At 40.4% G+C, this 282,593-nt stretch overlaps 21 protein-coding genes, 3 long non-coding RNA genes and 1 other non-coding gene across 31 annotated transcripts in view; 11 read left to right on the top strand and 14 right to left on the bottom strand.

Moving 5' to 3' along the window:
• alms1 (ALMS1 centrosome and basal body associated protein) overlaps positions 1-36,615 on the top strand; it is a 49,900-nt gene extending 13,285 nt beyond the window's left edge. The window contains exons 2-7 of the mRNA XM_018666222.2: positions 18,868-18,932; positions 33,181-33,358; positions 33,605-33,725; positions 33,822-35,709; positions 35,881-36,040; positions 36,295-36,615. Of these exons, the coding sequence (XP_018521738.1) occupies positions 33,841-35,709; positions 35,881-36,040; positions 36,295-36,455 (2,190 nt within the window). The 5' untranslated portion in view covers positions 18,868-18,932; positions 33,181-33,358; positions 33,605-33,725; positions 33,822-33,840 and the 3' untranslated portion in view covers positions 36,456-36,615. The remainder of the gene's footprint in view (positions 1-18,867; positions 18,933-33,180; positions 33,359-33,604; positions 33,726-33,821; positions 35,710-35,880; positions 36,041-36,294) is intronic.
• On the bottom strand, positions 21,214-27,138 carry si:dkey-33c12.4 (uncharacterized protein LOC560112 homolog). Its single transcript, XM_018666224.2, has 14 exons — positions 27,055-27,138; positions 26,915-26,971; positions 26,609-26,810; positions 26,057-26,257; positions 25,780-25,834; positions 25,580-25,670; positions 25,366-25,507; positions 25,131-25,235; positions 24,227-24,335; positions 23,934-24,120; positions 23,725-23,799; positions 23,032-23,134; positions 22,416-22,483; positions 21,214-22,031 (listed from the first exon to the last, which is right to left on the bottom strand). The coding sequence occupies exons 3-14, from the start codon at positions 26,744-26,746 to the stop codon at positions 21,896-21,898; spliced, it is 1,410 nt and encodes a 469-aa protein (XP_018521740.1). The 5' UTR covers positions 26,747-26,810; positions 26,915-26,971; positions 27,055-27,138; the 3' UTR covers positions 21,214-21,895.
• An 8,592-nt stretch (positions 36,616-45,207) lies between the features above and the next one.
• On the top strand, positions 45,208-46,808 carry LOC108876596 (ALMS1 centrosome and basal body associated protein). Its single transcript, XR_007815131.1, has 4 exons — positions 45,208-45,266; positions 45,509-45,566; positions 46,295-46,394; positions 46,508-46,808. It is a non-coding gene; the product is annotated as an ALMS1 centrosome and basal body associated protein (transcript).
• Positions 46,809-46,851: 43 nt separating this feature from the next.
• dctn1b (dynactin 1b) lies at positions 46,852-85,440 on the bottom strand. The gene is given in 31 exon segments (XM_051077975.1): positions 46,852-48,707; positions 49,577-49,666; positions 49,778-49,851; positions 49,968-50,154; positions 52,102-52,229; positions 53,405-53,571; positions 53,661-53,803; positions 53,893-54,021; positions 54,110-54,241; positions 54,341-54,502; positions 54,606-54,818; positions 54,945-55,013; positions 55,703-55,871; positions 56,072-56,232; positions 56,325-56,477; positions 56,576-56,692; positions 56,777-56,968; positions 57,937-58,020; positions 58,022-58,042; positions 58,204-58,363; positions 58,463-58,541; positions 59,444-59,648; positions 60,241-60,438; positions 62,678-62,851; positions 64,187-64,207; positions 66,476-66,493; positions 72,618-72,638; positions 75,430-75,461; positions 78,138-78,216; positions 79,956-80,207; positions 84,984-85,440. Coding segments are annotated over 31 exon segments (3,801 nt in total). The 5' UTR covers positions 85,017-85,440; the 3' UTR covers positions 46,852-48,569.
• LOC127143576 (uncharacterized) lies at positions 49,734-52,367 on the top strand. The gene is made up of 3 exons (XR_007815132.1): positions 49,734-49,871; positions 49,961-50,161; positions 52,129-52,367. It is a non-coding gene; the product is annotated as an uncharacterized LOC127143576 (long non-coding RNA).
• Positions 85,441-90,185: 4,745 nt separating the features above from the next.
• LOC108876605 (N-acetyltransferase 8) lies at positions 90,186-92,683 on the bottom strand. Of its 2 annotated transcripts, none has more exons than XM_018666229.2 (2): positions 92,534-92,683; positions 90,186-91,153 (listed from the first exon to the last, which is right to left on the bottom strand). In XM_018666229.2, the coding sequence occupies exon 2, from the start codon at positions 91,142-91,144 to the stop codon at positions 90,470-90,472; it is 675 nt and encodes a 224-aa protein (XP_018521745.1). In that variant the 5' UTR covers positions 91,145-91,153; positions 92,534-92,683; the 3' UTR covers positions 90,186-90,469. The 2 variants fall into 2 exon arrangements, with proteins under 2 accessions (XP_018521745.1, XP_018521746.1); XM_018666230.2 differs by having other exon boundaries at positions 90,186-91,156; positions 92,534-92,674.
• Positions 92,684-93,005: 322 nt separating this feature from the next.
• On the bottom strand, positions 93,006-103,389 carry slc39a8 (solute carrier family 39 member 8). The gene is made up of 8 exons (XM_018666273.2): positions 102,650-103,389; positions 101,764-101,926; positions 99,520-99,689; positions 99,277-99,399; positions 98,303-98,473; positions 96,568-96,775; positions 95,600-95,784; positions 93,006-94,252 (listed from the first exon to the last, which is right to left on the bottom strand). The coding sequence occupies exons 1-8, from the start codon at positions 102,872-102,874 to the stop codon at positions 94,106-94,108; spliced, it is 1,392 nt and encodes a 463-aa protein (XP_018521789.1). The 5' UTR covers positions 102,875-103,389; the 3' UTR covers positions 93,006-94,105.
• Positions 103,390-104,104: 715 nt separating this feature from the next.
• Positions 104,105-111,930, bottom strand: manba (mannosidase, beta A, lysosomal). Its single transcript, XM_018666271.2, is given in 19 exon segments — positions 104,105-105,184; positions 105,484-105,741; positions 106,009-106,053; positions 106,055-106,152; positions 106,276-106,420; positions 106,526-106,690; positions 106,788-106,982; positions 106,984-107,007; positions 107,142-107,309; positions 107,471-107,557; positions 108,465-108,582; positions 108,813-108,964; positions 109,248-109,358; positions 109,475-109,644; positions 110,329-110,452; positions 110,636-110,809; positions 110,911-111,016; positions 111,099-111,193; positions 111,631-111,930. Coding segments are annotated over 19 exon segments (2,661 nt in total). The 5' UTR covers positions 111,832-111,930; the 3' UTR covers positions 104,105-104,959.
• Positions 111,931-112,735: 805 nt separating this feature from the next.
• Positions 112,736-120,337, bottom strand: LOC108876623 (ubiquitin-conjugating enzyme E2 D2). 2 transcript variants are annotated; one of them, XM_051078044.1, is made up of 8 exons: positions 119,870-120,337; positions 118,634-118,697; positions 117,941-117,972; positions 117,628-117,705; positions 117,074-117,179; positions 116,357-116,450; positions 116,097-116,146; positions 112,736-113,821 (listed from the first exon to the last, which is right to left on the bottom strand). In XM_051078044.1, exons 1-7 carry the CDS (start codon positions 119,891-119,893, stop codon positions 116,098-116,100), a joined length of 447 nt encoding a protein of 148 aa, XP_050934001.1. In that variant the 5' UTR covers positions 119,894-120,337; the 3' UTR covers positions 112,736-113,821; position 116,097. The 2 variants fall into 2 exon arrangements, with proteins under 2 accessions (XP_050934001.1, XP_018521777.1); XM_018666261.2 differs by lacking the exon at positions 116,097-116,146 and having other exon boundaries at positions 119,870-120,336.
• Positions 120,338-121,403: 1,066 nt separating this feature from the next.
• On the bottom strand, positions 121,404-130,558 carry zmp:0000000662 (RING finger protein 145). The gene is made up of 11 exons (XM_018666250.2): positions 130,295-130,558; positions 129,784-130,070; positions 128,376-128,484; positions 127,692-127,783; positions 127,126-127,367; positions 126,681-126,859; positions 126,432-126,572; positions 125,163-125,345; positions 124,908-125,055; positions 124,171-124,527; positions 121,404-122,980 (listed from the first exon to the last, which is right to left on the bottom strand). Exons 2-11 carry the CDS (start codon positions 129,950-129,952, stop codon positions 122,081-122,083), a joined length of 2,520 nt encoding a protein of 839 aa, XP_018521766.1. The 5' UTR covers positions 129,953-130,070; positions 130,295-130,558; the 3' UTR covers positions 121,404-122,080.
• Positions 130,559-136,596: 6,038 nt separating this feature from the next.
• Positions 136,597-143,602, top strand: cpxm1a (carboxypeptidase X (M14 family), member 1a). Its single transcript, XM_051078325.1, has 11 exons — positions 136,597-136,740; positions 137,019-137,103; positions 137,773-137,923; positions 138,110-138,192; positions 138,361-138,484; positions 139,384-139,580; positions 139,820-139,999; positions 140,773-141,067; positions 141,744-141,883; positions 141,999-142,101; positions 142,605-143,602. The coding sequence occupies exons 2-11, from the start codon at positions 137,083-137,085 to the stop codon at positions 142,949-142,951; spliced, it is 1,641 nt and encodes a 546-aa protein (XP_050934282.1). The 5' UTR covers positions 136,597-136,740; positions 137,019-137,082; the 3' UTR covers positions 142,952-143,602.
• A 444-nt stretch (positions 143,603-144,046) lies between these two features.
• Positions 144,047-153,403, bottom strand: wdr32 (WD repeat domain 32). The gene is given in 8 exon segments (XM_018666249.2): positions 144,047-148,164; positions 149,366-149,511; positions 149,598-149,678; positions 150,096-150,298; positions 150,948-151,145; positions 151,425-151,538; positions 152,258-152,496; positions 152,498-153,403. Coding segments are annotated over 8 exon segments (1,581 nt in total). The 5' UTR covers positions 152,726-153,403; the 3' UTR covers positions 144,047-147,792.
• Positions 153,404-154,336: 933 nt separating this feature from the next.
• Positions 154,337-164,862, top strand: hhipl2 (HHIP-like 2). The gene is made up of 9 exons (XM_018666203.2): positions 154,337-154,819; positions 155,370-156,022; positions 156,784-156,927; positions 157,297-157,628; positions 157,803-157,929; positions 158,409-158,554; positions 158,654-158,735; positions 159,051-159,133; positions 159,718-164,862. Exons 1-9 carry the CDS (start codon positions 154,460-154,462, stop codon positions 160,341-160,343), a joined length of 2,553 nt encoding a protein of 850 aa, XP_018521719.1. The 5' UTR covers positions 154,337-154,459; the 3' UTR covers positions 160,344-164,862.
• Positions 164,863-165,004: 142 nt separating this feature from the next.
• Positions 165,005-168,721, bottom strand: marc1 (mitochondrial amidoxime reducing component 1). Of its 2 annotated transcripts, none has more exons than XM_018666285.2 (7): positions 168,368-168,721; positions 167,281-167,451; positions 166,617-166,779; positions 166,314-166,454; positions 165,901-165,962; positions 165,636-165,707; positions 165,005-165,462 (listed from the first exon to the last, which is right to left on the bottom strand). In XM_018666285.2, exons 1-7 carry the CDS (start codon positions 168,616-168,618, stop codon positions 165,336-165,338), a joined length of 987 nt encoding a protein of 328 aa, XP_018521801.1. In that variant the 5' UTR covers positions 168,619-168,721; the 3' UTR covers positions 165,005-165,335. The 2 variants fall into 2 exon arrangements, with proteins under 2 accessions (XP_018521801.1, XP_018521800.1); XM_018666284.2 differs by having other exon boundaries at positions 166,314-166,457; positions 168,368-168,720.
• Positions 168,722-171,433: 2,712 nt separating this feature from the next.
• Positions 171,434-177,997, bottom strand: kcnk3b (potassium channel, subfamily K, member 3b). The gene is made up of 2 exons (XM_018666248.2): positions 177,127-177,997; positions 171,434-175,690 (listed from the first exon to the last, which is right to left on the bottom strand). The coding sequence occupies exons 1-2, from the start codon at positions 177,407-177,409 to the stop codon at positions 174,798-174,800; spliced, it is 1,176 nt and encodes a 391-aa protein (XP_018521764.1). The 5' UTR covers positions 177,410-177,997; the 3' UTR covers positions 171,434-174,797.
• Positions 177,998-179,278: 1,281 nt separating this feature from the next.
• On the bottom strand, positions 179,279-189,787 carry ezra (ezrin a). Its single transcript, XM_018666247.2, has 13 exons — positions 189,621-189,787; positions 187,923-188,006; positions 186,840-186,935; positions 186,198-186,472; positions 185,539-185,622; positions 184,816-184,962; positions 184,300-184,396; positions 183,852-184,015; positions 183,616-183,746; positions 182,295-182,455; positions 181,701-181,793; positions 180,263-180,517; positions 179,279-179,697 (listed from the first exon to the last, which is right to left on the bottom strand). The coding sequence occupies exons 1-13, from the start codon at positions 189,630-189,632 to the stop codon at positions 179,533-179,535; spliced, it is 1,764 nt and encodes a 587-aa protein (XP_018521763.1). The 5' UTR covers positions 189,633-189,787; the 3' UTR covers positions 179,279-179,532.
• Positions 189,788-190,088: 301 nt separating this feature from the next.
• nenf (neudesin neurotrophic factor) lies at positions 190,089-192,279 on the bottom strand. Its single transcript, XM_018666246.2, has 4 exons — positions 191,852-192,279; positions 191,683-191,743; positions 191,066-191,169; positions 190,089-190,726 (listed from the first exon to the last, which is right to left on the bottom strand). Exons 1-4 carry the CDS (start codon positions 192,068-192,070, stop codon positions 190,550-190,552), a joined length of 561 nt encoding a protein of 186 aa, XP_018521762.1. The 5' UTR covers positions 192,071-192,279; the 3' UTR covers positions 190,089-190,549.
• Positions 192,280-192,288: 9 nt separating this feature from the next.
• Positions 192,289-197,473, top strand: pacc1 (proton activated chloride channel 1). 2 transcript variants are annotated; one of them, XM_018666245.2, is made up of 8 exons: positions 192,289-192,581; positions 193,329-193,449; positions 193,797-194,006; positions 195,399-195,553; positions 195,691-195,833; positions 196,104-196,245; positions 196,326-196,433; positions 196,516-197,473. In XM_018666245.2, the coding sequence occupies exons 1-8, from the start codon at positions 192,546-192,548 to the stop codon at positions 196,675-196,677; spliced, it is 1,077 nt and encodes a 358-aa protein (XP_018521761.1). In that variant the 5' UTR covers positions 192,289-192,545; the 3' UTR covers positions 196,678-197,473. The 2 variants fall into 2 exon arrangements, with proteins under 2 accessions (XP_018521761.1, XP_018521760.1); XM_018666244.2 differs by having other exon boundaries at positions 193,794-194,006.
• Positions 197,474-197,699: 226 nt separating this feature from the next.
• Positions 197,700-213,538, top strand: znf106a (zinc finger protein 106a). Its single transcript, XM_018666262.2, has 22 exons — positions 197,700-197,808; positions 199,607-199,689; positions 200,101-200,162; positions 201,690-201,884; positions 202,906-204,825; positions 204,933-205,398; positions 205,667-205,736; positions 205,933-206,087; positions 206,481-206,541; positions 206,841-207,176; positions 207,314-208,142; positions 208,278-208,327; positions 209,282-209,427; positions 209,535-209,669; positions 209,845-209,961; positions 210,306-210,497; positions 210,684-210,746; positions 210,886-211,005; positions 211,117-211,188; positions 211,414-211,485; positions 211,633-211,779; positions 211,890-213,538. Exons 2-22 carry the CDS (start codon positions 199,636-199,638, stop codon positions 211,944-211,946), a joined length of 5,319 nt encoding a protein of 1,772 aa, XP_018521778.1. The 5' UTR covers positions 197,700-197,808; positions 199,607-199,635; the 3' UTR covers positions 211,947-213,538.
• capn3a (calpain 3a, (p94)) lies at positions 212,966-226,848 on the bottom strand. Of its 2 annotated transcripts, XM_051078367.1 has the most exons (20): positions 225,494-226,848; positions 224,926-224,995; positions 223,905-224,023; positions 223,344-223,477; positions 222,841-223,009; positions 222,482-222,565; positions 222,187-222,281; positions 221,994-222,071; positions 221,685-221,845; positions 221,256-221,437; positions 220,556-220,764; positions 218,709-218,745; positions 218,400-218,477; positions 218,066-218,123; positions 217,529-217,593; positions 217,127-217,195; positions 216,880-216,958; positions 216,244-216,360; positions 214,989-215,047; positions 212,966-214,775 (listed from the first exon to the last, which is right to left on the bottom strand). In XM_051078367.1, exons 1-20 carry the CDS (start codon positions 225,743-225,745, stop codon positions 214,749-214,751), a joined length of 2,142 nt encoding a protein of 713 aa, XP_050934324.1. In that variant the 5' UTR covers positions 225,746-226,848; the 3' UTR covers positions 212,966-214,748. The 2 variants fall into 2 exon arrangements, with proteins under 2 accessions (XP_050934324.1, XP_050934323.1); XM_051078366.1 differs by lacking the exons at positions 221,256-221,437; positions 221,685-221,845; positions 221,994-222,071; ... (5 more) ...; positions 224,926-224,995; positions 225,494-226,848 and having other exon boundaries at positions 212,966-213,997; positions 214,729-214,775; positions 220,556-221,186.
• LOC108876636 (uncharacterized) lies at positions 215,553-219,814 on the top strand. Its single transcript, XR_007815212.1, has 3 exons — positions 215,553-215,771; positions 216,222-216,411; positions 217,154-219,814. It is a non-coding gene; the product is annotated as an uncharacterized LOC108876636 (long non-coding RNA).
• On the top strand, positions 221,343-228,145 carry LOC127143646 (uncharacterized). Its single transcript, XR_007815213.1, has 6 exons — positions 221,343-221,451; positions 221,677-221,788; positions 222,199-222,283; positions 223,335-223,603; positions 223,816-224,513; positions 228,056-228,145. It is a non-coding gene; the product is annotated as an uncharacterized LOC127143646 (long non-coding RNA).
• Positions 227,250-235,456, bottom strand: ganc (glucosidase, alpha; neutral C). The gene is made up of 25 exons (XM_018666268.2): positions 235,260-235,456; positions 234,828-234,890; positions 234,555-234,657; positions 234,078-234,205; positions 233,555-233,731; positions 233,445-233,466; positions 233,277-233,346; positions 232,633-232,729; positions 232,366-232,549; positions 231,973-232,117; positions 231,615-231,850; positions 231,408-231,534; positions 231,178-231,257; positions 230,901-231,044; positions 230,612-230,708; positions 230,409-230,510; positions 230,052-230,226; positions 229,658-229,726; positions 229,429-229,493; positions 229,253-229,329; positions 229,098-229,172; positions 228,841-228,954; positions 228,079-228,191; positions 227,756-227,859; positions 227,250-227,664 (listed from the first exon to the last, which is right to left on the bottom strand). The coding sequence occupies exons 1-25, from the start codon at positions 235,283-235,285 to the stop codon at positions 227,555-227,557; spliced, it is 2,703 nt and encodes a 900-aa protein (XP_018521784.1). The 5' UTR covers positions 235,286-235,456; the 3' UTR covers positions 227,250-227,554.
• Positions 235,457-236,057: 601 nt separating this feature from the next.
• Positions 236,058-248,027, top strand: LOC108876627 (transmembrane protein 87A). Its single transcript, XM_051078209.1, has 20 exons — positions 236,058-236,237; positions 237,556-237,613; positions 238,675-238,772; positions 240,141-240,257; positions 240,407-240,454; positions 240,609-240,650; positions 240,869-240,995; positions 241,160-241,221; positions 241,338-241,521; positions 241,632-241,731; positions 241,939-242,032; positions 243,509-243,582; positions 243,697-243,803; positions 244,271-244,329; positions 244,485-244,588; positions 244,696-244,772; positions 245,273-245,337; positions 245,440-245,492; positions 245,798-245,828; positions 245,993-248,027. Exons 1-20 carry the CDS (start codon positions 236,133-236,135, stop codon positions 246,032-246,034), a joined length of 1,647 nt encoding a protein of 548 aa, XP_050934166.1. The 5' UTR covers positions 236,058-236,132; the 3' UTR covers positions 246,035-248,027.
• A 659-nt stretch (positions 248,028-248,686) lies between these two features.
• Positions 248,687-273,223, top strand: vps39 (VPS39 subunit of HOPS complex). 2 transcript variants are annotated; one of them, XM_018666265.2, is made up of 24 exons: positions 248,687-249,295; positions 249,552-249,617; positions 250,139-250,203; positions 250,686-250,728; positions 250,922-251,016; positions 251,590-251,688; positions 251,804-251,896; positions 252,705-252,888; positions 255,306-255,426; positions 256,777-256,897; positions 257,222-257,351; positions 257,991-258,133; positions 258,245-258,385; positions 259,649-259,790; positions 262,046-262,132; positions 263,322-263,395; positions 263,596-263,812; positions 264,962-265,090; positions 265,461-265,563; positions 265,908-265,953; positions 266,776-266,925; positions 269,686-269,820; positions 270,447-270,538; positions 270,954-273,223. In XM_018666265.2, the coding sequence occupies exons 1-24, from the start codon at positions 249,223-249,225 to the stop codon at positions 271,033-271,035; spliced, it is 2,631 nt and encodes an 876-aa protein (XP_018521781.1). In that variant the 5' UTR covers positions 248,687-249,222; the 3' UTR covers positions 271,036-273,223. The 2 variants fall into 2 exon arrangements, with proteins under 2 accessions (XP_018521781.1, XP_018521782.1); XM_018666266.2 differs by having other exon boundaries at positions 248,688-249,295; positions 257,225-257,351.
• Positions 273,224-282,593: the final 9,370 nt, after the last annotated feature.

Below are 282,593 nucleotides of genomic sequence, written 5' to 3'. Positions count from 1 at the left end.
TACTAACTGCTCCCCAAAGATATGAGGAACCTACTAGATTTATATTCTTAGAGCATATCAGAAATGTTTTTTGGCCCTAAGCAGTTAAGTGATTTATAATCCAGCAGCAGCACTTTAAAATCTATTCTATGACTAATTGGAAGTCAGTGGGAAAGTTAAAAAAGAGGAGGAGTGAGCTCAGTCTTGCAGGCTCATTCTGTGCTGCAGTTGTCAAATGGTCATTTTACTGTTACACAAACTAATACATCCATTTTTAAAATTAGATTTTACTTCACTGACAGATTTCCCTGAAATTCATCTTGCATCAAAAGGTGAAGACCTGTGAAACAAAACATAAAAAATACCCTCTAAACATCCATTGTATTTGCATATGTGCAGGCTTTGCTGAATCCTACATAGTTTTAGGTTTAGACAACAGAGAGACTTTGGTTTTTCCATTCTTAAACAAGACAACAGTCTTTTTCTAACCTTTACCAAGTATGAATGAAAACATAAATTATGTTTTAGCTGCTACTGTAAGGAAAACAAATGGATTAATTTGGCTGTGAAAGTTTTGCAAACATGTTCTGTGTAGATATTTTGCAACTTGGCGGATGCACTCCTTAACTTTTCTTAATTATACTGATAAAAAATATAATTCAGGTGACAGTGACACTATGTTTCTGTCAGTAGCTTATGTCGTTGCAAACTAGTAGGAAACAGGATTGGTATTAAATAATGTAGAATTCTTTTTTCAAATTGTAACACAAAGAAATGAAACTTATTATTGACATTTTAGGCATTAGAGGCACTTAAAAAGAGTCTGTGATAAGCTTTAACTTGCAAGTGCTGAGATAACAGTAAGAGTTACTTCCATTGTGGCCAAATAGCAGCTGCAAATCTTTCTTTGTTCACATAATGTGTGGCCATTGTTTCACTCTGTTTACTTCTCAGTTTCTCTCTGGCCTCCTCACAGGCTGCTACAGAGCGGGAGCCGCATCTCATGGGGCTTTTATTTTTTCAGCTCCATTAAATACAGTGTCTCTAGCTTTCAAAGGGTTAAAAATCTTCATGTGTAAATACGGTTTCAGAGCTCGGTGATCGCACCCAGAGGCCTCCCAGGCAGCTCTGTCTGCCGAGCAGGCGAGGCTGAGATGGGCAGGCGCTGCTCCCCCATTCATCACTGTCAAGTTGAATAGAAAATTAACAAATCCCTTAATTAAAAGACCTTTCTAGACTCTGGTGTGTGTGTGTGTGTGTGTGTGTGTGTGTGTGTGTGTTTACCACGTGCCAGCTGCACTGCTACATTGTGCAAGCTACAACGGCCTGGCACAAGAGGCACACACACAACACTCACTTCCATGCAAACATACACACTCACACACACACACACACACACACACACACACACACAGACCCCTGCCATTCCTGCTGCTGCATTAATTGCATAAACTGCATAATGTGGCCCAGCCTGAGCAGAGCTTCACTCTGGATCTCTATGCCTCCCCAGACACAGAGCTGGGTGGGGAGTCAGTTGGGGCTTTGATCCCTGACCTCTGCCTTCTCTCCTGGGAATATAAGACTGCATCTCTAACGGTCCGTCCATCTGCACACACACAAACACACTCTCTGCCACCACCTCCCCTCCCCTCTCAGACCCCCAGCTCCTAGACTCAACCCAACCCCAGACACGTGTCAGTGTCACCAGCAGCAATAGAGAATGCTAAACAAGCCAAGGTCAACCCTGAAATTAGGGGGTGGCTTTCGGCCTGTCAAGTGCTTTGTCATGACCACCACGTCTCTGAATGCGACCTGCTATTACTTAGCCCACATTTCCACCCCCTCAGCCCGGTGGTGGGGCATTCATGTATTCACACACATACAGACAATATCCCCTTGACATGATGGAAGTGGGGACTGACTGAAAGGAATGTGGATCAATATCCACAGAGCTAGAGACGTAGAAAACCTACATCAATTAGCCACAATATTAACACCAGTAACTGGTTTAATGTTGTGGCTGATTGGTTTAAATGTGTGCTTGAATATTAATATTATGTATGTGTAATACTAAATATTTTCACATTTTTAACTCTTGATTTGGGTCAGATCCATGTCAGACACCATTTTAAAAATCTTTGGTTCTTGCAAATTAAAGCTCAAGCAATTACTTGATTAATCAATTTGTCAGCTGTCAAAAAATTAAACAGCAGCTTCTCCAATGTGAGGATTTGCCCTTTTAGTCTGTTTTATGTAATTTTAAACTGAGAAAAGATACCATCTACCATCACATTAGGTGAAGAAAAGCAGCAAATCTTCACATTGGAAAATGTATGTTTGCTTGTATTTTTGCTTATAAAAAGACTTAAAATGATAAACTAGCTGCAGATATGCTGTATTTTCTGTTGACTGACTAATTGATTATTCAACTAATCATTTCAACTCTAGGTTAAATAATTTTATGACTGCTTGCACAGTGTAATACTGTTAAATAAAGGACTAAAAACTCTTTGCTGAGACCAGTTGCTGTAACCAAACTTGTCACTGGGGCAGGGAGAGCAGACAAGGAGCAGGAACAGGAGGAGGAGGACGAGGGAAGTTGTGGGCCCATGGATCAGAAACTTGTTAACTCACCCAAATCTGCAGAGATTAGAGCGGGAAGTGGTCAAAGGGCTTAGGGTGTATCGGTACAATGGGGCAGAGAGGATTAAAAGTGGATTCGCTGAGCCCCTGCGATGCCCTTCATCTCTGGGGGTCCACAGCCAGAGCACCTTTGTTGGGTTAACTAACGGCACTTCCCATGAACGCAGAGGACAGACCAATCCCTTTTTAATGATGCAGGGAAAATTCCATTGGCCCTGATTACCACAATGCTTTCGAGAGCCGCCATTGTCCCACACACCATGTCGAGCTTTTAAACTGTGCAGCCAGGCGAGTGGACTGCGAGGCGTTTGAAGTCTACTTGTAGTATTTTAGCCCTGTAGAAATAACCTTTGCTGAAACAATGCTGATATGTGCATCTAGTTTATGGTTGGAGCATAAATGCTAACACTAGCACTGCCAGGGCTTTAATTGCCACTGTGACCACCCATGCCTGAAATATACAGAGTAGTATGGAGCTTAATGGGTTGTAACATAGTGCTATAAAGTGGTGAATGTTTATATGAAAGGTAAAAGGTTTGATAGCAACTATTTAAATTATCTTACATTGTCCCCTTGTGATGTCCCGTTGTTCTACTCCTGTACATTAGGTGGGCTGCAGATTGAATAAGTGAAATGTTCCTAAGTTGCAGAGCTGACCTGCAGAAATATTCTTACTGGCTGACCAAAGAATCATGAAACCTCAATAAAACTTTCTTAGCAATTACTGAATGATAGTAGAATTAGTCACAGGGAATTGGCTTCCAAACGCATTGCAACCTGAGTAGCTGCAAACCCAAGCCTCATTTATGTTTTCTTTTCCCTTTTTGCATTTGTCCTTACAGAGATGGCAACACTTTGGTTGAGACTGAAAAATCTTGGCTGTATCGCCATGAAATTTGGTGTAGTTGTTTGGTGGTTGTGTGACATGGTGATTCCCTGACTTTCCCTTTAGTGCCACCATGAGGTTTACATTCTTGGGTTTTAGCTGAAAATATATTGACAACTCCTGGATGGATTGCCAAGATATTTGGCACAGATATTCATGTTCCCCTCAGAATTAATTGCAGTTATTTTGGTGATCCTGTAACCTTTCATCTAGTGCCACCATCAGGTCAAAGTTTTGATTTATTAATTTGTGTTTGTTCAGTGCTAACTAGCAAATGTTAGCATGTTAAAAAGCTAACATTATATTTGATAAACATCAGCATATTAGTCTTGTTGTTAGTGTTATATTAGCATGGTGATATTAGTCTCTAGATCAAAGCACTGCTGTGTCTAAGCACAGCCTAAATATTAGCAAATGTTAGCATGGTAGCACCTGTTAGACAGCTAATAATAAGAAGGACTTTGGTGATTACACTGTAAGTGATGTCTTGTGCATGATGCACGGATGTGTTCTTTGCAGTGTTCGTGGTATGTTGATAGTAACAATAAAGCTGCTGTTTAACTTGAAACCTGCTAACCACTGATGTTGTCTTATCTGTAAACCCCAGCTCACCACAGTATTTCTTGATTAAAACTGACTGACTCTGATGTTCTCCGTACTAAAATCCTCTCCTCACTCATTACAGTCAGGCTTGTGGTCCACTGCTAATATGCAGTAAACTCCACAGTCCTCTACCACGCTGACTATCAGCTCTCAGAGGCAGATGTGTCTCGTCTCATATTAGCTCATGCACGGCTGTCCCTTGTGATCTTTCAGCTATGCAGCCGCTGTCATGTCCACAATCTCTCATCTCGCATTCAGTTTCCTGAAACTGAATTACAAAGAAACAGAACACGTTGGGGAAACAGATAAAACACATTTGGGTTCATTGCCTACATGGCTGAATGCCAATCCCATTCTCAGTTTGTACAATATGTTCACCATCAAAATCCAACGCTGTATCTGTACCAGCTGTTTTTGTTTGGTGTCAGAGTGCTGAGATAGAGGTTTTGGACCTGATAGAGCTGACGGTGAGGGTGATGGTGTCTAGCTTTGAGGATGAAAAAAGGAAGAGAGAGAGATGTTTTTGTCCAGTCATGCCATGTTTTTGTTAAAATAATAAGCAATGATGTATCACAGGAAAAGGGTAATTATCACAGGTGAATATCATGAGCAAGCGTGATTGTCTGGATCAGAATTTACCCTCAGGTGTAGTAATTATAATACAGCAATTCACAAGAAGTTAAAGGAACAATTTCTAGTTTTATTGGCCTTTGTCATTTGATGAAGTGTTGTAATTTCTCATTTTGGTCTTCCTGCCCTTTTTTAAATTGAATATGGAGTAGAAAGGGTTGATTAAAAAGATTTTAATTCTTAGGGAGTGACACAAAGATATTTGTCAGACAATTGTAGTTGCAGGAAATATCACAAGGTTAGTGGAAAAGACTGTGCTTATTTACTGTAATACAGAAGTTCAGACCACTCATTTGTCCTTTAAGATATTATTCACTGCCTGATTTTAGGTCGAGAGGAGCAGCTAACATGTTGAGTAATGCTTCCTACTGATGATATCTAACAGGTCAAGCGGGTAAATAAACATATGAACAAGAAATATTTGAGGAGCAGAGGAAACTGTTTTACTGAGCAGAAGCTGCAGTGTGTGATTCTGCAGGTGCCTGCAGGATAAGTCATTACATCGAAACAGCAATCAGAGGATTTGTCCATTCATCCACTTTTATTTGTTGTGTGCTAAATTTAATGTAATACGTTTCATCATAGTTCTTGTTTTCAATGGTTTTTATTCAGTTTTTAGTCTTGTTTTGGTCATAAAAAGGTTATTTTCCATACTTTTTATTGATGTTAGCATGAAGACTGGAAAAAATCTGCCTACCAGCATCTCCACATAAGCCGAAGAAAAAGAATAACCAGTCTAGAGAGTGAATTTAACCAGTTTTACCAGATTGTTGTGGTTCTTGCATCAGACAATTTACCTGACGCTGTCTGACTGAAACATCTTGCTGCTGTAAACCCTGCCTGTCTGTACACCTCGGGTGGGTTAAAACATTCAGTAAGAGTGATTTGCTGCTATTAGTTGACCCACTATCCCATCTGCAGAACACACACAGACCGGTGGACCCATATGCAGACTGGGACAGGCCTGGCAGCGTAATGGTCGATACCACACAGGACCACAGATGGGTCCCCGCACTGTGGAGCCGGTGGCTGGCGCCACAACCTGGGCGCTGGCCAGATGGGCCACCCTGAGAGAGGCTCAGCCTGTCAGGCCCAAACAGGCTGATCTTATTACTGTGGGCCAAGACTGGAGTCTGGTTCCACACATATACAAACACACATCATCAGGGGAATCCACATTATCATGCCTGACTGTCACAGGCTGGATTCACCCTGTTGTGTTTTCACCTGTGCGGTTTGTCAGATGTTTTCATTGCTGCTCAAACCGGAAAAATCAGGTTCTGTGTGGGTTCTCATGTTTAGATAACAAAAAAACTGAATCTTTGTCCCTGGAAAATGGCATCTTCTCAGGTTTCTTGCGATAGGAGAATGTTGGATGTGCAACCAGGTGCACAGTAGTAGCCTGCATGTCATTTTTCCAACAAGGTCTTTGAAGGATAAAACAGAGTGTTTTTGTTCCATGTTGTTGTTTTGAGTGTTTGCACTGCTTTTCCCCTGCATGTTTTCAGTGAGGGAACCTGCATCTTGTTAGCTGTGGAAAATATCCAGCGGATATTTAATATTTAATAAATATCATAACATTATATCTGGAAACTCATTGTCAGTCTAACCCTTATTCCATCTTTCCTGTTTTTAATCTTGTCACAAAAATGCAAATACTTCAACGTATAGCCAGAATGTCAGCTGCCTTTCTTAAAATCAGACCCTAAAATGGTAATAAACAAAGCTCTGAAAATTAATTCGCTCCTGGAGCTTCTCATATCGAGGGTGCCGTCTCGAGAAATTGAGATTCCCAAATATGGATGAGCGCTGCTGAATGTGAAGCAGAGTGTTAGTGAGAACATGCTCTGAAAAATGATTCCCAGGATAAATAAAAGTTTAAAAAGCTGATTTTTTTTTTTAGATCAAAGGTCTGACAGGAGTGCTACATTCCTGTTAAAGTGGAGTGTCGGGGGTAACAAGAACGTGGTTGTCCATATGGAGTCCTATCTGCTTTCAGCTAATGGCTGAACTCCATGTGCAGGTCACATGTAGTTATTTTCTGTTGTCTGTGTCATCTGGTGTAGAGTTTTCAGCCATGCTAGCAAGATAGTTATATGGCATGCCAATGTTGGTTGGTCTGTTGGTTCACTGCTTCAGTCCAGATGGAAATATTTCAGCAACTATCGACTGGATTGCCATGAAATTTTGTACAGACATTTGTGGTTCCCGGAGGATGGATCCTACTGACTTTAAAGATCCATTGACCTTCCTCTAGCACCACTATGAGGTTCTCATTAGAGGCTTTGAGTGAAATGTCCCAAAAACAATTGAATTAAATTTGGCACCAATATCCACAAGAGGATAATTCTTAATGACTTGAATCTAGGCATGGGTTGGTACGAGATTCTGACAGTATGATAACCTTAAACAAAGATGACACGGTTTTGTATTATCACAGTATTGCGATTATAGCTTTAGTACTAAAATAAAAGTATTCATTTTACAGAAAATGTGTCCTTCTCTGCTCTAATTAATTCTTATCTGCCACTGTAGCAAGCCCATAGTATTTATTTCACTGACACTGTACATGCTAACTATTGTAGCTGTTGCATATGTTCATTTCAAGACAGCGTTATCTTGAATTTGGTATAGAGAGATGGGTGGTGCTCCCGTAGATGCAAAATCAGGTTTGAAGTTTTGCCTCCTCTTGCAGCCACTCTCTGCAAGCACGTTCTGCAAGTCAGCTGACCTTCCTCCTCCAAATCACAACTGTAAAATTTTACACATACATTCATGTTCTGATCAGGATTAATTGATCCTGTAACTTTCCATCATCATCATGTCAGAATGTAAATTTGTTGTTTATGACCAAATACCCTGTCAAACTACAGACATTCCCATCAGCTTGACCTTTATTTTGTGTTTATTGCTAATTAGCAACTGTTAGCATGTTACCATGCTAATCTAAGATGAACATGGCAAATATTCGCGCTAGGAAACATTAGCATGTCAGCTTTGTCATTGCAAGCACGTTTCTCTGTTAGCATTAGCCTAAGTAGAGCTTCACAGAGCCACTGGCATGTTTGTTTGGCATCTAGAAACAGTCGTAAAAAGAGGAGTGTTTAAAAAGAAAGGATGGAAAAAATAAAGTGAACAAATAAGTGCAATTTACTAAAAACGGAAAATGAAAGAAAACAGGAAGCATTTTTTCCTCCACATCTGTTCAGTTGTCATCAGTAGAAAAATATTCAATCACTTGGGTAGTATGACAAGATGGCATAAAATATGTGTTTTAATCAGTTGAATTAAATGACACAGTTGTGACTTGACTTGTAATTACAGCGTAAGGAAGCTTGACTGGCCAATTTAGAATGAAAAATGTGAGCAGCTGTAATCAATGTTACATTTTGCAAATGCCAAATCAGCTGTATTGAGTTGTCATTCACTCTAACCCTTAATTTTCCAGCTCCAAATGATATTTCAACATTAACAATGATAGACTCATAGCTGAGGAACAGGGCTTAATGTTGCATGCTGCCAAAAAGAAATGGATTTCCATTGCCTTAGTGTCATCCACAGTAATATAACCCGTCCTGGTTTTTGTCCTCAATCTGACAGCTCTGAAACAGGATGAATGAGAACCATCTCCCAAGGTCAAGGTCATGGTTTGGGGCTGATTTAGGCTCTGAGGCCTTATTGTCAGGAAGCATCTTCATTTGAAATTCACACAACATAAAGTCAGGTTTGACTGGCAGCATGAGTGGGGGGTATGTGGGGGTTGTAATATTCTCAGGAGCGAGGCGCAAGATGGATGGATAGGTTTTCTTACCGCACACTGATTTCCACATTTGGATGATTAGGTTTATTATTTGGCCCGCTGCTACATTAGCATGTGATTATCCTTGGTATCCTACAGAGAGAGGCATATTTAACTTTTGAGAACAAAGGAGGATCACGGTGGTCACCTGAGTCTCTCTCTTTTTTTTTTTTTGGCTGCGGAAAGAAAAACAACATGGAGGCGTTCGGCCTGGTTGCTTTGGCCTGGGACCGTGTTTAGTTCTGCAGCTCCTCTCAGTCTGCCTCCTTCCCCTCTTTTCTCTAGTTCCCCTTTTCTTTCCATCCCCTAGCAAACATTTCTCCCCGACTCTTTTGTTTGCCAAGATCCAGGTTACCATGGCTACCAACTGGCGCTTTATGAGCACCTCATCCCTCATCTAAATATTCCTAGTTATCTATGGTAATGAAATGCACACACCATTATCTGGCTTAATGAAATACACTCTATTGTCTATGATTAGAACGAGAAAGCTTTATTTCTCTCGTCGTCTTGTGTTGCAGTGTTCCCTGGCTGCGATAACAACTGCACCACCATTGGAGCTGTGGGTTCTTTCAGGCTCTAGTTCTGTTGTGAGCTTTGGACAATAAAGAAACAATGTCCAGTTGCTGTGAGCAGCCCTGCTATGCTGCTTATGTGGCTGTTTGATTGCACTAATTGGCCCGTCTGCGCTGTCTTTTCCTCGTGATGGACTCACCACTGCTGCTGTGAATTCTGCTTCCAAACTAATGCAGCCTATTAAAAAAAAAAAAAAAAAAAAGATTATGGCAATAAAATCTTTATATATTCTCTATTTTGACAAGGCTACAACATAACAGGCTGCAGAGGAGCCACATTGAGAAAAGCAAGCACAAGCAGAAATAGCACATCATTATCTAACAGTGTCTGAATTCACAATCTTTGCCTCTTGTGTGAGGAAGAAAAAGGCAGATCAACTCCTACCCGTATAGCACTATTCATCTGTGCTGTAGTTTTCCATGGTCTTTGAAAACCTTTGAAATATCAAGAGCATCATAAAACAGATATACCGTAAAAATGTGCATCTGATATCTCTTGTTCTCCTGCAGTGATAAAAAAGAAAAGTGAAAATAACAGCGAGTGTGTACTTTTGTAAAGAGCACATCTGTGTGAGTGCGCCGGTGTCTATTTCCAATTCAGGCTGGGGTAATATCTGCAGATTGGGTGGTTAAGTCACTCTGCATTTCATGAGCCAGTCCTGTCACTAACAGTTATCTCCTCACTGCCCTCTGAGGAGTTGTCTAGGTGAAATGATTCTCTGAAGCTCTGAATAATGCATGAAATTACGTAATGCAAATGGAGGCTTTATTTCCCCTGCCTCTCGCAGACGCCGGGGCCGGAGCCACTGTATTAGAACAGCAAAGGAGAAACAGTGGGAGTCCCCAGAGTAAAGGAACTACAGCGCGGAGCGAAAAGGTCAACGATAAAACCTGGAGCTTCTCCTCACATGCAGCTTTATCAAGTATGAGTTGGAGTTATTGCACGCTGCACAGGCAGAATTGCAGAGCAGAGCAGGACGTTATTCACAGGGCTATCATGGGAGGCTTATTGTGTGAAGGCAGTGAAATATTCATTAAGCAACAGCCTGGCTGGTTTCCACACTGCCTGCCTGTAAACAGAAGCCCAATCAAATATAAATAATACCAGGAGAGAGAGAGAGCAGCGCTGAATTTTATCCAGATCAAGAAATGTCACTTGCCTTATATGCACCAAATTAGGCTACACTAAACTGTTGTCAAGTCCCTGTTTCAACAAGTAGATGAGCCTTCCCACCATCCCCCCCCCTCTGTAGAGGGTAGACCTGAATGGCATTAATTGCCCCCTAAGATGACGGGCAGATGAAAGTGAGGTGCTGGTTTGCTCTGGGACATGGAGGCCGGTTACAAAGAGAGGCTGAGGACGGCTGGCAGGTCTCACCAACTTCAAAAGCAGATAAAGGACCTTTTTATACAAAAGAACTTGTTTTTTTTTTTCTTCCTTTTCCCTCTTTTTTTTTTTTTTTTTTTGCTTAATCTTCAGATTCAGGGGTTTATTCGTGCCAGCCTCCTCGCCTTTGTCCACTTTGTGTCAGGTTTTAACGCCAGAGGATTAAATTGCTGTTGCGGAAATCATTGTTTGTGTTTTCTTCCAACCCGCTGCCTCCCATTGTCCTGTGACATAATCGACCGCTCTCTAACAATATGAGAGGTTCATCTCTTTCCTTTGGTTAGAAATGAACAGCGGATGGATCTGGTCACCTTGTTTGTCTGACGAAACAGTGGCACAATATGTTGTTTTGTTTAAGCAGAGTGCTCTTAACTCTTTAAGTAGCTTTTTTTTTTTTTGAAAATGAGGACAAGGAGGTCTTACTTTGAGGAGCCACAGACTGGTGAGAGAAAACACTGGTGAGCTGCCACTGACTATAACAAATGTGAGGTTGTTTTTCTTTTCTCAGCAAACAAAGGGAGGTCTAACCAGAGAAAATCAGAGCAGGAACACATTGGTCCAGAGGAATATATTAAACATATTTAGGACGGGACAAGGGGCTCTCACACAGAAGGAAAATAACAATGTGAGGAGGAAATAAAAAGCAAATAAACGATTCAGCTTCCTCTCGTTTATTCTTCCTCTGTCAGGTCCTATAAAGTCCTGCCTGGTCCCTCCACCCGGACCTTCACCTACAGCCCAGATTCCTGTCATTCTCCAGTGAAGGTATTGGTCTCCAGCCGCACAGCCAGCCCTCCATCTGCCCATGAATAGGACCAGTCACATTTCTGATAGCATTTAATGAAAAATCCACCCGGGCTTTGGAGAGGAGGGGAGGAGGGGGATGAAGGGTGGATATGGAGGGAGGAGTGGTGGTGGTGGGGGTGGGGGGGGTTTGACACAGGAGTGCTCAACAAAGAGTGCCTTTCACTGGAGTGAAAAGCGTAGATTGCTCCCTCTCTCCCTCCCCGCTCCCTCCTCGCTCTCTCATTTTGTCTTTTTTGATTCAACATCAAAAATGTGCCAAATGACTGGGCAGAAAACCCCAGAGGTTTTCAATGGGTGTGTGTGTGTGTGTGTGTGGAAAGTGTCACACAAAGGGACAGGTGTCTTGCGGTTTAAGGTGGCAGTGGTGTGGAGGACACAAAGGTAAAAGCAAACAGTCGGTGAGACCTCATTGAGGAAGGTGTTCTTCTGAAATCAGGGGAAGAATCTGGAATTTGTTTCTGAGTAATCACAATCAAATTAATGTTGATAAAGATGATTTAATATCCCTATATCCCTATCACTTTTAAGGACTAGGCTGGGGTTGCTCTTTATCTTTTTTATTGAGAAGAAACCCGATGAATAGACCAAAACAACAATGAGTCAGTCTGTTTCTCCATATTTCCTACTCTCCCTTCCCTGTCTGCGGCTCCCAGCCCCAAGGCCATTGGTTCTTAGTGAAGATAACACAGGTCACAGATGGACTGTTACATTTCTTAAAATCATTTCCCAAAGCAGCTGAGCACTCTAGTATTTAGCAAACTACTCAAAATGGATATATTATGGAAATAAATGGAATATTTGTTTGACCACTGTTTTCATCTCCAGTGAGTATTTACAGCAGCAGGACTCTGTATGTGGAATTGACTGGAGATAAACTACAGTGTTTGTGTTCGTGGTAATGAAGGAAGATGTCACCCAGTGCAACGGCGTGACTCATAATATTTGCTGGACAACAATGGAGCTCTATGGCACAGAGGAACAAGATATACCAAGCTTTGGTTACACAGACAATAGCTGTTAGTAGGATTAACTCATTGTTAGTTGTTGTCCTCGCATCAGCTTTGTTGACAGTAATTTGTGATTTCCAAGGGCTTGCAATACTGTTGAATTTTCTATTTTGTGACAAACTTGACATGTTGATGGGATTTTGAAAAAAAATTTAAATATGCCCAATTGAAGTCAACAACAATGATAAAAATCTATCAGATTGTGCTGTTTGTTGATGCTGCTGTACGGCTCTCGCGGGTAGACGGCTACAATAACAAGAGCGTTATCCCTCAATAGATTGTGTGGTTGGCAGTTTTTGGGCAGAACCACAGCATTTGCTTGTGGATATAAACATGCAGTCCGCATACCTGCTGCTGCTGCTGCTGGGGTCTGGTACAACATTTTGAGACCAGGCTGACTCTCCACATTGAGGTACAGGGATTTGTCTGTGCATAACGAAGAGCCAATTTTCCAAGTTTTCATAGTAATTAAGTGGAAATTTGAGGTAATTTATACAAACTGTATCCTATGCAAACCAGACATCCGTGCAAACTAATACAGATTTTAAAAATTACATTTTTGACTTTGACTTATTTGTGAGTTGAACTTTAACTGATTCTTTGATTGAACAACAACAACAAAACATGAATGTTGAATTAATTAAGCATATTTCTTATGACCTAAAAATTGAATTTGCATTAAATCTGGTTGTTGTAACCAAGATTATCCAGTTAAGTTCACTGTTACAAGGCTAACCTGCAGTTTTGCAAATTTCAACTTTATTCCCGTTAATTTTCCATGGAAAGTTTCCAACTTTTTTCAACAGAATTTTGCAGCCCCACTCAGAACATTGTACTTTTTTCTCGTGATGATGATGAGTGTAAAATACAGACTTATCCTTCATCTCACTGACCCAAATGAGAGTAGGTGTCACTTTATTTAATGTCCAAACAAGTGGGTGACATGGACAGAAATATACGTGCTCCACACTAGCTTCCAGCAAGACCAGAAAAATTTTCTCCTTTCCCTTTTTGGTGTTATTTTTCTGTGCATGCAGCACTGGATGACGGCGCTGTCAGCACCTCTTCTGGCTTCTTTCCTCTTTGTATACAACACACAGCCCAACAGGTGGAAAACAACCCTGAGAAAAGCTTTCTTCCCTCCTCTGACATCAGATAACAGGCTGTTGCCCTCATTCATTTCTTATTTCCGACAGACGGGACCCAAATGTCTTCAGCGTACTTTGGCATTACTACAATCTCGGGCTTTTGTTTTTTTATCAAGCAGAGCAAACAACAGCACCATCGTCTTGTTTGAGTTTGCGTTTGTTCTCCTTGGAGGAGGTCAACTAGACTAAAAACTATCTCATTCGCTGCTGCAGCCTTTAAGCACTGGGTTTATCTTCATTCAAATTACAAACAACAAACCGCTGAGGGCACATTTTGCTAATAAAACAGCCCACATTGATTCTCTTTGCTCATATCTAAAATGTTAATCAATACCCCAAGAGCTTGTGGCCGGTCTTTAGAGGGATGTGCAACAATGAATTGATCGAGAGTCTTCAGTGTTTCCCTAGATGCTGGTTTGTTTTTTTAATCTGCTGAATGGATGACTGACGCAGTGTTTCTTTTGGGGAACTACACAGCTGTAGGATTTTGTTATAAAAACATCTCTAACAAGTGACACTTACTCTTACAAAGGTGACTCATTGCATAAACAGAAATTAACATGGTTTTCAAGATAGGGTTTGCTTCAAAAGGAAAAATACTGCCTCAAGAAATCTATGATACCAGCTGTAAATGTCTGTCATTTAGTCGAAGAAGAAAAGGCTTCTGCTCTGATTTCCATCAACATTTAACTGTCAAAATGAGAGCTGTGACCCTTAGTGTGTTAAGGATCACAACTCTCATTCTGACGGTTAAATGTTCTGGTACATTTCCTGTTACTGTGGGTGCGCAAATTGGTTTCTCTGCCTTTTCTACAATGAATTACTCCCAGTTTCTCTTGTTGATAACTAACTTTAGCAATAAAACATCAACACGTACACTGATGACCCATTAGCTACAGTATCTACCAGCTGAATCTTCTCTTTATGCCCATTTTTGAAAATCATAAGAATCATAAGCTGAATATTTTAGAGGTGTTGAATTATATACTTAAAGTAGTGCTTTATTCTTTTCAGAATGGAATCTTTGACTTTTTCCCATGGAATTATATAATAATGCAATTTGGGTTATTATTACACTTTCAACTATATCAGCACCAGCAGCCAAGGTTGTATTGTTCTCCATTGCTTTGCTGGAATTTGAATCTAAAAATAGGTGCAATTAACAGTTGTTTTCAGTCATTAAAATTGTTTGGTCCATGAAACATCTGAAAATAGCGACAGTTGAAAACCTGAAGATATAAAGATATAAACATGTTAAGACAAAGATAAGCAAATATTCACACGTGAGAAGCTGGCACGGGCACATTTTTGGGCATTATTATTTAAAAGACAACTTTAAGGGCTAGCATCAGCATGCTAACATGCTAATGACGTGACAACTGCTAAATGGTAACATTTACTGGGTTTAATGTACAGCAAATTACAGCTGAGGCTGTGTGTACCAAAGTTCATGTTCGTAACTGCTGAGATATTTCACTCAAAACCACAAATATCAACTTCATGGTGGTACTAGAGGAAAATGTAATTGTGCAGTTTAAGTCAGTGGGATTCATCATCTGAAAACCATGAATATTTGTACAAAATTTCATTGCAGTCCAGGGTTGTTGAGATATTTCAGTCTGGACCAAAGTGGTGGAACTAGCCACAGCGCAACAGTTAATCAAAATATTAAAATTGTTGCCAGATAATGTTTGGCGAATTTGCTTCAGCTCTAAACACAGTATATATTTAGCCCTCCATGTTTCCACAGACAGTAGGAACCGTTGGGTGATGAAGTTATCCATCTCTCTGTGCTCCTCTGCTGCGGGACGCCGAAGATACAGATGGCCTCTTTCTGCTTGTTACTCCTGAAAATCATCCTTCTTATAATCTGTCCATTAATCACAATCATAATCGGCAGGTGAACAGTAGGCTCCAGTAACTGTGCAACAGTGACAGCTGGATAGTGTAAATGTTCGGTGTGTGTGTGTGGGGGGGGGGGGGCTGGGATGTTTACTTGTTTGTGCAGGGGCTGGGAGAGGCTTCTGCACAACTGGAGCCAAATCTTACTGGACTCAATTACCAAAACTCTCGCGGTCTGGTTACCAAGACAAAAAAGGAAAAAAAAGAAAGAAATGAGGCTTCTTTATGGTGCAACTGGGACGCAGAGTTGCAGTTAGAGGGGGGTAAACAACAGTGTAGGAGGGTAGGTTTGCCCCTGCATAGAAACCACTGAGGAACCCGCAGTCCATGTGCACGTCTGAATGATGATTAACTGTAATTACCTAAGCAGTACCTGGCCTGCATGCCAGGAGGCAACCCAAGATTAATGGGGCTCTGCTGAAAACGGAACAAAAGCTCACATTTCCGAGGTAATGAATCGCTCTGGTACTAAGGCGTCTTCACATGGTGCGCCCGGGCCCCCAGGGAGGTTCATTACAACGGGAGGAATAGATGGATCCTCTGCAGCATTTTCAAACCGGGAAAGCAAAGCAGGCGAGCAGGAGGAAGTCTTAAATCGTCCCAGACATCCTGGTTGCTACACAGCCTCTATAACCAGAAGAGAGATAAACAGCCTCCTCAGTGCTTCTTAAATGGGTGGTAAACATTACACAGCAAACCGCCTTGTTCTCCTTGTCTCAGTCATGCACAAGGTGTTTAAACAATAAAGCTTCGCCTGCGTGCTGCAAACCAGTCAAGTAACAGGAATAAATTCAACTAGATTGGCGCCTGTAAGGAGTGAGTGACAAAAATCTGCAGTGAATCATTGTCCCTTGCCCATTCATAAACACCAATCCTGTTTAATAGAAGACTTTAACGGAGCTGACGCGCCACTCAGCATTATCTGCATTAAAGGAAGCAGGTTTCATTTGTACAGGAAGTTTGGTGAAGCCTACAGGGCAAAGTTTTATTACAGGTGTCTCCTGCTATAAATCACTGTCACAAGGAATAACCCACAGATTAATGGCGACATTATTTTCCTCAAGTGTTGCAGAGGTTAATCTACGATTCTTGAAAAAAAAAAAGAGTGACACAAAACAGAAGAAAGGCCACTGGACTATGTGTGAAAGAGCAGCCTCAGTGTTAAGAGCGGTGGAGGAATGAGGCCTGGTGATGTATGGAAATGGGCATCAATTATTGGAAGTCAAACTCCTCGAGGCAACAATGAGAGGATTTACAGGCCGGAACATTTTTCATGCCCTTGAACATGTTACCTCCAGATATGTAGGTCGATAGCAGGATGAAATACAACCTGACTGGAGGTTTTAATGATTACAACGCACACAGGCCACATATTTGCCTCCCTCCTCACCCCCCATTAAGTCACGTAAATACTTGAAGGAAACACAAGTTGAGGCATGCCCAGCTTTACATCACGTTGTGTGTGCAGTGGTGCCTTGAAAACCCAAAGGTCCCTTTTTGTTTACAAGCCTCTAATCATGTTAATGACACCGTGCTCCTCGTACAGGCCATTTCTCAATCGATCACGGGCGACAAAGACCAAAATAAAGTGACGATGCTGAGAATTTGTGCCTCTGCACGTCTGAAGGAGATGAAAGAGATGTGAGATTCAACCTTTAAACTGCCATTCATCAGGGACGACAACAAAGGCAGTCATGCCATTATCCTCCCTGTCTGTGTCTGTGTGTGTATGTGTGTGAACATAAACGTGCACATATACACACAAAAACCTGCACACTTGAATAATTTATTCAGATAAAAAAGAAACACAGGGATGTACATTATGGATGCAGTCCGACAGTTTTATTGAACATACAGTGCAGAAACATAAAGACATGGATGTGATGGTGTGGCACCACAGGTTTTTTTTAATGTGTTAACCCATTTAACTTTATTATAATCTTCATATTACTGCTGACCACTGTTTAAAACATTCTGTAGCTTTATAGTTTATAGTTTTTCTTTCTTTTAGGGATAAAACTACAATTTTAAAGGATAAGTCTGGTGATATTCTATATTTTGTGTCCTCTAATCTGCTAGAATTGTTACTGCTCTAAGACACATTTGTTGTCTTCTTACTACAACAGCCCTGTGGCAGTTTCCTCTTTATTGTATGATCTTCCTCTAGACATTAAGAACAGACTCTTATAATAGAAATGTGACACAGACAATAGGAAGTGATTCACATTGAAGGGCTACTTAGATGTAAAATTAGAGGTTCTGTCTACATGAATACTCATAATGGATTTCTCAGTTAATAAAAAACAGAAAACTTTTTTTTCTTGTTTGTGAGCCATAGTTTTTCCTTTGTGCCTCTTAATTTTTCCTGAGTATGGTCATTACTAAATAAAGACGTCTTCAGTGATGAAAATTAATTTCCACTTTGAGTGAGTGCTACTGCCCAAACACTTTCCAGAGCTCCTTGCAGGATTTGATTGACAGTTTATCGGACCAATAGAAGAACAGCAGGGAGAAAAAGTGAGAAGTGTAAAGGAAAAACTATGACCTGCAAACCAAAAGAGAGACTACAAGCTTCACATTGTAACTCTGTCATATTTGTGAATGATTTTTTGTGAGTCATTTTTGGGTCGCATTTTGTTGTTAGCTGGTGTACCTCGCTGTTGCACTGGGCGACTATATTCCTTATTGCGATAAACACAGCCACTACAGTTTATTTTTACTCGGTCTGACATAGACACTACTTTTTTCTATTTTAGTAGCATTTCCTAAAAACTACAGTCCCCTGGGATGTTACTCAGCCTTTTTAAAAAAACTTATGTATGTCTGAGCTGTGTTTAAAGATTTACGTGTTAAGTTGGACCCAGTGGGTTTAGGGCTGAGAGCTGAAAGCCACAGACAATAGGCAGGATGCACTAATGCATCGTTGGTTTTGGTCTTTTTGTGGGATTTGGTGGCGGTAACAAATATCTCAAATGTCACCAGCCTTATCCTCCTCATCTAAGTCTCCACAAGTTGAGTAGTGAAAAACAAGCCTTTAAATATGGCTGCCAGTTAAGTATATCTCTGCTGAATGGTTGTGAATTAGCAAAAGCATGCATAAACACTAATTTATCCTTTGAACAATCCCTCAAATTATCTCATTAACATAAAAAACTTCTGTATTTGTGCAGCAGTGTGAAAAAGTGAGGACTTTTTAATCTTCTTTAGGTCTCTGTTTAACAGCAGATTATCAGCGATGAGTTTGTCAAGGGTAGACAAAAGACTTTGCTCCTGCTCATTTCTTAGCAGTAGATCCTCTGCGAGGAGGAAATGACAGTGTGGACAAAAGACTAGACATTAATTTATCTTCTCTATATGACCCTGATGCAAATGAGGAAAATGAAAGCAAGCAATCAATTCCCTAATTGGGTTTGTGCTATTTTAACTTGTTAAGGGGGCCTCTGTCTAGATTAAAGGGAAGGTCAATTTCTCATTGTGACAATTACTGTATTCATTTCACAGTGCAACAAAGGAATCCAGCCAGGGTTGGGAAGAGGCTGCAGAGAACCAGATGCCTCCCCTATTGTGTGAGTCTACCATCACAACATCTTGTTGATCTCAGTTTATCAGGATCATTACAATCTGCAGACACAACCGTTTTAAATGATTGGTCATCTTGGCATTTTGATAAGACAGGAACAAACTAGAATCCCAAACATGTTTTATTTTATCAGAGTAAAAGGGAGGATAACTCTGATGAAAAATGGGCAAAAGAGTGTTTTTGTATGTGTTATATAGCCTTAGATTACTCTGGTGTACACACAGACTCCAGGCTAACTCTTGGCAATATAAATAAGTCTTCAATCCCCTGAAAACTTGGGTTCAAATCTGGAGCATTTCTCTTTTGTTTTTGAAAAAAAAAATAATTAAGATTTGAACACTTGAAAACCAAGCTAATCTTCTTCAGGACTATGTGGGTGTGTTCTAATCACATTTGACTGACAGCATTAGGTAACAACTCTACAGCTGCCATCAGATTTAGACTTAAATATTGCCTAAATCTTGATTGTTGCACAGAGAAACCCTGTTTCCTTTAAAGCAGTGAGAAAAGCACAGAGAGAAATATTCAGCTCCCAGCTGAAATCATGCTGGGTCACATCTATAGTAAGAAGCTGATTGAGAAAATAAGTTTTCAGGGACTTTAAACTGCAAAGACAATGTCTCTACAAGAATTTGTGGGCGAGCAACTCCAAAATCCACACACTGACATGTTTGAGGTGTCGCTCCTTTTAAAGAGGACAAGCAAACAGCAGCAGCCCTGCTGGGAAGGTTATGGGGTTCGGGCGGAGGCCTGAAAAGCCGAGCAGCTGCAAAAAGCTGCAGTGGAGCATTTATTTTGGCTTCCTGAGAAGCAAATCAAACTGTTGATATACAGCGTGACTCAGCTACTCCCTCTTGTCACATCAATAGTTTATTTACCAGCAGAGAGAAACCACAGAATTAGAATAAAAATTAGATTATGTATCCCCCTGCGCTGCTGCTAAAAGAAATGCATTCAATTACTCCGACTGAAAACTTCTCCTGAGGGGGAGTGAGGAGGATTTTTTTGCTGCATAGCCATATATCACAAAGCAAAGAGTGGGAGAGCAACATGTCACATCTGCTGGTTAATTTCTGTTTCTATGTGCTCTCTTGTTTCCTTTTCCTCCTGTTGGTAGGGAGAAAAGAAGAGAGAGAAATCTGTTAAAAGCTCTGCGGCCTTTTAACAAGATGCACTTAATCTTCCGGGTGTTTGCTTTAGTTAAGTAAGGGATTGGCTTTGTCCGGGCCTCAGAGTGGCGGGATGTTGATTCCAGCCAGTTTGTGAACCTGAGGCTCTTATCGGTTTTATCTCCATTTGAACAGGTTTCTAGTGGGCCAAAGCCAAGCGGACCAATAAGATTAAATATGGACCCATTTTGCAAGTTAGTAATACATCAACCGCCTGTCCCATTGCCACCAATGGGTTCAACCAGAGTTCATGTTATTAGAATTACAGGCCTTTCATGGTCTCAGATCTCACATAGATCAAAAGGGCTTTGTGAGGTATGCCACCATCAGCCAATTAATGCCCACGAGTACAGCTGCTCTGCCTGGAAGGTTGGAGACTAAGCACTTTTCTCCGCTCCAGCCTCGTTTTTAGGTAATTATTCAGCTCTTTGGGAAGGTTTTGTAATTCACACCCCAAACATTGCGTAACAGGAGTCACAAAAGTGACCTTGGGCTGCTTGAGTCAAATAACAAACCTGCTGGGCTTCAGCAGAGAGGGATCTACACAAATCCCACCCACATTAACAGCGAGGAGACACAGCCAGGGAGGCTGAAATGAGGCATTTTAGGCTTAGAGGAATCTCGCTTTAGATAAAATCTCAGGAACAGTACTTAATTTCCAGGCATTTAACTGGCACTCTAAAACTCAGGCTAACTTAAGAAGACTGTGGAGGGCTTCTTGCTCAAGGACACTAGAACAGGATGCACAGCTGCTGCCGGGATTAATCTGGTGATGTGTTTTTGGTGGTGGGACAGAGAAAAACCAGTCTCTCTCTCGCTCTCAAGTTGTGGCTTCCTCTGACCTCGCAGTGATATCCCTAATTACACTGAGAAGCACGCTGAGGCTTGAATAATCCTGCTCAGGAATCGTGCTTTAGCCTTGAAACCGAATATTATTCTATGTAGTGAGTCATATCCAGGCCTACCTATACTGTTCCTCCTACACCCAGTCTTTGGTCTTGTACTGTAAATACTAATGTGTACGGTGCAACATTAACACACTCAGAGTTGAGGCTTTAATTCCCTCCGGGCTGACCCATGACAAAACTGCAGCCATAGTGCTACTAAAAGGCATTTACTGTATGACAATTTGCATCCAAACATCACCCGAGTTAAACAGATCCTCCAACAGACAGAAATTTATATACTATGTACACAACTACGGTGTTGAATCATTTGTTACACCACACATATTACATACTCAATGCCCCAGGCACCAATCTGATTACAGAGCACATATTCAAAATCAAAATGCAGCACATTAAATGTGCCTGTAGCATCAATCACAGCCTTTAAAATGAAAGCAGAACAGTTTGTTGCCCTAAAGTTCAGGGATAAAAGTACTGCTGCCACCTAGTGGTGACAGAGTCAACAGAAAAATGTTTCATCTGCTTTAAAACAAATCAAATGAAAGAAAGAAGTAAAAATCAAGTGTTTTAACACAATCTTTAAACAGATTAGATCAGAAATAATCCCTGACAAAACTGCAAAGGAATGCTCATAGCTAAGTATCTATAAAAGGCACATGAATTCTTACTATGATACAGTAGTAGAATATAGTTTGGTGCATTCTTTGTATTCATGCAACAGTGGTGGGCCATCACGGTGCGAACATGTTCATAACTGCAACAGAATGTTAAATCCAAACACAATTTCTCCTATTTACAATTGAACCAAAGCTGAGACCAGAACAGAGGTGACTATGAACAGGCCCGAGGTCAGCACCAACACAGTTGATTTCCTACATGTTAACATGTGCCAGTCTGCTGGTGAATTTGTCCTTGTCGATGTTCTTGTGCTCTGGGACATGTCTGTAGGTGCAGTCCTGCCTTGTGCAGCCTGTGGTCCTCCAGAAAAAACACTCCTTCTTGTACGGGCTACAACAGGAAAAACAACTCGTCACTTCAGGATTATATTCTAGAAATGTCAAAGTTTAGAGGGGGTTAAATGCTTTAAAGCAAAAATGTATTTATACTGTTAAGACCAGGAGCAGGAGGCCTGAAATGACAGCCCGAGTAACATCAATTTTACAAATGCAAAGTATAACAGGAGTCTGTTTTTAGAACAGGTGTTTAAAAATATCTTGGCCAGGACTGACAACTTCTACTCCAGAGTGTGAATGCTACTTCCATCCACTGTGTTTCAAAGTTGTAAAACAATATATATATTTAAAAAACAAAACAAAAACAAAGTTTGGAGGAATATAAAGCATGACATTGTGCTTTTATCATTATGAAGCAGAATGACGATCACGTTCTTACCCATGGCCGAAACCAGCGCCTTTGCTAGGGTATCGCACAGACAGTGGAGCTCCCTCTACCACCATTCCCTGAAGAGGAAACAGACAGTTTAATACCTGCCCTAGTAAGTGATTTTAATCCAAAGCACCTATGTGGGTTGTTTCACCACAGCCAGAATTAACTACTGCAAACTCACTGGTCCTCCTGTAATTTAAATCTCATCCAGAGCAATGTTTTTTTTCCCCTTCCTTCTGAGAAAAAGACTTTTTTTTTCTCTTTAAATAAATCAGCTTCGTGTGAAATGTGGCTCATATCAAAGTCAAAAAATGTTACAGGTAATCTGACAGATGGAAACATGGTAACACCAACATATAGGCCTATTTGAAAACCAGTTAATTTGCAGAACAGAATATTAAATTGACCTTTGACCTTTTGAATATAAAAAGGTCATCACTTCATCCTTTTATCCCATTACGCTGAATGTCTATTACAGATTATATTCTGTAATTTCCCAGTGGTTTAAATTCCGGCCGGAACAATGACTTAAATTATCGAGGAGCGCTGTGAATATTTAATTCCCCTCTGTAATGTTAATCCCACCCCAATGAGGCTTCAATGAGGCTTCACAAACACTTACATTAAAAGCCTGGATGGCTCTCTCACAGTCCTCCTTCCTCGTGTAGTTCACAAAGGCACATTGGTGTTCCAGCAGCATCTTGATGCTGTAGACTGCCCCAACTCTGAGAGGGAGAGAGGGGACAGAGTGTAAGAACACGAGCTGAACAAACTGAAGTAAATCTTTAATATCCCTGCAGGGCAGTTTGCTTTGCAGCTCCGAGTCAGCAAGGGCAAATACACACAACAGAAATAATGAATGACATGTTCAGAGTCAACACACTCTTCTGGTGGCAAGTAAGGGTATTTTCATCCATCTGTCTGTAGGTGTTTGTTTTCAATTTGCATATTTCAATGTAAGTATTTGTTACCTAAATTAATACACGAGAAACAGAGATGCCATATTTCCATCATGTTTTTGCTCATTTGAGGTTTGACTGATGCTCTTAATTAAATTATTTTGTTTGTCTCAATGTGCTGCATTACAGTAGTGGATGGAAACATGGATGTTTTGGTTGAAATTTACACTACATTTGGATGATAATCTGGCTAATATGAGCATGTTTTTTCACCTCTAAAATATTTAAATCTAAATCAAAGGCATAACAGACTCAACAGTCCAGGACAGCATCTGATTCTGACAAAGTGCTGAATGAGATCCTCAAATGACAACATGCTCAGGAGGTGTGAAGAGGCTCAGACTGTGGTACTTCACCTGCTGAAGAGCTCGTGGAGTATTGCGTAGGTGACAGCAGGAGCCAAGGATCCAACCCAGATGGAGAAAAGCTCCCTTCATGCAAAACAGAAGAGATAACAATTTAAAGTGATATTACATACTGTGTACAAGGTTACTACAGAGTTTGAACATTATTTGAAGACCTTTCTTTACCAAAAAAAAAAAAAAAAAAAAAAAAAAAAACTTACGGTTTCACAGAATTCCTTGAATGAGGGGTTGGCGACTGAGATTTTGATCTGCTTTGGGCCTGAGCATCAGACTCTCTGACCTGCTGCATTCTAGGACGGCTCGTTTGTAGGACAATCCACTCTCCATCATCATCGTCTTCTTCCTGTACCACTGGTTGGTCTATGTTGTCCTTTTTGGCCCCGGCATCTGAAGAGAGCGAAGAGTTAAAGTTCAAGCACCAGGACCATCATTGGAGTGGACTGTCATCTTCACAGCTTTTCATCTTTGAGAGACATTTTGTGATGTAGTTTACCTCCACAACCCCGGTTACAGTCGCCACCAAACAGAGCTTCAACGGCCTCCTCTAATGTGGCGTGAGTTTTCAAGGCCTCGGTGCTCTGTGCCCAGTTGAAACCCATTTCCTAAAATGGAAGACAATCTCTTAAACTTATGATACCAGCATGCAGACATTTAAAGGATAACTATTTTGAACCTGGGCCTTATGTTCCCACAAACAGCTGCTGCAGTGTAATCCAATGGGCAATAGTGCTTGTTTTTTGACAGGCTCAACACTATGGATAGGACATCTACAGAGACAGACCTTTTTATAAAAGACTAAGATCCTTTTTGTTTAACCAGAAACACAGCTATATAACCAGAAACCACTGACAAAAACAGTAATTTTACCAAGCAGAATACAGCAGCTGATGGAATACCATAGTTCAGTTAGTTTCTTTGTGTTATAAAGGATGTCACACTTTAATAACAGGATGTTACGCTTTCTTGTGCTTTAATAAAAGCTGATACTCTGACTTATTTATTACCATCTAAAACTGAACTAAAAAAAAAAAAAAAAAAACCAAAACCCTGTACATTTATATAAACTATCTTTGATAAAAACGACACAGAAAAAACAAGAACTGAAACTACTGAGTGACATATGAACTGAGCAGAGGCAACACATGAAATCAAACCACTCAAGCATCGCTCTGCCTAAAGAAAACTCCAACAGTAGAGTTTCTGTCCATTTTGGCATCTGCTTTGTATTCGGCTCTGACGTGCAACATGCAAATCTTTCATTCAAGCTTTGGGAGTTTTCTGTAGCTGTGAAGGTTTTCAGCTCTGTCACTATGGTGAGTAACAATTTCCCGTCCTCTCTTGTCTCAAGAACCAAATACATTTTGCCTTGTAAATATGCTGCACATGAATTTTCCTACCATGAGGTGCAGCGTCTGCGCTCGTTTCAGCTCTTGCGTGGCTTCGGCGCTCGAACTGTCCACCTTCAACACCTCCCTGTAGATCAGCGAGGCCTCGTAGTATCTCTGCAGAGGAAGTAATGGAGGAATCACAGGCATTAAGATTCAAACATCTTAGACCAAGTTTAAGCACTTAAAATTGAATGGAAGCATTGGTAATAAGCAGTGTTAACTGGATACAGGTGCAGTGATTTACCTTGAGCCCGCACAGAGCTTTTCCTTTCCTAAATAAACCTTTTATCCAGTTTGGTTCCATGGAGAGAGCTAGATCAGCGTCCCGGAGAGCGTTTTCATACTGCTGCATTCTTTCATAACAGAGGGACCGATTTCCAAACAATCTAAAACATGATTCATAATTAGTCACTGCTTCTGGGTTCTTTAATAAAGGCTCTTTAAGTCCATGCCCTTACCTAAATTCCTTTGGGTTAAATTTTATGGCATCAGTAAAGCATTTCACTGCCATCTCATACTGTCCAGAGGCCGCCAAACGATTTCCTGTACCTGGAAGGAAAAAAGGAGGACAGCTAGAGCACTATAGCAGTAGTGTCACGTTTTTGTATTATGCCATAGTCTCTGAGAAAAAAAAAAGTTGATGGAAAATACAACTTACTGGCCAGCTCTCGGCTTCTTTTTGCATATTCTTCTGCAGTTGAAGCCACAGTTTTCTGTTAAAATTAGTGCAGTAGTTTGTGGAGCATGTTGACAAGAAACAGTGAATTTAGTGAACTAGTAATGATGACTTTGAGGCCCACTTAGCTGACTCTGGCCTATTTTACTCCTGTTATTGCTAAAAATGCCAGAAAACATAATCCAAGTAGGTGTCTGAATTTCAGCGCTTTAACGCATAATTCTATCCAAACAAAAATATAAATGTTTTGTGTTCCCACCTCTTTATTAGGTTCAGGTTTCTCTTCCTTTTTCTTCTGAGCTTCAGGTTTGTCCACAATTTTTGGCTTTTCCTCCTTGAGCGGCTGAACTTCCTTTAATTTACTTTTGTCCTTTTTTCTTTCTTTTGAAGACTTCTGGTTACACGTCTCCTCAGGCACCGATTTAGCTTGAGAAGCATATGAATTATTTAAATCCAAATCCTGCGGACAATAAAAAACAAGGTGACTGTTTTTTTTTTTTGTTTTTTTTTGGGTTAATCCTCTGCGAAGTTCTCTCATGAAAAAGTCATGTCTAAAATCATGGATTAAGAATAAAAACAAGTAAGAGCAGAGGAAAGCCTGAAGTTATTAGCTGCTACTTCCTGCATCCTTTAGTGAAGCAAGATTCAGACTATTGAACACACTCGGTTTAGTGTTACCTACTGTATTAAATCTCTGATTCTGCACACAATTTCACCTATGCTCTAATCAATTGAGGTGTCTCTATCCTCCCAATTTACATTAATCATAATATCAACACTCAAATAATACGACTGCCAACTCTCCACAAACCTTTTGGTCCTCATCTTCTTTCTTATTTTTCGTGATAAGATTTTCTTCTTTATTATTACCGCCGCTGTCATCACATCCAGCAGCCTCGGGTTGCATTCTGAGTTTTAGCACATTCAGGAGATTCATTTGCTTCCGCATTATTCTCAATTATAGGTTTTTCTTCCTGACTTTCTGAGGAGTCTGACTTTGCTTGTTCTTCCTCCTGGAATAACAAAACAAAAATGACTTTACAAGTAACCAGAACGGCTTTGAAAAGGCTTTGCTGTCTGGATTTTATTTCCAGTCTACATGTAAAACAAGACTTACAGGTAAAATGTCTTTAACTGCATTCTCCTTTTCTAACCGTTTCTTTTCTTTTTTACGCTAGAACAGAAAGAAGAAAATCCATTGAGAGGCACGGTCATAAGAAAATATTCATTTAAAATCAGAATTATTTCAACACTGACCATTTTTTTACGTTTGTTCCGCTCTGTTTTCTCCTTACGTCGCTCTTCCTCTGCTATCAGTTCCTTCGCATGTTTCTCAGCCTCCTGAAAACAATGAGCCAATGTTCAAATTCACAAAATTTATTAAAAACCAGCAACAATAAATAATGTGAATTTCTTATTTCACTTTGAGGCGTGCTTTACCTCATCTGTGAGTTGTCTAATTCGTGGATGTGGTTCTAAAGCCTTGTGAGAAGCACTGGATGGATAAAAACGATCGTCATCATCGTCATCGTCATATTCATCGTCGTCATCGTCAGAGGAAAATATGAGGTCTCTGTGCAGGTCATAAGGCTTAAAATCTAAACCTGTTACACATGACAGACAAAGACAGACAGGGACAGTCATTTAATCTGGTGCTCCCTCCACCCTCCACGCTCCACCCCGTTTCATCTCATATCTCCATCTGATCTTGATGGGGCATTCAGTACAGTCATGACTGCTTGGTCACTAACTCTTCTCAGTCTGAAAGACCTTGGTGGATAACAGATAACAGCACCAGTTTACTTCATCAAAACTGTTCATCAGGTGGTCAAAACGTTGGAAACTTCTTCCACCCACACCTATCCAATGTCGGATTAGGTGGAGGCTGTGTTTAACTACTGCTGTAATTTTCCAGAGGCGTCAGTCTGATGTTGACACCCACCTTCGCACTGTTGCTGTCGTCTGTGCAACACTATGAATGCCTCCCAGCAGAGACTGTCTGCAAACCTGCACCTTTATATCTGCGGTTAAACAATAATGCCTCTCTTGTCTCTATGACTGCATGCTCCTCACTCCACCTTCAAGTAACTATGAACACTCTGCTCTTCCAGTGAGCTCAGTCATGTGGTACAAACTAGGTCTTTGTGAGCATAACCTGACCTAAAGGCTACATCCCAATCCTTCCCTTTGCCTCGTTCTTCCAACAATCGTTTTCCAAATTCAACAGGGTCCCACAATCACAAGTTAAGCCGCCTGTCTTCTTCCGTCTTAACTAGGCCTTTCTCAATCTGTGTTATCATCTGTACTCGTGCTCCTGTGAAACAGTCACAGTCAAAGTACTGCTTCAGTTCAAAGTCCACATCCTACACAGGTACAGATCAAATAACCGGAGGTGCTCTTGCTCCACCTCTTTTATAAAAGGATAATTTAGGAGCTCACCCTTTGCACTTTATTAATTTTTTTTTTCCCCCCAGGCAAGAAAAGTTTAAGATAAAGTTTGGTCACAGAGCTTAAATATATAACATATATATAGTGTATAATATATGAAATATAGAATTTGTTGCTGCTACATTAATGCATCTGAGGGCAAAGTTATGGTTCATGTTTTTATTGAACAGTTTAACAGCACTGCCTTTGGGCATTGTACATGTACAGTTAAGTTCAAAGAATCCAAACTTAAAGTCTGCCCATAATTCAATGCAAACAGCTAAAGAAAAAAAAGGAGAAAAAAAAAGAGGAACAGTAGGAAAAAGTAAGACAACATTAAACATGATGTAATCTGTGGTTGAGCACTAGCCTTTGTAATCCAACTACTGGGATAAAACCTAATCACTAACCAGCATTTTTATCTTATCCTCACTGTTATATCTTTCTTCTCCACTGTCGCTTTGAAATCAACATTAATAGTCAGCTCAGGAAAAGAAAAGGTCTTACCAAATAAGCCAGAGGATATTACACTCAGGAGGGACTGCGAGGGAGTACGTCCATTTATATAATCTACTATAGATTCCTGAAACAGAGAGAGATCATCCATCAATGTACAGATGAAACAAGTGGTGTAAGCGCAAAGAGTGCTGGAATAAATTAGAGCTGCAATGAGTATTTGATTAGTGAACCAACATAAAAATAGCAATCAATTATTTAGCAAATCAGTTAATAATTAAAGTAATTTCTCAAGCAATAAAGCCACAATAATTGCCATCTATGGCCCCTTAAAATGGGAAAATGTCCCTTTCCCTAGTTTATATTACTGTACAGTCATCTGAAGATCGTCATCTTGGGCTGATACTGAGACCGATTTCATTTTATAAACAAAATAATAAAACGACAAAATAATTGGCAGTTTAGTCGACAGTGGAAATAATTGTGCTGGACAAACAAGTGGCAAAACCTGTACACATGATGCAATACAGCTCAACAGCGCCACAATCTACATCTCCTCCAAAATGATCATGAATGTACTGAATCTACTGCTTTAATACGGTTTCAAACAAAAACTGAACATTATAACCTTCTTGAAGTGAGGGTTTACTGCAGGAGTGTTGTATTAGTCTTAGCCAGGTGTACCTAATAAGCTGATAACTGAGTGTATTCATTGAGGTTATTTTCTTATATACCATCAGTTTAATGTTTTCCCTCTCACATGACTGTTCTTAAAATAAGTTGTCATACCTGACAACTGTGGTGACTTGTATTCAAATGACAGGTTGTGCTACAATATGTTGACCTGTTGGCATGATACCAGCAGCATACTCACAACCTGAAAGACCTGTTATACCACAACAATAATAACAACAAACACTGTATAAGTTTTCAGGTGCTTGAATCATACTCACGTGCGTGCGCATTAGTCTCGAGTTTTCTCGAATTCTGTGTCTAGGAGCACCACCTGCCAGGTAGAGACAAGGTGTAGTTACAGTACATAAAGGACGTGGTTTTATTACACATATGACCGTAACGTTACAAAGTTACAATTCACATAAAGACCGATCTGGTGCCGTGACGTTAGCTAGCTAGCTGCAGAGCTAAACAGCGACACATTTGCAAAAACAGGTCAAGTTATCAGTAAATGAAACTCGGCGATGACAAAGCTGTGAGGGCCAACAAATAACACCCACTGCTTTGTACTTACTTTTAATGATTTCCCTCCTTTTTGACATGGTTGTAACTTATTTCTTGGCTGTCTGGACGATCAATTCGGCTACCTTGTTGGCAGATATTACAGTACTGCGATGACTGGTTTTCTTCTCCTTTCCGCGTTTGTACTGTGGAGATGTTTTTTGCCCCGGATTTTAACCTTACAGGTTGTTACCCGCCTACCAGGAAGCGCCACCAATGACCGGGCTTTTGTTCCGGTTCTGCGCTCTGATTTGATAACGTGCCTGTCAATTATATTGAAGTAGGCGGGATTTGAAGGCAGCGTGCTGCCTGAGTCCAAGACAGAGGGCACAAAAAACGAGGCGATTATATATTTATTTTAGGATTTTTGAGCGGATATATCCAGTAAAAAAAACATTGCAGAAGCCATCTGTATTTTATTTACACCCTAAAGATTTTAGAAGAGTAAGACTGAGTAAACAATGTAATTACAAGATACGAGGCTGAAGTAGCAACTGGCTTTAGACTCCAAGGGCCTCCGGGTTTCCTCTGTTTCTGGTTTTGCCTGGCTTTACAAAGTTTAAGATACCAAAGTTTTATCGACATTATTGGAAATTTGTTATTTCAATTATATGTTCAATACCAAGGCTGTAGTTAAAGGTCGTGTTGTGCTGGAAAATTATAATTTTAATGTCTTGAACAAACAGTGGACCCAGTATCTGTGTTTGATTGGAGAGCAAACCATGCAGCCTCTGTCACTAGTATCCTGCCCTCTATTGGGTTTCAGTTTCTTTTTATTTGCTAGTAGACACAGCATTTCCAGAGAAATTAAAATATTCCATAGCAGCAGAATAACACCAGAGACTTCAGAACTGGCAAAAACTGAAAGATCTCTGTGTTAAGTGTAACATGACCCATCACAATCAGTTATGAAACTTGTAATAATCTTTTTGTTTAACTTTTTGGTTATTTTTGAGCCCCAGTTTGTTGCTCACCCACATTTTTCATTGTCCTATGGACCATTTTTATACACCTTCATATCAAACAACACCACAAACCACTTCCTCAAGCAGAGAATCAACACACACTTCCAACATGCACTAAATAACTTCCTTGATGACAGGATTTATTATGGTCTGTTGTATTGAATTGCATCAGAATTTACTGGGCTTTGCATTTTTTCTGGGCAGTCAGGATATTTAGCCATCAGCCATTGTACTATGAAAGTCAGTGCAGCCCATAGGGTTAAAAAAAAAACCCCAAAACAAACAAACAAACATCTCCGGTGTCAACACCACAATCCGAAAAGCTTTCACCAAGGAATTATATCCTTATTCTTCAAACAAAAGCTCAGTTTCACAGTATTTCTCCAGGGATGCATCTGAAAAATAAAAATATAAATTCCTAAGTTTTCAAATTGCATCAGAAGAAAAGAAGGTTCACTTTAAAATAATTGATGGTGTTTATCACTCTGGAGAATTAATAAGGCAGCAATTCGCAGTAGATCAGAATAATTTCTCATTTTATGATGAAAATATTAAAACAACAGATCATTTCTTTATGAGTGTAAGTGTGCTTGTACTTTTGGGAAGATTTCCACTCACACTGTTTATCTGTTTATTTCCTAAAATCCTAAATTATCCAAAAAAAAAAAAAAAAGTGATCTTAATGGATTAACCTCACCCCCCCCACCCCCGGGGTTTCTCATCGTCAATTCAAATCATGGTTCTCGTCCCTTCTCGCGAGAGTTACTATTACATTTCCTAGCAACGCTCCTTGGCTACGAGCTGAAGGAAGCGCGCTCACAGTGGCGCGGACTGACAACAGCAACAACAACATCAACATGGAGGCTCCAGAGGTGATTTGTGCAACTTTAACTCAATTCCCGGTGTGAAAATTATGCATTTTTATGTCGTCTCTTGGCACGCTCTCACGGAAGTCGGGCTAACGTTTACCCAGTGTCGGTGGTTGTCAGCGTTCAGCTAGCTGCTAACCGCTTTGCTAGCTTGTTAGCTAATTCATCAGCCGACAGACAAACGGTTAAACGCTCAACCGGAATGTCATCGTCGGACAAAATATGAAGTTTCCATCGTTAGCAGTGGTGGTAGCACGAATGTCTGGACGCTACTCGTTGCAAGTTAACATTAACAGTATGTATGTAGTTTATACAGAGCGTAGTCATGTGTCTCACCAAGTTAACTGACAATAACCTGTTGCTCCTATCTGACTTCTCCTAAGCTTGTTAGCGAGTTGATCCGTAATTTATAGAATAATGTAGTTACAGTCGTGGAAAGGTATTTTATCCACAACTGCAACAATTGCCGCAAAGGGCAATCATGTGAAACAGGGTGTCCACAGGTCCTGGAAAGTCTTAGAAGTTATTAAAAAGTGTTAAATTTCATTCACAAAAGTATTTCCTCGTATTATAAGTGTTGACTGGTTACACCCATTAATTATCCCATTGTCACGTGGTGAATATGAGATTTGTGCAAGTAATTAGCGCTCTTAATTAGCTTTAGTAGCGACATTTAGGTTTGCGGGATTTAATTTTTTGGCCTTAGACACACTTGCAAAGCCATTCTGTAAAATAAAGGAGATTGTAGCTGGGCCCCTACTGATTTAAGGGATTTTTGAAACGGAATGGAGTAAGAGGTTGTTCAGTCCTTCCTTTGTGGAGTTTCAGTCAGGACCATCAGGCCTGCAGGAAACACTGTTAGTGTTGCTTATACATAAAGCTTCATGCAGCAAGCTTCAGGCTTGTTCTATAGTATTTAAAACAGATTTTACTGTAAACTGAATATTTTCTCAGTTGCCAGTTTATTAGATGTGAAGTCCTGCCTTTGTTTTTGTTCACTGTTTTGGAGAGGTGCTGATTAAACCTTATGATTATTTTGGAGGCTGTAGTTGTTGTTTTTTATCTGTACTGTGTTATACATACAGATGTTCCAGTTATTTTGCCTATTTTATGATCAAATAATCCTGTATCTGAGGCTTTTCTGACAGAACAGCACCCTCCTCCTGCTCAGGGGAGAATCGTTAAGTAAATTGACTGCAGCTGGCAGCTATGACATCCTGGAGTCACAGAGTGTCTTACTGAAAGTGCTGTGCTGTTTAACCAGCAGGTTGTGGAGAGGGTGTGACACTTTTTTCAGGACGAATAACGGATTGTCCAACAGTTAACGGCAGTTGTTGTTTTATTTCTCGTGTTTAAGGTTACACAGTTATATTAAATGGCACAAGAGGACAGTAACAGTGAGTTAGTCTGTTTGGTGATTTGGTTTACAGAGGGTGGAGGTGTCTCCTCAGTTGCCAGCAGAGGAAGATGTGGGTCAGTCTTTTGGTCAGTCGTCCATAAACCAACTGGGATCTCAAAGTCACCTCAGTGCCAATCAGGACCAGAGGCAGCCTAGGCTGAAAACAGATAACTGGGAGCTTCATCAGCCGGGGAGACACTCAGAGCTCGGTATGTACATTGAATAAAACAATGAATTGTACTCTTCCTTCTGCTTTCCTCCTTTGTCTCTTCCTTTTGTGGTATGTTAAAATCACATTTCAAGTTGTTTAGTTAATAACTCATCGCATTTAATCTCACAATAAATTTGGCTCATTGTTGGTTTGCATAGATTTAGTCTGAAAGATCTATATTTAAGGCAAGTTGTATCTGTTTATAGTGCTTGTGGATAATATACAGTATTTTCTGTATCATCAGAATTTCAGGACAGTAACTTGTCTCCAGCCCTTTCCCTTTTACCTGTAAACTCTGGAGTGGGACACAGCTTCACTGAATATTCTTTATTCCAACAAAGTGACAATGAATTTGCACCTTTAAGGTAAAAAATAAAATAAACAATTAAAAGTCAATTATTGGTGTTATCTGATTGATAAAAGGCTTTTAAGAATTTTAATTTATTCATTTACTTTTTAAGGGCATACCCCGACATTTCCATGGCATCAGACAGGTTTCACTTTCCACCCCAGGATTGCACCACTCAGGTCTCTGAGCGTGGCTCGCTGTCCCAGCATCCTTTGGCCCAGGCAACCGTCCTCTCTGAGGAAGGAGCAAGCAGCTGCTGCTCTCTGTCCCAACACAGTTTGTCACCAGGGGACGACAGCAGACGAGAGGAAACACTTCCCTCTGGGCAGACTGCCACCACTGACAGACAGGGAGTACCATCCAGACATGATGCAGGTAGCAGAGAGAAGGACTCTGTGTCACTAACTAAGGCTCTAGACAAGCTTGTAGGAGAGTCTGTAGAGGATGAAACCTTCTTTTTGAGTAAGGATATTCCAGCCCAGCATCTTCTGGAGCTCCTTCAGAAAGATGTTGGCATGCCTACCAGCAGTAGTAGTGCTGTTTCCTCTGCTTCTGAGACATCTGTGAAGAGCACTGCATCTTTTGCTGAGGAATCTAAAAGCTCTAAAGTCTATAAACCAGGCATTGACCAAAGCACTGTTAGACGAGAAGGTCCTCCAGGTGAAGCTTCTCTTCCCCAGCAGCAGACACAACAACCTGACAGAGTCTTGAACCCTGACCAGTCACAAACTCTGTCATCTGAGGTCTGTAACATCACCATGGGCTCCCGCAGCACTCAGCCTGATAACAGTAGTGAAGTGTTGCACAGGGAGCTGCTGTCTGAGGTCCACAGGCGCAGCAGCTGTGAAGCTGAATCTAAAAACCAACCGCGAAAAAGCCCTTTACCACCTGGTGAGTGTGTCACTCCATATCCTACAGAGACATCTGAGGGCAAGCCAAGTGTGACCCAAACAAATCTGGGTGGTGTGCCTTGGACGGGGCTGTTTTCAGCAGGTTTGGAACGGGTTCAGAGAGAGCAAGATCTCTGGTCCTCAGGGAACCAAACAGGGATTGATGGGTCCTACCTGGGTTTCCTTCCTCAGTCTCAGTCCACTCCAGGGGTTTTTAAGGCCCCATCCAAATCCAGTGCCAAGGCTACATTAGGGCAACTGTCTGCCATAGAATCCAATAAAGAGAACTCATATCAATCAGGTGCAGGGATCTCTCCACAGCCAGCTGTTCCTGAGCCTGATATCAGTCGCCAAGAGTCAGCAAATCAGTGCCAAGAGGAACATACCTCTGCAAAAGTCCAGTCTCTTCCAAGTCTCAACTATATCCAGAAAGTAGACGCTTGGAGGGCAAATCAGAGTTCTGGCAAAACATCACTGTTTGATAGCCTTGCGTTACAAGGTTTTTCTGGCATCTCTCCCAAAAAGAAAGCTTACGATGCAGTTTCTGACACACTGAATCGCATCCTGAGTCAGCAGATAAGGAGTTTACAACAGCCTCCTGTGTCAAGTGCTGTCAGCCAGAGTGTCACACAGAGCTCCTCCACAGTTCCCTCTGGCTCTTCTTCTCCAAGAAGAGGGGAGGCAGTGGGCAGCGCGCCCAGTGACAAAGATAACACCGGGTCTGTAGCCTCACCCTTTGGCAGGTCACAGTCCCACTCCTCTATTAGCACAGTTGTCATGTCGGTCCAGAAAAATCTTCAGACGTTGAGACCTGCGGAGGAGGAAAAGGGTCAGACTCTGGACAATGTTCATCATCAGCCGAGTGCCACAGCTCAACCATCATCTCTCATGAGCCTCGGTCGCTTCAGTGATGTGTCAGTTGATAAAGACTTGACACTTTCAAGTTCCCAAGATAGTTACAACAGTGGGATTAAATTAGGAGCATCCATTGGAGCTTCTTCTGTCACCAGCCTAGAGGTTGATAATTATGCCCCATACTGGACTTCAAAACTGTCAACGCCACCACCTATGCCCAGGCCTCCAGAGCTCAACATTGAAGAACGAATTCCGGTAATTGAAAATCTGTTTTTGCATATTAAAGTTTCAGCAGATAATAATAAAAAAGAATTTAGCAGTTAATTCTATGCAGTATATACCATGCTGTTCAGGGAAAAACATCATGTACGTATAGACCGTATGTATGCCTGATTCTGATATGGCTTTCATTTCTTTTTCTTGCAGTTGTATCTCCATAACTTGGGTATTGACCAGTCTCCCGCAACAATCTTAACTCCATTTGCACCCAGAGGACCAATCAGAGAGCCCGAATTCTCTCCCACTGATCTCTGTACAATTAAAGGATCTATTGGCACCTCAACCAAGAGCAGCCAACCTTCTGAAGGTACCTAAAGATTAAAACTGACATTTTTAAGTAGTTTGCACAGCGCCAATAAATCTGTCCTGATCCTATTTCAGCCAACATATGTCATGTTGTTCCCTCCACACCAGACCAGTTGGACTGAAAAGTCAAGATCTAAGTATCCTGTAACCTGTAGTTAGTCATTACTGTATTTCTCCATTTAATGATGCAAATGTACCTTCTTAACACCCATAATGAATCTTACTGGTTAATAAAAAATACTCTCATATTTTCAGGTGGCAGTCCACAGAAAGGAGAGTTTTCCAGGTCCAGTGTTCTGTCAGTGGACTCGAGTATATCCATACCGTTTAGCCTGGACAGTCTCGGGCCAGCTGTATCCGCCCCAGAGTGGACCAGGCAAGCTTCTCCCATCGGATACAGGAGCTATCCAGAGTAAACACAGACCGGCACCCTCCTCTCAGCCTGATGAAAACTCCCACTCCCACCAGCAGCAACAGAGGGACAGCATTTTAAGCAGCAGCCAGAATGCTTTTAAGCTGGGAGAGAGGTTTGACTGTGATCTCTCACTAGCTAGTAAGGTGAGGTGTGGGGAAAGAGACATGGAGTCACCACTGCAAACGAGCCGTAGTTTGGACCAAGGTGCAGAAGATTCTTTTGTTAGCTCCAAAGCGTTATTAGAGATCCGTAAACTTCTCTCTCAGGTGGATAAAGTGGTGTCTGCTGGGTCTTCTGCAGCTTCCTCAGCCTCTCCTGCAGTGCTCCGTCAGCTGTCTGACGATAACATTTTCCTTTCACTGAGGAAGAAAACCAGCAAACTCCAGGACTCCTCATTCTCTGCAGACCCCAGAACTCACTGCTCTTTGCCATGGGGCAGGTCCTCATCTGATTCCATGCTAACCTCAGAGAAACCAAGGCAGAGCTCTATAGGTCGCGAGAGTATGACTTCATCATGGCAGCCTGGTTACCCATCCACGCAGTCCCTTATTACAGTGCCTGCTGTAGGTGCATTCAGAAGGCCACAAGATAGTGCTGTTAGCAGAGGTGCAGGGTCATCCCTTGTCCTCTCCAAATCAGCACGGCGGGCAGAGCCTGAGGGCTGCAGCGCTGCACCTCCTGACAACAAAGTCCCAACACAGCCACCAGTCGTCGAGCCTCTGCCAGCTGTGAGTACACAACAGCTCACCTCTACGCCTACAGAGACAGCGGGTGTCCCAGAGGAGGAGGAAAACACTGCACTTGGAGGACCTGCACAAAGCAGCAGCTCCCCGTCACCGATCCTCGAGGACACTGATCAGGGAATGGTGAGTGATGGGAGCAGTGAGAGCTCACTGGCAGTCAGAGTGGCCAAGTTACTGCAGAGTGAATCTCCAGCCACCATGGTGTCCAGTACACCCAGCGTCAACGACCAAGAGGAGAGCAAAGCCAGAGGTATGAGAATTCAGATGATGTCAGGGTCTGATATTAACGCCTCAGCATCAAATTACAGTTAAACTAAGCATGTCAATGCCTCGACACCAACATTTCATCCAGAATCTTCGTACACAATATTCATCTCATCTGGAAATATAATAGAATAGCAACTCTTGTCAGCTTATAGTCATGTTGCCTACAGTAAAATTTTATGTTTTCACAGCAAAAAGTCACATGCTCAGCATCCTCCAATTAATTGTGTTTTTTACAAAAAGACTGGTAACTACACAGCTTCTGTCTTAGTCCTCATACACAACCAGAGAGAGCGTACAACACACTAGTAGACTATTTTCAGCTGTTCTACATCAGGTTAAAGCATGCTTTGATTTTGCAGAGTGGATTAAGTTGAAGATATCAGGACAGCAGTGTGAGCCTCTGGAGCTGGACAAAGAAGACAGAAAGCGGATTGAAGAGATTAAGAGAGAACTGCTGTTAAAATACCCTATGAAGGTAAACCAAGCTTTATTTGTTTAAAAAAACACTGGGTGCACCATTTGTACAAAGAACTAATTAATTTAAATAATGTTTTTCTTTGTCATTTTGATATCGCTCCCTCAATGTCTGGACAGTACAGGTCTCACTGTTAAGGTAACTGATGCGTGTCAGTGGGTGTTTCAAAGTCCTTTATACAAAACAGAGTGCTGTGAAGGTTAACACATTAACTTTGAGGTTTGATGATTGTCTTGTTGCTTTATCCTTGAGTGTCAGCACTTTTGGACTGTTCGCAGTTCTGGTTCCAGGATCGATTGCAGCGCTGAAATGTTTTGATGTGATGTGGCGAATGAATTAATTCACAGAATGAGGTAAAGAAAGACCCTGCCTGGTCTCACATTTTGTTTTTTATTTCTGTTTCTAGAGCCAGTTGAGCACAGATACAGAGAGCAGTATAGCGTCCAGTGTTAGAGTCCCAAGAGGGCAGGATCCACCTTGGTCTGCAGAGGCTTTCACTGCCCCCAGTGATGTGAACAACCAGCTGTTCCAGCCCACGAATCTTTCAGACTCCAGCATGCAGCCTCAAAACTCTCTGGAAGCCCAAGTATTGGAGATTGCTGCCAGAGAAGGAGTTACCCTCCCTAGAACAAAGCCTCTGGCCCTCACGTCCATCACCATCGCCACCCGCAGGCGCTCTACCTCCCCCTCTCCCTCCACATCACCTGCACCTCCTGTCAGCCCAGCCCCAGAGCCACTCCACCTGACCGAGCTCTCCACAGGAGCAGTCGAACAACCTCAAACAAACAGGCTCCTGACTCAGGATGAAGGAGATAAGACAACCAGAGAGCCAGCTTCAGTGTTTGAACCAAGCAGTAGTCTCTGCACTAGAGGAAATCGCAAGAGGCTAGATGCTGTAGGAGGCCAGTTTGAAGAACCTCATCTACCCTCACAGGGCTTAAATAGAGAGCATGTGGATGTGGATGAGTTAACCATCCAGGATGGTTCTGTTTCTGGTGCTCATGGAGCTGATCAAACCACAGTCTCCCCCACCTCTGAATCCCCCACCAGAACAGGTCACATCTCCCATATCCACCTCACCCTGTCCCCCAAAACCACTGATCACAGCCTGGCTACTGTTCTCCACTCCAGTCATGCTGATGTTGTTACAGGGCTGCCACATGGAGATTTTGTTCCCCTCAGACACTCTTCATCTGCCATCCAGCAGTCCGGACGAAGGTGTTGGTCTGTCCAGTCCACCTGAGTGGTATGAGACCAGAGAGCCAAGCAGACAGCGTGGGCATGAGAGAGCAGACACCTCCGCCCTGTTTAAAGCCGGTGCACTTCATGGAAGAATCGCCTCCACATCCAAACAGTCCTTTACACCACGACACAGACCTGAAGATTCACAAAGACCCTTAACTACTGAATCACCAGGTAGGCCTGTCATGAAAAGAACCTGCGTATAATGAGTTAACTACAATATAAAGACTTTTCTCCTCGTTTACTTTGTCTTGTAACAAGGTTATAGCCTTCATTTTTCTCAGGATATATGAATCTGTAGATGTAGATTTTTATGGTTTATCAGTTCAATATTTGGTCTGTAAAATTAAAGCAAATATTGGAAAAATGCCAAACAGGAGTTCCCACAGCCCAAAGTGATGTCTTCAAAACCAAAAGCTTCTCAGTTTACACTGATTTTTAAAACAGAAGAGCTAAAAACAAGTAGTTTAAAGTGTAATTCAAAGTATCCATGGCAGATGGATGTTTACGTTCCCTCTGTCTCTTCCTCCTCTATCAGTGCCTGTTCTGTTGCCTTATAAACCCCGCGGCAGTGAGGAGCTCTTCTACGTCCCTCAAACAGAAGCTGACCTCTCCTCTGTAGGCCCCTCTGACACCACCACCACCATGGAGAGCTCACACACAGGTACATGAAATTTATACTGAGCTGCTTTGTTCACATATAGATGACAACTTGTGCACTGGAGTTTCATGGGCTTAAGACTCAAACGGCAACACAACAGTCCACATTCTCCTCCAGCTGTTGACCTGTGTCTGACCCTATACTGTATACTGCTAAAGGCAACTGACTCAGGTGTTGCTCAGTTTCACACAGTTAATAAAGTTAATTTAGTTTTTAGACAGGGGTTAACACACAGGTCACAGGAATTCTTTGAAGATCAACAATCAATAGTTAAGGATAAAAACACAATATAAAACACACTTTGAAAACAATAAAAAAGGCAAAGATAGAAGTGTGACTCTTGTACATTAAAAAGGTACAAAGTAAGATTAAGACTGCAGAAATTTAGAACCAGATGAAGTGCAGATGTTTTAATGTCTATTCTGTGAAGACTTTCAATCGGTCTTTCAGTGAATACAGGAGTAACAGAGTCTAAAGCAGCATGTCTTCATTTTGAGCATCATTTAGCAGGAGCCTGAAGGAAGGAAGGTCAGACTCCTTATCAAGTGTTTGATCAGAACAGTTACTAGCTACTTGTGACTTGTGTTAAGAGCAGAATCAGACTAAATTCCTGATAACTTCACAAGTAGCCAAATACAATACAATGTAAAATCTGTATGAACTGTGTGTGTAGAAAAAATTATAGTGGTAAATATGTGAACCCTTTGGACTTTGTTGGTTTCTGCATCAACTGGTTATAAAATGTGATCTGACCTTCTTTTAAGTAACAAGTATGGACAAACACAATGTGTTTCAAGCTGATAAAACTGGACAAACCTGTGTTGGCAATTTCAGGTCATCAGGAAGACGCTTCTTGTTAATAGCAAACTGAAAATGTTGTATGTCTAATTCACACCTGCAGTTTTGTTTCACTGATTGAACTCCTGACTCCAGTTAGCTTTTGTTAATGTCATTCACTAACTTTCCAACCTACATGAATGTTTTATTGACATATTCAGCACAGAACAATACAATGACTTGTGTATTATTAGTTAAAATGGATTGTGTTTGTTCATCGTTTATATTTTAAGACAAATTTAAACATAAATGCAGGTTATTCCAGGGTTCACTCTCTTTTCCCTGCCCCTGTATGTAAATTTGGTCTTGGAAAATAACTTAATTAACTCAAACACAGCAAATAGAGGAAAAAAATCAGCACATTACAAACTAAGAAATTTATTAGTCCAGAGAATTGAATTGTCAGTTGAATCTGTGATGAAGGAGGAGACTCTGCTCCCATTTCCCCTGTGCCTGAGTGGGTCGCAGCTGGTCTATTGTAACATACACCAGGCAGCACATTAATTATTCATGTTCAGGGGCAGGTTGAGACAAAGGCAGAGCTGGGGCCCAGCAGAGACACAGAGGGAGAGGGGGCTGTGGACTCCATGTCTTTGAATTATCTTCTGTTCATCAAAATTGAGGGTTTTGGCCTCTTGTCCAGTAGTTTTATTTAATTTTTCTCAGAATTTAACTTATCTCTGCATAGTACTTTCATGAGGTAAATTGAATTGAATTCTGCACAGGCTCAGACGACGCTGTGCCCCCACGATTCAGCAGTGAGGTCCTCGGGCACCAGGACCCAGGGTTGGACCGTGGAGTCACCATCAGACACACAGAGGGCATCTACAGCAAGAGGCTGAAAACAACCACCTTCAAAATGCAAGAACCTGCACACAGAGGTATGCGGATTGTGCAGATTCACAGCACGGGCGTGACATCAAATATTGAGCATTAAGATGTGATGGTTTAAGCAGCACTTCTCCAAAATAATAATAAAATCTGTCGTTGGTTAATATCAACATATATCAGTCTGGTTAAATTAAATCAGAATAACAGAAACATTTTAAATGTATTCACTAAACGTGCTGAGGGACATTGTTGAGCTGTGTTTGGCAATAAAGAAAAATTTTATCCATTTTCCGTGTTTAATCAAAAGAGAACAAATAATGATAAATCTTTTCCCGCATGCCAAAAGACTAAATTATCAAATACTAAACAATGGGTTAGGCACAGGCTATTGAGTCTTTTATTAGAAAAGATTATCAGCAGGAAAACAGGATATGTTTATCTGTATGTAGATGAGGAGGGATGAATGTTCCTCAGTGTAAAACTTGCAAAGTAAATCAATGAAATGTCAGTTTTAAAATGTTCAATTAGGGATTAAACATGTATGAAAATCAGATTGTTTTTAGTGCTTTAGTTTTTTTTAAACTGCCTTAATATGTGCTTTTGTTTTCACAGCTTTACTTTCTTACTTTTGTTTCTCTGTATCTTTTGTGTGTATGCACAGAAATGAATAACAAATTAATTGTTTAAAAAAGTCTTAACAGCTGTTGTGTCTCTCCCATCTTAGATCCCTCTGTGACAGCAGATAAGAGCTCCCAAACAAATGTGAGCCAAACTCCCAAGCCAAAGTCTTCTCAGGTGTCGATTGCCTTCACCAGAGTGCCTTTATCGAACAACCCAGAATCCTCCAAGAGAGACCAGGGGACCAGCCCGGTGCCGTTTCTTCAGTATGATCAACCCGAGCCGAGCCGTGAGAGATTCCAGCCAGTTCAAGTGGACTATGACCAAAGATCTGTCCCTCAAAGAGAAGGAGAGCGAGACCAACAGAGGAGGAGGGACCCTGGTGTCCATCATCCCACTCCCCAGCAGAGCAGCAGCAGTCTGGACCAACTGTGGCAGAGGTTCTGTGATCAGTGGATGGGTGAGGAGTCCCGTCCGACCAGTGACAGAGAGGCATCGCTGCTGGAGCGGCTAGAGCGCCTGTCTCGTCTTATCCACAGCAGGAGGGGGACTCTGTCAGTACAGGGTGAGAGGAGTTTACATGGTGAGGCCAGAGGAAGTAGAAAGTCTGTGGATAAACCTCCGCTCCCTCGTCAGGCCTGGACACAGAGGCTGCAGGTACAACAAACGTCTCAACCTTCAGATGAGGACAATCGCGACTCCCTCTCCTCCACCCTCTCCCACACCTCCTCCCAGAGTCTTCACCTCAGTGCCACGGACAGAGACGAGTCCGAGACCTTGTCCACTGCGTCTGGCTCCATGTCCACTGTCGACACAGCCCGGCTGATCCGAATCTTCGGCGCCCACAGAGTCCAGCACCTGAAAACCAGCTCCAGCCTCAGTAAACTTTACAACACCATCAACAAACAGAAAGAAGGGAGGGAACAGAGGAGAGGGAGAAGCAGAGATCCTCCACACATCATCACACCATCAGAAACCACAGGCACTGATGAATCCACTGTATGTACTGAATATCTGTTTTCCTCATATTGAATTAGAGCTGATTTAATTAGATTAGACTTTTTATTTATATTCCAAGTGAATTGAATATAGTTTCTTCTGGTTTTTACATCTCCTCAAAGTTAGAAAATGAAGGATTATTATTTTCTGTTAACTCATAAAAACAGACCTTTTTCTGTATAAACATCACCACTTACTAATTAAGAAAAACTTGTGGATTTATTAGAATTTCTTGACTAACAAGATCATCAGTCAGCTAACTAACTATAGTCTCTGTTTATTGTTTTGTTTTAACCAATTGTGAGCTGTTAAACTTCCCAAAGAAAATGCAATCATCAATGAAAGTTACTTTCATTTCTGAGTCTGTGACTGTCTGTAACTGATGATCACAGGTTCTGAGCAGCTCTAAACTTTTAGTCTCATTGTGTTGCCCTACAGGTTGCTCCTGATTCTGCATCGTCAACCAGCACTTGCACCATCCCGTCACATCATGGACCCTCCAAGACTCTGGCAGCCAAGAAAGCCGTTAAAGTGGTCAGCAAAGGCATCCAGGCAGGTCAGTACAACAGGAGAGGTCTCTCAGATCCCTGAGTACTTGTTCGATTTTTACCACCTATCACACACAGGGTTAAACTCTTTCATAAACTCTACATGATGTGCTAATGTAATTTTATAAAAGTCATTCTGTATCAACTCATCTTGCACCTCCCAGTTTACATTATAGGTTGTCTCAAAAAAAAAGTATGTAAACACTTCTATTAATTTCATGGGACTTTGCAAAATCCTACAGCTCCACTCCAAATAGTCAAGTCAAGTTAATTTTATTTATATAGTGCCAATTCACAACAGAAGTTATTTTGAGGCACTGTACATATAGAGCAGGTCTAGACCGTACTCTTTATCTTACAAAATTTACAAAGAGAGACCCAACAGGTTCCACCATGAGCAGCACTAGGCGACTGTCGCAATGAGAAACTTCCTTTTAAGAGGCAGAAACCTCGAGCAGAACCGGACTCAGGGTGGGCGGACATCTGCCTCGACCGGTTGGATTTAGACAGAGAGGGGGGATGGGGTAAGAGAAAGACAACATTGCAAATACAGTCTATGTCAAAATGTAAGTAGTAATAATAATAATAGCTATAGGAATAATAATGACTGAGTAGTGAAACATTAGTAGAAATAACATCAGCAGTTGAGCTGGATCAAGAGAGAGAGAGGAGAGTGTTTAAAAAAATCTCCACACTGTCGTTTACTTTTCCTCAGGTGACCTGGAGATTGTTAGTAACGGGACTCGACGCCACACCAGAGATGTTGGAACCACGTTCCCCTCGCCTCATGAAACCAGATCTACAAGGCAGATTTCATCTGCTGTATCCAGTGCAGATAGAGGAAGAGGAGGCCAGAGGAGCCCGTCTAAAATTCAGTCCTTACAAAAGCAGAGAAAGAGCAAGAGGAGCCCATCAAAGTCCTACCCTGCAGGTATGTCAGGTGCATCACATCTTACAGCTTAGTAATCTTGAATAAAATCTGGTGGTTGGTGTGAATTTCCATTGTCCCTTCCAGGTGTCTCTTGGTTCATCTCTGCTGATGACCTGAGATCAGAGGCGAGGAAGGAGAACCAGCAAGAGGAGGAGGAGTCGTCGATGTGGAGGCCGAGCACTGCCTGGTTTGAGCCGTACAGCAAAACACCTCCATGGAGAGAACCACTCAGACAGAGACAAATCCACGAAGATAGAAACAGACAGCCTGGCCTCATACATCATGCTGGACATGATCCAGATCCTAGACCCAAAACAGTGTCTCCTGGTCTGGCACGAGTCTCTCTCCAGGTTGGTTTGTGTTTGTCTTTTTCTGTATAAAACATCTCCTAAAAGGCCATTGTTTATTTGTAGGTTAAAGAAGTGAAGATAACAGTAAATGTTGCCTTTTTTAAAATCTTTCTGTAGTTAAGAAAAAAGTTAATCCTTCTCTTCAATCGTGCAGGACGCTCTGGAGATACGGCGGCCAGAGTTCATCTCTCGGTCCAGGCAGAGGGTGAGGCGTCTGGCCCTGCAGGTGGAGGAGAGGAAGCTACAGGTCCAGAGAGAGACGAGCTCTTCAACCAGCCTGGAGGACCGGGGAGACTGCCGAAGCCTGCAGGTACTCGACAACAGACACTAGAGGAGGAAGTGCTGCTTGTTAAGTTGATGCTGAACTGTTACATCAGATGTGCTGGATGTTGCTGCTCAAAGTGTCGCAACAGAATCACAGTTGTCTGGATTTTTTGTGCAAGTTTGAGTTTTCCCTTTTCCAAAAAAAGTAAATCTTACTACTTTTATTACAAGTATTTAAATGTGTCACTTTAATAACTGGACTAATTGGTTTTCTACCTCTCTGTTAAGGCACTGCTGTGCTCAGGAGGGCTGTTCCCAGGAAGGAGATGATCCAGAGATCCAAACAGTAAGTTTATTTTTAATTTGCTGTTCTGGATCTAATATTTAATTAAAAGTGGAAATAATTAGAAAGGATTTGTTTTGTAATGACAGTAAAGGCAGTTCAGGGCCAACACTAGTTTAATCAACTTTCAGTCCTTTCCTCAGGAATAATAAATTCACTTTTACCTCATTAATTTGGGTAATTTATGCAGAAAGATGCTAAAAAATCTCATCAAATATATCTGCCTGACTTAGTTATACTTACTTATTATTTGTGGTGTCAGTATGAAGTTTCTACTCTGAGTTTCTTGGGTTCACAAGAAAAATCAGTTTCCTCCTAATTAAGCACATGAGGTCCATCATTAATTAGCAAAGTTTTTCATCCCAAAAATGTTTCCTTGCATGCAACATATCTGGCAACAGTTTGAAGTAGCATGAGACATAATGAAACAGTACTTTATACTTTTTAATCCTACCTCATCATTCACTACTTGACTCAATTCAACAGCATTGATATTCTGTGTTTAAAAATGTTTAAAACAAAGTTATGTAACATCTTTTCACATCTACTCCCAATTGACTGACAACATCAGCTGTCAAAAATAAAGCTAAAACACTGAAAAACTGGTGCTACAGCTGTTGACAGTAAGTAGTTTTTGTTTAGTGATTTATGACGTCTGAGATCTTTGTGTTTTCTGTGTGAAAGTTTGGCTTTGACAGACGTTTTTTTATAAAAACCTGTTTCTCCTCCAGGATCTATGAGAATCTGCCGGAGGTGCAGAGGAGGAGAGAGGAAGAAAGACGGAAAGCAGAGTACAGATCTTACAGACTGAACGCCCAGCTCTACAACAAGGTACAACACACACTCCTCATCCGACATTAATCAGACGGTGTCGAGACAGATGTTTAATTTATTTTAAGCACTGAAGAGAAGCTGAAAAATACTTTTTAATTTAAAATTTTCAGAGAATCACCAACCGTGTCCTGGGCAGACGAACAGCTTGGCAATGATCAAACAGACCAGTAAAACTTTTTACTGTAAATTAAATCAGTGACGTGAAAATCTTTTTTTTTTTTTTTTTACAACTGTAAGAACAAAACTACCTAATTTAACTAAAAATCCAATTTTATTTATTAGTGACCAAATTTTTTTAGTTGATATTTCAAAGATTATGTTAAAGTAGAACTCAAACAGTAGCATCACTGACATGTTTAATGTGTTTTAATGTAAAAATAAACCAGGTTTCTGCAGATTCTTAACATTTAATGTGAAATGTTTTGATTCAAAACAAAAGGCTGACAAATGTACATTGGCTTTAATGTCTTTTATTGATCAGTTATCAGTTGTGCAAGAGCAGGAAGCCACACGAGGAAAATGTAGGACATGTTAGCTGCAGATTCAGTACATCAGCTGCTCACTGAGAGCACAGATAAACAACATAATGAATAAATAAGAAACGTCTGCATTTTCCCTCTTAAACTACAGTTATGTTGATGCACTACGCCCATTAATTAATTACAAAATAAAAGTTACGACAGTGCAGTGTAAACATAAATAGTCTAACAAATCATTAAATAAAACTGTTAGCATGGATTAATCACTAACTAAAAGCCTTTTAAAATCAGTCGTGGCGAACGTGGTGACGAGAAACAAAGGTTCTTTGGCAAAGATGTAGTTTTGCTTTAAATGAGGTTTGGTTGAAACAAATGAAAAATAAGGCAGGTGACCGCTCTTTACCACAAGGCTCTCTGCAGGTTTAAGGCTCGGACAAAGTTTTAAGTCTGAAACAGCAACAGGAATCTCAGCAGAAACACAGCTAATACAGTCGTTTGGATCTTTTTTGTAATTCAGTAACTTCACCAATACAAACCGGCGTTTCCTTTATACCAAGCACATAAAAGTAGACAGTAACTTTACACCAACACGTGTAATAAATACTAAATAATTTAAACCAATATAACGCTTCATCTGACTAAAGTGCAGTCAAGCTGTTTTTTAAATAAACATGATAAATCTGCAAAAGAATTTCAGTCGCGTTTTACACAGTAAATTCCCTCGAGATTAATCTGCTTCTCTTGTTCTGTGCAGCCCACAGGGTTGTTTTTATTTTTTATTAAATGAAACCACAGGGGAAAATAAAAAATCTCTGAACACACTGTCATTCTCTTGCATTTAACATCACCGCTAATGTTTTATTATAAGTGAAACAGTGCAAGAGTAAAGTTACATCCAAGTAAAGCTAATGTGCAGGATTTTGTTTCCTCTGTGGTTTCTTCTGTTAAATATGCAAAAACTCTCTTTGATCAAACCACAGTAAAATGCCCACGACTTCAAATGGACAATTCTATTTTTTCTTAATTTTTTAATAGTATTTCTCTCCCTTTAGACAGTCGAGTTATAAAAATGTACACAACAGTGACGCCCGAGTAAAATTTACAACACACAGTTGCGACCCTCTGTATCCTGTGTAGCAGTAACAGTAGTGGCGACAGTTTTAACACGGAAACATAGAGCGACAGCCAATGTTTCGGCCTAATATAAACCGCACTGCGCAGGTTCCACACCAGAGCCTAAGTGGAGGTCGATAAAAATACTCAACAGCAACAAAAAAGTAGTTTTAGTGAATCTGGGCAGCATGCAGCAGTGCAGCTTTAAGTATCTCTACTTGATTTTCTGGCCATAAAACAGCAGTTTGTTTGAGTTTACAGTATGAAGGGCTCTAGTCTGAAACAAGTCACTACAAAAACCAAGTTTAATTTGATTTTGCCAATACATTTTCTGTAAGTTGACTAATTGATTAATCATTCTGACTCCAATCCAAAACCCTGATTGATCCCGAGAAGGATCTCAGACTACAGCCCTGACTGTCTGAGTAAAATAATTTCCCACAGGTTGAAACCTCACCACTAGTGACTCTGAATACCTCCTGGTCTGACGTGTTTTGGCCCTGGAGTGGAGGTGAAGCTGATGATAGGGCAGGGGTGGCGTGTTGTGGTGCAGCAGGCGGGGTCGCGGGGCAGGCGAGGTTTAGGTCCGCAGTAGACTGTGAACTCTCTGCAGCTGAGGCTGAGACAGGACGAGGCGATGCACCTGCTCCTGACCGCGGGGGCATGGCACCATGACCCGACCCACCAGCACCGTGTCACCCTGCTTCTCCTCCTTCGCCTAAACACAGAAACACAGAGAATTAGATCTGCAAAGAGATGGTGCAGTGCTAACTAAGAGTTTTTCAGGCTGAAATCTGAATGTTTTGAAATTAGTGCGTCTTGTCTCCCCCTTGTGGCAGTGAGAGTGATTACACAAACAGCCGTACTCCTTGTCACTACAGTCGATTCAGTTTTCTGCTCCGGCAAACCAACCATCACTACCAGTGTGTGAGCGCGGCAACGTTGCCACAGACGAACGCATATGGCAACTGAATGCAACAGATGTTTATTTACCTGTAAAAGTCCTGTTAATTAAAGCTAAACAGAGCAATTCTGAAAAAAATGTAAGTACTGAAAATATTTAACACTTTATATATAGACTGGACTTCAATATGTCACTTTGAACTAGAACCTTAAAAGTTAATTTAAAGTTAATAATGAATCACTTTAGTTTATTTCTTCAATTTAAATTTGTAGAGCTTAAACAAGTTTAAACAAATCAAATATAAATAGAAAAGATAAAGATGCACTAAGACTTTACTGAACGCACAAAAATAGAACTAAATGTTTTAAATCACTCAAAACAGGAATCAGACATTTAAATTTAATGCTTTTTAAAACCTTTTTAAGATCAGTTTTAACCAAATCATCATCTTCTCAATCAACCTGTCAGTAAGTATAAAGGTAAGTCTGTGTGTGGTGCTGTGCAGAGGTAAGTTTTATGTAGGAATGTGGACTTAAAAATAAATTAAAACTAAAAACTAAATTAAATAAAACATTTGTAGCAATCAAGAACTTGCAAATTCAAATTTACAACTATTAAAGATATTTAAAGACCTGCAGACACCGTCAGCTCCAAAATGTGACACCCAAAAAGGTTAAACAGACCTTTACGAACGTCGTCGAGGGGAACGTGGCAAAGTCGGACGAGACTCGAGCTCCAGGCTGCTGGTGGACGACGTGCTCTGCCACTTCATCCTGACCGAAGAGGAAAAACAAAAAATGATCAGTGAATCCTGTGGTGAGTACTTCAATCATTTTTGTGTATTTTCAGTTTATTCCAGTGTGTTTCCAGTGTTTTGTATCTACCTTCAGTCTGTCCAGAGTGTCACTCAGGGACTGTAGTCGAGCTGTTTGTTCCAGGAGCTGAGCACCAGGTGTCACTGCAGGACAGAAAAACACAGTAAGTACTCAGTTATTCATACAACACACACGTATTAACAAAAGCAAAGACGACATCACATTAAAGTATATCTGATCTCATCTTCCCAGCTCATACCTGGGGATTTCCCAGTGATGTCGACCACCTTGACGTTCGCGCTCATCTGCAGCAAAGTCTCCAGGAGCTGGTCGGTCTTGCGGTAGAGGGCGCTAGAGAGCACTTCAGGACGACCTCCGTCTCTGGAGGGAAGTTTGGTCACATGGAGAGGAGGCAGAGAGGCGAGCTGGACGCGCATCGTCTCAGCCTGAGAGGTAAGACAAGACTGTTACTCTGCCTTCTCTACCTTTACCCCTCCCTACCTTCCTCTCTCTCTCTCCACCTTCACATCCCTCTCTACCCTACCTCCCTCCATGTCTCTACCTTCACTTCTCTCCCTCTCTCTATCTGCACCTCCCCCCTTCACATTCCTCTCTCTCTCTCCACCCTCACCTCCTCTCTCCACCTTCACTTCCCCCCTCCACATTCCTTTCTCTCTATCTGCACCTCCCTACCTACATCCCTCCATGTCTACCTTCTTTATCCTACCTTTCTCCACCTTCACCTCCTTACCTTCCTCTACCGTCTCTCTCTACCTCCTCTTTCTCTCCACCTGCACCTCCCTACCTCCCTCCCTCTCTCCCTTCACCACCCTCCCTCTCCACCTTCACATTCCTCTCTCTCCACATCCCTACCTTCACTTCTCTCCCTTCTTCTACCCTCTCTACTTTCACCCCCCCTCTCTCTCTCCACATCCCTACGTCTTTCTCCCTCCCTCCATGTCCCTACCTTCACCTCCCTACCTACCTCTCTCCACATCCCTTCCTCTCTCTCCACCTTCACATCCCTCTCTCTACCTGCACCTCCCCTTCACATTCCTCTCCATCTTCACCTCCTCTCTCCCTTTACATCCCTTCCTCTACCCTCTCTCCCTCCTCTCCCTGCATCCCTACCCTTCAAATCCCTCTCTCTCCACCTCTCTACCTTCTCTACCCTACTTCCACCCTCTCCCTACCTCTCTCTCTCCACCTTCACATTCCTCTCTCTCCACATCCCTACCTTCACTTCTCTCTCTCCTTCTCCCTCTCTCCTTTCACATCCCTACCTTCACCTCCTCTCTCCTCCTTCTCTATCCTACCTCTCTCTCCACCTTCACCTTCTCTCTCTCCACCTCCTCACATCCCTACCTTCACCTCTCTACCTTCTCTACCCTACTTCCCTCACTCTCCACCTTCACTTCCCCCCTCCACATTCCTTTCTCTCTATCTGCACCTCCCTACCTACCTCCCTCCATGTCTACCTTCTTTACCCTACCTCTCTCCACCTTCACCTCCCCCCTTCACATCCCTCTCTCTCTACCTCTCTCTCCACTACCTCCCTCTCTCCCTTCACCTCCTTACCTTCCTCTACCCTCTCTACTTTCACCCCCTCTCCCTCTCTCTACACATCCCTACCTTCACTTCTCTCCCTCTCTTTACCTCCTTCTCCCTTCATGTCCCTACCTTCACCTCCTTACCTTCATCTACCCTCTCTCTCTACCTCCTCTCTCTCCACCTCTCTACCTTCTCTACCCTACTTCCCACCCCTCTCCCCTACCTCTCTCTCTCCACCTTCACCTCCTTACCTTCCTCTACTGTCTCTCACTACCTCCTCTTTCTCTCCACCTGCACCTCCCTCCCTCTCTCCCTTCACCACCCTCCCTCTCCACCTTCACATTCCTCTCTCTCCACATCCCTACCTTCACTTCTCTCCCTTCTTCTACCCTCTCTACCTTCACCTCCTCTCTCCCTCCTTCTCTACCCTACCTCCTTCTCCCTTCACCTCTCTCTCTCTCCACATCCCTATGTCTTTCTCCCTCCCTCCATGTCCCTACCTTCACCTCTTTACCTTCCTCTACTCTCTCTCTATCTCCTTTCTCTCCACCTTCACATCCCTCTCTACCTTCACTACCACTCTCTATCTTCTCTACCCTACCTCCTTTCAATCCACCTCTACATATCCCTACCTTCACCTCCTCTCTCCCTCCTTCTCTACCCTACTTCCCTCACTCTCCACCTTCACTTCTCTCCCTCTCTACCTCCCCTCTTTCCACCTTCACCTTCTCCCTCTCTTTACCTGCACCCCCCCCCCCCCCCCCCTTCACATTCCCCTATCTCCCTTCACCTCTCCACCTGCATCCCCCTCCCTCCCTGTCTGGTGATGAGACAGTTCTTACCTTCAGCCTGTTGTTCTCGTTCTTCAGGTGTTTGATGCAGAGTCTCTGAGCTTCGATCTGCTGAGTCAGCAGAGGAGAGTCGATCACCTGGACTCCTGAGCCTGAACCGACGCCTGACATCATGTTCGCTGTGGATGACATCATGTACACATCATCAACACCCGACCAGAACGCAAACCATCATCTAACATGTAATAAACTGTCCAGCTGCAGTGACCTGCCTCTGTATTCTGTTTAAATAAAAAACGACGACACATTAACATCTGTTCATGTGTATCTGGATGATTTGTAACTAGCACTGACTTCATTTTATGCTACTTTAAATCAGAAGGAAAATTTTTAAAGTAACTAGTTACTTTCTAAATATAGATTTTACATGCAAACATATAAACTCATAACTCAGAGTCACTGTTAGAGATGATCAGTGTAAAGTAGCAGAAATCAGCTTCACGGCAAGGAGAAACAATATTAAAACCATGCAAGGAGGAGATAATGTACATGCCAAAAAAAGCAGATTCATGAGATGAAAATCACATTAATAGATATATAAACATAAAAGCCTTTCAGTCTAAATGGTTTAATATCAGGGTTTCTGCAGGGTTAAATTTAAGAAACAATTTACTATAAAACCTGTTTCACTGTCTGCTAGCAGGGACGATACGATCTAGAATGATTTATTATATAACCTTTCTTAGAACTTTACAGCAGTATATAAAAACAAATTATAGTTAATTAAATTAATGCAACCTGTTTTTTAAGCGTTACAACAATCTTATTACATGCATAGAAAATATGTTCTATTTATCTGTAATCAGGTAAAGGCTAACTTTAAGACTTCTGTGAATAAAACTTAAAACCTTCTAAGGCCTTTAACAAACTAAATTCAGTCCTGCAGATGCCCTGAATAAAACATGCATGTAGGAGTATTAAACTGCTGTTGAATCATGCAGTTAAAAACTTTTAGTTGTCAAAATTAGTTCTTTTTGAAACAGAATTTAACATGCAGGATCAGGTGTCAGGAGATAGATACCTTTTTGTTCCTCTGCAGAAGGTAAAGATTCAAAAGGAGAAGTGGAATTAAACACAGCAGTTAAAATGATGATAAATAAGGTTAAGTTCCAGGTGTATTAGGGCTGTAACTATTATTTTCCTTCCTCAATTAATCTGCATATGACTGTTTTATTTTCTTAAATATTTGTTTAGTCTATGGAATATTGATAAACTCATGAAAAATTCACACAATGACCACAGATTCATTTTCTTTCTACTGATAGTGAGGTCGTGTGTTTTTCCCTCCGCTCACCTCCTGCAATTCCCGTGACGATGGAGGCGATTCCTGACGGGCCGGTTCCTCTCAGCCCATCAATGGTCATCTTCGATTGGCTGTTGATTCGCTGCTTCAGCTCGGCCTTCTCCGACTCCAGCTGGTCGATGTCGGCCTGCAGAGCGTCCATCGTCTCCTCAAACTCCCTGTGAAGAGAAGAAAACATCATCATCATCATCATGCTGCTGTAAGGCTTCTCTGTCTGAATCTACAGGTCTGAGGCCGCCGCTCTCACTTCTCTTTCTTCTTCAGCAGAGTCTGGGCCTCGTCCAGTCGAGTCTGAATCTTCTCCACGCGTTCGTCTGCGTCTTTGGACGAGCTGTCGAGTTTCTTCTCCAGCAGACTGAGACGGACGTTCGCCTCGCTCAGCTCCTCCCCCTGAGAACACACAAGCATCATTACTGCCGATTAATTCTCCACTTATCGTCTACACTGATTGATTTTTCTGTTCCATGTGTTTTCATCACCTTGATCTTCAGAGACTTCTTCAGCTCTTTGATGACAGTCTCTCTGTCCTCCAGCTTCATGCCCAGACCTTCAGCGTCTGTGATTTCTGCTCGGAGAGCCGCCGCTCGCACGTCGACCGGTGGAGGATTCTGGGAGATGATCAAAGAGCGTAACATGAGAAAAATTAAATCCTGCACCAAACACTTTCAGAGCTGCATCTTCACAACAAGTAGTTACCTTGCTCTGAGGCTTGTCTGAGTCGTACTCTCCCTCCTGCATGGCGGTGGCCATCTTGTTCATGGTTGCGATGACGATGCTGCAGGACTGTCGCAGACACTCGTAGGGGTTGGCGCCCTGAGATCCATAGATCTGAAAACCACAGAAATACGTTTATTTCTGCTTGTCAAATCACTGGTTCATAAAGCTGTATCACTACCACGCCTGTTACTGAAGCTCTAATGTACGTACCTGTTCTCCTGCCTTGAACGCCACATCCTCCAGTTTGACGGCCGCCAGCCCCTCCTGCTCACCGAGGGGCGACATCATCTGAGCTCCGGCCGCCGCCACTTCCTGCAGCACGGCCACCACCCAGGTCAGGTGCTTCCTGCAGTCTGAGAGCGTGTCTGACACCTGAGGGGTCAAAGGTCGAGAGTCAGCGCGGAGAGTAGCAGGAAGCAGAAAATCAGCGAGCTGAAACTCTGACTTGGCTGAGAAGCTTGGTTGCCGTGGTTACCTGTTGGCCGAAGTTGAGAGCCGCTGGGATGCCGGGCGCGTCGGTACCCGGCATCCGGCGGCGGATCTTCTTGCAGAACTGCCGGATGTCGCTGCAGGACGTCTCCAGGTCTTTGAGCAGCACGGCGAGGTCGGCCTTCTCCTGACCCGCGTGCAGGAACGCCCGCAGGCGACCGACCTCCACAGCCATACAGTCCAAGGCACTCTGGGTAAACTGCAAACAAATAACGACAGATCAAAATATATCAGAAAGCGTGAGCTTCTTCCTTTATGTTTTACTGGATGAGGATGTGATTTGTCTTTTCCCTCCTCACAGACTGTTGGACGTGTTGTTACTCACTCTGATGTGATCAGCGAGCTGCATGGTGCAGTCCTCATTCTGATCTGCCAGGTGGATGCTGTACAGGTGCTGGAGAAGGACAAATGTCATCAAACAAACAGGAAGTGTTCTTTTACACGTTCTGTGCTTGGTTTCTGTCTTCAAACCGGCTGAATAACGTAGAGTACTAAAAGTTTTAGGCATTTGAGATGTTTAGATTCTGATGCATCGTCTGATCGCTCCTAAATTTATCCTGCAGCAGGACACGTTTCCCTGAGACGAGAAGAACAAGGAGTCCTGGAACAGATGGTCTGACCCCGACAGAACCCTGAAGTTCTCCAAGATGTTTGGAACAATTTCTCTACCAAATACCTTTCAACTTGAACTGAATAAAACTTGAGCACTTTTCATCACTTGTACTGTAATGTCCTTATCTGCAGTTCTACTCTGCAGTGTTACTGTAACTGTTTAGACCTAACATGGTAAATTAGAGAAAATCAAGACACTTTGTCACTGTGTAGATTTGTAGCCTGCAAATTAAATTCTATACTTTTTGATTAAAGTATGAAAATTGTTATTGATTTCCTGTCAACTGACAAATGGATCATCTCTAACTTTATGTCTGCACAGTTTGTGTAAAAACAAAACAATAAATACATGAAAAAACATGGACGTGAATATGAGATAATATCTTTTAATGTAAAACAGTTGCTACATTGGATTTAACTGAATCATCTGCAACAGTGTGTATACCTGTGTGTGTGTGTGTGTGTGTGTACCTGATAGTATTTAATGGCTTTGGTGAGCGGCTCCACGTTGACGGTCTCGTCCAGCTGGTCTTTGTGCAGCAGATCGATGAGGAAATCCAGTGATCGCTCGTGGACGCTCATCTCTGGGTACAGAGAGCCGATCTTCTTATAGACGTCCACACTGCACTGAGCCAGAGCCCTGACACACACACACACACACACACACACACACACACACACACACACACACACACACGTTAAATAATAAAACAACTGCACAGATGTTTTACACTGAAAAACCTTTAATTCAGAAGCACAAGTGAATGTAATTTAGCAGCATGCATCACTCATCTCTCAGCTGCGTATCTTAAATGTGAGAGGGTGTGTGGTGAAACGTACTGCTCGTATTTGTGGAGCGTGGCCTGCAGCAGACTGAGCGAGTAAACCAAACCACCAGCGAAGCTCAGCTGCTCCCCGATGGCTCCTTTCAGTCCGGCTCGCTCCACGCAGTTCTCGTTCAGGTCAAACTTCTCCTGGGCCTGTTTGCTGATCAGCTCGGCCTAAAAACACAAACACAAACAGACGCGGAGTTAAACTTGAAGAGGACGGCTCCGTGTCGTCCCCAGTATTCATTTCTCGTGTTGGTGCCGACCTTGCAGATGAGCCTGGGGATGAGCAGCAGCACCAGGATGCAGTCGTGGTCTCCTCCGTGACGAAGGAAGGACTCGGGCATGAAGGCGGTCAGAAGGGAGACGTGTCTGTTGGCCTGACCCACCTCCATCTTCCTCAGCTCCATCTCAATGGCCTGGACACACACACAAGAAAAACTCACCAGTCATTCACATCATCAGGCTCCTGAGAGCGGCTCATCATTCAGACCAGAGAGCTCTTAGTGATTCTGACCTTGGCGTACGCCTTCGTCTCTGCAAACTTAATCTTGAAATCGAACATCTCTGCTGGCGGCTGCTGCTGCAGCTCTGCTGAGGCTTCCTGCTGACTGGTCAGTTCTCTGTTCACCTCCTGCCGCCAAAAACAAAGGACGAATGAGGAGAGAGCGCACGTATGATCAGACGTGTGATACGTGCTAAAACACCCTGCTCGTACCTGTAGGTGGGCGGTGAGCTCGCGGTACTTCTTGATGGTCTGCTGATAATCAGCCACGGTCTCCTGAGCGGCTTCGACTCGTTTCTCTGACTCTCGGATTTTCGCCGCGCCCAGATCCAACATCTCCCTCAGCTCCAGCTCCGTCTCTCTGGCGTTCTCCTGCAGCTCGTCGTTCATCTCGTTGATCGCTTCCTGCAGGAGACAACGACCGACACACACCATCAGCTGAAATCCTCTGATGACTGAGAAACATCGCTGTGGTGTCAGCTGGTTTTCTGTTCTCAGATATCAGTTTATTAGGGACACTGAGCTAAAATTGATGCTGTCTAATTTTTCTATTTTATTTATTTAACCTTCATTTAAGCAGGAGAGCTCCAAAAAAACACAACAGGAGACAAACTCAAACAAACTAAAGAAGGAAACCACATTTCAAAATGTGTCACCAGGTAAATTAAAAACAGCGACATCTCAGAGGAACTGCCTCTGACTCTTTGATTTTGGATGTATTTAAAGATATTAAAGATATTAATTCACTGATAAACAGTCCTGCAGTAAATCCTCCCTTCATGAAGGTTATTAAGTTCAGTCTGTGGCAACTGGCAACTTTTTATTGCAAACAAATTGCTATTGCTGCTGCAAGAAACTCAACCTGCGTCTGTACCTGGGATCAATTTAGTTTTTGTTCAACAACTGTTTTGCACCATTTTGACCAGATCTGACTTAAAACTGATGAAATGATTCCATCTACATTTATTTCAAATTAAAAACAAAAACAAACAGAAACGTATCCCACCACAGTAAAACATCCTTTTATCTTAAAAAGCTTCTCTCAGCTCCTGTGATTTACTTCTTAGGTTTCTACTGTGACTCATTTGTTTCGATCCAGGTCAACTCAACAATGGCTGCAAGTGGCAACAAACACCAGAGGGCGGTGCCTGCATATTAATGACCTGGGTCCATATCAATCATGAGGTGAGTCAGCAAACAGTGGCACTTTCATTTTGTCCGGCCTCAGTGCTATAAATACACACAGGGGGAGTCTGGGGATTCATTAGTCTCCTGCTCATTCTGATTGATATTGTAATTTTTTAATGAATGAACTGCAGCAGCTTTGTGTTTGTCGTTGACCTGTTCAGGCGAATCCTCAGAGTGAGACTCACCAGGTCAGCGACCGTCTCCCTCAGCTCCCTGACTTTCTCCTCCAGGTCCAGGTTTCTCTCTGTCAGAGTCTCCACCATCTCCTCCTGCCCCCAGGGCTGCATCCACCTGAAAACAAGAGAGCACAATCATCAGAAACAGGAGCTGCTGTTTGTCCTATGTAAAAGCCTCTGCTCAGTTCAGAGCCTGAGGTTGATTTATGTCACTGCAAAGCTGCAGCAGCTCGGCCACTCTGAACAGCCGCTGTGATAAAACCCTGAAGCGCCGACCTGCTCCTTCAGCTCGTCGATGGTCTTTTCTGCCGCCGTCATCTCCTCCTGCAGCTTTTCTTTCTGGCTCCTCAGAGAGTCCAGCTCCACGTTCTTCTTCTCCATCTGCTTCTGCAACTTCACATGTTCCTGCTTCTCCGACGCCGACAGATCTCGCATCCTGGAACGAGGGAAAAACACCATTAATGACAGCGAACCTGGTGGATTAGAGGTCTCGTCATGTGGTTTTTCCTGCACAGTGAAGTGTCCACAGACCTACCTGACCAGCGCTTCTTTCAGTCGGCCGTTCTGCTCCTCCAGCTGTTTCACATGATAACTGGAGGCAGCGCCATCCGAGCCTGAGAGAAAGCCAAAAACACTCCTACATTATCTGTGTCCAGTGTTGTTTTCTTTGGGTGTGAGAAATGTCACACGAGAAAACTGATGCTGCCAAAAGAGACGATGGCGACAGGTTCAATTAAAGAAATGACACAGTTCTTCACTTTCTGCGACAGTGAAAAATCAGGTCACTGATGAGTGGCTCAACACTATTTCAACAATCTAATCACGTTAGACGACGACATGAGTTATTTCTGCTTCTGTGCTGTTTGACGCAGCTGATATACACTACATTCTATATTTCATACATATTTCTAACTTCTGAAGTATGAAGGAGCACAGAACAGACACTTTGATTTTTCATTTGAAAACCATAGCCACTGTTTTGTTTTTTGTGTTTTTAAACTAAGATTTTACATCAGAGAAACAACAGAAGAAAAATGTAAAAGAAACAAATCACTGTTTTTTTTTTGTACTAAAAGGTCTTGAAATTATTTCTGATACTAGAGATTTCTTTTAATAATCTTTTTTGTGCAAAACATAAGCTAGAATAAAAATTTATTGTGTTTTTTTCCCCTAATTTTTGTTGTGAACTTTTTGATGATATTCTTGGAAAGTGTGAGTCAAGTGTCTTGTTGCCAACAGGGTACAAACACAGCAGTTATCAAGTGTGAACACAGTCACCAAAAAAATGTTCCTCAAGGATCCTCGGCCTTATACTGTATGAATCTTACCTAATTAAGGTTTCAGGTTTTATTAAGGCAAATGAAAGAAATCAACAGTTAATGAATCAAAAAAAACAAAACAAAACAGAAAACCCTCATCTGTTTCTCTCTCACAAGTTCAAAGCTCCAAAAAAACCACCTCATCCCATCTACGACCTTCTCACCTTTTACTTCTAACGAATAAAACTCAGCCGTACCTTTCTCCTCAATCTCATGCTTGAGGATCTCCAGGTCCATGGTGAGCTCGTCCACTTTCTCCTTGAGCGAGTCGACCTCCAGCTGCAGAGACTCGGCTCTCTCCTCAGCCATCTCCTTATCCAGCGTGGCCATCTCGATCGCATCCGCAGTGTCTGACATCTCCTCCATGTACCGCTCCTTCGCCTCCAGGGCCTCTTTAGCCTCCTACACACACAGAGAAACTCACGTCAGTTGGTCTGTAAAACCTGCAGGGCTTTCTTTCCTCTTTACACAGTATTTTAAGTAAATTCTTCATTTGAAGGCAGTGATACATTTGGTGGGCAGCTCTGTCTTATAGAGTTATATATCTTTAAATCATTTTATTAGTGTGGATTTGTCTCTTTATAGTTGAACTGAAGAGTTTTCTACTTTCTCTACTTTTCTTAATGTGTCCAAAATCACACATCCTGTTCTTCACTATTCAGTTTACTCTTAAAGCCCCTGAAAACTTGTTTTAATGAGATACATTGGTATTGATATATGTAACAGGATGAAGTGATGTTTCTCCAAGATGAAGATTTCTTGTAAAAATCTGAAAATATGTCATAAAGACGTGAAAAATATCTTGTTATAATGTGACAATGATTTTGTAAAAACTATGAATATACTGTTTATACTCTGTCTATCATTTAACCACCTATTCATCAGATTTACTTTTATCATCATGAGTTTCCCTGACTTGTTTGTGCAGCCATATCTATTCACTGCAGCCTCTCCAACATCTATCCATCCACTCATCCATCTGTTGCTTCTTTACCCTCTTGGCCTCTTTGAGTTGTTTCTGCAGCTCGGCCTGCTGCTCCTGCATCTTGTTCTTCCACTCCTGCAGCTGCTCCAGCTGGATCTTGTGCTTCTCCAGCTCCTTCAGCTTGGCTTTGTCCTCCGTCCGCTTCATCTTCAGCGTCTCCAGCTTCTCCTCCAGGTCCTTCACCTGAGCGCGCAGAGCCTCCTCCTCCTGTACACGAAGGACGGAGGAGGGAGGGACATGAAGGGGAAATGGAAAGGAAGATATTTGAAAATGGAGGAGCTGACACAGGAGGCTGAAATAATCACACATGGCGGAAAAAAAAGTGAAAGCGCTCCGACACACAAATGGAAGCTTTAACCCTGCTCCATTTAATGTTCCTTTAATCGTTTCACTTTCACGATTTCTCAGGTTTTTCTTAGTGAATAATGAAAGCGGCAGATCAAATGTGCAGCTTCTCCTCTGTGGTGGCAGCACTTTCATCTTTTTATCCGTTACAAAGCTTTAATTTCACTCGCCATGCAGAGAATTCACCTGTAGAGAGAGTCAGCATCAAGACACACACATGCCCTGCTGTACAATAACAATATGTGCTTATATATAAACACCTACACACACATTATCACACACCAAGTAACAGCAGGAGGTCTTAATTCAATCCTGCAATAAATGTTCATTTTAATTGCAGTGTGAAGTTGGTCTGTGAACAGAGACGGAGCAACTTCACACCGTGGTTGAAGCGTAGCAGTCACACCTTCTACAGCTTGTTAAAATGTTAGTGAGAGGAAAAACAACACTTCAGTATCCAGTGCAAAAACATCACACCACATCACTGCACCTGTGTTTCCATAGTGACGTCTTCCTGAGGGGGATAAAATACAAATCAGACCGATGACGTCCGCCTTGTAATTAAACACCAGATGGCAGCTGACTTTTAGAAAATGTTAACGTGATAATCTGTGACATTTAAATACAAATTAATGTACATGTAGCATCTAACACAAGAGATTCAACCTGTGCCCAGTTCATGATTAACAAAGAGCTCACAGACAATTAACCACATGTACTGGTGCAAAGCAACATTGGGACAGGGTATTTATCATGCTTAACTGAGCTATAACCCAGAGCTAATCGCTGCATTTATTACTGTTTGGTCTCATTTTGAAGGAGGCACCAGACTATAAAAGTCCACCAGCTAAAATGCAAATATTTTCTCTGCAGCAAACACTACAAGTGATCAATTTTTCATTTTTTTAAGCAGAAGACCTGCAACCATCAAAAACATAATTCTAACAAATCATACCTTTGAAAAAAAGGCTACATACTGGTAGTTTTCTAAAAATCTAATTTATATAGTTAAATAACAGTTACTTAAACAAATAGATATATACTTAAAATCAGATATGATATGTGGTGTTCCTCAGGGTTCTATTTTAGGCCCAATTCATTTCAGCATACTTTACTATGAAAACAATATTTTTCTCATTTATGCAGATGACACCGCGCTGTATATTTGTCTCTCCTAGATGATTTCAGTCGTGCTAACACCTGTTAAAGCATTTAAGATATAAACCAATGGTCAAATTAATTTTTCAAGGATTTGATGCTTGATTTGTCATATAGCATTCAGTCATAGCAAATTGGATATCTTTGGGTTTACAACTGTTACTTGGATAAAACTAACAATTTGAAGAAATCACCTTTGGGGTCCAGAAAACATTTTCAGTATTTGTTTGCTATTTTCTGACATTTTACAAATCAAACATTTATTTGATTAATCAAGAAAATCATCAGCAGCTTTTTAATTTCCCTCGCCACCACTGCATGCTTGGATACACATCAGCCCCTGAAGAGGATAAGCTGTTTTGGATTAATCACTTAATTAAAACACTGGTGCTACATAGAGAATTAAACCAAATATTCAGCGTTTTCCCTTTTGTTAGACAGGCATTTCTGTTAGGGTAAATTATGTTTCCTCATGTACTCTAAGAATACAGTTAAAGCCTCCGGCTCTCTTGTGGATGACATCAACTCAAACTGACAGCAGCGTCAAAAACACGTATTTAAAGGAGCTATAGCAAAAAGATGTCACATCTGATTTTACTCCTGCACCTCTGCTTGTGCGGCTTTAAGCTGAGTCCACTGAGTCTTCTTTGATCTTGTTGGCACATTAAACGCTGCATTATAAAACCAGAATATCACATCTCATTCTTCTCCATGCATGTAATTATTTTAAGTAGGCATTAGTCACCTGTTTTAAATATTATCTCTTGCTCTGGGGCTGAAAATGTAGATTTCTAGTATTTTCCCAGTCGCTGGCGGATGCTGGTTTTCCCTCCTCACACTGGAGGTAAAACATTTAATCTGTGTTGTGACACTGTGAGCTGCAGGGTGAACAAAACCTTTGCCTTCGTTTAGCAGTGTCACGCTGCTCTGAGCTGATACTGACCTTGCTGGGGACGGGGGCCGGAGGTTTTCCTGGGGAGTGGAGGGTGGGGATGACCGGAGCAGCCAGGGGAGTCTGGGCCGGGGTGCTGGGCTCGCTGCTGCTCATCTCTCCAGCCGAGGCCGAGGCCGAGCCGGACGCAGCCCCCTTCCCGCCGGTGCCTGTCGGCCGGCTGGGCTGCTGAGAGACCCAAGGAAGAAAATAATGAGAAAAAAAACAAGGAGCCAGAAAGGAATCTGGATCAAAAGATGATGAAAAGATCCCACTGGGTTTAAACAGCTGTCAGATGATGTATTGGTGGCCATAATGGAGGTCCCCTTCTCCTCGATCACAGCTTCTGTCAAAAGCTGATTGTGTTTATCTGCTGTATTTTTCTTCCTCTTATCGCTATCATCTGTTTTCCAGCCTTTGATTTCATTGAGTATTTTTACATTGTATATTTCAGTCTTATTCAGGTTATGACATTTACATGAAACAAAGAGAAATCTTGTTGTTATCTCGGTTTCTGAAAGTGGATATTGTCACTTTCCCATAAACACCATGTGCATATTATATAAAGCTATACATATATATATGTATAGCTTGAGAAGTAGGAGGATTTTCTCAGCTCAGAAAGGAACCGAAAAATCAAAACCACCTAATTTGGGAATATAAACTGATACTAATGTTATGTAAACACACTCATTATACAGTAATAATGCCTGTTTTGCGCTGACTAACTTTACAACAAACTAGCATGAGTACAGACTAGCAGCTGCATGTTAACTTGCATTATTTACTTAACTTGGTTATTTGCTACTTTTCAAGCTAACCAGTGTTTTTTTGAGGTTAACTAAGGTTGAGTGACAACTTTAACAAGGACTAAGAGAGATTTACAAATTACGAATTCACAAATCAATTATCAGAGCGCTCATTTTCACATATTAAATTACCAAACTGACATACACCCAAACCATAAAAATGTGTTTTTAAATGATTAACTTCTACATGCAAACATGCAGTTTTTTAGTGGACCTCCATGATGACCCCAGACCTCATTTAGGACACAAATGCAAAACTGCAAAAGAAAAAAATGAGCAAGCAAATCGAAGCTGAAACTTTTCTGGTGCAAATGAAAACAAATAAAATGGCCGAAACTGAACAAAAGCAACAATGGCAACTTTACCAACCAGTTTAAGGCAAAAAGAAAAGAAAACCACATGAATACATGAATACTAGAACTTGAAATGAAGACAGGAAACACTACTGGAGCTGTGAATATGAATGTGAGGAAATCTGGATGAAAAGAAAAACATATGTGAGGCTGTTTTATACTGTGTATAAAATTACTGATGCTAAATAATGTGGATTTGCAGTCATGTCTGGTGATGTAGTGTCACTACTGTCTTGGCAACACTCACACAAACACACACACACAAATTGCTGCGTGAAGTGAAGACAATAATCGCACGCATAAATAATGCAAACTGATAGAAATGTAAGCCCCTGACGACGTTGGAGGACTGGGCTCACCTTGGGCCTTCTGGCCGTGGTCTGAGGAGGAGAGGGAGGAGAAAAAAGGAGGAAGAAGAGAAGGAGAGGAAGTAGGAGAAGGTCAAAGGGCAGCAGAGGAGGAGAGGGGAGGGAAACAAACAGCCAGGGTTAGTGAATCAAGGCAAAGTTCATATTAAAATGGGAAAATCACAGACACAAGGACAAAATGGGTTGATGAAGCTGATATGACTGAACTCTCCTGGGATTCTGCCTCTTCACAGACAATTAAAACCTACAGAACTCTTTCTTTTTTGTTCTGAAAACTACCACAAAGGCTCTTCTCCTGTGAATCCATTATCGTGCAGCATCCCCACAGATCTGTCTCTCTGATCCTTCTCGTCCTAGCCGGTCTCTGGGGCCTCATTTCTTCCCCCCATGTGACCAGAACCCCTCAGTAGCAACATGGACACAGTGACTGGTACTGCCACTGTGACCTAAATGGCTGCATTGTGTCTCCGGGGACGCAGCAGACCCGGTTCATCTGAGCCCAATTCTGTTGTACAGCACTTATACACCAGACAGCGCAGGGATAATAGCCTGTTATCCTGCTATATCGCGTGTCTCAGACATAGCACACAGTCGGCTGGGATGAGAGGAATTTCAGTGAAGTGTGCAGAGAAACATCCGCAATTTATTCTCATCTAACTTCTATAGAGTCTGTACAGAGGACCTGGATTACATTATTTTAATCAAAAACCTCTGAGTGCTTTAGGCTCATGATATTTCTCTAAATTTAAATTGTGTTAACCTCATCCTGCATGTTTGCAGGGCTGGACAATAATTCCACAATATAATCTATGATTTCTCCATATAATTATCATATTATGGCAAAAGACTGTACAAATGTAAGAGTTAGAAATAAAATCTAGTAGGTAAATCATTCTTACCTTGAACAGCAGCTCAGACAAGCAACAAACAATTACTTCCACTATCGATCAACTGCTAAGTCATTTACTCCCAGTTTCCTGGAGTCCAAGGTAACTTGTTCAAACATCTTGTTTTGTCCAAAACACAGACGACATGCAATTTGCACTGATATAAAACAGAGGAAAGCAGCAAACTGTCACATTTGAGAAGCTGCAGGCAACAAATGACAGAAAGTTGCATATTGACATGCTTTCAGTAAATCACATGATACCCAGCAGAGTTTGCTCAGTTGTCATGAATTTGTACTGTAGATGCTGGTATTATCACTGTTTTGTTTATTTATCATTGAAGACTTAATTCCTCATATATGTTGAATTATAAACCTGCCTGTGGACAAACTGCACATTTTGCAGCTTCAGTAAAAGATCTCTGTTTTACAAATGATTGGCTCTTTCCAGGTAACTTACTAAGACATTATCATGGAGCCAAATATAAACAGTTGCCTAAATATTAATAACTGTGGCTCAAATATTTAATAGATATTACTTTCAGGGGGGAAACTCCATCTGCTGCAGCTACTAAATGCAGCAGGTTATTTTCTCTCCTAAATAAACACTGTTATACTTTTATATGAAGATTATTGGAAGGTATATTTCACTTCTCTCTGTCACAGTCAAACTAGATACAAGGCTGTTCTCTTAGTTAACAATGTAACCCAGGTCTGTGAAGACTCTCCGTCCTTCTACTTTGATGTAGAACGATCTGATGTCTTTCTCTTCTACCTTTTACTCTCCATCTCCTGTCCTCTGCACACTGACTCTCTCACCATCTCTCTGCTTTGGCTCAGGCTCGGCCGGCTCTTTGGCTAGTTATCGTTCTTTATTGGATTAGAGTTGCACCATTCAGCAGAAATTAGCCCGAGCTAACAGCTGTACCAAATAAGAGCTGACAGCACCTCTTAAGCCACAGTGTTTGTGCTGTAGGTACGAGAACAGGCAACACACTGAAATCACATCAGTCTGTTTGCTACATCTGCAACCAGATGGCAGAAACAGCTTCTGCATGATGATGCCAAATAAAAAGATAAAAGCTTGTAGACAAGGGAAATAAAAAAAATCTACTGCACATACATGTATAGGCATGATATAATTCTGCAAAGGGAAAAAATGAACTGACAAAACGATCAAAAAAGAGCACAACCGAGCTCCTGCTTCCACACTGAGAATATTAAATACCACTTGAGAGGTGAAAAAAAGGGCAACTGCGACCAAAAATGAGGAATAACTGAAACTTCCAAGCATGACCTTTACAGCAGCTCTGCCAACAAATCAAATGGGAGATGACAACAACGACAACAACAACATCCCAACAGATTAAGGACGATCAGATGGAGTTCTGTACCTTCCGGGGTGCAGGAGTCTGTCTCATCATATTTGCAAGAGAAGAAGACACACACACAAAACAGAGTCACCGAGAAACACACACACACACACACACACAGGTGATAAAACAGGCAAAGATGCTTGATCCTCAGAGACCGGGTTTAGGGATAGAAAGACAGACAGCAGAAGCCGAACAGTCAGTCAGACAGGCAGCCGCTCAGGCCGGGAAGCTGCAGTGGTGCAAATGGCCGCGGTGATTTTTTTTTTTCTCCCAGGCTTCCCCCTCCTGCCTCTGTCCGTCCCTTCCTCCTGATGTCGTCCTCCTTTATGTCCTCCTCTCTCTCAGCTTCTCTCATAATCCATCTGCCGGAGCCCTCAGTCGGTGCCTCCCTTTTTCCTTTCTACTCCGATCAGGGCTCTGACATCTTGCTGCTGCGAGCCTCCGACCTGCTACTGTTCACAGGAGACGCCTCGCCTCCCCTAACCTTCCTCTCCTCCCTCCTGCCCCCCCACCACCACCACTCAACCCGCCCCTTCTCACTCTGCTTATTGTGATTTGTCAGCCCAGCCAATGCCCTGCTCCTGCATTACATCACTGTGCACCCTCCTCCTCCTCCTCCCTCCTTCCCCATGCTTGCTGCCGCCGCTGCTGCTGCTGCTGCTGCTCCTCACCCACTCATCACCACCTCTACCACAGACAGACAGGACAGGGAGGAGGAGGAGGAGGAGGAGGAGGGTGGGTGAGACTGTGTGAAGCAGTGATTGGGGACAGACAGAAGAGCAAAGAGAGGATGTGAGACGGAGGAGGGTGGGGCTGTAAACAGAGGTGAGAGCGGAAAACGAGCAGCAACAACTGATGCAAGCCTTTCCTGTCTCCTAGCAACGCTCGCCAATCCCTCCTATGGGCTCATTAAAATGAGGCTGACAAAAACAAAGACGGGGGCCCACACCTGATCTGGATTTCAGCAGCATAAGGGATGCCTTTCTTTAAAAAAAGAAAGGCATCTTCATATTCTTTATTTTTAAGTGCCAGCTTTATTTCTTTATTTACTTCGATTTAAAGGACAGGGCTGGTGATAGTCTACAGTTATCATACTTTCTGATCTCCATACCTAAGTCCGTGGCACACAGCCCTAAATATATCAGTATATTCCATCATTTCTGAAACCGACAATCCAACAATCACGCCCACTTCACTCTCTGATTGGCCACCAGCTGTGTGCAGGTGAGAAGATTCTTCCTTAAGCTACAAGCTTCATACAACTATTTTTACAACCTGGTACAAGACTATTAAGATACATCACGGTTAGTTTGGTCTTTTTATGGGATTTGTTTTTAATAACACAACAAAATCATCTTCTAAATGTCATTTTATCATATTGTATTAATATATTTTTGATACAGATGCTTCAAACTGCAGAAAAAATCCTTTAAATCTAATATTTCCATAAAGCAGTCCTGCTCGTTGATTTGCAACAAAGATAGCTACCATGATATTAGCCTGACAATCACACTGAATTGTCATGTCATTATACTTTATTATGCATGTATTATACTACTTCAGTCACTCAAAAAATCTGGAAAGTGGGCGGCAATTTATAGCTCTGGGCTGCCACAGGTATAAGTGATAAAGAATAATTTCTGATGGGTGACAAAATACCTTCTTATTGGCCTTATTGTTCTGTACTGCTTCTTTGTTCTAATAAAGAGAAACACAAGGAGAATAAATCCTTGCAAAATGGTTTAAAACACAGTCCAGTATCATGACAATCAGGATTAACACTCAAACAAATTGCCAGTCTTGAGCTTTAGCGGTGATACTGATTGTGGTAAGAGGAGTTTTTAGTGTAAAAACGCGATTTAATGGGTCAATTTATTCCTAAACAGACGAGAGCCATCTGAGCAGGCATCATAATATCTTCCTCAGCTCCACTAATCTCCCTCTCTGCACCAACAGCTCAGCAGGAAGAGAGAGCGATGTAAGAGGATTAATTCAGAGGGGATACTCTGATTAGCTTTGAGCTTTAAACCCAAAATACTTTTACATTACAGGCGTGAAAATGGGCAGGAGTCATTTGAGATTGCTGTGATGAAACTTGGTAAGGCTATAGTAAACACAGGCAGAGTACAGTTTCTGTGTAAGAGGATATGAAAGTGGGTATTAAAAAACTGATTATGTGAGAAAGGAAGATTCTTATTTATAGTGAGGGAAATAAAAGCAACAGGACTTTGAGTCCAGGCTGCTGAACCAGAAAGAAAAACAGTTTATGTGTATCCATTACACAGCAGCTGAGGGAACTCTGTCCTGTTAAAATATTAAACATCATTCTCTGTAATCTCCTCACTTTCTCTCCAACGCACAGTTTGAGTGCTGCTCTGAGAGAGAGAGAGAGAGACAGAGACATGCAGAGAGGATGATGGGATGGGCGGATATGTATCAAGTTGCTGCTTTCCCAGCAGACACAGGGAGGATCGCTGCCTCTGAGCTCAGCCTCCAGCAGGACAAAAGGGGATAAAATTACTGCCCAGGAAGCATTAAAGCAGCATAACCCAACACGCTCAGCTTTGTCTTGGTGGGCAAAAACGTGGCTGTTATTTCACACACTTTAGAAAACTGGAGGAAGACTTGATACTCAGATGTTTAGGCGTCAGATCAGCGGAGTTTGTTGCATATAACAGCAGAACTATTAGAAGTTATATTCCTTTTGTTTTCTGCATGGGCATAACTTCACAGAAAAGCAGATATTTGAATCAGATCTATAGCTACATTAATATTTGAGGCTCAAAAAGCAATATATACTGTACACCATAACTCTTCTATCTTCCCCTGTTCCCTGAAACGCTGAACAAATAATGTACCTTCATAGAAATCCCATCATCCTCTCTGCCTGCCTCGCTCTGATTTGATAAATTTAAATTGTTAAATTAAAGTCTGGAGAGAGGCAGGGTCTCCACTCCCAGGCAGGATTAAGGTATAGGCAGGCCTGAAAGTCAGATAGAATAATATGAAGCTGGAAAACCAAAGTGTAGAAACAATAATTCACTGTTTTACAGAGTGTTACTGTATCTGCTGGATGATTTCTCAACTGTGAAACCACAACTTTCCATTTTTACACTTCTGTCTCTGCACAGATGAAACAAACAAGATATAAGATGTTAGTTAGTGATGTGCAGGTAGTTGGTAGTTTTTTTTACCTTTGGACAGAGACAGGCCAAAAGTTTCACCTTGTTTTCACACTTTATGTTAACATATTCACTGTAGAGACATCGTCATCAAGTGCGTTTCCAAAAAATCTTTGTTCAGTGTTTGATTATCTATGTATCTGTTAATGTTTAAAGAACCTCTGAAACCAAGCTTTTGGTTTTCTGTATCTACTAAGTCTAAATGTATAAACCAAAATGCAAATCAAAACAAACCCAAGTCTGGGTGTGGCAGACTGTGAGACCAGCTGAGGATTTGGCAAACAAATTAAACCAAGTACCAGATGCTCACACAGACAGGTACATCATATATTCAATTCCTTAAGGAACAGAGGAGAATAGTAATTTGAACCCTGTTATATTTACAACCACTGAGTAATTAACTCCTCTGTCATGAAAAGTGACACTGCAAAATAAAACTGATGTCTCTAGAACGTTACATAAGTGATAATAATACTTATAATAGTAATATAATAATGACCTGACCTTTCACAGTGTAGCAGTTCTTTCACATATTTGAATCTATTTATTCTTATTTATTTATATAAGATTGAAGGCTCTGTGGCTCTGTAGAAAACAGCAGCATGTCCCTGTTGACTAGATCATAAATTCTGTTTGTTTGTTTGGTCCAATAACCTTCAGCCTCACTTTGAGAACAGCTCTTTCTTCTTTAAATACAAAAAGCTAAATCTATGTAGGATAAAAAAAAATTAAAAATCTTAAAATCAAGACAATATATGCTTGTTATTTTTTTTGACAAGATATTTCTTCTTACCAGACAGTTTTTATGTTAAGAGAATTTCACAACTTTCAAGCTATTTCTTCTGATAAAAGATGATAAAAGTTTACGAAGATTTCTGACTGCGTCTGAGTAACTTAATGCTTGAAACTACAATTGCCAGAATAATTAAGCTCCTGCAAAAACTCAAAACTCTCAAAAACAAGAAAAAAAGCAGTAAAATGGGGAATCTATTACTTAATACAAACAAAATCATGTGTGAAATTAATTTTCCTCTTCTGTTGGTAGATAATTTTGCTTATTTTAAGTAATATTTCCCCTATTTTTTTTTCAGATTTTACAGTGTTAATATGTTGTGTGTTTCCACAGCTGCACTTGAATCAACTAGTCTTCAAATTTCTTCAAAATCTCATTTAGGTCTGGGCACTGTGACTGAATATTCAGCCCCTGGTTCAAACTTCAAGCTTTTTAATGTCCAAAGTCAGGCTGCCGAGGAGCAGACGCAGGACAAGAGACGATAAAGTAGAACCGAGCTGACAGGAAATCCATACTCTGCAGGTCTGTTCTCTGCAGGCGGGGAGGACGACTGATTTCACCTCGGTCACAATCTGACATTTTCTACAGTGCAGCTGCAGACGAAACGCCTCTATGTATGAGTCAGCAGAGGATGATTGTTAAAGAGCACCGGACTGTCAGCGCTGGACTTTTCTGGCTCAACGTAAAATGTTAAAGTTACAAGGAAATTATATGTTCATGTGGCGTCTCGCTCAGTGTATGCTCAGCTGAAACAGGGTATATGGCTGGGCTGGATCATAAGTGATTCAGGTGGATACTAAAAAAAGAGGAAAAATGATTCAAAAAGACTAAAGTTGGCTCCTATACTGGACCCACAGGCTGTCACAAATCTTTGATTTTTATAAACTTCAGGTGCTAGTGACACAACAAGGTACAAAAATCTGCTGCTGTACTTTCATCTGTACCTTCTTTATGGGGATTTGTGATTTTATTTGACAATGTTTTTACTAAGACTCATGAAAAAGTTCCCCCATGGACTGAACTTCATCATTTTATATCGCTTTCCACCCAAAGGTTTTTGTACTACACATTTTTCAAATCAAATTTTCAGCAGTTTATAGCAAAAATAAGAGCAGATAAATTGTCAGCTTTGATTTCAAACACGAAATGAAACGCTGAGTCTTACAGATGTTTCACAGCAGAGAACAAGAGAGATATAAGAGAATATAGTCTCCAGATTTAGGCTGCAGTTAACTTTTAGTAATTTATTATCTAGTAATCTGTTGATTTTTACGATTAACCTGTTTGACCACAGTCCAAAACCAAAACACGTTAAATCTACAATAATAACAAAGAAAAGTAGTTAAGTTAAGAGGCAGGAAATAGGAAATGTTTTGTATTTTTTGCTTAATAAACGGCCCTATCAAACACTATCACACGAGTCAAAGACCGCTGTGACGCCGGTGTATCAAGTCATTTCACTTTATCAGATGTGAAATCAGAGGTAACAAACATGGATAAATACTGAAGCTGCCTTTTAATACGACCTCCAGAAACCTACAGAAACTGCTTATAGCTGAAAATTATGGCAGGAACTGACCAGCACTTTCTCTCAAAACCTGATTATACACCAAAAATGAACCATTAAAACTGCAGTTTTCCAGATCCTTCCTGGGGATTTGATATATAAATGTGAGTATAATGTGGTAACTATCTGGGCAACGATGATTAAACAGCTGTCAGTGTGACACAGGGAATTCTGCAACCAAGATGAGAGAGCCATTTTTTCATTTCACTTCACTGTGACGTCAACATGCTTTAAAATGCACACGAAGCAGACAGACACGACACTGTGGCGACAAAGCAAACAGAGCTGAACCAGTGCAAACAGACCAGAGCGGAGAGCGTGGCGAGGTGACGGAGGTCAGGTGGGCGTGGCGGCACTATGGACGACACAGGCATCATCTCTCTCTCTCTCCATTAGCGTCCATTCACTCTCTCACAAACACACAGTGGTTTGTTAACAAGACCAGGGAATGGGGTAGGGTGTGGTGAGCTGCGAGGAATCGTGGGTAAATGGGTTAAATGGAGGGTGAGGCCTTGTTGCCATGCAGCAGCGAGGCCATTCAGAGCCACGGTTACCATGGTTACCACGGTCATCATCATAACATTACCACTGTACCGAGGTTAGAGAAACATGCAGCACCTTTTTGGGCTTCACTCCTCGCTGCGTGGTGGAAGGAAAAGAAGGGGAGGAGAAGGAGGGAGGGAGTGGAGGTTAAAGGTCCAGTTTGTCAGTGACATGCCGGAGGTGACGGGGAGTGTGGTGAGTCTCCGCCGACGCTGGTGGGCGGCCGCGTATTCTCAGTCACATATACAGGACAGTACATTTTCACACACACACGCAACTTTGTTCTCGTTCAGCTCATTTTCACACAAACTACACATAAAAAAAATCCTATTAAAAATGTGTGATGTGACTGATCACAAAACATCTGCTGATGTTCTCACATCTGCTCACAGCCATCTCCATCTTGATATATAATTATTATTATTTTATTATAATTATTAATATTCATCTTGTGATATTCTATTCTGTTTTCATCTGTATTTTTATCTTATTTTATTATCAAGTGGGTTTTATTTTCCATCTTATGTCACATTAATTACAGCAGTTTATCCCTTTTTTAATTTCATACATTTCTCTATGGTAAAGTTTATTATTACTGTTATTAATTATTATTATTAATGTTATTATCATCATAATATCCAACACAGTAAAAGCTCAGAGAAATATGAACATTTTTATGTTACTTCACATATAAAACTACAATTAAAATGTAAAAAAAACCAAACTATTAAACATTTCTGCATGGACTCACCGTTATTAATTTAAGTTATTTTACAGTTGCATATTTTACATGTAACTGCCTGTTTCAAATTCCCGCCGCAGACCCACCTCTTCTTGTTGGTATTAAATTCAAGTAGATCTTGACACCTTGTTTTAATCTTATTGTTATTACATTTAGTGTTTTCTTTTATATTTGTTTACTCTGCTACTTTAAGCCTGTTCAACTGTGGTTATTTTAAATGTGCTAGATAAATATATTTTGACTTGACTTCTAATTGCAGACTGATTAAACAAATATACATTCTAATATTTAACAAGGCTTTGCCCTTTTGACCTGGTCTCCTCCTTTATTTTTCTCTTGACGAGTCACAATGAGATTTTTAAACTGTTAAATAAGTGAAAATGAAAGATGAAAGAGCAAAATGCTACAGGTCAGTGATTCGGGGTGAACTCATGGTTCTGTGAAACATCCTGTAAATGTCAGTTGTTTCAATATGAACACGATGACATTTAAGCCTGAATCCAATAAGACCTGAGTAGATGTGATAAACTCAGGAGGCCAGAAGAATTCCTCATTCTGAGATTTGAGTCAGAATTTCCACTGAAAATAAAGCTGGAATTTGACACTTTTCAACAACTCGAGATTTCAACATGATTTTAAGCTTCTTCTGAACTTCTCAGTTCTGACACATAAGAAAGTTCCTTAAAAAGTTGATAGTGTTTGGAGAGAATCTGTTTGTCTGTTGTTTCACCAGTGTTTCCAATCCTCCTCTATTATATTAATCATATTATATTGTGCTGTAATTCAGGATCTTTCTGGCTGCTGTGACTCAGCACCAGGTTTCTTTTAAGATTTCAAGTAATGGTGACATGATTTTTAAACATAATTAGCTATAAAAAATAAATAAAATCTCACATTCACACCCATGAAACACTAGTGAAATGGTCCCAGTGCCAATTAACTACTTAGCGAGACTAAAATAAACAAAAAGAATCATCTCTATCTTCTCTCACCTGATCCCTCTGGACCATTGGGAATATAATGTCTCATTTTTTTGCTCCTGACAACTGATGATATCCCTACATCCTTAAATAAATCCAGTGGAATATGAAATATAATGCTGTATATGAAAACTTACTGTTTTATTCCTAGAAACATCATCCCATACTTTGATTGTATTCAACCAAAATTCTTGATATGATTTATTTGAAATTATATTCTATTGTAGTCTATAGTAATTACAGACCTTGAAACTACAGAGCTATTTTAGAGAGAGCTCCAGCAAATGACCCGTATTAACAAATGCCTGAGAGAGTCATTATAAAACTGATGAGTACGCCTGAGCAGCCTGTGCTGTTGAGAGTGCAGATCTGCAGCCACACATCATCTTAATTTTCATTTACAATCTCAGAGGAGTTTTTCTATCTGCTTCACTTTATAAATAATCAGTTGAAGTAACAAACACACAGCTGGGGGTGCATTTATGGGTAAACACTGCCCTCTGCTGGTCAGATAGGAAAACAAAGAAAGTATTTATTTTTATAAACTGGTGGCATTTATATTTGGAGGTCTATGTTTAAATAGTCAGTGCTATTTAAATATTTCAGGATTAAGAAGGGACAGAGTAAATTATGCTTCACAGCAATTACTCCATGTATTTACAGACAGATATAGGATATTTATGTATATGTATATTACTCCTTTGTTATGTACATCACTACATCTAGGTTGCATATAATCAGCGTGTTCCTACATCACTGTCAGACAAGAACTGCTGTACATTTACTGCCTTTCTATTTTAGTTTTTTTTTTTTTTAACTCATTAATCAGAAAAAATAAATAGATAAATAAATGCCAATACACTTATTTACCAAGCATCCTCTCACACACTTGCTACAAACAGAACCTGTGAAAAAGGGAGTTTTTCAGAAACTGAAGTCTCAGTGTTAAAGCAGCAGAGCAGGTGTGGCACCGTGCAGGTCATTTCATTCTCCAACAGTCAACAGGAACACACAGTGTTTACTTTAGATAGGACAGACTTCATGTGTCTTGTGTGTGCAAGTATGTGAGTAACGTGAGTCTGTCGTTGTGTTAAAGTCCAGGTGTCTGCTGGTTTCCTACGGGGGGGGGGCTTTGTGTGTCACGGTTCAGCGTTATCTGACTCACCAGTTTGGTGGACTTGGGCGTCTCCAGGATCTCTGAGGAGATAAGAAGAGAGACAAAGAAAGTGAGAGACAAATTCCCATATCATAACCAGCATTTTCCTTAGTGAGGTGTAAAGATCCTGGTGCAAACACGTTTTAAGTCAACATGATTTATTGTCTTTACACCAGATGGTCAACACTGATACAGGTCTGACAGAGAAAAACTGCTGAAAGAGCACAAACACCTCCTTTAAATTAATCCCTGTGTGTCTCCTTTCCTCCTGAATTTCTCTGTTTAAATTCTATTTGTTTGCTGTTGTATATATATGTGTATATATATTGTATGCATATTTGTGTATGTATAAAGGTTGATTTTAGCCCAAACCACTATCTTTTCCTAAACCTGACCAAACTGTAAAAATAGAAAATATTTTTATTTAAAAACTGAAGATAATAAGTCAACTAAGTCTAAAATTAAATCAACAGGTACTACATTACTGCAGGAGCAGCTTCATTAGCTTTATAGTATTTTTAACATCAAGTATCAAGCTCCTTTAACAGAGTCACAAAGCAGATAAGTGAGTATAAATACTTTAAATAACCTTCTCTATATTCAGCTTTTACAGCCAGTAAGAGATTAAACAAAAACTTGTCAAAGAAGAGTTTAGTTAGTCACAATTAGCATAAAAGCCGCTAAATGTGAATGACAAAGAGCCATCACTTTAACAGATAAATGAAGGCAGCAGTGTTATATATTTCATGTCTGAAGGTTTTAGCTCGCTCTGCCATCCTAAGTTTCTCTGGAGACAAGCATCAGCTACATTTATTTAATTTAGAACATTCATTTCTGTTTCATTTTGTTGTTCAGAGTCATCTCTCCGTCTTCTAACCACAGTGTTTTCAAGGCCTTTTCTCTGTGTCGTTACGTAACATCTGAATTAGCTGCGGAGCTTTTATTTCAGTTGCCTGTTCCTGAAACAGTTGTCCATCAGCGTTGCCCCCAAAAAAAGCCACTTTAAACTCTCTTCTCCTCTGAGCCAGGAAGTGGACATTACTTAACTGAAAACAATGCACCAAACCCCCTTATTTGATGTAACAGCAGTGAGGCGTAACCATGGAAACAGAGTCTAGCTCCATCCTCAGGAGGTTAAAAAAAATATTGGTGACCAGATGCAGAAAGTGCAGGCAACTTCAGTGAGGACACGGACAGTGAATTCAAATCGCTCTAAAATTAATCAGGTAGAAAACGTTGTGAGAATTCTCATATTACAATTTAATCTTTATAAACTTTACAGCTTTTGTAAAGCAGAATTAAGCTTTTTTGAAAAAGAAATTTCAGTCATTACTTTGGAAATAGGTCCATTTAGTAGCCGTTCTGGAGCTTTCAACTGTATCACATAATATTCCTCCTTACTGGCCTTTGTGGTGAGATTGTTTTGTGTCATCCCCAAACATCAGTTTACTCTGACATGAGTTTTGTATCAACAAATGAGGATGGTCTGGTTAAACCTGCTGTCTGGTTTGACATTTACAGAGCAGCACACAGAGGGATTTAAACCCACAACCCTGGTAATGTCAGTGTTTGATCAGTGAATCACCACCTAAATGAAACCACATCGTGTCTCTGTAATGAGATATTTCCTGCAGCACATTTATATTTTACACCTTTGGCTGACACTCTAAACCACAGTGGGTGAGCAGGTGGGGTTACACTGCCTTTGCTCAAGGGCTTTTATGATCTTGTCCATGTTCAGTGTGGTGCACACAATAATACCAAACAGCACAAAGACCTCTTTTCTCCTTTTAAATAGGCTGAGTGACTGATTATAAGAGGACTCCTGTGTTGCTAATTTAAAACAATCATCTGCAGTTCACTTTTACTAATCATCACTGCTGTGGGGTGTTGATAATTTTGTCCCCGCCATTTTAGAAGATCTTTGTAGAATAAGTTAGCTCTTCTCACAGCTTGTTTGATTTATTCTAAAGTAAACTTAAGACAAAAGAGCTTTTAATTCCAACACTTTAATGAGGTGTAAGGACACTAACACCTCTGTTCTGCCACGTCTGTATGAATATGGCCCAGATTTTTATGCTACACCTCAAGCTGGACGACAACCCAGGTGGAAGAATAAGGAAGAGGCCGCTCCGTCATCCATCTTGGAAATATAATACACCTTTCAGGCAACACCTTCGGGAGTAAAGACACTTTCAAAATTTGTACTTGCAACTTCAGGGTCACTCATAACGTGGGAAATTAGAGCGTGGAGTCTTACACACAGTTTTCTGCTTTGTCCATATAATCTGTTCACAGGTTTTATCCACTTTTCTGAATTTTTATTCACACATGCACAATCTTAAATTTTGCACTTTTAATTTACAGGTTTGCAGAGGTTGATTTACAATTTGAAGACATCGCTTTATGAGTTCCAACTCTTATTGACCCTAATCTGAGCCCATACTACTCTGACTATCACCACATCAGCTGATACTGTTCATATCACAAAATCAGATTCTTTTCATATTTAGATTTGTTCCTTGCTTTCAAATACCACTCCATGTTTAATGCTCTGAGCACGCTGAAAGGTCAGGATTGACAGAATTTCACTGCATTTTAGCAACTTTTCACTGTTTGAACACCTGCAGATTACTGAAGACGACTGTTGAGTGAGCACCAAGGATGCAACCATAACACCAAACTGAATGTGTGTGTGCGAATGCATGCGTCCTTACCTCGTTTGGGAACCTTGCCGGTACCGGGCTCGGGCGTCTCAGGGGACGTGGTATCTGCTCCATCGTCAACCAGCTGGATCTGAGACAGAAAGACAAGAGACAGTGCAGGAGACATTTTGTTACATTTTCTGCCAACACTTTTATGCAGCGGCAGCGCTGGCAGAGAGGAAGCGACAGATGTTAAAAGGGGAGCCACAAAAACAAAATTGGCTTGTTTATTGATGCGCTCAAATATAGCTCTCCCCCAGTGAGTCGTAATTTTTTTCCCCGTCTCCATGGCAACCTTTGTAAGTGCACTGTAGGGACAGTCAGGGTCAAACAGTCTCTTAAGCCAAATGGGAGACACTATGAAGAGGATCAGCGCTATAACACCTAATCGATACTGATGCTGACCCTTGTGTGTGAGCCAGTGGATCACAGGTAGCATTAACACAATTTTATTATGAAGCATCTACTCTTCGCTCAGAAAAATGGGCCTCATGCAAGAGTCACTTGAAGATTCACAGATTCATTCTTAAGTGTCAAGTGATTTAAGATGGCTTCGCACAAGCCATGTAGAGACAGTGGAAAAAACACTTGTTTGACTTAAGAATTACAACTAAACCTGAAGGAGTTTGGAGTTTAAATATGATGAGCGCTATGTCTGCCAATTTACTGACAAGGTTTGACAACTTTTTTTATTTTATTGGCATGAGTGTTTTGGCATAACAACCTCCATAATTTATTAGCTGTAAGGAAATTTCTCACGCCCAAACACCTGCTTCTGGGCCTTTATGCAGATTGTTGTCCAGAAGAATATTATCTATAGCATTCAACAGAAACATCAGCCTTAATAAAATCACTCTCTCTGACACTCAGATTCCCTTGACCGCCTCACAGTGTAGTCGTGAATCAGTTTTAATTTCATGTCAAACCATTTCTTCTTTAGTTATGTCACAGTACTGCAATAACAGGCCGTTAGCAACTGTAGTAATATTTCTATATTCTTTAGGGTTCTCTCTAATGTGTTAAATTTGTTGCTTTTGTCTGCTCATTTCTGAAGCAGGACTTGAAGTCTTCCTCACTCTTCAGTGACATTTAGAGGAACAGGTGGCAGGTACATAACAGATACATAATGGTCCAGTCATTCATGAACAGATGGCATTCATCAAATTGAAACAAGCAATTTATGACAAGCTTGTGCAGTTAAAAGAGTTTGGTAAATACTCTTGTGCAAGAGAAAAATAAGACAGGTTTTGGATAAGGGTACAAAAATGTTCTGGCATGACATCCAGTATGTCTAAGAGGCTTAACTCCACTGTGCTCACTCTGGGTGTGTGTTTACTGTGAAGAGCGTCACTCCAAAATGAGATATCTGCTGTTTTAAACAATTAACACTTACCACAATGACAGAGTAGTAGAAGAAGATACAAATTAGTCTAAAACTTCCTGAAATGTCCCCCAAAAATTAATTTAAACAAGTAGACAAAGGCCAGGGTTCAGAAAAAGGCAGGGATGCTTTGCAGTATTTCATGAGAGAAAAATAAGAGATGTTTTTGATCAAAACACAGCTAAGTACCAAACAGCCTGAAGCATTTGAAAATGCTGGCACCATGCAGACAGCAGAGGAAAATATCAACCCCCCACGCAACCCACTGCGTCAAATAAGAAATAAAAGCTCAAACAGAATTACAGAATAAGAAAATGAACAATGGAGAAATGGGGGTGGACTTGAGGGGACAAAGGGTGGAGACAATAACAGGATCCTCTGCTTCAAGTTTCTGTCACTGGAAAAGAACGAAATATGATTTACATTTAGGAAAGTACCTCTTTATTTACCTGTGACTGTCTCACAAAAATGCCATGATTCTCTTCGCAGGTGAAGTAGCGCTTGCCCTGCACCGTGCCGTCGTTCTTGCCCTTGGCCTCGTCCAGGATGACTCCCACCCATTTTCCAGAGGCGAAGAGTGTGGTGCCGATGTATGCCACCGTGCCGCGCTGCCCCTTCCCGATCACTTCCACCAGGGAGCCCACTTTGACGGGCCGGCCGCCCCCGTCCGAGCTCATCCTGCTGCTGCCGCTGCTAGTGGTCTGTGGAGGGATGAGGAAAAACAGACAGAGATCGCTGCTGTCAAAACAGGCATCCATGTTCAAATCACTGTGGTACTTTCAACAGAACCAAAGTGGAGATTTTCTATGTTTAGTCCCATTAAATAGGAATGCTTTTACCTGTTGCATTTCCATTTTTTAAATGTATTTTTTCCTAACATTACAGTCTAACTTGATGTAAAGTGTGATGGATTACACATCTGTTGTGTCCATTAAAAAAGAAAGGGAACCAGGAGCTGTCTGAAAAGTAGAAAATGCATTAAAGTACCTGAAACTCTTAAAAAAATGGTCAGTAGTGGACTAAAATATAAAACTTGTGAAGCACCGGTACAGTCCTTTAGAAGGCCACAGTTTTTTAGACAACACATGTATTGGATTTTCTTCCAGAACAATGATAATAAAACAGGAAATAGTCTGTTGCAGGTAAATCATAGGTTACAAGAATTCAGGTTCATGAGACTCTTTGTAAAATAGCAGAGGATAAATCAGGCCCAAGATAATAGAGAAAGGTCTGCCAGACTTTGTAGAACTGATCTGCTTTGGTATGTAGAACACTTGCAAGATATTCCAATGGAACCAGCTTAAATATAACTTTACACCAACCCTTAACAGAAGGGCCCTTATCACTAGTCCACTGTAATAATAAAGCAAAAGTAAGAATGTTATATAACCTTTTTTCTAGCTACAGGAGTTATATTTCTACTCAGGAGGCCTAAAATCAAAGACATTACATCCATTTCTAAATCTCTGTCAGATATTTCTTTCTATTTCACATCAAATTTCAGACTCCAGAGAACGTTTCATAGCGATTAAGATAAAACAAAACAAGAAGAAGAGCATTCTACCACAGCAAAGGATGCTATCAGTTCACATTAAAGGGTGCCAAAAACTGTGTATTGATAACTAAGGTATAAACGCACCTCAAACATAGACTGTTTATACTTTTACCAGCTCATAAAACAGCTTGTTTTACCCTGTCTAATTCCAGCCTGATTATCAAAGACATGCAAGGATTAAAGACATCATAGTCACCTTTACATTATTATTTTTATCAGTCAGTAGATGCACAGTAATATTCCACTATTATTTCAAGGATGAGTCATGTAGACAGCATATTCATGTTGGATATTTCTCATTTAGAATTTTCTGATTAAGACATGAGGGATATGCTGATATTATTTGGCTTTAAAGAGCATTCTTTGAACATGAATATGCATCTTAATTGGTGTTTTCTTGAGAGTTTGCGACACATAGCCTCTTGCCTGTGTGTTGTACACAAACCAGGTCACACAACCATGACAGAGAAGAGGGCGATACACACAACAAGGCTGATTACAAATTATTTAAAAAGCTAGATGAAAACTTAAACTAATGGTGGCATGTGCAATCAGTAGGAGAGAACCAGAACCAAGCTCTGTGACAGTTTGCAATGCTGGGGTGGAGACGCACGTAGCATACATGGCTGCATGTAAACAGGAATATTAGTGAAATATTAATTTTCATTAGGTATGCAAACAGCTTTGTAGCATTATTATCCTTTTTGGAATAAAGGCAAAAAAAATCCTAAATGTTTTACGCACAGAGCATGAGGAATAAAGAAATTAACCCTAAAGCAAAAGTAAAAGCTTTCTTGCTACAGGGTTAATCGCTGCTTTATTAGATAAATAGTTGACATGGGGAAGCAAAACAGACATTTCTCTGCATGACAGTAAACTGTAGTGCAGAATATGATGAAAGTACATAGGTGTTCAGTGGACATTTGCAATAAAAGGTACTTTTATAAGACCATGTGAGTACACTGTGGCTGACTGCTGAGAAAGGACAAAAAAGTAGTTATAGTATCATTCAGACCCACTGAGCTGTGCAGGACCAGACAAAAAGTAAAAAGCAGGGCCTTGTCCTTCTTCTGCACTCTCTAAATGTCAATGCACGCTTTACCGGCACCACAGTTTTGTAGCTGAGGAGCTAAAGATTTTTGGGATAATTCCATGGCAACAATCGGCCGAGACTTCATAACGCAATTCTGACGTGTGGGGGAAACAAACAGCGTTTCAACGGGAGCAAATTTACTCGAGCTGCAACATTTTTGTGATCAAATAATCCTGCGTAACCCAATTTACAGTGTGCTGTCCTAGAACTGATGGTGACTCAGCAGAACAGCACAGAGAGGAGCAGATATTATTACTCTGAGAGAACATGCTCTGACTCTCCTTGAGCTCACTGTAAACACACACTGTCTATGTGCTGCTGCTTAACTTAAAGGTTAAACAACAGAAACAGAAAAGTGAAACCAAAACAGGCAATAGACATATTTAAACAGATTCAGTCTTATTATACATTAATCTGTCTAATCCTCTGCAGGTTTCTGTTCTTGTTGCATGATCCAATCAGTTTTATGTCTGAAACAAATCTGCATTACTGAACCTGTTGACAACTTACAAATATAACTGTTAAAACAAGCAGTTAAAAGTATGAACTAACTGTACCCCTGTGCCACAGGGGCAAATGTCTGCTAAATAATCAAACTGATCAATCGATGCAATGAACTCAGACAAAACTCTCATCCCAGAGCCAAAGATTATATATTCAAATTGCTTGTTTTATTCACTACACAGTCCAAAATTCAAAATATTCAGTTTATAATCAAATATAACAAAGAAAAGCACCAAAATATTAAAAATGTAAGAAGCTTTAACCAGCCAATGTTTGGAATTTTTAATTGAAAAGTGACTAAAACAGTTGCTGACTAATCTTACGTTGAATGACTAATCAATTAATCAACTAATCATTGTAGTTCTGGTTGAGAGCTTTAAAAATCTGAAAACATATCGGCTAATATTTGTTAAGAAATCAGTTTGTCTTTGCTCTATGTTTTGGCGACACTGCCTCTTTACCATCTAAATCATATTGTTTACATTTCTCTGCTGCAAATTCTCATAACTCATTGGCTGACATGCACACTAATATATCTTCAATAACACACTACTCCTGGCAGCAGTACATCCTTCACACTTTGGGGGAAGCTGGTGACAGATCATAACTTTGTTCTCCATGACACGCTAACAAGGCAAAAGATCAAAACATGGCTGTCAGGAAGGGTAAAAAATATCAAAATGTAATATATGATGAAACAGAGTACAGGCCTTAAACAGTCAGACATCTATACTGCCCATTAAATCTAAGGAAAGCATACTGTGGAATGTGATAATATAAAGAGTGTTTTGTTTCACTGCCGTATCTCATGACATTACAGCCCCTGTAAAATCACTTAAAGAATTTTAATGATTATAAAACCACAGTTTTCTGGAAAATATTCAAACATAAGCTCAAAGATGGTGTCAGGTCTTAACAGGCATTTTGAACAATTTACATTTCTCAACTACAGCCACTCAACAATGGCCTTACTGGTAAAGACGGAGGCTGTACATAAAGAAAACCATTCCATTTCTTTCTCTAATATCTTGAATATATCCAACCATTTTCTTGGCAACAACAGCCGTCTCCACTGCTTACATATAAAACCACACATTATAACAGTTGCAGATGATGGTCTTTTATTCGCATCAGTGTTGAGATGTTTAGCTAATTAACCTAGCTTATTATTCATAACTGACATGAGGAGAGACATTTTAACTTGTTATGTGCGGTAAATGCTCCTGCTGTCTCTCTGTCAAGAGATTTTATTATTTATGTAAAGGCACTAAATCACTTCACATTCATAATAGAAGCAGGATTGCTTAATGCTTCAGTGAGTCTACATGGGCCAAACGCACCTGTGAACAATCTGCAATCAAACATCTGCTGTGTTATATACTTCTAAGTGATATAATAATTAAAACCTGAGGTGTTTTGAAGGGGTCTGTAACAGTCTGTAATGAAGCAGTCAGTGTTGTGCAGTCATGCCTCCGACCTGTTCGCCATGTGCTGGAGGCAGAGAGGATCCGAAGGGGGCGTGCTGAATTATTTAGTGCCACTCTACTCTTACAACACACGCAAGCTAACACTGACTATAACACTAAAATAAGATTTTAAAAAAACAAAAACACAGTGATACAGCTTCATCTGCTGCACTGTAACAGTCATGATGCTCTGACGAAGGCCTGACGATGATGATTTAGCTTTGTCTTCTCAAATAAGTGAGAAAGAAATGCTGTCATGCACATGGTTTTAACAGACTGTCAGTGTGTTATTCAGGTTAAATTACACAGCACACAATCTACAGTCTATTTTTAATCATTAAGGGGTTTTCTGTGATCTGAAGGATGGAAAAGAGAAGCTGAAAATATTCTCTTTGTAGCTAAAATCTAAGCACAAGCACTGATGTCATCCCTCTGCCTGACTCAGAGACAGATGACAGACAGGAAGTCATCTGTGGCTCAGCAGTCTGCTGATAACAAAAAAGCCTCATGAACCCATCACCTGCCTGTCATGGATCATCTCCTTAGTTTATAGGGCCACAGAGGCGAGGCATGACAGAGGTCTGAACCCCCCGACATCACAGCAGCAGTGTTGGACCCGGAGGGGGCATCTGAGCCGAACAAAGAGGCGACAATTCAGACAAGAGGATCACAGCGCTGAAATGGATTAGAAACCCTTCTATTGAAAGTGGAAATCGACAGGGAGGAGATGACAGAGTGAAACTAATTGAACAGACGTAACAGAAACAATGGCGCACCAATCTGGACTAACTTAAAACACCACCAGTCTGGCCCATTCATTCACCTAACTGGGATGTATAAACACCTTGTGCACACTCACCCGGGTGTATGTGTTCCTCCTAGTCTGTGACATGTTTCCTGGTCGCTGAGACCCCCCGAGCGTGTTATTGGGGAGAGCCAGACAGAGGTGAGGGGGGGGAGTTAAGGAGAGGAGTGGAGGGGGTTCTGTGATGCTGCTGGAGCGTCTCCCTCTTCCTCTCTCTTTCTCTCTTTAGAGAATCACACCATCCCTCTCCTGATCCTCACAGAGCAGCCCGAGCGCTCTAAAAACTCTCCGTCCCACCTCTTCTCTGCCTGCTGCTCACAGGGGGGAAAAGCCAGCGGGAGCTTTTTGGCTCTGTCAGGAAGTTTCTGAGGGGTGGACAGTGCCGATCCACCCCTCCGATGAATGGACCAGAGGAAAACAGGAGACGACGAAGGGGTGAAAAAAAAAACACAGCCAGGCTCGGTCTGCTGCGAGTGCATCAGCTGAGTGGCAGCACCGCGCTGCGCTAGTGTCTGCCCTGGCTTCTGCAGGAGGGAGGGTGGTTTAGGCCCAGACAGAGGAGCTGGGTCCTAAAGCCTGCAACTACACCTCTCAAAATAAACTTGACAGTCAGTATCCTCATGCATGTCCTCCTAATTTGGCACAATGCAGAGATTTGTTGTTGTTTTTGGGTTTCCTCAGGGCAGCTCTCTGGCTGATCAAAGAGCATTTTCAGCCCAGATAAGACAAGTCATTAAGTAAAAACTCCTTTTATAACCACTACAGATAAGAATGATCAATCAGTCAACAAAACAACTCCTTTAGGGTCATTAATACAGCACATAAAAAGCCCAGATATAGAACTGCTCTACCTGCACTGCAGTCTTTCTTTCTTACTAGAAGAAAGGAAAGACATCTATCCTAGAAATTAAAAATGCAAATCCACAGCTGGTAAGCATTTTTCAACCAGGGGGAGGTGAACCAGTTCAACTCAATCTGATGCTGTTTCATTGTGGTTGAACACAAAAGGCCCAGGTGACGATGCTCTGTAATGCAGCACGCTGTAAGGCAACAGCCAGCAGATTGCATTAGAGCCCAGCCAGATGCTGTGGCCCATCACAGAGCGAGGATTAACGCTCTTTTATCAGCTAACTGCATGGCTGGGGCTTTTTAACTCTCAGTCCTCTCTATTTCTGTGTTGTCATCTTTTTGCAATGGAAGCAAAGAGCTGCAGGGTTTCTGTGTAAAAGCGTTTCAGCTTAGGGGCTGATGGGAGATGTGGGAAGAGTGTGCAGCAGAACAAAAGAAACCCAGCTTTCAGGAAGGGGGAGATATTTCCCCTACCAAAATAATGCATCACTCATAAAGCCTCAGCCATGAAGCTTGGACCAAGTCAACAAAATACACTGCCTGGAGGCTCAGTATCATTATATTAGACTCCTAGAATTTCATATGAAGACTACAAAATAAAATAAATATTCAAAGATTTCCAATGTGTGAGAGTTATACACAGCTGGAGATGTTTAGGGACACAAACTAAACCTCTGCAGTCTCTTTGCACCCTTTTATGCAAATGACGAAGGCAGAACCAAAAGAGGGGGTGCTAGGGATTTGTGGAAGGAAGGGGAGAAGGGGGAGCCCTTATCTCTCACAGAAGAAATTACGAAGAGACAACTAGCAGAACTGCCTCCTCACAGAGGATGGGGACAATGGCAGAGAGAGGCGTCACCAGCTCAGCCAAAACGCTGTCCGCTGCTGATGCTGCTGATGCTGCGAGCCTGTTCAGACCAGTGAACAGCAGAAACAGAGGTGACACTGAGGGATTTTTAGGAGGAACGTTACGACCACACTGCGCCCTCAGTCTGTCAGTCTGCTGCCGGGCCAGGAGGAACGAATCGACGTCACTATGCAAGGTAAAGATGAGCGTGACTTTGTCCAAAAATTTGACATAGATTAAACTACATAGGAGAAATGTGAATGAAGTTAAGCTTGTGAAAAAGAGCTTGTGCTTAATTAGATCGCTGGATGAAGGATAAAATGCAAACTGCTGTGTCAGGAGTCATTAAGATATCGTCATTATGTCATCAAGGTAAAGAATTTCTAGCTACGTCACAGAAAAAGTTTAATTTAGGGCTGTAAATAACCATTCATTTTGTTACCAAATGATCAGTTTCATCTGATTTTTTCATTTAATTAGGTCAATGATTACTACTTTTGTTCATTTCACATAAAAAGAATGATAGATGATAGATGATGATTCAGAGTATAAAGCTGAGAACATTAACTAATTATTCACTTCTGTGATGTGGTAACAGAAGATGTATTTGTAATTTTATGTTACATAGGGTTTCAATCATTGATCACTAAAATTAAGGTAAGAGGTACAGTATATATATGAGTTATACTGAGAGCCGAAATATGTGTTATAGATTTTCATAATTGAACAGAACATTAATCAGCAACCATTTTGATAATCAATAACCTGAGTTATCTGTTTAATATATTTGTAAATCACAGTAAATATCTTTAGGTTTAGAAGAGTAGGTAGGACAAAAACAGCTGGGGTTGTAGAAAACTGTGATGGACATTTGCACTTATTTTGATACTATTTTTCTTTCTTTCTGATTTATTACTTGAAAAATCAGAGGATTAATTGATAAAGAAGTTACTTAAATTGCAGCCTTACTACTTACAACAGCGGTTAAACATTACCTAATTATATGTTGGGCTCCCTCTTCACTACATGCATACTAATGATATTCAGGCCTAGTCTCACATCACTATGCCATGCAGAAAGGAAAAATAGGTCATCCATAGAAAACCAGGGTCACAGTCTGCTCATTCCAATGAGCATGAAATTAGAATTAAAGTATAGACATAATTCAGACAAAACACCCTTTTAATGTAAATTTAAAATGTCTGTTGCTCTAAAATGAGAGACAGAGATGTGTAATTTGGTGCCATCTAGTGTGTTCAGAGCCCAGGGACCACTGATCCAAACACATCCTACTGCCTCACTGACCAGAATAATGTTATTTAACATACAGAGCAACGTATCTATATCCTTTATTATTTTAATATTATTTTCGCCATTTTTTGTCTGGTGGGAATCATAATACATCACAGCATGGGTGTGGCTGCAGCCTGACATGACATTTTTATCCCGACAAATTAAGCAAATTGGATGAGAAATTAGGGGGAAACAATCTGGATTTGAGATTAATTAATTTAAACGAGAATAATCATCCTATTAGGACTGGATATGCGGATCCATATTGGCTTTATAACCACCGGCTAAAGCTAATTAAATATTCGTAACGGTTTTGACCCTATAATTTGCTGTTTTAATGTGCAAATATTGTTTTTTAACAGGTGTAACTGATATTTAAAATCATCCGTTTTGACGCTGATGTTTGGTGCTGTCAGTCAGTGGGACACTCCCTGATCAGCTGCTAGCAACAGTAGCCGTTAGCCTCGGTTCCCAATATCAAGAAAAACCCTTTTAATGGTTAATTTAAAAAAAAGACACTCACATATATATTTCAAGACAGGTGTGTGTATGTATTTCCACTTTATCCTCACTTATTCTAACGGACAAATGAGAGCTAAATCTTACCTGTTTTTGTCCTTAATATCCGGCTAACCGCTCAGCTTCGTCCCTGACAGGCTACATCCATCTATGGAGGTTCTGACCGGACCCATCCGTCCTGAGGTGTCCGAGCCGCTGCCTGACCCAGCCCGCCCGACAGCCATCGAGGAGCCCGGTGAAATCTTTAGCACTGTAATCCGACTGCAAGCATGTTGATGATATTACTGTAGTCAGCAGAAGGCAGACAACAGCTAAAAAGGTTTAAATATTGACAGAGAATTTTGTGAGACATGAAGACAGCAGGGGAAATTGCAAAGGAAAATGTACAAATTTACACGGAGAAAGAGAGAAAATAAACAACAAAAAAGAAGACGTTAGAGAACAGACTCAGGTGTTGGTAATCAAGCTGATTGGACTGAGCTCACTCATGTAACCACATTTGTTTTATGAGTTTGTGTGTAGGGTTTAAGCAATATATTTAATTCGTTTTAGTAGTAGAAGTTTTCTGTGTTTCTCCTTTTCATAAATTTAGCCTTAAGGTTAATAAAGTCAAAAGTTAATAGCTGAAACTTGTGCTCCTTCTATCCTGATTTAAATCATACATTTGATATGAAACACATTGATTGAAAAAAACAACCTGACACTTCCAGCTTTTACACCCTGTATTCAAAAGAAATTCCACAGCAGCGTCAGAGTTTCCCCCTGTGGCCACAACTTTTCTCTGGCTCTCATAAAGAAGAGCCTTGTTCCTCCTTCATTATTGGTTGAAAAGGTGCCAGACTCTCCTTTAGGCCTTTCTGAAGCACAATTGTGGTTAAAGATGAAAAATGTGACACTGTTTCACGGTATTGTTCACACACGAGGAATCAACCAGGACGTCAGTAAAAACCTCTGGTGTAGTTCCCTGAACACATAATGTGGGTCACTCCAGGGTAAGAGGAACTGAGAAGATGTGAGTGTCAGTATGTGTAGTTTGAATACTGTAAAAAGAAACTGATATTTTGGAGCAGATTTTGGCTGAATGAATATGAAAAGCTATCATTACAGTCATGAAATCAAACCTACAACTTATCATTTATCTTTAAGTTCATCATCTCATGTTAACAGGTTCACAACTAGAGCTGCCACATTTTGTCAATTAATCAATAAGTCCATTGACAGAATATTAATCAGAAACAATCTTCTGAATTGAATTATTTTTTAAAGCAAAATCACCAAATATTTGCAGGTGTCAGTATCAAATCGATGCAGCACAACCAGACACGTTCATCTTTCAAGTCAAAACCTGGTGCATACATTACCCACAATGCAACTCAATCATAAAGAGTTTGGTTAGAGATTTGTGTGTGATATGCTAGTAGTAGTTAATGTAGCTTTCTGCTGTTTTAATCAGAGATGAGCAGCAGGCTACAGAGGTCTGGTAATCTCACTTCTTTCTAACTATTTCATCATGCTCAAACTTGAAGTCTTCAGCCCCAAATGATGCTGACATAAGTGCCATCACATGAGGACATTTATCAGACTTCACACAACTCCCTCTGGAGACACACAAGTTTTATACTTTTTTTAAACATATGCAGTAGAACCTCTTAAGACCTGTGGAGTCTGTGAAGTTTCCCCTTCATAAGATCTGTATCAGAGCTGATAAATAAAAGAAAATAATGAATGTTACAAAATTATGGGAGCAATTTGAGATATATAATTTTATTCTAAGTATCATGTTGAAATCAATGAAATAAAGGACTTTCAAAAACCTCCATCAACGCAGAGTGTGACCACGGACATAGTGTACATTCCTAAACTAATACTACATATAATTAAGTATTCTGAAAAAAAGCTTTCTGGGAAAACAACAATAGAGAAAACACACCTGGCCTTGTAATGCAAGTGTTTTGAACAAACACTTGCCTCACAGAAACTGGATGAATGGACGGTAGTTAGCCTGAAATCTTCCAAAGTCTTTCTGTCAGTTTCAGTCACTTTTCTTGTCTCTCTGTAAATCCAGTCTGTACTCAAACAAAGTGAAGTTCATGATTTTGGCAACAAGTTCAGGAACGACAAACTCTCTTATCTTCTTGTAGCCCATGTGCTCGTACAGCTTCTGAGCATCTGTCTGCACCACAGAGGTGAACAGGACGACTGATGCATAACCTTTGTCGCGAGTAAAATCTACCACTGTCCGACACAGAGCCTTAGCGATGCCCATCCCGCGGTGACTGCGGCGTACAGACATGCGTTTCAGCTCCAAGCAGTCAGGCACATTCTCATTAGGGAGACAAGCTACCGTGCCGACCACCCGACCGTCGATCTCAGCCACCCAAAAACACGAGTCCTTCTGCCTCAGGTAGGTTTCGCTGATGCTGTTGAGGTCCTTCTTGAGGGAGGTGTCAATGTATTTGTTGAACATGTAGACGACTAACTGCCTGAACGCCGCCAGGAGCAAAGTGACGGCCAGGATGGGCAGCAGGAAAGACTTGGAGCTGGTCAGGAGAGCGCAGAACATGCACATGAGCACCATCTGGGTCGGCGGTTGTTTCAAAATGTGCATGAAGGACGAAGGCACGTGCTCGCTCATCCCCAGGGTGAAGATCTCCTTCACTGCCTCGTCGTCATCGTCACGATATTTTCTGATCTGGATACCAGCCATTGCTCAGTTCTGCTTATTAATAAAACACCAGAACAAAGAGGTGACAAACTGTAACAAATGATTAGGTCAATTGATTTGCTAACATATATAATTTTTTTCTTTTAAGTCCATTAAGAGAAGCATAGTATTGTATATGGACACCGCATGTTAAAGAGCAGGGTGTGGGGAAGAATACATCCAAAAGCCAAAATTAAAATTGGTTTGATTTAGGATTTTAGGGTTTTGTTTTTGAGTTGTTTAAAGAATAATGGGCTAATGAAATTTGGAAAAGTCAAAACTTAGAACATATGGTTTAATCTAAACTGAGTTTAGTACTAAAAACTAGTGAAACTGAATCTGCCCAACTGAGATGTAAAATTTATCTCCTTGGAAATGGGAAGTTGTGTTGATACAAGGATCTGCTTTGTCAGCTATGAGTCAATCAAAGTAGGAGATCAAATGTTTTTCATTTCAGAAAGAGATTGTTCAGTAAAACAAAAAAACAAAACAGTTACACAGTTACTCTTTCATGGAAGGCACTGAAAATATGAAACACTTTATGAAACTGATGGGAGTAGTTGCACAGTGTTGTTTATCAAGAATGCTTTGTATGATTTGTTTTTTGCATTACTGTATGTCATGTAAACCCATGTGGAATAGACCATTTGATGGTATGAAACAACAATAAAAAAATGACAGAAATGAATTTATTCAACAGATAATTAACCAATCATCACAGTGATGTACTAAGTAGAAATATTAACTATATGGGAGCACTGGCCCTCAGATTTATCTTTGGAGAAATCACAACTACATAACTATAGCTCTTCCCAGAGCAGCAACAACAGTAAAATGTTGTTAACACACTAACACATCTGTATTAATACTGTAATTTACTGTAATACATCAGGTATAAGAGCCAAGTTTGTGCGGAGGGAGCAGTTTTATATTTAGCTAATTTGTGCTGAACATACTTGTTTATTTTTATGTTAAAGTATAACTTAAATGCACCATGTATTCTCATTGCTACAGGCAGAAGTTAGACGTTAACAGAGCAGCTTCACCTCTGGACACGGTGACCCTCAAACTGACAGTCAGATCACTGAATGTAACATGAGTCAGTTTAACTGTTATAACAGTAAATTAGACGTTAAACGTTGGTAAGCCTTACGTTTTTAGAGCTCTGACCATTTTTTGAAAATAATCATCCAACGTTAAACAAATGAACATTAGGGCCATTGAAGATCTATCTCCCGTGAGAAAACGTAAACGGTCAAGACTTTAATTCCACTGATTAGCTAACAGCTAATCAGCTAGCATCAGTGCTAGCATCATAAAGATGTCAATTTGAGTCCAAAATTGCTCTGATATTCCTGTAGGAGGAAAAAATGCTAAATAAACACGACTTACTTGTTTTATCTCGATGCTTGAAGATAGGATCTGAATGGTGCTGAACGCAGCAAAGTTCACAGAAACTCAAAATCCCCTCATTTTATTTGTCTGCGACTTCCGGGTCTTATATGTTGCATTCACGTAAGAATGGGAAAAAAGAAAACACAAGTCTGTGTAGCGTGAGGATTTATCTACGTGTAACTGCTGCTATTTGCCACAGTTTGTCAAAACTTTTGCTTTCACCAGTTGTGTGTCAGAGATTCTTTTTAAAATTAAAATCATCCAGTAACTGAAAAAGGAAAGACTAACACTGAGAAAAGTCTAAATAAACATTATTTTGTGTAGTAGACGTGTGTTTGTGCTTTCCTATCTTGTTAAGAATTTAAATCTATGATTTTATAAAATACAAATATGTACACAATACTCTGAATGCCTTAAAAACAATATATTTTTACCATTTGTTTTTACCTTTAATACACAGTAACAAAAATAAAATTAACAACATTTATTTGTGGCTTTATTTAAAATATAATCTTTAAAAAGAAAGAAAGTGGTTGGCATACAAAGTGACAAAATGTAAAAAAAAAAAAAAAAAAAAAAAAAAAAAGTAAATTAATGAACAATGCAAATACTGTTTATAATTGGTCCATTTACATTGTAGAGAAGTTTTTGTCTACAGTCTTTCATCATTTACAACACCCCATGTTGATTAACGTACAACTCAATCAGCCACTGCCACTCAGAGGCCATCAATGTACTGTAAATAAGTCATTAGAAAGAACACATTTTACTAAAACTTCTACATGGTAAGCACCAGTGTAGAGAAAATACAGAGAATCATAATTGTTTTATTTAGATATATTGTATTTCCTGTGGTTGATTATTTTACATTTTTGTTGTTGCCTCTTGGATGGGGTTTCACAGGGTAGATATACTGTGTACAATGTTGAGTTTTTCTTTCTATGTGTGGTTGTGTATGTTGGGATACTTTTTTAATATGAAAAGTCAATAAAGACGTAATGTTTTGACCTACGGGACCACAAACGATAAGATGCATCTGTCCCACGGGTCTCAGTGAAAACTTGACATCTTTCAGTGACAGGAAAATTATATTCTGTGAACAACACACACAGACAAAAAAAAAAACAAAAAAACTGCAGCTATACAACCTTGAAAGGTCAGGGAGGTCACAAAACAGCAAGGTCAAACTCTGCTGCCACAACAGCCAGAAGACTGACTGTTGTCACAATAACACTGCATACATTAGTTTACAATGCAGTGCCACTGAGGTACAATAAAGTTAAGATATTTCACAATATATGAAGACTGAAAAAATTATTTATTGTCTCCTTAAAACAAATTTGTCTAGATTTCATACAAATGATTGTAAAGATTTTCCCTTTTCATAGAGTAAACGTTCCACTAAATTGATAGTCAAAAGATAAAAAAGCATTATTTTTCCTTTGAACATTAAGTTTTGTTTGTACAAAACATTCACTTTACATTCACTTTCCTGCCCAGCCGAGTGAGCAGAAATGGGAGCAGCTCATAACTATTTATGTTTCCAGTTTGTGTCTTCTCCTGTCTCTTTTAGCCCAGGTTGATATCCCCTGCAAACATGGTGATCAGTAGTATGATGGTGAAGCCGGTCAGCAGCCCCGCGTTCTGGATCAGGAAGAAGACGATCTTGGTGGAGGTACGTCGCTGTTCCCGGGCAATGTTGTCCATTTCTGGGAACTGTGATTAAGAATGACAATTATCTGTCTCATACATAATGTACACTGGTCTGACAGAATGGGAAGTACTATTGTATAATAGCGAGGTGTGAATGGTTTGTTTTTCTATTGTACCTATTCAGTGAGACAGGAAGTAAAACCACTAGTCATTAATAATAATAAGCGCCTGACTGCTGATGTCAACATAACAGGGATGTTTTTGCATGTAAAAAATCAGTCAGATGGGAATAAAAAAAGAGCCCTGACAAGTCTTGTGATACACTTTGTTTTTCTCACTGTCAACAGTTCCCATAAAAAGACCAAAACCAACAATGAATTGATTCTATTGACAATAATCCCCTGTGTACCAAAACACTGCTACAGCTCATTGCTTTGTACATCCCCTCACCCACAAAATAAAACTTTAAGGTTGTGAATTAATTGACAGGAACAAAAAAAAAATCTCCACTGTAAAATCCTGTTTATATTTTAGGATATTTAGCTTTACAATACTTGTTGGTTTTACCTCTTCAAATTAGCCAATCTGAGAATGTAAAGAGAGAGAGCCTTTGTATCATTTGAAATTTACTCCTAAAAACTACAATGCCCAGCTATTTCGGAACATTTCTGAGTCTTTTTTTAATGACAAAAGTAGGTGTTTTTAATCCATTTTAAACCAGCATTCATTGCTTTTTCTGGCCACTAAAAACGGGGCAGCACAACAAGCAACACTGACATACTGTATAATCACCATGAAGTCCTGAGGCTCTTCAGCTGCTAAATGCTCCTCTGTGTTCACCTGCAAGTCTCTAACTGTGTCTGGTGTTCAGTGCTGAGCAGGTAGTGTCTTTTTAACTGACAACAGGTGCCTGCTGTGACTGAAAACAATAGAGTGGTGTGAGTGAACCAAAACCAAAACAGTAAAGTTGTGGTCTGGACAGGTAAACAATGAGTGGAAACTCCTCTCAGTAACTCAGCTCAGTAAGGTTGAGTGGAGCTGCAGATTCAGAGGAAAATTCTCAGGTTCCTCAGTACACACACACACACACACTGTCACATTGTTTTCACATCATCATTTTACACACTGTTCTAATTGAAGTACAGTTGACAGATTTCTTTCCTCTTTAGGAAAAAATGGAATCATGGCTGATGCAACAGACAGAAAGAACTGAGAAACCATCACATTGTTGGTTTTGGTCTTTTCATGGGAAAGGTTAAAAGGTTACAGGTAGCATTGGATTCCACGGCCTTGTTTTTATATTTAAAAAAAAGTATGATCAACAATCCACAGCACAACAAAAGATGAGCTATTGCACAACCATCAAACACAGTTTTTTCCAGTCTCCTCAGATAACGTAATCTAGCTCACCATGTCTGCCAGTGCAATGTACAGAAACATTCCTCCTGCGATGGCAAAGATTGCATTAGGGGCAAAGCTGCTCCCGAGCAGAATGCCAAACACGAGGCCGACGTAACACGACACCGCCGACAGCAGGTTGAAGAAAATGGCCTGTGGGATGCTCATACCAGCGTTCAGGAGGATCACAAAGTCACCTGCAGAGAGAACCAAACACAACATTTAAACAATAAGGAGAAAGTTAAAATAGTTTGCAGTATTACTGCTCAGCTAACAGAGTTGTTAAATTATTTTTATTTGACAAAGACACTGATGTTATTTCTACCAAAAAATACTTTTACCAATAACACTGCTACCTAAAGAAAGCAAGGGTTTGATATGACTGTACAGCATTACCTCCTCACTCTCACAGAGTTATGATTCCATGCTTTGTGTTACAATATGCACTGTCACTCTAGACATCTCTGTCTGGTCTCTAAAGTAACTGAGGACATAAAGGAGAAAACAAAATGTGTCTTGGAGAAGTCACATTTTTGGTGCAATTCTCCAGCTCGTCAGTAGAGGCCAATAAAGATCACTGATTCTTAAAGACTGAGCAAAAAGCTATAACCTGCTGTTAACCCCTTAAACCCAGTTTTCCTCTTTAATTTGCCTTTAAGTAGCTTAAGGGATGGTTATTCCAGGCGTTCTCACAGTAAGAGATATATATATATATATTTACATTTCTTCAGCTCTTTACTGAAGAAATGTGATGTTTACATTAAATAAAATATTAGGTCCCATGTCTGTACCATGCCATCAAATGACAAATTTCTTGTGTCATCCAAATTCAACCCAACATATCTGGTATCTTTCATAACGTTGGGATCTCAACAAGAATTTTAAATAAAGTTCTGTGGGTTTACACGGGGTTTGGCCGCACAGGGTGAATTTGTAGTGACTCAGGGGGTTGAGGAGGTTAAATAATGCTCATCACTCACCCAGCTCATGGGGAAACTCCTCACACACAATTGCAGTCGATGTGCTGAACCCTGTCAGTATTGACACGGTGAACGAGGCGCCGATAGCCAGACCATCGATGAAGTTGTGCAGGGCGTCGCTCAGAGTTATCATCCACGCCACCGTCTTGATGCTGGTGATGCGTTGCCCACGCAGCCAGTGGCACATCACACCAGACACCTGGATGTCCTGAGGAGTGACGAGACGAGGTTAAAGGCACATGGCTGCTGCTAGTGATTGTTTTTATTTAGGACGAGACATTTGCAAATAATGTCACACAGTATGTGGATTAGATAACTGTTTTTTAAACTTACACTGCTGTAGTCAAGACTAAGAATCTGCAGCCATGCTAACATCAGGTGGTATTTACCTGGTATTATGTCACCATCTTATTAACACATTCACATACTAACATCTACTGAATATCACTACACACAAAGTAAGGCTGAGGATTATAGCCTGAACTAAATTGGATTTTTGAGGCTGATAATGATAGCAACAATCTTGAAACAAATTCCTTACATTCAGGGGTTGTTGTTTGTTTGTTTTAAAAGAATATTATTTATCATTTATAATTATTTTGTCATTTGTTAAATCAGTTTATCCTCGGTGAGTATGACTGTCTATACTAGATTTAGTGGCAAAAGAGGATCATGAAAGTCTGAATCTGCACAAAACCGACCAACCAACACACATTCATTGCCATCCAAACAGCCATGACATTAGCATGGGTAAAAATAAAGACAGTCTTACTAACTAATCAACAAAGTGTGTCCACAGAATGTAAAAGACACTGATTCATCAACCGCAGGAAACATTTTCCCTAAATGGATGTGCGGCATTTGCAACAGAACTCTTCAATTACAAATATAATGCCACAAGTGCTGTTAATGGGGAACCAGAGACCGGGTGGACATAAACACAGGCTTTGCGATTTGGTTGAAGAAACTTTGCAGTGACAAAATGCCCCTTTTTACTGGCCAGGGCCAAACAAGGAGTCTTTGTGCTCAACTCAGACAATTCCAGCTTTTACTCCAGGAGAGGAGGGATCTGAGCCGTCAGCCTGGTTTCACGACTCCATCCCTTTCTGTGTTCCTGGCATTGTCGGTGTGTTTAGTATTTTGATCCCTTCAAAGCCATACTCCTCCATATGACACAGGGGATTCCACTGGTAAACACTGACAGCAGCTCTGATCACTGATCACTGATCACAGACCAATAAATGACTCTTGAGCGAAAACTGATTTTCAGAGCAGTAGAAAAACTAAAGACGTGCGTCCAAACCACATTCAAATACTGTCATCTTCTCTGGAAACATTTTTACTACACAGTCCACATTTGCACAATTAGACGTTCTGCATGTGACACACTGTAACTCACGCCCTAATGACTGATGAGATTAATAACACTCCTGTCAAGTGTGTCAGAGATAGAGGACTGTGGTGGACAGCAAAATGTCGATCGAGCATTCAGTGACTTCAGATAAGATTTGAGGGGAGACTCACTGTTTTCACAAGCTTATCTCAAAACTGAGCTGCTCATTGGATAAAAGATCATTGTGTACAAGGTTGTGTTACCGTGTGGGTTAATGTGAAATGTGTGCTCATGGAGTTGATCAATCCTGAGAGACTGAAGTATCATTTCCCAACACATACCACTCTACTCAGCTTCTATTATGGATAACAACATTATAGATAACAGGAGTGTGTTTGGTACCTGAGACTGTGTCACGTTCGTGTGGGAAGGTTCTGGGTTTGGGTTGCTCTTGTCTGAGGTGATGGCGCTGATGCTGGTCAAAATGATGGAGTCCTTTTTCTCCATTACGTCTCCGTTGTGGAGGGAGTTTTCCTGAGGCGGCTCTGCAGGAGTGAAGTGGCTGTGGCCATGCTGTGGAGCAGACGGACATAAGATGATGGAGCATGAATGTCTGAACCAGATTTCATGACAATTGATTCAATAGTAGTCGAGACTTTCACACAACAGATGTGAAAATGTTGATGAAAAGACAGGGAAACACCAGAGTGATAACAATTCAAAATTTCATGGCAATCTATTTAAGTCTCGACCGAAGACTGGACTGAGTGACTGTACATCAGGTTTTTCTCCTGAGAGACAGTTCTTCCTTCTGGCTCTGTCTGAAGGTAACAAAATCTAACTACAGCACGCCTAAAGCTCACAAATAAACATATTATATTCCATTATTTAATTTCCCAAAGTGTAAAATGGGCAAGTTGCAGTTTTACAAGGGGCTCTTCAAAGCTAAGCTAACTGACTGGTTGTGCTAGCCTCATATATACCACATAGACATGAAAGTAGTTTAATATTCTATGCAAGATGTGAACTATTCCTTTAAAATGTTAACTTTCAAACCATATAGGATTATTCTACTTTTGAAAAACACTGTAAACTGACTGTAGGATTTTATGCAATCACATACCTCATATTTACTTAATATAGCTGACCCTAGTGACCTTGACACTGATGTAAAATGATAACTATAGAAACAAATTATGCACATGACTCTGATTAAGTGCAATTGCCTCATGGTAATCAGCAATTAGGAGCCAAATCAGCCAATAAACCTGGGCTGTTCACTGGCAGATATACAACTGGAAAATGATAAATGATATCACTCTATGATAAAAGAAAATTGCTTTGCACCTAATAAACTCACTGCTCTGTTAACTCACCTCATGCTCCACCCCCAGAGCCATTTTCAGAATCTTCTCCACAAAAAACAGGAGGTAAAATCCACCGAATATTCCAACTGCATTCGCCACATAGTTATCAGCTTTAGGATCAAAACCCAGGGCCTGTGGATTAACAGCAGAATGTCAGCGTCCAGATTTCTTTTGTGTTTAATTTGGTAATTAAGTCCTTTATAAAACATTAAACACTGGCTTCATTTAGTGCCGTCTCCATCTCTTACACACCTCTGGTATGAGCTGAAGTACAGCGTTGGAGAAGAGTGTCCCGATGGCCAGGCCGATGAAGTAGGTCAGCACTTTGGGGAAATAAGATTTCTTGGTGAAGGGTATCAGCAAAAGGCCGAGCAGAGACGCGAGGTTGATCACGGTGACGGCCAGAAACCCGTAACCCCAGACTGTCAGGACAGAAAGGATAAACAGAGATTATTCTTTCATCATTAATTAATACTGCTAATTCTTCTTCTATTTATCAGAAACAAACTGTGTGTTTAAAACAACAAATGTAGAAGCTTTTATTATATGAGTTTATGCTGAGTCACTGCAGATGATCTAAGCTCATGCAGGACATCTGCTGGTGGCCATATCAGAGATTTTTGCCCTGAGCTGAGTCTCAGAGGGAGGACTTCCTCTCAGGCAACATTAACAATCCCACCTAATTTGCCAGAATTAGCAGATCCTGAACCTAACCATGGACTTGGCAGAAAAAGAGCTGGGGGTTTGGTGCACAAGCTAAAAGTAACCACAGCCTGAGAGCCTAAACTCAGGGCAACAAACTCCCCCTAACCCAGCTCTCAGACAGCTGTGGCTGTGAGCAGGTTGTGAGTGGATAACTCCTTATAAATATATATTACTCAAATACGATATTGTTGCTCAAAGCTAGCATTAGCATGTGTTGCTAATACAATAACACTAAATTTATCTACGACCACATGACACTGTTATAAGACATATTTTTTTTTGTTGTTTCTTGGCCTCCATGATCGTGTCGGACATCTTTGTTTACATTTGTCACAGAACTTACAACTGTACTTGAGAGTAACAAACAAGTGTGACTAACAAAAGACACAATCTATTTATTATTTGAAACTCTGTCACAAGGCGGCGAGAACAGCATGCATCACGAACATTGGCTGTAACTGTGTCAACAGCACTGAGTGAGCAGGAGTGTTTGACGGTGAGTCTGAGAGGTCAGTGGCTCTGTGAGTCCATCCAGGACAGTGTGGGAGAGTCATGACTGAGTATTTGACTTAATTAGACACTGACTCCCCTCATGAACAGTGTTTCTAAAGGCCTGATTTTATTCTGAACTGAATGTAAAAAAGTGGAACCAGCAGTAGACCAAATTGGTCCAGTGAGAGAAAATTAACTGACAACTATTTTGATGACTGAATAATTGTTTTAGTCATTTATTGAGCAAAAATCCCAAACGTGCTAGTTCCAGCTTCTTACAAGATATTTTACACTGTCTCCTCTTGACGCTCTGGGAAATGACATCAGGTGATCATTTTGGAAGACATCCTTTGCGATGCTGCTGAACTGTGGTGGTGTTTCTGTCATTTAACATACCTTTATTGATATAAATAGGGTGGACAAAATAATAGAAACTCCTGTCATAAGGACAATGATTTAGGGGCTGATAATAAAGAATCACCAGTAACTGCAGCATCTTAAAGTATAGTAAGACACCTAAACATTCATTATATTGATTTAAACTTAAGCAGCATGACACAGTTAGAGAGCAGAGGCCGAGTTCACAGGGAGGTCCTGTTGTCTTTGTGCTGTGTTTTATCAGCACGTGCTTTAAACCTCAGCTGTCCATGTGTCTCTGAACAAGGCAAATGTGTCAACAGTCATCACACCTCCTCTGATTAATCAGCTTAAGTCATCACACATTCTTTTTACTGATTGTAACTTCCTATATTTGATTTGAGGAGTTTATCAATGATGTTACTCACAATATGTAAAAATAACAAGATGTGTCAGCAAACCTTTTGTGAACTTTGAGGGGATTTTTTTGTGAGTAAAATGTAATAATGAAAATAATGGTTAATTCAATTTTTGGTCTGTTATCTATTGATTTTTAGTAATAAATAAAGAGTGGGACAGTGTGGTCATAGTTTTTATTGTTTGTTAGGGCAGAAGAAAAAGCAAAGATAGGAGGCAGAGGGAAGGGAAGACCTCTGACACAGCTGTGAAGCCGGATTTGAACCTTCGGCTTCACAGCTGAATGAAACGCAACTTCAGCCAGAATGTCCCACATCCTCTTGGGAAGAAGAAAACAAAAAAAAAGTCTACCCTGACTTTAAGAAGTGTCCTTCAACTGCACGACTGATGAGAAATCTCTGGCATTTGATAAAAGCACTGCCAGACTTCATTCAAGGAAACAAACACCGGATGAACTGTGAATTATTTGAGTTGTGGGGGGTCTCGACAAATAAACCGGGGAGCAGTCGTGATGAAGCAACTCACCAGTGTAGTCGAGGGGCGGCACGGTCTTGGGGGTGGTGTAGGGGCAGGAGGGCAGCAGCACCTGGGTCAACACAGCGGGACAGATCCTCCCCAGATGTCCCACAGTCAGCTGACTGACATTACTGAACCCAAAGTGGGACAAGATCTGCTCAGCTGAGGGACACTGAGGGGCAGACAGACGTTATTAGACACAACTTTATTAGTTTTAAACCTCTCTTTTGTCTTTAAAACCCTCTCTGCTATGTTTTTATTTTCCTGTTTCTTACATTTGTCTTCTTTCATGTGTGTTTACCATCTTTTGTGACTCTGTTTGCATCTGTTTGTATGAAAAGTGTGATCTAAATAAAGTTTTAAACAGGATACATTAATGACATTTATTAAGAAACAAGTCTAGTCATACCATGAAGTAGAAAAAAGCAGAGAAAGGTTTTGAAAAACATTTATATTAAGGTGTATGTGAGGTATATACATGTTAATTTAATGTTATTACACAGCTTAATTCAAGAAAATAAATAAAAACAATATATAAGAGCTGTAACACTGAAAAGTAATAGAAAATTGACATAGAATATTCATTAATGACCATGTATTTGTTCAAAAATAAGCTAAATTATCCAACAAATCAGTCAGACTTAATACTCCATAATGTTTCAAGTATTTACTACTATATTACAATGTAAAAAAAGTTTGTATTACACACTTTAATAAGTGGTCAGAGGAAAAAAAGAAGTTAATTTACAACTTAGTTTGCTAGTTTCATAAATAAGCCTCATAAACTGGGTATGACCACATGTTACACATTATTAGAAATCAATTATGAGCTCATTCGGTATCCGTTTGATAAGTTAATTAGTTAGTCATAAATATAAATGGTTTCTGTGCTCACCTCTTGGTTTACCAGTGGATTTTCTTCAGTTATTGCCTCTGACCTTCTGGCTGAGATTAACAGCAGCAAATCCTCCAGATGCTCTGTTGAAATTGAATTATTTTCACCGTAATAGAGTAAAATATTCTCCAGAAATCCCTGTCCATCTCGGTCAATCACATGGATACTGTGGGACGTTGTGATAAAAACCAAAACGCACGTAACAAAGCATCTTAAGTTAAACATCTCTACTTTTAATTGTTAGTTTTTCAGTTCGCCAGTAAATAAAATCTGCTCCTTCTGCTCTTATGAAATCATGATTTCCGAGGAGTTTATTGCTCGCAGTCCAGAGTCAGATCCATGGCACAGTCGGAGCAGAAGTCGTGTTTTTTCTCTTTTAAGTTGTGCAGTTTTTCCAGATTATTTCAGGAGCCGCAGTCCCTCCTGAGCTGCCCTGAGTGATCCACCGGGACGATCTGAGGTAGACCGGGTTCAAAGATCAGACTGCAGAGCCACGAAGGGAAAACATGGAGGTGACCGACCGCGTGCACTCACTGTGTTTCAATGCTTTCTTTTGTGACTTGACTTTCTCAACGTGCTCACACACTCTCTCACACACACACACTCCTACGTGTGTGTGTCTCCTTGTGAGTGTGTGTGTGCAAAAGGTCACGGTGTTGAATGGAAAAAGGGCGCGGGGTGTATAAGTCAGTGTGACCCAGTTTACAGCTGTGTATCAATTATGACACAGCTGGAAGTCGAAAAAAAAATCATAAACATTAGAACATGTGAGACGTTGTTTTGTTTAAAGGTCGCTGTCGCCGCCTTGTGGCAGCCGGCTGGTCAACGCAGGACCCAAAGTAAAGGGCTACAAAATACAAAATGGTGAGTTTGAGGCTACTTGTACATTACTTGATTATTTCCATTTTATGCTATTTAATACTTCCACTGTTGTACTTTCTATTCCACCACACTTATTTTATAGGTTTAGTTACTACATGATATAGAAAGCTTTTAAAATACAAGACATCAGTGGTTTCCACCTACAACATATTTTTGGTGAACTTCTTTAACCTGATCTCTTTGCACAGATTTGGTACTTACTTCTTACCTCAAGGTCTCCTACTGCACTGAAGCTTTAGAGTTGTGCCACACCTTTCTTTGGATAAAAGCGTCCACTAAATCAGCAAAAGGAAATGTGCTGAAAGAATGAATCGATTAGTTGATCATAAAAAAAATCAGCAACAACTTTCATCAACAAGTAATTGTTAAACTCACCTGTCAAGCAAAAAAATAAATAAATAAAAAAACAGTCAGTCTCTGGATTTGCTGCTACAAACTTAGACATTTGAAGATTTCACTTTTTTCTATCTCTGCCTCATAAACTAATAAATTTAAAAAAAAATCATTGGACTGATGATGAAAATCCTCCTTGTAGCCCCAATGCAAAATACTGCATAAAATACTATACATGCCTTACTGTTTTAGACCAGCACGTTTATTACTTAAAATATCTGCACAAAGTATTCAACCCTGCAGTTAATGTAATAAGCACTGATTAATGTAACACTGATGAGCAGAAAAATACTTGTGTCAAAAACTGTGATATTTACAAACTATATACATACAAACGTACATGTTTTTGAACAGTAATGTTTGTTATACAGCACAACCATAATGTCAAGTATCAGAGTCTTTCCTCTGTTAATTATCTGAATAATGTGCAAAAATGCAAAACACACAGAAGGAAAACTGTTTTCAGTACAACACACAATCATCTGTCAGATCAAACTCAGTCTAGATTTTCTGGATAAGGAAGACACCTTTGGTTTTGATTAATGTGGAATTTTGTTAAATATCAGATTTTAGCCTGATAGTCATTTTTTCCCACTTTATTTATTTATTATTCGTCCATTTAAATCGCAAAAGAAATCAAAGATGTGGCTGATTGAGAGGTATGCAACAAGGTTAATATTGGCCAGTTCATCATGTGGTCCTTTATTAAGATTGTGCAGGTCTTTGCACATTTCATTCCTTTGGTTTCTGTGGGAATGAAAGCACTGTGTAAAGGCCTAAAGTGCCCCAGAGTTTCCCTGCTTCTTCCTTTGTTTGGCAATGAAGTTTGGAAAATTGGCACTGAGTAAGAAATATTAGCCTGGCCTTCAAAACTCCACAAGGATCAAGCCTGAGCCACAGCATCTCTTTTAAAAGACACTTCTTAATGGTTATTTAGAAGCTGACAAAAGTACAGAGCGATGTCTGTTCAGGACCTCACCACTTTACCTGTCTACTGCCTCTATACCTTGGTACACCTCCATGGCTGGTCTCAGGTCAGTATATGTCAGTTAAAGATGTGATGGTGAGGGATCTGGAGAGTTCTGCGACACTGGTGGGACGCCACGCTTTAAAACTAACCGTCATGTTTCTAGAAACCATCAGGAAGCCGTTGGAGCTGAAGCGTCCGGGGATGTTTCCTGCATCGAGCCAGACGAAAGGAGCCACGGAGGCAGAGTGGAGGGTAACAGTGAGACCAGTTTTATCCTCCTGCACTTTGGCCTGCAGGGACAGATACAATGTTTTAGTCACAAGGTAACATATGGTCACAACTGATCACATCTATTTTTGAGTCTGAGATTATTACGTTTGACTGACATGTGAAAAGACAAAGGTGAAAATGACTGGAGGAAGTGGGATTGTTACTCTCAGGAAACAGACGTTTAATCTTTTTATTCTCATTTTGTGTCTTCAGAATTAGGCAACACTAATTAAACGCTTCATCATTCTGTATTCATGATCAAAAATCTGCGTATAAATAAATAAAAGCAGTCAAACTCCTTTTAAACGAGGTGACGTACTGTGATGTTTGCTCTCTGGAGTCCCTGAGCATCTTTGGGTGAGCAGAGGAAGTGGTGGTTGGCGGGACCCTGCTGGCCGCTGCTGTCCTCCAGGTGGAAGGTGAGCAGGCAGGTGAGCCGGGTGCAGTGTCCACACCCTGCCAGCAGGGCGGCGACTGGCTGTTTGAAAATGGCCACAGCGCTGCCTCCAGGGACCAGGAGGGGGTCGGACTTCAGTGTGCACACAGGATCTAGATGAGTCCAGGAGTACACGGTCACCTGATCAACAAAACAGACAGACAGACCTGTTTAACTGCAGTTTCAAAAGTTGTACTGCATCTTAATTTTATTTTGCCATGCGCCATAATTCTTCAGATCAATGTGATTTCTAACAATTATCTTGCTCTGTGTAAATAAAGTGGTGTATGGATAAGAAGCCAAGGGCTTAAATTCAATGTTCTGAGACGTGAATTCAGCCTCCACTGCCAAAACTGAACTTGAAAATTATTGTCAATGTAAAGATAAAGTTTGCTGGTAAAAACATACCACAGCCCTGAGCGTCAGGTCGTGACTCAGGTCTGAGACAGCATAGGATGAACAATGTGTCTGCGTCCTCAAACCCAACAGGAAGGACATCGGCAAAGAAGTTCTGTGCAAAATAATGCAGCATTTTCCACTTCCCACCGAACTCTGCACACAGACACAAAGAGGGAAATGATATGTGATTATGATGCAACGCTGACCTGTAATCATTACAAAACAAATGATGTATAATGCAAGAGTTGAGTGCAGTGCACGTGTCTGTTCACTCACCGATTGATGACCAGGAAGGTGCCTGCCAAATGTCATTGAGCTGCCAATAGAGAGCACCCATAGTGTGACCTTCGCCCTCAATGATCTCAGTCTGACTCCGCCGATAAAACTCTGTCTGAGTCTTGACACACTGAGCCTGCATGACCTGGACAAGAGAGCAATAACCTGTTTTAGATTTACACTGCTTTACAGTGACATAGAAATACATTAAATATAAGACATTAAGATTGTAGAGGTTTGTGTGTTTTACCTGAGTGATGTAGAGAGTGTCTGTAAATCTTTTTAGGGGATCTGTGGAGTTCGGCAGGTTAAAGTGTAGAGCAGCCTGCAGTAACATCTGCCGGTTCCCATCCTCGTGGTGTTGACGATGGGAAGTAAAGTTACTGTTGTAGCTCCAGTCTTCTTTTATGGAAACCTGACACATCACAAAAGTGTCAATTTATTACACAATGACAAAAGATAAGAGCTTTTATTGAGCTCTGAAGATGTGTGCTGGAGATTTATTCAGTTACCGGCTGTAGAGTGGAGAAGGAAGGCCAGGACTGGAAGCCGTATTCAGAGGCGAAACGTGTTCGAGGGAAAGTCCGCCAGTCCCAGCAGTCGAGGATGTAGCTGTAGAAATGAGTGTCCCCGTAGTGAGTATCGTAGGGGTTCGCTGCCACCCATCCCTCCTGCTCTGATTCTGCCCCGTTTGTTGGGCTGGAGACGAAGAAACGGACGACTCTGATCCTCCTGAGGGAGATATTAGACTGTGTCACTTCTTAATCTTTTGTATCTACTGATTTACTCTTGAGATAATAAGAGTAAGACTGTGAAACATTTTAAGCACATAGCCCGACAGCTTTATTTTAAAATGTGTCACTCACGTCTTGCACAATCTTCCTTATGTTGTTCACATACAGCATCACATAGTCTTTGATGTACACAGGCCTCTGGGAAGCTGGGATATTGAACCAGTCTGTTGCCAGAGCAGCCTCGTTCTCATTGTTCCCACTCCAGATTATTATAGAGGGGTGAGACTTGAGGCGCTGAACCTGATGGGTGAAAATAAGAAAAAACCTCAATCAGAGTGTATTTAGGATACAACTAACTAGCTCTAAATTTGTAATTTATTGATGTATTTTAAATAAATATCTAAATATTACATTTTCTGATCCATAAAAAATAAAAATTAATTAATTACTGCACCACTCACCTGCTGGCTGACCTCTTCTCTTACTGTCTGTATGAAGTCATCCACAGTGGGATACATGGCGCAGGCAAACATGAAGTCCTGCCAAATCTGAAGACATACATTCAAACACCATGAGCATCCATCTGTTCTACAATATGTTCATGAGTCAGCTCATAATCATACAGAAATACAGTCATCTATGGTAAAAATAGTATTTCTTCAGTAAGGGTATGTAACAGAGATGATGATGATGATGATGATGATGATGATGAGGGGGAAATTTAGTTTCGAACAACACCTTCCTGAATTATCACGAATGAGGACAAGAAAATGTTTTCTATCTTTTATCAGCATCATTCTGATAAAATATCTGTCACAGCTTTGGATGAGAATGTGAATAACCTGCCATTTTATACATTATATCTGAGGCCAAGCTGAAAATTAACTTAACATTAGATACACTGACTCAGCCCTAACATGTACTGTACAGGTACACAATCAGTGCAAAGCCTGTAAAAGCCACTACTGTAGTGCACGTTATGTTGAATGCCCAATGCTCCCTGATGTAAAGACAATGTTCCTGGACTTTCCACTCCCTAAAGGTACAGTCACATTATCTGTCTGTTCAGTGAGTAGTAATCTACTAAAACTGGTGAGCAAACAAGCTTCTATGTTTCCAAACACAGTGCAGCAGAGTTTCTGTTGGCTGACTGAGGATATCCGTTCAGTCAGAGCTGAACTCTGACCTGTGAATCTACCGGAGCTGGCAGCGAACAGGAATGCACGCATGAATTTGTGCTTTAGTAGAAATGAATGGGAGACCTGGCACATATTCATGAACTGGAAATGTAACGTGGCCATACCTTAAGGATCCCTCCATATGTTTCTGATTTCTTAAAAATCTACTGTTTAACTACCAGTACAGTAAAATGTTATTTTAAATTTTGCACTTGTGGTGGTAGCAATGCAGATGAATAAAGTAACAATGATATCACTAGAAGATGAAAGTTGTTACCATGATTCCCAGTTCATCACAGATACTGTAGAAAAGATCCTGTTCATACACTCCTCCTCCCCAGACCCTGAGGGTGTTCATGTTAGCGTCTACTGCTGACTGCAACAAGTTCCTTAAACTGCAGGACAAATAAAAGCTTCAGCTTTCATGTGTTCATAACTGAGACACACTCAGTAGCTGAAACAAGACTTGTCTTGTGAGTCCAAGTCAGAAAAAAATGTCTGCACAAAGACACAGAGGAGACCAAAGAGGAACAAAGGTTGGAACAGTTTCTTTAAGAATACTGTCATAAAACGTGATTAATATTCCTGTCACCAGGCAGGACTCAGCTTTTCAAACTAAACTCACACAGCAGGAGAGATCTGGTCCTGGAAGGAGTGGGCTGGGATCCAGTTGGAGCCTTTGAGGAAAATTGGTTTCCCATTGATGCGGAAATAAAAGCTCAGGCCTGGGGACCTGACAATTGGCTCCTGGACAAGTTCCACTGTGCGAAAATACACCTGCAGGAGAGACTTTCATCAGCTCTTTAATCCACAGGAATGTACAGGACACTGAAACACTAAAACTTTTATGACAAAAGGACGTTCCGATTTTATGACAATTTATTCAGTTTCTACATCAGTTTTAACTCCTCAGTCGTAATAATGTCTGATCATTTTGATGGTGGTGATGAGGAAAGAAGTGAATTTGTGTCTCTAAAAATGATCACTGCGCTGGTTAAATAATACATCAGCTAAATGCATAAAAAAAGAGTAAAAGTGTTGATAGGCAGCGAACTCTGACCTTGGACTTTGTATTCAGGATTAAAAATCCATCCTGAAAACCTCTGACAGTCAGCTGGTAAAACAGTCGGTCACCGTGTCCGTTGGGCCACCACAGCTTCACCTGGCTGCTCTGAAAGTGGAAGAAAAACATGACCAACATTCAGGTTTGGCAGCTGACACAGGTGAGAACTCCTGTCCAATTTAAAACTAGAAATCTCAACAGTTTGACTGGACTGTATCAAGTACCATGTTGATGTGTAAGACGAAGGTGTTCTTGTTCTTTCCAAAGAGAAACTGCGTGTGGAAGGTCTGCTCTGAGTCCAGCTCAGGTATGGAGAGAGTGATTTGGCCATTTGTTGTCTGAACTGCATCAACGAGAATCTCAACCTGGACTCTCCACTCAGAGAGGCTGGAATCTAGATACACAAACAGATTATGTAGATTACTTAAAAAAACAAAGACAGCAAACATATTTAATTATTCCATACATGGAACCTTAGATGTGACAGATGACTACCAGTAGAAAAAATAAGATGGAAAAATACAATAACACTTAATTTATTCTGGAAAACAGAACAGATAGTTATGTAAGTGAGAGAAAGTATTTGACTTAGTAGAACTATAAACAAGATTTGGAAGCCAAGTCCCAACCTCAAAGAACCAGAGTGTGTAAACTGTGGTCAGAGGAGTATTTTTAAGTACTTCCTATCTCTTTTTTTCACCTGCATGCAGGAAGTAGTTGGGGTTTCAGGAGTTTATGACAAGTTAATTCTCAAAACTGACTTCAACTTCCTCATAACTTTGTGGCAGTTGTTGTTCTGTGAAAACCCAACCCTTCTGCCTCCTGAACAGGCTACAGCAAGGAAACTCTCATTTCTAGGAAAATCGAACTGTCTTTATTTATTGAGCCATGGCATCTTGCACAACTGCTCTGATGCATCAGATAAATAATTCAAGAGTTTTTAATACTCTATCAGATGAGAGCCACTCTTGTTTTAAAATTCTCCTGTGAGTCAAGGAATCCCTGTTCATAACAGCAGTATTTCTTACTTTTTTGTTGATAAAGGTTTAGATAATGCTGTTGGTGTTAGTGGACGTACTGTATAGAGGAACGGAGGAAACCTGGACGAGCTGGAGGACATCAAACGCCTCCAGTTGGACTCCTTTCCACAGTCCCATCGTGGGGAACGAAGGCCCCCAGTCCCAACTGAAAGAGCTTTGCTCCTGCAACACAACAGAGATTGAATAAATACTGTAGAAATTTAGCTGCTGTTAGCAAACCAAGACCAGCCCTATTACTCACATGATACTTGCTTTAGTGTGACTAGACTCTGGTGTTTCTCTGTCTCTGATTGTTTCTCTTTCAGACATCTAAAGCAGAGGAAATGCTTTTTAGGACATACTTACTTTCCTGATGAAATTGACGTGACATTCCCCCTTCTGAACATCTGGAGGACATTCAGGAGGAATTCTGTAGGCTGAATGAGCCTCCCTCTGCTCAGACGCATAAAGAACTGGAGACGACAAACTAACTTTCAGCACATTATCCCCATCCTTCAGTGTGTCTCTGACTGAGAAGTCCTACACACCAAGGACACAATAATTAATAGATATTTAAAAGAAACCAAACAAGTGATGCATTCATGTAGAAGAAAATGTTTACATTTTTCACCCTAACATACATATCTACAAAACATGTTGTCCGTGTTGCCCACAATGACTCCATTGAGCCAAATAGTTGCAACGGTGTCCACGCCGTCAAAGACAAGAAGCACCTTTTGTTTGGACCTGTTGACGCAGAGAGCGCATGGGTGAGTCAGGATCAAGATACAGAAAGTGCTTCTAAAATGATATAACTCATTATACTGACCTCACTTGGGCGGACACATTAAATGTGGTTGTGTACGTCCAGTTGTCAAAAGCAATCCACCGATAAGACACATCATTGAACCTAAAATATGGATCCTGAGAGAGAGGTGGAAAAGGGTTTAAATTTTAATTAAATTCTCCTAGTTAATAATTTTAAACAGTGCTAAAAGTTTGATATGGGTCTTTACTGACACCTGCTGATAGCTTGTGCTGACTTTAAGCCAAAGAAAGAGCTGTAGCAAGGATTTAAAGAAATACTAAGGTTTTAAATTCTAGGTCCTCATCATATCCCAAGAAGGTTTTGGCTACAAACCTGTTTACCTCGTTAATTATACTGTAATTATATTGTCTTATGTGTGTTTAACCCCTTTCTGCAGTGCCATTGTCATCTTAAAAGTCCAATGTCACATAAGTCTGGAATCCAGATCACAAGTGAAGCTGATTCATTTGACTTGCAGTAGTAAAAATCGAAGTAATACAGTCAAAACATTAGTATTTGTTCATTTCCTCATTTCTATTTAATCATTCGTTACCTGGATGAATCCCTGTTTCTGCAGAGCTGAATGGACACATCCAGGCACCTCTGCAGGCAGTGACAGTGAACCATTGGAGTTTGAGAGACTCCATTTACCGTTCAGACTCAGAGTCTCCGTTAAAAATCCGGATAAAACTCCGTCAAACAAACACAAAAACACACCAGAAACAAAGATAAAAATGTTCCCACGTAGAGTCATGGTTTGTGGTTTGTTGTGGGCATGGTAAACACGCCAAATACTCCTTAAAAGTACTCTATATGGAGCTTCGTTTTTGTTGTATTTACTGACTGAACGGGCTCTTCCTGGTTTATCACGTGACACACCCGTGATAGCCAGGTGACCGGAGTACGAACACGAGGGGCAAACTTTAGCGCGAAAAGGTTTGACATTTTCTGCTTTGTTTTTTTTTTTTTTTTTTTTAAATATCTTCATAATAAATTGCTCTATTTTACTTTATATATGAAGAAGTGTGATAAATGTAGGATTTTTTGAAAGGGTTTTTGTTTATGGTTAATAATTAATTTTCAGATTCTTTATAGATCAATTATATGCCATTAATAAGAACAACTTTTAAGATGTCAGACTGAAAAATCCTCTCATCATGACACCGATTGCATGGGAACACTAAAATTATATTTGTACTTGTGAAAAATCTATAGTTACTGGCCGTTTCCTTAAGAGCAGATAAATTCATTCAAACTGGCCTTGAACTCTTGAGGAATTAAATTGTCTGCAAGTATAAAAACTTCTCCCTAAAATGTTCAAGGATTTTCTAAATCAGACAATGACAAAATGCTCATCACACTTTTCTTAGTCATCAAAATCAAACTATTAAAAACCCCCAATTTATTCATTTTGTCAATTTTCTATTAACTAATTGATTTATCATTGCAGTCCTACACAAATAAGATGTTCTCCCATAGTTTCACAGGCACAAGAGAGCTGTCAAAGAATTAAAGAGGCATATAAGCTCTATACAAGACTAAAAATGTGATTTAAAAACACAGACATTAGCATCAGTCTTAAACTGCAAACAATGGAACCTCTGTATGTGTCTATATATTCACTTTAAATGAAAAACAAAAAACACCAGTCACATTCATTTTATGGTTTAAGTAACTTTATTGAAGGGAAAACTAAAAAGAAACAGAGCCACGAGTTGATTATCAACCATTAGCTTTGCATCAATATTTTAGGGCTACAAGAAGACAGTGTTCGAGTGGGCATAAAACTAACTGCTCATCTACTGGCTTCTAAAGAACAAAAAGAAACAGGAAGCCTTCGAGGGGAACCAAATTTTTCCAACTGTTCAGCCTTACAATCCACTTAATTTGCAGAAACATATCAGATATAATAGCCTACCTTTATTAACATGCATAAAATACAACATTGAAGTTCTTATATTTTGTTTCCTTAACATTGATATATACTGCTGTGCTTCTCTGTACACACACTTTGATAGTGGAATAAGATACACTTCTTTCCTCAGGTAATAAATCCCTATACTAATGATCAGAAGAACATACTGACGTCACACCAGTCCAGGAGCCACTAAGTTTCCAAAATCCTCCAGAGCATTGGCATTTCCCCATTTCAGATTTTCGCTTTCAAATAAATGAAGACAGAATTTTGCCAATGTGAAACATTAAAATTCTGAATTTATGGGCATGGCAAAAGACAGGCTTCTCTAGAAATGCCCTGAGAAACCGATCCAACAGCACAATAAATATCAACTCCCACGAGAACCAGCTGGACCATTGTGGGGTTGATATACTGTCCAGCTTCAGGAGACCAGTCGCATCAGATTCTACTAAGTGTGTGCAGAGTAAATGACTAACATCACCAATTTTGGGTTGAAAAACTCTTACTGGTGCATGCTCAAGCCGAGTGTTCAGAACCATGGTGATATTTATTATTTTTTTAAACTCCATACAAAACGGGAGTCGAAAACCTCACAGAAACTGGCACGTGTCCTAGAGAGAAAACACTATCTTCTTATGAGCGCGCAGGTGGAAAAAGAGGGGGTAGAGGGGGTAAAATGCTGATTAACAAAAAAAATAAAGTGAAAAAGAAAAACAGAATCCTGGAATTTTAAGTTTGAACCAGCGACAACGTTTTCCACCAGCTTTCCGAACGATGCCATCACATTGCGTATTTTTGTGTCCATTCTTTTGCCATTTTGGTGTATCTGCAAAGAGACAAAAAAAGGAAAAAATTAACTTCAACTCTCCAGCGCACACATCAGTATTTGAACACATCATTTTCTGGCATAAAAACTCCTAATCAACTCATAACTTGCCTTTTTTATCATGAGGATTTTCTTAAAGCACATGCACTTGAGCACATTGCTTTTAAACAACCAGGCAAGCCAAGTTAGCATCCCAATGAAATGAGTCAGTATATGCACAAAAATACTTGACACTTCATACACAAGTTTCTAATTTGAAACAGTGCAATATTCTTCAACAAATCAGGCATCATCTTTACACACCAATACCTCAAGTAAGGCATTTTTTTGCAAGAACAAACCTCATCATGCTGGAGTTAGTGGCTACAGAAACATGCAAAGAAAATGTTGCTAACCTGGTTATGCAAGTAATTTGATTTTAGGTTGGTTCATCATTATAAAAACTGCTAGAATAAGCAATAATTACACTCGTGAAGGTTAGATGAAACTCTGCAACACTGGCCTTGGATGTTTTAGCCCTTTTAAACAGCCAACATGCTAATGGTTTGGTTCAGGAATTAATTTGACTCTTGATTTATGGTTTATTAGGGAACATATCTCAAATTTCAAATATTGAAATGTGCATTTTCAGTTGATTAAAACCTCCTTTTTAAGTTTACTCTGACTGCAGCTTAGCTGGATATTTTCTGCTTTTCTGTTTTACATGACTATAAATCAAATATCTTGGGTTTTATTGGACAAAATAATAAAACATGTTTAGTTGACAAGAATGAGCGTTTTTGACTATTTCTATTTATTTTAACTTGTGTATTTTTTATTAGAATATCTGGTCACACGTACCTACATGTACCTGCCTACTTCCATGCACCACCTTTTTCTGAACTGAAATGCCATAAAACAAAATCGTACATCCTCCTGGCTATTTTTTCTTTTTCTTGATGATAGATTTTTCCTTCTAGGCAGCCACAGGTGTCCGTTCATTTCAGTACACTATAAAAACTTGCAAAGACTTGAAACACAAGTGACAGAAAAAATACCCACAGTAAATGATTTGTTGCCTTTTCTTGAAACCTGGTCTCTGCCTGGTGACACTGTTGCCACCAGAGACTGTTAAAAAGATGCTGTGTTGAACAATAGTCTGACACCTGAGGGTTCATAATCTGCTTCCAAACAACAACCTTTTCATACAAGAAACCCAGCCCACTCTACCCTTACTGTTTGTGTCTGTGAGGCTACAGTTTCAGACATCATAGCTCATGAATGCAGTACTTTTTTGGCAGCCAACTGTTGGCGTGTCCTCAAATGCACCACCAAGAACATTTTTCACAATGGTTCCTGCTGACAACTGCTTCACCATGCAACAATAACAACTGTGAAAAATATAAGGCAACCCATTATTAACTGTGATGATCACCAATCTCAGGTCTCTGCATGTTGATTTTACAATCGTTGTTAGTCTTTTAAACTTGTGGTATGAGATGGAAAACGGTTGGTAATAATATTAAATGTAGCACGTGGTCTTAAATGTTTTATGCATAAGATGTATAATGAATAATTCTGTGTATACAATTTATAGTTACCACTTATGTTTGTGCATATATGGACTACAATCCTCACACATTGCACTCTTTACCTCATACTGCAAACTTTTGCACATTCCTGCACAACCTGTGCAGCAGTCAGGACATATTCTTTATATACTCAACATACTGTTCTATTATTGTCAAAATTTCTGATCTATTTTTTTTTTAATGTATTGCTTTACTTGGCAATAATGATTCTAATGTACATTTCTTTTCTAAGCTACATTTAGTACAAAGTAGATATTTCTGATGTATTCTGTATTCCCATTTTTAAAAGTTTATCAATAAATCTGCTCTTGCACTTGTACTGCCTGCAAAAAGTTACTAATCTTAACTGACCATTGTTGGCTTTTGTTACTGTATCGGTGAAAACTAACTCAGCTGTTGCAGGACTTGTGATTACTACTGTTTGATCCTCATTCCTCTGGCCTGTATTAGCGGTAACCCACAACTGTCAGGAGACCATTTTATACGTGGGTTTGGCAGAAATATAATGTTAACCGTTTATTTACAGCAAACCAGCCAGAGATTAGTATAATCACAGTCAAATCCCACACTGCAGTCATAATACTTCATAACAGAGATCCAAGCCTCTGGTTATGCCAAGTGAGACCAGAGCATCACAACACAACCAACCAACCAACCACTCCCCATTGCACTAGCCAAGATGCAGCATGGCCTCTTGGCCTTACCCTAAAGCATGGCATACTTCGCTGTCCACTCCTGAGCTAGTTTATTGTACCTGACAGAGTGAAACTAGGTTACATACTAGACTCAGGTGATTCTTTTACAGGTGAATCTTCAATTAACCATGCCAACAAAAGTTGTACTTCTTGTGGATAAGGCAGCATGAAATATGAACTACAGGGATGCTCTTCCTTTTGGGAGAGAGAATTGGTTATTTCACATGTTTAGAGAATAGTTTATCACACATATAGAAAGACACACTTACTTCTGACTATCTGTTTTGTAGATTCGTGCGATCTCTGGCACTAGTGGGTCATCGGGGTTTGGGTCACATAGGAGTGAGCAAATGGAGAGAAGAACTACAAGAAAACAGAGCACAGACATTAACTCAATTTTTCTTTACATCTTTTATAGTTACCTGACACAAATAGTTTGTGTTTTCTGTTTTCATCATTTTCAGTCTACACAAGTTAATGAACCTTATTCTGGATAGAGTCAATACTCAACTTGTGTAACATCTAAGAAGAAACCTACTATGAATAACCAAAAAGTGTACTGTTAAATAATGTTAAGTAAGAAAACAAATGACATCTAACAGTGAACAAATTTTATGCTAATCAAGGTAAAATGTACTATTTGCTGTGTCTAACAAACACTATAATACATGCAAAAGCAATTTAACCATAGGAAAATAAAATACCTGCCAAAAACTATGTGGCCAAAGAAATAAAACATTTAAGTATTCATATATTTATTTAAATACCATTTCTAAATGTTTCTGTGTACAGACTCAGGTACAGATTATGTAAAACACAACTTACAGCAATAAAACAAACTTTTTATGTTGTTAGCAGTCCGTACAACAGGGGATCCTTCTTAATTTTTTTTTCCCATCAAAAACTTAACTATTCAGTTAAGATTCTACTATCAACTGACAATTGACAAGGCTGTTATCATAGTGTCCTTTCATTAGTGTCCATACCTTTAGAAATAGTAAGTGCTGGAGACCACTGTGATCTGAGAATATCCAGACAGATACTGCCGTTACTGTTAATATTTGGGTGGTAAATTCTTGTTGTAAATGCAACCTGGAAAAAGAAAACAGAAAACAAACAAAACACATAGCAGTGAGGGCGGGTTAGATAAGACTGAGTCACGCACCAGATCTACAGGTGTTGTGCAACGTAATTTTTTTTTTTTGTGACACGCGGCAGTGACATTTGATGCTCATGACTATCATTTTCTGGAATGACAGGTAGTACTTCATGAGGGCTGTGAAGCTCACAAAATATTTTCTTTGTGTCATACTGCTGGACTTTCATTTACAAGAAATGTTTATTGATGCATTTACACAAAATCATGAGTGTTTCTATACAATGTTTGATATCAGTCACTGGTTTTAATTCTAATGTTGCAAACAAACGTCTGCTTGCTAGATTGATAGATTAATGAAAATAAACCTTTAATTACCAAAATGTGTCACAACAAAAACAAAGGAAACCCTTGTTTCAGGTGTGAGTAACTACGCTGTCTTACCTTGGGTGGTTTGAAGGGGTAGTCTGTTGGAAAATGAATTGTCAAGAAGAAAACACCTCCCTGATATGGACTGTCACTCTGTTAAAAAAAAAAAAAAAAAAAAAAAAGAAGAAGTGATATTTGCATATTACAGAAAGAATGATCTAAACCTATGATTTATGACTTCAAGTCAAATTTTAACCTCTATCTCATGCATACATTTAAAGCAGCAGGAACACAACCACAGTGACAGTGCAAAATTTCAACATCCTGTTGCTTTAAATTTAAAAAGAGAGCAACAGTTATGTCATAAAATCATAAAGTATCTACTTACAGGTCCCATGATTGTGGCTTGCCAGTGAAACACTGCAGAAAACAGAAAGTAAAAGTTAGGAAACAAAGTTCACAGGTATGTGATCTAGCAGGAACTCTGCTTCTAAAATGTCTTCCTAGCTTCTCAGTAACACCATTTCCCTTTGTGTGTTTTTAAAGCCATAATGAATTAGTTTTACTCTAGTGTTCATGACTAGGGTGGGGGTATTCAAGATCAAGATTACTAAATCTAAAAAGACTAGATCTATATTGACCTGTGCTTTTAGAGTTCATTTAAAATGTGGAATTTAATCTCTTAAACTACAATTTTCAGAAAAGTCTGTCAGTCTCATCTTGAAAATGTAACTTGTTCAGTTTTTGTTTTGTTATTTTCTCCACCTCCAAAATATATTTTAAATGGGTGCCTGTGCCAAAGAATTAGACAGAAAATTAACCCACAAATATTTAGACTGTATCAATTAGTCTTTTTTATTTTTTCTAAAAACACAAAAATGCACAGATCCTAATTTAATATCATCATGTTTTGGTCAGACAAAAACACATCTGAGGATGTCATCTTGGTCTGTGGGAAAGACAACTGACCCCCCTACTCTTTATTTTTAAAAAGTTATTTTGTATATAAAATACAACTGAGTCAATGATGACCATAACTGTTAGCTGCAGTCCTAAAAACTTGAAGCTCTGAGACACTTACTATCATCACCCACTGGGCCGGCTGAGCACTGTGCTGGAGGGTCACGAGCCAGGTCGTTAAGCTCCTGTAATGAAAAGAGGTTTAGAACAATAACCAATTAGACCACAGTAAATCTTCGAAGACAAAACAATGAGGAGACACTATCTGATCTGAAATCAATGTGCAAGAACAAGTAGCACTTAACATCCTGGGTTTAAAATCCCAATATGGAGGAGACTGGGAAGCAAGATGCTACATGACAGGTTGTGTGCCTCATTTACTGTATTTCACAACACCCTCCTCTCTCTCCCGCTGGTGTCGTTATCTCCTGCCACTCTCCTCCAAGTTCAACTCTGCACCGGCTCAGGGGCAGGAGGGGGCCGCCTTGTTATCATGTCCACAGTTAACAGCAAGATGAGACCTAAGCACATATACACATACATACACCACAGGCTCTATTGGTATTTTTAGGTCTACAGCTATTTTAGAGAGTGAGGTGCCCCACCCTAGCCTCCTGACAAACACCATTTCACAAGAAAGTTTATGGATTTCCTTAGAAGAAGCTTCTAGTCAACAGTCGGGGTGAGGAAATAAAGCTACGGTGTGAATACTTATGTTGGTGTTACTCCACTCTACTCTACTATTGCCAGTTTCGTCCATTTAATTGCCAGAACACACACACCCTGTGATGTGCACAGGCTCTGAACAAATACGACCACATACCAAGGAAATGTATCATGAACACAGCTCAGACTGCTAACACAGATCCAGTGAGTGATATGAGTCATGGGTTCTGGTAACGACGAGTATCGCCGCTTTTTATTAAATGTTTAGACGGCTGGCGTAGACACACGACATCGACGTGAGGCTACAGTAAAGGCTTAGTGCTCTAACCAGACCGCATTCAAATGTACGTGTGTTTATGTAAAAGGAAGAAAGTGTTGGGCAATTCGTGCGGCCTCTTTTTTGTCGTCAATCCACCTCGCCGAACACACTGAACCTGTAACTGAAACTGCTAATGCTAGCTAAGCTAGCAAAACGATACCGGAACCGGTGCCATCAGAGGAAATAAAAAACCACACAATTCCGTAAACCCGCAATCACCAGAGTGGTTACACAAGCTCAGGTTCACAAACTTAAACACTTCCCCGCACAGGTTTCACCGCCATGTTTCACAGGATACAGCATCAAGTACAGCGCTAGCTACGTTGGGAGGCTAGCGCGGCGAAGCTAACATTTAACGACGTTCTCTCTTACCTTGTGAATCCTTTTCAGTGCCATCCTCTCTCGGTGTTCTGCTCTTTAGTTTGACGGGTTTCCGATCCAAGCTGCGAGGGGCAACCTTGATATGCCAGGATGATTCGCTGCCTCGTTAAATAACTTGACGCTAGGTCAACTCGACGGCCTTTCTTCTCGAGTTAGCGTAGTAAGCTGGCTGGCGAGCTAAAACTACGTATGCGCGGAGTTGTAACAAAGCTAGCTGGCGGTCTGAATCCACCGAGCGACAGACGTTGTGTTACACCGTCCTTCGATTAAACCTCGCTTTCCCTCGTGGTTTCAACGTCTTATTTTCGGATTAACTATGTTTCCCCCCCTGCTTAAAGGCTGGATAAGTGCGGTGTGCCAGGTGAAGTAACCCCCGGTCGACAAAGCTCCTGTTCCGTAGGTTTCGGTTGATGCCGTTAGCCAACTAGCGGCTGTCTAACATGTATGTGGGGATTTATGGTGGAGGCGGTGCAGCGGCTGCGGAGTGACGGGGCGGATGTGATGGCAGATTGGTTACAAGCCTGCAGAAAAAAAAAAAAACATGCATGACAGACCAGCCAGGACATGTCAGCCTTTAATTGTGAACGATCCCTAAATTAAAATTTAAATGGGATACATTACATTAATATTTTTTATTATCGCCATATTTGGTGTTTTGGCACTTGCAAATCGCTGCCCAATTTGTTCAATGAATATTGCACAGACATTGTCATAATTCAAATTTGAAATATCTACCTCAGTATACATGTATGGATCTGTGCATGTGTTGTCATCATTATCATTATATATATATATATATATATATATATATATATTTATATATATATATATATATATGGAGGACTGTGCTCATGAATCAACAGAAAAAGACTAAAAGAGCCACATTAAGCCCCATTGGGTAATTTTCATCTGTTGTCCCTTAACAGTTCTTGAGGAAACCTAAACTTAAGATAAAGCACAAGTAACTGATCACTTGTTTCAGCTGTTTACAGATGTCAATACAAACAATAACAAACTTGGCAACACAACCATGATTAACAACATTTTATAAATAAGAAAACAAAGCCGTTAATACAGGACTAATGGGTGATAGACAAAACAGATGATAATGTAGTACAATGAAAATGCTAACAGACACATACATTAAAACTGTGAAAGACTATAATGGCAGTGTCAGAGATGAAGTGGTTTAATTATATGATTCCAAATTTGGTTCGTTTTAAACCATATCTTAAGTTTATATTTGGTAGAGTTCTTTAAGATTCTTTTTAGTTTCTTTAGATACAATAACTGATGGCACCAGAAAAATAAGAATTCCATTCCATTGCTAACCTTTTTTTAATCTCTGCATGAGACTGGATATGAATTTGAATTTGCTTTATGTTTGGGAGGGCAGAACCAAAAAAGTTTGACCTTAAAAAGGTGTTTTGTAAAGAGCTGTTCTGAGGAAAACTACCAACAATACTTTTTTATAGCAGGTTATGGTGATTGTGGCACTTTTCTGTGAATGATTATGAAATTATACAATGTTGTAGAAAACTTTATTATCTCCAAATTGACATATCAGTCAACAATTTCATCCAGATGTACAGACGCTTCAGATGTTTAGACACACAATGTCAGCCTCACTGTGCACCAGTCATGATTTTATTAATATGGAGACTACAGTAAAAAAAAAACAACTAAAATGTTCACAGCTGTAATTTAATACTGGGAGACAGAAAACCTTTGTAGCACAAAAGGCTGATTCTGCTGCCGAAGCTACTGAAGCTTTATCTTTTAGCATGATGCTTGCACAGAAATGTTAAAACATAAGAACTACCAGGACACAGGAAAGAAAACGAGATGAAAAATAAATCAAATGCCATTTAATTTCTCTAAGTAAACATTTTACTAGTAACCTGCTAGAATTTGGTAAATATTATAGTTACACATGATTTTTATTAATTGTAATCTTTTTGTATTAACAATTTCTTTACAGTTGTACAATAAAGGTACCATTTTATCCCAAGACCATCAATATTCAATCCTGATGCATGTTATTTTCTAAACTGAAGCACATTCATTACACTGTCTGGTAAAAGATACAATTTTTTTTCTATTGGTTCACAGAGAGAAGGCAAATGTGTTTAATTCCCCGTTATGAAGGGGTGTCACCCTTTTTCACCCTTTTACACCATTCAAGGCACTGATACAGGGCAGTCAGTCACTGTTGTCTGTGCTTGTGCAAGAGGAGATGGCGTCCACAGAGGACAGCCGGGGGGTATGTGGGACGGGTTCGGCCTCTCTGAGCCTGTACACGTCCGAGTCTGAATAAGTACTATTACCTTGATGAGTTTGAGGATTGTCAATGCAGTCTAAGAGTTCTGAATTTTCATTACATGATTTGACGAGTGTTTGGCTATCAACAAGGCTGGTGCCATGTGAGACAGCCTCTTGATTTTCATCAGCATGGTTTGATTGTGGTGAATCAGAGCTGTTCCATGATTCAGGTGTCTCATCACAGCCGTCATGTTCACCATTGCTGTTTTGTGGCGCTCTAAGACAGAAAGTAGCGGCATCTTCAAGTCCTACTCCTTTAGAGTCACACTGGCCCTTCATTGTATTCTTATTCACATCATTATGAGTTGATGGCAGTGGTGAATCCCTGTTTCTGTCCTCACCTGTGTTATGTTTGTTAAGAGGAGAACAGCTTGATGCTGGGCTCACAAATCCAACAAAGTCTCCACTGGAGCTGAAACGAAGACCCTGAGCAGCCTTCATGTGAGGTCCAGCTGGTTGGTCTTTATCTTCTGTCCCACAGGCTCCGACCTCAGAGCCTTCCCTCTCCTCCTCCTGCTCGGTGGAATCAGGAGATACATCGTTGCTTTGCGTCTCTTGGGATGCGCCGTCGTCTGGGTTTTGATTTCCCTCCTGCGCAGTCAGATCTGGTCCTTCGTCTCTCTCTGCTGGAGCGTCACCTGAAGCCTCAGTCTGATCTGTTGGGGTGGGTCTGACCGTCTGGTGGCACATGGGGCAGGTCTCCTGCACATACAGCCACTTGCGGAGGCAGTTGCCATGGAAGAAATGTCTACAGTATGTGATCACAGCAGAGCTCATTTCCTGTGAAAAGAGACATATTTGTAGTATTTGGTTTAATGCTGTAACATGGACTTGTACTCATACCCATTATTATATTACCAGTAATATTAATTCTATGGAAGTAGTAGTATAAGAAATTGTTACATATCTGTAATCAGGGTTTCTGTTGGGTTCACCTCCAGTAGTTCTTTGTCTGTTTTCTTACCTCTTAGCCTGTCTGTGGGCAGCTGTAGTCTCTCCACTCAGAGATCAATAAAGTCTTATCTTATCTTAAAAAGTTAGCCCTGCCATTTGCTGGTTTCAGAGTTTTTTAGTGGCCTTTTCCTATCTCTAACTGTCATATAATTATTAAGATTTTCAGTCACTGCTTCCTCAACAACAAACCAGTCATCATGGTCAAGGACAGGAAAAGCCAATATTAGCTGGCTTTAACAAAAACCATGGCTGGAGGCCAAATATTCATGCCTGACCAGTAGAAAAAGAGGTGGAGCTAAACAGGGAAAACTGGAACAACATGCTCTAAAGGTACACACAATGTTAAGCATTATATATAAGCAGTAGTATATGTCATGTGTCTGCCACATGTGTAGAGCTGAGCAATGTCATATATCACTACATGTTTAATTCTGTGACTCTGAATAACTGAACGATTAATGAATTATTGGTGTTTTCACAGTGATTAATATTTAGAGCTGTGGTTCCCAGCATTTTTGGCTTGTGACCTGTTAAAAAAAGTCAGCATTTACTTTTAAATTTAAATTGTTTGTTTGTTTGTTGTTAACCAGCTGAAAGTACAGAACTGCATTCAGATTCAAATCAAAAGTACAATTATGACAATGGAACTGAAGTCAGAACATGAAAAAAAAAACAACATATATATTATAATCAGCTGATTGTCTCATCATATGTTGTTTGTATTTACACATATATTTTGCTAAATCATGTTTTATTTATTAGTTTAGTTTTTTCTCAGGGGTGGTTTACTGTATATACCTAAGGCTTCTTAACCTCTCCTTTCACATCTGTTTTATTCTGTTGTATGATTTAATGCTGTATTCTAGGCTGCAAATAAAAACAAAAATACACACATTTGAGGACAGTTGGAGGTCTGCAGTATAATCATGATGAGGTTTTACATTTTGTAAACTATTCCTGGCTTCGAATTTACTCCATACGCACTCCAGTGACCTACTCATGACAGTGTGACTGACCTGGAAGCAGATGGAGCAGACGTCGTTGTGTTGCTGCAGCTGCTGAGCCGTGGCTCTGGGCAGGGAGTTGATCTTCTTAGCTGCTTCCTGTCTGAGCAGGAAGCTCCTCCAGCCAGACTGACCTCTGAGCCAAACGTTAAAGTAAGAGTGGATGATAATGACAGAGGCGCCCATCCAGCTCCACTCCCCGAACAGCGACTCCCAGGTGCCATAAGCCACCACGCAGAGCGCCACCACAAACTCCAGCACCCTGCTGACAGCGTTCACCCAGTAGATCACTTCATCCAGGCTCTCAATCGGGTCGCTGCGAAACAGCTCCACCATGAAGAGGGAGTATATCAGCATAGTGCCTGTAACCTTTAGATTATTTAAACAAAATTATTATTAATTTGCCTTGTGTACATTACCACATTACTCACATAATTGTTATGGTACAAATTATTGGTGAAAACATGGTGCAGAGAATTGGCCACTAGGGGTCACCAAAGTCAGGAATATTTTAATTCCACACAAAGACGCTTTTTAAGTTTAGCTTTCCGGTAAAAGTTCAGTTTTACAGTAGTATGACTGGACACACTTCCAGTAAGAATTACTCCCAAACAGCAGTAACACTGGCACTGTGGCAATTCACTGAGCTGCATATGCTCTCTGTGATTATTCAGTCAAATCTTTTTAAATTTAAAATGCCTAAACACATCTTGCCAAGAGTAATCCAGTTTTCCTTTCACCCCTCCTACCTGAAGGGAAGTCAGCATGCAGCTGGACACCAGTATGAGGAGCCAGAAGTCCATGTGGAAGAACTGGGAGATTTTATAAGCCATAAACACTGGGAAAACCAGCAGAAGCAGACACATGCTGAGGCCACGGAAGTGTTTCCACAGACTCCTACACGCACAGAGGAAACACAAATGAATGAAAAATATATTGAAGGGAACAATGTAAAACCCTCAGAGAACTTTTGAAAACTTTTTGCACTTTAACGCGTCTGTTACCTGTTGCGGGATGCACCCAAAGCCAGAATGATTGGATCTGTGATTTCGATCATTGACTGCAGGGTTGAAGTGACCACGATGAAGAGGATGATGCTGAGGAGGAAGGTGCGCTGCAGTGCCTGCATATCTAACAGCCCCGTCTGGAGGGCAAGCAGGAGCAGGGTGACACCCTCAGTCACACCTCTGAAGACAAGAAAATAAAGGCTGAGTCACGGCAGAGCAGCACTTTCACTTTTGACTTGTATAGTACAGTTGGTGATTTCAGCTGTTTTTGATACAAATAAATGTAAAGAAAAATAATACACTAGTACTTCTTATTACAAATCTCCTGTAATCATAATGTTGATCTTGACAGAATTAAAATGATTACTACAGCTGCTACAATAAGTCAATCTACTATTTAATTATATATAAAATTAACAATTTCCATAATTTTTAAGCATAAATATCCAACATTAATCATTTATAGCCTCTTAACTGTGAGTAAGTGCTGCTTTCCTTTGTCTTACATGATATGAAACTCCATATCTTTGAGTTTTGGACGGTTTGAAGATGGGGTTTTTAACAATTTTAGAATATTATATAAACCAATAAATTAATCAGCTATAATGAAAATAACTGTTAGTTGCCACCATAATGATTAAGATTACAGTAATTCTGACAACAGTGTTTCCAAAGTGTATTAAGGGAGAGAATTTTCCACGTCATCAATCCAAAAGCACAGTTACAAGCAATTTGTCTGGGGAAATCACCTACAACTTCTCCTGCTACTATGTGACTTGGGCGCCACCCAGTGAGCGGTAGCCAAAAACAATCCAAAAAAATAGAAGTGGCTCTAATCAATATTTTTTATAACAACAATCACAACTTTACAGTTTTGGTTCACTCTCACAACTATCATGGCATTCTGTTTGGCTGCAAAAGTCAGCTGTTCTCAAAGAATAGCTCTAAAAACCCACTGTCCACTACCTGCGTAGCAGCACACAGAGACTAGCTGGTGACTACAGTGGCAGATATTGAAGAGCTGGATATTTGCCAATTATTTCCATCAGGATTTGCAAAGACTAACAAAGCTGAAAGAGAATGAGTGTGGGACTTAAAATTGATTTTCCTATTGGACACAAATATGGCTAAAATTGGATGATAATGCTGCTCCATAACAGCTCTACATGTAAATATTCTACAGTTATGTGTTAACATCTTGGTTTAAATGTAGAAAGCGGACCAAAGGAGTTAATTAGTGACAGTATAAAACTGAAAACATCTCACCTGTGCATGACATTCTCATTCTGAACTGCTGCATAACCTCCCAGGTAGAACTTGCATAGGTTGAGCAGCCCGAGAGCCAGATAGGACACGACAAAGGTCAGACCCAGAAGAGAGTATGGTGTGGCACAACATTCAGACACACTGCGAATACATCAATTTATTTTTAAAAAAACAGCATATGTATAATGTTCGGTAGAAACATACACTAAGGAGTAAGATGCACTGGAAGTCCACATAATAACACCACACCTTGTGAGCAGGAAGAACATGATTCCCTGATGGGCTGCGGAGGCAGCGTTGCCAGACATGACGTCTGAGCACAGCTGGACGATGAACAGAACAAACCAGAAGACACTGAAGAGCAATGGGACGGCAAACTGGTTCCACAGAGAGATTCCCACGGCCAGAAGCCTGTACAGTTCGATCACCTGAATGACAGGAAACCAGAGACACGATAAGGAGTGTAAAAACAGGATATATAGTACACAAAAAGCAATATTTACAATCAAGTAAAAGTTAAAGACGTGTGAGCACACAGCATGAAAATCTTTAAGAGAAAAAACCCAGCTTGCATAAAAGCTAAATCAAATCCTCTGTATGTTTTGTCAGATATTTATGACGTAAGCATCTACAACCTTCTCTGACAAACAGACTGCACTGTGAAACTATTTCAGAGATTTCAGAATAAGAGTACCTCCACCTGAAGCAGCTCTGAATACGCAGCCCTGGCGAGCCGATATGGCACAAACAGATTTGAGAGGAGGAATATGGCGATCCCTGACCCGGTCAGTCCCATGGCAAAGGTGTTGACAGCTAGCAGCGTGGTGTGAGGAGCAGCGCAGAGTCGGGCCAGCAGGGGGAGCATGTGAGCAGAGAACAACCACACCTTTCTGGTCTTCATCAGGAAGGCACACAACGTGCTGAGAATAATCTGACCTGAGCAGAAAATAAGTTTGAATATTTCACTCAAAAAATGTGATTTAGTTTCAGTGACAACTGGAAAAGCTAATACAAAATATCTACTAATACTGCAGACATTGTGGAATAAGATAATTTTTCAAAACCCTGAAGTTTAGAAAGGGTGAAAAGGGGGAGAACTGTGAGTTAAGGGACTAAATTTGCAGCATATTTATTGTGAAGCCTTATGAAATGCAAACTTCACAGGGCTATTTTAGAAAAAAAACAACAAACAAAAATAGTCTATGAATAAAAACCTAAATGAGCCATTCTTCTACATATAAGTTTGGTTTTGGGACTCACTTGTCATTGCGGAGACAAATCTATTGAAGGCCAGAGAATCAAGGTAAACTGCTCCTTCATAACCATACTGCAGCTCTTCACGAATGTAATCCCTGTAAAACGAACCAAAAAAAAAAAAAGTTTTTTAAACATATTTACACTGTATGTTGTTTTAGCAGATACATACCATTATAGTAACACACCGCAACATACAACTGCCTGAAGCCCAATTTTAACACTGCGTTTTGCTAATGTTTGCTTATGTTTTAACTATTTATTTATTTATCATGAAATACATTCAATGAAATTAATGAATAAATTATACATTTGAGAGGAAAATATAAATTTACAAAAGTTTAATTCTTTCTGGGGTGACAGTAAAAAAAACTTACACATTATGGAATGATTTCTTCTTTTTGCATTATTAACACATACAATGTTTACTATCTAATTTGAAGAGTTTATGGATTCAATTATTTATGCCCAAAAAGACAAATTTAAGACAAAGAGCAGTAAACAACACTGTCCTCAACAAAGGATACAGTGCTGGTCCTAAAATTAAATATCAGGCTGAGGAATATGAGATACACAGACAGAGAAGCACTGTGATTGCAGTTAAGCTCTGTCAAGAAGGAAAAATGATCTTGGCAAAGTAAAACTAGGAAGTGTAGTAGTGGTAGTAGCAATAGCAGTATGAGATCTCACTTGGAAATCTGATGCCCCATGTATAAGAGAAGGGCAGCGAGTATATGGAGGTAGAGGGTCACAATGTGTCTCAATGGCAGAACCAACACCACCACATTTATCAGATGACCTGGAAAAAAACAGAAGAACGCTCATGTTTTCTGTGCTTGATGAAGACAAGAGTTTAAAGCAGAGAAGATGCACACAATGTAGATTCACATCATAATCCTGTCAGAATATTTCAGAATTTTTCAGTTCTACATGCACCTTGGAAGTAAGTTATGCTGTGTAAGAAAACCCTGCTCTGCTGAAGGACAACATGTTTTAAGGGTCATGACCAAAGCTTTCAATATGAAATAACATAATGGATACTACATAAAAGCCTCAGTCTTAATTTGAGAAGGTTTAAATCAATATAGAAAGAGCTGTGTGGGAGATTTTGCTTTTAACACCCAGTGCCCAAAGTTTAGAGGTTTCAAAGAAATTGAACACTTGGCTACTAAATGTTTCTTGGGCAGCTATGAGTTGTTTCAGTGTTAGCTCATGTAAATAAGAGATCACTCAGCCCAGATTTAATTGAGAGCATTTGAACTGAAGTGGAGATGGAGAAGATAACAAAGAGGCTAAAAAAATCTATCAGAGAGATATCAAAAGGAGCTGGTTTGCCAAAAGCAACATTTAGGTATGTTCCAAAAAACATGCGTACAGGAAAACTAAAATTAGCACTAGTCTAGGAGGGCGGAAAATTTGCATGATTAAGAAAAACTCTTTCATGTGTGCACAGTCAACTATGTTCTGCAAGATGTAGGTGTACATGTTTCCTTGTCAGCGATCAAGACAAGATCTCATGACATAACCTCAGAGGGTCCACCACAAAATGGAAACTCCTGGTAAACCTCAAAAACAGAAAAGACAAATTTGCACTTCACAGAAAAATTAAAACAAAAAGGAACCGGTTTAGTTCTGGAACAAAGTACGATGGACTGATGACACAAAAATCAACCTCCACTTCCTGAAGATCAGACTAAAGGAGAGATGCCACAACAAGCAACAGCTGAAAGCAGCTGATGTCTATATATACATATAATGACTTTCTTTGACTTTGTGTGCACAATCACTGTACAATAACTTTTGATCGTCTAACCTTGGGGCACTAATGTATGTGTTAAAAGGGCTCTACCTCCCACACAGTTCCTCCTATACCGATTTAAACCTCCACAGATTGAAGCCCAGTCTTTGCACTTTAATGTACTGTCCAGTGTTTTATTTCAAATTGAATATACTGGAGCACAAAGCCTGAATGTGTAAGTGTATACCTCATTATTGCACATTAATCACACTTCTGTGTTGCACCTGAATAAAGACTTAATTTTAATTTATAGGTTTCTGTTGCTTAAGTTTTATCTTATTAGACCAAATGCATACTTACCAAGGTAATACATGTTCCAGATGACATATTTGTATTTGAAGAGCATATCTTCATTTTTGGCCTTGAGATGTTCCGTTAAACCTTCAATATCACATTTATACAGCAGGTCCAGCACCAGTATGCTTGGCACCCTGAGGGCGACGTTGGCCAACTCTTCCAGCCGAGGCATCTTGATTAAAACCAACTTTCTGGCGAGCAAACAGGTTCTGTGTCACATATTGTTGGCTAGTCATACAGGACACAGGTTTCCAGCAGCTTCACTAATATTTTGCTCGTCTTCTTGTCATCTGAAAAACACGAAAAACACACGATTTAGGCTTCTCACACTGCACCGCAGATCTCCTTTTTGAGCAACCAGGCCGTTATTTAGCTGCGAGTTCCCGCTTTACTGTCACATTTTAGCCATTAATTAAAGCCGAGGAAGTGCGGGAGGTCAACTGTATATTAAGGTATCACAATAACAAAGCTTTTTATATAGATACTGCGCATAAATCGACACAGTTTCACTTACTTCGTACAGTGACAGACATCACAGCCGAACAGCCATTTGCTAGCTAGTTGCTGCTGATGGTTAGCTTCTACAGCGACCAGCAACATGTTTTAACCGCACTGCACGAAAAATATTTAAGTTTTTTCTCGAACCCCCGCTTGTCAACGATAGTTTGAAATAACCGCCATGGAAAAAGCGAAATTAAATCTCTGAAATAAAACGATGTGAGGACGAGTAAAGAGACTTCAGATCCAATGTTATGATTCCGCTCGGTTGCGTGGCCATTTTCCGTGTATACGTCATATAGAAATGAGCCAATCGGGTCCAGGTATCCTCGATTTCAAAATAAAGGTAATATCGTAATAAAATGCATTTTTAGCAGCATGGTGCCATTTTTGCACAATAAAATTAAATTAAAAGTAGAAGTTAATATCTTAAAATAATATTATATGTGTTTTTCCAAGATGACAAAATGACTAAAGAAAGAAAGAAAAAACAGATATTTTTGATATTACAGAATTATGCTTTATTCATTTTGACTTTTCTCTACGTTTCTATGTTAAAAACTGCATATTTATATACACAATCAAGACAGTTGAGCAGAAAAGTACGAATAAAAGACCATAAAAGTCAACTACATATGTTGCCCTTGTTAGAATTATATTATAATTTTTACAGTGGTTGGGTACCAGGAAGAAAACAGGGTGATACAAGCTATAGGATAAAAATATTAAGCTTATCTAGATGTTTGTTGTACCTTTCACGACTTTCACTTGTTTTCAATCCCCAAAGCTCTGCACAACGTCTCTCTCCACACACACTCATTCTAACAGAATATCATCCGGTTTATACAAACAAAGAAATTCCAAAGTTATATTCCCAGAGCAAGCAGCAGAAATCTCCTCTCATCGCAAACTTATGTTTTAAGGTCATACAGTTTGGCTACAATGTGCAGATGCATTGCTGTTCAGAAAGAGATGACTAATATACAGAAAGTGCATTTCCTGACTCTGTGGGTGAAAGATCGCTTGACTATCTGCTTTTTATCTGCATATAGGAAGGAAGCCACTTCTCATGCCACATACTTATGATTCCACCAGAGCATCATCACCAAAAGTTCACATGCTAGACTTTTCAAACATCATGTGTGCTTAAAAAAAACAAACAAAAAAAACATATGGAACAAGATGGTTTTTTGTTTACTGACTCAGATGTTGTTTGTTTTTTAAAATACAACTCAAAGATCCGTGCAAGAACTAAAACCTATGACATTAACAATTTAATAAGTGATTGACATGTTTACACACTGTTTAAGGTTCATGTGTTACAGGTATTTAATGCATGCAGGTGAGTGGGAGATGTACTGTATTTATGTCTTTCGTGTTCATACGTAAATGCCACATCCTGACATTTCATTGCCTCAACCTGTCAAACCATACCTGAAATAAACTAGAACTTGAACTCCTCCCTCTTTCTCTGTTATTTTATGGCAGAATAACTGACATTAAATCAGCCAGGAGCAGCAACTGGAACACTTCAACTAGACTTTATGGACGAGGACAAATTGAGTTGTACAAGAGACTCTGTGCTGAACAGAGGCTCATTAAAATGCTCTCAGAGAGACTGACAGCCAAACCTGAAAACACAAACAAATGCAGCCTCACTGTACAGGCGTGTACATGTACATGTATAGAGGCCATGTGGGAGCAAGTCATTTATAGTGTGCTTACAGTTTGACTCCTTGTTTTTCTTAATGGCGTCTTGCATTGCAACATGATTGAATTTACCATATAATGACAGTCAAGTGAGTAAGAGCTGAGTTTATTTCATGGGAGTAAAACTTAAATACAACACAGATGTGATGGTTTGCTGACAACCTAAAAACATGTGGTTTGGATGCAACTCAACAAATAAGGGATGATGTGTTCTCTGTGAATGTGTTTGTCATATTTGCCGTAATCTCCGATTTTACACAAACGTCGTTCTGCTGCTGTAATAAATCTCTGCTTGTCTTTCCAGTCTAATAAATACAGGCCTGTAACGCTTAAGACAAGATGGAGGACTGGACAAACAATACAGGTGCATCAGCAACATTTGAGGATATGTTTCCTGCTTGTTTTTTTAATATTGTTATTTAGACAGTTAATATTGTCTCAGCTGTTTTGTGTCAGATGTTTTTCAGGAAATCAGGCAGGGATTCCTCTGGAGAAATCTCTGAGTTACCAGCAGGAGTTGGAGGTTGTGATTTGGAAACATAACAGGCTGAAGATGATGTTGGCAGAGTATCAGAAGAGAAAAAGAAAGTCTCTGCGAGGGTCAGAGCGGGAACTAAAATCAATCACAAAAATAAATGGTTACATTTGAATTCAAATGTATTGAAAATGCAGACCACCATGTGGTCAATAAAATAAGGTTAATCTGGGGAAACTCTGCGTAACTTAAACACAAACAGGCTGCCAAAAAGCCAAACATATCCTAAAGTGTCATGTAAACTGATGAAGGCAGATCATCTGACACATGATGACAGTTTGTTGAAGCATCAGTAACAGGATGCACCTGCCAGATAGAATTTGAATTGTGATGTCCTACAAACATGTGGCAGCAAGGAAAGCCTTCAAATAGCACAGATATATGTCAATTCATCAGGTTTCAGAGAGGGATACTGTGGTCACACCTGCTTATGTTAGTGGGACAGGGATGTTAGTTATGGTACAAATATCTTTGGTGCAAATGGCAATTTACTCTATGTATATATGCACTGTATAAAGTTATACACTATCTCCTCCTCATTGTTTTTCTTCCCTTTTTGTGGTTAAACAGTCAAGTGGTTTTAACACCTGAGTTGTAATCTTCTAAAACAAGAAAATGTTTCATCTTCCAACTTCTGCTTTTTTGATCTGTGACTGCTGCAGATTCAGAGAAGCTTTTTTCACAGACATCACAACTTCACATCCTAAAAAAGCCAAAGAGCAGAGCTGACGGTGCATCCATCCAAGTTTTCTCAAAATATTTCACTCAAAACAGCACGTTAACCTCAGGGTGGAGCTGGAGGGGATCATCTGTGGACCACAAAAGTCTGCACAAACATTCGTACCAGTCCCTTGAAAAGATGTTGAGATATTCCACTGGTTAAGTGAAAACTTTGACCTGCTGGTGGCGCTAGAGGATCACCAAAGTCACTAGGGTACATCCTATGGGGATCATGCCTGAGCAATCATGACCATCAATGTAATGGCTGTTGATATATTTCAGTTTGGACCAAAGTGGTGGACTAATCGACTGACCAGAACTGCCGTCACTAGATGCTTCTGTTGCATGGTCAAAAATTAAAAACTAAAAAAACACAACAGTATTCTGTACAGTCATAATGACAAATACACTTAAACCTAAAATTTAAAACTTGAATACATGATCTAAATGGGGAAAAACGATTTTGGGATTAACTTCTGCATATGTATGTATGTTTACCAACTTATTTAAGATAAGCGGAATAATGTTTATGCTCCATTGTACCACTGCATTGTAAAACACTTGGGTCAATGTCTGTTGTTTGTAAATGTGCTTTATAATCATCCTCCTATCATGAGTGGAAGCAGTTGTTCGCTGCACATGTAACCCACAGTATGTAAACTGGAATCAGGCAGAAGTCTTGTTTGAATCACATATTTTCCCGGGACTTTGGTTGGAATTATGGAAGGGAGGGGAGGTGGGATTGAGGAGGAGGAGGGATGTAGATGGACTCCACATAAACTGGCTGGGGAATTTTTTTTCCTCCCCACCACTCTGCAGCTGCAGCAGCAGACAAAGAACAAGATGGAAAAATCATTGTGCACGTTGGCTGCAGTGATTTTTCTGGGAGTTTTTTCAGCCGGAGCTGGAGCTCTGATAAACGATGCCAACGACTGAGAGTTATTCATTATTCAACAACACAGCTACAACTGCGACTGTGAAGTGGACTCAGCCTGTCACTGCGGATCAGGATCAGAGCACAGAGCGGACAACCTCCAACTACAGCAGACAAAACTGTCCACCACCACTGTCAGAGACGAACAGCTGGACACCAAACGCACCAAACAAGACAGCGAGGAGGAAAACAACAGCAAAAAAGAAGAAGATGACAACAAGAAGAAAGATGAGAAAACTGAACTGGGTAAGAAAAAATCTGAACTTCTGCCAAGTGGTCCACTTTTTACTTTTTATGTGAAACTGTGAGAAACCAGAGAGACTTAAGGCTAATGAAACCTAATTATTACTGTTAATTAAAGGAGCAGATAAAGGTAATTACTAAATGATGCCTTCAGGGACCCTCTGCGATTTACATGTGCTCAACTCAGCCTGTGGAAAACTGTAACATAAATCAACTTATACCAAATTGTTTAGATGGTTTATAACAAAGAGGATCATTTAATTTATGAAAGCGAATATTAGTTTCATAATTTTGTTAAAGCAAAGCAAAGGTTTATTGTTTGGTCTATAAAATGTTAGACATTAATCTAAATCCAAAACACATTCAATATACTGTATAGAGGACTAAGAAAACAAAAAAAAATATTCACATTTAAAAGAAATCCATTCTGATCATCAAAATTATTGCATATTAATTCTCTGTTGATCAACTAATTTCAATAATCATTTCAGTTTTGTGGAGGATTTATTAAGAAACAGGTCTTACACAATATTGTTACTGTTTGTTAGAGCTCACTCTCTGAATTCACAAAAATATGTGATTTGATTTAAGCAGGAACAGGCTGTGCAACTGCAGGGAAAGAGCCAGAGCCTCTTTACAAATACTTTTATCCTTCAAGTGGAAAACATATTTACAGCTGCAACAAAGGATGATTACTGTCCAGAAAATAGTGAAATATGTCCATCACAGTTTCCCATATACCACTGCCCAACCCTTGACCCAAAGAAAACGAAACAAAACTGTTTTGACCTGCCAGTACTGGTTGTGTTTGTGACTGATGGGAATGTTATTGCTTGTTCCCAAAGCTATAAAATACCCTACAGCTGTTGTCCTCATCTTCCTGCCCTGCTAAAGTTTGACTTTACTCACTTGGCCCCTGGACTTTGTCTCAAATTACATTCTAACCCTCCCCAGATTCACTTATCTGCAGTTTCCCCTAGACAAGCAGAGGAGGAGGAGAAGGACAAGGAGGAGGAGAGGGCCTGACCCAGGATGATTAGGGATATTCCACATAACAACCGCTGGGACCTCATGTTACATCAGCCGAGTGTTTGCTTACTCAGAGAAACCAGAAAGAGAACATTTAACCCTTCAGCCATCAGTCCCAGAGCTGTTTCTGCAAAGGATCAGCATTTCCAGACAAGCACAGACACAAACCCAAAGGAGATTTTATCTTATGCTTGCTTTTCCTTTTCCTTACCAGATTGTCCTCCCCTCGGCCTGGAGTCCCTGCGGGTCGATGACAACCAGATCCAAGCTTCCTCCTACCTGCGGACAGGCCTGGGTCCTCACAGGGGGAGGCTGAACATCCAGGTCAGTGCAGATCTGGATCAAAGTCAATTCAAACACCAAGTATAAAGAACAAATTCTCAAAACAATTAGTTTAGTTTGGTTATATATTATATATATAACGTGGTCTGATTGCAAAGAAGCAGGAGTCAGGTGATATACTACCAACAAATCAATATCATTAATACCTATATCACCATCACAATCACTCAAACATGACAGAAAAACAGCAGTTATTATAATAAATACTCATGACTTACATAAGTAATGCATCCAGTGTACAGTTGACTGGAGAAAAGGTCAACCATCACATACAGGTGGCATGCTGCATTAAGCAGAGAGGTTTTCTTTATGAAGATGTACAAGTTAAAAATGCAAAATATCCTCTAATGCCTGAATTCTTACTCATTCACTTCATGTCACTGTGTTGTATTTATATCCATAATTTCTGCTGCATATTTCTGAAACTAATGTGCAATAAAGTAAAGCAGCTTACCCACACTCTCCACCACTTTTTTCCCCACTACTTTTATTGGCATGTAAAATTACCACTATAATAAAAATAAAGCTGAATGTAGAAAGTGTTCTTGTTCTTAAGCACTTTCCTGTAGTTGTTCAATAAGTATGGTCACTTAGCAATTCAGTAAAATAAATGCAACAAAATACCAGCAGTGTTATTCGATATCCCAGTAGCCATCCCCCTCTTGTTCTGCAGTCTGCAGTCTGAAAGCAATTATTTTACAATCAGGTCAACACCAAAATCTTATGCAATGCTTCACATGGAGGCAGAGCCAGGACTATTTTAATGGCTTCTACTGTAACTTCTAACATGTTTATTTTCTTTAGTCTGGCATTGAGGACGGGGACCTGTACGATGGAGCCTGGTGTGCAGAGTACAAAGACCAGCACCAGTGGCTTGAGGTGGATGCCATCCACCAAACCTTGTTCACTGGAGTCATCCTGCAAGGTCGAAACTCCATCTGGAGGTCAGGTAGTATCTGGATCAAAATCTGAAGAGTTTTTGTTCTGAAATTAAATAACCATCCACAATACGATTCAGAACACAAGATTACTGAAAACACAAGTTATTTGTTGACAAACTGAGAGCACATTTACAGATTGGATCCTCAGGATAGATGTAGTGTATTTTGGAAATTAGCTCTTCAGTTAATACGCTGGTTGTTTAAATTCAGTGTTGTGTGCAACAAAGACAGAGCACAATGTGTCTTCTAAAAACTGATTTCCTGTTCTTCTTTGTGTTCACTACAGTTGGGACTGGGTTGAAACTTACAAAGTGCAGCTGAGTAATGACTCTGTGAACTGGACACCCTGCATGAATGGGACAAAAGAGGTGGTAAGAACTACTTTTTGAGTTTTCTGATTTAAGGAATGTACCCACCATGACTAGTGGACCTCATACAGATGGAAAACAGATTCTGAAGAGTTTGTGCCAAAGTATATGTACCGTGAACAAAAAGTTAGAGAAACAACTTAAAATGAAAACAAATGAAGAGTAGCAAGAAACTGAAAAGTGTGGTTATAAACTGGCTATATAACACAAGTATAGCTATTTATTAGAATTAATTTTTTCCATATGTCAGTCTTAGTCATATGCCTCTACTACAACAAAATCTAAATATGTATTCAAGCTAGAATGCACCTTTATGAAGCCTGTAAAATGCAGGTGGAAATACAAACAAATTTAAGGTTTGCCTTAAATGGGCACCTCAACCTAAAGGGTTTTTTCCACATGTCAGTGTGCTGGACAGTTCCTAGGAAAGTCTGAACTCAATTCAAAGACCTGGAGGTGAAACAAAAGATTCTTTGCACTGTTTTTAATTTAAGGATCATCACCTCTTCCAAGTAGGGTTTGTTTTTGTTCCATTTCTTTGTCTGTTAGTACCTCAAACAGACACAGTTTGAAGGTAGCCCAAGGGTCAGTAAATAAGTGATTAACTCAAAACACTTTCTCAGAAGATCCTAAAATGTTCAAGCCTGTGTCATGTCACACTGTACTGTACAGATATTTAAAGGGAACCAGAATCCAGAGACGCCGGTGCTTGGACTCCTCCCTGTTCCCACTGTAGCCCGTTTCATCCGTATCAACCCTCAGACCTGGTACACCAACGGCACCATCTGCCTCAGGGCTGAGATACTTGGCTGTCGTGTCGACGGTAGGCAAGAATCCTCTGGTGTAGACCCGCAGAGTCTGAGTAATAATGATTCATTTTAAGGGTTTACTTTCAGAAAGAGATGTTTACAGTGACTAAGATGTAGAAATACATAAAAATGTTGGGACTTTTCTGTCAGTCAACAAAAAGAAACCAAGATGCTGAAATCTATGTGCTACTTACTCGTAGATCCAAATGACGCCTATGCCTCAGAACAAGGATCGAAGGATGGTCTGGACTTCAGACACCACAACTACACAGAGATGAGAAAGGTTAGAGCGTGATGAACGGTTGAGATTCCACACAGGCACGATGAGTAACTTTGAATCCCCTAAAGCTAATGCCAGGGATTTTACTCACGGTCTTAACAGTTTGCAGATTTCCATTCACATTTAACCCTTTCAAAGCTCCTAGTCCAACTTGTCTTCTTAACCCTGAAGCTCATGAAGTCTGTGACCGAGGAGTGCCCGGACATCACCCGCATCTACACCATCGGGAAGAGCTACATGGGCCTCAAACTCTACGTCATGGAGATCTCAGATAACCCTGGCAAACACGAACTAGGTAAGAACTTTTCTCCTGTGAGTGCTGGTGGAAATGAAACTTTAAATCCAAAGTTTCTGGACCAGAATTCTTCATGTTTCTAGAGTTACCCTGAGTTTCGCTGCTCAGGGGCCCAGTTCAACATCCTCCAGTGTTTATACAGCCTGGTTTTCTGCAGCAGCCCCACACAAAGAGGCAGGAGAGTTTTGTGGAGAAGGCCTCTCTTGTATAAACAAACTGATAACATTTTGAAATTGGAGACTGCACACCCACCACCAAACAACACAGATTCCTTTGTCACATTACCTTCAGATTAAAGGAATTGTGGCCTCTCTCCATCTGCCAGAAAGTTGAAATATATTAAGTGGAGTACAGCTTGTCTTCCTTTGTTCTCAAAAAAATGGCACAAACATATTACAAAACCACATCACTCAAGGGAGAATGATGGGAATTTAGGGTACTTAAGTTTCAACAGCTGATTTAAAAGTCAGTGGTTTCATGGTTTGATTTGGTGCCAAATCCAAGAGGAAGAGGGGAAGGGCTGCACATCTTTGCCTTTTAAGTTATAAAAAATGCTGATGTTTCGAGTGCAGATCTTGTCTCTTTGCAGCCTTTATATACAGGAATGTCTGCCATCACGTCTGGCCAGTCCATGTGTGATGATTGGCAAAGTGCTGTGGACCAGGTCAAGACTGTTGCCTAACACAATACTAAAGTGTTGAAAGTTTTATCTGAGACATTGAATGCTTTCCTGATGTGCAACCTGGGCTGTAGCTTTGACCTACAGAATAAAATAAAACACAAGATTTTAGTGTTTAAATTCAGGTTTTAGTTTGAGCTGTTACTCTAAGTTTTTATTATGTCTTCCTCCAAATTTATTGCTTGGCAGGTGAAGTGACTCTAATTTTTACTCTTGGCAGGCGAGCCAGAGTTTCGTTATGTGGCGGGCATGCACGGGAATGAGGCTCTTGGTAGAGAGCTGGTCCTCAACCTCATGCAGTACTTGTGCAAAGAGTACAAGAAGGGAAACCAGCGCATTGTTCGACTGGTCACTGAAACACGAATTCACCTCCTGCCCTCCATGAACCCTGACGGATATGAAGAAGCTTATGTGAAGGTGGGTAATGCTTTAAGTGACTCGGTGTTGAATCAGTAGGCTTAGTTTTACTGTTTTTTCCCAAGATGTTTTAAGGATGGTGGGAAAATTGCTTCCTTAGGATTAGGGTTAGACATACACATTGGTCAACTGTCACTGTAGGAGGGCCTGTTCTAAATGTTGAGATTATACCATATTCTATGCATTAATCCATCCATTGTGCTCATTGATTCTGTCTCTGATTGGCTGATCTGCTGCAGGGCTCAGAGCTGGCTGGCTGGGCTGACGGACGATACAGCTTTGAAGGAATCGACCTGAATCACAACTTTCCAGACCTGAACAACATCATGTGGAATGCCCAGGAGAAAGCAGGAGATGTATCCAAAGTCCCCAACCACTACATCCCCATCCCAGAGTACTACACCAAAGAAGATGCTACTGTAAGGAGAACAAGTGGAGTTCAGTTAGAGCCACCATGTGTAGGATTTTAAAAAAATAATAATCAAAGAATCACTCCTCTGTAAAACTAAGAACAGGGGCTTTGAAAACAGGCTTCACTGACCTTGATGTGGCAAGTATCATCAGAGAAATGATTTTAATGAAGCTGGGATTACTGAACCAAAGGACCAAACTCTGCTGTTTAAAAAGAGGGACATGGAATCGTTTTTTAGCTTTTTAGTTTTTTAGTTTAATAGTGCACAAATGTAGGTCACACTGAAAAGCAGCTCTTTTGTAAGAGTAATGTTTCCAGTTTAGAGGCAATACAAGGCCCAGATCAGGAAACAATTCCAGAGCCAAAAAACTGTGGTTTTCCTGGAAGCCTGAGCATTGTCAGTCAATGTTTGGTAACAGTTTCCCTGTTAAAGACGCACACATGTTGAAACTCTGTCTATAAATATCTATAAATCTTATTTTGAAAGGAGTATTTTTATACCACTTTACTAATATGCCACAATTAGGTTTCAAGTTTTCATATTAACTCCTCTAAACACCCAGTGTTTAGTAGGTTTTTGTATTACATTTCCAGCTAACTACTTAATTTTGAGGTACTTTACTTGAACATTTGCATATCAGGGAAGAATATTGTAAATTTTACTTTGATACTAATTTTATTTTAATGCAACACTTTTACTTGTAACAGAGTATTTTACATGAATGTACTAGTACTTTTACTTGAGAAAAGAATCTAAGTCCTTCCCCCACTCCTGTTCAGGTTGCACCAGAGACCCGAGCCGTCATCAACTGGATGCAGGACATTCCCTTCGTGCTCAGTGCAAACCTCCACGGCGGAGAGCTGGTGGTTACGTATCCCTACGATTGCACCCGCGACTGGGCCCCTCAAGAGGACACCCCGACGGCAGACAACGCTTTCTTCCGCTGGCTGGCCACTGTCTATGCCTCCACCAACTTGGTGATGGCCAACCCCGACCGCCGCATCTGCCACTACGAGGACTTCCAGTCGCACAACAACATCATCAATGGAGGAGCCTGGCACACCGTCCCCGGCAGTGAGTCACACCAGTGAGCTCTTTGAATGATCAGAGCCATCTGAGAGGATTTAGTGTGGAGCTTTTAGAGAGGATGCTGGTTGCTTTCAGTTAATGTTAGAAAATAAACATATATTTTAATTTAAACTCCCTGTAATCTCTAATTCTGCATTTTTACTTTGCAAGTTAAGAAAAAGGCTCTTTGAAAAGCTAAGTTACTGGACAAACCCCTTACTTTAGCAGATTAAAGAGATTACCTATAGTTTATGGGTATAATGTTCTGTTAAGGATCAAATTCAATTGTTTTCCCACTCAAAGATACTAATTCCATGCACATAATTCTTATTTGAAACAATGAAGTTTGTTTGAGTGTACAACTTTTTCTCAGTATAACTGAGAATTTTGGTTGAATTAACCCTTGAGTTGTACTTTTACAGTACAGCAACAGACATTTTGTCTGTGTCAATATGTCATATTTACTGAATGGTTTGCAGGGACATTGATTTAGTTACATAGATATATTTGTATTTTATGTCTTGCTGCTGCTTCTTGTGATTTTATTTTTTCTCCTGTGCTTTCCATCTGCTTTTTTTTAAATAGATAAATCTAAGAAATCTACATTTTAATCTCTTGAAACAACTGTTTTGACCTTTTTTGCCTGTCTTTCTTTAATGCACATGTTGTGTGTGTTCTGCAGGTATGAATGACTTCAGTTACCTGCACACCAACTGCTTTGAGGTGACGGTGGAGCTGTCCTGTGATAAGTTTCCTCATGCCAGTGAGCTTCCCATCGAGTGGGAGAACAACAAGGAGTCTCTGCTGGTTTACATGGAGCAGGTCAGCGTTTGCACTATCCATCTGTCTGTCCGGGAAAAAAAAGATACACAAGTCAAATTTCTGCCTTTAATCTCCTCCATGAGTCCTGACAATGCAGCATGTTGTCTTCCCTCAGGTTCACAGAGGGATTAAAGGTGTGGTGAGGGACAAGCTGACCAAAAAGGGAATACCAGACGCTATAATCAAGGTGGAGGACCACGACCATGACATTCGATCAGGTCAGCCAGTAGATTTCATGTTTTGCAGTTTTCTCCTCAGGATTTTTAAAACTAGTTTTAGTGTTTCATTACACCTCCCTGTAGTAAACTAAGAGTCACAGCAAATACAGAGCAGAGGGTTGTGGTTGCAGTTGTGTACATGAATGAATTGACCTTAAAGAGGCTTTATGTAAGTTTAACACTCACTACATAGCCAACGTTAGCATTAACAGCTGTTTACTTACTGGTGTAGAAGAAGAGTTGTGAGTTGAGTATCAAACTTCATTCCTTTACTTGCTAAGAGCTGTCTCCAGCAGTAGGAAGCATCACCAATGATTGCCTCTATTTCTATCACTTCTTTTCTTCTACTGAAGTTAGCATGCTAATTGGCTAGCCCCAGTCCATCAGGTCACTTTCTGATAGATGAACTGTGGTTTGGGAACAAAAAAATGAATGCTCAGTTAGCTCAGTAAATCTTTTTTTTTTGTCTCGACCTTTGTAACTTACACATTTCTCTCCTGTAGCTGCCGATGGAGACTACTGGCGTCTTATGAACCCAGGAGAGTACAAGGTGGTAGCTTGGGCTGTGGGTTACCTCCCCTCCATGCGTCGGTGCCATGTTGGGATGGAGCCATATCCCACCATCTGTGACTTCACCCTCACCAAAACGCCCATTCATTTGATAAAGCAGATCCAGGCCAAAGGAGGGAAGATCCCCCAGGACCTTCAGTTACGTATCAGAGCTATGAGGCTCCGCAAGCTCCGTGCCAGCACCAAGGCCATAAACCGCCGCAGGGAGAGCCAGCGGCCGCAGCAGGGGCAGCTGAGGCACAAGAGGAGAGCTCGGTCCTCTGCAGCCCGGAGAATATGAGAGGAGAGGGAATGACAGGCTTGAGCCTCAGAGAAGAGCTGGATAATGGATTAAAGAAGTTCAATCAAAGATGAGAAAAATGCCATCTGGAAAAAGTGACATGTTTCAACTGTTACTGAAATTAAAGGGTCAGTTTACCCAATTTACAAGAACATGTTTTTCTACACAGCTCCAGAGATGTAAAGACATGCAGACAGTTTTATGTTCCTGTCTCTGAGATTTTGACTTACATCACTGTCTGTTTACTTTTTACCAATTCAACAGTTTTGTACTTGGATGTGCTAATCCTCTAAGGCAGATTATCCCATGACAGTCACACAAAAGCTCAAAACAAAAGTTACAGGATACTTAAAAAGCAGGGTTCTTATACAAAAGCAGTGGACATCTACACAGTTATTGACAGGCATCCTTGAGTGATAATGTTCAGATTCACTTAACTGGTCTTTTGTAAATGAACTGTGTAGTTCTTCATTATAGCTGATGATGCTGTAGTGTTTGTTATCTGTTAAGAGACTGAGTTGAGGTGGAGTGAGAAGTGTCAGCTGGTCTGATATGTGCCATGTTTTTTCACTGCGTCTGTATTTGTTTGTTTGACTGTAGTCCAACAGGACCATAAACTCTCAAATAAATATTCCTTATTTGTGTCACCTATATTCTAGTGTCTAGATATTAATTTAAGGTGTGGGAAAACAACTTGTCAAACCTCCCCAAGGTGTCATAAAATAGAAATTTAGGGTCATGAGAAGATCGACCAGAGGGGGAAGAAGAGGGAAAAAGATAGAAGTTGGGTGCCACATCCATACAACGCAAATCTGACACTGTATATACTAGATATGCATACTCATAGTACACTGTTTTTAAAGTTAACATACAAAAATATCAATATACTTTACTATTCTTACGAACAGGAAGTGATACAATATGTGTGACTTTGGAGACCTAGGCTCAAATTTGGGAACCAATTTTTTTTTTTTATCACCACTGACTTTGACTGCCACCTAGTGGTTGATTCTCAACTCTGCATGCATGAAATTTTAATACAGGAATCCCAAAAACACTGAAAAACAAAAAATACTGGACCCAAGCACCAAACAGTCAGGGGTGCAAAAGAAGCTAAACTTTTATTTCAGTGATAATAAGTACCTTTTTAGTATCATTATCCAGATTACTTGCTGTCTAAAGCCATGTAGGAAACACCAGTGCGAGCAATTCAACATGTTTTTGTTTCTTGTCCACCCCCTCCCCCAGCTGTGAGGTGACGGTGCACAGGCAACGACAGAACTACAGAGAACATTCAGTTAAATCACAACAAAATACAGAAAAATCAGAACAGGACTGACAACAGACAAAAAAAGAAGAAGAGAACAAATCCATAAAAATGAACCCGGATATTTTAGTTGCTATACCTGAAGTGAAAATGGCAGATAAGACACTTCTCTCCGAAGAGCTTGTGTGAATATAAGTGAAATAAAAGCAGCAGTGAATATACAGCATGGCTGGACATTTAACCTTCAACTCAGTCAATTTTAAAAAATGACAACAAATGTCTGTTAATGAAATCATATGTGAGTATTTCTTAATGCCTGTAACTTGAGAAAAAGTCCCTGAATTGGCTGAACTGAAAGTGAAATGAACTCCATTTGTGACGGACGACACACATTTTGAGCAGTTAACTGAGGTACAAAGTGTTAAAAGCATCCTTCCTCTTACATACAGGACCATGTGGTGTGACTGGGGAACTATTAAGTCCCATCTGTGTTTACTTCATCTTTTCACCTCAAATCTAAATAAATTTCCCAATAACTTAATTTTTTTCAATCACTTTGGGAAATACACCTTTTGCACTTTATGGAGGTATCAGTGTCTATAATGCTGCATTCATGTCAAGCAGGAAAAACCAGTCACATCAGCCTACAACTTCAGATGGCAAGCGGTATCAATCTGCTCTCCTGACTCTCCACAGGAAAGCAAATAAGCGTATTTCCCAAAACGTCAAACAACTCTTTCAAAGTTTAAGCTTTTGCCACATGTAAGGAGTTTTTTAAAATCCACATTCACCTTTAGTTCTCAGCTCACAGTTCACTACAGAGGAGAAGCGCTGCCTTGTCCACGCAAAACATATTTTGGCATCTGACAGCTCCACACAGAGCAATCACCCATCGCATAAATAAGAAAGGAGAATCTTCATAAAGGCTGGTATGCATAGTGGTATACGCTTATTTCTATCTATTGTTTATGCAACAGCACGTTATTATGTATTCTGCAGTCAGTCAGTATGTACTGTAACCAGTTTACATTACGGGTCAACATCCACGTGTGTGCTTGGCTCCTACAGCAGCTATACTACACTGGTGGCAAACACAAAGCATCAACAGCGGTTAAAACAGTCAAAGCGATCTGTTCGCTACTTAGAGGAGAAATGAAAAAAAAAAAAGCCCGATGGCAACCTGTAAAAGTTAGAAACTGGATGAGATGAGGGGAAAAGAATCAAAAATAAAAATACTGATATGAATCAACACTCTCTTCAAAAACTGACAAAATGAGGTACGAGGTCAGAGAATGAGTCAAATGTTTCTTGGCAATGATCCTGTAAAGATTAAACCAACAATGCTGAGGCAAATTCTTCTTTCTGACTAAAAAAGTCAACAAGCCACTGAGGATGAGGCTGGCAATTCTATATTTTTCTCATTATGAACAAATCCCATGTAAAGACCAAAACCAACAATGAACTGATTCTTCTAACAAGTATTGTGTCTATGTGGCCAAATACTGATGCCACAGAGCTCCATTGTTATTGTCAAAAAAACTATTAAAAACACATCAGTGAGTCTTTTACATTGGCTAACAATTTCCTTCACTACTGTGAACATGGGCACTGGTTCTGACCTGATCCAACACACACCATCCTGCTGCTGAAATACTCACTCATGCATCAAATGTGTATAAATCTGCTTCATGATTTACTCCTGTTTGAGTTAGGTTTGCTAAAAACTACAATGCCCAGCTGTGTTAGGAAATTACGGAGTCTGTTTGTGAGCTGTTTTTAAAGAATCTGTGTCTTCAGGAGGAAACAATGGACAGACAGGACAGGGAAGTCAGAAAGTCATGAAGGATGATCAAACATTCTGAAAATCAAAAATATAGAATAACGCCAGCCTTATCTTTTAGAGAAAGGATATGTAGTCATGACAGCTGTGTTCTTGCAATACTGGTTCGTAGAGAAAGTAGGTCTGGAAAACGTCTGGGTGTGACACTTTGAAAACTAAGATAGAGACAGCAGCTGGACTTTTCTCTTGTCCAAACAGGTTTAAGATAAAAACATACAACTGTGAGGAGACATGAGGAGTGATTCCAATGTGACTAACTATGTAAACTATGGCAAATGTGACTGTAGAACCAAATGAATCAAACGCTGTGCTATAAGTAGTGCTGAAATGAATACACCATTAAAACCACTAAAAATCTGTAAAGACTATGAAGGTGAAAACAGAGTGGAGATGGGGTAGATACGTAGGTAAGAAGTGGAGAAGCCACCGTCTGTGAGCAAAGGAGAAAGGCGTTGATGATGAGGTCCTTTAAGTCGGGGGGGGGTCAAAGTTCAGATTGTATGAGCAGAGAAGCAGCACCTGTAGAAAAAAGGCATGAGCAGAGCGGAGCAGCTGAGAGTGACGCGATCCGCGGCGGAGGACGCCGAGTCAAGACGATCAACGACAGTGCAGACGACAGACACGAGCGCCTGTTTCTTCTTTGTCTCATTAGAATTAATGGATTAAAATGTCTGTTTGCATCTTTAGTGTTTTTGTCCCAGAGACGGCGACATGTGGATGTGCCGAGTCTCGAAATAGGTCAAAGTTTTCTACTGCTATAGAGACCAAAATTAATCTTTAGTATGAAAAAGAGCCACAGATGACCTGTGAGTTTGTTTTTTTACTGACATCTCTTGATTTATTAATCAGGAGCTTCAAAGGTTTGGACTTCAAACCCTCTACTCAGTCTGGATGGAAGTCTAGTTAGCAAAGCCCATCTGCCCTTTCTTGTTTTGTTGCCTCAGTCTTTTTTCTTTCGTGTTTAGGGTCAGGCAGGCTGAATGTTTCCCTCAACTGCTGCAGCCTGGTCGGGGGCCACAGCTGAAGTCTTCTCCTTTTATTTTTTTTGTTTTTTCTTTTTCAGGTCAGTGGCCGTCGGCAGACAGCTCCCACCCAAACAAACTCAGTCTCCTTCACAGCTGCAGACCTGGGTCTAGAAGTGCTCAAAATATTGTTATTTCAGATTTACTTTATCCCTAGATGACAGATGGTGGGGTTTTCATTACAGATAGTCTGACTGACGGTTCAGAGAAATCACAATATTCAAGTAAGTATTTTAAAGTTAACTTAAGCCTCCACATTACTGACATTTAGACCATGTGTCACACTATTTTAAATATCTGCATGAATAATCCCACCAATCTGGTCCACTGAGCACTTTAAAACAAATGCTAGGAAATGTTACTTAGGGTTCCTACATTTTGAGAATTTTAAAAAATGTAATTTCCTCTGATGTTTTTGATATAATTTATACGAAATGATACTAAAGAGGTTGTATCACTCTGTGGATAAACAACAAATATCTGCATATATTAGATGACAAGAGTCTAAAATCATAGAAAATATTTAGTTGTACAAACAATATATTGGGGCAGTGCAATATTTTTACAGATTTTTTGTGCAACTATCAAAGCGATCAAACCTGGAAAATATTTGATGCAATATCTTTCCAGACTTTCCAGGTCTATGCAGGAATCCTGATTAGTACTTCTCTACCCAGGTCTGCAGTGCACCGTTCGTTGACAGCGCTGGATGCTAAAACTTGGGCTGGTAAAGGGCCACACGTCCACTGAGGCAGCCTGAGGCCAGCTGGCAGTGTGTTGGGGAGAACTTGGTGGTGAGCACCACGTCGCTGTGTGAGTAGATGGAGCGGATCTCCCTGAGGCAGCTGGTCTGGACGGGCAGGCAGTCGGCCAGCTCACCGCAGCGCTCATCGAAGGCCAGCAGGCGGACTCCGTAGCCATACGGCGAGCAGATGAGCCGTCCGTCCGGGCTGAAGCACAGCTCCTTGATGTAGCCCCGCCCCACGTTGGCCTCCTCAATGTAGTGGGTGAGGCGGAGGGAGCAGCGGGGGGAGACGAGCGGGCGAGTGGGCGCTCCCTCCTGGAACTCATACACACACGTCCACTGCAGAGAGACAGGAAAAAAGATGCAGGAGCAGGGGATGGAGTCAGTGTCACACCAGGTTCTCAACGTATGATGGTGCCATTGCTGGAAAGATACTTGACGTTGCTTATGATGAGAACAGCCAAGTCACATAATCACTCAACAGCAGAACTACACTGAAAACAAACTGTAAAATACTGTATTTACAATGGCGTAATGTGGCCAAATTTGTAGTTGATATGTCGTTCCTACTGATGACAATGAATCAAGACATACAAAGTATATGCAGGAACATAATCCACAAACAACAGCATTAATAAGGTTTAGTCCAATCCAATGCAAAACTTTTACCGATAGCTGACATTTTGACAGAGAGAAAACCCCACTAAAGACGGCTTTGTTTAGACAAACAAAGGTTCTATTCATTTCTGCATCTGATCTTTGAGTAAGTAGGGCATGAAATGAGTCCTCAGCCCAAATATTGGAAAGTGTCAAATACTGAAAGCTAGCATTGAATTTATCTTGTATATTTCTTTTTGATCAGATAATTTCTGATTTCAAATAAATGTTTGCCTTTTTTAGACTATTATTTATTTATCAAAGATTCAACACGAGACCTTTAGTTTCTTTTGAATGTGTTTATATGCATGAAAGTAAGGTAAAAAAAAAAGCATTGTTCTAGTATGGGTAATGGAAGTCAGAAAAAAAGACAATCCATTTTTATGATTTGTGACAGCTACCTAATATTCACAATCTGTGCAGCAGCTCTTATGTCAGTTTCCAGCCACCAAATGTCAAGATCAACACACAGGGTCGGCAGGAGATGTTCTATCAGAGAGAAGTGTAGGTGAACTTTTTTAGGAATCAGTTGTGAATTCAAGCTGACAGCAGCTGTACTCTGCAAAGAAGCAAGCTACAAACATCACTCCTCAGGGGAACTGAGGGTGAGTTTTTTTTATACTCAATAAATAGATTTTTGGTGCAGTGTGCTATTAAATTCCAAATGAATATGATGGTGCAATTCCTACAGCACACCAACAGAGGTCAACAGAGGTCAGAAATTATTTTATCTAGATGCATAAAAGGTATCTCAACCTGCTTCCAGATTTACAAAGAATGAAGGGAGAGACATGCAGCGAAGTGATTTAATCAACAAAACTGCAGATCATATCTTTAAATTGGCTTTGAGATAACAAGTAAATCTGCAGCTAATGTTTCTCACCTCCTGGTCGTCCATGTTGCTGGAGCAGCGGATGAGTGTGGCCCAGCCTTTCGGATGGAGCTGCAGGGAGGTGATGCAGTTCCCTCGGTCCCTCTCTCCTGGGATCTCTGGAGTCAAAACCTCCAGACTATTCCGGGGGGAAAGACCTGTGAGAAGGAAAAAAAAGGTTTTTGATCATTTTCTAGTTAAGAAATTTCATTATTTATTCAATTTTATACCATGATTGTCTGACCTTCTCTGTGAGGGTGGATCTTGCTAGAGTCATTTCCCTGGCGAGGAGTTCCAGCTGACCTGGATGCTGATGTGCCTCCATCTACAGATTCACATCAGGGTCAGAAATCATTTTATTTAAACTGGAAACAACAGTGATGTGGCTATTCAACTTAATACTTAGTCAGCAAAACCTCAATAAGTTAACAGAGATGAAGGTGATGCCTTAAAACAGCTTTATCAAAGTGTAAATGAGGAAATATTTTGACATTTTGAACTGATATAAAGGACTGAAAACAATTACTCAACCCTCAAAACACCTGATTAATTATTTCTATACTGACTAATCAGTCCCTTTTTTTGGCATCAAAGCAGCATAAGATGTGACAAAAATCAACTAAAAAAGAACACCAACAGTACACCATAAAGTTTAAGGTTAAGGGAAAAGCCACAAAATATCTGGAAATTTTTCAGTAATAAAATATAAGGAATTTCTGAGCAGATTGGACTGTGATCTGACCTGAACTGAGGGGAGTCCGTCGTGCTCGCAGCATGCGGTAGCTGCCCACCTCAAGGGACTGAGTTAGGTCCAGGTCGTGGAGGATGAGCAGGTACCCTGAGGAAGTGGAGATGAGCATCTTGGAACAGTCGGGTGTCAGACGCATCCTCATTAGGTAGCGGGTGTGGAAGAACTTTTTGTGCGGGCAGCCATCCTCTGTAAACCTGCAGAGGAGAATCAATCACAGAGGGTTCAACAGGCAAGCTTCTTATATGAATCTGATGCAACCTTGGCTGGAGAGGATTGATCACTGGCAGACATAATGTGGGGAGTCGCTGTTCAACAACAAGCAGGTTTGGACCAAGAAAAATGATCCACTGTGGCATGATTTGTCACAAATTACAGAAACTTCAGAATCATTATCTTTGAGTGCTCCTTCTGGAGATAAAATTGGGTTTTAAGGGCTGAATTACAGCCAAAAATTCAATTTATCCCCCTGAAAAGCTGTAAAGTTACGGCTTTTATTTGATGGAGAGATGAAGAGAGAGGCTGTTAAAAAGTCAGTGATATACTGGTTGGAGTTTTATGTGCAGCTGCTGGTGCAGCATGACGTAACCACTAGAACAGACCTTTTCCAGGTGATAAAACTAGATGGATTTTGACGCCAATGTTGAAGGCACTGATCTCAATCACTGATTGTTGCCTTACATTGTAAAATCAACATAAGTCATACAGTATATATGCAAAATTTTAAACATTAGTATGTTTTTGAGATGATGAGTAGAAAAAGACAAAGACACAATCACCACACTCACATTTAAATATTCATAACTTTCACATATTTACTGTAAAATACTGTAAACAATAACCAACCTGTTAGTGTCCCATGTGATGACGTTGCCGTCGAAGCCAGACGTGACGAGGAGACGAGTGTTGGTGTCGTATTCGATGTTTTTCACCCAGCTGGCGTGGCCGTGCAAGGAGCAAACCTTTGAATTCAGCTTACGGAGATCCCATAATGCAATTGTGGTGTCGTCAGAGCAAGTGGCAAACAAACGATTGTCCAAAAACCTGCAGGGCAGAGATAGTCAGAAATAAATTTTACTTTAGACTCACAGCAGGCATGAACCCAGGACAGCCAGATCCCTTGAATAGTTTTTACTGTCCTCTGCACTTGACAAGGTGATTTAAGAGGATCATGTTGCCGATCCTGACTCTTTTTTGTGTCACTGCTCTGATCTCCAACAGTCTTGGTTACATCCCCCAGTGTGTTTAACTGTGTGAGACACAGGATGTTGCATGCTTTCTCTGTAAACCCTCCCTAGATGATATGAGATTACAGAAATCCACCTTATGTTGTTGACACAGTCCTCATGGGCCTCTGTCAGGGTTTTGATGTGTCTGGATGAGATGGGATCAAACAGCAGGACTTCAGTCTGCTCGCAGGCCACGGTCAACACAGACCTAAGCAGAGCAGACACACAAATCAAAGTCCCTCATAAATATACAAGAGGAGGAATGAAGGAGAATAATAAAAATAAAATGTTAATAAAATGATGGGAAATGATCAGTAGAAACTGTGAGCAGGTGCAGGTTGTTTTTGCCTCCTGCAAAGGTGCAATTTCCTTGAGAGACACCACTATGTGTACAAAGGGCATGTGTTTCCTCCTGCTGTCACCCGCAAACAGCATTTGATCCAGACTGGACACAGCTTGACCTGGTTTGGCTGCAGGATTTATTTCTTACATCTGCTGTCTAGTCACTACAGCTTGAACCCTGAATGTACTCATTAGTTGTGCTTATAGTGAGCAGGTTGTGCAAGACTTTTGAGGTTTTGTTTAGAGAAATTCAAAAACTTTAAATTGCCATGTTTTGGTTGTCAGGTGGATTATTAAATTAGTAGTTTATGGCTGTAACTTTACAAGTCAAAAAACATATTTAAGTTTTAAATAACTGCTGTTTCAACAGAAATACAAAGTATGCATGTGAAGTGATCCTTGCATGGTAAAGTCCAGGGAGATGAAGCTGAAGAGTTTTATGTTGAAATTCAAGCACTTTCCAGGCCATGTATCCAGTCTTTTTCAAACACTTTCACTACTTTTTCACATTACAAAGATTTACCAAGAAAGTGGGAACCCCGTGAACAGGAACTCCGGGTGAAAGGTCTAAAATGTTTGTCTTACCCGTCCGGGGAGTACTCCAGGTTGAACACCGCTCCGTGGGTCTGAGTGCTCAGGTTGACAGACTCCACAGCCGGATTCATAGAGCAGTACAAACTGGTCATTGTCCTGAAGTTGTCCCTAGCTGGGTCTACAAACACCCCACGTCTTATAGTCCTGCTCTGCAGCCAAGAAAACAGACTGTTCCCCCTGCCGCTGCCGCTGTCCGAGCCCCCGCCGCTCCCTGTCTGCGGCACTGCGGATCGGATTGCCACAGGGCTCCCGCTCTTCCGACGCCGGAGACCTCGCGTCGCGCTCCGGCCGTTCTTCGATGCTCCCGGGCTGCGAGGCAGGAACCCCCCGAGCGATGTCATCTTCCTCCTCCGAGTCGTCGATGTCAGGGTCTTCCTCTTTGTCGGAGACGCTGCCGCCGTCGGGCCTGTCCTGCGACTCGTCGGCGTCCTCGCTGGGGCTCTGGTGCTCCGAGCTCATTGTAGCAGCGTCCACACAGCCGTTTGTGTTTCGGGGCGCAGCGTCTCGGCTCAACGGCGAAAAGCAGGCTGACTCCGGTCACCCTCCGAGCATGAAACCGCGTCTTCCTCCAAACCTTTAAGGTGTCATGGCAGTGGATTTTGGCTGCATAGGTTACGTTAGGCAAATTATATTTTGATGCCAGACTTGGCAGCGCCTTATCACCGCGCATTAAGCTAAACACAGTTAGCTTAAATGCGACCGGAAGAATATAAATTTAGCCTTCAAAATAAAATAGAAAAGTTGTTTTTCAAAAGAACAGTACGTGTGCACCGTAAATAAAAAAAGCACACATTTAATTAATTGCTCAGTTGATTTAAACGCATTATCATTTATTTGCTGCAAATTAAATTACATCTCAACAAATCAAATTTTACTCATAAACATTTTAATCTGAAGTGATAAGGCGGAAGTTAGATGTTTTCTATTCTAACTAATTTGACTATTTTCTCTTCACCAAAACAAATGCGAAATAAAAAGAAATGACGAAGTTCCGCTTCCTCGTGTATTTTCAGAGGTATCCGTAGGTTGGTTGCTGCACTCTGCTGGAAAAATACCGCAAGTTAACTTTATTACATCCACGATGAAGGCAAGCAATGCATTGGCCTCTATCTATCTATCTGTTGTCCTGGTTTCCCACAGTGTTTACAGCTGAGGCGGGTCACTTCTCCTGAATATAGATCATAAACATTAAAACAAAAAATAAAAATAAGAATAAAATGTTAACGTTTAGGGATGGCCAGATTAACCAGGCAAAACTAAGCTACTGGATCACCATTAACACTCAAATTTCTTCCACTATATTTAATTTGCACAGTTTTTCTATGCTGGGGTGCAATCACAAATTAATTTAGGAATATACAACATACGGGCACAAAACTGAAATAACCAAAGGTCTTGAATCAGGTACATTCCCCAAGACATCCTTCAAGATCAGGTAATAAAACAGGGCCCAACTAAAGGCACTATGATGACAGTTAATATTGTCTTTAGTGGTGCATATTTCCAAAGCAGCTTTCAAATAAATAAACTGGATAACACTGAATAAAATCTGGTGCTTGTGTGACACCTGGATTTATGGGGCCCCAGCCACATTTCTTGGCACCAGTGACAAACGATGACAGGCACTTTTCCCTCTGTATTCAAATCAGAGTTGACGTGCCGGGACATTAGGTCTTTAGGATGAAGCACAGCTGCTGCCAAATCATCGCACAAACAGGACGCTCCCCGGAGGCACTTTTACATGACTGAGAGTGAAAATTATAGTTTGTGCTATAGCCTATTGATGTTTGCATGTCTCGACACCGTGCCCTCTGTATGTGTATGTGTGCGTGCTCAAAGCGTGCACCCTCTAGAGTTAATTGTGCATATTGCTTTGCCAACTTCGCTGCGGTGCTAAATGTGGTGGAGAACACAGTTTAAATCCCATTAACTTCATTACGAAAGTGCGTTTGTTTTAACTGCAAATAATTAACCTGGTGGGAGACAGGGCTGGTGACAAGGTGCGTTTGTACCCGGCTGGAGTCAGGTAGCAAGGCGTGTGTGTGCAGTGTGTGTGTGGTGACTGGGGGGGGGCATGTCCAACTCTATACTTTTGCGAACGCGCAACACACGCGTCCACGTGCACGCATGCACACTCTGGCACATACATAAAGAGAGCAAACAGTTGGATTCTTTCGGGGGCAGACGGCAAAAATGGCAAGTACTCGGGATGCTGCGCTCCATCCAAGCGGAGCCGGCTGCGCGGTTTTACGCGCGGCTGCAGGACCGAGCTCATCCAAAAAGACCCCGAGCCTCCCCGAGTTGATCCTGATCATGTCAGGGATGTTGCTCATCCCGGTCCAGCCAGCATCAGCTCATCCTCAATGCCTGGACTTCGAGCCACCTTTCAAACCTTCCTGGCACCTGGAGTTTTGTACCCAGTACGAACAGTTTGGCTGCTGTGACCAGAAAACGGACAACACGATCGCGGAGAGATACTGGGACATTATTGACCAGTTGGAAGTAGCAGGTCATGAGCTCTGTGCAGACATGTTGAAGGAGGTTATGTGTCAGGTAAATATATTTTCCTCTCTAAAAGTTGGGTTTGATGTTTTTGAGGATGACACAGTGCTGAATTTTCTGGTCTTTGGGATAAAGTTCTCTCACAACATAAAACATTTCTCAGGGTGATGATAACATTTCCAGTTTCCCCTCCTCTTTTGTCTAATTTATCAGCTGGAGTGAACTCAGTCTCAGTCTAGATAGTCTGACAGCTGTAAAGTATACCAGATGTTCAGAATGATTTTATCACAGGAATAAGATTAAATTCTTACACCACTACACTACAGGCAACCAAAATTAAGTTGTGCAATGTCTGAGCCACAGCACTATGAAATTAGAGTTATATTGCTGGGAAATGTCTCTAACGGTGGCCTGTGTGTGTGTGTGTGTGTGTGTGTGTGTGTGTGTTAAAAACCAGGATTTATGTGTCCTAATGGGACAATTCCATGCATCAGGTCAGCCCTAGGTGCCCCCTTAATTTCCACCTCCTTGCCTCACCGGTGCCTGAAAATGTTTCTGTGATAATCAGTGCACTGTAGTGTCTCATTTTTGTCCCACCCAGGAATGCTCTCCATATGCCGCCCACCTCTATGATGCTGAGGACCCGTACACACCTGTCAGAGAGCTACCTGGCCTTTGCTCTGGCTACTGTTCCGAGTTTCATGGCAAATGTCGCCACGTGGTTAAATATTTAACTGACAACCAGCTGCTGCAGGACACCTCTGAGCGGGACGTGTCCACGTTCTGCAGTCTGGTCGACCTGTCTGACCAGGACTACTGCTACCCCAATGTTTTGAAGACCTCTGACCTCAACAGCAACCTGGGGCAGGTGGTGGAAGACCCCAGAGGGTGTCTCCAGCTGTGCCTGACTGAGGTGGCCAATAATCTCAGGAATCCTGTCTTGATGTTGCACAGCGGCGATGACACGCACCGGATGTTCATCGCAGAGCAGGTGGGCTTTGTGTGGGTTTACCTGCGTGACGGCAGCCGGCTGGAGCAGCCTTTCCTGGACATGAGCGGGGAGGTGCTGACCACACCCTGGCTGGGGGATGAGAGGGGTTTCCTGGGCATGGCGTTTCACCCCAAGTACAGAGACAATGGACGCTTCTTCATCTACTACTCTATCCAAGTCAACAGCAAGCTGGAGAAAGTCAGAATCAGCGAGATGAAGGTGTCTGCCTATGATATGAACGTGGCTGATCCTTACTCAGAGAGGTACACAGATGGAAGGTTTCCTGTTGCACTTTTTATAGCTTCAAAATGTTTCTAATGGTGTACAAATCGGCAAGAACTGTACCTATCTCTGAAAGATATGGAAGAATATATTATCACCTCCATTGCACTAAAGTTTGCATGAACATGCTCTGAATTAAATCAATAAATTATATTTCCTGTAGCCAAAACTTCACTTTATGATTCAGGTTCTGTATGGATTAAACAAAAAAGATGTGTTCATCCGTCATCATTTAGAGGTGTTGGTAGGCAGACTTTGTTACCCTGGGACAAAGCCAGTCCAGCTGTTCAGCCCTGCTTACAGTCGAGGCGAACAAGCTACTGACTATAGCTTCATATTTAACAGAAATAAATGAGAGTGGTATCAGTCTGAACACATAACTCTCTGCCATAAAGTGAATAATCATATTTCCCACAGACAGTCACCTCCATTGTTTTGGTGTGTAACAGAAATCTTTGAAGTGATTATCCCAAAACCCTCTCCCCAAAACTATCAGCATGGCCAGATGAACTCTTAATGCCTCAGGTCTGCTCTTTTAGCACTTCTTTCTTTAAGACAAATAATTACTGCATAGAGAATGAGTGACAGACACCAAAGCATCAGTGCTGAGGATGTGAAGAATGGATAAAAGTTGGCCTGAGGGCGTACTTAAGAATCACAGCAACCGCATATTTATGTTTGACAAACAAGAATTTCACCTATAGTAGATGTGACTATACTGAAACTGCTTTTTTTCATCTAGGGTCATTTTAGAGATTGAGGAGCCAGCTGCAAACCACAATGGAGGCCAGCTGCTGTTTGGTTTTGATGGATGTTTGTACATTTTCACTGGAGATGGTGGAAAAGCCGGGGATCCATTTGGGAAGTATGGCAACTCACAAAACAAGTAAGGTTCTTCAGATTTCATATGAAGACAGAGTGAAAGTAGAAGCAGAGATATTTCACTATGAGAGTGGTCGTCTCATATAGGCCTACCCCAAAAATTACTTACTTAAAAAATTACTTAGCTAACCAGTTTTACTTTTTTACTTTAAACTGTTTAATTTGTTTCCCACTCCTTGCGTATTATTTCAATCATATTCATGTTTCTTCTATCTAATTAGATACACCTGTTATCCATTGACTCAATGTGCTCCACATCTGTTGAGCTCCACAAACCTCTGGCAACTGCAAAAGTACCCCCTGGGGTACAAGTACCAGATAGGGGATCACTGCTGTGATCAACTGTTGTTAAATTCTAGTTTTTCCTACCCAGGACTGCTCTGTTGGGAAAAGTACTTCGCATTGATGTGGATGGAAGTGACCCCAGTGGGAGGCATTACAGGATCCCCCCTGATAACCCATTCCTTGGTGACCCAGATGCTCGGCCAGAGGTGTACGCATATGGGGTCAGGAACATGTGGCGATGCTCTGTGGACCGTGGCGACCCTGTCAGCCGCTACGGCAGGGGCAGGATATTTTGTGGAGACGTTGGTCAAAACCGCTACGAGGAGATTGACATTATTGTGAAGGGGGGAAACTATGGATGGAGAGCCAAAGAGGGTTTCGAGTGCTATGATATGAAACTGTGCCACAACTCCTCCTTGGGTGAGTATTTTCTCTTCATGTGAAACTTCCCTGATGATAAAAATCAAGAAACAATCTCTCTGTCACTGATACTTTCACCACCTGTTATTTCTGCCGTAATGGTCCTTTTTCAATCTATTTTTGATGCTCCAGATTTAGTTTTATTTAACAGTGCGTCTTTCTCTGCCACAACAGATGACATCCTGCCTATATTTGCATATAGCCATCATGTTGGGAAGTCTGTGACAGGGGGATATGTGTACAGAGGATGTGAATCACCCAATCTGAACGGCCTGTACATTTTTGGAGACTTCATGAGTGGGTAAGATTGTGCTGATCTGAGCCAAATAGTTTACTCCAACTGTTGGCTAAAAAGATGATGATTTTCTGTCAGCGTTTCAGCAGTGGAGGAAAAGAAAATTTCTCATCTTGTTTTGTCAGCTGTTGTGCATTTTTGAATTTAATGAGAAAGCTGCGTGTTTCTTTTTAAAACGAAATCAAGTCATGTCACTAAGTCCCTAGTCACCATGTTATTTACCTAGAATTTGACTTAATTTGAATTGTGGCTTAACTTGGTGTTTTATCCTTTTGAGCATGACTTAAACTCAGACAATTTGATGAGAATGGGTTGTTGTTCTAATTTGTAATGGATTACACAGTTTCTCTTACTACTAAGTAGTAAAAGTCCTCTGGTTTCTTCGAGAATACCGATGAGAGACGAGTTAATAATTCCTGCCTTAAATGTGATAAATCCATGTCAGTTGGTTACAACAATGTAAAAGATTCCTCTCAATTTTCTAGTCGAATAATGGCATTAGAGGAAGATAAGACAACGGGACAGTGGAAGGAAAAGAGTGTTTGTATGGGTGATACGAAAACATGCTCTTTTCCTGGACTCATCAATCATCACCACAAGTTCATCATCTCATTTGCTGAAGATGAAGCAGGTAATGTTTCTTCTGTCTCTCACAACCTTTAGCACTGAATTTCAACAACTTAAAATGACTGACAAGCTCTTTCTGGTTTTTAAAAACATTTTTTTTAAGGGGAGCTGTATTTTCTTGCCACTGCGTACCCCAGTGCCATGTCTCCTTTTGGAACTGTTTTCAAATTCATGGATCCCTCCAGGTAAAGTATCAGTATCAGCTTATCATATATATAATGCATGTGTTTTTAGTCATCATCATCATCTATCAAGTGATAAGCAGGGCTCATGAGAATCTGTTTCCTGTAGGCTTGTATTGTGTATTCAGAATACACGTGTGGTAGAGCTACTTTAAGTGTGTTTTGTTCAGTCTCTTTGCAACTGCTTGATTGCTTTAGACCAAGCTTCTGACTGTAATTAAATAGGTTGAAGACCTTACCTAACCGTTTCATTTTGGGTACATTTTGTGCACAAAAATGGGGGTAAATGGTTAGAGGTTAACTCTTCGACTTCTGCAGGAGAGCTCCTCCAGGGAAATGTAAGCAGAAGCCACTGCCTGTCAAAGTGAGGGGGAAAAAGTTTCCATTTGTGCCCAGGGAATGTAAGTCACCTGAGTTTACCATCACATTTTTATCATCATCTTCTTATAGCTTAATGTATCATTTTTATTGGGTGCACATGCCAGACCTTGATGAAAATTTGAAAAGGGAAATTTTCTTTGACTGAACTTGTCTGACAGAGTGGAGCCACTGAAATTGCACCTTATACCGAAATATGTCCATGGTGTTTTTCAGTTTTTAGAGTGAAAATGGTCTTGGTTCAGTCAACGTGCACTAAATATAAACAACATACACACAACATATTATCAAGTCAATTAAACTGATGTTAGAAGTTAGTATAAGTGTTATGCAGAAAAGGGTTAAGAGAAAAATCTGTTCTGGCAAGCCAGCAAATTGCCTACATTCAGTGTTTACTCTTGAGGCCATATATAAAACTATAAAAAGCAGTCTCCCTTTTACATCAAACATATTTAAAGTAGAGACAAAAGAGGAAAGCATTTCAAACATCTTGGCCTGTTTTCAAAGCCAAATATTCAGTCCAGCTTTATAAAACGCAACATGTGGCTGCACATTTGAAGGAGTAAAACAGTGAAAATGGATATTTATGACATCTGTACCATTTCAGTGACTGTGCTGGACATAAATGAAAAACCTACAAGACCACCACCAAGAAAACTCAAACTCACCACCAAACCACTGGTGACGAGCAGCCAGGTCAAACCTACGACGACGGCGGCCAGCACGATGACGACAACAACAGCGACGTTGACAACAAAGAGCACTGGTGCGCTGAAGTGGAAATCACCTGATAAGAAAGCAAAGAAGAAAAATAAATTGAAACCGTGGGGGAAAAACAAAATGCTGAACAAGCAGGAAGTCAAGAAGAAGAATGCTTTACAGCAGAAATCCAGGGAGGAGTCAAAGAAGATTGCTGTGATCAAGCCTGACAAAGATAAAGTAAAACCAAAGACCAATCAGACTGCGACAGATAATTTAAAAACTAACACCCTGAAAACCTCAAACAGCCTGAAAGATAACGCATTCAACACAAAAAAGAAGACTGCTGAGAGGAAAGGCACACAGAAGCAAATCAGACTTGAGAAAAACAGCATAAAGATGAAAGAATCAGCAGCAGAATATCATGCTTTCATGAACAAAACTAAGACGAACTTGAATGTAAAAAGCAACAGGACAATGAGAAACCAACTTCAGGTGAAAAACAAGCAAGCAAGAGTTTCCAAAGCACTTTAAAATCTTATTTTTTATTATGACCAAGTCACTGTTGTTTTGTATGTTTTTTGTATGTGAATCAGTCAATGTTGACTGTCACATTGGTTTGATATTTTGGGAAAAGCACAGACTTGCTTTCTTTCCAAGAATTAGATGATAAGACTGATACCAGCGACATGTCTGTTCAGTAAGCAGCAGCTGTTTAGCATAGCATAAACACAATCCACTTCCCAGCAGAGCTCACTAATTAACATGTTTTATCTTGTTTTATTACTTTTGGATAAAAGCAGGCGAGCTGTTTCCCCGTTTCCAGTTTTTACATAAGGCTAAGCTAACCATCTCATAGCTGTAGCTTCGTATTTACTGCACAGCGAGGAGAGCGGTGAGTCTTCTCATCTACTGCTCAGTAAGAAAGCAAATAAGTACATTTCCCAAAATGTTGAACTATACCTTTAAGGACACAAGTGTTGCATGCAATTATGCATGTAATGACACTGTTTCCTTAACATTTTATTTTTGACAGTCATAAAATGTTTGGTTAATCACTGCCCCGTCTGTATTTAGAACATATCAAATAGGTTTGAAATGGAAATAAGGAGCAAACTCACACAAAAACTTCCAACGATACCAAACCCCAGTGTTGTTAAAATGCTCTAATTTTACAACACATGCAAGTGCTAAAAATAAACATTTGAAAGTGTCTGTGTGTGTGTGTTTCAGAAGCTCTCTGTAATTAAACTCCACACCACTGATCATAACTGAAACCACTGTGACCATGGCTTGTATAATGGCTGCTGTAAACATAAAGCTGCCCTGACAGTGACATGCAGTTGTGCACACTGAGGTTACGTCTGACAGTCCTCAAAGCCCACAGTGTGTATTTCATAATTTCTAAAAAAGAGCCTCATATGGCATTTTGTAACTTGTTTTGGTTATGATGAAGGAAAGGTCACCCGAGGGAAGGCGCTCTCCTCTGCTTTCGTAACACCTAACAAAAATGACATGACAAAAGAAACATATCGTACCATATGATGAAAGCAGTGTGTTTGATTGACATGACAATGTAAAGACAGGCAACATACCATACAAGAGCACGTCATGTTATCAAATAAACATGAGAAGTCATGATAATCTTATTCACTTGAGTCAGCAGTGCTAATTCACAACAGAAGTTATCTCACTGTACATATTCTGTCTGTATTTGCTGCTGGAAACGTAATTTCCCTGAGGGAGTCATCCCAAAGGGATCGATAAAGTCTAAGTCTATATAGAGCAGGTCTAGACTGTACCCTTTATCTCATAAAATTTACAGAGAGATCCCACCATGACTGTGGCAAGGAAAAACTTCCTTTTAAGAGGCAGAAACCTTGAGCAGAACCGGACTCAGGGTGGGCGGCCATCTGCCTCTGTCTCATCTGAAAGGCTTCTCGAGTTCTGAGGAAGGAACTGAAGAGGCCTCTTGGATGAGAGATGAAATATCTTCAAGGAACCTAAAAGAAGTCCATGTGGCTTCGAACTCGAGCACTTAAGACCACCATGACCTGGATGACCGAGACCCTACACAGACGTCATAATCATTTTCTGAAAACTTCAACCAAATCCTGTCTTCACCGCTGAAGCCATACTTTCTACCATGACATAACATAATTTACCCTAATTATTATACCATACTGTTTTGTAACATGACATGAACTTGCCATACCATGACACATAACACAAGATGATGTTTCATTCCCATGTGTAACCAAGAGATTGCTTAGACAAGGGATTCTTTCTCGGCTCCTAACATGCGAACAGTCAGGTGTGGTCATGTTTTCCTGACAACATATTAGTCAGACATTTTGAAGACCTGTCTTAAACTGAGGTGCTATGGAATAAAAGTATTTCAAGTTCAGAGACCCTCTTATATTGCAGGGCTCCAAGTGCTCATTTCCCTCCACATCAAGGGTAAGTCTGCTGTGTGTCCTCTGTATGTTGTAGTATATGTTGCTGTTTAAATTTAAACCACAGGACCCTCTCAAATTACAGACCTTCAAAACTATGCATCTGTGCTTAAATGTAGCCAGTTAAAAAGACCTGGTGGTGCTACACAAATCAACTTCTTTGGATCTTTGGGAGTTTTTTGCTTTAACACACACAAAAGTACCTACTTTTGTGACAGAGATGAGGCTGCCAGAGCAATGTGTGGAAGTGGTTCTTTTCCTGTTGTGCAAGAGCTCCTATTAGCTCTGTTTGTCATTACCTGGGGCTGTTTTGCTAGAGGGGCAACACTTTGAAGTGTAAAAACCACACCACTTTTCAACTGACACAACGCTTCACTGACATGTGAGGTGACTCACAACATGATGGTCTCCCCTTTCAAAGAAGATGTCTGCAGGTTTCTGTGATTTATCATTTCTTGTTGGATTCCTTCCAATAATGTAAAGAGCTGCCCTGTGCTGAAATAAGTGAATTTGAATGTTGGGCAAAAACATAGATGCTCTCTTTTTCAAAACTTAAATATATACTTAGATTATATATTGAATAATTGGATCATCTGAAGTTCACTTTACAGTAATCTGGGTGCCATTGAGTTTACAGTGTGACCAGCTTCAATTGAGCCTACTTATAGTGTGGCCCTCGAGGTGAGGATGATAGTTCAGAGCGTCCAGCTGTCTGTATCCATGGCAGAGGTACCAACATCCTGTAATGCCTTTGAAAACAGAGGAAAATGTTATTAACAGAGCAGTGTAGAGTGGCTGAATAGTTGAGTAAAAAAATGTGGCGTTCGTGTGCTGCCTGGATTTTTCTTTTGCAGCCTGAAGACGTGTAATCAGGTGGGTTGGAGACTCTGAATTGCACAGTGTTTGAGATTACAACATTCTGCCATACTACACACTCATTCTGTACTGTTAGGCACATGGAATGCTGTTCTGTGTACTATACACAGTATCATTATAACAGAGGTCTGCCTTCATAACAAATAATAAATAATAATAAATTACTTTGCTTTATTGATTTAGCTTTTAAAAATATCTGTAGAGCCATACAGGTACAGTGGGCTGTTGGCTCTCACAGATAAAAACATCCAAGACTTTAACATCATCTCCAGTGGAGCTCTCTCAGCTTTGTGAGAAATGTAGCACCACTCCACAACTTACTCTCAGTGTAGAAATGGTGAACTGTGACTGACCGCAGGACTAGTCTATTTTGATATAGGAGTAAAAAAAAAACAAAAAAAACTTGACTATGTATGGAGTTATGGTCCAAATTTAGCAAGAAACCCAAGAAAAACTCTTGGATCAATATGAATGCAGTGCTGAAATTATAAAGCAATTTTAAAAACAGGCTGCTGGATTTGAAATTCTGTTTGAAGCCACATCTGAAAAAAAAAAAACCTATCAATCTCCACCATCAATCATGTTCATAAAAAAATCTAAATCCACAACAGAGTAGTGTTTTTGAACAAGTTGTCATTGCTGCCTTAAAAATGTAATTAACTGAAACGTGTAGCAAAAAGGTAGTTTGACCAGTGCTGAAACAGAAGCAGAGAATAGCTTACATTGCATTTAAAAGTCTCAGCCACTCCCTCCCATTACTTTATAAAGTTTGGCTTCACCAAAAAGCCTTGAATATGCTTAGAGATTATTCTCACCCAGCGGCTGCCCAGTTTAAAGGAGGCACATTCCCTGAGGGTTTTGTTTTTAGCTCATTTCCAGTCAAATTTTTTGTGGTTTGTGTAGTTTTTGGAGCTCACCGATGCAAATCAAAATTTGTTATAACAGCAATAAACTTAACTCAAACCAAATCCGTACAATCATATCCAGAAATGTCTTCCTTCAATCAGCAGGCTCTTGCTATAGCTAAGGCACATTACTGCCCCCTACTGGCCATACTTTGTAACTAATGTTGGGTATTACAGAGGATCACCAGTGACTGTTCAACCTGATGGTAGAGTGAGAAAATGTGGATGAAAGAGACCTACATCTGTAGGAATCGTGCCTTACACACTTTGACCTCTTAAAATACTGACAGGGGTGAACAGGTTTCCCTTTAACTGAGAGGTCACAGGGTTTGATCTTTGTTTCCAACAGAAGCTTCAGCATGTTTGTCCTGTCCAAGTGTCACTGACCCACTGACCTGCTGCTGGTCAAACTCTGTAAGTTTTTCTAAATAACAGCATCGCACACATGAGAACTGGTGAAGCTGGAAAATATTTGACCTGATGTTTTGTTTTCATGCAGCAGCAAGTGTCAACTTTAAACATTCACAGCATGGACCTCAATTTGAAATATAACCCAGTCAGCAGTTCTTTACTTTCTTCATCAAGATGTTTTAATGTTGTACTATCTAATGTTTTATAATCAGTCATTGTGATTTTGTGCTACTAGTCTCTTTGAAATTACACATGCCTTAAAGTAGGAAGATATAAAAATGTTAAGAGCATTAAAGGGGAGGATGTTTACTCTTTAGAAATGAATAGATGGAAGATTTACCAGCATTAAAACAGATAAAATACCAAATGTTCTGCAACTTTTTAATACTGGAGGTTGTTGTTGCCCAGTAGTGTTTCTCCATCTTGTTTATTTGAGGAATAATTACACATATTAAGTATTTTGTTGCAAAGACTTGAGGCACATTTCATTTCTTTCTTCAATGGCAGCGTGTACCTCCAGGATTTAATAACCAGTGAACTCACTGTGTTGTTGTTAGAGATGTGTTTAATCCAGGTTGCATTAATGTTACACAACAGTGCATCTGACGTAGATGCAGCTGAGTGGAATGATAATTAACACAGTCTAGTGTAAAAAAAAAAAAAACACTACTTGATTATTGGTGTTTTGAACTTGCTCTGTGAATCACAGCCTGTTTAAAAAACACTGATATTTGTGCTTTTTCCTTCATTATGTGCACATACTACATGTATTTAAGTGCATTCTTTAGTGTGGATTAACACTGATTATACAGTGGTTGTGCTAATAACAAGTGAGTGAATACTGTGGCACCATGTTTCCCTCTCTCTAACTTGCTCTGTCAGCGGCTGATCTTGTACACCTCGTCTCCGACCTGCAGGATCCCCGTCTTCTTCACAGTGTGCAGCTGTCCAAACAGCGGAGACGATTTGTAGATTTGCTTCTCGGATGGTTTACACAGACGATAGCTGTGAAAGAATTGTCATCAGGATAAGTTTGAAGGCATTTAGGGTGTGACGACAGAGACGACAGAGAGGGAAAAGAGCCACTATGAAGATGCATGCAACACACATGGAATATCTACTTGCTTATAAGAAGATTTTCTTAAAGTTTTTCTTAAACCTTTTTCTTGAAACCTTACCTTTTCAGTGTTTCCAGAGGCTCTTTTCTGTTGATTATACCAGTTTCAGGGTCAACTGTGGTGAAAATGCATCTGGATACAACAAAAGTTACAGTTTGCATTCATTCTGTAAATTCATGCATTTTAACATCAAATAGACACTTAAATTGACAATCACTGGCAGATTGAATTCGTATCCAGGGAATCGAACTCCCTGCAGAGAAAGCACTGCAAATGAAGTGATTCTGTCTCTGATAAAATCTGTGTGAGGCATCAACCATGTTACCTTCCACATGACATTACACGCTGCAGTCGCACGCTGCCAATCTGGATCTCCTCCCATGAATCCTGAAAAAGCAAAGCAGTTGGTTTTGGAGTTGGGAGATAAATTTAGTCCACGCTGCTCACACTGAAAAGGGCGAGGTATTAGTCAGAAGTAAAGAACCAAATGATCATTTTTCAGACAGGAGGGAAAAATAAAACAAAAACCTCATGGGCTGTAGCATAGAGACACAAAGGATCCGTTATTTTTAAGATGTTTTGATGACTCTAATCTTACGTTTATGTGACTCACTGATATGTTTCTATTTGTTAATGTAACCAGGTTTTATAATCTTGTAGGTAAACAAAAGAATCAGCGAGGGAAAAGAAATCTGAGTAATATTTGTGCTTCTTTTTGGCTAAAGATGAACAACACACCTCATCAAAAGCCTCACAGTCACTTATTACGATGTTTGGGCGGAAACGCTCCACCGTGACGTCCTTGTCCAATTTGCTGCTGAGGTCTTTAACAGACGCCTCCGACAGCAGCATCACAGGTCCGATATCTGGGTACGCCACCTGCTGGATAAACAGGTAAACACAAATGACATCTGGGATTTCAATTCAGGGAGAATTAACGCAAACAAAAAGCAGGAGAAATGCATTTTCTCTTGAGAGATGCATAAAGATGGAGCGTTAAAACCTGGGAATAAAAAGCAACCACACGCTGCATATTACTACCTCATATTGTGGGAAAAGAGGCTCTTTCTCCACCGGCCTCCTGGCTCTCATCTGAGGTTCAAAGTGCACCAAGCGAAAGGTTTTCTCTGCCCCCAGATAATGAGTGAGCCAGCGAGACGCTTCGTCGCCACAGTCCCGGCCCTGAATGTCAGCACTAAACACTCTGCAACACAAAAACAAGAAGCAGTTGGAACACAAGTAAACAATGTATAAAATGGTCTAAAATCTACCATGTGTGAAGTGGTTTCTACAATTTTTATAGAATCTGATGTCCTTAGTGAAGACGTCACAGGCATTTTTCACAGTTTTCTAACGATTGATGTGGAACATAATCAACAGGTTAACACCCTGGCAGCTTCAGCTGTTTGTGTCAGTCTTTCAAAGATGACTCATGAGCTTCAGGTCATGAATATATTTTAAATCAGACTCCTGATACCATTGGTTAAATCTTAAATTGAGCTGTAGACAAATAGTTACTGGAAAAAAAATTGAACTCCATCATCCAGAAAATTAAACCCGATGTGATGGTAGCCTAAAGATTCAGCTGCATACCACATAACCCCAGTATCCACTGTACTAACTCTATCAAAACAACAACAGGTGAAATAACCTGTTAATGAATCAGTCAAAGAGGATTATGTTGCCAAAAGTAAACCCCAGTGACCTGCAGTCGATGACGGCGTTATCGGGCTGTTTGATGGGGAACCTCAGCTCCTCCATATTTGGTCCATTCAAACAAACCCGACCTCCCTCGCAGGTCAGCGACACCAACACCAGACGAGGCTCCTGTCTGCCCGTCACCATGTGACCGTCCTCTGTCACCACCAGCCAGTGTCTGCAAAACAAAACAAACACAACAGTGGATTTCTCCCAGTTGCACCATTTGGTATCCCTGGCTGAACTCCAGTGTCCAGGTACTTGCACCTGCACTCTGAGCCCTCAGAGGTAAAGTTACAGGAAAGGGAAGACAGGACTGATAACATCACAGGTTACCATGGATACAGTGGTACTGCTGACTCATGCAGAAATCCCATATTTACATCACATTTTATTTTTAACCAACTGGTTAGTTGATCTGGGAATCATATGCAAAACATGTTTCTCTGAAGATTTAAACCAACTCTGCAGTGTTATGCAACAGCAGTATAAACATTCACAAATGTTCTCATCAGCTCCCGCCATTTTATTGTTTTTCCTGGATTTTACATCACATATTTGACGCACGATCCAGTGGGCAACTGCAATAAAATTTGGCAATTCAGACTCATGTCAAGTCTTTGTCAAAACCTCCGTAACAGTTCAGAAATAACGAGACACAATGAAGGAAGATTACCATACAAAACCAAATTCAGTCAGTCAGTGAGCGTCATACTGTTGCACATTGCTTCCATTTGTGCCATTGAGTGAATTGAAGTAGATATACACTTAACTTTTTTTCCTAAATAAATAATAATAAAAATATATATACTACTTCTGGGACCTCTGGGGCTCCAGCTAAAATATATTAGGCTACATTCGTGGATTAAAATGGGATGTAAAAAGCACTTTACTGAAGCTGGTTGAGGTGGTGCTAAATTTGCCTGATTTTAAATAACTCTAGCTGTTAAATGTAGTGGGGTGGAGGCACCGTAATTCTGACCATACGATGCAGATTCGCGTGTTTCTGTCTGAGCAGGTCAGTGAACACCTGACAGGTGAACAGCTGCACTCTGAACATTTAAAACTTTAAACCCTTTGTGCACAACACTCACCGATCCTGCAGTTCTCCGAACCTCAAACCGATTTTCTGGCATTCTGCGAGAGCCACAGACACCGCTTTGCCAGACTTCAGAGGGTGAATGAGGAGCTGCGACACAACGCCTACACGAACAACTTTTTCTGGCTTTCGCAGGTATTTATATCCGAGCCCGAGTCCCAGAACAGCAACGCCCGCCCCGCCGATCAGGAGAGCGGCCTTCTTATTCTGGGCCAACGTGCTCACAACCAGCTCCTTCAGGTCCATTTTGGAGGCTTGGAGATTTACTTTGACACTGAACTTTGGCTGGAGCGACAGTGGGCTCCATGTGTAACGTTCACTGACGCTCGGTCAACAGAAACACGCCTCCGCCGCTTGGGTCTCATAGGTTAGGAGGCCAAAGGGGGGACGGTGGGTAAGGCCCCTCTTGGACCTCACTATGCATGGAAGTCACAGCATACGACAGTACGAAGACACCAACCAGTACACTGACGCTGACATGATGAATGAATCGATCAGAAAAGTAGTTGGTTAATCATTTAAGTCTTTAAAACGCACAGGTAGCAGCTCAGTTTTCTATAACAGCAAATCTGATTATGGTTTTTGTCTGTTGGTCAGACAATGATGATTATTTATTAATCATTGTGCCCCCAAATCCCAGAACTCACTCATGTGCGTGCACTCTTGTGCAAAGCAGCTGTGGAAGTGCCTCCTTTTAAAACAATAAGCTAAAGGCATGATCAGTGCTCCAGTACAAGTTCACTTTAACGCCTCAGGCTGACTGTGTCCACATTGAACCATAAACACAGTTAAACATGTATTTGATGTGCTACGTTTTTTCAAAGTCTTCTAACCTCTGGGGAACAAATTTGCATGTAGTTAGTTAATTATGTTAAGTTCAGTTAAATGAATTAAATAAAGTGATGGAGAAGATCTCTGTAGCACACACATAACAAATACACAAGTGCACTTTAACACTGAGTACAAATTGGCATTAATATGTGACAGACACCTTCAGTCTTAACCTGCCCAGGAATTTTTCCAAAAACAGAGAAGAAACCAAGTGACGTAATGTCATAGCTGACCTTCTCAGAGGAACTATTTTTGTCTTTGACATAGATACTCAGGTCTATGGCCAAAGTAGAAAACAGCAGATGCTCCAGCCACGGGGGGTCAATACAGGGATTTGTCGAATGGATACTCCTTCTGTTGCTTTTCTGTGCACATCTAATGGCTGAAGGCAGACTCACAGGCACAAAGCCAGGCCTTACAAGCTGGTTCGACGTTGTAGTGGCAAGCAAATTTTGATAACGAGATACAGTCCTAATTGCTCTATTCTCAGCCACTGACACTGTGATGTTATAATTCTCTTCTTAGCGCACACAACAGAGGACAAGATTTTTCCTGATCCTCAGCTCGTCATTCACTTTATTGATGCCATTTCCTGCAGAACTACTTTCATATATGGTAATTAAGAGGAGTGGCTCCCAAACTATATCAGTATCAGAGTATAAGGTTAATTGCAACCACTAAAGATTAGGGAGCGTTCCCTGGTTTTGAGGGGTCACAAGCCAAAAATGTTGGGAACCCACAATACAGAGCATACGAGGCGAGACTGATGAGTTCATGGCCTTAGGTAGACAGTCTGAGTCTGTCTGAGATGGGCCACTGCAGCATTGTCACAGTCAAAATGGCGCCCACTGAGCTCCTTCTTCATCTTGGGGAAGAGGCAGTAGTCTGAGGAGTCAGATCAGGTGAAGAACAGGTGTTGGATGATGATGTTCATCATGCTTCTATCCAGCACAAACTTACTGTAACGCTATTACATACAGCATCTTATTCTGTTGGACTGATCAACCGTCTGAGAGACTACCTGGGCTTTGATTAAGACTAGACTTGATAAGAAACATTAAGAGCATGTGTGATCTCCAAACCTGTCGCACTTTAAGACAGACATGAAACTTACAAAGCAAACAAAACCAGACATGGTCCATGTGAAAAAATGCAAGGACAGACATGTTATACAAGGAGTGGACAAAATAGCAGCATTTTTAAACAGTAAATGCCAATTAGCTTAATAAGTTTCAGTTCTGGTGACGTCCGTTCCTCAGCTAATTCAGTGTCCATGTGTTACTAATGTACCTTTAAGATCATTTAGTTGAACCTCACTGATATAAACGTGATGAACAAATATAGAACACCTCTCAGTGTAACGATGTACAGTTCAGCAGCACCATGAACTACAGCCTCCAAAATAACCAGGAATTGAATCAGTGCCTCTTTAAACAAATAAAAACTGATCATTATAATTATTGTGAATGGAGGATTTAATGCAGAACTGTTGTATTAGACTGCCTTAGTTTTAGTGAACTCTTTATTGTGTGGATCCATAATGTCTGAATAGGAATGTCCTGGAAAGAACTTTGTAAAATGGTACTAATTATAGAGAAAACCTCAATTTACACCCAAGTTAATCACCATTCAATCAACATTTCTCTAGAGTTAGAGCTAAATTACATCATTCTTTCCAGGAAAAAATCATTGAAAATTATTTTGATATTATGGACCCACAAAATATAGAGTTACCAGACAACCAAATGAATCAACACCTCTAGAAGTCTTAACAAAAACCCAATATTATGGTATGTTGTTAAGACTTTCTTCTTCGTTTTACTGCTGTGAAATTGAGTGTTTCTGTTATTTTGTCCACCCCCCGTTCACTGTACCACACGTTGATAAGTTAAATATAACAAATATACAGTACATCCTGCCTCAAACCATGACATAACGATACAACGCCATACTTCAGCTCGTGACTAACCTGCTGTAGGTTGTCCGGAACTGGACTTCAGTCAGAATTCCCAGGGGGACACCATCTGGACCGAAACGGCCGTTTCTATACATTCAGCAGGCTTTTCTCACACAGCACATGTTGATAAACAGCACGGAGGTGGTAGAATCACATGACTACAGCTTATATGACTTATATCATTTACAGAAATACATGTCACAAGTCCTTTCTGTAAATTAGAAATCATTTAAGGTGGCGAAGCTCGTCAGTAAAACTCAAAAACAGGCTTACTTATTTATCCGTGTTTTTAATGTTTTCTGTGCATGTTCTTTTCTAAACTCGGCCAAAATCGGACAATATTGTTTTGAAGTACATACGATGTGCATGACTTTATCTTGCCATAGTCTCAACTGTACATATATCCCTTGGCAAGTTGTGATAAAAAATGTTCTTATTATTTTCAAGTACTCTGTGAGTGTTCAAGTACTACCTGTTTATGCTAGTGCAACATGATGTAGTCCTACTTTAAAACTAATACAGTACTTGCAGAAAATATACAGTTATTGTCACTTATTATTAAAAGCAAGTCATCATCAGAAAGAATCATAATCATCATTTTTCTTCCATTATCATGTGCAACTTATGTCTTTTGGTAAGGTACAAGTCCATTTTGTTAGAACAGATGAGATAAGTTTCTTAACAGACACCAGACCCTACGTAGATCAAATAGTATTTGCAATTTTTTTTTTTTTGACACTTACATAGGTGGGATTTCTCCCCACAAGGCAAAACAATAAATGGCAGAAAGTCAGAAGAAAAAAAAACCACCTTCAAATAATCAGAATATCACTGATCTGTGATATTGGATTTATTTCAAGAGTGATCTTGAGATAAAATCTTAAAATAAAATTCATTTTCCTGTCACCCTGGCTCATGTACGGTTTCCTCAGGTGGTGACAGAGGTGGAGTATAACTAAATACATTTACTCAAGTATTGTAAATATTTGGCAGATTAATCAATAATGAAAAAAATCATTAGTTGTGTGCTTTATAACACAGACATTTTGTGGCTGTATTGCTTTCTGGTCAATTGAGGCAGCTGCTGGTGTAATTCTGCCCGCTTTATGCTGGATTTCTTTCTGTAAGATTGTTGAACCGTTGTGTTTCAAAATGAATCAAATCCCTGCAAATCAAAGAGCAGAAGCCCTTCCTGTCTTCCTTTCTGATTTGACGCAAAAACCTGTCACTTTCTGTGAGAGTTTGAAATAAATCAAACATCTTTGGGGATTAAAACTCTGTTGTAGCTGCCTGAAATAAACTTAACGTGACATCACGTCGCCCACAGAAAAAACACACAACCAAACAACAGGTCCAGAAATACAAGAGATAGTATCTGAGGGTGGATTTCTACTTTTCCATCAATCACACAGACTCAGTCTATTGTGGCATAATTGACTGCGACTGACAACCAACTCATTATCCTTTGTCCAAACACAGAAAACCCCCTCCCATCTGCCACTGCAGACTGCTACTAAAAATAGTTAGCATCTACTGTTTGATCCAGATGTGATTTGGACAGCTCTGCACGCTTCATATGTGATGCCTTTTGTTTAGTAGTCAATGAGAGTTGTGAAGCCGCACAGTCCTTCAGGTCAAAAAGAGCAGACTGGAGAGAAATATAGCAGAGTCACACCCCAACCATGTACTTTGATAGACATTTTCAGAATTCATTTTCATCTGTCTACAAAGAGCAGGAGGCCAGTCAGAGGGATTTAGAAGAATATTTCTAAAATAAGTTTAGTTCACTCATTTATTTAAATGTTTATGTGAAGCTAAGCTAACCAGCTGCTGGTTGTAGCTTCATATTTAACATATACACATGACAGAAGCATTGATCTTCTCACTTGGCAGAAAAGCAAATAAGCATCACTAAATGTCAAACTATTCCTTTAGACAAACTGTCTATTAATGAGTGAATTTTAGGGGTGTTAGTAGGTGGGTTTATGAACTCCAGACAGAGCCAGGGTTGTTTGTTTACAGTCTTAATGTTAAACTAGGCTAACCACCTCCTCCTAGAATTGATTTTCTTATCTAACTCACTGCAAAAAAACAAAAAAGTGTATTTTCTAAAATCTTTCACTGTGTCTTTACTAGTGTGATAACTTTATCTTGCAAGTCAGTCTGATATCACCAAATGGCATATGAGAAAACATGCCAATTTCCTGTCATTTCATGTGTTATCACTATGTCTTTTTGCTTTTCATGTGTCATTTCATGCCAGATACCTACCTAACTAACCTTCCCCCCTAACTGCTGACTAAAATGATGTGCAAAAAGCTTAAAATGTGTAGACATGACACATGAAATACATGAAACATGACTGGAAAGCGGCGTGCTATTTATACTCAATCCCACAAAATCACATTACACAAGTACCTGAATGGTTAGTGTGTATATCTGCTCTGTTTGCTGAAGGACTGATATGAAAAACATCTCACTGTAAACTCCATGATGCAGACCAGTACCTGCTCTGGACTGACATCTGGACCCAGTAGTGCCAAACAGAGACTAATAACATAACCAACCAGCAGCTACAGGGGTGGACAAAGTAACAGAAACACCTTACAGTACAGTAACCGTGCAGTAAATTTTAGGCTGGCGTAGCTCATCATGTTCATGTTCAGTTTTTGTTGAGACCGTCAGAGTTGTTGATTTAACCGGATGGTCATTTTTAAAGCAGTGCTCTGTAGTGTCGTTACACAAATCCAGATAAGTGTGTTTCAGTCAGTGCTGTGCTGGTGAGTGTCTACTTGTGGTTTCTGTCCTCCCTTGCTAATGCAGTATTACCACGTTTGGGGTATGTCATCGTGGTTTTTTGAACTTATCCACTTGAGACGTTACATAATTCAGCAGTGTTTGTGACTGATGCACCAGCAGTTTGGGCAGAGAGCTCTGAAAATCACAATAACAGAGGCAACTACACGTGTGAGTCATATGAAGTTATGAGTATGCGTCAGCTTCAGTAAAGTTCTGACAATCACGATGTGTTTACATAAATCTTTCGGGCGACATAAGGCAGTTTATATGAGGACAGAAAGCTGTCAAGACATAAGGAAAATGACTGACATACAACACTAAAATTTACAACTTTAGGAAACCAACCCTAATCTCTGAGATTATTAACAGAAATATTGGAACTTACTGCGGAGCTGTGCAAGATGTTTCAGTTATTTTGTATTGTGCTGTTGCTCAATCTACTCAACCTAACGCGCCTCCTACAGCACCTGTTCTGCGTACATGTCACGTCACATGTACTGCAGCGTGTTCATGTGTTCATGTGTTCATGTGTAGTGACTCAGACGACGTCCTACATGCCTACATGACTCTGCAAAGCACACAGGACGCCCCTGAATAAGACAAGTCAAAACATTAGGTGCTGTGCTTTCTCAAATACATATTTGAGTAAGGTTTTGCTGTTTACAGTACTGTATGTGCTTTTCCCTTTTTGCGTGTCCTACTGTTGGTTTACTGGGATTATAGCACCACAAAACATCTACTTGCAGTCATGTCTTTGCTGTGAGGACTGCCAAGTATCTGTTGTCCACTTGGCAGTATGGACGTATTGTGCTGTACTGAAATCTGCTGTGTTGAAAGGCTAGACGGAGCTGCGTCTCTTAAACACCCTGAACGGAGAGAGAATGTGTAGGCCCGTTGTTATGGAGCTTATGCTCGTGCACTGACGTGGACTGCAAACGCAGCCTGTTGATCCAGGCTCCATGTAGTGAGGGCAGTTACTGTTCTGCTGCAAGTAGGCATCGGAGAACGTCAGCTCCTGAGGGACCATGGTGGGTATGGAGCCCTGCAGCTTCTCCTTGCTCCTGTACCACAAGCAGGAGCATATAGTCTGGAAGTGAAGCACCTCAGTGTAGACACCTTTTAAATCTTTAGCCTTTGTAGTGTCATCTGCTACAGGTGTGGAGGAAGTCGAGGCGGAGACGGGTATTAGACGAGCCACCTCTCCTCTGGACTTAGTGACGGACATCAAGGCCTTCTGTTTGGCGTCCCTGCGCTCGTCCTCAGTGTTCATGGTCAGGAAACGAAGCACCACCAGGTTCAGGAACGCTCCAATCACCGTCAGGCCCATCAGGATGTAAACAAAGCAGAAGGCCACGTACCGCGGGTCGTTCTGCAGTGCGTCGTCCTTCTGCAGAGCCACGTAGTCTCCAAACCCGATAGTAGTAAGCGTGATGAAGCAGTAGTAGAACGCGTGGAGGAAGCTCCATCCCTCACAGTGGGAGAACGCCACAGCCCCCACACACAGAGTGCTCATGCAAGAGAAGAAGCCCACCGTCACCATGTTTGCCATGGAGACCTCGGTCTGACGCATTCCCAGGCACTTCTTGGCTTGGTGCAGCAGATACCTGACGAACGTGTTGATCCGCTCGCCCAGGCTCTGGAACATGACCAGGGTGAGAGGGATCCCCAGGAGGGCATAGAACATGCAGAACACTTTCCCTGAGTCGGTGCTGGGCGCCGCATGGCCATAGCCTGAATGACAGCACATCACATTTTAATACCTCTCACAACAACACATGGTATTACATGGTGTCTGCGAAGATGCTGTGTGGTTTTGTGTTGTGGTGACACAGTCTGACATCAGCAGCTCCTGTATAAATTAATTATTTCAAAATTGTTTCTTGTTTAAATTTACAGGAAACTGACACCCACTCCCAATAAACCCTCCCGTTAATGGAAAACCCAGTCACACTTTTCAGCTTGACTTTAATATTCTGAATTAACAGCTATGTATTTATAACTCCCACGCTGTTGTCAGCTGGGATGTTGTAAATACTGGAAATAAACCAGAGAGGCGTCACTTTCTCTGCCTAAATTAGCCTTAAGTGGCCTCATCGTAATGACACATACTGAGCCAGGGTAATTTGGGGGTTTTAGTGACTTGAACAGGTGCTTCAGTTTGACTCATTATTCTTGGATTTGAAAATTAATTAAGAAGGAAAAAAAAAAAAAAAAAAAAAAAGGAAGGAATTTAGTGTTTTGTCCCACCAAAGTGACACCTGGCATTTATTTATTTATTAATGCAACGTTTAATTAATCAGAACAGCCTGATTGAGATATAATGATTCTAAAATAATTCATAGTCATCAAGGGCGGCCTGGCAAAGAAGGGCAGCAAAACAATGAGTTACAGACAAACAACTGTTCGACACACAGCACAATACATGCTACAAAATTATAAATACATAAAAATGCAATTACAAAATAAAATTTCTAATAAAATCTATCAGGAGTTCATCGTAGAAACTAAAAATCTAAAAGACACTGTAAAATAACAGAGTAACTGTGCAAAACCATAAAAATAACTAACAATCCAAAACGACAGCTTAATGACACAGAGTGAGTGGAGCACTGTGAATAAATCCTTAAACCAGCACTTAGACCTTCATGTAAGAGGATAAAATTAAATATGTTTGAACTTTAAATAAAAAACTGAATTCAAAGCTTTTATTTATCACACACAAACATGTGCTATGAAATACAAGATGGCACCCTCTAAAGGCTGTGCTAAAAGACTATTGACTAATGACTAATAATAATTAGAAAAAGAGTAAAAAAGAAAAACAATTATATAATAAATTATATAAATTATATAATATTAAGTATATGTAGGTATTAAAAGGCATACACATGTATATTGACCAGGTATGTAGGTGGGCTGCGCAGTATGTAGAAATATTAAATGTTCCCAAGTTTTTTTCTATAAAGAAAATTTTGCAGACTTTGTAATCGTTGTAATTCTGTATTTCTGAGGGGGGTTCCTTTGCAGGGATTAATGTGGATTTATGACTCCGGTATCTCTGAAATCCTGGCTACAGCCCTGCACCGAGCACCTTTCAATAAACGCGATTGGTTTCAACCGAACACTTTCATCATTAAACGTGACAAATATAAGTGACCGCAGCTCACCGATTGTCGTAATCACAGTGATGGCGAAGTAAAAGGAGCCGGCGAATTTCCACTGGACTCCTGCTTTATGAGGTTTGAGCTGTAAAACGACGTGTTCCAGTTCCTCGAAGTTCTCTTTGGTCAAGTTATATTTGCGCATGAGTTCGTACTTTCTGGCGTCGAGCTTCCTCTTGTGACTTTTCTCCTGTTTCGACTCCAAGGTCTCGAAGACGGCCGCTCCGACCACCAGGTAGGTGAGGATGCTGATGATGAGGGCGAGAGTCCTGGCGTTTTGTCTCTTCATGATAACAAAGAAGGAGGGAGGAAAAAAGAATTCGAGTGCAGGTGGGGAGCTGAGACTCTCTGCGACCTTCTCCTGACGGACTCCGGATCCAACAGAGGGGGGACTTTGGAGACGGAGCCGCTCTCTCAGCACCACCCCCACATCACAGTTGGGTTGCTTACTGTATTTGGAATATTTGTCACCGACTTATATTTAGATTCCGCAGAAAAGCAACACAGGGCAATCCCACAGACTGTCAGCCTCTTGGAGTAGCAGCTCAGATCCACTGCTCACCTTTCGGGAGCTTTTGCGCACACATGCAGTCGCGCGTATCTTCCCCTCCCCTGAGGCCAAAATAAACCGTTTGTCTTTTCTCAGAGGGGCCACACACACACACACACACAGTTGAGCAGCAGAAATGGTTGGTTCAGCCTCCAACAAGTAGTAACGTTTTCAAATATGACTTGATGTATGATTCATGTGTTCATTCACAGATGAAATATTTACCTAGTAGCTATTTAAACAGACAAGGAACTACTGGCTTCACAAGTTGTCTAGCAACCTAATGATAACTCATCCTGTCCCTGAGTAAACATTTAAAAGGCACATCCTTTTCACGGTGAACAGGCTGCAGGATTCTACAGCTCAAACACAACTTGTGTCACAACACTGTCACACACAAAATAAAGGAGTGTTATTAGGAAAATGAACGAGAATGTATAGTTTGATTTTATTTTAAGGCTTGGAAGAGGACAATATTTGTGAGATATCACACATAAAAGTCTAATATTAGAGAGTTATCACGTTAAGTTCTCTTTTCCTGAATATATAGTCTGTTAATACTGGTTTAAAGGAGCAGTCCACCAAGTTTTACACATTTTATAAAAGTTCAGTTTCTAATGAAGCTTGTGGAAGCAGTTGTGGTGAGAGGCGTCATCCTACAGTTGCATAAAATCTGCATTGCAAACAGTTTTAGGAGAGAGTCTGATGAGAGATTCTGGACTGCATTGCATTGTGGGCAATGTAGGATCCAGTGTCTTTGGAGCTTGACCAACACCAGAGACAACAGATTAGGATATCTTTGACTGTGTGCCTTTTCTTATTTCTAATACTAAAGAGTAAATCACGTTTTACCTGAAATAATCAAATTACATTAACAGGACAGCCATATTCTTTAAATTCAGACTGGCAACACTCAAAGCAGAGGGTTAATTGACATAAAACTGGTGTCCAGCAAAACATAAATATTTCTGTGATAAAAGCAAAAGCAAATCCAATCAGAAACACCTAAGAACTACCCTCATGTATCCTTGATATAAAGACTGATATAAAAACCAATTAATTTGTGCATCATGTGAGATTGTAATCATATTAAAACTAGTTAAATAAAGCGCAGTGTTATTTGGACACGTGAAAACGGGTGCGCAAGGCAGTAGAGCTGAAACTATTGATGGGCTTAACTGATTGGCAGAAAACGAATCAGCATTTTTGATAATCGATTAATCGTTTGAAGTCAATTATGAAGCAAAGATGCCGAATTTAGCTTCTGAAATGTGAGGATTTGGTGTTTGTCTCTGTTTTATATTATTAACCATCCATTCTGTTGGGTTAACGTAATACATTTAGAAACGTTTTACACTTTTCTGACATTTTATAGACAAAACGATTCATTGAAAAATAGTAAGTAGATTGGCCGATAATGAGAATAATCAGCAGTTGCAGGTCTATGATAACAAAACTGCAGAGCCACATTGCAACAACTCTTTTGATTATTTATCACAACATATGTCATTTCTAACGGACACCTCACTACCAGCTTTGTTCATACAGTATTTTCAGAAAACGGCTGCCTTATGCAAAGGTTTTCAAAATGACGTACACATGGTCATCTAGCATTACTGTGTGTTTTAATGGCACACTGGAGATGCTTGAGGGTTACAAAGAAAAAAACAAACCAAAACACAGTGCTTTCAAGCAGAAGTTAAACTGATAAAACCCATGATGGTACCATTATCAGCTCTGTGCTTTCACTGGGTCTTTAAGATCAGGTGTGGACTGCAATTACAACACACTTTAAATTAAAAGAGGGAGGGAGGGAGAAACAATGAGGTATTTGGGGAGAGATCTTCAGGTCTCTGAGGTTTCTACAAGGCCTCAAACTCATCAATCCTCTGCTTGGTGTTGCCCTGACGGATCTGACGCAGGGTCTTGTACTTGTCGCGGCCGACCCGGACGTTCTCGGCATGGAGCAGGTCGTTCTGGGTCTTCTTGTTCTCGTCTTGGGCTTGTGCCAGCTCTGAGCTCAGGGCCTGTGGAAGGAGCACATTTCAGTTATCTAAGCACTATGGTGCACTTTTTATAGACTGAATGCACTTGACAGGAAAAGCCACTTCACATACTGTAAAACTGGTACATTTCTTCTAATGCTGTGTGCATTACAGGACTTCTTGAGTGCTGCTGTTCACTTTAACTACTTCTCTGTCATTTGGTGATTTCCTTGAGATGTCCCAGAATGAAATTTGACCTTGTAACTCTTTCCTTGCTGCTCAGCTGTGGGTCAGACTGTAAATGTATCTGAGGTCTTCTTTAATCAAAAGGACAGTGTGTCTTGTGTCTGCAATGCATTTAAGTCTACTGAATATCAGTACAAAATGCTGAGACTCTTTTCTTTGACTGTAAGGTTATGAAATCAAAACCTGCAGTTTAGTATCAGGCTTCAGATACATTTTAAATGCTTTTTAAATATCTTAGTGTGGTCTGTATTTAGCCATAAATGTTCAGAAACATAATTTAAGATAATATAATCTCAAATTTTGTATATGTTAAAGAATTTCTTTTTTTCCTCCAAGTTCCAAGCTACAAGTCCTCGCTCACCTTGAGTTGTCTCTGCAGGCGCTCATTCTTCTCGGCCTCGGTCAGCCTCTCCTCCTCATGGCGGTGGTCGTTGATGCCCTGCGTCTGCAGCTCAGCGCTGTAGGTGCTGTTCTCCTCGCTGTGCTCATGGTCGCTCTCGCTGTCCGAGGAGGAGGAGGAGGAAGCAGGAGCGGCTGCAGGAGCCGAGTTAGTGGAGCTCATGACACTGTGCAGCTCCTCCTTTGTCTTGATCAGACTCTCCTCCACTTCCTTAGCCTGTGGTGAAAGGAAAGAAAAATGTCTCAGGCCAGATGTTAAAAAAACACCCAAAAATAGGTTGTGACAGATTTGCTGAAACCATGCAACATCTTAATGTAAACCTCCATTTTGAAAGTACTGACGTTTTCTCAGTATCAGTTTGACTGTCAAACGTTTAATGACAAATAAAACGAGCAGGTGAGATGGACTCTGATCTTATGTTGTAATTTCACCTTTGGAAAACTGTTATAATAACTTGGACCTGTCTTCGTCTTCTCTGCTGTTGGATATCAGCTTGATTTATTGCTGGAAACCAAATGAGTCAAGGACTCAAAGGGTTATTTGTCACATAACACAAGTAAGATGTGTGGTGAACTGCAAGGTGACATGCTCCTGTAGAAGCTGAGCTAAAAGACAAATGTGAAAAATTAGGAATGGAAGAAAAATGTGGATGCCAGGTCAGATCTTTAAATCTTGTTTGTCTACAACAGAATTCACTTAATACATCCACATAATGCTTATGTGATGCTGAATGACCTATGTTCCAATATTTAGCATCGTGTGCATCTCCTCCTGTGCAGTCCTGTGCAGTATACCCACTACAATAACTCCAGATTATCTAAATCTATAGACTGTTCCCCCTACATGTGATCGATGTCAGCTGTGTAATGTTTTATCTATGTCTGTCTTTAAGTAACTACTGGACAGCTTTACTCAGGATCACTCTTCCTCCATCTGTCTCTGCATCTAAGAAACACGTTATAGATGGATATAGAGGGCTCATCCAAAAAGGCCCTCTGTCATTGTGAATGTTTTTTCGTGAAACCAAATAAACAAAGGGCTGAAAAAAGTCAATTTGTGGCAAATATGCAATGTGCAGGGCAGTGCAAAGGATTTTAATATGGATACTAGATAAGAATATCTGCTTTAAAGATGGAGCAGCACCCCAGATAGTTGGTGAAGAAAATATAAAACGCTCTTTTTGTGTACTAATATAAGCAGCGAAACACACAAAATAAAGACAAAGAATGCAGATTATACAGGCCAAATAAAAAAGAGCCTCGTGATCACAACTGCTCACCAAAAAAAAAAAAAAAAAAAAAACACAAGAGGAGGAAACTGTACATATGGACATTGTCCAGGTAATCCCTATGACTTCAAGGAGCCTGTGCATCCTTTTGATCGCGTGTTGGAAACTCACCTTGCTGTGCCATGACTCAGCCTCCTCCTCCTTGACTCTTCTGGCCTCCTCCAGCAGAGAGATCTTGGCGCTGTACTCGGCCAGCTCTGCAGCCTGAGGGCGGAGGCACAAACCGTATCGTCAAAAAAACAACCCAAGAATAAATACCTGTTTACCTCGCCAACCTCAATTATCTGGACACGCTGTCATTTTATGAATGAATGGACAAAAAGCACTGAGGGAAATCAAACACCCACGACTGGAATTCACCATTTATCTAATAGTAGTTTGAACGTGAAGTGAATAAATAAATGTAGTGCTGCTAATTCCTGCAGATTCACATTAAACTTCCAATGAGCTCATAGAATATCACAAAACAAATTTTGTTTTAGCTTTGACAGTTTCTAAAGAGTTTTAGTGTGAGAAAGAGTTTCAGGTCATCTTCTCATGATGAATGTAATTCCAGTAAAGCAGGAAAATCAGCCAAACTGAAGGATGTATTTGCTCAAAACTCTTAATATTTGTTTATGCTGGATGTGGGAGCTTTATTAGTAATGAGTGCTTTTCTATCACGAGGTTTTTTCACGTGAAGTACTTGGTGCATGGTACACTCACCAGCTGCTCCTGGCTCTTTATCTGGTCCTCAGCCTGCCTGGCCAGCTCCTCCTTGGCTATTATGGCCTCCATCCTCTCAGCCTCCAGCCGGGCCGCCTCCTGCTCCACCCTCCTCCTCTCCTCCTCCAGCCTCATGGCCCGGTCCAGCTGCTCCTGAAGCTCTGCAGGACAAAGTCAGTGAGACACATTAAAATTTGTGAAGTACTGTATGGAGTTAAAATACAAGCTGGTAAGTGCCTTTCGGAGATCATTTAATTTTAGACGTGAAATAAGACATTTGCATGACTTAAGGCAGCGGTGCCTGGCTTTTTGGCTTGTGGACAATTAAAATGAACCAGTGTCTACTTGTGACCCCTCAGGTCACAAGTAGACAAGAGTTGTGAGCAGTTCAAGTAACATTTTTATGCTCTGTCTGTTTCATTTGAATGGTTTTTAGAGCCCTAAAGATGCAGAACATACAAAATATTTCACATGAAAAAACCCTCCAAAAACGAAAAGTCAGAAGAAAAGAAACATAATTTTTAAAATAATTTTTCCTTTTAATTATCGAGGGACATTTTCTTATGTTGGGAACCACTGTCTTAAAGCATATGAGCAAAATGTTTGCATTTCCCCATCATCAGTCCATCTTCCAGCTTGTGACTGTTTTTATTTTCTTTGCAGAAAGAGCATTTGTTTCCTCAGCTGCTAGATGCATGTTGCCAGAATTTTCTAATGCTCTGGGTTGCATGCTCGCTTCAATATGATCAAATAGCACTCAGTTATATCTACCTAGAAATCACATACAGTGATGCCTGGCAACAAAAACTTACTGCACATTTTAAATACATTTTAATTGGATCTAGGGAATTTTAAACGACTTGAAACTAATGTTTATTTCTTACCACAAAGGATTGAAATCATGTGCTTCATGATGTAAGTCAGTCAAAAATCAAAACCTGACAGATCATGGGAGTATAAAAACTAAGTAAGCAGCTAAAGAGAAAAACTTCCACTCAATTATGTAACTTTTTATAGTTTAAGAGTATGTTAAACAAATAAACAGCAGAGGGCAGTAAAGCCATGTTTCTCCAACTTATGAATCTGTGGTGCAAGATAAGATAAGATAAGATAATCCTTTATTAGTCCCACAATGGGGAAATTTACATCGTTGCAGCAGCATAAGTGATTGAAAAGATAGAAAGACATAAATACAAGTAAAGGCAAGATAAAAACAAGACATGCAACACAGGAATGAGATGATGAGACTTCATTATGTTGTCTATCTAAGGTCTGTATTGAGACGTATAAACCAGCTTGTCTGTCAGATCTCCTGTCTCACCTCTCTCTGCTCTCTTGGTCGTCTCCTCAAACTCGTAGAGCCTCATCATCAGCTCCTGCTTCTCCCTCTCCATCTGCTCCTTCTCTCTCTCGATGGCCTCCCTCTTCTTCTTCTCACTCTCCAGCTGATCCCTGCAGAACACATCATGCTCATCATGCATCTTAATCACTTCCAAATCCTATTTCTCCTGTCTGAGTGAGTACTGTTTCCATCTAACCTGATGACCCTTCACCTACCTCTCCATCTTCTTCTGCAGCCTCTCCTCTTTGGCCTGAGCCTTCATCTGCTGAACCTCAATGGTGTCGGTCTTGCGGCGGCGCATGTACAGCTCATGGTTGCCCATGCACAGCTGAAGGATGCGCTTGTTAACTCGCAGCCGTGGAGCATAGAAAATAAAATCCTTACAGAGAAAAAAAAGAGAAAAGAAAACAACACTTCAGCTACAGTTAGATTTTGTTTCATACAAGGGAAATGAGCTGCAGCGTTGACGGAAGTTTCCTTAAAGTTAATTGATTACTGAAGCCAGTATTTCCTCCACATTTATTGAGGGTGTAAAAAAGTCTCTGCACAGATGTTAAATACCCCTAAAAATGTTGCTTACTCATCTGCATTTTCACTATAATCTGTGCAACTTTAATAAGACTCTTCTATAAACCTGCAGCAGGAAACTCATGAAATACTTACAGGGGCTTTCTTGTCTATGGGCTTGATGACAAATTTCTTGTCATTGAAAGAAATGTTCCTGATTTCACTCCAGGGGAATCCAATCTTTGGAGACAGCCTGGAGGAAGGAGAGAAGAGGAGATCAAACATATTTAACAGTGTGTTTAAAGGGTTTATGGTCTGTTTGTGTAGAGGATTTACAGGCAGAAAACTCTTCACCACTTTATGACTTTCACTCATACTGACGTGTGGTAGCAGAGTACCAGGCCTGTGAGAGCTTATGTGTTCATGTTGTAGTAGAATCAGGGGAAATAGGTTGATGGCCTCTTAAAAACAACAGCCATGCGGTCAAATGTTCTATTTAAAACCTGACCGACGGAAAGGGAAGGTAGCAGGGGTCAGTGACTGCTCGTGTGATGCCCTCCTGTCTACGACTGTACGCCAATGCATGCTACACATGTAAGGATAGGAGAGATGTTGACCAAGAAGAACTCTAATGCATAAACAGTGAAATAAAACATTTATTTACTGACTGACCTGTCCTCCTTCTCATAGATGTTGAGTCCCAGAGCGTCGACTCCCAGCCACAGGTCTGTGTTTTTCTTGTTCTTGATCTCAAAGTAGTTGACGCCGTACATCTCCAGGTCCTGAGCGATCTTCAGGTACTCAATCATGGCCTCTTCCCTGTTCAGGTCAGACAAGACACACAGAAAAATGTAAGAAGACACACAGATATCTTATAGTCAAATAAGTGAGTTAATTCCAACTATACCAGGTTGACCTCAGAAACTAGATTCTAGATAGATCACTGTCAGCCTCCATCCATGCAATAAATTAATTGTGTATTGTTTGTGGTCAGTAAATAATAAAATAAAAAATAACGTTAATAAATTTGGATTCTGTAAATTGTTACTGAACCTCGACCTTACACAAAAATGTGAAGGTGGAGGTGCTTTCAATCTAGACAATTTAACTTTTGCACAACAGTGGCATCTGTGGCCACAAGTGGCAATTACAGGATAGTTGAACGCTGACTTATATGTTTAATTTTTGTTTTATTTCTGTTATGAAATCATTTAAATCTATCTTTAAATCTGTTGTGTAACAGGAGCACAAGTAAAAGAAAAAAAGTCAGCAAACCTACTCAGTAATGTTAACTTTTCTTTTGTGAGAATAAGACTGTAATTTCTTCTAATGAAAGTTTCACAGTCTTGCTCAGGAGGCGTTTAACCTCATAGAATCTTATCGGCCTCCACTCACTTCAGCATCGATCCGTGCTCGTCGTGCCAGACCTGGATTCTGTCCTCCCACTGCTCCTTGGACAGCTTGTGTTGTTCCAGGACTCTGAGGGGAGAGATGAGCCATCAGCAACCCACACTGGTGAAAATGTAAACAGTCTGTGTATACATACAGAGCTAAATCAAACACATGCTGCATTGTCGTGTCTTTCCTGTCCTGTTATATCTTTTGTCGGCTATTGTGAGAATGGTAATCGGACATGGTTAATAACTGAGTCATTCAGTGGGTTATTTGGCTGGATGATGTTCAGTTTATTAAGTACCTGGGATTTGTCTTTCTTTGTATTTCCTTGTTAGTAAATGACAAAATTCTCCTTCTTGACACAGTTTGTTTGCGGTTTATGACTATGTCAATCTTTGGCTTTGAACTTCGAATATAAATGGAAAGCAATGAGCAGATATACAACTTGTGCATGAAGTAAACAGCACAGATTTTTTTTTACTGTGCATTCATTCATTGTTTTTAGTTTTGCATTTTTATTTGCTTCTCTTTTTTCTGTTTACTGTGTGTGTATTTGTTGACATGAGTAGCAAGCTGGTGCATACAATTGGCCTTGCAGGGATAAATATGGTTGTAATGAATTAAAGTGAAGTGAAATGAAGTGTCTGTTTGACACTCACCTTTTGGGCAGCAGGCGCTCGGAGGACAGGTAGCCCGGGTGGTGCACTGACTTGTTGTACTGCCCGTACTTTGCCTGGATGGCGTAGGAAGCCAGCAGCACGGCAGACTCTGGAGGGCAGTAGATCTCCTCTCCCAGGATGCCCTCCTTCACCTGCAGGAAGAAGAGCCTCCTGGTGACGTCCTGGATCAGCTCCTCGGTCACGTCCTCCGGGTAAAACTTGGCCTTCAGCTTGAACTGCAGGGGAGTCTCCTTCTTCACATCCTGGGCCATCACCTGAGCGTGGACAAATATGACAAATATGTGTGTAGTTTTGACGCTGGGGACAGTACACTGACCTGTCCCAGACAATCTGAGACATCTGGATGGTTCATAACATTTTAAAATCAGTCTTTAACACAAAGAAAGCCAGTCAAAAGACTGAAGAACCGGAGAAATGTTCTTGGTCCTTCAGTAGTGACCTGAAGCACCTGTTGTCTGATTGACTTGAAAGGCTCGTTAAGACACAGTTACAGTGGTCATTCTGGGTAATTAAGTAAAGCCTGTGTAGAGGAAAAGGGTTTAAGCAAGGTGGCAGAGCAGGAATCAGAATATACTGTATGTCTTTTCTCATCGCACTCACTCAGTGAAACCACAAACACACCTTCTTTTCAGGGTTCAGCCATGTGATGAATCCTTTGGCGTCAACAAACTGCAGCCCGAAGTACCAGATCTCACGAAGGCCGATGGTTCTGGCAACCTTAAACACACACACACACACACACACACACAGAGGGAAGGATATAGATGTGATAAAAACATTATCACCCCCTCCTCTTCTTCACTTCTCCTCTGGGTGAGTTTATATAAAGAGAGACTTCTCTGTCTTCTTCCTGAAGACACAACCTTTGGGCGAAGATGTAATTTACAGCACAAAGACAGATAATGCAGATTCTGTAGATTGTGTACATCACTCTCAGTGTGAACAGCTACAGCAGCAGCTGAGGTACAAAGGATTTAGGTAATCACACACTATACATCAGAGGGCGTCTGATGTCATTGTTGTCAAGTTATTGATTATTTAGCTTTCAGGTGAATGCATTAATATTGATATTTTTCAGGTATCTAATTTTTTTAACAGGATTTGAAGGGTTGGATGTACGGAAGCGAATTATATCATCATTCTCAGTTCTCAGTTAAAACATAACTTGCAAAGTAAAAAGTCAAAATCAACAGAAATGTGTGAGTAGAGTCACATACTTCACACTTTTCTAAAAATAATATTTTATATAATTTGTTGTAACTGTGGTTTAATACAATATAAAAAGTCCTGGATGGATTAGAACAAAGGACTTTTATTTAATTATTGAATTTAATTTAAATTTATCCTGGTGGGGATGTGTCCCTGTAGTTTAGGGTCACGACACTGACCATGAACCACAACACCACACCCCACATCCTCTATCTGTAATAAAACTAAACAACCAAATACAACTATCAGCACTTATCATCTCATAAAAGTAAACATTTTGACTCAGTTTCTCATAATTTTGATTTAGGATTACACACTTCAGCTTCAGGTAGCGTCTACTGTCTGATTTACTACAATCAAACACTTTGCCAGTAAATTATGGTTAAACATAAAAGGAACTTAATTAGGTGCAGCATTATTTTTAAGAGACAGACGTTCCCAAACTCCCAGACAACTGTATATAAATGTGTGCTTTGCAAACTGTGACATTCAGACCTGGTCAAAGAGCTGCTTCCCTGTGGTGTTGGGGTGGAAGGAGAACTCGAGCTCTGCGTCCATCGTGGTGACGCGGACGTTGACCTGCAACAAAAAGGTCTTTATTAAGTCACGAGACCACAGCGGTTTTCTGTTTTCTCTTTCATACAACTTCTTAGGTGGTAAAAAACATTAATAATAGTCATTTGTGTGGAGGATGCCTTTAATGTGGAGCTGTGAAGTGGATTGTTCATAAACCATAATTGCTCACTATCTCATTAGACTTTGGACTACCCTTGCGAGGTGCTACAAGGTTGCACATGCAGATTAAAATATCAAAATACTTGCTGCTTTGCCAAGTTGCCTTTAGACTCTACCACTGTTAGCTAAGCTCATCCAGTTTTATAACAAGAGCAGTTAAACTGACTCATATTTCTGACTTGAATGTGTCTCTAGAATGAATTCCCCTTAATAGAAAACGAGTATTCTCAATATTTTCCAAAAAAGAATGGCAAACATTCGGCAACTGCATGACCCTGACTTGCAGACCAGATTGGGCTTGAGGCAGTTACACAATCATTTTATGAAGTTATACTAGAGTACGCCCCTGGGTGTCATAAAGATAAACCCGCAGAAACAAGGGCAACAAAAACTGGAACATCCATTTATGAAACCCTCTAGTGTTTCTCAACTGTTTCCACCTTCCATGAGCATATGCGTAAGATAACTTCTTAACTCCCTGACGTCTTGCTGAGGCTTTCCTCACAGCCTGACCACCTCTCAAATCAATGACAGCAACCCATTACAATCAATCAACATGCTGCTCTATTGAATTTTGGAGGTTTTTGTACTTTTCAGTGTCTACAAACATCTAACTTTCCTGTGACTGCTCAAATTTAAGCTCCTATTCAGCGCCTACGTCATGTTGTCAGCATTTTCCAGAGCAAGCAATACCTGCTACCATGACTCTTAATTTTGTTTGATTTCAAGTTAGTTTAACGTCAGTCAAATGGAGGCAGACGTCAGAGTGACCTCTTAAGAGAGGCTTTCTCCTTGGAGTGTCAATATGAGCAGAGTTTAAATCATAATGAACAGGCCGGCCTTTCTTATCAGTGTGCCTGGAGACTGATGCTGTATACTTAAGTAACTCTTGCTGAGTGCATTTGGGACTTGCAGCAAACAAGTGTATGTAGGTTTCTTTCATTTTTAGATGGAAAATTGATTAATGCTGACTGTCTTAGAAAATCAAAGGGGTTAGATTAAAGCAGTTAAACCATACAGTCATGAGTTGTTGGAGAAAGTCACTCATGACATTTAAAAGTCATTCCAGCATCACCAAAGGTAATTACTGTGATTATTATCAGATATGCACAACCACACAAACAGCACACGAGCCAGCTGTAGCAATGAAGTAACATTTTAGTAGCATATTTTCTGTCAGGAATGTGTGCGGCATGGGTCAAACTCTACATATGGTTAATGAGTAAGAGCCAAGAAGGATTGGTGCCTCTTGGAAAAAAAAACGATGTTCAACAAGAGACTAGAACGAAAACACACACGATTTGTTTGATGCTCAGTGGTTTCTCTCCAAAATTATTACAGCATAAATAATTAAACAAACCTTACGGATGACTTTATAAACCCGCCACAAACTTTAAAAACTCAGATCAGGGAGAGACATTTTTAATGAGGATGTCAATAAAAGCATTAAAATCTTACTGTTTTGGGCATCTTGGCTCTGGTTGGTGGACGAGCTCCAGCAGAAGAAAGTGTTTCCCAGGCTGACCGAGGCTGCAGTGGCCGACTCCCAGCAGAACCTCCACCTGATAAAGAAAGCTGCTTCGCTCTCGCCGGCAGACTCAAGGGCAGGGCTTGTGTCCTTTGAACTCTGCCGTAGATCACTCACAGCAATGTGGGAGGTTCAACTTGGTTACTATCGCAAAAAAATACTGACAGCTTTATTTCCAGTGTGTCCACCTGGGCAAAGCAAGACGCGTATCTCCACCCAAAGACAATCACCTATCTCCTGTGACCTTTGATCGGAGCACGCACAGCTATATAGACCTGCTCGTACTATTTATGTTGCCTGTTTGGAGATGACATGAGTGAGTCATGAAGAGGTCATATCAAGATAGCAACGGCAGCATGTTTCTGTGCAAAATTCAAGTGAGACAAACTCTTAACACGTTTGAGGTTTACAGACTTTAATGATAATTGTACAAAAACAAATATTCAGGTTGAAAACAAATGGACTGATTCTGGTCATGTAAACATTCGCAGAGCTGCAGATTCAGTGTTTGACTGCATAATTATTCTGCTGGACAGTGTATTTAGTGACACCATTTCATACTAAACCCTAAAACAACAGGAAAATAATCAACAACAATATTTTCACTATTTTCTGATTGAACGATTAAGTGATTCATCGCTATTGATAATAAAAATGAATGTTAGTGGCAGGCCTGACTTAAAATGAATTGCTAATAAAGCTAATAAAGAACCATGTAAACCTTCAGTTCAAGTAAATATGGATACAGTGTCTATTATTGTACATATTTGATTCTGATTCTGCTCAAGTAAGGAGAAAATATTCAAAAAGCTAAACCTCCTTCCTAACAAGACAATATGAAACAACAGGGGAAATGACATTAAAACTCATCTTTGATTTGAAAATGAGGCTGGTCCTCTGGTTTGAAGTTTTCATTGGGACTTCCGTCGTCGTTGAGGATGCGTGATGCTGTGTAACCCACAATGGGATACTTTGCTTTGTATGTGCCTTCAAATACACTATCCAGAGACTTCAGCTGCTCCTCAGTGAGGCCTGTCTGTGGATGTAGAGATGGGAAACAGAACCTTTTATTAATACTTGTGTATTCTTCCTTATTTTTCCTGTTTTTTTTTTTTTTGGTGGTGTAAAAATGCAGGTGGGGGTCCTGCAAGAATGGTGTATTCATGTGAAATTGTACATTCATATAGCTCATGAATGTAGTGCTGTTTTGCAACTGACTCTCAGGTGTCAGATGTCTGTTCCCCCGCACCCACAGGACTCGACCACAACAAGCACATTCTCAACCTTTGGGAAACATTATAATCCAGACAATTAGGAGGGTGAGGTGCTGTCAGGACAATAGCTATAAGATTCTGAGTGTTCGGACTAAACTCACAGTATCAGATGTCAGGTCTGCAGGGTCCAGGGACATCTTAGCCACAGCTCGAGTGGAGTCCTTACCAACCAGGGCGTTGTATGGAGCACCTTTACCATAAAACTCTACAGTGGGTGACAGAAAACAGTGAAGTGAAAGGAACTAATGACTGAGGAATAAACACTGGCATCAAAACATGCTTTAAGTACCAAAAGTAAAAGTACTCACTGAGAGGAATGGCCCATTTAAAATTAATGTGTTTTATTATAAAATTGGATTATAATTTAAGTGAATTAAAGTTTTAATTAAAGAGGACATTTCTTTAATATTGCAGGAGGTAAAGTTGGGTCTAACTAATACTTGCCTCTGAAGGTAGAAGTATGAAGTAGTAGAAGATGGAAATACTTAAGCAAAGTACATGTACCTCAATTATTTAAGTACAGTACTTGAGTCAGGGTCTTTTTACTTTTGTGGACTGGACAGCTTCTAGAGAGCTACAACATGACTGTGTACATTTCACTGCCAGTTCATAGTTTAATTAGAATTCATTCAAAGCAGAAAAGTTCCCTGATGTCAGGTTTTTCTATTGAAAATTAGATTTTCTTTAAATGAGGAACTGAGTGGTGGGTTTTATTTACCTTTTCCTTTGGTGACATCAAACACCACTCCTTTTACTGCCATGTAAATGGGCTGTGCCTCCTAAAACAGGGAGGGAAGACAACCGAAAAGAGAGAGAAATCGTTATTTAGATACAAGTGCACTCAGGCACAAAAACACACCCAGGATTAAGGTTCGCGGACAGTTTACCTCGCTTCCATCGTATCTCTTCAGCTCCTCTTCGGTGAATAAGCGGACGGGTGTGGTGGCTGGTTTGAACTTTAATTTAACATCTGTCGCTAAAGTTGCAGAAAAAACAATAAAGAAGACACAAAGTTGCGCCGTTGCCATGGTAGGGCTGTTGTTTGGAGACTTCAACACGGAAACTCCTTCATCTCCTTCCCTGTCGCGGATCTGCTGGTGTTGCATTTATAGCCATCGGAAATTTGAGAGACATCGGCCGGGCAAACCCTTGATTTAACAGGTGGACCACTTATACAAAACTACAGACATTCACATTACAACTCACTTTATTGTTCAGTTTGTGATGGCTGAACTTGGAACACAGAATCTTCCTATAAGTACCTGAAGGCAGCATTGGGTCACAACCCAGGGGAGGAAGGAAACAAGGAAACCACAGGCAAGGACACTAAAGTTTTGTATTGTATCGCGGCCTGTAGGTGCCTCATTATCATGGGATGGGCCTTATCGTCGTAACCAAAACCCCCACTGGGTGTCTGGTGTGTCTCCCTCCTGTCCAGAGGAAAACTGGGACCTAAACTCGGGCCAAGGCGAAATATATTTTGGAGAAAATGCATCGGTTAGTTATTAAAATTAACTTTCAGACTTCTTCTTCCTCGTAAAGAGCTGAGATCGTTTTTGTGCTTGAAATAAGTGCAGAGGAATGCTGAGGAAAGAAAACTCCCGGTCATACCAAGAGGTAGGAGAAGCTTAACTTCCTTAATATGTGTGTTAACAGTCAGTATTGTCAATATTTAATCTTTGGCGATTTGTCCCAGTAATCCGAAAGTAACCGTTTGTGAAATTTCAGTAACAAGTGAAGGATCCACAAGCTCACTTGACCTCATGTGACTGGATAGCTGACGACTGCAGGAAAAAGCAGCTTCCTACAATATGAAATGAGCTGACTTCATGTTTTCTTGGAGTCTGACTGGTCATTAACTTGTACTTGCACCCTGTTGTTTTAAAGCTCCTGTCAGCTCTTATAATAAGTTTTAAAATGTAACAGAGTTTTGCAAGAAAGTGTAAAGTCACTGTAGGTGTATTGTCATTTTGGTTGGTTGTCAAATTCAAGTTTACAAACTATCACAGCAACATGATAAATATAAGAATTATTACAAAAATATCATTATTAATTAATCCTCATAGAATTGTATTAAAATATGGATTTACATACTGTTTGTCTGACAATGCATCATACTAAAAGCTCAACAGACAGTGTGTTTGAATGTAAATGTTGATTTATGAAGAAGGCATTAGCTATAGCTGTCAGATAAATGTAGTGCAGCAAAAAGTAAAATGTAGAATGGAAATATAAAGTGACATTAAAAGGAAATACTCATGAGAAGCATGAGTTCCTCAAATCGTACTTAAGTACTGTACTTTCTCTGTTAATATATATCTATACAGCACAGTGTTTTTAAATGTCCTTCTCTAAACCTCACAGTTCAATGATGAAGATGATGACGAAGGCATCACACAGTCTCCAGACTTTTTTGACGATGCCACTGAAGACCTGGAGCACGAGGAGGAGGAGGAGGAGGAGCCGAACGGCAGCATCTCACAAGGTGAAACCAGTGAGATGTAGTAGAAATGTGTTGCATGGTGGATGACCTGAGCTCAAACATCTCACAGTATCAGGATGTTCATACATTTTTAACTGATCACTCTGTTTTAATGAGCTGCTAAAGGGTTAAATTATGGGGTTAACAGCGGATATTTGTTTAATTTTACATCTAAAGATATTCAATACAGAGTTGTCTTTGACTTCAGTCTAGATGAAGATAAAGTTTAGCACATTGTATCACTGTTACATGTGCATAATTATGACATTAATTAAGATATGTGATGAAATTACCATTCATAGAACCTTGAAGCAGATTTTTTCCTTCTCTCTCCTCTTCGTCTGCAGCAGAGGATGACATCAGGGAGAGCAGCCCATCGATGCGATTCAGTAAAACCTGCCTGAAGAACGTCTTCACCGTGGTGCTCATCTTCATCTACCTGCTGCTGACTGCTGTGGCAGCGTTCCTGGCCTATCAGACTATCTCTGACTTCCTGGACAAACTCAACCACCCTGTCATGTCTGTCACCTACAAGGAGGTGGACTCGTTTCCTCCCCCTGGTTTGTATTAATAAAACATGGGGCAGGGTAGTTTGGGACTATGACTGGGTTAGAGGGCAACAGCTAATTGATGCACTTATGGAAGAAGTACTCAGTACTCTATAAATATATTCCATTACAAGTAAATTACTCCTATTACTCCTTTACATTAACATGAACTTAAAAAGTAAAGCTAGTTGTTATAAATGGTTCCTTTCAAAGTGTAAAAATAAATGCAGTAGAGTAGAAGTACAAAGAAGCTGATAGAGATACTCAAGTATAGCATGCGTACCTCAAAAAGTGTAGTATTTGAGTGAATATACTTAGTTACATTCCACTGATGCAAACTGACCCTGGAGGTCCAGTTTGCACAAGTTGACCAGTTGGTAAATGATCTATTAAGGCAGAAATAGGGAGACATCAGAAAAGGGTTGTTGTGGTTTTGAGTGAGTCACATCAGTCATGGCAGAACTAAAAATGAATGTGTAAGATCTGATTTCTCCAAAACATGACAAAAGTCAACTTTTTGAAGAATAAGAAGTCAGAGGTGTGAGCAGTGATCTAGAGGTGTGGAACCAGGCTAAGTCAACCACTATGATTAACTGAACCACTGTAAGGCCAAGCTAATACTTTGTTATCGCAAAATAATCAGATGACTTTCAACACTGTCACATAAATACTGCAGGAATCAAGTTGTACAAGTGGATATATAATCAGCCGAGTGTAGTCAGTGTTCAGTGAATGTTACACAAATATACAATACAAAACCATGTTTTGTATTTTTGCTTTAAAAAAATTGGCTTCAAACAGTGTGATGCATTTTTTCTTATATTATCTACAGCTTCTATTTACAACATTTAGCTAAGCCAGGACTCATATCTCCTATTATCTCATAAATGTTTATGGCGTTACCAAATGAACTTTAATCATGATATAATATGATACAGTGAAAATTCTCTGGTAGATTGAGTAGTCGATGCTGAACATGAACATCACTGTGTGTAAATCTAAAGTGGCAGGACTTCACTTACCTGCTGTTTTACTGGTATTTAAAGATCAGGTGGTTGTTTGTGTTTACGTGTGCTTCTTCCACCTTCTGAAAGTCGGACAATAACATAAACTAACTGATTGAGGCAGCATTATTCCAGCAGCTCCCATTAAATGACTCTTTTTTCAGTGGTTACGTACTTTGACGTGGACAATTGCACCATTTGTTTACATTGCAGCATCTGGATACACCGTTCTTGCTCACTACTGCACCGACTCCAAAGATTTTCATCCCTATCATTCATTTATACCCAAAAACATAACATAAATAAGGCCCAGGTTCAAAAATACAGAAGTTATTCTACAAGTCTTAACACCTGACGATTTGTTATTTATTATTAATTTTGTTTCTCTGTCTTTGAGCAGGTATCGCTCTGTATCCTGGAAATGCTCCTCTGCTGAGCTGCAACCATTATTACCATGACTACATCCCACCCTTAGTGGACCCAGGCAAGCCTCAAAAATGGGACTGTGTGATTGAGGAAGTGACTTACTATGGGCCATTTACAAATCAAACAGAGGTCAGCCATAAATACCTTTAGCTGGTGGTTTCACAGACAGGACGTTGCAGGTCTCAGCAACACAAAACTTCACATTTTCAACATTTTCTTTGGTAGCAGCTGTGATTTGAATCCAACTCTCTCCTTCTGTTTCACAGAAAAGAGCTCTGGTGGTCCGTGGCCCTTCTGATGTCAGAAACAAAGAGCTGATCTTCATGCAGTTCAGCCAGAATGAAACAGAAGAGGACTTCAGTGCCATCACTTACATGCTTTTTGCCAACTTTAGTGAGCTGACTGACAGGTAACTGCAAACAACAAGTATTGATCCTGTGATGTCTGACTGGTGTGATAGCTGAAGTGGGTCAGGAAGTGTTGGAAAAGGCTCACAGCACAGATAACACACCACAAGAAAGTATTCATGTAATTTAAAAGTCCTTACGAAAGAACAGTGAAGAGTGATTTCCAAAAGCTGTTTGACTTAGTGTGATAAGAGCCAGACACATAGTAGATAATAATGCACACAAGTGTTTAGACTTGCTGTGAGTGTTACCTGTGTTTTCTGACTCTGCAGTGCAAATAAATCAGAGTTCATGAGGGACTGTGAGAGGAATTACTCCATGTGGACCTTCTCTGGAGGTTTTAGAACCTGGGTCAAGATGTCTTTAGTGAGGACGTCTGGGAAAAGTGATGAAGCTGTCGAGTTTCGACAAGAGGTATTTATGTCCAAGCTTACACACAAGATGAAAATAGATTTTAAAAGCATTAATATCAGCATTTATGTTGGCTCTTTTAGTCCACTGTGGTGAAATTCAATGATAAGAGACCTGAACCAGAGCAAAGCAATCAGCTCTTCTTCGCTGTTTTTGAATGGCGGGATCCTTTTATGCAAGAAATAAAACTGGTAAGTTCTCCTAGACATTTTATCCTCATTAGACTTTATCTGTTTGTCAGTCTGTAACACAACTCTGCTTATTTCTGAACAGATAGTGACTGCAAACGCCTGGAACTCCGTAGCCATCCTCTGTGGGGTCTTCATGGCGCTCTTCAAGGCTGCGAATTTTGCCAAACTCACTATTCAGTGGATAATCAAGATGCGTAAAAGGCATCTGAGGAATAAAGCACGGGAACTGAACCAAATCAGCTGAAACACTAATGACACAATCTTTCGAGATTTAGATTATCCACGGGACTGATCTGAGTTTTGTTTTAAACTTCTACATGATGGTGTTTTTTAAGGTCAGTACTCCATTTTGTAGTCACTGGAATCACAGGATGATTGACACAGTTTACAGAGAGTGATGTGTTATTACTGAAAGTTACTTCTAAATTAATAATTTCATATCATTTCCTAAAAATGATCAGTGTGAAAATTAGCATTTCAAAGGAAGAGATATTCCTGTACGCACATAAAGGAAAATGCCATGAGGGTTTCTGAGTCTGGGTGTCTTGTCTGAAAATGTGAACTTTGGTCAGAAGGTTGCTGGATTTTGGATCAGTTCTCGTCTTGATAATGTTGTTTTAAAGGGAATATTGTTGTCTTTCATTTGTGTGTTATGCTTTTTCAGAACAATGCTGAGTAATATCCTGTTCATATCACAAAGTGTTATCACAGAAATGTAGCTAAACGGAGTTTATACTGACACTAACTACTTGATAATAATGAACCCCAAAGGGATTAGAAACTACTTTTACTTACTTTGGAGCCAAATATTCCCTGGATGAATTAGTGTCCAAATACTGCTGTTTTTATTTGATTTTAACATATGTATTGTAAACATGTATCAGTGTATTCATTTTTAAAATTGACTTGAATTATTTACTGGATTGTTTATTGTATTTCACACACTATGTTTTTAGAGATTTTGGAAAATAAATATATATTTTTCTGCCTGAATTTTACAGTTTGTGATGAATAAAAACAATTACAATGGTGGAAAGTAACTAAGTGCATTTACTCAAGTACTGTACTCATATACAAGTCTTTTTACTCAACTACATTTACTTGATGACTGTAGTTAATGGATATTTTGGATATAAAACATATGGAGAGATTATGAAATTTGATGCTTTGCCATAGTTTCCAACAAGGCACACTAGTAGAGTATCTAGAGATCGCGGCGCTAGTACTGAAAGCGGTGTCCGGTTTTCCTACAGAGCGATGTTCTTGAACGCATCCTAGGTTGTAGTTCAGATTGGGGTCGAGGCGGATGTTATTGTTAGCTCCAGCGGTGGAGGAGAAAATGCAGTAGTCCCACACACATTTGGATGTTATAAAGGTATCTAACAGTCATATCTGTTTAATTACAATGCATAAAAACATCCGGTATTAGCTGTACTCCCTGTCGTGTTTGTAATTAGTTGTTATTCGACCATATTAGTGTGTGTTTCGTTGTTGTCGCTGGTTAGCATGGTGTAGCTAGCTTGCTAACCTGCTAGTTGTATCTTTTACTTAACAGCTAATGTTAACATTAACCATGTCAGGAGCATAGTTCGTGTCAACAGTGTATGAATCGTGAAAGCCGGAGAGTTTGCAAACGTTTTATTTTGCTCTTCGACTCATGTTAAACGAGACACCAACGTATATGCTAATGTAGCAGCTAGGCTAACAACAATCAAAACCAAGTGAATCGAAAGCGACTTTTAAACTTTAAAGTAAGAGATGTTGAAGCAGCCGACTAGGATTGCTTTCTTCATAAGGTTAAGTGTCATAGTTATAAAAACGCCAGATGCTGAAATGTATCGCGTCTTGTAATGGTAAACCTCTGCAGAAATGAGCTAGCTGTTAGCATCGAAGGTGTCTCATCACTGTTGTTAAAGTAATTTGTGTAGACGTGCTTTTGTTCTCTTCTCTGTATTCTGCAGAATCCGTTGCAAGATAGCCTCGAAACCTTCAGTTTCATTAAATGGTGATCGTTCACATCTTCATATTTAACCTGAAAGGTCCTGCTCAGTGTTTGCATGTGCAGAAGAAAGCTCCGTAAAGATTCATCATTCACTAAAAGTAATCCTACCTCAAACCGTAACTTACCTGACCCCTTGTTTGCTGTTGAACATTTTTCCAGCTGCTAACATCGCTGTTTAGGAGTTTACTGGGTATCTAACGCTGCCCAGCCTGCTGCCCCCTAGAGATTAAATGCTTGTGAGGGAATATGACCCCGGGATCCTGCTAAAATTATACCCTAAAGAGCTGTCCTTTGAGAGTGAAGAGAAATAGTGATGGAGGTATTGTAACAGTCTCCATTATGTCATGAACAGAATATAGGCCTAACTAATGAGGACGATGGGAGCTCCAGACCTTAACTGTGGTCATTATTAGACTTATTCTATATTAAACTTTGCAGGTTGACAGCTTATTCACTCAATATGGTGAAAGTAGAAGAGTTATGCTCATAAACAAGGTGTTGGTTTTCAGTTTCTCTTCCATGCATAATGATTTTGGACAGATAAGCTAAACCAAAACCCACCCAAATATATTTCAATCACTGACTGCAGATTTACGAGTACCAGAGGTATTACAAAGACAGCAGATCTTTCCTCAAACTTTTATTTAAGCTTATTTTAGAACAGAACTAGGTGTCCACAGGGTCAGTTGTATCTTGAGAAGGTTGGTAGTGTTGAAAAACCACGACAGGCATCAACTTCACCAGCAGTCGACTCGTGTCCAGCATTCGTTTCCCACCCTGTTTGTGACTGTTAAACAAGTCCAGACTTAGCCCTGATGCTGCCATGGCTCTGCTGCCTCCTGGCTGCAGAGTTGCTCTATCAGCAGACTGGAATTAGACCAGTGACCAGTGTCCAGGTTGAGCTCTGCGCTGGTATTTGGGTTGTGGTACTGAGGCATGTTGTTGAATAGCTAGGTGTGGTTGTTCAGAGAAAATGAGCAGTAAACTCCCTCCACTGTGCTGGTTTGATTTGTCTGACTTGTTGCTAGGAGCTCAGCAGTTCACACACTGTGTTTAATTATCCAGCCAAGGTTGAATCACAAATTCAGGGTGGTATCAGAGAACTCGTTGCTTTGTTCTTTGTAAGCTGTTGATGAGTCATTTTACTTCAGTAAATTCACTCTGTTGACAGTAATGGGCTGAGATCCACCCACATCCAAAATGGCGAGAGACAGAAAGTGCATCCTTTGTGAAACAGTCCACGTCTCCAAGCAGGTAATTCACCTTCAAACGTGGTTGACAATAAATGCATTGATACTGTAGATACTGATATATTCAGCTCTGACTTCCAGCTACATGAGCTGTGAACCAAACAAATATTAAGAATTTCACAAATAATCTACAAACCGTTAACATATGACTTTTATGTTCTGTTATGATGTTGTTGCACACATATCTAGATTATTTGATGCTCGTGAATTTGCGTTTATGTACTTTTATGTAGAGTTATTATACTTCTTTTTAACTTCTTCTGTACTCATCAGCATTCCTTTGTATTGTAATTGCCTGCGTTTTCACCTGCATTTCTGGGACACATAAATTCCCCTCCCTGGGGGTCAGTAAAGTGTTTTTGATGTGTTTGTAGATGCCTAAAAGAAAGCCTTTATTTTCATTGTCTGTCTGCAGGAGATGGATGAGCACATGAGAAGTATGCTGCACCACCGTGAGCTGGAGAAGGTCAAAGGCCGGTGAGTTGTTGATGCACACCACGCACAGATATCATGAAATGACTCTAAGAATCACATTGATGTAATGCAGTTAATAGTCATATGCCAATGTTTTATTTCTCAAATGATTTGGACTACAGATCGTATTCAATACACTATTTTTAAATGAACTTTTAACAATAAAACTAAAGCTTTGACTTTGCTTCAAGAGTTTTTGTCCAAATCTAATTAGGTCATGAGGCACGTGTGCACATGGGCACGTGTTGGAGAAGTGGATATAGGGGCAGCTGTCTCAACTGTGGCACATATATTTAGACACAATCTCTCCGGAACAACAGGCATGACCGATAGAAGGCAACTGGCTATCTTGTGACTGCCATGTAGATTACTAAAAGTATGTGGCCTGAGGCTGACTTGGAAGAATCTCGAGTAGTGCAAATACTGATTCAGCTGTTGCCAAGTTACTGAATTTTACACAAACATTGCTATGCAAAGACTGCATCTTTTTAATGATGAAATTTACCAAGTTTCAAATTTTACTATGAAAGAAGAGTGCATGTTGATTTAGAAACACTGTCCAGAAATGGGATGGCTGAAGCTTTACTTCAGCTATAGCTTGATGCATATTTCTTTGCTGAGTTACAAATTGCAATCTAGCAAAAGAATTCTTCAGTACTAATTCACGTTTCAGTTCTCCCACTGCTACAGCTGAGAGGAAAAACGTGACAAACAAAAAAAGTAACCCTATCTTATTGATTAAGAGTTTGCCAACTGCACAAGAGGTCAGAAAGTGGCGGCATGCCATGACACAGATTTGAAAAAGGAATTGAGAGGGAGCCAGCAAAGTCGCTGCCCCTATCAGAATCACAGGATGACATACTTGGGAGAGTTTGAAGTGGAGGCTGTGAGCAGCTGCACAAGGCTCCAGTTACACAGGCTTTGCTCAGGATTGGTCAGCAGGATGCTCAGGCCTGTTCTAATAACACATGCTGGCCTGGTTGGGGGCTGGGTCCTGGCTCTCAGAGAGGAGTGTGGGGTCAAATACAGACATTACCTTCTGTAGAGTCTCAGAGCGCAGCGGACACCATCATGAAAGCGCACTAGGCTGAGGGCGCCGTGCCTCTCACCCCTCTGCGCGTCCCAGTGCTGTGCTGCATGGCTGGTTGTGGTGGCTGGACATAATCAGCACCTAGATTAGCATGCTGCCTCGGTTCAGCCTGGCTGCTCCTGCCCTCATCCTGCCACCTATGGCCTGCTGAAGAAAGGAAAAACAAGATCAGGATGATAAAGATTTTAACTTTTTTTTTTTAACAAGAGAAAATTATAAGTTAGCTACCTCCTGATCTGTGACAGATAGAGAATTTGGAAGTTTTTTTTAAGGATTGTTGAGTATTCTCCTTTCCTGATTTTATTTTGACTTTAAAGTAACAGAAAGTAGAGCCAGAGTACATTGTTACAGGCTCTGCAGGCAGGAAAAACCAAACCAGACAAGATCAGAAACATGCCTGAGGGAACGATTGAACGCCCGCTCTCGCCTTCTCTCCCCAGGGACTGTGGACACGAGTGCAGAGTGTGCAAGGTAACGGTGGTGAGCCTGACCGATTATGCCTGCCACATTTCCAGTCCCACGCACAAGCAGAATGTGGAGGCTTCAGAGCAAAAGCATGTGGGGAACGGCCACGAGGAGGACTACTTTGACCAGACACTGGTGGACCTGATCGAAAAGAGAAAAGAACAGATCAGGTAAGACAGTATTTTACATCTGATAGAAATAAATATTTTAATGTGTGCTTATTACTTATTAATGCTAATTAACCGGTGACAACAGCTAAGAACATACACTTTGTCAAACTTATCTCTTCTCAGTGCTTAGAATAAAATATCTTTTGTAGTATTTTTTTCCTTTTGGATCAGTAGCTTAATCCTAGTCTTTATTTATATTGATTTTAGGATTAAACCACAAATGTAAAGATAGGTGACAGCTTGACAGCTTGTAAGCTTTTGTGTGTGTACATACTGTAAGCCATGTATAGTCACATTCTGCTCAGCATTGCTCACAAGACCCTTTTAGCTGCTGCCTCACGTTGAGCGGCGTCTAGAGTCGTATGTCAGGACCACAGCCTAAAAAAAAGCATGACTGCACACGTTAAGTTCAGATGCAACATTTCAGGTTATCTTCCCTTTGGAAAACATTTAGAAAAACATAATCAGAAATATCACACTAATCATTTTATGCTTTTCCTTGATAAATATTTTTTTCACATTTTTTGGATCGTAAAAACACAAACCTCAAATGACAAATGCATCTGTGAGACTACCTTATGTATTTTTCTGAAAACACATGGTGTTGATCTCATTGTGTTTCTGGAAACCTTTCTGAGCAGAGCAGCTGGGAAAGTGTGATATGCGTGGAGACTGTTGAAGGCAGAAGCTGGCATTCAGCTGTCAGCCTGTCACATGCCAGATATATTCCCTCTGCAGGTCAGAGCGATAGGTCACACTGTTAACCAATCCTAGGCACCTGCCAAGAGATACGGTTGCCAGGGAAACTTTTAAAATCTTGTTAAATGTTATTATTATTTAATTTTCTATGTGCTCATCACCCCTACCCTTTTCACATAGAAAAGAGTCATATAATCCATTGTTTCTTTTTTCTACACATGCTTGTGAGGGCATTGTGGCTCTGTTACTTGCAGTCCACCAAAGACCAGCGTATGTCATACCAGTGCATGAGTGCAAATCTGTGTCTGTTTCTTCTTTGTAGAAAAGAGAAAGAGGCTGCTGCTGCGAAGCTGGCAAAAGAAGAAGAGGATCGCCGGAGAAACGAGCAGTTTCAGCAGAGATTAAAGGAAGCTAAGGAGCGTTACCGGCTCGGGTGTGGCTGGCAGCAGCCATCACAGGTGTTTGGTGGACCTGGTCAGCACAATTCTTGGTACAGGAACAACCAATATAATGCCAAAGCAGAGGAGCCAAGACCCTGGCAAAATAATAAACAGGGAAAGAGTGCTACCTGGCATGCACAGGAGCCTCCCAATTTTCAGAAATGGGCTTCTGAAGAGTTTGCTGGTAGAAGCTTGCATAGCCAGGAAGGGTGGAACAGGAAGCAGTGGGATCAGGGTGGATTTTATGGCAATCAACAAAGTCGACTGCCTTGGATCAGCAATGGAGGCAGTAGGAACGGGATCTATGGCCAAAATAATATTCCCCACTACCCACAAAGGGGCCGGCCTTTGTGGGTACAAAGGCCTCCTCCTATGTATCCACCTACCAACTGTTTTTTTGCCCAGGCTCTTGACCAGTTTCAAAATACAGCCAATGACCAGGGAGGTCAGCAGAGTGACAGACTTCAGAATGGACAGGGGCAAACAGCAGAATCTGACCACAACAGTAGTAAAAGCTCAAAGTCCTTTGGTAGCAACCCAAAGCTGGACAAAGCCTGTCGCTGGTCACCCTATCCAGTTACAAAGAGCTTTGACCCTGTGCCCCATAAGGACACTAACCCAAACTCATCAGAGAAGAACCCCAAAGTCCCCAAACCCCAGAAGCAAGAAAAAGCACCAGAAACCAGTGCCTTTAACAGGCTGTCCCAACCTGAACAGAAACCAGGGCAGCTGGCCTCTAGTGGACAAAGTGTGGAAGACAAAGGGGGGTGTAAATCAAACCCCAAAACCAAGCCCAAAGATAAGAGCGACAGCAGCAGTAGAGACAGCAGTGCTCAGAGAGAAGGCCCCCAGAACTCTGCATCTGGTCCTTCTAATCAGAAGGCAAATAAGCCAGTTCTGCATAAAGATAAGAAAATAACCTCACTTCTTGGTCTCAACATTAGAGCTCAACTTAGTAAGGCCTCCAGTCGAGCGTATACACAATCAAAGCCAACTGAAAAGCAGAGCGGACTCACTTATAAAGCTCCACCTACTGTGCCCCTGAAATCAAGGCAAGAACGGCAGCCCCCCGAAAGCCTCTGGAAAGTAAGACAGACTGTGTTAGAGAAGAGGGGGTCTTTGGATAGCTCTAGTAACAACAGGATGGAGGCGGCGCAGCACATGGTTGAGGAGCAGGAGAAGGATCATGCTCAGAGTCAGATAGGAGTAAACAAAGAAAATAGCTGTAGTCAGAATGCAGCTAAGCCAAATTTGCCTGACTCAGTCAGGCCAGAAAAGCCTGCTTTACAATCTACAGACAGCAGCCAGTTCCTCCAATCTTTACAAGTTAGCACCTCTACCATGGAGAGCTCACAGCCTGCAACCTCAAGCAAGGAAGATGAGGAGAACAGGCAGAAAGTGGAGAAGCAGCAGACTTGCTCAGCAGCCCTAGATGAAGCCATGCAGGCCGCTGATGCAGGGCAGAGCTCAGAGAGCGACACCTCCAAAAGTGGTGAAGCACAGACGGTCTCAGGGTCAAACACGAGTCTGTCCAAACTTGACCTGCCTCCTGTCTTAAAGCGTGACCTGACCAAACACATCAGCTCCAAGAGCAAAACAGGAAGCCATGAGCCCAACCTGAACATTGCCAGACGGGTGCGAAACCTGAGTGAGTCACGGAGAAGTGACACAGAAAAGGACTCGGGGCTCAAACCGACTGTTCGGCAGCTCATCAGCTCCTCTGGGTCTCGACGTAATGTGAACTGGGAACAGGTGTATCAGGAGGTCAGGAAGAAGCAAGACAAAGGGAAAGGCATGCCAAGGTGAAATTTTGTGTTTTTACATTTAGACTTTGCAGTTATAGATTTCCTTCAAAGTTACTGTTGCTTTCAATTCCTTCAGGCTCATGTTATATTCTGCCATTCTCCAGGTTTGGGATAGAGATGGTGCCAAATGAGCATGAGGACCACAGCCAGGAGGAAGAAGACATTCCCCTGCTAGAGGGTTTGCACTGGGATTCATTAATGGACATCTCTGCTTGCGGTGCCTCCCGAAAACGCTCCTTATCGGAGAGCAGCCTCGCCCCAGCATCTGCTCCCTCCCTGTTTATGTCCCTCAGGTCAGAGGAGATGGTGCAAAGAGGGAGCCCCAGCTCAGAGCAGCAGGCCTCCTCAGTTTCTCCCACACTCACTGAAGGGAGCAAAGATGATCTGCATCAGCAAGAGGTGGAGCAGATGCTTGGTCAGTTTGAGGCTAAAGCACAGAAGCAGCCTGAAAAACTAATGTCAGCGACGGTGAAGGCCCTGCAGCGATCTGATTCAGTGCTTGGGGACAGCAGTTCGGGGACGGAGCAGGTTGACGGTCAGGGTACAGGGAAGAGGCGAAGAGCAACTGGGGTGAGTAAAGAAGCAGAGTTAAAGGGGAACTCCACCAATTTTACATATTTGTTTTGCTTGTGACTTGAGGCTGCGTTAGATGCTGCCAGCAGAACCATATGGAATACATCCATGAACATAATGTGGGTAACATAGGCGCTAGGTTTTGACAAGGAAGAAGAAAGCATGGATTGCAACGGTGATTTGGTGGATTACTCTTTATACACTTTTATTTGTTTATACTTTAATGCAAAGAAGCAGAATGAAACCTTTTCTTCTTCTCTTGTAGGATGTCCCAAGTGCAGAGACGTCCTGCTTGGAACACAATAGTAAAAGACGGAAGGTCAAATCCAAAAAAGGTTAGTTTCTGTAATTAGCTGTTGTATATTGTCTCTGCTTATGGAATAGTTAGAGACTCAAAGCTTCAGTCCTCATGTAGGCCCGTGTCCTGTACACATTGGCCCACATGATTCATTACAAAGACTGAATGAAATTCAGAGTAATCTTTTTGCCAAGCTGCTGATGGTTCTTAATTATCCTCTGAACTCTGTGCAGAGCGTTTACAGATCGACCAGCTGCTGGCTGTGTCTCTGCGAGAGGAAGAGCTGAGTCGCTCCCTGCAGACTGTGGACACCAGCCTGATCCAGGCCCGGGCTGCACTGGAGGCTGCCTACATGGAGGTGCAGCGTCTCATGGTGGTTAAACAGCAGGTAAAAATGAAAGAGTCCGTCACTTCAAGCTCTATCCCTTCGCCCATAAGTGTTGGAGAGAGAGTTCCCCCTCTGAGTGGCTGATTCTCTCCTGGAGAGTTGCCACGTCTTGAGGCGAGTGCAGTTTAAGCAGATGTTCACAGTTTGCTGAGCTTAGTGAGTATTTGTTGTCTCGTCAGCCACTTAATTATTTCCATCGTTGTGGTGCTGAAGATGTAACTGGTGTACTGCTGTTCAAGAATGACATTTCTGTTCTCTAATCCTTCATTATTTGTACTGTAAGGACACAAACTGAGTAACCTTTATTAGTGGGTCCGTTTTTAATTCTAAGGTAAAAATCACCTCAATATTACACACTTTCTGATGGTTCTTGTGTGACTTTGTTTTTCTCAGATGACTGTAGAGATGAGCACATTGAGAAACAAGCGCATTGAGTTACTAAAAGGGATGCAAGGTAAGAGCATGTGTTTGTGTGGGAGACATGAAATGATTCAGGAATAAATGCATTAAATGTTTATTTTCACTGTGAATAACTACACGTGGGGTAAATGTTACAGAATTTGTGTGCTACTACAACTATAACTAACTATAGAGACCATTTTTTTACAGTAACACTAGTTGTAATCATTGTAGAAATCACTGAATACATACAGCATGTTACATGTACGCTCTTATCCAGGGTGAGTGTATGGTAAGTGCATAAAAATACAACTGAGATGAACAGTGGACTTAAGGTTTTGTTGTGTTTTTTAGTAGGTAGTGCGGAGGAGGCAGCTCCGATCAAACTGAAAGAGGAAAAGATGGATTCCACAGATATGGACCCACACATGTTCTCCCCTGTTACACTTTCCTCTGTTACGGACACTGTTGCTGCTGCTGTTGCTGCCCCTGCCCCCAGTCCTAGTCCTCCTACTCAGCGTGCCTCCCCTCCATCTTCAAGCCTTCCCTTCATGCCTGTAGTTATCAAGCAGGAGCCCCAGTCTCCTGTCCATGTCAGCTCAGAGCCAGATCCCATGGACACTATAACCCACTGTGCTCACAGCACTACACCGGAGCTGCCTGTTGCTCCTGCTTCAGCCTCTCCACCAGGTAGTGTCATTTAATGCACAATTTAACCTTTAAAAACATCTATGCCAGGATTTATCTGTCCTCTCAGTTTCTTTTTTGTGTTCATGTCACTTAAATCAGCAGTATACTGATCCATGTGCCTCTGAAACTCTTTGTAGATCCTGTCATTAACTTCCAGCCATCTCCTGAAAGAAAGTCTGAGCTCTGCCGAACTAATACACAGCATCTTTGGGAGAAGTTTGAAGAGTCTGCAGACCCCAAAGAGAGCTTGTTGGGTCTGGTTGAGACCACAGAGAAGGCCATACAGGCATCAAGGAACTGCTTCACACCTTTGCCTGACTCCAAAACCTCCATAAAGCTTTCACCCAGCAGGAGGGGCTCTGAGGTGGGGAGCATTGTTGACTGTGCAGCCACAAAGTCTTTTGAGCCCCCCTCTGTGCCTTCAGTCCTTAATCTACCCCCCTCTCCATCTGAGCTGAGCAGCGGAAAGCGTGTGAGGAAGCTCAAGAAGAGGAAAGTGTTGAAGAAAGCTCAAGGGACGGAGCAGCCTGAGAGCAGTGACACTGAGATAGATGGAGAGCCCTTGAGGCCGAGGTGTCCTCGACCACGCAGGAGACCCAGTGGAGGTTCTCAGGTCAGCACCTCCACACTGTCCAAAGAAGACCGAGAGGGTGATATGAACATGGAGAGTGGCAAGGAGGCGGTTGGGTATCTGGTTCCCACCATCAGACTCACAAGAATAGACCACAGTTCCTTCAAACAGATGGTAGAGCTTCCCCAGGTGGCCCCTGCTGAGCTGACAGTGAACTTAGATTCAGAGGAAAGCATGGAGGTCACCGGAGCCTGTCCGCAGCCCCAAACAGATACCCCAGCTCCAACTCCCACTGCAGTCCAGGTCCCAGACTCCTCCATACCTGAGCCACAGAGCCTGGCCTGCAACGAGGTCACCTCCACAAGTGACATGGATGTATGTAAATCCTCTGAGAGGTGAGACCTTTTTCTGTTTCATCACATTTTAATGTTTTTATGTTTTCACGACAAACTACAGTCACAGATTATTTAGATTCAGCTTTGGCAGTCAAGAAGCAGATCATTCATCACTTCCATCTTTTCTCCCCACAGTGACATGCCGTTTCCCGTCACATTGCCCAAGCCAGTGAGGACCTCATCAGGTATGTTCATCTCCAGAGAATTGTTGATGATATAAATCAGGGTCTGGTTGTGCTTGAGAAGAACAAGTTGTTGTCAGTGGACAACAACTGGAGTGGAGGTGTGATATTCTTTTAATATGTGGATAACGACAGTTTTTTCCAGAGGACACTCACAATGTTGCACTCGATTGTTCATGTGTAAAGTGTCAGAACAAGTTGTGTCAGTAATGAAAAAAGAGAGCCTGAGAGAGAAGTGCAAACCTAAGTCAGATTGTCGGGTTAGGAAGGTTACAGAAATGGTCAGACACAGACGATATCCTAATCTGACAGTGGAAAAATGTGGAGAGAGAGTGGTCCTGAAGCTATCTGGCCATACAACAAACAGTTCTTACAGTTCACTGGCAGCAGGTTATTTGTTGAGAGAAACTGGACCCCACTGGTCTTTAAGTTTGACCACGTAACCAAACAGAAAATCCACTCACCTTCTGAGCAGCCAGAATTAGAAATGTCATACTCCCCTGACCAAATTAAAATAGACTCTAGAGCGCCCAAATTACTTTTTATGGGCAAGATATTCATAGAACTGTTGACTTACAGTGACCCTCTACAGCATGAGTGCAGTGATGAACGGACACGACTTTCGGAGAATGTGTATATTTAACTTGATGAACATTGATTGCTGGTCCAACGCTTCTTTAGATGTTCATGTTCCATTTACCTTTTAGCAGAAGAAAGCAACTAAAGTAGATCACTTGACCTCAAAAGACAAAACTGACATGACCTTTTTACTAAGAAACTTGAGGAGAAATGAGTTTCCTGGAGAGAGTTTAGAGAACTAGGAACCTGCACCAGTGAGGACAATAATTCTTTTTTAACTGAATTTATTTGAGTTGAATTCATTAAAAATGTTATATCAAAATGTAGCACAGTGCCTACATTGAGCATACATTTTTTCTGCTTTGTTGTATATCCCAGATGCTTCCTCTGACCACGGTGAGGATGACATGCCCACTGAGGGTGTGTTTGAGGGCCACCAGGAGGCGGTGAACGCCATGCAGATCCACAACGGACTGCTGTACACGTGCTCAGGAGACCGGACTGTCAGAGCCTTCGACCTGGTGGTGGGTGTTGATGAAGCTCTGCTGCTGTTTTTCAGGGTGTCATGGGTTCTGTAGAAATATTTTTGGTGAACGCCACAACAAAACAGTCTCATATTTTTTTGTTGCAGAGTCATAAATGTGTTGGTGTGTTCGAGGGTCACAGCCTTAAAGTGAGCTGCCTGTTGGTGTCCGCGGCTCCCTCCCTGCATCACCGCCTTTATTCTGGTTCCAGTGATCAGACCATCCGCTGCTACAGTCTCAAGGTAAAAACACATTCGTCTTATTCTAATAAATAGCTGCCATATTTGTGAACCACACTGGGTGACACTGTGTTAGTTTACTGCCTTAAAACCTTCATTTACCCTAAGAGTAGTACTGGAATCGGTTTGTGTCATGGTCTCTGAAACTGTAACTGTAATGTTTCCTTCTCGCCCACAGACACAAGAGTTTGAGCAGCAGTTTTCTCTGTCAGACCGAGTCCTCTGCCTTCACAGCCGCTGGAGGACTTTGTACGCAGGCCTGGCAAATGGCACAGTGGTGACCTTTAACCTCAAGGTGAGGAACGCAGAGCAAGGCAGTGTACAATTATTCAGTAATCTAGGCGTTCACCACATTATACCACCTCATTACTCCACAAGTTTAAAGTTTAAAGTTTAAAGTTATAGCTGTTAGTTTATATAACATACGTGACACACAGCTCCATAATAAAAAAATGTAGCAGGTTGAGTTTCTGAGTGGACAGGTTCAAAATTAAGATTGAAATAGAAACGGAGTGCTGACTGTTCAAGAGGCAGAAAAACTGGGACTTTCAAATTACAGGGTTTTATCTTTGTGATCTGAAAGTGACATTCTTCATTCAGTGGCTTTTATCTCAACTTTTCAATTATTCCATCGCTCAGACAAACAAGCAGATGGAAGTGTTCGAGTGCCACGGGCCGCGGGCCGTGAGCTGTCTGGCCTCGTCTCAGGAGGGAGCCCGGAGGATCCTGCTGGTCGGCTCCTATGACAGCACCATCAGCGTGAGAGACGCCAAGAACGGACTCCTGCTGCGCACACTGGAGGGACACACCAAAACTGTGCTCTGCATGAAGGTGGGTCTGCTCTGAAACATGAGCTTTAACAGTGGGTCTTCATTTACTGTTGCAGTTATTTTCACATAAGACCTATTTCTAATGTGTTCATAATTGAAGATTTATTCCTTTTTGATTCTCTGACATTTCTCTCATTTTTCAAGCGAGTTAATTTCCTTATTGTTTGTCTCTTCTCTGCTCTCTCAGGTCGTCAATGATCTGGTATTTAGTGGTTCCAGTGATCAGTGTGTCTACGCACACAACATCCATGTGAGTCATCCTGTTTAAATACAAAATACAGTGTTGTTTATGTTTAGAATTCCAAAAAGGAAGAAGAGAGAAGCCTTATTCATAGTGTAGTTGAATCACAGTTTATTAATATATGTACATCAACACTGTCTCTGCACAGACTGGAGAGCTGGTGCGGGTCTATAAAGGTCACAGTCATGCTGTTACTGTAGTGGCCATCCTGGGGAAAGTGATGGTGACCGCCTGCCTGGACAAACTGGTCCGTGTCTACGATCTACAGGTAAGATTCAGCAAGTCTCTGCTGCTGTTGTGCTCCTGTATAAATTTGACAATATTTGCATTAATTTTTAACAAAATCTGAATTAATCTGCGTCTGTTTTTATCTCCGTAGTCTCATGACCAGCTGCAGGTCTATGGTGGACACAAGGACATGGTGATGTGCATGGCTATCCACAAGAACATGGTGAGAGACTGGTTTATTCCAGAGCTACACATAGAAAGAAAATGGATGTCACTTTCTGAAACTGAATCACATGTTAATGGGAACGTATTAATTTTCATGTTTTTAGTGCTGATTGATGTCTCCAAAATGTAGCAAGACGTAGACAAGTTTTCTGTTGGGTTTTGTTGCACACTTGAGCTTAAAAATACATATTAACCTGTTATTTGTGTGTATATTGTGTTTCAGATCTACACAGGCTGTTATAACGGCAGCGTGCAGGCTGTCAAACTGAACCTGATGCAGAACTACCGCTGCTGGGTAAGATAAGGGATGGGGAGTAGAACTGGGAGATGATAAGCTGTGGTTGAAGAGAGGGTATAATTTAGAAGAGTCACTTAAGCAACACATCATGGATAACTTTCATTTGGTGTCTTTATTATGGCTGGTGTTGTCTTGTGTTGACAGTGGCACGGCTGTTCGCTGGTCTTTGCGCTGACGGAGCATCTGCAGCAGCACCTGATCAACGACCACACCAGTGCCAACTTCCAGACGCTCAAGTGCCACTGGAAAAACTGTGAAGAGTTTTTCTGTGCACGCAACATCTCCAAGCAGGTAAGAAAAGTGTTTACCTGTCAAATTTCAACACTTTTGTCTCCTGGAGTCTTTTAAACACAGGGTCACAGGTCAGCTACATTATGCTTTCTCTGTTTTCTCCTTTGCAGGGGATGCTGGTGCACATGCAGAAACACGCTGAGGAGGAGACTGAACTGGAGCCTTAAGGGCCAGTGGTGGGAACACTGTTTCCTCCTGAGCCCTCTTCCCTTCCTTGCTATCTTTACCCCCCCTCCTTTGTTAACCTCCCATATTGGGGGGGATGTTCTGGGACCCACTTCCCTTTGCAGCGCTCCTGTTGAGCCTGACAAGTGGCGTCTGACGACTCCATCCTTTATGTTCGATGTTGGAATCCAACCATAATACAATCATGAAGGGAGGGTTGGTTGAGCTGTTTGTTATTTCTTTTTTTACGTTCTACAAAACACGCCTTCCTCTCTTTCTGTCTGACCACTGCAGTTCCTCTTTTCACTGACCAAAGTAAGACAAAGAAATATGTGACTTTTTTTTATTGAAGAAACTTCAGTGTTGCCAGCATCAGAGGGATTTGTCATGCTTTTCGATTTTTCTGAAAGTGCAACAAAAACCAATAATCATCTTCCAGATTGGTTGGCTAGAATATGGCATGGGTTAAAAGATGTTTTTATTGTTGTTGTGCAGTTGTGATGTGTCATGTTGAGCAACCTATAGTTATTTTTCTTTTCTTTTTTTGTTTTCATTTATTAAGTTGCCATTATTCATTCAAAGTAACCTTATGTTAATGGCAATAATGATTTTACGTTTTCAGAAATTTATGTTGTAGTCTCCCAGGTTAACAACTGTTTTGAAGGAGTTTCATTGAAGTGACAGAATTTATTTATTTTTTTGGTTTGGTTTTTATTTTATTTTCAGAAAAACCCAGTCTCTAACAGGTTAGTGGTTTAGGATTACATCTCTTTATTTTTTTGTTGCTCATTCAGGTGATTTAAAGGTGTTGAGGGACTTTGGTGCAGTGTTGTGTGACTTGGCCTGAAGTTGCCATTTGAGAATTTATTTACATTTGCAGTGATAACAGAACCAAGACATTGACATGGTGGTGTGTGTGTTCCTACATGTGTTTATCTGTGTGGGTTTATTCCTCATAATTCTCAACAGAGTGGTTTAAGGAACTCTGTTTTCCATGAGTGAGTGTGAAGTACTGTTTTAATATAATGCGATTTCCTCCTCGCAAATAGCTGTTTTTTTTTTGTTTTTGTTTTTTTTAAATTTATTTTATATTTGGAGCATCGAGGAGAAGGCACCGGAACTGTGTTTTTCCACAGTGATGATAGTTTTCTAAAGAAGTGTGGAGGTGAAGGATGTTTAGAGGAGGTGTTTGATGGAAGAGCTTGAAGGAAAGAACTAGGATTCATCTCCCATGCCATACCTCACCCCCTCAAACACTCAAACACAGGCAAGTTGGTAACACAAAGCCACTTTTATAAGGGCATATTCAACCAGTTTTAATCAGCGTAAAAGCCCAGTTGATGCTCTCTTTGGCAGACTTTGTGTGGTTTCAGCTCTCTTGGTCGTATTTGTTAACCTGACGTTCTCATGGCCGCCATCTTCCAAACTCTCCTCACCCATTAGTTATTTACAACTGAGGAAAGCGTGCAGTTCACCTCTTACCTGGCATTCCTGAGTTTCTTCTTTTATCAAAGTTGTGACAAGATATTTTTTATGGAAGTGCAATCTAAGAAATTGTAATTAATAATAAAAAAAATATTGCAACGTTATAGAACAGTTTTCTGTGTCTTCTTTATGGTGTTTTTGCCAAAATATGAATCACATTTTAAGATCAGAAAATACCACAATTTCACATCAAAACTACTGGTAACGCAGTCAAACCAATAACTACACATTTATTTATTTATTTGCTTAAAATGGTTAAAAATGCAGTACACTCATTAGACCAAAGCCTTAATAGGAAAAAAATCACAAAAATCTGCAGTCCAACCCCTCAGCCATATTCTTTCAAATCAAATAAGAAAAAAAAACTTGTCGGCTCCACAGTTTTGTTTTTGAGTCTCATCTGTCCACATGCAGAGCTGAATGACTGGCAGACTGGACAGTTGCCATTGGGGGTGGAAAGGTTGAATTCATTGTAGCTGGATGAACAGAAGAAGCCTGAGTTTGTCCACCAGGGAGCGCTATCCACAGGGCTGGAGCACACAAGACGGCTCATACCCAGAATTAGTTGCTAGTGGGGGTGAAACACACTAACGTATTACTCTAGGCCAACAATAAATCCAGGAGTATTATTTTATTGACAACAATAAAACAGGGTCAGGGCAGAGTTTGTTTAGGAGGCCCAGAAATCTGTTAGAAATTGTTATCAGAAATGTAACAGGTGTAGGAGTGATTCACAAGTTTATTCATTGTCCACCAGAGAGCCCAGTTCACTGGAATGGATACAGGAAAAATGCCTTTGCGCTCAGTTTATAACAGAAGGAGAGGAAGTAGATAAGACGGGAGGGGGGATGGTTAAAGAAGCAGATATCAGTCAAGAGAGATGAACAGTAAACTAGTACAGATTACTGAGTTACTGTGAGGTATTGTGACAGAAAAAAAGGAGGTTGTGTGTGTTTGATGCCTGAGAAAAGTACGGTACAAGGTTAGGGTGTGTATTTAAAAAAAAAAAAAAAAACAAAGCTGATAACTGAAAGAAGACTGATATTTTGATGATAATGGGAGGACAAAGGAAGAGAAGGAAATGCAAAAAAAGGTCTGAGACCTACTGTAGAAAGAGAGAAATGGAAAAGATAAAATGGAAGAAGCTTGTGGAACATTTTGGAGTAGAAAGAGCAGAGCTGTTGGGACTCAGGGGCGTTAAGGCTGGAGGTGAGGTGGATGAGCGCTAATGGCGGTCGGGCACACTGAATATTGAGGTAAAGGCTGGCAGGTCTGGTCCTCGTGTGGAGTGGAGCTCACCTGGGAGAAGATGGGCCTTTCTAGGCGTACATGGTCAACTGGAGCCACTGCACAGGGAGAGAGGGAAAGGTTCAATAAATCGCCACAGTCCTCTGCACACCAGGCAGATTGTTGGCAGTAGACTGCGTTTATACAGAGTCTTTATACAGAGTAAAACTGCCTTAGATGAATACATGTATGTCTGTCTGTGAAGTAGCAGATTCATTTTATTCAAGCATATCCAAACAGCAGTTGTGCAGTGAGAACAGTTTACCACTTACCTCCAGGACACTGAGTCTGATTGTACCATCTCCGTCCTGGTCAAAGGCCTGGAACGCCCCTGGAGAGAAAAAACATCACACATCACATCACACATCAAAAAAGCACTCTCCACTTAGTATGAAACAAGAAATTTAGAAATTGTTTGGAGGCTGAAAATGAACACAGTCATGTTTACTAATCCAGTGAGTCTGTGACTCATTACACAAAAGGGTTCCTGAGTTCAAGCTGTTTCTGTTCTCTCCAAGAATGATGGAGGAAGCCATCTAGAGATTTATACCAAACACAGGCAGCATTGTTTTTCTCCCCTGAGTACCTATTATGAGCTACTGTTTTGCTGTACAAAGACATCTGCCAGAAGCAAAGTTTCACAAACAAAAAAGGACAAAAGATCATTACTCAAGTTCCCTACTCCCCTGCTATCAGTGGAAACACACAGCTGAGGGATGAGACATTTGTTACTGAATGTCAAGTTTCCATGACTCATTTATTTTGGGAAGAGACAGGTGTGTATCTGACATCAGAATTTAATCTAGTTGAACTGACTGAATCTATAGGGTGTCAGTTGGGATTCAGCTCTACATTGATGTTTATGTTACATTCAATTAAAAATATGCTAATGTGTTGTGTTGCTCCTCAGGCTCTGTGGGCTCCTCCTCCCCCCTCGTGCTGTTGGCTCAGTCTGGGGACCTGCAGATAACCACAGTCCATCTGGGGGAGTATAAAAGCTGAGGAGCTGCATTTCTGGGCCTCTCTGCTACTTTTGCTGCCTGCCCACACCCAGAGTAAGTGTGTTTTGTGGGCTATTTGGTCACGACTTAGTCCATAGCTCTGGTTAAAGTTTAGAAAAGTAATTAAGTTTTTTTTCTGTTAAAATTCAGTCAATGATTACTGTAGGTTACTGTTTTTTGTCTTAGTCTTAAGGACTAATACAAACAGATCTCTGCACACTTGGATCTGTGCAGGGTTTTCACTTTATTTTTTCTAAGCTTTCTGTCTAACAGACATTCATCAGAGCATAAATAACTCAACACTGAGGCAAAGATACACAGTCACATTCTAATCATTGGCAGTATGCACCACACCTGTGCACACTCTGGTGGTACACACTCCATGTGCGCAGGTGTAATGCATATTGCCAATGATTACAATGTGACTGTGTATCTTTGGCTGAGATCTTTTTCCCTTTTGGACACATTAACTGTGCTGCCACTGTAATCATGTATTTTCCATAGTGTGCATGAGGCACTGACTTACTGAACATGGCTTCGAGTCGAACCAGACAGCTGATGAAGCTGTCAAAGTCGATGTTCATGTTCTCGTTTGCGTAGCGCATGGTGATGATGTCGTACAGCTGGTTGTTGAGACGGAAGCCTGAGCGGGACACAAGACACATGACTGTACAGTGACAAGAACATTTAGAAGGTGAGTTCAAGCTGTAAATTAAACAGTTTACAACAGCACATCTACTGCACATTATTAAATGTCTTGATGAAAAACTGAATAGAACAAATCACCTTTTAAAAAGTATAAGAATGAAAGTCCAGCTTTTGGAAACTCATTGACAGTATTTTTCATATTTTTAAAAATATGTACATTGTAAAAAAATTCAAAGGATCAATTCACCCTAATCAGAAAACACAGTCTCTCTCATCCTTTTTTTTCATAAGTTTTGTGTTAGTCTGTGGTTACTCTGTGTAATGTTCAATTCATTAAATTAAATTTTTCCACGTTGTGAGTGCCACTGATTCAACTCACAGTCATTATAGTCTCAGCTGTAAATATAAACCAGAAGTGCCTGCGTGGATAGATGCCACCAGGACTAAGTTGAAAAATGTCTTTTTGTGATTTGGGTGAACTGACCCTTTAAGATTTTTCTGTCTGTGTTATTACCTGCATCATTGACGGCATTCCTCATCTCGTAACTGTTGATGCTACCAGACTGGTCAGCGTTATAGTGTTTAAAGATTCCCTGAAAGAGAGGGTGTGTGAATTTGATGCAGAACTCTACGCTGTGAGAAAAAGTTTACAGCAGCTGCTCATAATAGTGTCTCTTTCTCCCATCACTGACGATGTTAAACATAAGAAGATAAGAGATGCTGCAATAAAAGAAATGAGAGAGAGGAACCTGCTTTCCCACCTGCCATTGTTTGATCTTATTCCACAGATGTCTGAACTCCTGAAGATTGAGTCGACCTGTCCCATCCATCTGAACAGAAGCAGTTAAGAGAATCTTGAAACATATTAGTCAATGTCCACTCAGAAAACAACTGGCTTCATATTCCAGTGTTGTTCCATGAGTCTAAAACTGACTTTCAGTTAAAACATAATTTCAGTGTCATGTTGGGCACGTCTCAGCTAAGTGGATTATTTAACAATTTAGTGTGTTCTCCATCATTTCAGTTTTAATTTAGGTGAAATATGTGGTAAAATGGAGCCTAGGCCCTGTGAGCATCCATCACAGACCCTGCCAATGGGTCTCGGCAGGTTGTGTCTCTTACAGACAACACAGCCAGCCCGATGCACTCGATACAAAGGATACGTCCATCAGAGCAATCATGCTCCTGCAGCTCTCCAGACTGAAGCCCTCTGTGTTCAGGTCCTTATCTGGAGGGAATACAGAGACAGAGAGAGAGCTGTAAGATATTTAAAATGGGCAAAAAATTTCAGTATCCTTCAATTATGTTTCATGTTTGAGGCCTTGGATTTAAGTCATTGTAGACTAACAATACTCAAGCTGCATCAACCCCAACAGCAGCCGATGTGAACTAAAAAGAAAAATAGAGTATTTAAATTAATTGGAGGAACTTTTCACAAGATATTAAAAAGAGTTACAGATAAGTATATTTTGAGATGTGTTTCACTGATTGACAGGTGTCTCATCTTATCGCACTCGTTCCACTGCAGCTTGTCGTAGGCTCAACCTTGTTGCACAAATTTGGATTCTCTGGTTCTGACAACTGATGAAAATCACTAAATGTTTTTGATTAGTTTTTTAGGTAGTCTGTGACAGCATTGTTTTGATGTGCATTGCTTGGTCAAGAGGTTTAAATTTAAAGCTGGAGTTAACTGGACTCACGTTTGGTGATCACTCTGTTGAGAACATTTTTCAGTTCGTTGGCTGTGATTTCCATGTCCTGAGAAAGAAACAGAAGAGAGAGGAGATAAGAATTTTAATATATCTTCATATGTGTCAAACATTTACATAAACAGCCCATGGCTGAATTGAGTATTTTTCTTTTCATTTTTTAATACTTAGGACCACAAGAACGCCTGTTATTAGACACCAAACTCACTGGTAAAGTGGTGAAAAGTCTTATTTCCTGTGATTGCTTTAGTACTGTCCCTCATGACAGTAGTAAAGCACGTCACTGGTTCATACTGAGAAGAAGCTCTGTCCATCCTGTACTCACATCTCCAGCTATCTCCTGAAAAATAGTCCTGAACTGCTGATCCTCCTCGCTCTCTTCCCCCGCTGAGGCTGGCGCCGGCTGAGGCATCATGGAGCCACAAAGTAGAAGGAAATAAATGAGACAAGAGGAAGAAGATATGAGAGGAAAAATGTGGAGATCGCGTCTGTGAAAAACTTTCTGTCATTCGCCTCGGTCCATATCATTTACCATTTAGCTAATAGTGATAATGATACTTGAAGGACTAGTTTTTAACAGTTTTTAATCTGACTACGTTCCCCATATGGAAAGAAAGAAAATAAAGACACTTACCACTGGATGGTCAGCCTCGATCCTGTTCTCTATCTCCCTGGATGAAGACGAACAAACAGCAGTCACGATGGTGACAATAACATCTCATCTGGGCCATAAGCCTGTACAGTCATGTGTACTACAGCGAATCATCTTATCCTTACCGATTATTAAACAAATGCCCGAATAAGTTTAACAAGTCTATGACACCATTTCTAAAGGCTTACAGTCCCATACTCACATTGGACCAAAATGGCAAAAAAAAGATTCCACAATGTCTTAAAGAAGCTGTGAATAAAATGTGTTAGTTCAGTACCACCTGTTGCTGCCTCCAGTGACAGTATTTTCTCTTGATTGTTCTTATTTTGGGCAATCCTGGTCAAAGGAGGCGCCATCTCCTGGCTTTTAGAATTTCTATTAGATGGGTTTTAACATCATCCTGCAGTTGAAAGTGTGACATAACTGGGCCAAAATGTACTTGCAAATAATTGTTTTTTAACCTATGTGAAGGCAGATGGGACACTTAAAGCATGAGGAAGTTGTCAATTAATAACTGATACCAATCTGGTATTGAAGGAGGTTAAAACTAATAGTAGTAATATTGTTTTATTTGCAATAAATGACCCATGTATTTTCTAAAAGTGAAAGCCCATCACAGGGATCTGTTTGCTGTGCACATCCATCCATCCATCCATCCCACAGCCTGATTCACAGCCAGGTCTCGGTCCATCAGAGTGCGGGCCGGCTCTGCATGCTGTCTGGTCCTCCAGGGCAGCAGGGGGGTGGGGGTTGTGGGTGGATGTTTGTTGAGGCTTGAGTATGCAGTATTGAATATTTTGAAAGTTTACCAGATCACGCCCAAATCTGAAGTCGCTTGTCCTAAAAAAGATTCCATAACAGCTTCGAACTGGGGCCGATTTCTTCCAACTCTACAAATCAAATTGTCGTTAAAATTGTTTGTTCTTGGTGGTTTGTGTCCCACCCACCAAGCACCCCGACAAAACCCCACCCTCATTAACAAAAACACAAACCTGCACTTTCAAATGCACAAAGAGGGTAGATAAATCACTATTAACCTGGTATATCTTAGGCTAAATCAATCCTCCTGCTGCTACATTAAATATAAACATGTAGGGCTGGGTATTGTGGATTCATTATTCGCTAATACATTGGACAGCGCTACAAAGCTGTATACTGTACTTTATGATATTTACATTAGAAAAATGCAAAGTTTTAGCTCAAACTGACTTTTCATCAGGTTCACAGGAGTGAAAACTATTTTAATTCAAACAGGCATCAAAAGTTTTTATTCGATCCCTCTGTGCGTAAAGATTCGCTATTTTGGGTTCAGAAAATTTTACTTTTGCATTTGCTGCTTTTCGTTGCCTTACATGATAGAAAAAATTAATACCTAGTTCTAGACTGTTGGCATTTGTAGACATCACTGTGACGAAATGTTTAGAGAAAATAACATAATTAGATTAATCAATTAAGAAAATAATAAACCTATCCAGTGTTGTGATTCCTTTCGAGGGGGAAGTTATAATTTGTTTTTCAAACAGAATGTTGTTCAGTTTATTTCCTGAACAGGAATACATTAAAACTACAAACAACCTCTTAATCTTGACACTAACACTATGTAAAAATGGTAATCAATACTAAAAACTGGTATTCTGATGTTATATTTCAATACCCAGCCCTACTGAGACACACAGGATCAACATCAATGGAATGAAATAAGCATCTACCAACAAACATATCTATCTGTGACTATAATACTCTATCAGGGGAAAACTATGTACCACTTCCCTCCTCATGCAGCCCAGCTCGCCCCCTGCAGGCCACCCCGATCACCCTCACCCACTCACTCTGAGGTGTTCTTCTTTTCAGAGAAAACTCGCAGGATGAACTCTCCCTCCTGGTGCGGCTCGTACGTGGAGGGGACGATGACGTACTCTCCGGGGCTCAGGCAGAAGCGCTGGGTCACTTCGCGCAGGTTGATGTAGGACTTGCAGCGAGCCTTGGAGGAGTTGAACAGGAAGAAGTCCTTCTGCATGTGCTGCTTGTTCCCATGCATCTGGAAAGGGGAAGTCACAACAGTAAGAGTGAGATATGTTGAATGGAAACAGTTGTATATATAAAATATACAATAACAAAAACAAAAAAGAAAAATTCCCTCATAGTCCAGGACTATTGTAGGGTGCAAATAAGTTTTAAACTGTTGGTCCACTGTGTTTGTTTACCTCCTTTGGCACCTGTAAAGAGACAGAGAGAACATCAGTGATTGAGTTATTATAGGATACAAACTAAAACCAAAAACTTATGGTATTACACTGATAAATGCTGTTATCCAAAAATAGCAAAGTGGTATTCACTTCATATATGCACATATGCACATTCCTTGTCAGAACTGCCACAAACAGTGATTTTTAAAAAGTTAGTTTGGCTTATTTCATCCTGAATATGTGCTAAAGAAGAAATAATAAAACACTTGTATGTTCAGAGAAACACAGGATTTTGTGCAAATACTTTATCCAAGTCCACAGCGTCTGAATAGTACATGAGAACCAAACCAGGCACCTCGTAAATAGCGAATCCGATGGTGAAGAGGTTGGCTCCCATCTTCCGCTCTTTCCGCCTGTTCTTCTGCATCAGAGCCACCACGAAGGTGCAGCCCACATCGTTTTCCTCGGGATCATCGTCCTCCTCCAGCAAACGGAGGCGGTACTGAGGGTTGGTCCAGAAAGTGTCTGCAGGACAATTAGTGAGTATCTTCTCAGGTAAAATATTTGGCTTTTATTCATCATTTGTTGTTATTTTATACGTGCACTCTTTTTTTCAGACAGTATACTTTAAAGACAGTTAGCGATGAACTATGGTATATCGATCAGAAAGTGATAAAAGTAAACCTGGCAGTGTGACCCTGCTCTCCCATTTCTCAGGGTACAAACCTCTTTGGGAGAAGTAACTATGTTATATTTTTTTACAGCAGCATACCTGGGTAATTCCTGCAGCCTCCGGCGGAGCAGCCTCTCACCCAGCGGCCCTCGTTCACAGAAACCGTCCACTTGTGGATCTTATCGTCCTCCAGGGCATCAGGGGTGAGGTTACAGATCTCGATCTTGGTGTAGTTCTTCTTGAAATCCTCGAATGACATCCTGGATGTTAAATGAAGAGATCAGGGCAGGATGGATACACAAACAGTGGCTAATCCAATGCTACCTGTAAAAAAAACTGGATCGCTGGATTTGATCTTGAATGAAAAAATCAGCATCCTCCTAACTGGAGAAAGATGTTGCCACTCACCAGAACTCTCCATCCTCAGCGCTCTGGTGCTGTAGCTTCTCTTTTTCAGCCTTTGACAGTGTGGCCCACTCCTTAGAGCTATCAGAGGGGATAAAAATAGTAATATTACTAGAATTTGAGACATAACTTCACCAACAGAAAAGTCAGGCTGGAAATAAAGGACTTATGGTTTTAAGATGGTTAAACTCCTCACTTGTCACTCCAGGGTCCGTTCCATTCCACTTGACCCCATGGGTTCCTGAGACGCACCAGACGAACTTTAGACTCCTTGTGCTGAGATGGTTTACACTGTAAGAAGACAGAAATTTTCACATTTAAACTCACATTCTCTCATATTGTCTTTGTATATCTTAAAGTTTTGGACACATTAATGCAGGAGCCAGGTTGTTGTTGCTGTGTTATCCTGTTGGACCAAGTGTTGTGCAGCGCTGCAGGGCCCTGTAGTGCATCACACATTTTATTGTTTCTTGCTCAGCAGGCTGTTTTACCTCTTCCACTGCCGTCACAGAGTAGGCATGACCCTTCACAAGTCCCGTCACAGTGCGAGTCTCAAAGCGAGCAGGAACCAGGGACTGCAGATACACAAAATATGTAACATGGCGTTAAGGAGTAGAGAAAGAGAAAGAGAAACATTTTCAAGACGTGCCAGATAAATCTGCAAACGAAACAGTAACGCTGCTCTAATTTGCATAAATGAGACTTAGGAAGAGCAAACTAACACCAGCTGAGCTGAGCTCTTGTTTTTGAAAGTTCAGTACACTCTAACATCAGGTGCAAAAGGCTTGAAAATTCTGCCACTGAGGTCCTGACCCTAAATATTATGGTGAAATAAAAATGTCTGACTCACATCAATAGAGCATCCCATGAGGGAGCCTCTCTCCAGAGCTTTCTTCATGATCTTGTAGAGCTCTTTGGGAGCTTCCTTCATCTCATAGAATTCAGTGACTCCACCAGTGAAATCTTCCATGGCCTCGGTGGTGTTTCCACCCTTCAGGGCCTCGTAGGAGCCATGCAGCCTGAACATTGATGAGCACAAGTGTTACATTTACATTTAGATTTTCAGTTCTTTCACTTAGATATGCCCATTCCTGGTTAAATAAAGTACTTTCTTCTTCTTGTCTAGACTTAACCTGAGTAGGGTGGCTGTATGCAAAGACTGATTACACAATAGTGCAGCCTTTAAAATCAGCTGTAACCCCTTCTACATCACAAATCTGCAATCAAATAAAACAGAAAAGTGCTATGTAGTAGCTAACTGTAGTTTAGCCCTGTTCTTCCATGTGAGTGTGCAGGAAGAGAAAAAGAAAACACCCAGTTCAAAAGCTCTTCTATCCTTCACAGTGCACTCACTTGGCGTAGGCCTTCTCCAGCAGGGCACTCCAGAACTCGTTCCTCTCGGCGGACTTGGTGAAGACCAGCTGGTTGTTGAAGGTGGGGATGCGGTCGTCAATAACGACATCGACCCAGTCGCCATAACGCCAGAACTGAAAGACAGAAGGAGGGAAAAAATTTGAGCATCAAATACTGAGAGGATGAGAAGCCGCTGAGTTTCAAACGATGTTTACAGACTTTAAAGACTTGAATCGAAAGGTTCCTCATCAGGATAAATGGTAAATGAACTGCATTTGCATAGCACTGTTCTAGTCTTGTCCACCACTCACAGCACTACAGGTCCCATTCATCCATTCACACACACATTCATACAGTGTGTGTTCTATGTATAGAGAGTGCTCTAACACATGCACACACATTCACGAGGCCGTGGTATGCCATCAGGGGCAATTTGAGGTTCAGTATCTTAATCTAATTTCTGTATTTACAGAAAAAGTCCAATGACTTGACTTAAAGACGATGAAATGCTGAAGGAAAGGGCTGAATATCAGGATGCTCTGCTGGAGTACATTTTCTGACCTGGAAGTGGAAGATGCCGGCATAGCCCTCTGAGAAGCTTTGCTCCTGAGGAACAACACGGTAGAGAAGCTTCTCATTCAGGGTGAGACAGGCGATGGCAGCCAGCAACCAGCAGTCACCTGAGCACAAAACATCGTTTCATTTAATTCATTTTGTGGAATAATTTCCACAAATCATATAATCATACTAACAAACTGTAACCATAGCTGGGATGATTTCATCTTCTCTTGGCCCTATGAATTATTTTAACTTCTTGGTGGATATATTGACCTTCTCTGATGGATGTATTTTGTTTTGGTGGAGGAAAAGACCGTCACTGAGTGCTGACGTTTGGAGTTTTCTGATTGTCCAGGTGTGTGACAGTGTGTTAGCTGCTGGGCTGAAAACAATGTAAGTTTTTCAACAGAGAACGGTTAACCGTGTCTGCCAGGACCTTTGTCCCTTTGGTCCCCTTTATTTGCAGTCTGAACTGGACAACAATGAGAAGTGCTGCTGGTTGGATTCCCTTCCAAAAGAGTAAGCACAATATGGGGAGGCCGCTGCAGGCAGAGAGGCCGTGTGCGGGGGATCGATGCGAGCTGCCTGAATACAGACCGAATGTTCACTACAGTGAGTGACTGCATACAGTACATACAGCTCACCATCTGTCCATGTGTAGTTCTGTCACAATGTATATCAAATCCAAACAGGGTCTTTCAATGCTCTCAAAGGAAAATGCGTTTCAGTCAAGGTTAATTATAATATCCTCCTTTTCCCAACCTGCCTTTAGTATTTAATGAAAAATGAATATGCTACCACATAACAAGAGATGGTTGATTCACACCCCGAAATGGAAGATGCCGGCATTTTCAGCATTTTAAGGTTGATTCAAGAGAGTAATTAGATTGAGGTTAATTAAAATTAATAGCGAACTCAATAAATGATAAAAAAGCTTTGAGTTAATTTGTGAAACTTCACAAGATGAAGAAAATAAATGTCAGTTGAGATGTTGTAATGCAACTTCGTTTAGTAACTTCGTTACCAAGATCTCCCTGGCAGATGTCTGTCCTACTGGCTCCTCCAACAATGAACTGAGGATTCTCACAGATTTCCTGCAGACAATAATAAACACAAAGAGGAGTTAAGGATCAATCTCATATTAGCTTTCTATTTCATTTAGCTAGTCTACAGACTGCTGCTCTTCGCTGTGCAGATTGTAAAGTTCTCTGAGAGAAACTTGTGACTTTGGGCTGTATAAAAACCAAGTGGAGCAAAATTAGACAGATAAGTGATACAACATCTATAATATTAGAGCCATTATGCCAAAAAAAGGAAACAAATGCCATGACACTTGAGACAATATCCAATCCGTCCAGGGATGGTAGGGAGTATTCTGATGACATCTGCGTCGCCAGGAAAAGTCCCACTGCAGCAGTAGTTAGTTTTCACCATAAAATAATCCCTTATGAAGATGGGAAAAATGTGATTATTTCCATTTCCTTTGTATGAAACATAACACCCCACCTCCCACATGTTTGATCCATCCCCTCTTTATTTAACTTTGCCATCAACACACCTCTCCATGTGCCAAACCCACCCTCCCCTCCTACCTTGGGCCTCTTCCAGACGATGTTCTTGACCTTGTTGGACTTGTGTCCGAGCTCCTTGAAGCCCAAAGACTCCACAGTGGCTGGGAAAGATTCATCCTCAAACAGGTTCTTCCTCTGAAGGTACTCCTGTCTCAGGGTGTTGAAGTCCTGGCCGTTGAAGCGGAGGGGCTTGTTCAGAGACCCTTCCCCGTCTCTCCTCTCTCGTTCCCGGATCAGCCGGTCGCAGAAAAAGCCAGACGGTGTATAGGGCATCTCGTCTCAGCTGACTTTTTTTTTTTAAAAAACTGGCTTTTGCCACTTGTACTAAAGTCTTACAAGCGTAAAAACCCTGGCATAAATCCAAACAGCTAATGTCTGATTGGCTCTTTCTTTGTGTGACGTCCCCCTTCCCTTCGTCACAGAGTAGATGCAAAGGCTTGATGTGAAAGAAACATTCACTCCACATGTATTCACCTTTGCGTTACCATGCACATACACACACGCATATGCACAGAAACTCACACATCACATAAACGTCTATTTGTTGCGTTCCCATTGGTCGTACTGAACAATGATCTCTCCCTGGCTGTGGTGCTGCGGTGCCATCATTGTTGGGTGACACAAAGGCCAGCGGGCCGCGCCAGAGGGCATGTAAAGAGTGGTCGTTAGATGCCTTGCCTCAGCAGAAGGCATTCAACCCCTTTAAACCTATTCTCAATGGAGCTCAGCATTGAGCAGTCTCAGCATAACTAGAGCAGGATAATGCTATGAAGAGGAGTATCATCCATTTTTAGTACTGGTTGGAAAAGAACAACTTCAATCCAATGTTTTGGCTTTTGTTTAACAGTATAGATGATCACCACAGAGCAGCTAATAGTGAGACAATCATAACTTTCAGTCACACATGATGGTCTATATGCTGCTTCAGAGGTGGGTCTTCCTTTTAAATATGAATTTAATTCTGGAAAAAAACACATAATACGTAACGATTTCAGGCATCAAAATTACTGTCAATTTGCTGCTGGCTCCTCTAGATGTTTTATAACTTTATCGATTATACACGTTTCCTTGTATTTTGTTTTCTCTGTCTGATCTCATTTCATTTTCCTCTAAAGCAGTTTGTAACTTTTGTTGTAAGAAGTACATTACTTAAGTTTTCTTACTTGCTTGCTAACACAATACTAAACTACAATTACCAACTTGTGGTTGTATGCTACGTTGCAGGAATATGGTGACAATCTCTTTTTGTTTTTGAGTTATAGTGTTGAATAATGAAAAGAAGTGTTCAGTGATGTCACAGTGAAGCTGACCTTTGACCTTTTGGATATGAAATGCCATTACGTCATCATTTTATCCTATTAGACATTTGTGTTAATTTTTTTTGTCATAATTAGCGTATGAATTCTTGAGTTATGGCCAAAAACGTGTTTTGAGAAGTCACAGTTAAATTGACCTTTAACCTTTGACCACCAAAATCTAATCAGTTCATTCCTGAGTCCAAGTGAATGTTTGTGCCAAATTTGAAGAAATTCCCTGAGCAGTTTGTAACTTTTGTTTTTGCTCGGATTCTTAGCACACACTGCAGTTTCCTTATAACGTCTCATACAGGAATTCAGCTTATTCCTGCATTTCCTATTGTACTATTTTGTGCCACTCTTAAGTAAGCAAACACCTGCTCTGGGACGAGGTCAGGTCACACAACACAATACTTTTGAACAAAGTGGTTTGTCACTAGATTTTTAGTTAACCTGGTAAAAATAAGCCTGTTACAGCGAGAAAGATTTGAAGCTGCACATCAGAGCGTCATTTATTCAGTGGATGAATCTTTCACTCCATTGTTTTAAAATCAGACATAATTTTGTATCCATAATTATTAGCACTGGTAGTTTCATGATCATTCAAGGACAAAATATGTAATTGTTAATAAGCCAAAAAGAAAATGGGTAAAAGTAGTACCATTTATACTTGGAAACTTACTGCTGTTAAAATAGCTTTGATGATTTTAACCTGACATTCTCCTCACCTCTCCCATCTGGAATAACAAACACAGTGGATGGAAAAGTCGCTGACACACACACACAGTTAAACTATCTGTATCTCCCAGTCCATCGCCACTCTGAGGTTCAGGTTGCTCGCTGTCAGTTTGTAGTAGGTCTGTGTGTACTGAAATGCAGCAGGAGTGTCTTTAGCACCTGGTGTTAAAAAGAAAAGGTGTACAAAGTTTTCCTTGGCCTCCACAATTGGACAGTTGTGAATATGTGTATGTGTCATGTAGATCCTCACCTGACACATGCACAGTCACAGTGGACGGTTTGCTCTTCACCCCCAGGAAGGTGACCGAGTGTACGACAGTGTCACAGTCAAATGTTCCTTCTTCACTGGCAGCACTGAGAGAAGCAGCATCAATAACAGACATGAAACCATTATGTCTTAAATGTTTTCATTTCAAAAATTAAAACTATTTGAGGTTCACTTGAGCCCTGAAGTTTCACGTCAGTTATGGGTACAACCAAAAAATAAATAAAAACAAAGTTTTTCCTTTCGCTCCTTTTACATGTGGTCTAAAACTGTACCCTTCTCTAGGAGGAGGTGTGAGTGTGACTCACTGGCAGAGCAGCCGGCCTGACAGCATGCTGAACCTGCGCAGACAGAAGGCCTTTCTGTCACGGTAGCTGAAGGAGTGGCCGTCGTCCAGGTATAACTCACCATCAGCTGCACCCTGTGGAGAGAACGGACTGCAGTCTGGACTTTGCTAATTAAATGATACAAATGTCACAAGTCTGAGCACAAAAACACAGAGTTCATTTACTTAAAGGTTGCAGAACTGATTAAGTATGGTACAAACTACCTGTGCATCAATACAGCAATGGTCTTTTTTTTAGTTAAAACACAGGCAAAAGAACTACAACTATTTACATTCATTAGTTTGTTTCAATGCATGCAAACACTTAAGCACCTACTGCAACAAACTTATGTGTATTAAGACACCAAATTGTATTAAATATAGAGCTACAATGATTAGTCAGTATATTGATTTATGAAGTAGTCGATCAACGGAAAACAACTAAGCTTCTCATTCATTTTTTCAGTTTCTAAAATGTGATTCCTTCAACATATATGATAGTAAATTAAATATTGAGAAAATTAATTGTTAATGAAAATAATTGTCAGTTGCAGTCTGGATTAATTATGGAACTGAAAGACATGCAGATAATTCACACAGAGCTTTTTTAAGCCATATCACTTCTGCATTTCTAATATTTAGCTCATTCCTCTGTTATGGACTGTTGGATTAAGTTGGATGACATTGTATAGACCTTTATATTTTTCTTGTGCATTGGTTTATATTTACATATTTTTACATTTACCTGAGGGTTTAGAGCCACAGTGATGGAGAGAGGCAGCTGCTGGAGTTCGGCCGTACAGGAGCCACTTACTGTTGACCTGCAGACCACTGAGCCACCACGCTGGAACAAAGGTACCTGTACAGAGGAAACACCTTCCCTCCATGATGTAACTTAGGCTTTATTTCAGTTTCAAATAATGGAAAGGAATCCAATAACTGTAACTGTAATCTGAATTAAAAACCACCCCCTCTACTGTGTGGATCATGTTAAACACTGACTGTGTCCAGGGTGACTGGAAGACTCAGAGTCTCGCCTCCTTTGTGCACCTTTGCAGAGTGGACATCATACCAAATCTAAAACAGAAACAAACCTTAACATCCGCACTGATGAATATATTAGAACATATAAATATATTAGCTGGTAGTTGATTTACCTCACCAGATCCAGGAAGTGACACTTTGACCTCTTGAAGACCTGGTTCGGTGACAGGACAGGCCAGTAGTGCTCCTCCTGTGTGAAATCAAAGACAGTTAAACTCTGAAAAACACAAATGTGATAACAACAATGGTGTGCTTAGTGATAATGCAAAATTAAAGGGGCATTTATCACCAATCATATATTGGTTGTCCACAGTGAAGGTGCTCTGATCTTGTGAGAACTCCACCCACAGAGGTCTGTTTTAAATGAAATGAGTGTTTCCTTAACTTTTTGCTAAAATTACATCATCAAAACAACAGAACAATATTAACGTCTAGTGCCTGAAAAACTCCCATAGGACTAATACTGATGTTTGTAGTTGCAGTACATACGCTGAACAGCAGATGGCAGCAGCACTAACCTGAGTGGAGGCAGACCAGAGGTGTGAGCCTGGTAGAACAGAGTGTACCAGTAGGGCAGCAGGCAATACCTGAGCACAGAGGAGGCAGGTCACTTACCACACTTTACTGACTTCATCATTAGATATTAAAGCTCACTCACTATCTCCATGAGGATCATTTAAGTATTATTTTGTCTTGTTAAATGCACCTCAAGTTCTGCATATTGACTGTGACATTAAATGTGGTAATGAGGTGAAACAATCTTTTGAGGCTTGCTGATGATTCCTTCTTGTCCTTTAATACTGCTGACACACTTGGAAACACTGTGGACAAAAAAATGCTCATTTCTAATTTCTTTATCGCTGCTTCACATCTCTTGAATCTCCTATGGCTGACACCTCTCTGTGACAGTACCGTTGTTGGATTACAGTGCGGATTGCAGCGGTAACCTTGTCTCCAAACAGCCAGGGTTCCCGACGTTTTGTCACATTTGCAGAGTGACCGCGGAAAAACGGCTGCAGGGCGGCTGCCTGGTACCAGCGAACCAGCAACTCTGGATCCGGATCCCGAATAAAGCCACCAACATCAGCTAAAACAAAGGGGATCAAGGACATAAGAGACTGCAACTTAAAGTGTGAGATTCAGCAGTGATAAGGACATAAAACAACATAAAAGCAACACATTATTATATTAAATTTACACTAACTAAATTAATCAACTAGTTTTAAGTAACAGACTACTACAGTTTGTGCTTTGCACCAGAACGCTCACCTCCACAAAATACTATGCCTGCCACACTAAGAGACAAAAGCATTGGAATTGAGATCTTCAGATATCCCCAACTGGCAACGTTGTCTCCTGTCCATACTGCTCCTGTACACCAAACAAAGTCAGTGACAATAAAGATCATAGCTGAGGATCTAAGCATAAATACATGAAAATGTCTTTAACGTTTTTCCATTTTAATAACTCACCAAGTCTCTGTGACCCAGCAAAGAAGGAGCGTGACAGGACAAAAGGCCTCTCCGAGCCACCTGACCGAGTTATCAGACCCTCCACTGTGGCCATGTGCTTTGAGAAAACAAGTCACACCGGTTTTAGTGTTACTTAATGGTCTAAGGTTATGTTTTTTTCCACCCTGATAAACTGGGGAACCAAGTCTTCCAGCACAGACAATATTAATGTCATAAAAGTGGACAAATACTACATGTCGGCAGCTTTAATATTGACCTGTATGAAAATAAGCTAAGTAAGCCCACTCACCTGATAAAAGCCGTACAGGTTGTGCAATTCCCGGTGTTCCCAGCCGCCATAATGCACTGCATCCTTCGGCATCGTCTGCTCCGGCCCGTCAAACACAGACGGTTCGTTCATATCGTTCCACACAAATAACGATGGTGTTGTTCCCTGTATCAGACGTAAATGTTTCAACAACAGCAAACCTGCTTGCTGTGAGTTTATGTGAGAATATTTTAACTGTTGTTCTGTAAAGTGCTGAAGTGTCAAAGCATTTGTTGACTGTGATTATTTTTACACTCACTTTGTACTTTTCCAGGGTGAAGCATCTGGAGTACCATGCTCTAGTGGCTGGGCTGCTAAAATCAAGGTAACAGGATTCACCTATGGAGGGAGATACAATTAATAGCTACTATATGTAATTTTGATTTATCTTTATGTCAGCGGAGGCTTTTTCAAAGTAGCATTTCTTCAGACTTAACTGTGAAGATTTCATTGTGTCATTTTGTGTCTTTATAGTTAAACAAACATTACCAGGCCAGCATGAGCCGTGATAGAGCTGTCCCTCTCTGTCTTTGACAAAATGTCCACCATCTCTGGCCTCACAGTACAGGGACCAATCAGGATCAGCTTTGATGTGGGGATCACTTATAACAACCAGCTAGAAGACATAAAAAACATTGGCAATAAATAACTGAAACTTGTAACATATAAAAGCAGAATAAGGTTCCTGAAACTGACCTTCCTTTTCTTCTTCTCTAGGTGGCGCTGCAGACCGGCTGGATCTGGAAAATGAACAGGGTCCCAGGTGAAATAACGCTTCCCATCTGTGTGCTCAATGTCCAGCCAGATAACATCATAAGGGATGTTGTGGTGATCAAATCCAGCATCCACAGCCTTCACATCAGCTTCATCATCGTAGTTCCAGCGGCACTGGTGGTACCCGAGGGCAAATAGAGGGGGCAGGGCTTGATATCCTGACAGACGGGGAAAGAAATAGTTAGAAAGTACAGTTTTGATGGGTAATTCACCAGCACACGGTCAAAATCACACAGAATGTTAACAAGATTAATTGGCTTCAGTTCACTTGCAAACACACCTGTCAGCTGAGCATACTGGCTGAAGAGCTGCTGTGGACTGGGCCCAAGGAGAACCACGCAGTCAATCACACCACTCTCTGACAGCCAGTGGACGTCAGTCTGCGGCTGCAGCCGCCTCCTCTTCACTGGGGGTGTTTGCTCATCCTGGTTGAGGTAGGGGGTTGTTATGTGGTTATAAATGAACATTTCTGCATCTCTTCTAAAATTATTTACCTTGGAGATCCTGCTTTTAATAAATTTAAACAATTGTTTTCTGTCTTTTGTTAACTAGGAGGACTCGCAAAAGCAACACCATAAGAATCTGACATTATGATGGTTATTGTGAGCTCCTGAAAGCTTTAGCAGACAGGTAGACAGACACTGTATGAAAACAGCACTGTAACGAGGGTTACCTCATGGTCAGTGGGACTGTAATGTATGTTCACAAAAGTCTCAGATGCATTGAGCCAAAACACACCCAAAGTCCTGTCGACTTTGTGGGCCACCAACAGTGGCACAGACCCGTACAGGCCGAAACGACTGTACAAGTCATAGGCAAAGACGTCCAAGTTATACAGCCGATAAGGTTCACCGTCTCTGTGAAATGAAACATTTTAATGCATAAATCATATGGTTACAAATAAAGACATGTTGCTTTTTGCTCATGTACATGAGTGTACCTGGTGTCTCTGAGCTGCAGGCTGTCAGCATGTTCTGGCAGGCCGTATACATGACTGAAACCATGAAGACAGAGGTCTGCCCCAGTGCTGCTGGGACCTGGAAATGCACAACAAGTATTTAAGTTTTATTCATGTGCTTCTTTTTCATTAGTATAGAAGTAAATCCTATTGATTGCTTTTTGGAAACTTAAACCATCTTGAGAAATTACAGTTCAATTGCCAGTTCTTTTCTGGGACATTATTAGGAAAGCCATTAAGTGTCATCTAACAGTTTCTTACAACATTATGTGTTATTTGTTCTAAGTGGGCTTTATGGAGAGACACTGTGTCAAGTTGTCTGGCTAAAGTATCAACCATTTTAACTACCATGTCTTTTTTGTTTGTTTGTTTCATAAAGTCTGTAAAATAAGCTAGGAAAAATACTATGCAAATATAGTTCTGATTCACATTACTGTCATCACTTTACACTGATCATTTTGACAGGTAGTTTTCAAATGTCATTCCATTCACAGTCATTGTACTGGGATCTGGAAATAAGTTCCCAGGAGTAGATTTTTAACAAGCTCAGGAAATGAAACCAAAACTATCCAAATGGCAAACATTTCAAAGTTTGCCTTGTAAAATATTTAACAGCAGACACAAACCATTAGCTTTGATATCCACAAACTGCCTGAAAGTCTCTCTCCATAATAAACCCGGGGCGTCCTCTTCAAGCTGTCAGTGGAACAAAGAGAAAAAGAACAAAGGTATTTATAGAGGGAGTCGGGCTTCATGCAGGAGTAATATTATACTGGAGTTTGATGTACTCTCACCTCACTGTCATGAGATGTGGCCCTGAGGGGAAAGACACAAAGAAAAGCAATTAAATCATGTGTTGATTAGTTTGTTTTCAAGCACACAACCCTTCCCAGCAAATCCTCACCTGGCTCGATCCTGCAGCATCTCAAACCACAGTTTGCCTTTAGAATTAAATGTGACCATCACTTCATCTTCACACAGGATCTCCACTTGGAAAGGAAAATGCCAAACGCGAACCTGATGACGTCCTGAAGACCAAGAAAGGGTAACAGAGTCCTTAGTCTGTCTCTCCACTCTCAACCTGCCAGACGATGAGGGGAAAAGGTCAAACACAATCTTAAACCACAGATGTAAAATTGTGACACAGAGAAAATACATCTCAACCAAGAATGTTTCCTGGAAATAAAGTGAAATTCAACAGCTAAATTTGAACTTAAAAGCTATATTATGATTAACAGATGGAGAGGAATTTCCACTATGAGAGAAGCTCCTAACCAGCCTAAATCGATGAACTGTAAATGATTTCTCAGTCCTTTTCCAATGCCAGCTAACATTACATGAGACTCATGGACATGAAACACAACACAGGAACAAAGCTTTTAGTGCATCGGATAAGAATAAGAAAGGAGAAGTGATGCAGCTCTTACTGTTCACACTGTGGTTCCCCAGTTATTACATCTGGAACTCGGTAGCGTGATTTAATGGGCTGGAGTTCATCTATCAATATCCTTACAGTGTCATTTTTGCAAGGTGAGACAGAAAGAAGCAGCCTGGTCTGTGAAAAGAGCAAAGAAAGAGGTTTTTTAAAATGTAGAATTAAAAGGTGTAGTTCATATATAACAGGACAATACAGGCAACAGACCACCAAAACATCTGAAGTGCACCTACCACTGAGATATTGCTTCCTGCATAATCACACAAATTCTTAACAAACATGCAATTTATGGAATTTGATTTTTTTCTGATAAATAATTTTAACACTAAGACAGCAGAAAAATACACACAACTAGAAGACCAAAAAATCAGAGATTACTTAGAGGACCTTCTGCCTAAATTATGTTAAATATGTGTATAAATAGATCATCCTCAGTTTTGATTCTCAGTAATACTAGTTGTGTTCAGACCTGTGTGTCAGGCTCCAACAGTTCAAAGCGTGCCCCTTTCTCTGTGAGCACCATGGTGTCCAACAGGGCCCGGTACTGCAGGTTTGGACCCTGCATCTGTCGCCTCAAAAGTGACGATAAAAAAACATTACAAAGAAACACACACACTTTAGGAAGGTGCTGACATGAGGACAATTTCTACATGACACAAATGTCATCTTCTGCAAAACACAGTGAATTGAGGGTGATTGTAGAGTAATTTGTGAATGCAAATTGTTATACTGTAACACATACCTGTAAAAAGCAACATGTTCACTTTTCTTGAACTTTTCTTGACCTTCATCATCAGGGATGACACTGAGGAAAGAGCAGAAAGGAAACTATATATACATATAGTACACCAGGCTTATGATGGGAAACAACATCATTTCCTGGTTGTCCACAGTTACTTTTACATATGCACTTTTATGCAAACAATGCAGACTTATGGATTGTAAACTGTAATGGTTACCGCAGTACCTGAGAAGACAAACTTAAAATTCACTGACAAATTTGCCTACAAATGCATTTCCTGTCTTGCAGTAATGTAAACACAGAGCACACATTTTGCACCACGGGAGACCAAGTATTCATGTGGCTCCATTTGAAATGTCAAAGGTCAATAATGAAACTTGACACTGCTTCCGAGTGACTGAAAATGGCATGTAACGAGCATGTTGTTAATACCTAACAGGCTGATTCTCTTCCGCCATTTCGAGCTGACAAACAAAAACATTAAAACATCCCGTTCACAGTCGGTTGTGGTCTCTAAGTATGAGCATTAAAAACGTTATTTTTCTGCAAAATCAACTATAAAATTCACGCTTTCCTTCACACTAACTGGATAAACAACCGTTACGGAAGCGACAATACAGTGAATATGATCGCACCAAGTTAATCCCACTACACATCCGGTGTGTCTTTTCAAAGCAAAATCACTACTGAAGTAAATATTAATATGACCTTAGTATAATAACCCATGAGAAAAAAGTTTCCTACCCGTCAAATTCATCATTTAAAGATACCTGAACATAAACTTGGACATAAAATATAGTCGAGCAAATTAAGAGGGATACAACATGACCACAAAAAATATGAAAACATTTTAAATGTTAATTTTCCTTCTGCATCTAATGGTTTGCTTTCAACCGTTAGGATAAGTGCGAAAAACTTTATTGAAAACTTATCATCGAACAGGCTAACAGTAGCTAGCTAGTGTTGTAACTAACATTAGCTACACATTCAAGAGTTTGCACTTATGCCTTAACTAAATAATCTGTTATTAACTGAGTTTAAATAGGATTACGTTTGTTTTAAAGTTATAGACAGTATGTCAGAAGAAGTAAGGAATACATAACTGTTTAGTAAAATAATAAGAGGTAGACTTTACATCGCTACATTACAATTAAAATATTTTTTATTACCAGTTAAACTCAAGATGTCGCTCTCTAAGCTAACTGACGGATTTATTCCGCCATCTTGCGATGACGATGTGAACTACAACCAGAGGCACCCCGGAGCTGGAGGCGGATACATGTTTGACCTGTAGTAGATGCACAAATGAAGATGCCAGATGCACTTCGCTCGTGTTTGCTGCTTTTTGTGTTAGTTTTCCGTCTCGGGACAGCGGCAGAGGTCTCCGTATGGAACGTGGACATCAACTCGGTCAGTGTTGCACCGTTGGTTTATGCGATTTTATGCTTATTATACTGTCTGTCGTGCTAAATCTACCATAGCAGCAGCTGTTAGCCCTGGTAGCTAACCAGCGCCTGTAGCCACCATTCATCCCGCTGTATGCTACCTGTCACACAAAAATATGCTTTGACAATTCTGGTCTCGCTAGTCTGACAAGATGAGCTTCTCTTTAGGACATGAGCCTAATGTAAAATCTTTGACTCTGTCTGTCAATTATGATTTCCCTCCTGCTAGATAGCATTGCAAACCTAATGTGCTACCAGTGTGACTTAGTAAAGATGAGACATAATGATTTGTACAAAACAAATTACCCCCCACCTGCAGGTATGCAGTTAAATGAAGTCAGTCAGTGTTACGTTGTGGCTCAACCGGTTATTGCCACAGTGCATAACAGAGGGAGCTGCTGACAATAAGCTACTAACTAGACAGACCACAAGTGTTTCCAAATGCCCTGCCTCCACATGTGGCTGGAAATAGGGTAGGTCGTAGGCACAGTACTTAATATCGCACTACTGTCTGGACTGAAGTGCTTACAACAATGGTAATTAACCTTTTCTGTAGGTGATCTACCTACCGGTGTGGCTTAACACAGGATAGCCAGTTTCAAAATGCGTTGATGTTGCCCTGGAGTAAACACTGACCTTCCTAGGCATTTATTTGTTCTTTAGAGCTGTATATTCCACAGAGTTTGCATCAGTGATCTGTGGCTAATGCTGCACTGCATCTACCAAAAGATGTGTTTTTTTCTACTGCATTTCCATTTAGTTAGGAGCTTAAATTTTCCTACTTGTTAAACATTAGTCAATACATTTATTGTGTCTCGTGTGCAGCCCTTGTAGTTTACTCATTGCTCAGGGAAATGCTGAAAGCTGCTCAGGAAAAAAACACAAGGTAGTTAACAAGAAAAAAGCTGAGACAAACATATATACATACATTTTATCCATGAAAATATGTGATATATCTTTCTAGCAGCACAAGTTGATGGTTGTAACATGTATTTTGTGAATTCATCAACACTCTATAGTATATTAAATCGATTTTTACCATATTACTGTTGGAAGTTTAAGGGTCTGTGATTGCTTTTTCAAAGAAACACTGTTAAATTACCTTGATATCATCTTTTCTTCTCTGGAAGGCTGGAAATGTACCCTGATCATTGTTGAAATGCAGCATGGGCCAAGTGCTTAAAAAAGCTTTGTTGATATTATAACATATCATCTCTGTCAGATGGAAATGTTAGATAAGAGCCCAAACAGCAGCTGATGGTTTTGTCTCTTTGTATTTTCAGACACAGGATGCTGTGTTCCGGAAGACGCTGTACGCCAACACCACCATCTTCATGAAGTGTATGTAGTCTGACCTCTCCATCATGCACTGTTTTTTTTCCCTTCCCTAAAACAGGATGGGGGCTTTGCATAATTTATGCCTACAATTAGCGTACCATTTCCCCAGCTACATCCTTATAATCCCATCAGGTACCTTAATTAAAATGCTTAAATAAACTACACTCAAAATAGGTCACCTGCATTTGACCCAGTGCAGGTTTTGACACAAAAAATACATCAGTTAAAACAGGTAAATGAGATGTTGTTTACAGAAGACACTTTATGTCCTCTTAAATCTTATGCAGTGCCAGGGGAATGATTTGGTTTCACATCCCCTAGTTTTGACCCAATACAATACAACTTAAGTTGGTTTTAGTTGGAATAAAAAGCAGTCCCTCCAACGTCACAAGAGCTCAAAATATTTACTCAAGTCTCTGTCTGAGAATCCCAGTTGTTGTAATTATCTTGCTCAAGAATCAAAACAGAGGAATGTTGGGTTTAACATTTAAATGCCTGGAGTGGCATTATTTTGCTGAACAAATGACAGGCCCAAAGTCCTGCCACCTGCAGGGAAGAGTTTCCTGAAAAGTCTGCACAGGAAACCTCTTCTGTTACTGTTATGATTTCATTCATTGTTGAATTTTTTTTTTCTTGCTGATAAGTCACTAGACATAGCCTAGATTATTTTATTTTCAGCACAGCTGCAATGGAATTTGGTAGGAGAGAATACAAATGAATAAATGTCAGGTTTTGCTCTCAGTTCTTCAGAATCAAAGACTCCTTCTTCTCTCTAAGGCTTACAGTTTGCATCAGCATTTAAAGCCGTAAGTGAGAAATCCATAATACTGAAAGGAGGCAGAGATACTGATTTCTACTCCCACTGTAGCAGAAAATAGACCAGGATGCAATGCAGTAACATGATGTCGGGAAATAGTAGAAGTCACTCTATGAAATCGAGTAATGCTTCAACAAATTGACCTGTGAAGGTGTGTATCAGGCAGTGTAACTTAAGGCCATGTTATTGTTTAACAGCCCAGTGCCTCGCCCTCTGAGTAACTGGTTGTCCTTTTTTTTCTCTGCAGTCCAGGGTGACACAGTGTCATGTGAGAGAAACCTGGCATTCAACATCAGTTGGTATCTGCGCTCGTCTGTTTGCTACAATGAAGTCTTTAACACACCAGTGAGTGTTGACTTTTGTCTCTTGACTGTTTGTTTTGTCTTGACTGTAAATGTCATGTACAGGTACTGTAGATGTAGTAGATGGATATTGGGTTTGAAGTGGCATTAACAGATGTTTTTTTTGCTGTTGACCAATCTGAAAAGTCTGATCTGAAAGTCTTTTATCATTAATTTAGATCGAGATCTCTCGTATTAAACTTGAAAATGGCATAAATCTGAGCTGTGCTTCATCAATTTTCTGCAAGAAATACAAGTTTATCTTCATCTTCAAGCTTTTTTTCCACTCTCAAAAACTTCACTTCATTCACTTCATAGAGTTTTCACCAGTTCATTGGATTTGGCTTCATACTCGACATCAGCGGTCTGTCAGTCAGAGAAGCTGCTGTGTCCTCTCTCAAGTGTTTTCATGGCTTTGAGCTTCACTTCCTTCTCTGTGCCAGCGCTGACTCTTGTCCAGAAGCAACTCAAACTCAGCCGCTGCTTTGGCTTTGATGTAGTTCACCTTGTCTCTGTAGGCCTTGAAGCAGAGGGTCAAAATGCGAGGATATATCGAGGTCACCTGTAGCCTGATCATGACTTTTTCGTTTTGAAATGTCACTGCTGACTCCTTTTAGCCACAAAACACTCCTCTGAAGCAGGTAAAACAGCAAGATGACAGCAGCTGACATTGTTTTCCTTCCTTTTGCTCTTCACTTTATGGCAGATGACAAGAAAATAGTGAAGAGGTCTTGAAAACAACCTTGAAAACAAAGCGTCTTAGTTGGAGCCAAGTATTTCACTTAATCATTCAACACTCCAACATCTGCATTTTATTGTATTTACCAGCCAGGGCTCTTATGTTGAATTGTTGTCAGTTCTTGGACTTATTCTTGGACTTGATGTTTTTCACTTTGTTCATAGAGGAAACACATGCTCATCTGTGGTGCTCTTTTTTTATAGATGAGCTGATGCCTAATTTTATATGGGTTTCCTCGAGTAAAGGAGTCTGCCAGTATAGCGTGATAGGTTGAACTGGAAGCATTTGGAGGGTTAGGTCATATTTTCAAGCATTATTCTTACTGGTTATACTTCATACTAACTATTTTAACTTGGCAAAAAAATGTTGTTTTTCTCTCTTTGCAGTGATAAGTTTGCTTGATTTTTTTTTTTTTTTTAAACAAATCAATCCAAGCAAATCCAATCCATATTGTGGATATCATTGTTGCTCCACGCATTTAGTTGCTTGCCACTTTTTATAACTATAATTGTGCTTTGGTGGTCAAATGACACTTTTATTGTCAAATACTGTTGTGTCATGCTGTAAGTCATCAGAACTTGAGAACTAAGTGACTGCATAGTTTAAATCATTTTCCCCCACTTTTTTCTGTAGGACAACAAAGCGATGAACATGTTTAGTATGGACCACATGCTGAAAGATGGCTGGAGCGGCTTTTACAGTCAGGGCTACATGTACTTTGACAACTGCTCCTCCCTCTTCCTGCCCAAGGTTTGTAACAAACACAAAGGTGTTGTCGCACAGTGCATAGCACGTAAACAAAGGATTGTCGTTGTCATTCAAACATGTCAGTCATTTTTCTACGTATAATACATACATATTTAAATGTACTTCTTCTTCTGCTCTATCCTCTCACCTAGGTGTATTATGCTGACTTCAACCCCTATCAGCCCCTCACTAATCCAAAGGTTAGTCACTGATCAAGCTGATGTACATATTATTTACCATAATGTCTAAGAACGTTATTGATATGTGTGTGTTTAAATGTAATTTGACTTTATTTTACACTGCCAAATGTTATGTCTGTTCATCCTATAAATGTGTTCTCATTGTTCTGTTTAGAGTGATCCATCAAATCAGAGCCTTATTTGGCCTGAGAAGCCGGTAAGAGCTTCTTTTATTACTTTTAACATAATGTTCTTAAATCTGTGTTTTTCCAGAGGTCATGTCAGAGCATGCTCTTGTGAACATTTGGTTCTGTCTGGTATTTTTCCAATATGTGGGTCATTGCAGAAGCTGTTGATTTTTATATGTCTGTATCTAAGTGGAGGCTGAGCACATCCTTTTTGATTCCTAGCTCATATTTCAACACTTTCTTGCAGGATATCAGTGCAGTGGCCAAAGCTTGGGAGGACAGTCCCTACCTGTTCATAGTGAAGGTGCAACCTTTGTTTCGTGGAGTTATAGATGAGGACATTGGGGTAGAACAGCTCAACTTTGCTTTTACAAGTGAGAAACACCATTTATTTTAGTTTTTTTCTCTCTTTTTTAATTTTTCTCTGTAAGGAAATTGTTTTAAAGAAAATGAAATTGAAAAGTCTAACCACTGAGAATTTTAAGAGGTGACACTTTCCTGTCAGCAGAAGTGACTTTATTTTGTTTTCTTTCCCTAGTGAAAGTTGAGATGAAGGGACCACATGACTACTCCTCCCCAGCAGACTGGCCTCTCATGATGGTACGGACTATAAACTGTAGAATATCAGTATTGGTCTTCAGAAGGGAAAGCCTAGCCTCGGCACACAGTTCATTTAAGAAAAACCTGAACTCTTTTCTTTCTTCTGTCCATCACAGTTCTTCATGATAATGTGCATTGTGTATGTGCTGTTCGGGGCTCTCTGGCTCTTCTGGTGTGCCTGCTACTGGAGGGATTTGCTGCGAATTCAGTTCTGGATTGGTGCCGTCATCATCCTCGGCATGCTAGAGAAAGCAGTGTTTTACTCAGAGTACCAGAGTATCCGCTACAAAGGAGACTACGGTTGGTCAATTTTAGACACGTTTCCTTGTTTGTGTCGATGCTTTTTGTTTTTCTGCATTTTTTAGTCTGCTGTAATCATCATTTTCATTTGTGCGTTTTTCTTTACACAGTTCAAGGTGCTGTGATTTTTGCTGAGCTGCTCTCTGCACTCAAAAGATCTTTAGCCCGAATCCTGGTCCTCATTGTCAGTCTTGGCTATGGCATAGTCAGGTAAGTTTAGTCTCAGTACTTTTAATTTTAACATTGTCAGTTTTTCCCAGCAGGCACATTTTCAATCATTGTTCTTTATGTCATTGTTCTTTACAAATGAAAACCCAGAGGGGAACTTGATTGAACTTGCCTAAGGTTGATACTCTCATCTTAATAGTAGTAATTTCTTGGTAAAATTGAACTGTATTTTTTTCCCTACTCATGCAGACCCAGGTTGGGTACCACAGTGCACCGACTGGTAGCTGTTGGGCTTCTCTACCTGCTTTTCTCCTCTGTGGAGGGTGTGCTGAGAGTGACAGGTGTAAGTGTCAACACACCACAGCTTCTCCCATGGTCACAGTCAAATTGTTACCATCCTCAATATTTGTTTTAGAGTAACAGGTGCCATATAGGACACAGTGACAGTCAGACAATTCAGTTCATAAAAGTTTACTACCACTACTCTCTCAATTGTCATACAACATATGCTCATCAGTCATATGTCATACTCTGACATGCTGATTCTCTCTTATTTGCATTTCTGTTTATCTTCTTAGTTGCTCACTGAAATACAATTAAACAAGCTTGAATGTTAGTTCAAGTTATAAACCTTGTAATCTAGATTTATCTGGTGATTTGGTGACACCCAAGGTTAACATGATAATAACAAGTGGTGTGTCATACTATAACAAACAGTTCCTGAGAAGATTCATTGTCAGAAACAGTCCTTTTGCTATGATGTGATTTCATGTTTTACATTGCGCAAGTAGTTTTCACACAACAGCAGCACACAGTAAAAGGAGTTGGTTACCTTATTGAGGAGTTGGAGCCTGTGCAGTCTGTCACCTGCAAATCTTCATCTAACAGCTTACTGTTCCATTACTCTTTGTAATATTTCAATCTGAGCTGTTGTGAGAAAATACCAAAAATTGCCATTTTTTGTGAGTGGTTGCTGACTGTACAAGGATCAGTGGACTGCATAGGACTTGCTAAGCTTTACCAAGCTTTGCTGTATTCCAAAATATACTAAATGCACGAGAGAGGAAAAAGATTTAACACTGAGTCTGTCTTTTTCTCAGAGGTACAATCTATCACTGCTTTTTAGGAGCACCTTAATACTTTACTTCTAAGCCTTACATATTAATTTCCTCTGGCCACAGATGAGTTTCATTCAGGCAAAAATAATGAACCTGTTCCATTTCAACCAGTGCAGATGGAACATTATCTGTTGCAGCCTCCACAGACTGATAGAAGCTGATAGTGGGGGGTGTATTTTTACATAAAAATGTTGCCTAGCGCAGCTTTCAAGGCACTCTGTATAAATAAATTTGATTTGAGTGGAGGAGACGATCGAGAGAGAAGGTTACGCAGGGATTCAGTCTCTGGGAGGCAGAGAAGTGATGATAATAGGGAATGACAAATTTGATCTAAGAGTGATTTTTCAAACGCAGCCAGAGACACTGCAGCAAGTTCAAAAAGTCATGAAAATACAAAGTTATACAAACAAACATAAGATAAGAGAGACAGTGAGAGGAATGGAGAGACTGGATGTGGTTTGGTAAGCAGATGTGTTTTGTCAGGAGGCAGCTGTGAAGGCTGGAGACTTAAATCTTCACCAGATCTTAATACAAGCTTATCTTATGTTTAAAAAAAGCAGTGTAACTTCACTTATGATTAAGTAATTCTGCTCTGTCTCAGTCAAATTCACATACACCCTTTGCTTTCTGCTGTCCACACTGCTGTCCTTTGCCTAGTTAAATCTCATGTGTAAAATCTGACTCTTATCCTTTTTCTCCAGGGTTTCTATGGTACGGTCGCGCTGGTGGCAAATCTCAGCCTCTCCCTCATTGACTCCTGTGTCATGTGGTGGATATCCTTTACTCAAGCAGCCGAAAGGATTTGCATTTTCTAAAGCACTTCATATAAGCCTTTAGCTATGCTTATTTGATATATATACAGCGTGTTCTCCTTAATTTGCATCTACATTTTCATCAGCCTGTCTCAAACCACTCGTCTGCTGAAGCTCCGCAGAAATGTAGTGAAGCTGTCTTTGTATCAGCACTTCACCAACACTCTCATCTTTTCTGTCGTCGGTGAGTTACGACGAGTTATGATTACAGCTGCCCCAGGGTGAGGAAAGAAATGAGATTGCCTATTAGTGGAGCTGTTCAGAAACAGCTGCTACATAATAATCAGTTAAAAAAGACAGCATCTGAAAATGAAATAATACACGTTTCAGTTTCTGTTGTTCAGAAATACTGTAGGGATGCTGCAGGTGCAGCCGTAAAAGCTGCAGCTGTAAGGAATAGTTCAACATTTTGGAGAATGAAGGGTTAGAAAAGAAACTGAAGCTGGAGCCGGTCAATATGCATATTGTGTATTTAAAGTATCTGTATGCATTTATATTTTTGTCAACCCTCTTGCTGACATAGGACAGAGAAATTAGCCTTTTGTTCAATTTCTAATTCTGAATTCACTGGTGGGAGGCTTCATGTGCAGTTTCTAAGCATTTGCATACTGTTTACAGACATCAAAATAAAACCGGTGTTTGTGTCCACAGCTTCCATCATATTCATCATCTGGACCACCAAAGTCTTCAAGCTGGTGGACTGCCAGACGGTCAGTTTGTTTTCTGTTATTGATTGGTTGTTGTATGCTGTTTCTCATCATGAGGTTTCCGCTTCTTGTTTATATAGAGATGAAAAGTGAACTTTGCTTCCAACCTGATAAAATCCATCTCTGCATTCACATTTCTATTTTTATCCTCTCCACAGGGTTGGAGGGACTTGTGGGTAGACGATGCCTTCTGGCGTCTCCTGTTCTCCACCATTCTGCTGGTCATCATGGTGCTGCTCCGGCCCTCTGCTAACAGCCAGAGGTCAGAGTCAACGTGGAGCTGGGAGTGACCCTGGAGTCTCCTCTTAAATACATGCTTATCATTGTTCTTAGTAGCTGGATCTCAGCCTGTGTTCTCTTTCCTCTTAGGTTCTCCCACTCCCCACTGATTGATGATGATGATGAAGAGGAGGAGGCCAAGGAGCCCATGCTGAATGAAGCTTTTGGTAAGACATTTTTGTCCTGCTTTCCATTGCAAGACCAACAAAGGGTTGAGTTGTTTGGGATAGAAATAGATGAGACAGGCTGTTGTTTTACTTCAGTTCAGATACCCTGACAACCAGAGAAATACAAGGCAGTTTTCCTAATGTTTGTCACATCAATACTAAGTGTGGAAACACTTAAGTCGGCATCTTTTCTGATGCTGTCTTAATTGCCCTATATTTAACCAAAACCACTCATCTGCAGATAATCTAAGTCTGCTCACAACTGATCTCAGATCCTCTTACGATGACCTTTTCAGTTAAGGTGTCATGTTGTGTAACTTGGTGCTACTGAGGTCATGATCTAAATGTGTGGGGAACAGATTCATATAAAAATGTTCTTTTTCTAACCATATAATAGGATAAATGGAAAATTAAAGTAACCTTGCTATGGTATAATCATGTCATTGAACAAGGGGCTTTTATGTGATCTCAGCTGGCTCTTTTTGTTTTTTCTTTTTTAGAGGGAATGAAGATGAGAGGCTCAAAGCCTGACACTAATGGCTCCCAGAAACTATTGAGTAAAGAGGTGTGTTAACTGCCATCATCATCTCTCTTCTTTTATCCATTTAGTGTTTTTTTCCCACACACAATTAAGTCATTTTGTAATTTTTAATTCTGTTTTTGCCAGGATGAAGACCTTAAATGGGTTGAGGAGAACATTCCTACGACTGTTGCTGATGTGTAAGTAGTAAACTTCAATTTTAGACAGTGAGCTGACACTTAGAGACAGTCTCTGTAAGGTCAAGGCTGGCTTAAAAAATCCTGTAGCCGTTTCACTGCACAGCGTTCACTAAAAACATACAGTATCGTGTCACCTGGAGTAAGGTGTTGGCTTTAAAACTGTAATCCTTTGAATAAGTCATATAATCTCAGCTTGTGTCTGTGTATTAATGTAGATTATAGCACCTCATCAAGGACATTTAAGACAAGATATACTATTTATACTCCTCCTCTGATCTCTCATTGCTTTTTTTCTCTTTATACAGAGCTCTCCCTGTAATGCTAGATGAGGAAGAGGTAAAGGCTCCTTTTACTTTTCTCCTCCTAGTCCCATAATTTCTGTCACATTTTTGTCTGTTTCAAATGCTCCTGCTAATGATCTTTGCTGTGCTGTCATTTCACACAATCACATTCCTGTACATGTGTTAATCTGTCTTCCCTTTTTCTTACTTATTTCTCAGGAAATCCTGAAAACCAAGATGGAGAGATCCAAAATGGAGTAGAGATCAATGTGAGAATGAAAAGAAAGCAGTTTCACTGAGGCAGCATTGAATGCATTCTGACTGATGTGATTACCAAAAAAAAAAAAAAAAAGTGGGCAAAGCCAACTGTTCTCTCCAGACACTTTAACCATATAATTTTATTTAACAGGTTTTGTGTAATATTTTCTTAAGTTCAAAGAAGCATTTATGATGTGTTACGTGAAGGAGGTAGTGTGCAACCCTGAGGTGGAGGGGTTGGCTGTTGTTGATGACGTCCAGATCTGAATTCTGGGACTGGGGTGAAACTGAAGCAATTACACAGCAGAGCACTTTGATAAATATTTTATTTGTTTCAAAGATGTTTCTTCACTGTCACAGACTTGGCCAAAATCAAGCAGATTTGTGGCATTTTACACAACGCCATTATGTAAAATAGTATATTTATCAAAATCCTGTCCTGTGTTTTTAGATAGTATAATATTTAATGGTTGTGGTTTCTTAAGAACTGGGGCAAGGATCTAAACGTTTGGAATAAGTTGGGTCAAACTGGTAGGAATGTGAGTTGAATGATTTGGAATCTGTTTAGGTATAAATCATGATTCTTGGCAAATATATCACATATTGGTATGGATGGAGGGGAAATATACACAGAAAACACTCAATTATTGTGCATAATAAGAGATTATATTTATACCAACACAGCGTCTTACATTTAAACTCATGGAGAGATGTGCTGTGCCACAAACTAAATGTAAATTTTTTTTACATTTAATATTTAAATGAAATAGGAACTGTATGGTATGATTAACCATTTGGCCAGATAACTAAAAAAGAGTAATCTTTTTTATGCTTTTACCCAGCCATTGAACATTTCCTAAACTCATTTCTGGTAGCTGAACCAATAAATGATAAATGTATGTCTTAATGTTAACACATAACTAACACTTTGTTTTCTGGCTAACTGAGTAATCTTGAATATAGAAATTCAGTATATTTGCCACTGTTACTGTATGTGAACACGGCTGCATCAGTGAATATTGATACTTGAAGCATATCACAGTTGTCAGGGGTAAATGTGCTACTTCTGTGTTGTGGGGGATTCTTGTGTTAACTGGAACACACACACTCTGTGCTGGGAGAATGTAATGACCCTGTTGGTCATGAAATCTTTTAAGGCCAAGTAAATGCTATCATAAACATCTAAAGTGTCCATTTCATAGACACGAGCATTACACCAGATCAACGTGTGTGAGATTTCATCTTTACACAGAACAGTTCAGTGACTCCATTATTGGTTACTTTCAAGCTTTTACTGACAAATTAAATGCTGCATGGTGCTCAGAGGGAAAAATGAATGACGTTTATAAATTTTATTCCAGATCTGTTTTTGGCATAAGTAGTCACGAGTCTTAAATTAAGTATGTTTATTTTCACTTCAATAAAAAGTACAGTTTTGTAGCTTTTCACAAAACAGCAGTGATTTAGGTCCACTTCATGTCATGTAACATTTGTAGTTACTGAATCACAGAATCAATTGATAATCCTTGTGGATGTGGTGTGGGGCCTAAATTCAAATATACATGTGACTGATTATATGTATGCAATCCTCTCTCACTCACCCTTCACTGACTGGGCCGGAGTTTTATTAAGGTCTTCACCCAAATTCAGTAGAACAGGGTCGTTTTTAAAAAAACTGTACATGATAAATTTATGTTTTTCATGTCACTACAAGTAGATTCCTTTGAGCCTGTCCTATTCACACTATAAAATAATCTTCTGCCTTGTCTGGCAGAATTATATCCCCGTCCTTGTGCAATCTACTGCAGTATGTGTGGATACTCTAAATTCCTTAATTTATGTTCTTTTTATTTATCCAAGTCTTGTTGAGGATATTTAATTTCAGAGAGACACTAAAGCCCAATTTCTGGATGTGAGTCTGTAATGTGAAGCTGACGATATTGTATGGCTTTTTGCGTATGTCTTGCAAATAAAATTTATATTGAAACATGGTTAATATGTTGGTGTTTGAATGTTCTTAATGTGTAGGTGCCTTCTTAAGCATATTGTCTTTGGAACTGTTCTACTCTTGTACACTCATCCTTAAACAGTATAATCATCACAAAAAACTCAGCTGCAGCATTACATTGGTCAAATATATAGCAAGACACAAAAACAAATCAGCTAAAATAACATTCAGGAAAAATAAATGCATTTTAATTCATTTCTAATTAAAACAAGTAATTTTGATAAATATTCAGGGCTTCTTTACTTCAATGTTTTTTTAATTCAATCATTTATTTAAAAAACTGAAAGTAAAGGTGTAATAGACAATTTAACTTGATATTATTGTTTATTTGTTTTTATTTTTAGAATAAAACACTTTTCCCCTTGAAGTTTTTGTTTGTCTACACATTTTCGTGTATGTAAGTCTAATTATTTTTTAAATGTTTTACATAATATTTACATCACGGAATGTTTTGATATTATTTTCACAAAATATTCAGCGTTTTTTTTTATCCTTGTTTCTTCTAAAAAGAAAAAAAAATCCTTACTTTGACAAGTGTTTTAAAAGCTTGAGTAAAATCTCGCGAGAATTACACCGAACGATTTAGCTACAACTACAAATTTAGTCACTACACCTTTAACGCTTTCCTCGTGAGTGTACTGACTTCAGTCACGTGCCTGTCAAACCCCATTCTCTCGCGCAGCCGCCGTCAACACAACTGAGGAAGTAGCTGGAAGCTAACCTGGCTAACGAAAACTGAGTGCTAAGGCCAATGCGTTGTTTATTACCAACCGTATTGAGTTAACTAATGGTACATTTGTTGTTTTCGACAAAGCAACTGACTGCCTTTGCTCCGTTTTCAATTGAGAGGGAAGAATGTCTAGGGGCAGTAGCCGTGGCTTGCTAACTTCTGAGCTAGCAGGCTAACGATCAGCTGTTGTTTTGGTCGAGGAGATAGCTGGCTAACAAGCCAAACTACATTACTTTACAGCAGTCAGCGACGCCTGGGTTTACTAGACCACATTTCCTCGTTGCCTGTCGAAACACTGAACTGCTTCGTCGGTTAATGGCGACACATACAGGCGTACCACCCTAACAGAGTCATCAGCGGTCCGTCACTCAGCTGTTGTCCGACAGGCGTCAACCCCGTGTGGGATTGATCCATCAGAGCGGTCTGTTATTGAATCAGCACTATTGCTTCAAGATGCATGACGCGTATGAACCAGTGCCTATTTTGGAAAAGCTCCCTCTTCAGATTGACTGTCTTGCGGCCTGGGGTAAGCTGTTGACACCTCATATACAGTATCCCACAGCTACTCTTTCATTCCATGACATTGAACTGGTCTCTTTGGGCGTTTATTGAACTGCAGTCTCAGGTGTCCCACTTGTCTATGATGAGTTGTTTCACCACTGGCATGAATGATCTTCCTGCAAGCTCGGACTGAAAAAGTTTGCTTTTGATATCATAATATGACAGAAATGAGTGACAGAATCCTTTGAACTGTCACTGACTATGAGTTTCTTTCCTCACAGAGGACTGGCTGCTTGTTGGAACAAAACCAGGGCATCTACTTCTCTACCGAATAAAGAAAGACGCAGGTAAAAAGAAAGTGAAGGGGATGTGGGATGCAATCGTTTCCTAGTGTATTTGCAGAACTTCTCAGCTTACTGGTCCCTGTTTTCAAATAAAAGTCTTAGTCACTCTCTGAAATAAAGTCTGCTCAAAATCAGTTTCAAGAATAATTTTCTGGAAGATAGATACAGAAACAAGCACAACAAAGCTGAAGGTAGATGAGTAAATATAAACAGATAATTGTGATGTACAGATAGGCTGAAAAAAGGTGGATATATAAATGTATATAAAAAGCATCAATGAACAACACCATATCATGTCTCTACACTAGTCAACCTGGCTGTATAAATTCTAAATAAGAATGAAGTTGTGCAAGGGTGCAGAATACAGGGAGTGCTGGAATAAATATTGAATGAATAATGTAATAGATTACTTTAGATACATGAACTAGGTGGTTGTCTACAGTATATGCCTTTAAACATGTCTTTGATTTATATTTTACCATGATGTTGATGATTTTTAATTAACATGTCTCTTTTCTCCTTAGGTACCAACCGGTTTGAGGTGACACTGGAAAAATCCAATAAGAACTTCTCAAAGAAGATTCAGCAGGTACATAAGATTATAGGGTGAGATGTAGGATAACCACAGACTTACTTCTGCTTAAATCAAAAAAAAAAAAGAAAAAGAGGAAGCATTAGAAGTCTGGTGAGGGAAGTCACAACTCAAATACTTCCAGATTTTTAGGACAACATGCTGTAGGTTCCAGTTATTACTAGTTACTGGCCTGTCTGATACATTCGCTTCATTTTGTCACTTTTAATTGCCAAAGGCCAACTCCCTCTCTTGGAATGATTCTGAGAGTCCCACACACCTTAAGACCCATCCACATGCCAAATTAGAATACCAAAGATGGTTGGTGTGATGGCTCAGATCAACCATGACAGTATGGTTTTGTAAAATTCCCATGCTTACAGATAGTGGAGAGATTAGGCAAAGTGGGTTACGCAACTGAGCTCCACATTAATGTCTGGCTGATTTTGGATTAATTTGGTCTAAATATCCTTTAAATGTGTTTCTTACTCTTTCTACAGCTTTACGTTGTCTCACAGTACAAAATTCTTGTCAGTCTTCTGGGTAAGTTTTTCTCACAAACACATTTTCATGTATTAGAATGTAATTTTTCTGTAAGAGTTCTTCTGGGATAGTAGTTCACAACCTTTTTGGGACCTTGAGTTAAAATATTATGCTTTGTGAATGGTCTGCATCTCTTTATTGGTAATGCTTTGCTGCCTTGTAACAGTAACAGTAAATTGTTTCTCTCCTGCAGAGAACAACATCCACGTCCATGACCTCCTGACCTTCCAGCAGATCACTGTGGTGTCCAAAGCCAAAGGAGCCACACTCTTTGCATGTGACCTGCAGGTCAGTTACAGTGGATTTTTGGAAATTATGCATTTGTATTGCTTGCCATTCTAAATCTTTCTAGTGAGAACAGTTTTCACTTGTACAATATACACAGTACTACTGTCATGCAGTATACCTATACCTATACCTTAGTGAACGAATAAATAAAAGGCAGATGAGTCAGTGTCTTAATGGTAAACTAATTTAAAACCAGGGAGCTGTAACTGAAGTGATTTATTCAGTTTGTTCAGATTAGGTGTGTGATAACCAGTGTTTTTGAATTTGACAACTATATATTACTACTGACTGTTCCCTGGAGCTCACCATAGTCTTTCAGCCTTTTGAAAAAGTGTTTCCTGTGTTTCAGGAAACCTCTGTTTTTCAAAGTTCCAAACAGTTGGTAATTTATCATTTCGAAAACTTTTAGTGCTGCTGACGTGGTGCATTGATTAACAGATGCAAATAGAGGGCTCGGTGTGAAGATTTGCAGTGTATGTCAGGTTCATTGCCCTCCCTCAGGCAGTATATTACTCATATTTTCCCTGATTTTAAATCATGAATTGTATATTTTATCTCTGTTTTTTTCCTCAGCAAAACAACTCAGGAGAGGAAAGGTTGAGAATGTGTGTCGCAGTAAAAAAGAAACTTCAGCTGTATTACTGGAAGGACAGGGAGTTCCACGAGCTGCAGGTAAAATAAAATATATTTGAGTTGTGACTCATTGCTGTGTGATCCAGATTTAGGAGGGTTATTTTTTTCCAATCCTCACATTTAGTCATCTTAATGTTTTCTTTTTGTCTGTCAGGGCGACTTTGGTGCACCAGATATTCCAAAGTCCATGGCTTGGTGTGAAAACTCCATATGTGTTGGTTTCAAACGAGACTATTACCTTATTCGGGTATGTGCTACAGGAAATTCACTAACACTGCACACTTAGCTTTATTTATCTGTAGCTACATACAACTTTCTTCTCCACCCATAATCCATCTTTTGCATATGAAACACTCATTCCTTGTAGACTTATAAGAAGGCTGTAAAAGGTTTGTAGAAAAGAGAAGAGAGGCTGTAACCTGGATTCATGGCACTTAAAATGGGTTCCAGTAGTGACAGGTTTTTAAGGAAGTATCCAAACATTCATAGGAACCACTTTAAACCTACAGCATAGTTCACTCCCCCAGTCTTCATCTGTATGTTTAGTTTGTTCTGTTATCTTTTTGCTAAAAACACAGTGAAAGTCTCCATGTTGAGTGGTTCATGGGAAACCTTGTCAAGCTCATCTCTGTCGTGACTCTTGCATGAACTGGCTTGAATCCTTGATTCTTTTTTCTGTGAAGAATCAAGCTACAAACATGTTGCAGGTGCTCTTCAATTCTGCAGAGAGAGCTTCGTAGACAGATTTTTTTATGAGAGTATGACTTTAAAATGTTCTTTTTATACAACTTGAGAAAACACACTTTAGAAGGAGGCTGTTATGTAACTTGTTCTTGTCTGTTTTGTTGTGCTTGAATTTGTCTGTTTATTTTAGGTGTTTTCATTTGTTTTGTTTCTGTTATGCTTGGTAGATTTATTCCTTATTTAATCAGCATTTCCTTAATATTTTGTTATTGTCTGTGTAAAGCGCTGACACAGCAGCTGACCTTAGAGATAAAATTTAAGTCACTAGGTTCTCTATCTGACTCACCCATACTATCTCTCTTCTCGGCTAGATGGATGGCCGTGGCTCAATCAAGGAGCTCTTCCCCACTGGAAAACAGTTAGAGCCTCTGGTTGCCCCACTGGCTGATGGGAAGGTGGCTGTTGGCCAAGATGACCTGACTGTTGTCCTAAATGAAGAGGGCGTTTGTACCCAGAAGTGTGCCCTGAACTGGACAGACATCCCTATAGCGATGGGTAAGACAGAAAAAACATAACAACAAATACAGCGAGGACCTTTCTGTGTCTCTACATTGTTATCTTTTTGAAGTTTGTCTATTTTTTATCAGGTTGCAGACTTTAAAAATTTTAGTTGCTCATGCTGTTATATTCCCATGCATGTGGAAAAAACCTACTTTATACCCAATCCTAGTTGCTGTTTCTCTCCTTAAATGACTCTTGATGTCTTTGCTAAAGTTAACTTGTATTCGATATCAATAGGAACTGACAGCAAAGTCAAAAGGAGACACACATGCTGAGTAACAAGATCCAAAAATCCTCCCCCAGCTCTGTATAGTTTATAGTTAGTCTTCCAGATAACACCGAAGATGTTTTGCCAAAATGTGTCACTCCTGGCAGTCGATTGCACCTGGGGAAAACAAAATCCACTACATTTTTTGTTGTGCTTTCCTTTTCAGTCTTTATAAACAATAAAACCTTGAAACCTTAAAAATCCACAGTTCTCCAGAAAGAGAATCTATCCATCTTAGATACATTTCAATAACTTACACTGAGTTTTAGTAGAGTTTATTGTATCTCAAGGACAAGCATCTATTGATTTTGCCGAGGACATTGTCTGCTATAAATGTGACCACTTAATGTTAACAAGCTTGCCCATAATAATACCCCTCTGCACTGGCGGGTGAAAAATAAACACAGAAGACCAAACAAGGAGAAACAGGTTTTGAGTGTAATGGCACATGAGGACAGAAGACAAGCTTCTGTGGAGACAATGATTATGACATTTAGATTTGGTGAGTGGTGTAAGATTTACATAATATGAGGTCATGTGCAGATATGGCCAGAAACAGAAAACATATTCAGCGTCTAAATTCATCATTGGAATCATAAATCATAATTTGAAGTCTTTTCAGCATGAGTGTGATCTCATGATGATCTAAGTCTTTAATCTTTTTCTCCGTTAAAATATGAAACTTCAGATAAAGGTTAGAGTTCCTGTCTGTTAACAGTGAACTGTTTAATTAGTATGCAGAATTAACTGCATTTGTAGAAAGTGTACAATATGTTGCTATTTGGCTTAATTGACTGGTTGTAACAGGACAATCTGTTCACTTTGTGTTACACTGAGTGAGCAGGTCTGTTCACATAGCAATTGGATATTAAAACAAATACCTGATAAAGCACTTGGCCTAAATACTGCCATTGTTCTGTCTGTTGCTGTCGTCTAGCTGCTGTCTGCCTTTTCTTTTCTCTTCCTTAATCTTTCCTTCCCCTGTGTAAAGTCTTTCTTTCCAGCCTGTCTGAGCCATGCTGCTGTTCTCCACATGTCAAGAGAGAAGAGACAGTTTTAGATCAGCCTTTTTATCCTGTGACTAAGACACCACAGGTCTGGGTTACTAATGAACTTTGTGACAGAAGTGATGCAGATGAGCTCTCACATTGTTTTAAAGGCCCCTTTGTCTGTGCTCATTGGAATGCAGAGAGGAACAATATGAAGGGGAAATGAAGCCTTCAAGCAGTGGTTTCATACAGTTTGCAATTTCCTAGTTTTGATACAGTCAACATTGTGGCTTTGGCGAGCATTAGCAGAGGATGAGAGCTGGTCAGTTTAAAATACTTTTAACTGACCATCCTAACTGATGGCTGAGGCTGGAGCAGAGGGACCTGGGCTTTTGCCTGTGGCCGCAGTCTGTCCAGCCTCAGGCTTGTCTAGATAGCTGTCTCCAGCTGGATTTCCTGCCCCATTAGCCTTTGGGTCTTCACTCCATAATCACAAATGAGACACCTGCTCTCAAGGCAGAGTTTATGTTTCATGGGCAGGAAAACTCTCAAAGAGCAAATTTAAAATAATAAAAAAGTTTGTGCTAATGTCCCCCTGTTTTCTCAATGTCTGATTAAACTAGAAAAAAATCAAGAAAATAGTTTTCTAACTTTTAAAGCCTTAAGGCTAACACGCTGTTTGAGGCGTGTTAAAACACAGGTCACCCATTGATCTCTCTGTAATCCCCCATAACACCAGCAGTTGGTGGGCACCAACATGTTGTTATACACCACTGTCCTGTTTCCTAACATCAAAATCTGATTCATCTCATCATGGGTGTTGTACTTTGTCTTCTACTTGTGTCTGTATGTGCTACAGGTGTCGACTGACTTGGAGCAACCAGTGTTTTCCATTGTAGAAAAAAATCATATTGTAGGCACAATACTGTATATATTATCCATTTTAGTGATTTTATTTCCAAAAACTTAACTTTCTTTCTTTCCCTCAGAAAGTTAATCCATTTGTTTATATATTGTCATTAGTCCCGTGCAATTACATAGTTGTTTAACACAGAGGATATGTGATATTGTTATATCACAGACCCACTTGTGATAATTTTGGTCTGGGTTGACATGCACAAAAATGTGACACTGTTCCCTCTTTTCTAATTCAGAGCACCAGCCTCCATATATCATTGCTGTTCTCCCTCGTTATGTGGAGATCCGGACCTTTGAGCCGAGACTGCTGGTGCAGAGTGTGGAGCTGCAAAGACCTCGCTTCATCACCTCAGCAGGGTGAGGCAGGCAGTCCTCTGTGAAGTTTTGTTATTTATTTAGTAAAGGTATAATTTCTGTCAGCTTGTTCTCGCAAAAGCAGGCAGGCCTCAGCGCAAACACATTTTGTGAACAACATTTAGTTTTATGTAAAAATACAAACTTTCATATCACACTCTGCTTTGTTGTATTGTTGCACATCTAAAAAGAGTTTTCTATAGATTTAAGACTTTGTTACCATTTCATTTATCAAATTGTGCAAAGAATGTTAGTAAATTGAAAGACCTGTAATTAGTTGTGTGTTCTTGTTTTAACCAGATACCAACTTTTACCAACTTACCATGTCACAATGAGAAACATTTCTTGTCTTAATGAGATTCAGATTGTGTTAAAATGGAAGTTTCAAGATAAAATAAGTAGGGCAGCCCTTAAAAGTTCATGAGTCAGTGCATCCAGCGAGAAGACCCTGAGTCGACCCTGAATCCACTTTCTTTTAGCTGCAATGCAGGAACAACAGCGTAGCAGACTGTAAACTGACGAGTGTCCGAACCACAAAGCTAAGAGTATTGGAAGTAGAGACAGTGATGAAAACGAAGGGCAGGACAGGGTAGGGTGACTCATTTCTATAGGTGTTCCAGTTAGCTCCAGTTTCTGACTAATGGCACTGTCAGCAGCCCCGCAGGAGAGACGTGGTAGGATTTTATAACTGAGCTGTGATCAAGCCATGCCAACTTTTACTTTCTCTGACTGGGCGAAAATACGATAAAAGCATCATCACTTAAACTCATGCCAGTGTATTTTCTAATTGCAAGATAGTCTATTCTATTCTATCTTCATATTGAACAGCCAAGTCTGATTCCACTGACAGAATTCTGAGTCAGGTGCAGCCCTACTAAGGAAACAAAATGATATGATGTTATTACAAGAATAGGCTCTTATATAATGGAATTTTCTCTGTAGCAACAAGAAGAAATTGTCATAATAACATGAAAAATATAACGTCATATTTTCAAAGGAACCTCACTATAATGAGAAATCTTTCATGATATAATGAGATGAGTGTGTGTACAGCAATACTCACTCAGTACTATAATATTCAAAGGGAAAAAGTCTGCAGTGGCTGTTGCAGCACTGTTGGCGTATGGTTGCAGGTTTGGTAATGAATGGTGGCCTTTCTAATGCTCCCACTCTGTTTATGATGCATAACATCCCTAAAAGAATATCATGTGTCATTTGCTGCTTTCATCACTTCTCCTGGTTTCCATGTCTCATGATAATGATGCCGATAATGTCAGTTCCTTCTGGCAAAGAAAAACACTTTTGTTCCAACCTGTTCTCTCTAATCTTGTTTTCTCCTTTTATCTTTCACAGGCAAAATATTGTGTATGTTGCCAGCAACCATTTTGTGTGGCGCCTGGTACCTGTGTCAATAGCCAGCCAGATCCGGCAGCTTCTTCAGGACAAGCAATTTGAACTGGCTCTTCAGCTGGCGGTGAGCAACAGAACCACTCACTTCATGATTAAACCTTGTTATTAGATTCCCGAGGATTCAATTTGGGCTTTAGCTCAGAGGATGGAACATTAAAATCACTTATCTTGATTAGGAGCAGTATGTTCAAACAGTAGAATGCTCATGGCTTTCTCCTTTATGGTGAGCTTATCTAGCAATCTAGCTTTCTAGGGGCATTTCCAAGAACAAGAAGGGCCATTCATGTGGTATTCACATTCTTGGAAGCTAGCATTCTGAAAAATTAACTGGAGAGATTTTGCTGTAGCGTGATGAAATTTTTTTTTGCTTTTCTTTTTTTTCTGCCAGAAGATGAAGGATGATTCAGATGGTGATAAGAAGCAGCAGATACATCACATCCAGAATCTCTACGCCTTCAATCTGTTTTGTCAGAAGAGATTTGATGACTCCATGCAGGTGTTTGCCAAACTCGGCACAGGTAGAGCTCTCACCCGAATTCTGTCTGTTCAGGCCAAAATTGTAAAACAGAGCCAGACCTGGATCAAATTTATGTGAACATAACGCCATATTTATCTGTTTTAACCTGTAACATGATGCTGCTGTCACATCACATATCATATTGCAGGACCACACATTAAGTGTTAGATATCTAAATAATATGTTCTGCCATTGAAAGACATTTGATGAGGTGAGCTGATTTTCACCAGTGTGGTAAAATGTCACCCATTTCACCCACATGATGGCAACATAATTCAGGTGAATCTGGTCAGAATTTGATCATGTTTATTCTCACTGCATATCTGTACTTTCTCTGTTCTTGACATCATCAGACATCTGTTGTTTATTGTATATATTGATGGAAATATTTTTATTTACCTATGACTTTCACTTGTAAAGATGTCACATCTTGTTTCAGTGTGAGAATTTATTCCACGGTGATGACAGTTTCCTCGATCTAATGAGCTCTTGATTTAGCGTCTGGTTATACTATTTTGTGTTGTGATTATGTCAAAAACACGTTTTCCTTTAATCAAGGACTGCTAAACAAACTCATTAATAAACTGTATTAAGCACAGAATAGAATTTTTTAAAAAAGTCCCCCTCCTGTGCTCTGCAGATCCCACCCATGTGATTGGACTGTACCCGGACCTGCTCCCATCAGACTACCGCAAACAGCTGCACTATCCAAACCCTCTGCCCACACTGTCCGGGGCAGAGCTGGAGAAAGCACATCTCGCCCTTATCGATTACCTCACCCAGGTCTGTGTTTGTGATGTTCTTCATGGCAGCAGGACATTTTGTCATACTCCACTCCACTTAAAAGGGTTGTAATATTTTAATAAAATATATTATTCTCTCATGTCCTCACAGAAACGCAGCCATCTGGTGAAACAGCTGAATGACTCTGACCCTTCCACAACATCTCCACTCATGGAGGGCACACCGACAATTAAAAGCCGCAAAAAACTCCTTCAGATCATTGATACCACCCTGCTGAAATGTTACCTGCATGTAAGCCCATAATTTTCCTGTTTTCATACCTTTCCATGATGTATTTAACATCATACACTCCACAGTGTGTCACTGTTGTGTTATTGTAACACTTAGGTAGCCTACTGTTCTACTACTACAGTTTTTATATTATCTTTTTTTTTATTTTGAAATGCATAGAAATGAATAACACCTTTATTACAACCCCTCTATCTTAAGAGTTAGTCTTATGTTTATCTTCAGCCCTTTCATATTCTTTCCCCTAATGCGCCTGCATCTGTTCTCACTGTAGGCGAAATGGTTACACATAGGAGGGTTGGATTAACCCTGGATAGATAAACACTAGCCATCCATGTGTAATATTATACTTCTGATTTACCACCAACCTATAATTGTCAACAAACCCAGTCCAAATGTTTATATTTCATACTAAAAGTTATATCAGCTCTTACAAGCTTGGCAGTCTTCACCCTCCACTTACTGCAAATGATTTCATAAGTAAACAATTTTTAACTCTCATAGAAGCTGGCAGCAGCACTAGGCAGTTAGCTTAACCTCACATGTAGCCAGATGGATCCAGAGTTGAACAGCTCTTTGGCAGATTTACTTTGAAGTAACAAAAACTGGCAGCGTTAAAGGTAGTGTGAATGTGACTGTCATTCAGGTGTGGTAACTGCAGTAATGGGTTTGTGGAGTAAATACCTCTGTAAAAAAAAAGCAAGACTTTTGATTTACAAAGCAATCTGCCGCATGTAAAACCCCATCAGTGATTTCAAGAAGTGTGTTGGAATGGGGAATGAGATCACAGATATAAGCATCCAAAATAAGTTTCTCCACAGAATGGCTGGGCTCTGTTTGAGGAGCAAAACAGTCTGGATGTCCCTCAGAGTTTTTCTGCTGTTCCTCCACATTTAAATGGGGCGGTTCATTTGATTTGTGCATTCAGAGAAAATGCCGCCAGGTGCTTCCCTAATAAGCAGTGGTTCCACTGCTTAAATAGAGCTTATTATACAAGGGTGGACCCAGTTTACACTGGATGGATAATCTAGGAGTGCCTGGAGATCCTCTAAGATAGTGCATGCTTTGGAGTGCCAAGCAGCTGCAACAAATTATGTAAATGATAAGCACATTGTGAGGCAGAAAAGAGCAGCTAATCAGTGAAGTCACCTGCTTGTAGTCTATGGGTGAAACACAACCTGAACTTTAAAGGGTTGGATAGATGAATGTTTTGAAATGTTTGGTGTTCATGTTGTGTAATCTGCATTTATCCTCTCCCCGCTTCAGACCAACGTGGCCCTGGTGTCCCCCCTCCTTCGTCTGGAGAACAACCACTGCCACATCGAGGAGAGCGAGTATGTCCTCAAGAAGGCTCACAAGTACAGCGAGCTCATTATTCTCTATGAGAAGAAGGGCCTGCACCAGAAAGGTAAGAGTCTTACTGCTGGTCAACCACCGGTGCTGCAAACTAGCCATGTAGTATTGAACTTTAATCTGATAAATCATCAAGTATTATCTGCAGAAAGAAGCTGTGTATAATTATGGGAGTTGTGTTTCCCCTCTTGTCGTAATGACAAGTGTAGGACAGATTTCTGGGGATGTCCAAACTCATTTCACGGTTGTCAGACCGCTGTTAAATCTGTCTTGAATATAGCCTGTGCTCTGCAGCAGATTTAGAAGTATTAACACTTTTTGGCTTTAACAGGTTCAGTGAGCCACAGACAGATAATCTAGAAAGTAACAATATTTTACATTTATTAGCTTTTTATTGTAAAAATTGTAAAGTTCTCTCAACAGTGTGAGATCATAATGTTATTTTTCAGTTCAAATAAATACATTTTGTGCATTCACTTTACACAAATAAAAGTTATCTGCCTTACGTCAAGAGGGCAGTTTATTGACTTGACTTTTCTCCCAGCTCTGCCTCAAAAACATGTCATTAATGCCAGGTCCTTATCTGTGTTTTTGCTCTGAACTGTGTTTCTTTGCAAAAGCAATTTGAATTCTATTTGATTATGTGTGATTTGGGGTGTAATAATTCATTTGAAATGTTGGGAATTCATACACCTCTCTCAGCTGTTGTTGGCTCCTGTGGAAAACTCCCTCTGTGGAGTTCAAGTTCATGTTTTTTTTTTTTTTTTTCCATGAGTGAGTAATAGCCAGTGTTACCTAAGCAAATAGAAGGAACAACATCCATGAACAATAAAAAAGTAAGAACGTGCATTAAACAGTGATAAATCCTTAACTTTGAATAACAGAAACTAGTAAAGCATTAGTAAAGCTATTTTTTAAGACCTTAAGATGATGATACCAGCACCCCATGCTGTTAATTACACTTATGTGTCTCCTGTTTCATTTCATCAAAATGTGCAAAAAGGAGCTACCAGCCGTGGTTCTCAATCTAAACCATATTAGTAATTAGTTGCTTTAATAAGTGAGGTAAAAATGTAGATATGTAGACCATAATTTGTCAGCAAGGAAAAGCTAATCTGCTGCAAAGATTCCTTTAAATATGTTCTCATACTGTATTCAAAATGCTGGGAATAAAAAACAGGCGTATTCCTTGGTTTTTTGACAAATTGTCCATATTGAATCAAGAAACAAAGCCTGAGCAATCTACAGGGAATGTTTTCAGCTGGTTGAAGTCCATCTGTGAGAAAAGTCAAATCCATGTGTGTAGAGAAAAGTACATACAAGGTCATTTTCTCTCTGTAAATCTCATTCCCTGTTAACGAGACATATTTTGAAAATGTCAAATTAAGCTTAAAAGCAAAGGTAATGTCCCAAGAAATGTAGCAGTTAAAAGAGTGTTTTATTTAACTTTTCAAAGGAAAGCAGAATTCTGAGAATCACTTTCCAGTGACATTCCCTCTGAGATGATGGTGTTTTTCGAAGTGGGAAATTAACCGTCACACTGCACACAACAGAGAAGTCAATCACTAGATAATGACTGATATCAGAGTTGAACTTTATTTGTGTGGTTTTATGTAGGAGTGTGGTTTATCTCTCGCAGACCTCAGCATGACAGCTGAACACATCACATTAAAACACAATGAAACATCTGTTCCCAATTTCTCTTTCAAATGGGTTGTTGAATTTGGGGTTTCGTATTTAAATGACGGATCACTTGTTGCCAGACCTACATCGGCCATTGTCAGTGGTCTTCTCATTACCTCCTCGTTTAAATACGAGAGCCATTGTGAGCTGGATTGTTCCATTATGTTTAAAATGAATAGGTACCAGTTAGCAAAGCTGTACTCTGGGCGTTTCAGTTTATCTCTGAGAGGTTTCCTGCATGTGGTCGACTCGTCATCCTCAGTAGATCATAACTGTCTTAATGTTATTTGGTTTCTGGCGGTATTGTGCAGGTAGATTCTGGGCTGTTCTCGCTGTGTGCGCGGCTGGTTTTAATCGGCCTGCTGCAGCTTGTGCTCGTGATGTCATGCTGCAGAAGTCTGCCTGTCTCTCCCTCTGCCAATTCAAAGCAGCTGTTACCGGCCACCAATTAACACTGTGCATGTGCTTCATCCAATTTCTGTGGACGGAGGAATTATGTAATGCAGCGCACAGCAGAGTAGATGACATCTTGCCTCTTTCCATCACTCAGACTAATCTCACATTTGTTCTTGCTCCCCTTTCACTCGCCTCCACTCACTTCTCTTCACCCTGTTTGCCCTCTCGCAGCTCTGCAGGTGCTGCTGGACCAATCCACCAAGGCCAACTCTCCGCTGAAGGGCCATGAGCGAACAGTGGAGTACCTCCAAAGACTGGGTAAGGATCAACGGCCAACTAAAATCTGTTTTAACTTAGAGTGTCTAAGTTGTCATCTCCACTAGATATGTTACATTTGCTGGCGTGATTTTGGGAAAGCCTCTGAGAAAACTTTCAGTCTGATTGATTGTGGATGTTGGATGAAATGTATAGTTCGCATCTGTCACATGTCATGGTCTGCAGCCATGTGTCTGGCACTGCCTAAAGGGGGGTTTTAGTACAATATTTTCTCTAACTGTGAATAGTTGATATCTGCATCCAAACAGCTGATGCCAAGATAAATCCTGTACTCAGTGGGTATTTGGCAGTTAAAGATGCTGTGGGTGTTATTGTTAAAGGTATCAGTGTCAATTAATAGTGACACTGTGGTATAATGAGTTTTAAACCACTTCTCCTAAAAAGTCTCAAAGAGGATGCTGCTTCTTCAAGTTGAAGGTTTTCTTTTGGCTGCAGAAAAAAACCTGTTGGATGTGATTGTGTTTTTGTTTGTTCCCATCACATTTTTGCCTGTTTTCTGAGCTATAATTAAACTGAAGAGCAAGCACTGGCAAAAAATACCAAACCCCTTTTAGCCCCTTAGGTGTGGTTTTATTCATTAATTGTAGTTATACTCAGTGATGGTGAATAAAATGATAACAACAGTTATCTTTTTTTCTCTTGATGAAATAAAATCAGGTTTATTTAATGTTTGACTGCACTTAATGATTATTTTCATTATAGAACCATGCAACAATTATTTTCATAATTAATCTGTTTTTCTTTGATTGACGGCAGCAGTCCTCTCACTGGGGAGTCTGCTGAAAAGATAATAATATCAAATATCAAAATATTTGTAGTTTAATTTTCTGAGAGTCCGCAATCAACTAATTGTGCTACTGCACTGAAGTTTTTTCTAAGACAAATGTGCATTTACCAGAAGTAACCCCATATATATTACAGTAGCATGAAAGGGTATATTTATATCATCAGCCAGTTTGCTCTGCACTTCCTGTGCTAATGACTGTCATTGTTGTATCACTTATTGATAGTGAAGTGCTGCATATGGCACCTTAAAAGAAACGACTCTGAAACTGTGATGGCTGAATAAGGCTTTAATGTAATATGTATTATATCGTCTCCCTGAGTTGTTTTCTTCTGAGCTCCCATGATGAAGTGAAACTCACTTATTTACTGTAATCCTCTGACACAGGAGTGGAGAATCTGGGCATAATCTTTGAGTTTTCTCCCTGGGTGCTGAAGAACTGTCCTGATGATGGGCTGAAGGTGGGACACAGAAAATTGATGTTCAGCACTGTTTTATGATTATTTTTTTCCTCTATTGATATGTAGAAAATGGTATCTAAAGGTTTGGTTTTAATACAAGCCCATTCCTTTCATTCTACCTTTTATTTCACAAACCTCTCTTTATAAACTCTGGATTTATTGTATGCCCACTTCCCATGAGCAAACCTCTTCTTGTCCAGATTTTCACAGAGGACCTGACAGAGGTGGAGACGCTGCCCCGAGACAAGGTGCTGAACTTCCTGAAGGATGGCTTTAAGGAGCTCGCCATCCCATATTTGGAGCACATCATCTACGTGTGGGACGAGAAAGGGCCAGAGTTTCACAATGTGCTGATCCAGCTCTACCTGGAGAGGGTTCAAGGCCCCATGAAAGAGTACCTCAAGTCACTGCCAGAAGGTAATACCAAGGGAAAACTTGAGAGCTTGTCACAGTATTTCTGGGCACTTGGAAATCATAAAACATGTTTTACAGTAGCTTTTTTTAGCACTTTAAAAGCTATGAAAATGATTAGAGTAATTTTTTTGGACATTTCATCAAGATGTTAGGAGCTTATTTTTCATTCTTATCCTGATAAAGATGCTTAATCTTAAAGCAAAGCCAGAAATGGAGGTGTCTTATTATAGTGTCAGAGCTGCAAAGGCAACGTGATCCTGGAGCTTTAATAATCTTTTTCACAAAATCCCCCCCATCATTTTTGAAAATCAACTCCAAAAGAATAATTTATTTTTCTAATTAATCATGGGATTTTCATATGATTACATCACTGCATATGGTTCAGTTTGCCTTTGCTTTCTCATCCAGATTCATCTCTGATTGCTTTGCAAATAAAGCCTGTGTCAGGACTTATTATGAAGTCTATCCATCTCTTTCTGTTTGTGCCTTTGAATGCTCATCCTGGGACCCAGGGACCATGCATTGAAGTGGACCTCTCAGCCAATAGGGCAGCATTTGCAGAGATGCTCATTGATGTGCACTCTCTGCAAAATAAACTTAATTAAACCAACTAATTAAATAAATAAATCTGTCCTTGCAGCAGGTTATTGCTTCACATTTTGTTATGAAGCGTATTGCAGGACACAGCCCATGATATTAAGATATTGTTTCTTTGGGATTATGTCTGTATCATTGAGGTCTAACAAATGTGTGGAGTGTATTTCCTCCCTTATAAAACATTTGCAAAGCTGATTTTTAATATGTTTCGAAATCTTTATCGTTTACATCCACGTTGGCTCACTAGCGGTCTTCCTCTTCACTGTCTTTGGCGTGTTACCACCACCAACACACAATGCACAATACACATAAAACAGGACAGTCCAAAATTCAATTTACTACTTGATTTTTATTTAATTTTCCTGCTATGATTCAAACTTGTGGGATTGTGGCTGTATAAATCACAGGGGAATAAGAAAAGCAGCAAATAATCACTTTTGAGAGGGTGGAACTAGTGGGTTTTTTTTTTTTTTGCCTATATCTCTGTTCCTGGACTAATCAATTAATTGAGCAACCATTTCAGTTCCTAAAATAAACACCTCTGTGTTGTTGTAGGGATTCCAGCTGTCCCTGCAGGACAGGAGGGTGGCCAACTGGGAGAGTTCAGGAACAAGCTGCTGACCTTCCTGGATATTTCTACCAGCTACGAACCAGCCAGACTCATCAGTGACTTTCCCTTTGATGGTAAGAACTGAAGTAGCACTTAGATGACAAATGTGTTGACAGTAGACATATGGTACAGCAAATTCTGTTTGCTTAACAAATATAAACAAGGAAACCTGATTTTTTACAAGGTGATCCATTTTGAAAAATGTGATAGTGTATTTACTCTGTAGGTATGTAAAGGAAAGTAATTGTTTTTGATACAAATTAAAAACAGAAATTCATAATAAATAACAGATTTTAATATCAAGATGTATGTAACACGCCCTTATATTTCCCATTACCTCACGTACATATGTTCAGTTATAGAGGAAAGTTTTACTGAAAAGTCATAGATGTTTAAGCTGAAGGGTGTAACTTGCACCTTTTGACCTTGTTTTCCAACTGTAAGGTCTGCTGGAGGAACGGGCTCTGCTTCTAGGTCGGATGGGCAAACATGAGCAGGCGCTCTTCATCTATGTGCACATCCTGAAAGACACCCGCATGGCTGAAGAGTGAGTACTTCTGCAGTGCTAACACAACAGCCATGTATTACCTACTCAGTTTGAGAAGTCTAGTATTGAGCTTTATTGACTTTTAGCAGTTATTTTATGACTATAAAATAAACAAAACAGTAAGGTAGTGATGGAAAAAGTAGTAGTGTTGTTTTTTCCCTGAAACCACATGTAAGCGTGAGCTTGTTGTGTCAGGCAGATAAATGATTTTTAAGTGCAATGTGACCTAATTGAGCCATTCTGATCACCTCATTATGGTGCTGTAAGCATTAGTGAACATCATGAAAATAAGCAGGACTACCATGTTTTATATTTGCTCATGTTTTTCTCTATGTGCTCTGCAGATACTGTCACGGGCACTACAACAGTTTAGTTGAAGGAAACAAAGATGTAAGTGGCTTTTAGTGTAATTTCATTTTGGTTTGTTTTGTTCATTTTAGATTGTTTGCCTTTCCTACTTGGATTTTATTGTTTGTTGTGTCCTCCTGGATTTTATTGCAGTTCTGATGTGTTTGTTGTTTTTATATTTTGCACGCTCTGCTGCCTTCTGTTAAGTGCCTCTATGTTTGCAGAAAGTGCTATACAAATATAATGAATTATTTATGGAACATGCACATTACCAGTTCTACAAAACTAATACCTTCAGTTTTCATCTCTACCAAACCACAAATGACAGCTGACATTGCCTGTAAATGTTGCTAAACAAAATCAACATTTAAGCACTGAAAATGAATGAATAAGCATTGGATTGGTGGTGAGAATCACAATGAATGAGATCTCTGTTTGAACACTGAATATTATTGTCTGTGTTTAAAGTCTACTGTTAATATTAAACCTGCTACCAAAGGCTAGATTAGGCATGCATTAGTCCTGTAGGTTCTTCCAACTTATTCTCTATTCTATTATATTAATATTTAATGATATTTTGATTTAATTTCCTGTGTAATCTCTTCTATCTTATCATTTATTCTCTTATCCCTTATCTTGACAAATATTACATCTTTATTTATTTATTTCCTGTATTAAAAATGAATCCTGTTTTTGTTCAGTAAAAGATTTTGTAATAATTCTTCATTGTTGTCTGACATCCCATCACTGTTTTTCTTACTGTCTCTCTGACCAATTCCTGGTCTCTTAATATAATAAGATTCTGCTTTCAATAAAACTTTGACTAAGATAAGTATTAACAATTTGTTATTTGTTGCTTTGCAGGTTTATCTGTCTCTGCTGAGAATGTACCTGTCACCCCCTGACGTCCACTGCCTGGGGCCCATCAAGATGGAGGTGTCGGGGCCTCAGGCCAACCTCCAGGCAGCCCTGCAGGTCCTGGAACTGCACCACAGCAAGCTCAACACCACCAAGGTAAACAACAGCAGAGCGATCCATTCCTCACCATGGTGACTTAAGAACAAACCCCAGTCTAGTAATACTCACAAATAATTCTTCTGTCTCCTTGGAGTATAACATATGTTTACTGCATCAAGACACATCAGGTTGTGTCAATATCAAGTAAGTTGTCAGTCACAGAAATGAATCTGACTTTTGTGAGACTGGCAAAGTCTGACACAGATTTCTTGCACTTATTTCAGCTTCCCTAAGCAGCAAACTCCATCAGGTTCTTCAAGTTTCTCATTAAAGCAGAAAGCAAAAGTTAGTTTCTAATTCAACCCAGGGCTTTGTTGTTATTAGCTGCAACTGCTCGAATTTAGTAATCATTCCTAATTCAGATGTGGCAGCAAAAGTGAAGAGTGAAGAGTCGGTTTATGTAGAGTCGATTAAAATGAGATAAAGTAACATGATTAACAATGACACACACTCACACAAAATTAGTCATTTGGCATTTGGTGTGAAATTAAAGCGACTGAACTGAACAGAAGTCATTTAAAGGTTTGATTTAGTTGGTTTTTAGAGCAAGATCAGAGGGTTTGAACTGTTGGGGGTAATCAAGCTGCCGCCTTTGTGATAGAAAAGATCCAGCGAACCAAAAAAAGATTTCCACCAGGGTGCAGCTCTCCCTCGAGAAAGCGTCTGTGATGTAATGTGAATATCGTTGATGAAATTCCTTTCATGTGTCTGTTTCAAATGTCTGAATCCAGAACCAAAATAGCAAAGAGTTAATTGAATAAAAGCTATTTCGTTCAAAACTAGCTCATGACCTATTTTGCTTGTCAAACCTTCGTGTCACAATCCACCAAATGCTGTCTAGTAAAGTAGATATCCCTCGAGGAAATGCTTTATAAAGCTGGTTCTGTGTTTGTTCAATATGATCCAGCTGCAAAAAATCTCTCCACACAGTCCACGTCAGCAGATTGTGTGTTCTTTCTTTCCATATCTTATCACACACCCCCACTGTGTCACTGTTAATATTTTAATACAAAAGTTTAGCTGTTCTGAGTTATATTCTGGTTGTAAAATCCACAATAACAAACTGTGTTGTATCTGTGATTTAAAGTAGATATGATTGTGTGTGAAAGGCACCACTGATCTGTGTCCGAATACAGAAATGTCAAATTAAGAGTCTCTCAAGGGGAACACTGCAGTTTTATGAGCATGTTTAGGGTTAGATCCAACAGACTGAAGCTCTCTATCTTGTCTCCCTGTGCCACTCTGCCTTCCTGAGCTTCCTCATTGATTTTAATGGCACCACCCTGCTTTCATTTCCCCTGGCCTTGCTCCCAGACTCTGCCTCGCCAAGAGAGAATAAAGGAGACAAGACAAGACTGTACAAAACTTCAGGCAAAACTTCAAACATGAGGCAGTTTTATTCGCATGTTTATGGGTTTTTCAACAATTCCTTTTTTCACAATTACAGTTTTGTATGGTTATAACAAACAAATATTGTTATCATAGACGTCACATTGCCATTTTTATGAGCACTTTAAGGGTGCCAGTTGTTCCAAACAGCGTCTGAAACCTCCCCCCCCCCACACCTTTCCAGTGTTGGAAAGGGGGTGGCTGCATCCGACAATTTCTCTTGAATTTCCGAAAGCGACAATCTGACATTCACGCCCGCCTCATGCAGTGATTTGCCCAGAGTGTGAAGGTGAGAAATTTAGCAGAATTTAAAAAAACTCTTTTCATTCTTTGCACCTCTGTAACTACAATAATAATGTGACACTATGAATGTCTTCCAGGAAAGATTCTATGAAAATGTGTACTGTTATTCACTTATTTTAATAATTCACATAGTCACATTTCACCACTTTCACCATTTTCACCTCACCTTTGAGTTTGGTCAAATAATGTATCGAACAATCTAGTTTGTTTTGTTTATATCTTAACTGTGGGATTTTTGCACCTGAGCCTCATTCTCCAATATTTTTGGATATAAATGATTGATAGGGACAAAATAATCACAGCAATATTGAGCAAGAACAGTCAAACTGGCAACCACGAGCAGCCACTACAATGTAAACAAACAATGCAATTGTCCACGTCAAAGTACGTCCACAAAGAGCTTGTTTTTGCCAGTGACAGGCTCAGATTGTTAATAGAAGTGTCTGACAACATTATGGATAGGATTACAGGATGGACGTTTTTATTAAAGAGTAAGATGCTTTTTGTTTTAGCAGAAACAGCCGTTTTATTGCTACCACACTCCATTCATTTTTTCATCCATTCATTGAGACTGAAAGTTTATTCTTGACCTTGATAAGAAGACGACAACACAGGAAGTCCTTTAAGAGTATTGAAATGTTTATCCAGAACAGCTTCTGGGTGGACTTTGTGGTGGGACTGTTTTGTTAGCTACTATTTCCAAGGTCAAGAATGAACCTGAAACCTCAACTTAGTCTCCTTCTGCCGGCTGCTAAGTGTCCCTATGACCAATAGGACCCAGTCTCCTGCTCAAGGACACTTGAGCACAGTATCTGTTAAGAGAGCAAAACATTTTCACAAACCTGCTTCCTGCACCTCAGTCCTGCTCCTTTAGTGCTAAACCTCGCCTAAGGTGACTGAAGGCTTGTAGACTCTGAAAATCTCAAAACTGAAAACATTTTTTTCCTGATGTGGTAAAGATATCACTGGTCCTCTTGCACAGGAGGACAACTGTAGCTGTTACAAAATTAAAAACTAATAATGTCTGGTCCATGGTGTTTAATAAGATGACTGTCTGGTTTCCAGGCCATCAATCTGCTCCCAGCAAACACACAAATCCGAGAGATCCGGGTTTTCCTGGAGAGCGTCCTGGAGGAAAAAGCTCAGAGGAAACGCTGCAACCAAGTGCTGAAGAGTCTGCTGCAGGCCGAGTTCCTCAGGGTGAGTCCTGCAGAATTTGTTTACATGGTAGTTCATGTAAATAAGATTTGAATTGGCTATTATAGAGGCCAGTGAAGTGACTGAAATGACCCTTAGGAAAAAAATCATGTGATGTTTGTGAGAATTGATTATTTTGTTCTGACAAAGAACACTCTGGTCAAAGTCAGAGAGCAGGATCAGCTACAGCTTTCCCCTCATCTGAGGCAGATTCAGTAACTATTCAAAGACTTTTTAAGCCTGGTAGATACAGTTCTGACAGTGTGTGTTCAGGTTAAAGGACAAACTGTCAGAACCATTTTACCATCCAAAGGTTAAGTAGCGAGGGAACCTGCAACAATGTGGATAACTTCAGCAACTCTGGCTAAGTGTCTGATACAGCTGTTTGGATTGTTTATAAGTCATGATACATTTGATACATTGAACATTGCAGTAAACTAAATATCTTTGCTTGTTTTGCCTCAAAGTCAAAAATTCAACCTAAAAATGTCACTATTTGCTGACATTTTATAGACAAGGTGATTAATAAAAAAGCATACAACAACTGCTGATTCAAATGATTGTTTATTAATTTAAAGTTCATTAACATGTTTATCTGCCTCTGCTCACCAATTATGTTCTGTCTGCAGGTGCAGGAGGAGCGAATCTTCCACCAGCAGGTTAAATGTGTCATTACAGAGGAAAAGACCTGCAGAGTTTGCAAGAAGAAAATAGGAAACAGGTAACACTGTCTTTTTCCTTTTTCTCTCTCATTCTAATCAGTATTATTGCACATTAGTCTTTTAGCATATCCTTTTGAGAATGCTTCCCTTGCATTTCACTGCACATATTGAAAATACTGGGACAAATAATCTTAAATCTTGGAAAAGCTGGCTCATTTGTAAGTGTGTTGTCATCAAAATCCTCATTATCCCCATTTTGTATCTTTCATCTATTTTTATCAGATTTTTTATGTCTGCAGTTTCAGTTTTATTAACTTGAACAGGATTTTATGCTGTGTGCTGCTGTTAATTTATACTGTATTTTAGTTTAATCTTAAAAATCTTAATTAAAGGCTTGTTTATCTGCTGTGATGCAGTAAGTAATAATCTTACCAACAGTAAAACATTCTCTGTTTGTTCTTCTCTCTGTTTCAGTGCATTTGCCAGGTATCCCAACGGTGTGGTGGTGCATTATTTCTGCTGCAAAGACCGCAATGTTTGTCCCACTGAACAGTAACAGCTTCTCTTCAGTAAGACTGTTTGCTTATAAACAATCCCCCCTTCCTCCTTGTGAACTTCAGTGCTTGGACATCCATGAACTAGAAATACATCAGAAGGTTTGGAAGTGCTCGGAATTGGACGCTTGTATCCAAAGCACCTTGCAGAACTATGAGTGCAGACATTTCTTAACCTGAGTTAACCTCGGGCACTATTGTTGTTGTCATGCTCGACTCGCTCAGCCTGAACCGGAGCTCCCTCTGAAAGCAAAGGCTGCGACTTTTCTGTCTCTCTGTGCATGAAGAAACAGGAGGAATGTCTGGGGTCGCTCAGCAGGAGGGGAGAAATAAAGAGAACGAGGGAGGTAGAGACTCCCTGACATTTGAAAAGCATGTGTCACTGTAACGCTAGAAGGGATTTGTTGCCCTACACGTCGCCTCAGAACAAAATGGGCGCTATTGACAGACACCCAGAGGAAGAGGAGCTGTTACAACAGAAGTTAGTGCTCCTTCTCACCAGGAGATAATTACAAGCCTTGGTCGGTTGTCGTCTTTTTTTGGTTTTTGTGAGTTTTTTTTTTTAACTTGCCTCTTACTGTCTCTTCCCCCTCTTGTAACACTGTGTAGGCCTCAAACACTGCTTGATATGCCATATAGACTCTGCAGTACTGTTCAATGCCTTCTGTGACTGAAGATTGTACTTACTATGAAGTCAGATGTCTGTCATGACTTTTTGTTAGCATGTGCCCGTACTGACTAAGCAAAACAGCATCTGTCTTACTGTGCGTTTGGCGTCTTTTGTATTTTATTTAAACATCTGAGGCGACTTCTCCTACTAATATTATCCACAGCTATGTTCTTTTCTTCATTTATCACCTGACAACATCCACTCTTTTGATGCATTTTTTGCAGCTGTCATCTGTCTCTATTTATATTAATTTTTTGTATTTAATTTTTCTCTCCCAGTCATATTAAAAGTTTATGAAGTAGAAATAATTTTTAAAGTGAGACTATGTAACTTTGAACCCAAGCACCCAAGGTGGCCACCAGTGGAATTACAAGATAATCACAGTGAATTTCACTTAATTTCACCAGATTGGATAAGGATTTTGTCACATGTCAGAGTAAATAGAAAATATTAAGATTGTGGACTGTTGTTTGGACAAATTGAAGATGTCGCTGTTAGCTTGGAGAAGTAATGAATGGCTTTTTTTCCAGTGTTTTTAAACATTTTATAGATTAAATGATTAATCAATTAGTCCAGAAAATAAACAGCAAATTTATCAGTAATGAAAATAATCATTAGTTGCAGCCTTACATTACAGTGATGATGCTAAAATAGTGTTACAATAGCACAAGTAGAGATGAGTTATTAAGTCGTCTATCTAACGTTAGTTAATATTAGCTAACATTAGCCACCATAAGCTACTGGTGTGTAGTGAATAGAGAGAGAGTTTCCTTTATTGGCCACAAATCCAATGTTTTATTTGCAAGAGGAAGATTTCCTTACATAGTCTCACTTTAAGATAAGTCACAAAAGTAACAGCACTTTAAAAAGTGGATGGATGTCTTGTTTATTTATTATTAAATCACATATCTGCGTGGTAAGGACTGGAAGTAATGTGAATGACTTGAGAGGTGTGATTAATCTGTGCATCTTAATGGCAATATTGTTATCAAATGTGTCTGTTTACCGTCCGGCCAGGGAGGTAAGTTCAAGAAGCAGGACTCCCCAGTTTATTGCAAATGAAATGGAAGCAATGAATGTGATGTTTTTAGAATGAGTTGGGGTCCAGAGTGTGATTATTCAGTCACACTCTGGACAGTTGACTTGCATGACTCAAACATTTCCATTTTAACCACTAGACCCTGAATAGTTAGGAGAATTCTTGCAACATTTTTAAGTTAACTTTCCCACAAGTTGTAGCATTTTTTGTCTCCTGCTCCTTTAAATACCCCCCCACCTCCTCCTCCTCCTCCTCCTCCTCCTCGTCTGCTCTTAAAGGTTTGCACACATTCTCTGCTAAGACTGTTTCAGATTTTTTGTTATTGAGTGGGAACATTTGTACCACTGTGTGTATACTGTATAAAGACTGAGAGTGTTAATGACAAATTTCTCACTGATGTTATTTGATTCAGAGGGGCTAACCCAGCAGGTACCATCCGTGTGTCTGGCTTTAATCAGTAATAAACAAGCATTTCCACTCATCTTTGTCTCTGTGCGATCCACTGTTCCACTGTGCTGCTGTTTCACTGTGAAGCTTACATCTTATTTTTGCTTACATTTAATTTAGTAATGTTCTCTTAAGTTTTCATTCATGAGAATCCAAAAAAATAATGTTGTCAGTGTTAAAATATACTGACAGTCATATAATATAATGTCAAAATTGTGAGAATCCAAGTCCAAACTTAAAGGTCAAAACAATTAGATATGTCCAATTATGGGATACTACTATAAGTAAATCATAATGCTAGAAATCTAGATTTTTAAGTCAAAGATAGGATTTATTAAGTAATGCCATGAAATAAGAATTTATTTGTTTTTTTTTAAAATCAAAAACTTGACTAGAATATCTTAATTTTGACTTAATATCTGATAATTGCTATTTAGTGTATTGTCATTTTGTTGTGGCATACTAATAATAATAACTATATTAATTGATTATTATCCAAATTGTGATGATCTAAATTGAAATGGTAATTAAAATCATTCATGAAATTGTACATTTAAAAAGTAATATGAAATCATTTTTTATGGGCAAGCAAACATTTTAACTTATAATCAGAATTCTTCTCAGTGTCTTGTTATTTCTGAGTCCCTCATAATCACGACGTTGTAACAATTTTGAATCAGTATCATAATTTACCACAACTATTTTACTCATTATTTTTTTCCTGCCAGTATCAGAGTTAAAGAGGTTATATGCGTCAATACAATTTTGAGGTACTTGTTTTTTTTACTTGAGTATTTCCATTTTATGATATTATACTTCTATTTTTCACTCCTCTCAATTTATTTAATAGCTTTAGTTACTAGATACTTTGCAGATTCTAGTTGCACTTGTTTTTCTACAATGTGATATTGCTTTTTACTTAAGATCTGAGAACGTGTTCCACCACTGTTCAAAGATATTAAATGACAAGTTTTTCTAAAATGAATGTGACATTTTAGATAAAGAGTACTTCCTCTTCCTGTCCCCTTGAATAGAAAAGAGTGGCTCCACTCCTTATCTATTCACGGACAGTCCGGCATCCCCATCTCATCTGGAAGTCTTTTCCAGATAGGCCCATTATCCTTGGGGCTGAGGCACCGGAGAATACCCACACTGTTACTTGTTCTGTTAATGGACTTCCTACACTGAGCCGAGCCAGCTGGAGTAACAGAATCACAACAGCCCGACTGCTCAGCAACGCAGTTAGTCACACACACTTGCAGCGAAGTCTGCCAACTGCTCTCTACATCGGGGCCTCGGACGGATCCCGATGACTCCCTCGTCTGGGCAGGGAGACAGGATCGAGCCTGAGAACTCGGCCCAAACCAGCAGAATATGTTCGGCAGATAGACGCATCGCTGGAGCATATGGAGAGCTCCAGCATGCTCGTACGGAGGGTCTCCTGTGACTTTGAAAAAGCAGTGTCCATGAGGCTGAGACAAACACTGAATAATTCAACACACCAAATTATTGTAGCTCTCTTTCTGAGTGTGTGTGTGTGTGTGTTTTTACTGGGATGCTGTCATGTCTTGGAATGGTGCACCAGTGTGCAAATGGAAAAGATGTTCCAGTGAGAGTTTGCCCAGTTTTGCCCAGCCCACCTCGGCTTTATGTTCTGCAAAGCTGGCAGGGATAAAATACCTCCTTGGTTTTTATGGAGAACTTATTTGTGTAAATATTGAGCAAATCATCATGACGATGATGATGTGATGAGTGATTTTAAGACTCTGAAGCTTCCCTCTGTTTTGTTGTTTTGTTTGGCCTGGCTCTATAAATGGCAACTTTGGTCCAGACAGAAATATCTCAACAACTGTGGGACATTCATGGTCCTCGGAGGATGAACCTTTTTGACTTTTCATGATTCTCTATCGCCACTGAGGTTAAAATATTATTCACATTTTTGTTTTTGTGTGAACATCAACAAAGTAGATTTCCATGCATTATGCCACAAAAATCCATGATCCCCAGAGGATGAACCCTAACAACTTTGATGATCCTCTGACTTTTCCTCAAGTGCCACCAGCACATTTTTCCCTCATCCTGAGCAATGTTCACTGATCCTGACTTTATTGCCTCGAGTACCCTCTCGCTCCCTGAGATATTTGGATGCTTCTCTTCTCCTTTAACCAAGGTCTGGACATGGACATTAAGATGATAGAGTCTTCGCAGTCAGGATTCCTAGACTTTGGGAGGAATCATTCATCTCTTTAAATTAAATATCTTCTCTGGAATGGCACTGGTTTTGGTAAAGACATTCATGGTTCCAATAGGATGAATCCTAATGACTTTTGTGATCCGCTGACTTTTCCTCAAACGCCACCATGAGTCGGACATTTGTGGCTGAGTTAACATCTCGAAAGGCTAAACGAAGATATTGGACATGGTATCAATATACCAGCTTTGCATTAGCATGTCATCACTGTCACTGTGAGCATTTTAGGATGCTCATGTTACCATATAGCTGAAAGCACCACTGTTCCCTGTGAATCCTAAACTCTGACAGTCTGCAGCCTCAACACCGATTTTTACAGTTTGAGGATTGTAGTAAAGCTTTTTTCCTGGAGTTATTCTTTGCTGACTGTGGTGTATACAGTCACAGACTTACAGTAACATACACACATTGACAGCTGGCTGCGTGCTAAACCACAGCAGGGGTAGAAGTGAGGTATTAATACCCATTTCTTAGAAAGTAAGAGCTCTGAATCACAGCAAAATGGGAATATATTTCTCATCAGACTGTGAAAATCTGTTTTTTTATCTTGCGTATCTTATGTATATATGTGTTTTATCAAGTTTGAGATGTGTGTGCCTCTTTTCTTTCTTTGTATTTCCACATGTGCCTTGTTATAACACAGCCTTTGGTGGTTCCCAGTCAGACCACAGACCGGATGTGTTGTCCCTTTTGGTGACCTAGTGTATGTGGAAACAACACAGGCCAAGTTTATGTTTATTTCTCCAAACAAATGGTTTCATCTATTTGCAAACATTTGCTCATGGTTTGTGTGTGGTTTATGAGTGGGGTTTGAAATAAAGGACACAAGATCGAGTGGTACTATTTGACAATATGTGCATATATTAGTGCACTTTCCTGCTCATAAGTGTCTGTATCTTGCAGCTCCACCCGTCTGGTACAACTTGCTTAAAACAAACCACAAATGATGTTTTGTTCCATCAGACGTCACTGTTTGGAAAAACGCTGTATCTGCTTTTCCTGAATGACTGATTAGGAAAACAGTTGCACTTATTGTAGGTACAGTAACATAATGAGACAATCCATCATAAGAAAAACAACCCTAAGTGATGTGTCTTAAGTTTTTGGGGCTATTTTGTGTTTGGTGTGATACTTTTCTTGCTGGTGACTGGCCAGAAGTGGAGGATGGCAGACGATCGATGCAGTGCCACTGAGTTAATTCCACTGCAGCTACACTGGACCTCTAAAACACGCAGTGTAAATACTGAGTTTTGCTGTCATCTCCCTCAGAGTCAAACAACAAAAGCTTCTTTTAAGACACAGCCTTTTCCATTAACATTGAACAATTATACAGGGATCAGATTTATCATACATGAGACAAAGAAAACATTTTTTTCATCCCCAGTAGCCTCAGTAAATCACCAGATCTGTCACTGATGCCATGTGAAACAGTTTAACTGGGTGTAACACTTCTTTCAACAAAAGACACATCACATTAACCCCTAAAAAACTCCATGACAACTGAGTAAACTCCATCCATTGATGAGGATGGTAAGATGTGGTTGAAACCTCTGGAAAAAGCTAGTGAGCAGACATGGAGTTAGGATTATTTTGTCACACTACATTATCATCATCTCCACTCCTCTAAAACTCTGCAGCTAATAGTTGAATCAATACTCGCCTTGAGACCTGAAAGCAAACATTTTATTATAAACTTATTGACAACCTGAGACATGTTTATCTGTACAGCACCTTTCAATAACAAGGCTATCCAGAGGGCTTTAAATAAGACATACAAAGTAATTAATCCGCACAAGAAACTGAAACTTTCAGATGCATCACATGATCTTCTTCAGTGGATGGAGCTGTCCACTTGCAATTGAATTGAAGGTGGTAAATAAAATAAAACAATTTATTTATCTGTTCAGTTTCCACCAGTTTTGGCACAAAAAGTTGAGACTGAAAATTCATTTGTTCAAAGTTTAAGAGTCAAGAAAAAACTTTCAATCTCTACTTTTAAAGGAATAGGACAACATTATGAGAAGATCAATACTACTCATGACTGTATGGTAAATATGAAGCTTCAACCAGAAAATGGTTAGCTTAGCTTAGCACAGACACTAGAAACAGGAGGAACAGGTAGCCTGGATTTAGCTACCTTTGGGCAGAGCCAGGCTAATTGTTTCCACCTGTTTCCAGCACTAAGCTAAGGTAACAGTCTTTGGGGTGTAGCTTCTTATTTAACCAGCAGGTTAGAGAGTGGAAACAATCTTTGCATCTAATTCTCTGCAAGAAAGGAAGTAAATATATTCAGTCATTTTTAGAGCTGATCAAACCATGGAATAATAACAAACAAATAAGACACCAAGCTAGCTTCACAAAGCCTAAAACCAAGACTATTTAATTATTAGACATGTGCACTGAAAGGATTTGGTCTCTCAGCAATATAGTACTGTAGTACTGTAGATACTGTAGTTTTAATCTTATCTTGCAGTTTGCTTATGAAGACTTGTGACTTGCCCCACACCTGCCTGAGCCTCAAGTGATTTAAGAAGTTTCTGTGGGTGTTTTTTTTTCCTGTTGTGAAAACTTGTCATCATTAAAATCCACTTTAAGTCAAGTCAGATCAAATCAGTTTGATGTGTTAGAGCCAAATCATGACAGAAGTTATGTCAGGGCAGTCTACAATCTCTGGCTCCCTCTCAGGCCTACAGGGAGTGCTTCATACTCTGATTAATTTTGGGTGGAGTATGACTTTAAATCTGGTCTAATGTAAAAAGACTTAATTTACCCAGAGTTGACTCAGTAAAGCTACTTATTGTTAACACTCCTCCCTCTGGTCTGCAGTGAAGCAGCATGGGAAACCTGTGTGAGTCGACTGCCACTCTGCCCCCCCATCCCACACACACACACACACACACCCATCCACATCAGGACAGAAGCTCAGATAAATTTCCGCTCGCTGTGTGTCTGCTCCCTGACACTGTGTTTGCATAATACACACAGACACACATGCAACACACACAAGACTGAACTTGTACATCGCAGAGCTTGATGAGCACTGGTTACAGCCGAGAGGCGATTGGCTGAGTTTCCACTATTATCATAGTGGAATTCCACAGAGGCTTACCGGATTGTGTGTGTGTATGTATGGTGTGTGTGTGTGTGTATGGTGTGTGTGTGTGTGCGCACACTAAGACCTTTGTGTTTTTCCTCTTACCATTCTGTAAGATGTGTATTTAAACATGTATATTGAGACCTCTGTTTCTTTGTTGGGATTTTTTTTTCTTAAACAAGGAAGTGCAGTTGTGTGTGTGTGTGTGTGTGTGTGTGTGTGTGTGTGTGTGTGTGTGTGTGTGTGGACTGGCAGCAGCAGCTGCCCAAGCCTGCAACAGAATTTGTTCTATTCCTCTTAGCCTTTGAGTCTTTCCTCTGGGTGTAGGACTTCAACTTCAAGTACAACAAATTGCTTGAGGATTAAACCCACAACCTGAAAACCTGTCAGTGGTCCTGTTACTACTGTGCCAATCCACTTGACCACCATGACCTTCCAAAAGTGGTCCTGACTTTTCCTTTGGAAATGAAGGAGAAAGTGTAAAAGTCCTAAATAGCTCAGCGTGTTAGAGGACTGAGGAGGATCTGAGGTTTGATTTTTATGAGGCTCAGTGAATTTTGAAGTCCAACAGCTAAAGTAAACACTCAAAGACTCTGAAAATACAAATACACTCACTGAGCACTTTATTAGGAACACCTCTACGCCTGCTTTTTTATGCAATTTTCTAATCAGCCATTTATGTGGAAGCAGTGCAATTCATAAATCCAATCAAATATCAGAATGAAAAAACAAATTTTAAAAGAAAATTACAAAAGCATTTTTGAAATGAAATAAAAATGTATTCCTTTCAGAGTTACTGGAAATAATGCTCCACACTTGGTTGACAGTCTACTGTTGGTGAGGCAGGAATGCGTGTGTGTGTGTGTGTGTGTGTGTGTGTGTACTGGGATTCCTGCGTTTGTCCTTTGTTGGTTTTTCTGGATTCACCATTTTGGCACAGTTGTCTGAAATGCCAGCAGTGATTCTCAGCGGAACGAAAAGGCTGGTGACGGTCAATGGGAGTGTCTGTAGAACACACACACACACACACACACACACACACACACCAGAAGATACAAATCTAATCTGCCATCTTAGTTTCGGCTGCAGATTTTGTACTTTTTTCATGACACAACGCAACAATCTAAAATCCTTGGAGGTAAATTATCTCATCTTATCTCCTAAAATGAAAAGAGGTCATGATCAGGAAAAAACCCCTTGAGCTGGTTTGTACCCACATTTAAATCCCCACTGGGATGAACTGTTGTAACTATGGTGGTTCTGCAAAACTAACCACATTTCCATCAGCCTTAGCTTTACTTTCTGCTTAGTGATAATTAGCAAATGCTAACATGCTAACATGCTAAACATCATCTATCAACATTAACAAATCCTTTAGTTACGCCTCTTTATAAAGGACAACACATTTCTTCTTCTCCATGTTTAATATGCCAATTTCAAGTGAATAAAAATAATGTTTTTTGAGCTTCTTGTTATCAGTTTGCTGATTTTTTGATGAATCATGACTTATCACTGGTCGGCTTTTAAGTCCTCTTTCCCACCCAGTGTGTTTAACTTTGGAAAACTTCCCATTTTTTCCTTTTCTTTCACTGCTGACATGGGAATGTGTAGCTTTGTCTTTCCATGAGTCTCAGGAGAGACACTGTTGACATGAGCGGTGGACTGACCCTGCTGGAAACTCACACACGCAGCCATCGTTTCCTCTCTGCACCCAGTAATCTTGACATTACCAAGCCAGTTAACGGTTGCCAGGTCCAGGGATTGAAAAAATTCAAAGGGACTTGAGAGTGTGCAGTGTTCCCAGCAAAACTGCCAGTACCAACACCTCACCATGACTGCTGTGTTCTTTTATCCTCTCCTTGTCTGAATATGTAGAGACTTTTCCCTCTCTGCTTTGGGGCATCACTGTCTTTCCCTGAGATAACAGTGACAGCAGCGCCGCGAGAGGTGCAGCCCTGTCCGTACGAATGAAGACAAATATCTCCCAGCCTTGAGCCAGATGTGGCTCTGACCCCTGTGACCTTCCCTCTCTATATACACAAGCTGGATGCGGGGCAGATCTTGTTGGCTGACGGGTCTCTCCATGACGGGATGGAGGAGAGGGAATAGACGGCTTACATGTATAATGAGATTAACCTCCAAGTGTGAAGCTGCAGAGAGACAGCAGACTCAGTGGATAGATCTCTGCCCTGCAGCTTGTTAGACTTTTAGATTTTTACATATAGTTATAATTTGTGGTAATTAAATTAACTGAAGAAGGCTCGAGGCTCTTTTCATGCAAAATTCAACCTGCAAGACTCTAACATTGTTAGTGGTCATGCGCCTTTCATCTGGGTCTATTTTGTTGCTGACAATCACATTATTCTTATTCCTGAAGATCAGCAGTGAAATATAGGCCACAAAATGTCACATCAATATGTTTCCTGCAGTTTGATTTAAAAGGAATTTTTCAGAAATCTACTGTGAAACATCAACAGTAAATGTCAGTTTTTCTACTGTGCTGTCACCTTTATATAACTGAGGATATTTTTATTCTATAATCCTCTGACAAAGTTGATATTAATATTTTGTCCTGCATTCCAATGTCCCATATCGCTCTTTAGTTCACATCCAGTGTCCTGTAGCCACAATTTAATTCCTTACTTTCATTCTACAACTCACTGCGTTGTATTTTACAGACTTTTATCTTGTTTTCTTTGGGATCAATGAGCTCCTTTTTATCTTAAAACAACTGTCAGAATCAGGGGAAATGCTTCTTTCTAGAATCAACCTTTTGCACTAACATTTGATAATCGTACAAGAAGAAATCACAGAGCCTTTTAAACACTGACAGCAGCCTTAACAGACCAGAATGCATTGTGGAAACACAAGATGTTGTGTTTATTGGATACAAATCTTACCTCTGAAAACATTTTCTCAGCTAAATTAAACTTTATTATTGATAAACACATGAAGCCAGTGATATCTTGTGGTTTTCAAAAGTCAAAACCTAAATGGCAAACAACTCCTTATAGTCGCTCTAGGGTAAGACATTTTACTGGCTTTATTAATGATTAATAGATTATTTTACTAATACTGATCTATTTCATTTTATTGTTTTTTTTACTGATATTTATAATTTCTGACTTAGTAAGTTGCTTAATGTTTCAGTTTTCTCTTCCCATGAGTGTTTTTACTTTGTCACTCTGTGATTAAATTGGAAGTAAATTGGCGTTTAAAAGACACTCCAGCATTAAAAACCCTCTGGTGATACTGTCACATTTAGTTTTTTGAACTGCTTACAGATAACACGCTCCTCATAAAGAGTTTTGGGTTTGTTTTTTGGGTTGCCAGGTTGTGGAAGATATGTCCACAAAGGAGGCCCACAGTAAGTGTTACTCTCACAGAGAAATAAAAGCATATGAGGTGCTTTAAATAGAACGTTGGTATAGCAACCAATTACAGTTACCATGTTTTATTACAAAAGGGTTCCTTGAACACATCACAGGTTAATGATATAACACTGTGCAGCTGCAGATGGAGTTTTCCCTCAACTATTGATTTCATTTTACTCCATGTTGCCTCTCTCCTGCTGTCTCTGGATCAGATTCCTTTATGCTTATGTTTCTGATGAGGGAAAACTTGGCATTCCTAATTCCTGATGTTGTGGTGGTGGGCCCATGCAGCTGTGTGGACGGCTCACACACAGTATATTGCTGTTAGGTGGGGCTGGATGAGCTCATACTGTGAACTGTTGAAGGAATAAGATGAAAATTTTCAGCCTCCTCAGCTCTGTTATGCCTCTGGGGTGTTATTGCTCTGCTCTGATTTCTTTGCTGGTCTGTGCAGCCGTTTAAAAGCCGTTATGGATTTTTGGAGAGGGGTCCTCTCAGTCTAATGTATTCTGACTTTTTTTTTAACGCCTCTGATTTATTCCTACACTGAATAAGTCATAGTTGCAGAGGTCATCTATGCAAATCCAGAATTAACTCAGGAGGAGTTGAATATTCATGGAGCTGGAATTCAAAGACTGCTAAGACATCTTTTTTCTTCATGATCAATTCAACGGCATCGCTTAAT

Source organism: Lates calcarifer, linkage group LG19 (assembly GCF_001640805.2).
Source record: "Lates calcarifer isolate ASB-BC8 linkage group LG19, TLL_Latcal_v3, whole genome shotgun sequence".
NCBI lineage: Eukaryota > Metazoa > Chordata > Actinopteri > Centropomidae > Lates > Lates calcarifer.
Note: the sequence above shows the minus strand (reverse complement) of the source record. Positions and strands in the feature narration are given on the sequence as shown.

What these genes read in the sequence shown, in the direction of transcription:
- si:dkey-33c12.4 (XM_018666224.2), bottom strand. Translation starts at nt 26,746, where the DNA reads ATGCGGAAGCAAATGAATCTCCTGAATGTGCTAAAACTCAGAATGCAA. An exon ending in AAGAAGATGAGGACCAAAAG is followed by an intron (nt 26,258 to 26,608) that starts GTTTGTGGAGAG and finishes TATTGTCCGCAG; the next exon opens with GATTTGGATTTAAATAATTC. An exon ending in GGCGCTGGTTTCGGCCATGG is followed by an intron (nt 22,032 to 22,415) that starts GTAAGAACGTGA and finishes TTCCTGTTGTAG; the next exon opens with CCCGTACAAGAAGGAGTGTT.
- LOC108876605 (XM_018666229.2), bottom strand. Translation starts at nt 91,144, where the DNA reads ATGGCTGGTATCCAGATCAGAAAATATCGTGACGATGACGACGAGGCA.
- slc39a8 (XM_018666273.2), bottom strand. Translation starts at nt 102,874, where the DNA reads ATGTTTAACTTAAGATGCTTTGTTACGTGCGTTTTGGTTTTTATCACA. An exon ending in TACTTCAGCTCATACCAGAG is followed by an intron (nt 99,400 to 99,519) that starts GTGTGTAAGAGA and finishes GTTAATCCACAG; the next exon opens with GCCCTGGGTTTTGATCCTAA. An exon ending in GGAGTTTCCCCATGAGCTGG is followed by an intron (nt 95,785 to 96,567) that starts GTGAGTGATGAG and finishes TTCTCTCTGCAG; the next exon opens with GTGACTTTGTGATCCTCCTG.
- LOC108876623 (XM_051078044.1), bottom strand. Translation starts at nt 119,893, where the DNA reads ATGGCACTGAAAAGGATTCACAAG. An exon ending in CACTGAAAAGGATTCACAAG is followed by an intron (nt 118,698 to 119,869) that starts GTAAGAGAGAAC and finishes TTTTCATTACAG; the next exon opens with GAGCTTAACGACCTGGCTCG. An exon ending in ACCCCTTCAAACCACCCAAG is followed by an intron (nt 117,180 to 117,627) that starts GTAAGACAGCGT and finishes TTCTTTTTCCAG; the next exon opens with GTTGCATTTACAACAAGAAT.
- zmp:0000000662 (XM_018666250.2), bottom strand. Translation starts at nt 129,952, where the DNA reads ATGCCTCGGCTGGAAGAGTTGGCCAACGTCGCCCTCAGGGTGCCAAGC. An exon ending in ATGGGGCATCAGATTTCCAA is followed by an intron (nt 127,784 to 128,375) that starts GTGAGATCTCAT and finishes TTCGTTTTACAG; the next exon opens with GGATTACATTCGTGAAGAGC. An exon ending in AATGAGAATGTCATGCACAG is followed by an intron (nt 125,346 to 126,431) that starts GTGAGATGTTTT and finishes TCTTGTCTTCAG; the next exon opens with AGGTGTGACTGAGGGTGTCA.
- cpxm1a (XM_051078325.1), top strand. Translation starts at nt 137,083, where the DNA reads ATGAATGGGACAAAAGAGGTG. An exon ending in ACTTGGCTGTCGTGTCGACG is followed by an intron (nt 137,924 to 138,109) that starts GTAGGCAAGAAT and finishes ACTTACTCGTAG; the next exon opens with ATCCAAATGACGCCTATGCC. An exon ending in ACTACACAGAGATGAGAAAG is followed by an intron (nt 138,193 to 138,360) that starts GTTAGAGCGTGA and finishes TTAACCCTGAAG; the next exon opens with CTCATGAAGTCTGTGACCGA.
- hhipl2 (XM_018666203.2), top strand. Translation starts at nt 154,460, where the DNA reads ATGGCAAGTACTCGGGATGCTGCGCTCCATCCAAGCGGAGCCGGCTGC. An exon ending in TATGGCAACTCACAAAACAA is followed by an intron (nt 156,928 to 157,296) that starts GTAAGGTTCTTC and finishes TTTCCTACCCAG; the next exon opens with GACTGCTCTGTTGGGAAAAG. An exon ending in TTTGGAGACTTCATGAGTGG is followed by an intron (nt 157,930 to 158,408) that starts GTAAGATTGTGC and finishes TCAATTTTCTAG; the next exon opens with TCGAATAATGGCATTAGAGG.
- marc1 (XM_018666284.2), bottom strand. Translation starts at nt 168,618, where the DNA reads ATGGACCTGAAGGAGCTGGTTGTGAGCACGTTGGCCCAGAATAAGAAG. An exon ending in AACGCCGTCATCGACTGCAG is followed by an intron (nt 166,780 to 167,280) that starts GTCACTGGGGTT and finishes TTTGTGTTGCAG; the next exon opens with AGTGTTTAGTGCTGACATTC. An exon ending in CGTGTAATGTCATGTGGAAG is followed by an intron (nt 165,708 to 165,900) that starts GTAACATGGTTG and finishes TGTTGTATCCAG; the next exon opens with ATGCATTTTCACCACAGTTG.
- kcnk3b (XM_018666248.2), bottom strand. Translation starts at nt 177,409, where the DNA reads ATGAAGAGACAAAACGCCAGGACTCTCGCCCTCATCATCAGCATCCTC. An exon ending in CACTGTGATTACGACAATCG is followed by an intron (nt 175,691 to 177,126) that starts GTGAGCTGCGGT and finishes GCTGTCATTCAG; the next exon opens with GCTATGGCCATGCGGCGCCC.
- ezra (XM_018666247.2), bottom strand. An exon ending in CCATAGACAAGAAAGCCCCT is followed by an intron (nt 184,016 to 184,299) that starts GTAAGTATTTCA and finishes TTTCTCTGTAAG; the next exon opens with GATTTTATTTTCTATGCTCC. An exon ending in CTGAGTCATGGCACAGCAAG is followed by an intron (nt 180,518 to 181,700) that starts GTGAGTTTCCAA and finishes CTTTCACCACAG; the next exon opens with GCTAAGGAAGTGGAGGAGAG.
- nenf (XM_018666246.2), bottom strand. Translation starts at nt 192,070, where the DNA reads ATGCAACACCAGCAGATCCGCGACAGGGAAGGAGATGAAGGAGTTTCC. An exon ending in TGATGTCACCAAAGGAAAAG is followed by an intron (nt 191,170 to 191,682) that starts GTAAATAAAACC and finishes CACCCACTGTAG; the next exon opens with AGTTTTATGGTAAAGGTGCT. An exon ending in CAGACCTGACATCTGATACT is followed by an intron (nt 190,727 to 191,065) that starts GTGAGTTTAGTC and finishes CTACATCCACAG; the next exon opens with ACAGGCCTCACTGAGGAGCA.
- pacc1 (XM_018666244.2), top strand. Translation starts at nt 192,546, where the DNA reads ATGCTGAGGAAAGAAAACTCCCGGTCATACCAAGAG. An exon ending in ACTCCCGGTCATACCAAGAG is followed by an intron (nt 192,582 to 193,328) that starts GTAGGAGAAGCT and finishes TAAACCTCACAG; the next exon opens with TTCAATGATGAAGATGATGA. An exon ending in GGACTCGTTTCCTCCCCCTG is followed by an intron (nt 194,007 to 195,398) that starts GTTTGTATTAAT and finishes GTCTTTGAGCAG; the next exon opens with GTATCGCTCTGTATCCTGGA.
- znf106a (XM_018666262.2), top strand. Translation starts at nt 199,636, where the DNA reads ATGGCGAGAGACAGAAAGTGCATCCTTTGTGAAACAGTCCACGTCTCC. An exon ending in AAGAGAAAAGAACAGATCAG is followed by an intron (nt 201,885 to 202,905) that starts GTAAGACAGTAT and finishes TCTTCTTTGTAG; the next exon opens with AAAAGAGAAAGAGGCTGCTG. An exon ending in TGGCTATCCACAAGAACATG is followed by an intron (nt 211,189 to 211,413) that starts GTGAGAGACTGG and finishes ATTGTGTTTCAG; the next exon opens with ATCTACACAGGCTGTTATAA.
- capn3a (XM_051078367.1), bottom strand. Translation starts at nt 225,745, where the DNA reads ATGCCCTATACACCGTCTGGCTTTTTCTGCGACCGGCTGATCCGGGAA. An exon ending in CATCTGCCAGGGAGATCTTG is followed by an intron (nt 224,024 to 224,925) that starts GTAACGAAGTTA and finishes TTTTGTGCTCAG; the next exon opens with GTGACTGCTGGTTGCTGGCT. An exon ending in TCATGGGATGCTCTATTGAT is followed by an intron (nt 222,566 to 222,840) that starts GTGAGTCAGACA and finishes GTGTATCTGCAG; the next exon opens with TCCCTGGTTCCTGCTCGCTT.
- ganc (XM_018666268.2), bottom strand. Translation starts at nt 235,285, where the DNA reads ATGGCGGAAGAGAATCAGCCTGTTAG. An exon ending in TGCTGGGTCACAGAGACTTG is followed by an intron (nt 230,511 to 230,611) that starts GTGAGTTATTAA and finishes TTTGGTGTACAG; the next exon opens with GAGCAGTATGGACAGGAGAC. An exon ending in GGACAACCAATATATGATTG is followed by an intron (nt 229,330 to 229,428) that starts GTGATAAATGCC and finishes GATTTCACACAG; the next exon opens with GAGGAGCACTACTGGCCTGT.
- LOC108876627 (XM_051078209.1), top strand. Translation starts at nt 236,133, where the DNA reads ATGAAGATGCCAGATGCACTTCGCTCGTGTTTGCTGCTTTTTGTGTTA. An exon ending in AGCCCCTCACTAATCCAAAG is followed by an intron (nt 240,455 to 240,608) that starts GTTAGTCACTGA and finishes TGTTCTGTTTAG; the next exon opens with AGTGATCCATCAAATCAGAG. An exon ending in CCCTCTGCTAACAGCCAGAG is followed by an intron (nt 244,589 to 244,695) that starts GTCAGAGTCAAC and finishes CTTTCCTCTTAG; the next exon opens with GTTCTCCCACTCCCCACTGA.
- vps39 (XM_018666265.2), top strand. Translation starts at nt 249,223, where the DNA reads ATGCATGACGCGTATGAACCAGTGCCTATTTTGGAAAAGCTCCCTCTT. An exon ending in AATTCTTGTCAGTCTTCTGG is followed by an intron (nt 250,729 to 250,921) that starts GTAAGTTTTTCT and finishes TCTCTCCTGCAG; the next exon opens with AGAACAACATCCACGTCCAT. An exon ending in TAGTTGAAGGAAACAAAGAT is followed by an intron (nt 265,954 to 266,775) that starts GTAAGTGGCTTT and finishes GTTGCTTTGCAG; the next exon opens with GTTTATCTGTCTCTGCTGAG.